Source organism: Pseudopipra pipra, chromosome 16, assembly GCF_036250125.1.
Source record: "Pseudopipra pipra isolate bDixPip1 chromosome 16, bDixPip1.hap1, whole genome shotgun sequence".
NCBI lineage: Eukaryota > Metazoa > Chordata > Aves > Passeriformes > Pipridae > Pseudopipra > Pseudopipra pipra.
Window position 1 is genome coordinate 6,744,361 of NC_087564.1, and position 267,124 is coordinate 7,011,484.

The 267,124-nt window shown below is 39.9% G+C and overlaps 2 protein-coding genes, 2 long non-coding RNA genes and 1 other non-coding gene across 9 annotated transcripts; 2 read left to right on the forward strand and 3 right to left on the reverse strand.

Moving 5' to 3' along the window:
- Window positions 1-7,928: 7,928 nt before the first annotated feature.
- On the forward strand, window positions 7,929-95,025 carry LOC135423038 (uncharacterized). Its single transcript, XR_010434684.1, has 14 exons — window positions 7,929-8,547; window positions 19,498-19,574; window positions 21,835-21,900; window positions 29,519-31,364; window positions 33,741-33,866; window positions 38,953-39,574; window positions 40,984-41,050; window positions 43,811-43,850; window positions 46,829-46,927; window positions 49,718-54,343; window positions 60,279-60,361; window positions 60,893-61,691; window positions 63,509-63,603; window positions 93,916-95,025. It is a non-coding gene; the product is annotated as an uncharacterized LOC135423038 (long non-coding RNA).
- On the reverse strand, window positions 61,170-61,241 carry TRNAT-CGU (transfer RNA threonine (anticodon CGU)). The gene has a single exon. It is a non-coding gene; the product is annotated as a tRNA-Thr (tRNA).
- Window positions 65,129-135,946, reverse strand: MRTFB (myocardin related transcription factor B). 5 transcript variants are annotated; one of them, XM_064672817.1, is made up of 18 exons: window positions 135,858-135,946; window positions 132,842-132,886; window positions 132,462-132,530; window positions 115,909-116,082; window positions 91,277-91,342; window positions 89,896-89,951; window positions 89,291-89,366; window positions 88,122-88,283; window positions 87,374-87,558; window positions 82,233-82,373; window positions 80,957-81,204; window positions 79,294-79,447; window positions 76,400-77,425; window positions 74,897-75,019; window positions 73,114-73,272; window positions 72,697-72,834; window positions 71,806-71,866; window positions 65,129-70,539 (listed from the first exon to the last, which is right to left on the reverse strand). In XM_064672817.1, exons 4-18 carry the CDS (start codon window positions 116,060-116,062, stop codon window positions 70,001-70,003), a joined length of 3,288 nt encoding a protein of 1,095 aa, XP_064528887.1. In that variant the 5' UTR covers window positions 116,063-116,082; window positions 132,462-132,530; window positions 132,842-132,886; window positions 135,858-135,946; the 3' UTR covers window positions 65,129-70,000. The 5 variants fall into 5 exon arrangements, with proteins under 5 accessions (XP_064528887.1, XP_064528886.1, XP_064528889.1 ...); XM_064672816.1 differs by lacking the exon at window positions 132,462-132,530; XM_064672819.1 differs by lacking the exons at window positions 74,897-75,019; window positions 132,462-132,530.
- A 16,332-nt stretch (window positions 135,947-152,278) lies between these two features.
- Window positions 152,279-167,505, reverse strand: ERCC4 (ERCC excision repair 4, endonuclease catalytic subunit). Its single transcript, XM_064672829.1, has 11 exons — window positions 167,280-167,505; window positions 165,600-165,780; window positions 163,445-163,640; window positions 161,891-162,098; window positions 160,762-160,942; window positions 160,287-160,415; window positions 159,601-159,711; window positions 157,985-158,576; window positions 157,183-157,275; window positions 156,389-156,501; window positions 152,279-155,330 (listed from the first exon to the last, which is right to left on the reverse strand). The coding sequence occupies exons 1-11, from the start codon at window positions 167,451-167,453 to the stop codon at window positions 154,597-154,599; spliced, it is 2,712 nt and encodes a 903-aa protein (XP_064528899.1). The 5' UTR covers window positions 167,454-167,505; the 3' UTR covers window positions 152,279-154,596.
- Window positions 167,506-190,739: 23,234 nt separating this feature from the next.
- LOC135423025 (uncharacterized) lies at window positions 190,740-236,005 on the forward strand. The gene is made up of 5 exons (XR_010434682.1): window positions 190,740-190,985; window positions 191,107-191,295; window positions 191,930-192,002; window positions 193,394-193,489; window positions 235,945-236,005. It is a non-coding gene; the product is annotated as an uncharacterized LOC135423025 (long non-coding RNA).
- Window positions 236,006-267,124: the final 31,119 nt, after the last annotated feature.

A 267,124-nucleotide genomic window follows, 5' to 3' on the forward strand; every position in this document is an offset into this window, starting at 1 on the left:
CTTCTGTCTCTCAGAGGGTGCAGCTCCAAGGTGTTAAAGCACTTATAACATCTTCATAATAATTTTTAATGGATATTTGCAATTAATGCACAGGGGAGTTTTCGAGACTCACACCTTTGGTTTGAATTATGTCTAAGAACAGGAATTTAACATCTAATTGTTCACCTAATTCATGTCTAACGTGACATTTGGGCTCAGGATGTGTCTAAAGAAAAATGGAGATTCAGTGGCAGAATCACTTGTTTAATACCCTTTAGTCTTTCTATGCCCTTATTTTTGATGAAAGAGCTTGAAGAATTAGACTAAATATAAACTAAATATGAAACTGTATTTTAGACTGACAGTTTTAACAAATACATCTTACAACTACTCTTACTACTTGTGATGACAGTAGTAATGTGCTGATTCAGTATGAGTACTAGCTGGTACTAAAATATAAATTTAATGTAGTTTATCTTAAAAAAAATGACAGTAGCAGCTATACAAACTCTAAGAAACTGTTGAGTTTATAAAAAGACTAAAGAATAGATTGATGCTCAATTTAATGTATTTCCATACTAGTGGCACTCAAATGTTAGCAGGTGGAGCTATTTTTTCACTGTGGGAGCAATCTGTAAAAGACTTGCTTTTGAAATTACTACTCCAACACATAAGTCTAATGAGCAACAGTAAAAAGTAGCATTTTCTGAGGAAAGTGCACTATTTTTCATGGCAAAGAAAGGCTTCCCAGTTATAGTCTGACAATTTGCAAAGACTTACTGAACGCATGAACTCAGCTGTGTGATTTTAGAAGAGACCCTGTCTGGTTTCTCTTTGTGTCTGTGATATGTAATCTCAGGGTATGTGTGTCAGGAGCTGGAAACTTCTCTGCCCTTGTTCCAGTATGTTAAAAAGCAGCTTTTCTTACTCTAGTTTGCCAAAACATGCACTCAGGACAATGTATTTTAGTGAAACACAAGATTTTCTGTCAGTAGATGCTTTTCAATCTAGTGTAGATGTTTTCTCAGTTTGAATAAGGAATTTGGAAAGTTCTGTTCCGCTGCTACAGGAGTTCAGATGAGACAGAGTTGTGATATGTTCTGAAGTCCAGTTTCTTAAATAAAGGTGGTTCCCCACGTCCCTTCCTGAGCATGTATCAACACTTTGAAGTAATGCACAATGAATTTAACAGTGGCTACCACATTCTCATCTACTTTTACTTATGAAATGCTCACTAATGTTAAACAAACCAAACACTTTCTTGTTCCTTGAATACTTTCCTGAAAAACAAGCACACACATAAACACAGCTGTAACTGCTGCAGTAAAAGTGCAGTAAAAAAAAAACCTTAGAAAAATGTCAAATGTTTACTCTACATATAGTTTTACTGGTGTGTATTTTACCTTTATGTTTAGTAATAAATTATTTGGATAAAAATACTGCTGTGAATCAAACATAGAGTACAATTTCAAGTATAATCATACAATCTAAGGTAGATTTGTGAACTGTAATCAGTATTTAGAGCTCCATTACTCATTTTGGCAAATAGATTTCACGTTGTTTCCCTCGGCAAGATCTGAAATTATCCCTGTGTCTGAAATTGCAGCCTTTGCCTCTCCCAGGCTGTTGGATGACTCAGGCAATCTGTGGAATCTCAGTGTGTCCATGGATGGAGCACTCCCTCCAATTCCACAGGCGGAATATTTTATGGGAAATGCAACATAAAATTACTAATCTGGCACACTGAGTGTTTAATGTCCTGCAAGGATGGTGGAACCACTGTGTGGCTGCTCTGCCACCGTGCCACCAGTGCAAAGGAATTCCTGGAGCAGGGCTGGAGGCACAGGCAAACAGCTCATGAGAACAGGACAGTGTCAAACATGGTAAAAGCTGCAGAAAACTGGAAGAGTTTTTTGCTTGGAGGCTGAAGAGCTAACCCAAATCCTAACAAATCCTAAAATTACTGAAAGGAAATGGACACAGGTTTTCATTAAAGATGAAAAGTTAATTAGTTGTTAAATTTGTGAGGATGTCTTCACATTTAATAGAACTGAAAAGTCTTGTGCAGGTGAGACCTCATGCAGGGATGCCCTTTGACAAATGTGACACTAGACTGAGCAAAGCTAAAACTGTTTTCCTGTTTTATTGAATAACATGCAACTGTGTTAATACCTGTAAGTGTTGAGCACTCAGCTGGACCACGGAATGTGGATGTTCCACACTGGAGCAGATTTTATGTGTCTCGTCCTTGTTAGGGGCAATTAATTCATAGTCACTGACATGTTCTCTAACTTTACATGCCTGTAAAAGTGTAACAAGCTCTAAGGTTACTATTTATTTCCCACAGCTCTTCTGTTAAATGCCAATACTCTGATATTTATATCTCTACAAAGTATCTACTGTTTTTTATGCCAGCAAACAATATGCAAACATTTAGTCAAATAGACACTGGAAGATGAAAGAACCAAATGGTTTGTATTATACAATTTCCTTTCCTTGCTTCTTTGTACATTCTTAATAAGAACATTTGCTCCTCATTTAATCATTTAATTTCAATTTGTAAAAGTGAGAAATATTTTCTTATTGAGCATTCCTAATAGGTTTGCTATCTGTGTGTTTCTTTGAGACAGCTGGAAGATTCTATATATACTCCAAATTTTTCAGTTTTCTGCTTAATTTTTCAGTTTATAGATAATTACTGAGGGTGTTAGCAGATTTTGCAGAGAGAGACATCACGACAACAAGACATGCTTGTCTTAGCAGTCTTCTTTGAAGAAAATATCCAATTTCTATTCTTTTATGGTTTGGGGAGGGCTTGGTTGTGTTGCAAGGCACATTCTAAAAATAAACCATGAAAATGTCTAGCTGTAAGTGTAAGTATGTGATGACTGCAGATGTGGATATGATATGCTCAGGAAGAACAAGGCCAAGCATTGACATCCCAACACTGTGGGAAACAGAACAGAGTAAGTGATCTTTTTTGGCCCATAAACCTGACTGAAGTTGTATTTGCAAACAGTCCAACTGTGGAAACTTCTGGGAAAAAACAGCAGGAAGCTGACACTGGTCTAGGATTGTGTGTAAGAGAAGTGCAAGCTAACTCATATTGAGGAGACTTGGGGGTTAGCTTTTTTTCCTAATGCTGAAGTGTGTTTGCATTTCAGAGAGGTTTAGGGTTGTGTCTGGCTCAAAGGTCACACGATTTTCAAGTTTCCTCCAAGGAGATGTGAGTTGCACACCAAGTTTAATGTAGTGCAACCTAGAAAAATTAAAAAGTAAAAATGTTTGCTGTAGTGAGATGTAAATACAGGGACTTGTAGTAGATGAGAAGAATTTGCAGGACTCATTTGTTACCTTTTACATATTTTCCATTGCTGCTCTTGCTCTGTGTATTGTGAACCTTCCAGACATGGATGTTTACTGCAGATCAGCAGAGTCTTACTAAGATCTACCCACATTCAAACTGAAAAAAATCATCACACTGAATTATCAAAGCTTGTAGTGCAAGCAGCACAGAGTTCTTACCGTTGATAACAAACTGAGAGTGCTGCCACGTTCCAGATGTTTTATTCTGTGGAATAGAAATCACTGTGAAGGATCCTAAGAGAAAATAAGGACTGTGCCACTGGTCTCTCTGGATGGGTGGGTCCATTTTAGCATGGCTGGCTTTTAGGTAACTGAATTAGTACTGGAAAGTGGAATGGAAAAAATGGGTAATATAAATAAGTTAAAGCATCCATAATCATAGATACACAGTATCTGCTTAGTAATAAAACCAAGGCAGAGACTTAACAACCCTTATAAAATTCCAAATATCTAAACAGAATAGCTGGAGAATTGACATAGTTGACTTGAAAATCTAGAGTGCTTTACTTGTGTTTCATTAGAAGAAAGTAATGGCTTAGTGATTGAATAATATTATGCCACATTCAAAAGCGCAGTCTCCCACTCCCCCTTCATTTCCTGAAGTTTGAGCTCTGTTTAAATCACTGCAGAGCCACTTGGCACTCAGTGCTATTCAGACATGCCAGTTCATGCACTGCTCCGTGATCCAGCTCCCTCTCACGTGGCTGCAACTGTCTCGCACCTTTCATGCTCTGAAAGGCTTTCTTTGCCCTCAGCTCGGCGTTGACTGGGAGCTGCAAATGCCCAGCTCAGAGTGTGAGCAGCTGCAGGAGTTCCCTTGTCCAACGCCCAGCTCTCATGCCACACATGCTACTGAATCTCACATTCGACACAGTCCCAAACTTGGAAGCTGGAAAGCTCCTGGAAATCATTGGTCTGAAACTAAAGCAATTCTTCATGGAGTGATTTGTCTGTATTCCACCCTAGGATATTTGTCACAACTTTAACACTGAAGTTCATGGTTGGTGGGAATCTGCAAACTTTTTGATTTGTGTTTTTATGTGTACTTCAGGTTTTGTAACAAATACGAATAATGACTTTTTCTTCTCCTTTAGTGCATTTGTATTTCTACTCTGTGGAGGATTATACAGCAGCACACAACTGAACTAGAGCAGCTCACGAATGTATTTTCAAACTCAGTGTGGATTAAGACACAATGTAAGGGATTCCTTACTTGTCTCCACAGTGCTTTTAATTCTTGCACCACAATCTTATTCTCAAAATACAGAAATCTTTGATTATTGGAACTGTATGTAAATAGCTGTGGCTGGGGACTCAGTCTTGATTTATGTAGGGTTGGACAGTACATAGAGTGAAACTGAGCCACTTAAACCTTCAGAGGTTAAAGTTTTTTGTTTTTTGTAAATGTGAATTTAATATCGTATTTAGCTAAAGTTCCTGGTTGAGGATGGTTCTTTAGGGAACCTGTGATAATTTACAGCATTATAAGGGGAAGTGGTACAGTATTTCCTATTTTTCCTAGCTCTGTATGGAGTAATTGCTCTGGCAATTTTACTGGCACTTCTTTCAGTTTACTATAAAATCATATCACAAAAACTTCACAATTTGCCAACAAAATAAACCCCCAAATTTCAATATTTCAATAGATCCAAGGGCTAGAATGACTCCAGCACTTAATCTGGTGGTTACTGTAGAGCTGTTCCAATGCTCCAAAGCTACTGGAGGATGCTCTACTTCACTTATGTTTCATTAGTGTAATATAAGTGTCCTATTGTCTGGGTTTGTTCTGTTATTCTTCCCTTTAATAGCCACCTAAAAGGAACAGCCACTGAAATGCTAAAAATGAGGATGAATGACACATTGTAAGGAAAGAGGCTCTATGCCAAATTCCACACATTTACACTGCCAACATTTATCCACAATGTTGGCAAAGTGGAGAAACACTTCTGAGCTGCTCTGTTATTTATGAAGCAGATAATTTTTTTTTTCCTGGTAGGACAATATTGGATAATTTGATTTTTGTCGCCATCAGCTTAGCCACCAGTTTTAGGGTGACAGTGGGCAAGACACTTTAACCCATCTATGTCTCTAGTTTCTCCCCCTGTAAGATGGAGGTAAGAGTTACATGTCCCATATTATTCTGAGCCTGAATTCAGTTAAGCTCCAGGAGTATGTTTTATTTTTATGTGAGGCATTACTGCATATGAAATGAATTATTTCTTGTATGAATTTAAAACTTATTTATGATGTGAAATTTGTCCATAAAAGCAATACACGGTGAATTAACTGTTTTTACATCTATTATACACTGTTTGACAGAATCAGGTTTGACTGTTTCCTTCAATTTATTTGACAAATATGACCATCCACCCTTAAAGATATTGTGCCTGATCTGTGTGTGTGCAACCATCCCAGGGTCTGTCTGCACTGTGAACCACCATGGGTTTGTGTCTTGTCCTTTCCCCTCCCCTCTGGCTCCCCAGTGTTTAACTAAACTGCATTATCCTGTGTACTAATTAAATGTATAGGGGCAGTGTTGTGCTAGAGAATCTTAGTTTATGCAATGATCTCCCCCTGCCCCTCCTGCCTTCTTGTCCTGAAAAGACCTATAATGCAGCTTTTCCTGGTATTGTAAACTGCCAGCAGAGAGCATGAAGTTAGAAATGTGTGTTCATTGGGTGAGAATGTTGGTTTGAACAACGTGTACAGAGTGTGTGTGCATTGGGAAGTTAATTTAATGTCAGAGATTTCATACAGAAGTTCCCTCTGAGCAGTGGCCTCAGGCAAAAAAGATAAATCCTTATTTTTTGAGAGGTCTTCCCAACAATAGGTAAGGAAAGCATGTCTGAGGTCAAGCAGGCAAATATTCACTGCAAACCTAACCTGGGGAGTTACACTGCTACACAGAGGCTGGTTTTCTGTACAACTGGAATATTACACAGGAATAATCCAGCTGGGTTATTCAGGGGAGATGAAATAAAAGAACAATTCAATTAGCTGTTCTTGGAAATCCTAGTACAGGTTCTCTTAGTTAACACTAAGGGTGTGTTTGTGCAGGAATGGAGGTCTCTGGGGTCACATAACTATTCATCTTGATATTTGTAGGAAATGGCATTAAGTTTTTTAAAGTCCTTGAATAAATATGCAAAAATACCTTCCAGTGACATTCTACATCTGCTCCAGTTCTCTTCTAATATTTTCCTGGTGTAGTTTAAGCATCATGTAAGCACGAAGAGAAAGGTTTCTGCTGTTCCATGTGGTCAGTTGTTCTAGACAGACTACTTTCAGTTCATATCTAGTGTGCTCAGTCTTCCCTAACAGGCAGACCAGGACTCCAAGGTCCAGGCCACTTATTTGTGATGCTCTGATTGCATTAAAAATGGGGGTAAGTTGAATTTGCTTTTTGGTTTGTTTGTTGTAATAATCTAATTTGCCCTCCTATTTTTGCACTGATGTCTGTGTGGAACAGAGAGCATACCAAAGAAGAAACAGCGCTTCAATTTATTTTTTATTTCAACTTCCTCTTACACTCTCTTTTTATTTTTATAGTTTTATTTTTTGAATGAAAATGTTAACATTAATTTAACTTTCAAGATTTTTAAAAAAAAGTTTCAACAAAGTCTTTGTTTTGTTTTATTCCAATACAGTGTTTTCTCTTGTGCATTGTTTGGACTTATTAGAACTTCTAAGCAGAAAGTTAAGATTTCCTTTTTGAAGGTCACACACATTCTGCCAACTACACATACTGTTGGTGAGCCAGATATCTCCAAGAGAAGGCTTAGAAAGGTGGTTTGGAAGTGTTCTGGGGTTTAGCAACTGCACAGAGTAGAAACTCATAAAATATATTATTTAGGCAGAGAAAGTTCTTTGAGTCTAAAGAAAAAAATCTCTGGGGCTCAGAAAGAAAAGTAACAAACTCTAAAAAAATATTTTTAAATTGCTCAGGGTATAATTCTTCATGTATGGTTTGCATTGTCTGCAAAGTGCAGTATTTGATTCTAAAATAGAAGCACCTCAAGTAAGTCATTACTTGAAATTAATTTAGTCCTAAATAATTTAGTCAAGTTGAACCATACATAAGCCATACTTTTTTTTTTAATTTACAGTGTAAAGTTTAAAAATACTTTGCTGTGATGGCAGTGTAGAATGTGTACAGTAAGAGGGGGATTTTTGTGCAGATTAATTTTAGCATTTATAGTCTCCTGACTTTCAACTGACTTTTTTTTTTTTCCAAATTGCAGTCTTAGATTGCTGCAACAGAACATCACCTCTATAAACTGAAACAATGGGACAAAGGACATTGTCAGAGATGGAGTGTGATGGGAAGGACTTGAACACCTTCTGAAGCCTTGGAGGTAAAGAAAGGGGGGAGAGAAAAGACAAGTGTGGTGGAGCAGGGGAATGGAATTGCAGTATTGAAACACCCCCTAACATGCTGCTGCACTTTGAGGTTCTTTCTCCTCAAATATGCTAAGAAGGGATTTGATAATATAAAGTAAAAATACAAATAGCTTTCTTTTTTATTTTTTAAAAAAAGTAATCTTAATTAGTTTCTGTAGTGTAGATTTCCAAGATGCTACAAACTGTATTGTAGGAATTATGTGATCTATAAACATTACAGCAAAAACTCTCAGACTAACCTTTAACCCATGCTAACACTGAATTATTTTGATTTTATGAGTGACTATATGCAAATGAGTTGGACCTTGTGATTGATAATTCAGTGCTTGACATTCCTGACAGTAATGACAAGTCCCTTATGATGAAGGTACACATCAAAATATGAGTGTGGCTAAAACATCAGAGTTGTTTTAAATAGCAAGCTTTCCCTTTGGTGTAAGGTACCAGGCAACAAAAGTGTATTTAAACCAACTATTTTAAGTTATTTTTAAGTACAAAGCAAATTTTCCCTTTACAGTCTGGTGCTTAACAATTATTAAAGTAATAAATAAATGGGAATGAAGAAAATATCATCCTTATTTGCAGAAGAGCCAAATGATGTAACAAGTTACTTTTTATTTCATTATGACCTAATTAGGACATTAAGGCCAGGGTTTCCAAAGATTCATTGGTATGACCTTCCTGAAAACTTCTGCTACAAGCACATGGATATTTAAAATATTTCTTTCCCAAAAGTATACTGTAATTTCTTGGACCTCAATTTAAAAATACTGTGGTGCATCTCTGGGGACTTTGTATAGAGTAAGTAAATAACTGCTTTTTATTAAATACATTTTAATGAAAAGACCAAATTAATAAACAGGACACCCAAAACAAATGCATTTAAGACTGAGCTTAATTTTGCTTTTGCACAGGCCTCTGCAAACCCATTGATTTTCAAAATGACTGGGTCAATAAATAACAGTATTTAATGAGATTCTGGAAACTAAATCAACTTCAGACAAGTCAGAGTTCCAGTCTTGTGCAAACAGGTGCAATTGAAGTGGCTGCAATGGGTTTGATTACTGACATTTCTTGGGAGGCTCAAAGAGACTGAGATAAATCTTTTTGAAAGGCTGCACACAAGGGGCAGTCGACAGTGTGTTTCTCCCCAGAATTTTAAGACATCAGTTTTACCTCCTGGGGGAATTTTCTATTTGAAATGTTATAAATTTGCCATTGTTGCACTTGCCAATATTGTGTCAGATTTGCAGCATGAAATCTCCTAACTTACCGTGCATTAGCTTGAACTATTTTGCACATATACAATTGGAAATGATTAAATAGGGTTTCAAACAATCTTCCCCTGACAAGCTTAAGCAGAGTTTTACTTCAACAAACAAAGCCATTAGGAAGCCATCTGTTTGAAAATGATCTAGGATGCAGAATTTAATATTTGTGTCTGCATTACCTGTTATTGAATTGGTGGCTCTTGTATTCCTAATTATGTGAAACCCACAGGCAGGGATATAAAAATATTGGGATTTTTATAGCAACCGTAATAAATTGTTGTGATTACTTGTTTGCTGCTATAAATTGTCAAAACAAGAATCAGCCAGCCTCCTAACTCACATTTCCCTGAGGAGCTGTAATGTCCACGGGCTCCATCGCTTTCCTAACCCATAAGTACTTGCCTTTTCCTAAGTTAAGTGGAGAAATAATGTCATACACACAGCAAACTGTTATAAACCTCCTGGTTTGTTACCTTTTGCAGTTTCCTATTTAGTACTTTGCTTTGGATGGTATATAAAGTCAATAAGCAGGTGGAAACTGGGTCATAGGAATCTTTCTGGTGCCAAACCCCAACTTAATGGAAATTGTTAAACATAGCTGTATTTTGTAAAGGAGCTTTGCTGTTCTCATCTGACTTTGGTGTAATATTCTGTATTATGTGTGTTTGAAACAATTGTAAATTAATGCTGAATCCATTTGGCTCTCATCAGCTCCTGTCAACAGCAAACACATTTCATACAGATTTATGTTCCCAGGAAATAGGAGGTCTTTTCTTTGAAATGTTACAGCTTTACCTTTACATTTTTATGATCTTTAAATTTCAATGTTCTTAATCTAGACAAGAGCTGAAGCTGTAAAATTTGTCTATGAAGGCTGTTTATTAGGGTAATGCTTACTTCAAAAATTATTAAATAAAAACAGGTTTTTAAGTAGGACTGACAGTTGAATGGGTGATATCTAATGCTGCACAGAAGTCTTAAATTTCCTAGTATTTTCATACCTATCTGTCTCTTAAGACAGATTTTTTTTTTTTGAAAGTTAGTACACAGCAGCTAGGATTTGCTAGAGCATATCCTATCCTACACTGAAATAAGTGCATTCCTTTATGCACTTGAAATGAAAATCGGGTTTATATCTGTAAGCAAACAAAAAGTGAAATGATGTAGAGAAAATATTTCAGGAGAAATATTGTACAAAACAAGATATTGCAAGATTTTCCACACAGTTTGAAGAATGATTTGCTTTGAAAAGTTTGGACAGATGAGCAATTTCATTTGAGGACATAAATACCTTCTCATTTAGTGTGAAACTGGTGACAGTCCTTGAAATGCCTTTCCAAAGAAAAGACAAAGATTTCATAATCTCTGTATCAGAATTTGTGGTAATGCAAATTCATGATATCTGTTAACAGTTCCTTCATTAGCTTTGATGTCTAACTTTACAAAACATTAAATTTTCTGAGGGCTAAATGACACGAATTTTGCCATGCTTTAATTTTTTTTTTCCCAAGTAATAAGTCTGAAAGAAGGTAGAGTGCTCTGAGTGAGTTACACCAAACCCTGTCAGATCTGATGATATAAAATGTTTCAGTTTGTTTGTCTGTCAGAGTCAGGGTGAGTTAAATCTCTATCTGGAATTTTAGCAAGTGAGTCACAGTGAGGTCTTCAATAACAAATGTTTTGACTGGGTGTCCCAGGTGGAGAAAAATTGGCCACTTAGATCTCACTGAAGAATAATTCTATAGTTCTCTCTTGACCTTACTTTTTTATTGCTGTTTTATTGTTTCCTGTGTGGAGAGGGAAAAAAAAAAACCAACCAACATTCACACAGCTTCTTTTATGGTCATGATTCACCACTGTGGCAATCAAGCAAACCTTGGAAGGACACTGAGTGAGGCCTTGCCAGTGCTTTGAAGTGCAGGGCAGGCAGAGCTGTTTGGACGTGGTTTGACTCGAATGTTCTGCTAATGTGTGATTTCCAAAGTTCCTGCTTGTGGTTCTCCACCCAGAGAAAAAGAAGGCAGTGACAATGCACCCTCAGACTTTTTTTCTAAGAACACATAAGAAGTACATAATAATGAAGAGGAGTTGAAAATACTAAAAATGCAAATTATTATCTCGAAAAGTTGTAGTCAAATGATTCTTATGAGTAAAGAAGTCAAGGGCAAAATTAGTTACTTATAATGTGAGGAAAGCAATGCTGAATGTTGTCCTGGTATATCTACAAATGGTTTAAAATTCCAGTTTAGTAGTTTGGGTGTAATTTTACAATATGTGGAAGAATATAGACTCCATTAGGAAGAAGTACTTGTCTCAGGCAGGAAATCTTCCTCTGGTATTTGGCTAAAAAACTGGCAAAAATAGACAAGTAACAGCTCAAATTTTGTTATATTATTTAATGAAGAGCACTTCTGTAATGAAGAGCCATTTGTGAGTATGACTGTATGGAAGGTTTCCTAAAATCGTCATAATTATTTTAACTTTTATTGAAAGTGAAAATTTCACAACTGACCTGCAATTTTAAAGTGTTGCAACAGTGAGAAGAAACACAGGCTTGTCCCAGGCTTTGTAACGTCCAGTGTGCTGGAAATGGACTGGATTGCTTTGTTTCTGTTCTGTGTGAGCCCATACACCTCTCACCTTTGTGATCTGTGTTGGAAGCAGGTTTGTCCCCAGTTCAATTTCCAGACAGGATTGTTTGTCTTTTATTCTTTGGTAAATGTGAGACTTTGCTGGCTGCTTGCACATGTCCCTCCCGCCCCCAGGACAGCTGTGGCCCGACATTCTCTGAAAGATTAAACACATCTTTTCCTTTGGGCCCCCCTTTTACTCACTCAGGGTTTATAGTTCACCTCGTAGAAAGATGTGATAGTTGAAGTAGACAAGCACAGGGGTGCTTGATTTCATAAAATCAATGATTCTTTCTATTACCTGGTGTGTATTATACAGATGAGAAAATACTGACACTTCCCTTCCTCAGTTTTGAATGTTGTTTTGGGCACACTCTGTGCATTCTGTGCCACCCAGCTCTGTACAGAACTTTTCTAGATCATGTTGCATACCTGCCTGTGTCACAATTTTGCAGCCAGTTCCCTCCTCCTTTGACCCACAGTTAGCCAAGCACTGCTCACTGTTCCTTTTCCATGCACAAGTTTTGTGCCTCTCTGGGATTCATGGCATTTCCCAAATGCTTTAGTTTTTGAGGTCCAGTTGTTTCATTATGGGGGGAAATTCTGTAGCTTCAAACCCTGCCTCTCAGGAAGAGTTTGGATGAATTGGTTGCTGTCTGGCTCAGACACCCCATTGTCCTTTTCTTCTCCCTGTGCACTGGGAGCTGCCAGGGTGGGCTGTTTTCCACAGCCCCATGTCTGAGACATATGTGACTCAGCCCTGACAGCATATGGCTGATTTCACATCCCCTGAGGTATTTAATGATGCAGCAGTTTCAGAACCACAGCCAGGATTCCTGCTTTGTACACAGACAGATTTCCCACAGCGTCACCGAGGCTTTTTCAAAGGTACTTTCTCAAGCTGTACTGGTGGCATCCTGCATTTCACACAAGAGTTACTCACCTGCCCCCTTCTTATGTGTAGAGTATGTAAGAGGTGTTAGAGTGGACTAAAATAAGAAAAGTGAGAATTATTACACCACATCACTTCTAAGTATAAAGGTTAGTTACGAAGCCAGCAGCTGTTTTATCTAAACCTCAAGGTATAAAATCACAGAGTCAGGAAAGAAGAATCTCACATTGATTATGAATCAGAAACATGAGCAAACCCAATAGACACATAGAAGGCTTGAGGCTTGGAAGCATAATTGTGGCTTTTGTCATCCCTGAAGCCACAACTTTTTTTCCCCTGCTCTAGTTTCAAAGAGAATAATGGCATCATCTGATGTTTTTGACTTGCACACAGTAAACTTTCTGCAAAGGCATTGGAGCAGTGTCAGTTCTGCTTGGTTCTGGGCTGCCTTTAGTGTGCAGTTGGCGTGTCTAATGCTGGATTCCAGATGGGAATGGTCATCTTGATCCTGGCTTGATTAACCTCTCTGTTATACCAGTTCAGGGGAGTCATCTGGCAGAAGATGATTTCCTTTTTTGTAAGGATAACATTTTGCTGCACTCCCTGAGCTCACTGAAAAGGTGAGGAGGGTCCTTCTGGCCAGGAACTTGTCAGGAGATGCAGGTTCAAGGGAAGGGAATGAGGTTGTGTGACTGCAGTCAAGAGAAGCCCTTTATGCCAGCATCTGTGATTGTGTTCCATTAGCTCCATCATCCCCTCTTCTCTGTCATGTTGAGCATTTTCAAATTAAACTACTTTCCTTAGATTTTTCCAGACTAACATGCATACAAACCTATTAGCTAAAACTCATAGTGTCAAAAACTCTTTAGAAATCGAATGAGCTTTCAGAAGGAAGAATTACTAAGAGGCAGTTTTAAGTGTAAGAATTTTATATCAGTGTACATTTTATTGTATCTCCTTGGAATCTTGTAACACTAAATATGTTTCTTGCATACAAAGACTATAACTGAGAGTGAGAGAAATTTTAAGCTTCAGATTGTGTGGGATGAATGTTCTGTCTCTGGATCCAACTGTCTACAAATTCTAAACAAATATTCCAAGAGGTTGTGTTGCTGTACCCAATATCCACGTGCAATATTCTGAGATTTAGCTTGGCTAATTCTGAATACCATAACAATCCTTAAAAACAACCAACCAAAGCAAACAAACAAAAAACCCAAACTCCAAAGGAATAACAACTTAACAAAGATGAAGTTTATTTTCTTGTAGAAGGATTTATGATAATAATGCAGTAACTATTAAAAAGAAGATACCATAAAACAGAGATTTTTTTGTAAATCCAGTGTAAACATGGTAAACTTTTTTTTTAATAATTTATTTTTAAATTAAGCTAGAGTGTTCTGTATTATCCTCATTGGAAAAAAAAAAAAGCTCTGGCAACTTTATTCTTTGAAATGCTGGAATGACCCAAAGGCTTGGAATTGAGATTTGATGTTGGCAGGAAAGTGGCCTGCCCCTTGAGCATGTGCTTTTTGTTATTTCTGAGAAAAATCTACATATTTAACCAGGTTTTAACCCTTTTGGGCATAACTCCTGGTATGATCTCTGCTTGCTAGATTTAAACAGTAAAATCTTCGATAACTGCCTTCCCTAATTATTTCCACAACCTCTGTCCCCATGAAGTGTGTGCTGGGAGCTCCACAGAGCTGCTGGGTGTGCTCTGGCCCCTCTGGCCCCATGAAGTGTGTGCTGGGAGCTCCACAGAGCTGCTGGGTGTGCTCTGGCCCCTCTGGCCCCATGAAGTGTGTGCTGTGAGCTCCACAGAGCTGCTGGGTGTGCTCTGGCCCCTCTGTCCCCATGAAGTGTGTGCTGGGAGCTCCACAGAGCTGCTGGATGTGCTCTGGCCCCTTGGAGGTCACTGCAGGTCCCTTTCAGTGCAGACCTGGGGGCACAGTGAATTTGGGAGTCTGCCACTGCTGTAGAAAGGGATTCAGCTGAACCCAACTGGCTCAGGAAGGCAATCCCATTTGCTGGGGCTTGAGGATGGTAAAAAATTAGTAAAAGAAGTAACATCTTAAAACTATCACAGCTGTTACTGAGGTGTTTGAGCACAGCTGGGGAGCCCAGGTAGGGGGATTTCTTGGCACCTTGGTTAAAGACTTCCCTGCCTCGGTCTGTGCTGGAGCTCCCCTGGCAGTGCCTGTCCCAGAACAGAACCAGAGAAATGTTGGCTCTGTGATCACTGCAGGTCATGGCTCTGTGTGTTAAAATTTAACTTTTGTTAAGTTTCCCTTGCTCAACAGGGAACTGTAGGAGTTTCCCCCCCCCCCCTCCAGTTTTTATTCTGAGGAATTAGCATAAGAAAGTTATGACCCTAAATTGTAGATGTGGCTAGCATGGAAAGGTAGTGTGCAAAAGGGTGGCACTATTTGGTGGTACCAGTAATGGTTACAGAGCATTTCCAGTTACTCAGCCTTGTCACCTGCTATTAAGAGAGACATGACAGTTCTGTCTGGTTATGGTGGTTTAAAGAAATGATTCTGTTGAAAGGACTTTGCAAATCTGCTGAGTTGCAAATGTTCTGAACTGGCTTTGTCTCTGTAAATTAGAGATTTTTCTTTACAGTATCAGCTTCATGTGTGAACCACCTAAGATGAGTGACTGGTAGCTGTATAAATGAACTATTTTCAAGGATTTAGCATTAATTCTGCTCTCTGTAATTCCTGACACTCCTTGTAGTAGTTACTAAATAAGTACAAAGTGTAATGACTTTGTCATTTACAATTTCTGTAAGAATCCAGATGTTTGAAAAAAAATATTTTGTTAAGAAGTAACTCGCTGGGAACATCAGTTTAATGTTGACCTTTCGCAGGCCTTAATCATCTTTAATAATTAAGATTTTGGGTGACTAATTTTTATGATTGCTCTGTTTAAATATCAGGTTCCCGACTGCACTATGACTAAGCAGCCTGGGTGCAGAAAGAGTTCAGCATTCATACAAAACTATACTGGGGATTAAATCTTGAGCAGCAAAACTCCAGTCATCTCCTGAGCACACACAAATGCACATATAAAGCTACATGTGTAACTTGTAAAGGGGAATCAAAAGTAAAAATCACCTCTCACCTTGTGCTCTCTCCAGTGTCTGTTACGTAACAGATAAAATTAATGCAAATAACTGTTAGAAACACTGAGCACACAATCTTTGTTTTACTTACAGTTTGCACACAAGTGCATATATGTGTCAAGTGCCACAAAGGAGTGAATAAGGCCCCAAAAATTTCTGCCTATTAACTCCAGATGCTTTTTATTTTATGCTTTCATTTTTATTGACAGAAACATAATATTTAGAATTAAATAATCCACATGTAAACAAATATTTTATATTGATTAGGCTTATCTCCTGAGCCTATTGAGTCTTTGCAAAGCTTATGCAACAGAAAAATATTCTCTGTAAGTCAACTACAATTTTTCTTACAGATGATTCATGCTGAGTGTGACAAAGTGGCAGAAGTACCTCTGGGATTCCAGCAAGCTCCTCAGTGTTGTGGTTATCTGCTAAAAACTCTCTCCAGTTGTGCTAAAAAGTTTCTCAGTTCCTATCAGTCTCAGGAAAATACTATTTTTCTAGTAATTCAAAATACTTTGGATAACTGACTTTCTGATAAGCCAGGGCCAGAATTAAACTCCAGTGAGTTTGCTGCATCCTTTGCATCCTGCAGCTTCCAATACCTATTGAATCCACTCCTTTTTGTAAAACATCTTTTCAGTAAACAGTCTATTTCCTGAGAGGACCAGATGATTTATAAGTTAAAAATATGAAATTACTAATACATAGTATTAAATAAATATTCTAACAGCTTGATATATACTCCAGTAAGAAGCTAAACAGGTTTTCTGGATGTTACTGGTTGTTTCTGGTAGTAAGGAACACAGTTGTATTTTAAATATGCAGAAAATATAAAGCAGAATTTCTCAGTTTAGTGGAAAAAGAAATAAATAGACAATCCCATGCATTGCTGCCATAAAGCATGATTTATAAGTGAATAAAAAAAGTGTAAATGTTGAATTCCGTTCTTTAAATTTTCCCTTGCAGAATGAGGTGTTTTCTTTTTTTGCATGAGAGGGAATAAAAGTGCATGAATTTTAAAAAAAGAAAAAGAAAAAAAGAAAAAAAATACAGTTATTACATAGAGCAATTCCTGAGAGAGACCACAGTCTGAGCAGCTTGAGATTTTAGCCAGCTGAATTTCATTGAGAACTTGGAGAATGAGAGAAATGGCAGTTACAACATAATTTATCTTGATAACCAGAGAGAGACTCTCTTACCACATTCCCATAGTGCAAATATTTGTGTGACTGTGTTTTCTGGGTTCTTTCTTTGCCTAATCAAAATCTTTGACAGCTTTCCTGTGTGCCTTTCTAATGTGCATTTCTTCTGGGCTTTTTCTAGACAGGTATTGAAGAACACGAAAGAAAAGCACAAAGGTTTTATTTCTCCTGTTTTATTTCCAGGGCTCCTCCTTGCCTTTACCTGCTGGGTTAGAAATGAGCACACTGTGAGATAATACAAATAAAGCCACAGCACATACAAAGGGGTTCAGAGAGCAGAGCTCCTAACAGAGGGGCATTATTTTGTACAAGTGATTGGGGAATATGGAAGAGGAATGAAAAGTCTTGGTTTAAACTTGTGAAGTTACTCAGGATTTTGTGGAGTGTTGAATCCAAATGTTTGATGTTAAATTGTTCAAATCTAAAAGCTAGTTAAGGGACTTTGCAAAGGTGTGTCATTCTGTCAGTGATCAAATGTACAGAAGAATATATCTGATGTCAAAATGGATGAAAATTCATAATGGATATATCTGAGTTTCATAGGGCTTTCAAGAAGTGAGAAAAATCAAAAACCTGGGTGAGTATGTGTGGGTTTGAATTTAACTTAAAATATGAAAATGATTTCAAGATTAAAAAAGAATCTTTGAACAGCTGTGGTGTGTCAAGGGCTTGAGTGGATAAAGGGGAAATAAGCCAACAGCAACTGAATATTTGTAAGGATTTAAACTATTATATAAATAACAGTGCCATGTCACAGAGCACAGCAGGGATGTGAGGGGCAGGTTTGGACAGTGGTCTGTGGTGGGGTTCCAGGGGAGCTCTTTGTCCCCTTGTTGTCCTGAGTCCCCTGCTGAGGCTCAGCCACCCCTGGAAGTGCTGCCTGGGGAGGGACATGGCTGGTCCTGTTCCCAACTGCTGCTGGCACAGACCTGGGACACCTTGGAGCACTGTGTGCACACAGGAGCCATTTAAATGCAATTTATTCTCAAGAGACAAAATACTATCATAAATTCTCACTAGTAGAGAAAAAGTGCTGTGCTGGAGGCTTTTCCTCAAGCTTCTCAGGAAATACTTGGTGCTTATTTTAGCACTGAGAGGCCAACAATCATAAAACTGTGTTTTACCAAGAGGCAAGGCAGGGAAGGTAGTCAGTGTCACAAATTATCTTCTTATCAGATTCAGGTTTGCTGTCCCACTGAGTTTTTCCAAACTCCACATTTGCAAATTCCATTATAGCAATCAAAAATTCTGTTTTAGCAATCTGGAATTTGTCCCCTTCACTTGTGAAGCCAAATGAGAAGGAATTCTCTGTATATTTCCAGTTACAACAGAACTTTTTGTTTTACAGAAGTCTTTAGAATTCTTTTAGAATTTCCTTTCTTTTGAATAATTTTTTTAGGAAATTTAATGGATTTGTCTTTCAGGAGGGGGGCATCTTTCTTTAATTCCTGCTAATATAATTGTATCAAATAAAATATACTTTCATAATAATAATGAAATGTTAGAATGGAGTAGAGAGATAGTGACAATAACAGATTGAAAAACTGTAATACTAAAATTGTATAAGAGGCCTACTCATTATTTACTGTCAGTTTGATGTTATCAGAGATTCTCAATACAGAAACTGTAGCAGGAAACCCAGAGCTGATTTTTACAGAACCATCTTATACATTCCTTACAATACAGTTCCCAGATATTATGAAGAACCAAAAGGGAAAAAAGAGAAAAGAAAAATGTGTTACTGTTTGGTGGTGGGTTTTTGGTTCCTTTTTTGTTTTGTTTTGTTTTGTTTTGGAGGTTTTTGAGGGTGGGGGTTTTTTTTGTTTTGTTTTTTTCATGAAAGGGTGGAACTTTCCTTTCAAAAAGACGAAATGCATAATAATAATAATAATAAAATAGCAGACTTGTTGAGGCAAACACATTGAAGTCATTCAGAAAAATAACTGCATGACATCATGGGAGAAAGATAGAACCAAAAAAGGACAAGTTTTGTGGGCCAAATAGCTTCTATTCATCCCCAAAGAATTTGTCCTACACACACAAGAATGGGGAGAAAGAAAGAAGGAAATAAAACCTTCATCCCTGGAAGCTCACAAAACACAAATATGTTGTCCCAGATAGAAAAGGTCAAGAAAGTAAAAAAATAAAATAAAGCCATGACTCTAATCAGGAATGCTCACTGAGAAATACTGACTTGTGCTTAAAAAAGCAGAGCTGAAAGTTCCTCCCAGTAATCCAAAGAACTCCTGGAGCCATTGTGAATCACTGTATGCTCTTGTTATCTTACATTTTCAGCAAACTAGTATTTGCATATAAAAGGATGATTTTTGACACATTTTTCTATCTTGATCTCAGAGCTGCAGGAAGAGTTTTCCACCCTTATGAATTCAGCAAGGTGATTCCCAGACACTTGCTTGGCACTAGGAAATTTTAGAGGCACGAGCTGCTCCCCAAGCTGATCCCCTATCTTTATTAGAAATCTTATTTGTCCTTGAACGTGTGCAATATTCATAAAAATGAATTTATTATCAAATTAACATATAAAAGTCCTTGAAACTGGTATTTTTGAAGATGTTGTTAAACTTATGAGCTATGTTAGTCACAGCATTCTCCTTTTATCAAACAGAATGAAGGAGCTGCTCTTGTTGAGAAGAAAAGAGAACAGCGAAGAAAAAGGTGTCAGAAGTTTACAAAAGCAGGAAGGTAATATCAATAGGGAACTGGCTGTGTTATCTGAAGGGTGAAAAGGAACTGGTTTAAATGGATACACTGGACAACATTAGGATAGTTTGGTACCTTTTAGTGCACATATATAAATAATTAGATTTATTTTCCTGAATCAATTCAGCGGTGCCTTCAGAAGGTGATTGCAGGTTAAAACAGCATTATTGTCACACAGGAATGTGATTTCCAGAATAACACCTAAGGCTTCACAGCTATACTGGTGATTAAGAGCAGACTTGCTGACTTCCTGGCATATAGACTTTGGTAAGTTTTATTGACAAAATAATGACATAGAGTATTTGAGACACTTTTAGCTTTGTGATTTAAAACCAAACAATGGTAGTCCTAAAGCTCTAAAACACTGGAAAGGAAGTGCCATTCTTAAAGAAATTCACTTAGGTTTTGAAATCTGCTCTTTGAGACCATGCAGAGCTTTAAGGCAGCAGACCAAACGAGACTGAAAATGGGCCATAATGATGAGCAGTGCCATTTGAATGTTTTACAGTCCCAATATGAGGAGTAATGTGAGATTTCTAAACTTCTGGGCACAAGCTTTGCAGTGTGGAAACATGGTATTATTGTTACTAATACTTTTGGCTCCTTTTATTTGTATGCATGTGTGCATTTAAAATCACAGTTGTACTGTGGTATATATATATATATCATAGGCACTTCATGTGTGTACTCCTAAGGAAAAGTTTAAATGTCAAGGGACATTTCTTACTTGTGAAGAATGTGAGTCAAACCTTTCCAGCAATGTTTTTGGTAAGACAAGGTGCATCCTTCATGTGACTGTTGGAGGGAGGTGAAGTGAGATTACCTTACACACATTCAGGTGAAAGCTACATTTAGCTGGAAACTTGAAGAGTAAATGTTAGTTTAAAATAATTTTTTTTGCTACCATTAGGCTTACAAAAAGTTCCTGTAGTAGCAGTGTTGTTGCCATGATAGTCTCCAGTGCTGCATATGTGCTACACAATACAAATTGGCCTGCTGCCTGTAGGCTTACATTTGGTATGCAGCTGTCTGTAGTTCTGAAGGATTAGTTTTAGGGAATTTCCAATTAAAAAAAAAACAAACCACATTAATTTCAGAGCTATGAGTTGTGTGTATTCAAATATCGGTCTCTGATGGACCAGTTCCCTGGTAATTTCTGTGACCAGAGCCTGTTCTTCTGATCCTTGCTCAAGAGAGTTTTTATCTCTTCTCTAACAATGTTCTCACCCCACCTTTTAAAAAATTGGCTATTTAGTCTCAGTTAGTTACTCAAGAGGCCCTCAAGAGTCAATCCCCACCGAGTGAATGGGCACCTTTTTTTTCCCCTCAAGTAGTCACTTCCAGGAGGCAGCTTTTCTGCCTTCCATCTCTTTCCCCAGATTGTACAGACAGTGTAGATTTAGAGAAACAATATTTTTTGCATATCTACGGAAAATTAACCCCCCGAATCCTGATAGAAATGCTGCTTCTTGTTGTTTTCCTACCCTGATAGAAAGCACTGAGAAAGTCTTCCAATGAGTATTTTCTGAAGACAGAGTCCTCATTAGAAAGCCCACATGAAATAGGCTTATGTGATAGCAACTAAAAAAAGAAAGACTTTTTCTTTTGCACTGTCCAGAATGAATTCCACATCCTTGTTTCTGTAATTCACTCTAAAAATGTAATTGAATGACCCTGCAGATTGACTTAGTAAATTGTCATCTAAATGCATTGAGCAAAGAAGTGTTTACTGTAACAGTCCAGAAATCTTTATAAATGTAATAGTTAATCCCTTACAATTCAGGTCCAAAAATTACATTCTCATAATTGAACCATATTCATCTTTCTGCACAGATGAAATGCATTTGTCATATTTAGCAGGAGATCTAGAGAGAAAAACACAGCTTTCTGTCTCAATCTTCAGTAAGAAAAAAGGCAGTTGTAGTGGGGCATTAAAAGAAAAAAGAGTCATGACAATTTTTTTTTTCTTCATTTAGATACAAAGAAACCCCACACCACAAAGGTATTCAAGGTCTGTATTAAGGAATAACTTTCAAAAACTTATGTTTTGGATTCTTTCAATTGCCATCACTTTAGAGAGTGATTACCAAAATGAGAAAATGATACACGGAGAATAAATAGAAGAACATTCAGTGTTTGATTTTTTGGCATCATTAGTACATTTTAGATGGCATGTACTTGTAAAAATCAGAGCAGGCCGTTGGAATTTGGATTAAATTATATGTTTTATTTCTTCCAACAGAGAGAAATTAAAACAAATCCTGTGTAAGCTGGTTTGAGTTCAGCATTTCGCAACCGATGTGGTTAAGTAAGTACTGAACTAACCTATACACTATGTGTCAAATCTTTTCTTATAAACTAATGCTTCTGAGTATATAAAAAGCACTTCTTACTGTTATGTTCCAAATGGCCTATGTGGTAATACATAAAATAAACATCCACAGAGAAAAACCACTTTTAGTTTCAATGGCTCGTAGATTGAAGTTAAAAAGAAATCCAAAACTCCCTGCAACAAGCAATTAATTTTAAGCCATAAGACTAATAAAACAATGGCAAGTATGCAACCTGCCTCACAGAAAGATGATTTAATGTCCCTACTGCTCTAAAAAATACAGTTTCACCTGTTGCAAAGCTTGTCTGAAATACATGTATTTTTGAATTGTCAAAATATACCTTGGTATAAAAAGCTCAAGGTTTTATTTCTTTTTTTTGAAGTCATGCAGCAATAAAGGTTTTGCTTCTGTCCATTGGAATATAAATAACAGTTTTCATAACTCATGTGACAATGTTATTGTAATGGATTTTAGGCAGGAACCAATTGTGTTTTCTTTTTTTAAACCTTTTGAGGATTAGCAGTAGGAACAGCAAATTTTTAATAATAATGCCATTAATAACACATTTTTTAATATGGAAGATTTTAAAATGTTTAGTAATAGGATAATAAGAACTTGAATGTTGTGGAGGATGGTCAAAAAGGAAGGAGACAGTGCAACAAAAAACTGCTACAGAAATTAATCTGATGGAGCTGTAAAGGGTAGTCGTGCGTGTTAAAGACAATATAAGGTCAAGAAGAGAAATGGAGAAACAAATCCATTTTAAAAGCACTTAATCAAATTAAATGTCTTTTACTGTTACAAACTGCAAAGGACAGGTGAACTTTCCTGTGACTTAACTGCAAATATTACTTTTATTCAGGGATCCAACTCACTTCTCTTTCACTAAGTGTAAAAATAAAAAATTGTAGAATAAACTAAGAAAAATAATTTGCAGTCATCCAGAAGATAAGCAGGAGGTGAGTAACAGGATGGATTTGTGAACAGCAAACCATGGCAAGAAAGTCTGATTTCCCTCTACAACAGGGGAACTGCTTTTCTGAATGAGGGGTAGGCAGTTGTATATTTTAATTTTAATAAGGCTTTTGAAAAATGTCTCAACATTCTTATAAACTATCTAGGGAAATGCAATCTAGGTCATACATTAAGGGCTGTATGCCAGATTGAATTTCCCCCTCCAAATTATGTGATTAAGAACATTGTGCAAGTTGTGAGATGTCACATCTCACACGAGATGCTCCTTACTGGTACCACGTCGCCTCTGAGAAAGGTGGTGGCTGCTCACACACAACCCTGCCCGTGTGCTGGGATTCCTGTTGTTGGGGACAGCACAAGGAAAGAGGCAGAAATGTAGGATGAGAGTGCTGAAACAAGCTCAAAGAGGCTGAGCTGTTCCTCCCAGCCAGCTTTATTAGCTCTCCTGATGACAACTGCAAGGGCTACTGAAAACACAATATTTATGGAATGCGGTCTCCATTGAACAGGTACAGTACAACTCTGCACCTGCCTTCCGGCCTTCCTTGCAGGAAATTTGGGCATAGTCTTTTGTGTTACTCTTGCTGTAGATTTAGTACTCTGTAGAAAAGTACTCAAAAATTGTGGTCAACTTGGTGGGACTTTGCAAAGGGGTCTTGTACATATATTTTTTCTGGTATGGTGTCTTGAACGCTAGAATTGAATGTTAGAACGTAATTACTAAAGAATCACAAGACAGAGAGGAGCTCCCATTTTGCACAAAAAAGTGGTTGATTAGGTCATGAGACACAGCACTATGGAAACCTTTTTCCACTTGGTCCATAGCAAGTGGAAATGCTCAGCAGTGAAAATGTAAAGAGCTGCATATGGAGTCACTGCTGACAGCTTGAGAAACAACAGGTGATAATGAATCAGCACCAACAGCTAACTGCTCATTCTCTGCTCAACTGTCAGAACAGCAAAGCTTGGCTTAGAAGTACAAGAATTAATTAGCTGATGTCAGGAATAGAAGCAATGATGGTTAATGTGCCACCTGGGCGTATTCATGTCCACTGAAGGCAGTGGATGGTGCTGATATCATCACCAATAGAGAGCAGGACAGAACCAAGCAGCAAACTAAGAGTGACCTGGCTTTGCTTCTGAGTTTGTTTTGGAGGTAGATCAGGAGCAGAGTTCTCTGTCTGCTGAACAACTCTGATCTGTTACTCATCAACTAAACGAGCCAAAACAGAATTAAAACAAAGCAACTCACCACCTCCAAATGGAGTGTGGGTGTCAGCTCTGCTCAGCTATTCTCTCCAGAGTGAACCTGTCAGCCTGCACGTCCTGACAGTCCTATTGCTGCACGGGGCAAGGGGATCAAAGGAAAACGTGCTGAGAACAACACAGATGAAGTCTTCTGGAGTCCTCAACTCCGAGCATTTCTTGCATGTGAGAACAAGAAAAGAATCTTTGTGTAAAGTTGAAAAATACTTCCATTGCACTGAGGAGGAAGTGTTCTTCTGTTAACAACCCTTCATTCAGTGATTCACAGACCGCGTCTCATCCCACAGACTTTAGGTGCTGCTTTGTACCTTTTGAGTGCAGTCATCTTAGGGTCCTGTGTCATCATCAGAAAGTTACTTTCAGAGTGAGTTACTTTTCAGGACTCAGCCTTCCTAAAGTTTGAGTTGCCTCTGGAAGTAGCTCTCTTTGTGGCTTGGAATCACTCCTCAGCTGGAGCTGATGTGATCTCAGTGAGAGGTGCTCTTGACAGGTATAGGATACCTCTGGCACGAAAGGCTTCTCAGCTTATCTCCACACAAATGCAACAGCTGTATTTCCCCTCAAGTCCCTCCTGTCCCAGAGCTACAGCAATGAACAGGTGTGAAGGGATTGTGACAGAAGTGTGTCATGAGCGGAATGTTCTCAGCTCTGGCTATGCTGTGCCAGCAGATAAACTTCTGTCCAGCACAAGAATGAAAAACTGTGTTTGGCCAGATCTACAGCAGACAGACCCTTGGTCCATGGGATCAGTTTGGGGTATGATTGGAAGTGTGGAACTTAACAGAGTACATTTTGCTTCACTGACATGAACAGAGTCAGTGAATGACTAACATGAGCACTGGTCATGAACAACAAACAGACTGGCCCAGACATGCTGACTGCTCATCTTTGGGGACTATCTGTGATGCTTTTTTTTGACTTTTTTTTTTTTTTTTACATTTTGACTACCAAGTATACACCTCAATCAGCTTTCTGAGGTCTTCCTTCCTAATCATCATTTTCCAGCCACTGTTGAGATAATTAACAACAATGAACAGTAAAACTGGAAATAGTGGAGCTTGATAATCATTAATATTATTCCTCTGAACTCTGTTTATTTTTTTTCCCTGGATTCTTTGTAGAATTAGTCTAAGTGGTGGCATACAAGAGATAATTTTAGTAAATTACAGCAAAGCAATTAGAGAATGAGTTTAATTTACAAGCAGACATTTTTTACTGCTATTTTCTGGGCTGCTTCGTATCAAATAAAATGCTTGGTTTGTTAATTATAGGTAATAAGAAAAAGATTGGAGAAACTAATGACCAAACCAAAACATGTTTCATATTTGATCATTTAGATACAGAGACAAATTAAATTCCCTCTCATGTTACAAAAATTGCATTAAAACTGCTCTTACTTACAGTAGCTCTTAGTTCCATAAACGTTGTATCTTTAAAAAGAAAGTTCAGTAAAGTGGCTTAAAGTTACATGAGGTGTCATTTAAACAGCAGAGCTCACACCGAGTGTGGCAAAGTGTCCAGGGATGTGAAGGACCTTTCAAGGAAGTTGGACTGCATTGATTTGTTGAGCTCTGAATCTAAGGATGAGCTGAATGCAGTTCCGAGAAGCAGTGAGACTTTACAGGGATGCTTTTACTTGGAATGGTTTGGTAGGAGTGTGCTTAGGATCATAGAGTAAAGGAGCTATGGAGTTAAGGGGAAACTCAGGTGTCCTCCATTGGGATTCCAAATTTCCTCTGCTGAATATTTGGAACTGTCTTGGAAGCAAGGGCTTTCTCACATGTTTAGTAGGTGATCCAGACATTTCTTGATGCAATAAAGCTGCAGTCCTGTGCAATCTGCTCCAGGTGGACCTGTTTCAGCAGGAGGCTTGGGCTACATGATCTCCAGAGGTCCCTTCCAAGCCCAGTTGTTATGAGATTCTGTGTGACTGATGTCTGAGAGGGCCTGTCCTGCCCAGCACAGCCAGCCACAGAGCAAGGGATGATTCAGCCAAGAAAAGCCAACATTTCTTTAACACATCAGATGTCAAAGTAGGAATGGAGAAAAGCTGTGCAAAGTAAAATAAACCGTTAGCAGAAGACCCCAGAGGACTACAGTGGAGGTAAAGAGAATATAGTCAGCCTTCAGGAAATCTTGGTTAAACAACACTGGGCTGAACGAGACAAACTGTGGCAGCAGTGTACTGGTGTGATCTGATTTAGTGACAGACTTATCTACAAACATATTGCCTAGCATGGGTAATTGTAATGACTTAAATATTAAAAATCCTAGCTAGAAATTACTACAGGACACTACAATTAATAACTCCCTTTTTAAAAATGTTGATAAAAGAACAGGAGGCAGTGAGACTGCTGGTTTTACAGGACATTAAAGGATGGCTATTAAAACTTTTTGCCCTTCACATTAGTATTTTGAATTATGCAAATTATAGTTCTGTGCTTCCCTCCAAAGGTCTGTAGGCAATAAGATTTCTCCTTCCAAATGTTAACTTTTTTTTCTTTAAAGAATGTGTGTACATGATTAAACCAAGCTCGCCCTTCTACCTACTTTTTAGAGAAGCAGCATCTTTCTATTGGTGTATTATAGGAATGAAGCTCCCTCCCCCTTCACAGGAGATGGCACAATTCAGAAGTTGTTTCAGAACATACTCAGTTTAATTACAGGATCAGTGAACACAGCAACGTTTTCTTGGCAACAGGTAGAAAAGCTGGCAGTTGCTCAGTTTCTCTGGAGCTGTTTCTTGGCATTACATCGCTGCATTAGAAACTTGGATTTCATTTCTTACTTTGTTTTTCTGTTCCCCTGCTTCATTTCCTCTTTATCAGTTTTTTTTCTAGTGGTACATAAAAATAACATGCTGCATTCTTTGTTCTGAAGAAAGAATAAACTCAGTTGCTTTTTGAATTCATAAACAGTGGTGGGATGTGGTAAGAATCCTGTGCATATACATATGCATCACCTCATAATAAATAAGGGAGCTAAATGAAGACCATGCACAGCTTGGAGAAGTGTAGAATGTTAAACTGATATAATTATCATTGCTGAACTTATATATTAAAATGCATTACATGCATAAGAAAAAAAATCAGTTGGGTTTCTCATGTAAAACTACTGGTACATGAGGCAAGAGAAAACCCTCAGGGTAGAAAGAGAGAACAGCCACCAGTACTTGTGACTTCTGTTGGTGTTTAATCACTGCAGCCTTACTGCCTTATTGAGTGCCCCAGGAAGTTCATTTCTATTGATCACTGCATACACTAAGTTGAATTTAATACTTGGAAGTAGATATAATATGTTAATAGCAGTATTTTCAGAGAAAATATATTGTTCCCCTTCCCTTGTCCCTTTGAGAGACGAAACAAAACAAACAAGAGAAGTAACTGCTGACTGAGGAGAATGATGATGTAAGTCCTGTGTATCTTCACTTGACAGAAGAGCATAATTTTCCAAATTTTGCAATTCAGATTGCTAGGTTTTTAATACTTTAATGTAGTCATACATAGAGAATATGAAGAATTAATTAACAATCTGCACTGGATCCCTGATGGAGCTCTCTGGGTAAAAATGTGCTTAATAATATCTGAGAGAACTTTCAGGAAATTATTTGTGTATCTGTCTAGCACTCAAAATCATCTCACTTTTGCTATAGTCTTACCTTTATTTTTATCATCGTTCCTTTTAAAGCCATCTGAAAAGCGTTTTAATAATAATTTGCTTTTCATAAATAAAAAATTGTATTTTTGCTCAGATACATCATTATTTTTGTGTTTGTACACCATATGGAAGACACAAACAGGCAGATTCTTCTTAGCAGCATGCCATGCCTGTACTCTGGCCTTAAAATTTTAGTTCATTTTTGTAACTCTGCGCAAACTCAGTTCATCCAAAAGAAAAAACAAGATTGGAAAAAGTTTTTTTTCTGTCATCTTTTCCACTTATTTATGCCATTGTACGACAGTAACTGAATGTGACCCCCACTAATTGACATCATGTACCTCATCACTTCTGGTCACAGTTTCTCATTCTACAGTTTCTGCTGTAGGGTTGGAAGGAGTACCCAGATAAAGTAACTTTTTTGAAGTTTTTTTGTCTTAGGAAGTAAATTTGCCACATTGCTGAAGTAAAATGTTTAATTTCTATTTTGAGGTCTGCAAATCAGAATGTAGGGCAATGCTTTATTTGGTTAAGGTGTTATGCTGTGTTTTGTTGAATTCAGAGCTTTAGAGTTGGGTTTTTTTCTTCTATGAATTGTGAAGCAGGCACATTTGTACCCTTCCATAAAAACAAAACAAAATATTTTCAGAGGCAATGAGGAACAGGACAAAAAGAGTTAACAATCAAACAATACAGCTTCTGGAGAACTTTATACTTCTCTAAACATTCATCACAGCAGTAGCCTAAAATTTTAGTTTAAATTTTTGCATGATTTTATAAGACTTTTCAGTGTTTTTCAGCAAGTCTGGAAAGGATACATTAAGGTTTTTTCCAAAAGTGTTGATTATCTGTGTCTAGCTCTCACTTAAGTGGCTTGAGCTTATCTCTAACAAATGATGGGTTTTTAAGACTGGGATGGCATCGCTCTCTACCCATACATTCTAGATTTTCTGCACAATTTCTGTATACTGTACTGTCAGAAAAACAATAGAACTAGAGAATGTTTCTGTGTCTGCAGAGACACCTCTACTCCAGAGAAAGATTCTCTTTATCTGATAAAGTACATAGGAAATATTAAATTCAATGCTCAGCACCCTGTGTCTTCAAATAGCTTATTGAATCAGGTTGGTATTACTTAGAGTCATTTCCTGAACTTGGGTGCTAAATTATGCAAGTCCTTGGAAGCAAGACCCATGTTCAGTTACTCACTTGCTCAAGTGTGTCACTAAATCATGCCTCAAAAAAGGGCTGTACTGAACCTTTGTGATATTTTGTGTATATTTTAAATTTGTAACTATCTAAATACAGTACCTGAATTTGATTTCGAAGGATTTGTTATGCCACTGGTTTTAGTTCTCTTTGAGAACTCATTCTTTGGAGCGCTCAAAGAGGGATTTCCTATTTAATGCCACTTTTAGTGGTATTCTTCTCAAATTTGTCAGCTTTGGAAATAATATGAAAGCCATGTCTTGGATTTGCTCCTTTCATCTTGTTTCTTCTTTTCCTCTTGACTGCATTCTTATATTACAGTTTCTGTGATGATGAATGTGAGAGTAACGCCTGGTGATTTTGACTCACTTTGGATGAAAGTAACCACCAGTGAGTTTGACTCACTTTTGATTTCCTTTCAGGGCTTTTTGCTTTTATTTTCAGGCTTAATCACTATTATTGTAAAAATATTTGTTGTCTCCACAGAAGTTCCCCGATGATTTTGACTATGCCTTGGGCGTGTCGTGTAATGGACCCACACATACACATGGTTAATTAACTGCCAGTGAAGTACAGAACTTATTTTCTCCAAATATACAATATAGTTTTATCCTGCCGTGCTGTGCCACACTTAAAATACTCTTTGAGGAATTTACTCAATCTTTATTTAGATGTGTTAATCCTGGTAAAAATGCAAAAATATTTTTGGTAGCTAAGCTTAATGAGGTAATAATTACTCATTCTTGTTTAACTTCTGCTAGATTTAGTATCTAAATTTGGGGCACGAATATAAAATCTTTCCTGTGCCCACATTTCCAGTTTTAAAGTACTTAGAAGAATCCAGACTTACTCCAGCAATTTTCTGAACTATAAATCCAGAATGAATATTCTGTTTCCACTTTCAAGTGTTAAAAAATAATTTCTTTTTTTCTTTCTAAGGTCTTTATCTTATTTATTTCTAACAGAATACTCATTTAATCACATGGCATTTGTGATGACTTCTTAGTAGTGTGTACTGTTGCAGAGGTTCTAAGTTTGCAGAGCAGAGGCTTACTCTTAGTCTGGTTCTCTTACAATTTTCTCATATTAAATATGAGAAAAAAGCTCTTTCTGAACTGAAATCATAGGCATTATTTATAGCTTAATTTAGATCCATGTAATGTAGAAAGCAAGCAAATTTGTTTCCAGTTTTTCACATTGATAATTTTCAGTCTGTTTTCTATTTTTCATAATCTTTTTAATGTGTTGTCTTCTATTAACCGAGCTGTATTATTGCCATTCACAACATCAAGCCACATGAGAGTGAGAAAGGAAAGGAAAAGTAAGAATAAACAACTTATAGTCTTAATAATTCTTAATCAGCTACTGCTTTTGATACTTTAAACATGGTGATAATTAATGTGGAAAGCTCTGGAAGCCTTGGTAAGCTCGCTTGATCATCTGAAGAATGCCGGGACTTATTAGGGAAAGTTCATGATTCATACTCAAGGATTAAGCCAAGAGAATCTTGTGACCTAAGCAGCCTGGCTCTCCAGTGGTAAAAATGGGATTTTCTTATCTTACACAAAATAATAATTGAGACAGAGAGCAGGGATGGAAGCAGACAGTATACATTGATTTAAGAGTGAGCAATACTTGGTGTGCAGAGAAATTGCCTTTTTGGCGAATTGTTGGTATCATGATGGAAATAATAAAGTTAAACTATAGTACATGAAGTGTTCCATAGGGATGAATCAGAGCATTCTTGAGGCACAGTAAAGATGAGAATTGTAACATGAAATGGGAGGGTCTTTTATGTTCAATGGCTGAGTTATCCTTAAAAAATGTTTAGTCATTTGCCTGATGTTGGGAAATCGCTCTTCCCAATCACTTAAACCCAAACACACGAACATGTATCACAGCACAGTGACACAGTCAGCACTCAAAGCTCCTGGGTGCAAGATTTGGGTGATGACATGAAATTTAAACTTATTTCTAATAGTAAACATTGACTTGACAGAGTCAGTCAGCTTCAATTTCCGCTACTGAGTTAATAATTTGACTTTTGATTTGTATGTTTGGAATCCTGAAAAAAAGACCTTTGAAATATGAGCAGTGAAGGATGTGCTGGGTAAGGGAGCATTGCAAACCATCTCCATGAGACAGCCACATAAACAAATGCTAATCCCTTTGCTGAACTCATTGACATAAACCATCTTGGTCATATTTAGATGCCTTGCCACCTCTGTCCTTCTCTCTTCTTCCTTTTTTTCAGTGCTCTATCTTACTGGAAGGGAAAATGAAAATACAAAAGCCAACCATCATTGCTGTTTAATTGGAATCTGATTCCCAAGTATGAGAGAAATAAAACACTGCTGGTTTGGTGTAACTCCCATCTTTTCATATTGTTTTCATTCCCTTTAAAGAATGAATTAATATCAGCAGGCAAAAATGTAATCATTGTATGCATCTGTTGGCTTCTTTAAAAATCATGCCATCATCTTCCTCAGCCTCCACAGTGCAGAAATCCCTGGCAGGCACTGAGGGAAGTTTCAGTGGTGGCCTTTGTGGGAACTGCATAGGTGGGGTCAGAGCAAACTCCCTCCTGTGCAATCTTTGTGTGGCACAAATCAGTCACAAGGAATGATGGTGTAAGGGCCACACTCATTCTAATAACATCAGGGGTTTGGATTGAGTTCTCTGGAGGAAATCAGACATTTAAAGCTTTTTGCAAAGAGGTCATTTGTAGGAAAAATTTCCCATCATTACACTCCTGTGCTCCGTTGCAACATCTCCAATTCATGTTTATTCAGACCTTCCTTTGCTATCCTTGAGTTACAGTTGAAATAAAACAGATTATACAGTGGGAAAGTATAATCCATAGCAGTACATACAGTAAATTCCATTAGTACTATAAATTATATCTTTGCTATTATTAGCTAAAGATGCCTCATTTATTAGCATTTATTCGTGTAATCAGTGTATGTAAGACAGGGTACCTGCCCCAGAGAAAAGTGGGCCCTAGAACATTTGTGAGGATTATACAGTCCTTCAAAAATCTGTGGTTTGTATTGGAAAAATATTCTATGTTTTCTACTCATATCAGAGTTATACTCAGTGTGAACACTTAAAGCTCATATACATAATCCTGACATTTGTATGGACATGAATTATCTCCGCTTTCAATACAGCTTTGAATAGCAGAATAGAATATTTTACCCATAAGAAAAGCAATAAGCAAAAAAAAGATTATGAAAAAATTTAGGTATTTTAATTTTCCCATAAACATTGCAAAACAATAGCCAAATATATTTATTTTCTGCTGACTAAAAAGAATTAAAAATCCTCAGTTCTACACAGCATTGTATCCAGGCAGCTCCATTCCTCTGTGGAGTTCCACCAATTGAATTTATTCAATTCAGATTACAGATCTGCTTGCAAAAGTGCACTTTGCACAGGGAAGGATATTGCATTTATATATCATAAATAAAAACTACTTCTACAGTGTTATTTAGACTTAGGATTTAGATTTTGGAGCCAAAGCCACCTCTATACTTACAGCAAGGCTTTGGCTCTGTGTAGTGAATACCACCCATGGATATGGAAAGCAATGAACACAGGCTTACAGACCAGGAATAATGCCAGAGAAGATGAAACTATTTTAAATATTAGATGTAAGGAACACATTTTTAAAAATAATCACAGAATTCTATCACCTGAAACAGGAAAACAGTTTTATTTAAAGTAAATATAATTGAAAGTCTTGCTGTGACATGGACTGTGTGTTCTCTGACACAAAAGTTCTCACAGTAGAAGACCGACCAGAAGACAAACTCTGGAATATTGACAAGAGCTCTATAAAAATGCAATAAAATTCAAGTTTATGAGTTTTTATATAGCTTCAAAGAGAAATTGTTTATCAATGCTGAAGTTCCACAAGCAAGTAAAATTGGTTTTCTTTCAAAAAATAAAGTAAAATGAAGGCATAATGTAATATTTAGGAATATTTACATAGCCAAAAATACATAAATGTAGTACCTTACATTTATTTTGACATTCAAGTTCAATACTCAGGATTTAATATCTGAAGATATGAGATTTAACATATGTTACTGTAATAGACCCATGTGTGTTTTCAATTATCTACATACAGTCAGCACAAAACATATTTTCAAATACGAGATTATTTTTCTTCTGATTTTGCATGCCTCGATTTTGAAATGTATTTTTGAATATTTTGAACATTCCCAACTCCCTGATGAGAGCTGGACTGGATACTTCCCCAGGAATGGGGTCTTTTTACTCTCCAGGGTAAAAGAGAGTAAAGGCTTCAGTATGACTGGGGAAGGGGGAAGAGAGAAGTACAGTGGAAGATGATTTTGGTCAAATATTTCTTTTCCAAACATAATATTCTTCAATATAGCTTGTAAGTAGAACATGAAATCGATTGCTATAAACCCCTAAAAGTTATATATTGGAATAGTTACCTTAAGTCATTTTATTCTCTGCCCCTTTATGAATGATGCCACTATCCATACCTCAAAATTACAAAGAATTTCTTCATAGCAGGAAATGGACTGAACAACTCAGCTTTATAAATACCTGGAAAATAGAGATTACTGTAAAAATAATGCTGCACTGTGATGAGTTTTTACTTGCAGCTTTTATTTTGATGACCTTTAAAAATTTCATGTAAGTGACTGAAACTCGGTCTTTATCAACATTTTAGGACTGTGGTGTATGGAATCTGTGAGTTCCACCAGTGCCCTTAAACTCCACAAACCGAGTGAGGTTCCAGAGCACCCTGCAGCAAACCTGGATCAGAGAACAGCTATTTGCTGAATCTTTCCTAAATGTAAGTAACTTGGGCATTTTTGTCACAGAAGTATTTTATTTGAACAACCTCGTTGTGATGTGTCTTGATGAGGAGATATCTGTTTTTCCCAACTATCAGCCATTTGAAGATTGACCTAATCCAGGTTTACAAAGCTCTGACACAGAGGCTGAAATGCATTTTTTCAGCTGGAGCAAACTTCATTGCTAACTAAATCAAACCTTCCCACGAACAGAATAGAGAGCAGATAGAATAATATCACATCCATAAGTATTTCACTAAAAGCTGACGGAGAAATAACAAGGATAATTAAAATCATATGGTTATAAAAAAGAGTAAAAATATTTTCAAAGTAAAAATATTTTTCAGTAAAATATTTTCAGAGTAAAAATATTTTTCCACAGTGAAATTATCTCAGAAAATTCTTATAATGCTGATTTTCTTTTAAATGTGAGAGATTTCTGCAGTATTTATATACTCCTACGCATGATTAATGGTGTCAGTGCTGTCTTTTTTATTAGCATGTCTTTCCTACAGTATATATGGCATTAGAAGATTAATAGTCAAATGAAGGCTGCAGTCAAATGAAGTGCAGAGAGCACCACGAAGGCTTCTCCTTGTATTTTAAACAAGACTATTGCATTTTAGGGCAGACTCTTCACCTAAGGACAGAGTTTGCCTTTCAGGCAAAAGCCTCTGTAAATTGTGATTTGTCCATGCTGGTAAAGACTTGAGGAATTCTGATGGAATTGTATGTAAGTATTTGATTTGGTGAATAAGTGGTTATCACCTATTCAAGTGAAGCCAGTGAAGATTTTGCCAGAAAACTTTAATCCAAGCATTAAAAAACCTTTTTAATGCCAAACAGTAGCAAGTAAACCAAGTTGTTTTCTGTCACTAGCCATTAGTGATTCCTTTAGGCTGGACTGAAAATGTACTTTTTACATTATTCACCACAGTCAAGCAATTGCTTTAAGGATAAACCTCATGCTACAGGTAAAAATCCATGCTACAGCTGGGAGTGAGAATTACATTATTAATGGGCACATGTGAAGTGTGTAAATATTCGGTGAAAATATGTATTTGTGTCATTGAAACATGGAATCAAGTATTTGTCCTGCACAGTGTGAAATAACACACAACCCAAAAGTTCTGAAGGAAAAAGTGTAGTTTTCCTGGATGATTTCTGGATTATGCAGGTCATTTCATAGCATGCTGCAGCTCAAAGCAAGTACCTGAAATATGTCTCTGGGATAACACATCACAACAGCTTTTTCATTTGGTCCAACTACTGAAATAAGGTAAAAATAGTTTTCCAGTTATCAGGCAAGGTGCTTTTTTATAAGGGAGTCAGCAGGACATCCCCAGTCTCATTTTTGCCTCTGGTGGCAGCCCCAGCCCAGACACTGGTGGGAGAGAAGGGCCAGATCTGCAGATTTACAGACACACAGCTGGGTGACACTTCCCCCCACCCAGACACATCCTCGTGGCAGTGGCAGCTCCCCACGCAGCCAAGGAGCCTGTTTACATGTGCAATTAAGCATATGGCTTAGGGTTAATTTGTGGAGCCCTCTCCTCCTAAACCAACAGGAGTATTCCAGAGGAATGAGTACAAAGAAATTGCCAGTAGTGATATCTAGAAGGTCATCATCCTTATTTATTCAGTGTGTTAATCCAGCTCTCAGAGTCTGTTCCAGAGAGAATCTCCTCTGGGACCAGCACCAGCCATTTTTATGAAGCAATATTTACAGGCTCCAATGTTTAACCACTCTGCATTTAATAAGAGAGGGAACTTCCCTTGTTCAGCACAGTTGTACGATTTGGGATCTGTATTTCATGAATGTAGCAAAAACTTTTCATTTTGGTAAATAATTTGGCATGTAAATATTAGCATGGATAATTCCTTAATTTCCATGCTAGTTTCTCACACTTTAGACTTACTAATGCTCCAGATTCCAGATGAATCAGGGCCAAAATGTCTCAAGTTTCACGTTATTACCTGTCAATAGAAGTATTTGCTGTGTTGAAATGAAACTGAAATCAGCTCAGGCATATTGAATGTGTTAAAGGGAATTTGGTCTGGGGTTCCAGTTGATTTAAAAGCAAAACCTATTCCAATCAAGATTCTTTTCCATAGATTAAGGTTTGGTTTTGAATAATTCACACTGACCTATGTAGCACTCATAATTTATAGAAGTGATTTATTGGGTAAAATACAGAAATAGGGACTCAGAATAAAATGTTCTGTCAGAAGAACATTTTGCTGTGTTCCATTAGAAACAAAATGGTCTCTTACAAATGTATTTGTTCGAAGACATTCTAAACTTATGGTTGTGCAGATCAGTTTCTTCTTTTCCAAATGGGTCTATGCCTTGTGGAGATGTCAGCTAATAAAGATACTTATTTCTGCAATCTTTGATTTTCAGCAGGGCTTCTATAAATAAGGAAATTCAATAGTTTCATTATAACCTCATACTACAGGGGTTTTTACAACACAGTGTTTCATGTACAGTCTTGTACTCTCTAAAGTTTTATCAATATGATGATAATGACAAAAAATATTACTGCCTGTAATTTTAAGTAGACAATTACTAAGTAAAACTGTTTTGTCATTTAGACTTTATCTTTGATCATGTTGCTTCTCTGTGAGAAGTTGCTTCATTTTTTATGTGATATTAGCCTGGTCTAGTACAATTTAGAATGTGTTTATAGGTGGAAGTTATCACTGCATGAGAAATACTTGACTTTTTCTATATTCATGCTTAATTTTATTTTGTCATCTAGAATATCTGTAGGTTGCATGAATAGACTTGGCACTCTATAAAGTGGTGTCATAAATAGAATAGGCAGCTACAGTGAGACAATATTAGAATAGTCCTATTTTCCACTATTTCTTCTGATCTTGTATGTAAGAAAAATAATGTGCTGGCTTTTCATTTCTTAATCCTTTAAGGAACATAGTGAATTTAAAGATAGTTAATCTCTCTTTACTTTGGGTGTCTAAAACTTAGGTACAGTTTGATGAACAAGATGACTAAGGAGTACCCTATTATCAGTGAGGAGAAATGGGTGCTGTCAAAGAGTTATTCATCCTCTCATATGACAAGAATTGGAGATAGCTGGGACTCAAAGAGGAATTTGCTGAGTTTTGAAAGATTCTACTCTGAATCTGGACTTATTCTACAAAACCAGACCATCATCTTTGGGGAGGTTACGCTGTTAAATCATCCTGGAACCATTAAAAGTGGATTTTATAGAAAAGGGGTATTTCCTTCACATCCACTAAAGCAAACCATATGTGTGTGTATCTGTGTAGCTATAAATATACATAGGTAATGGTTGGATCTTGCTCCTTAAATGATCATTTGTTGCAGTGAGGCAGAACCTGGTACAATACATTTCCTGTATTCTGAAATGTTTGGTCATTATTTCAATCACTCAAATTTAGGCCCTGGCTGAGAACAATCAATATGACTGTAAATCTAAAAATTAAGTAGAAATAGATATTGCACCCATAGGAGTACAGATAATGTTATACAATGTATGATAATGTTCCCATATTATCAAAAATTGTTTAATCAAGATTTTTTAAAATTGTAACATTTTTTACTTCAGTAAGAACTAAATTAGCCATACTTGATAGGAATTCTTTCTATTACTCTACTCAGTTTATACTTTTCTGTGAAGAACTTATCATTCAGCTGTGTAGTACTTTTTTTTCCATAGAGGAAGACTATATTCTTCAATTCCATTCATCTTTACATGCCATTTGCTGCTTTACTAGGATTAACAAGGCGTTCCAAGTATTTTAACAGGAAAGTAATACATTCACAAAAATTCTCATTAAAGTCTTTATCTTCAAGTTACAAAAGACTGCACTTTTTAATGATTAAAAACTGCATACTGAAGCAGCACATACTTAGAGAATTATTCTGATAGTACTTTTGTTACATAGGGTTTGGAAGATCCCTTTCTTTGGTACCACATTCTTGTGTCTTGGAGCTCTTTTATTATGGTAATAAAGACTGGATTCTTACTTAGGGATATGATCTGTGGCTATCAATGACTAACTAACACATCTCTTCTGTTATTAAAACAATTCCAGTGTGGAAAAGTTCAGTTTTAAATGTAGAGGATCAAATTATATTTGAGGTGAGTAAGGCTACAAGCACAACTAACTAGCACCTTTCCAACAAAGGTTTATTGCCTTGCAATTGTCTCAGTTTCATGAAAATTTGTAAGGATTCATATTTAATTGGTATTTTTTGAAATTCAGAAGGGAGCTCCATGTAATTTCCTATCAGTGCAGAAACACATTAGGTAAAGAGCAGAGGTATTGATATCTAGGTGCAGAGATATTGATATTTGAGCAGAGATAAACACTAGAGCTCGTTGAGATGAATTCCTGGTGCAGTACTCCTGGTGCACCACGTCTGAGCCACTGCTTCACAACACTTTCTCCACCAAATAATCAGAATTCCCTACAAAACATTCTGAAATGAGGTGTTCCAGAATCAGGGAGTGCTCCCAATATGCATCCTCCAAAAAAAAAAAAAATACTGCTGTTGTTTTAATATGGCCTGTTGTTTTAAATGAAGAGGTCCTAGAAGTGCCTTTCCAGACACATCTGCAATGATGTGTGGGTAGGAGGAGAGATGCCTTCTCAAAGGTGATATGGGACACCCTCAGATCTTCATTTTGATCCAGTCTCAGTGCTGAAGCACAGCTCCCCTTAACTTCATTGTGCAGTCAGGCCTGTGATGCTGCAGTTCCTCACACATTTCAGGTTATCACTGTATTGACTAAATACAAATACAGTTTGTTGCTCTGGGAGACACACATATTGCAAATTAAATCAGCTGCTGGAACAACACGAATATTCTTTGTGCCTAAGGAATGTTGGATATTCTCTGAGAACTCAAACATTAAGAAATGCAGTTCTGAATTGTTGTTATTCTCCATTCACATATTTCTCCATGAATTTGTGGTGAGTTATGAATGCACACATTTGTTTGCTTCTCTATGCACATGTCTTCTTTTGCTTGTCTCCCTGACAGGTTGCCAATGCTTTGTTTCTCAAAAATCAAGTTTTTGAAAAGTTTTGCAGAGTACTGGGGTGGCAGGTATGTGAAAGGTGACAAGAATTCGAGGCCAAAGTTTGAAATGTTCGTGCATTGAGAAGGAAATAATTTTCATGATAATTATGCAAATATATGGATAATTAGGAATCCTTTGGACACTAAGTACATCTTGCAATATTCAATACAAGGTCCTGTACTATGAAATTTTGCAAATTCTGTTGTACATTGAGATGTGATGTAACAGGGCATTATGCAAATCCCTACTGGTATCTTGCTATTGTTTTATGTCTTTTCCATTAATGTGAAAGAACACAAAAAACAAAAGGAAAAGCTGGCTGTAGAAGAAGAATTATGCATTTGACTGCATATAAAGTAATTCATGAAAACAATTTTGTATGTATTTATACCTTTACAGATAAAACAGTTTTGCTTTTTCCTTCATTCATGCATTTAATTTAATGATTTTGAAAGATGCAGATGGAATAGTAACAGTTATATAATTTTCATTTTGCCAACAGGTTTCTTGCAGGAGTGCTCTGACAAACACGGAGTCATTTCAGTCAATGAGTTGTTGTTCTCCCCCTCACCACATTTCTGTGGTCACTGTCACCAGTGGAAATCACAAGCTGGTTATCATTACTTGAACTGGTGGGTATTGCAAAAATAGTAGATCCAACAACAAAATGAAAACGAGACAACAGCTTGTTGTCTTAAATACATTAAAGTCAATACTTACATAATCTTTCAGAATTACATCAAATATTAAATGGAGGCAAATAAATATTGTTTTAGCTTTCTTTTTATTTTAAAGTCCTATTTCTGAATTTTTCCTATTCATTCTGTGTTAGTAGTGAATTTACATTCCTGTGTAAAAAGACTTGGAGGTAACTGCACAATTTAGATTTGATAAGACCAGTGAACTGATATTGTGGCTCAATGATTTTGTCTGAACTTCATTGTAAAATAAAAAATAATCACTACAAACCATGTCAGCATTTGGAACAGGGTACATAAATTCTTGGATAAGAAAAAGATTTTAACACACATTCATTGTCTACATTATTTTCAGAAGATTTTAACTTACTGTTAAATAAATCCTGCATTCAAACATTACATATTTGGCCAAATGCAAATATCTCTTAGTTAAAAACAATAAAATATTTCCTAGCTACGTTCCTGCTGACTTATACTTCAATATGCAGATATAATTTTGTGTGACCATTTCTTTTACTTTTCTTTGAAACAGGTTCTAAGAGATTTAGATTTCTCTCTCTCAGACATTTTAGAACTGGCTTGATAATAATTCTTTGGGAGAGAGATTTTCTCCTAAATGGTGCTAAGGTGTTTTCCCAGTTCCAGAACAATCTGAGCCAAAACTTCAGTTGCTGTGAACTTCCATACTCCTACCTGACTGAATGCTGTACCAGCTACCATGGGAGTCTGGTTTTTTCTCTAGACTTAAGTCAGGGTAACAGAACAAATAGCAAATTCTCCATTGAAGTCTCATGTCATTACTCTAAAATTGAACAAGGCTTTTAAGATAATTCAGATAAAATTTTGTTTTAAAATCAGTGTTCCTTCTTGAAAGAGGATACTTGTTTTGGGAGACCTAACCTAACCTAGGAGAACTTGATTACAAAAAGTTAAAAAATCTTGTTTAGGCAGGATAATGAGTCTAAAGTGCTAGATCAGTGACCTTTTATAATATATGAACTTTATTCTACCCTGAACATTAACTCCAGCAGGCACAGTATAAGACAAATGTTATCAAACAATATTCTCTTCCATTTTATCTTAGTTTTATTTGCTCCTTATGGCACAAACTAAGGAAAAATATTCTTAGACCTCAGAAGACAAATGCCATCTGTCTGGTGTGTCTGTGCTTGCCATCTGTGATCTATTCAGCTTATGAAATACCTGCACCCAACTTGTTGGTGTGAAGTTGAAAGACAGTTTATTCTTTAAGCAATGTGATGCTCCTGTAGGCAGCCAGTCAGCTAATCTGGGACATACTTCCTTTGCTTCTGCATTCTCACAGGTTACTATTTCTGTTACAGGCCTACACCAATTCCCTTGATCCACTGATGTTCATTGGTATCCTGCTTTCTTCATGCCCCAGTCAAGGTACAGTAGTTTCATAAGGTGTTACCTGCTGATTATCATAATATAGATTATAAAAAACCAGATTATCTGCTGGTTATCACAATGCAAAGGTCTGCTGCCATCAGATACCAGACATTTTGGAGGAATTTCTTTGCACAGCAAGAAGCTTTTGAGCTCACAAAAGATTTCCATTGAAATGTTCACCTTATTGGCCCTCTTACCAGACTGCTCACATTCTGAATCCTTTAGAGCTGCTCTTAGCCCCAGTTGCTTAATAGTGGAACTGTCTCCTGTATCAAGAGAGCTTTAATTTCAAGCCATATCCCACTCCTGAATTTCCATGTACATGTCAGTGTCTGGTCTGTCGCTCAAGTTTTAATAGTCTAGATTTGAGAATCAGAAGAAACCAAGATAAGCAATTAAATAAATGAATTTAATAAATAACTGATTGAAGAATAATTTATTAAATTAGTGAACTTATTTACTTAATTAATTGAAAATATCTAGCATGCCAATAGCAATACTTCTGTGCTATTAGCCTGAGAGCAGTTCAATTAAAAAATAATAACTTCTAGTTGACTAATATTAATATGGTGAATAAATATGCTACCAAGAAAACTGTTTATATTTTCAAGGCAGCCAAGCATCTGCACACAAACAATTTCTTTCTTGCAGCAGAATTTTATATAATGTCTGAAAACACAGAGGAAAAAAAGCCTTTGCTCTTTCTCCTTCAAACCAGACAGGAGTGTGTTTACTTTCACCAAATATCCACATGTGTGTGACACTCTCAGGAGCATTCAGTTGCTGTAAGAGTAGAACTTTCTAATTCTTTTCCATAAACATCCTGCACATGCATCTCCTGTGTCTGTGCCCTCAATAAGGGAGGAAGGAAGTCCTGAAAGACTGTCTGTGTATTCAGTTGTGAGCTCCCACTGGGAAGCCAAGGCAAAGGACACAATTCTTATACAAATGGGCAAAGGTATCTACATTCCACAGCGCCAAGCAACCATCAAATCCAGAAGAAATTCCTAGTCCTCCTCCTTGCCCTACTTCAGGCATCTGGGAATCATTGAAGTCTTGCAAATAACTGAAAATATTAGCTGTCTGGTCACTGCTCACATCGTGCTAAAGTATACATTTCATCTACCCGTCCTAATTTTCTTGTCCATTTTACCCCATATTGGGAGACAGGATATTAAAATAAGTTCTTCTTATTTCTTTGACGGAGTGTAACAACATTTTCCAGACATAATGTGTCTCAATTTTCTCCTAAGTGTATTATTGTTATTTCTCTAGAGCCATAAAAATTGGCATACCACAAACGTCAGTGGTGCTTAAAAGCCTGTCTTAGTGGGGGAAAAGGGCTATGAAATAGCATGGTTCCTTTTGTAAGAAAAAACATGAAAACTTTTCTAAAATAATTGTTCAATAAAATAAATGATACAAAAAGTCATTACAGTGTAGGATATAAGTCTCTTCCTGAAACCTGCAACCTTTTTCCTTATGTTTTTATCATCTGTGATTAATATACCCACATCCAAGTTTGGCTGGTAAACCCTGATACTACATCACTGCCTTATCTCTTTGTTTCTCCTCGTTTATACTATGCTGCATACCCTTACAAAAGGGAAACTAAAAGTGACATTTGGGATGTATGGCAGGATTTTTAATATTTACTTTGGCAGATCTTAGTACAGATGCAGATTTGGTGACAATATCAAGAGTCAAACACTATCAATTTGTTGTAAGGCACATAGGCCAACAGCAGAAAAATAATCAGACAAGAATTTAAGCAAGCAAGTGCTAAATAGAGGTGTATAGCAGGACCTATCACAGCACCTATTTTGTACCATACCTACATACACTATGTTGAATTTTCAGTAACTACAACAGGCAAAAACATGGCAATAAGATCCCAACATCTACAGTTAATGTGAAAAGACCTAGAGCAGAAAAAGCTTATTTTTAATGTAATTAAGTCACTCAAACAAATTCTGCCTGTTGTGCCATGACTTGAACATAGTTGTTTATCAGTGTAGAATTTAGACTGCTGCATCTGTCCCACCTGGAAATACAGACCCACCACACAGTGGTGCAAGGGATACAAAGGAAGCAGATACATTGAGGAATTTACTCCAAACAGAAAGCAAAATTGTCTATAGCAGTGAAAACTCCAGTTACTAAGAATAGAAAACCTTTTTTCAGCACAATAGTTCTGGGCATTGACCAGTTATTTTTCTTTTTTCAGCAACACATCAAAACTTTCCACCACTTTTTGTATCTGGTTCCAATGAACTAATAAACTGCTGATAGTGCTTATCAACTTGTCATGCATGGCAATGTTTTTTCACTTGCAACAAGAAAATGTTTATCTTTTTGCTACACTCAAAGCAAGCAGCAGAACTGAAAGTTCCTGTGAGAAGAGCTGGCAAGTGGCCTGCAGTCTAGAGACTTTGCTTTACTCTTTTTTATTGTTTGTTCCCAAAATTGTTTTTCTCAGCCCAAATTTTTTGGTGTTCTAAGATTGGTAATAATCATCTACAGACTAAAAAACGTTCCAACATAAGGTGCAGCACCTTAAAGTTATTATTTGTTCTTTCCAACCTTTTAACACCTCAGTGTTAAACATGTAGGTCAGGACTGGGAGATGCAGAATCACAGAAGAGAAACAAAGTCCCTATCTCCCATATAGGTTCAAAGCTCCATGTTTCTGCCATAACACAGTAGTATTCTTGAGCATTAGTGTAAAATACTGAAGTGTTTTTAAATATTCCACAGGTAGAATGGGAAAATACAGTTTTCTGCTCTCTGTGAAAAGGTGAGAATATATCCTTGGAATATATAATAATGTCAATACCACCCAATTATTATGCTTCATTAGAAATGTTAAGGTTTTTTGCATTAAGATAAATTTGCTATGACAGGTATTGTAATATACTCTGCAGATTTGCTGTTCAAGTGCACTGCTCTTCTTATCTTAATTGGTAGGGAAATCAGTTAAAATTGTGTCGTTGAAGTTTGTTTTGTCTGCCAACCACAGTTGCAGGCAGTTTTTCAATCCCACTATCAACAGTGCCAAAGGAGATGCCTTAGGGAGTTAAGTGGGATGAAACTCCCGAGGCAGCAGGTCCCCATCTCTTTGCTGTCTTGGGGGTGACATCTGAGAACAAGTCAGCGAAGCCCTGAAGCAGCAGCGGAGGGAGCGCCGTGTGCTCCGGGCAGCCCCGGTGCAGCACAAAGGACAGAGGCACGGGCGGCCCTGCGGGAGGGACCCGCTGGCCCCTCCCAGCCCACCCCGCTGACTCCTCTCCTGCTCCAGGGGCTGGGTGACCCCAGGCTTTGGATGCGTGCAGGGTCCTGCTTTAGGAGGAGATCGAGAGCCTTCAGGTGCTTCATTGGGGCAGTTTTGCCCCCTTGCCCCGCTCCGGGGTGTTTGCAGGAGGGTTGGGTGTTATCAGGGGCCTCAGACCTTGCTTTCTGGCAGGAGGAGCTACCTCTGCTTTGGGGTGGGTCTTTTTTGACTTCTTGGAATTTTCTGTTTATTAACTGGGTAATCTGGAAAGGAGAGGATAGCAATGGAGCTGGTACAGAAAGATACTGTGTTGTAGGCCAGAGCTGACTATTCCAGATTAAAATGCATTCTGAAATGAGGTGGGAGCTGCACTGCTCCCTCTGACAGGTGAAGTGCCTGCAGTACCTTACCTGGCTTAGGCTCTAGTCAGGGCATTTTCCACCCTCCTGTGACTGGCCAGGGGCAATCAGGGCCCAGCCCCTGAATCCAGAACCTCTTGATGCAACATTCATCTCCTAATGCTCAGACTGGAACAAGAACTCTATAATTTTCATTTCAGATATGTTCTAAGAAGGGGTTTGTTTCCTTTTTTGGTTTTAAATACACCCAGAGTTTTAAAAGAATAAAATTCTGGTACAAGTTAGAATAAATTTCTAAGATAAGATGATTTTATATGAATTATCAAGGTACTGAATCTAGATTATTTGACTATGAGCCCAGATTATACCACAAAGTCTATGTTTGATTCAAACTACAATCTGGGGATCTTCTGGGCTCACTCAGTTCTCCTTACTGCCAACTGCAGTCATGGGATAGTTCTGTTACAGATTATTCAGAACTCCAAAAATGACTAGCACAGATTCCCTGGCTTTATATATGAATATCCTATTGCTTCCTCTGTTCAAAATTAACCTGCTGCAATCTAGTTTGATTTTTATGGTGCCCTCATTATTGAGATTTCCAAAGGCCTCAGTCAGCAGTCACAACAAGGCTGTAGATTTCATTTTTAAAAGAATATACAAAATAGTATTCATCATTTGAAAAGTCAGGAAAATTTTAAAGTGGCTTTTTCTTTAAAAAACCAAACCAATACCCAGTAATCAACCAAAAAGCAATTTTGATTAAGAATTGAGTTTCTCAGTAGATTATTTCTTGGGCAATATCTCCTGTTAAGTCTAACTACTGAAGAAATTAATCATCTCCAAGTATTTCATCTTCTAATTGCTTAAGTGTAAAATAGGTCATATTATCTATCTTGATGAAAGCCTGATTATGAAATGTGTGATTTCTTTTAATGATCTTTACTAACTTACAATGATTCCTGTATGCCCTTCCAGCTCTAACTGAGATCCTGTCAGCACTGTACTTCCTAACTGACATTTGCACTTGTTTAAAATACAACCATAAAGATCCACTTCAGTCACAGTCTTGGCACTGGTGATTTAAATATGGGAATAAAATTGTTTGCATGCATTCAAAAGTTAAGGAGAAAAACCAAAACCATTTACACTTCTTTAATCAGCCATCAATGGCAACAAATTAATTCTGTAGTCTAAATAACATTTAAATAGTGTACATACAGTTGAGGTAATGTTCAAAACTTGAGATAATAATGGGTTTCTTCAATATATAAATGAGACTGGTTTCTCTTATTCAGCCTATTTAATAACTGCATGTCTTTTCTGCTATTTTTGTTTATCTGTTAGGAGACTGTTGGTAATCACAGGAATTTTATATATAATAAAAAAATAAAATAAATATATATAATAAAAAACTGAAATGCTGTTAATGCTCTTCCATTTTGTAAAAGAATCAAAGCATTCTCACATTACTCAATTCTTGGCACATAACAAATACATAATATCTTTTCCACTGTGGAAATTCTATTTGAAAAATATTACCTACTTGCTACTGTTCTAACTTTTAGAGCAATTTGTCTCTTGGTTAATGTCTCTTGGCCCTATAATGAAAAGAAATCGAACCCCCTAAGAAGAGGCTAATAGAAATCTTCGCTTTGCTCGTATTTAAAGAACAACCAGAGAAAAAAAATGATCTTTTACAGAATGTTTAATACTGAAAGTTACTGCCAGCCTATTCCCAAAGTGCTTTTAGCTTCAGTGGACAGTTTTACAGATGACTTTTGCAGGCCTTCCTCTGGGGCTCTATCAGATCCAGAGGGTTTTGTGACATACCATTTCAAACCAAAATGATTTAAATACTTTAAATAAACAACATGAAGCAAGTGTTTGAATTCAAGAGCTTAAATATACATCCCGAAACATGTGCTTGGCTCTCTTTTCTGATCCTTATTCTTCAGTGATAAAAATGTGCAAAAAATGACAATTGTATGTCAGGTGATTCCTCTTAGATATAAAAGGGACTGGAATTTAGTGTTACTTATTTTGATTCTTTTCCTTGAATTTAATCTCAGGATTTCTAGATCTAACTATATATTTTTCTTGAAAGTAATGTCATCTGATAAATATATTTTTACATATTTGCAGAGCACATGTTCAGAAAGAACCTGACTTTTGCTCTGGCCTGGATGTATATAAGTAGTTTTGTGTGCAAGAATCAGCTGTTGAAGCCTACAAGTTATGCAGGTAAGAAATTTTATGAAAGATTGCTTACATTAGGAAAAAAAATTAATTCTGATATCCTTGAAAGATTACGTGTAAGATAAGATGCTGACACAGGACAAATACAAAATTAGATCATTTTTAATGCTCAAATCTATCATCACAGTATTCTTTACATCATCCTGTGACTAGCATAGCCCCCAAAAGACTTTTAAAAAGTAATTAAAACTCCAATCTGTTCATATTAGGTCTTCTGTAGCAAGGTGATACATTTGTAGCTCTGGGAGTACTCCCTTCACTGATCTTAACACTGCAGAACTCCATAGAATATATGCTGCCTCATGCCTTTTTTTTTTTTTTACATTTCCAATTAGATGCAGAGTCTTTACCTAAGGAATGTGATTTGGAAATAAAAAGTTTGCTGAACATGCACTTTTGCACGGTTAGAAAAAAAAGTGCCAAAAACTTTACAATTAATTTAATTGATTAATTTAATACCTTATAAGAATGCATATGCCAGTGTGTTTTGACCTCTGAGTACAGTATTGTTCAACACTGCTTGTTCAGTCCTCCTAGAAAGGAACATTCTTGTTATTGTGGTGTTTATTTGGCATCAAAAGTTCTGAGTTTCAGCTGTAACAGCAAGTCCACTTTGTGACCTGTAGGACATGACTTGACCTGTAAGGTTTTCTTGCCTGAAAAATGAGACACAGTCCTTTAGCAGAATGAAGAGCATTTGCTTGGAGATTAAACTTTAATATAAAAGGGGGGGGTGAAGCCACCCAGTTAGTTTCTTTCCTATGTCACCCAGTATTTTGGAGGCTATTTAAGGATATCAGTAGTCCCTGTCAGAGGGACGAAGTGACACCATCTATTATTTCCTTTAAGCTCGTCAATGGAGTCAGGAGTCCATTTAACACAAAGCAGTGACAGTGCTGTCCCACACACAGCTACTGAAATAAATGTTACCAGCACTGCACATGTCAACCTGATGATATATTGGGCTGAAATACCCAGGCACAAACAGACCGTGTTTACGGGTGTGTGTTCTGCCCCCTCCTTCAAGAACTGGAAAACTGCAGGCTCCAGGGGAACCTGTCACCCAGCAGGAATAAACTGTGCCCAGGGGATCCCTGGAGATCTCTCACTCTCACCCAGAGGGGCAGGCAGAGGAGCCACACAGCATTCCCAAGGGACTGGGCTGTCCCACCTCCCTCAAAAGCCTCTCAGCAAGAGGAATGCCCACACAAAGACCTTTAGAGTTGGATAAGCACAGAACAGCTGAGAACCCACAATATCTTTTCTAGGTTTAATCATAATTTTATTTTGGGACTGTATGAAAACTTGGGTATTTTGGTACATTTAATTTAAATAAAAGTACTGGACAGATCCATACATTTGATAAATGACCTGATGCATGTTTCTAAAATTGATATTCTAACTGAGGTCCACCTGAGCAGTCATTCAAGTCAGCTTGCAAAATGTCTGTCATATTTTCAGAGACACAGATGCTAAATTCTTACGTTAAAAACAAGTTAATTGTACCAAAAGAATGAAGCTCTCACTCTTAAGCCAAAATATATCCCTCTTCATAATACCATGCAGTTATCAGCATGTCCCTTGGATTTATGACTTATGACATTTGTTTACCAACAGGTGGTTGCATATCTTGCCATTTATATTTTAAGCAGCAGTAAACACAACTAAAAATAATACGAACAAAATAAAACTCAGTGGTGTTTTTAAAGTGTTTTTAGAGAAAAGCTGTATTTTTAAGCCAGGTCTTCGAGTAGTTCTCACCAGGCCCAGCAACACAGAAGAATACTGCAAGAGCAATAAGGATTTTTAGGGGCATTATGATAGTGTAAAGGAAACACATCTGCCCCCAAAAGTCCCTCATTTTCCCTGCGGTTCAGAGCCATGCAGGAAGTGGTGAATGCTGTGGAACATCAAAAATGAAACTACAAAGAAAAGATTTTTAAGTTAGAACAACTTTCCAACAATACCTCAGGATTTCATCATTTTCTGTTAGTTCACTACACAGGAAAATTGTAGTTTTTCAAACAGCCTCTAAGTCATTGCTCTGAATGTATAAAATGGTCCTGTCCATTCAACAAAGTGAATTCTTAGGCAACACTCTAAGAAATACTGTTGGTATTGGGAAGTGCAAAACATTTTGCAGGAAGCCCAGACAATACAGGACAATTTTTCTTCTTTCAGCTCTCCAAAAGCAAAAAATAAAACAGAATAATCATCATTAACCATTGACCTGCATTTCTCATTTTTAAGGATACTTCAGTGACAGAGTGAACATTAGTTTATAGAAGAAAATGATACATAATAGAATCATATAACAACTTTCATTTTAAAGAATTTAAAGATATTTTCCAACTCCCTAGGCAGTTTTCTATACATACAGAAAGATCACTCAGAGTAAAAATACAAAGAGGAATGCAATTTAGGAAAGACTAAATACTAGATATTTATAAATATCCTTAGTAAAACAGGTAGCACATTTGAACTCTGAGTTATGCCTATTCAATTGACATGCCCAATGAAAAGTTACCATTTTAAAATAATCCACATTGAAAAGCACCTAACAGGCATAATCTTCACAGATTCTTGTACCATAAGGTATAAAATATATCACTGAAAAAAAGCAATGCCCAATTCCTCATATATTATTTAATATGATGGGCTGTGTAATACATTTGCTCTGTGTTCATATTAAAATATAATAAAAAATTAACCCAATTCTTTCCTCAGGTTCCAGAAATTTTAACGTGATCTCACTTGCATTTCTTATGGCTGCAGGTCCAGTGAGTTCAGTGGAGATCCTTCTGACTGACAGCAGCATCCAGGCACCTACTGACAGAGGTGTGTGCAGTTTGTGGGATTTGAAACAGGCCTTTGATTACAAAAGAAAGCTTTAATACAAACAGCAGCAGCATCAAAGCAAAAATCTGGATTTTGCTGACCTTAATAGCCATTTTAACAGTAGCAATCCATAACAAATGGAAATGCCCCTTCAGTGCAATTACTGCATTCACTTATTTTTCTTGGCACATGTGGGCCAATCCTGAAACATCCCGAATGGATTTTTCTCAACCTTTCCTAAAGCCCTTTATATGGGCCTTGTTGTAGATGACAGAACACATTTTGTCCTTTTTGGGTGTGTGTTTTGTTTTAATTCTTATCCTGACCTACAAACAAAACAAAAGTTTTACTTATAAAAATCAGTGTTTAGAGACTATTTTATATCGGTTCCTATAGAAAGGCCATGATTTCAGTAAAAGGATTTGGTCTGTCTGACTGAAGCTTAGATACTTTAAACAGCAAAAATGCATCAATACTACTTTACACTGGTGAATTGTAGTCTCCTTCATTAACAGCTAAATTAAAATATTACAGCAGTATTAACTGAAAAGATCAAAATAGTTTTGTTTAAAGTTTTTCACGTGCATCCACAGTGTAAGTCATTGGTATATTAGGAAAGCAGATAGAATTGATGTATCATTTTTAAGACTTTTGAGCTCAGCTAAGAGCAAGTATGCTCCAAACAGGAAAAGAAAAAAAACTCTGGAGCCTGCCTGTAGAGAATCCTGATTCCAATGTAAAAAATAAAATGTTGGTAACTGGAGAGCTTTATATCCAGCAGGGAGTGAGAGAGCAGGGGTAACCTTCTGATGCCAACTGCTGACATGCAGTCCTGTCAGCTGGCTCACAAAGCAAGTCACCTCAGTAATACATGTTAGTCCTGCTTCTATCATCTTTATTTACTCTGTGGATGTTATAGAAAGGTCTTGAAAAAAATCCACAAGCTGAATAAGGCCTATCCACTCACACAACACCTAAAGAAACCTCAGAAACAGGAATTACTTGGGCATTTTGACAACAGGTAAAACACCTGATCCTTTGTTTCTTTTTCCATGTTTATATCCTTTACCAAATTCCCTCCACATCTGCATTGTTTGCATATGGCATTGCAGCAAGACATCAGTGCATTTATTAACTGATATGCTGTGAAAACTGGGCAAATGATGCTTTCAATTCAATAATTTCACCAGAAGCTTCAAGCCACGTGGTCTGAAGTGGATTTGGCATTTCATGTCACACAACTACTTTCCTACCACTTCTTTCACTACAGGTGCAGCTACCAGGTGACAGCAGTGTTTTTCCACTAACATTTTAAAGCCATTTTAAAAAATCCAATTTTTTTTTTGCTTCATAACCTATGAAATATGATTTTTTTTGGCAAATAAAAAATGATGCTTTGAGTGATGTCTTTCAAAATGATGCCTGAACACACAGCTGTGTGTTCACATAGATTTTCTTTGTGGTGTGAGGTCCAGGTTTTACACAGGCAAGCAGTGCTGGTGGCTGACACTGCAGCAGGGAGACAAGGACAAGGCACAATTTAAAAATCAGCCCTTGGGTGTCTGTGCTCTTGCCCTGGAAAAAACTCTGGATGGCTTCTGAGGAAGGGGGGACTGATTTTGTAGCCTTTACTAAGGCAAAATTTTTAGTTGTTCCAGGTCATGAGTTTCCAAACTCGAGGTCGTTACCTCTCTCTCTTTTTCTATGGCTGGATCAGAGGGGAGTCACAAAACTCTTCTGTTGCAACACGAGGTCAGGAGATGTCAAAGGTTGAGGCCCTGCTTCAGAAAATGCAGGCCACAAACCAATCCCCAGCCATGCCACTGGATTCTGGTGGAGATCCTGATCTTTTCACTGCTTTCAATAAAATTTCAAAAGTAAACAGATTAGGCCATTTGATAATCCTCTGCTGATTCAGTGTGTTTGTAAGCTGGGTTTTTTTTAAAGGTTTGCTTAAAAATGCAGAAAAGTCATTCTAAAAATGTAGTTTTAAATTTATTTTAAATAGAAAGAGAGGTAGGACTTTCAATTTTATAAATTATAAATGCAATAAATAATTGGGCCTGATATTTCTGAACATTATTTTTTCAATAATTCATGACATTTTTTTTACCTCAAGAAAAATTAATTTTTATTACAAACATACCATCTACTTTTTATCTGCTGTCAATTTCTTTTTTTCATAACAAATAGCAAGACAGACTGATCCCAGGTATTTAATTATTAATGCCCTGGATACACAGTGCACTTCAGGAGTCTCAGCTCTGAGGCCACCACCCCAAGCTGCACGCAAACCTGGGGGGAAAAACCAGAGTGAGGGAAAGAGAGGCAATTTTTATAACACAGATGTTTAGGGCATCTATCACTGTGTCGTCTAATCATCATCAATTTAAATAACACATAGAAAATAAACATACTTTTAAAGTGTAAAATACATGCATGATATCCACGGTAGGAGAAAATTGTCTGTTTTACTGCACACCAGAGACAAACAGGAGCTGCTTCTGTAAGCTCAGGAAAGGGAAAAAATGTGAATAAAAATGTTGTATGAGGAAGGCCTAGAGAAGTGTAACTGTGTTCTTTAACACTGCTCATTAATCATTCAAAGAGGGTATTAATTCTAGAGCTGGGTTATTGGTGCTAGGAGGAATGCCTGTTAATTTTATTTATCATCGATAGAGAATCAAACAGAACCCATTTTAAAAAATAATCTAAAAATAGCTGATCAGCAAAGTGTGATACTTAAAGCACATCTTACTGAAAGTAACTGTGCAAAATTACATGTTTTAATTTAAGATCTTCAAAGTAACAGTTGGTAAGAAGCAACTGCTGTATTTCAGCTTATCTTTGCTGCTGTTTGGGTATGTAGGTTTGTTTCTCTTTTCCCTTAAAGATCGTCACATTGATCCACTTTCTGATCTCTGATTCTCTGCTCTTATGTTCTCAGAATCCTAGTGAAGAGACCAGGGGAGTAAAACCAATACAGATCTGACAACCTGTAAGACTGGACAGGTCTGGAATGTATTCACAAACTAAGTACTATAATTCAAAAATGAAAAATTTCTACAGTTAAGTTCATAGCTTAATTGGCTCATGAAAATTTAACCTTTCATAAATGCTGCCTTTGAACAGCATTATTTCATGCAGAACAGTAGCTAAAAGGCATATTGGCAGCACAATTCTGACCTAAGCTCCTCCAAATCAGATTTTGGTCTTAAACAAGTGAGGAATTTGTTGCACTGAGGTTTGGATATGTCCTATTTCACTTGTGTAGAGGTTGTATTGCTATAAAATGTAAAATGTCAGAATTCTACAGAAAAATCTTGGTAATTCATCCTGATATCCATTTGCATAAATGTATAGATCCTGCATACAGTCATGTAGAACAACTTTACTTGAACAGTGTGTCACTGGGTAACTTCAGCTGAATTTCCAGGCCTTTTTGAAATATTCAAATTGGTTCAGTCTGAATAGGTCAGCACTTAAAATTAATCTGACTGCAGTGACAATGTGACCACAATGTGAATGTCTAGATGTTTAATGTGTAACTTAAGGAGGTGATTAGCTGGCATAAAATGTCAAAACTATGACAGACACGTTTACACCAACTGAGAGGATGCTCCTGCGTGTATTTTGTGTGCATATACTGCATATAGGAACCATTGTAGAAATTACACTGTGTGAGTGTCATGTGTTTCTTTGAGTGTTAAACATCTGTGCAGTATATTTGGAGCCATAGAAAGTCCACTGTATCTACTGTCATTTTCAACACATCCTAGAATCCCATGAGGAAAGTACAGCTATGTAATTATTGAGTAAAAATTATACTTAAATTCTTTAGGACATCGATACTAAGATGTAAATAATAACATGAACTTAAACAGCTCTACCAAGGTCAGGTTTACAGTGCCTTACTCATAAAAATATATATCCTATGGCTTTTACCAGTACAAAAATTAGTAGTCTTTAAATTGATCCATAGATACAGACTGTACACATGGAGACACACAAACAGACACACATAAAGAAGCAGCTGGTTGAAGAGATACGTTAAAACTGAATACTCTGTGAGCAAAAAAAAATGAGAAGGGGATTGACAATACAAATGTTACCAGTGCTTATATGTTTTCAAGGTTTAAACTGCCTCTCTTTTCTAGGGACTTCCTTTTCTCCCAATTCACCTGTACTGAGTGACCACTCTTTGAAAGATAACTTTTTCTTCATCTTTTGCTGGCTTTTTAAGAGAAAAACACCACCAACAGCTAGAAAGCTTTTATGTTTAACTTTTGAAATGATAATATTTTCTATCCACTTTTTATCGCTAAAGACAACATTAAAGTTAGAACACGATTATTTATTTAAAGTGTAGCAGCCTTTTACTAAGTGCAGCAGTAGTTTACTACTAAGTTTAATGTCCAGTGTAAGAGCCATAATGTGCAGTTTTCTTTTGCAGAACAAAGTGACCACCAAAAGCGGGACTTTGTGGGCCAGTTGGATAAAACATAAGCTCATCTCGCCCCCAAAACCCCGACTCTGGAACCACAACCTTCCAAGATTCAATTTGTAAGTAAAGTATCTTTGTAAGATATGCCCAATCAACTGAGTCATTGCTTACAGAGTGGGTAATTTTCAGACTAATAAAAAGAGAATATTGTAGCCAAGTCACAATACACACTCCTTCATTTTCTGGACAGCGGGAATTACTTAGAGATACTATTTGTTTTTATTCATATTTTATGATTTATTTATCAGGCAGGTAAGAAGTACCTCCTCTAAGTCTCTATAAAATGACATGGAACTCCCCAGAATAACAGTTATTTACTAGACCCAGCACTCAAACTATCTATTAAGACTTCTTCTCAAAGTGGGTAACAAATTACTGTGTATCTCTTCCACTGTGTCAGACTAAAGTTGACACATTATAGAGCAATGACTGTCAATAGTCTAAATTTCTTATTTGTATGATAAACTAGAAAATATTTTCATTTACCTGAAACAAGTCTTTTCCCATTAACAATGATAGTTTCAAGTATTCAGCTGTGTGTCTACCATCCTCAGTATGATGTTTCTTAAGACCTTCTTTCCAAGGTGAGAGGAAACAGATTCATGGACAAAAGGAATGTGTTTTCTAAATCCTCACTTTATAATTCCAACAGAACTTTTAAATAAAATCCAAGTTTAAAAGCATTATAGTTTACACTTGGATGGCTGAAGTAGGTAAATGCTGTCAGTTACTTTAAAAGAAACTAATTACTGTGCTTGAAAAGCCACTATTACATCCATTCTGCTTTTGATAATCAAAACACAGAGCCGAAGAATGCTGTCCTAGCTGAACCGCTGCATAATCAGCAAACACACCTTGACAGCAAAACACAGAGAAGTTGATGGAAATTCTAGCTAAGTAGAAATGTTTAAATAATTCCTCTTTCTACAGGCCACACATTTTAACCGACTAATTTGATTTCGGTGGCTTCGCTGGCCATGATTCCGCACGAGCCGCTCAGACGGTTCGCATCGGCACCGCGCGTTTCTAGTTGTTCGTGCGGGGCGAAAGTCGCCCCGGGAGCCACCCGGAGGCGGCGGGCCGGGGCCGGGGCCGGACCCCGCGGGGAGCGAACACACCTGTAGCTCCCGAGGGTGCGGGCACGGGCGAACCGCCCCTTCCCGCGGGGCGCGGCGGGCCCGGCCCCCTCCGCGGCCTGCGGCAGGTGGGACTCGGGGCCGCGCCGGGAGCCGCCCGGGGATGCGCTGCCGGGGGTTCGCTCCCGGGGATGCGCTCCCGGGGATGCGCGCGGGATGCACCGGGATGCGCGGCCCCGCGCCGCCCCCGCCCCCCGGGGCGCCTTTCCGCGGCCGCGCTGGCTCGGCCGCGCCCGCCCCGGCGCGGAGCCGCCCCATCCCCGGCAGGGCGCGGCCCCGGTGCCCGCGGCGGGAGCGGGCGTGGGGCGGCGGCCGCACCTGCGGCCTCGGCGGGGCCGTGCGGGGGCCGCGCCGCTCCCGCGGGAGGGCGCGGGGCGGGGGCGCGGAGGGACAGCGCGACTCACCGCTTGTCAGTGCCCCCGGCGGGGCCCCCCCGGCCGGGGATGGATCCACGCCCGCAGCGAGCGGGGATCCCGGGCACGGCGAGCCGCTCGCCGGGCAGGTCCGCGTTCTTGAAAGGAGACAGCCCCTCCGGTCCTCGCTCCGAGCCGGCTCCTTCCGTTGGCAAAATCCTGACTCATTACATAAAAAGATCACCCTGCCAGGCGCCCTGAAACATTTCTTCATCACGGTCACGCCACAAGCTAAACAAGAGGCCACATCGAGGGGAGGGGGGAGAAGGGGAAGCGGAGGAGAAAAAAAAAAATCCAGAGGTTTTTTTCTCCTTAAGATCCTCTTCCTTCAAAAAGGGAGATTAAAAAAAAAAAAAAAAAAAAAAAGAGAGAGAGAAAAAAGCCACAACAAAAACCCAACAAAGTGCAGGGAAAAAAAAAAAAAAAAAGAGCAGCCACCGGGAAAAAAACTAGAGAAGATTCACTCATTGTTGCCACAAAGACACCTCTCCCCTTCCCACTCCCTCTCCATGCTCGTTCCTCCAACAGTGCTACAAAGACGTGCAGTCTGCGCCGGGAGTTGTGAGCCCGAGCCGTGAGCTCCTCAACTCCGCGGGGGCCGTGCCAGGAGCCCCGGGGCGCACAGTCCTCCGAGAGGAGGTGTGGTGAGTCCAAGACCGTCCGAAAATTATTTTTTTTCCTAGAAACTACCACCAAATATAGTAACAGGGAAGGGGTATTCCTAGAAATTCGGGAGACGTCAGAAAGGGAAGATTTGTGAAATTCAGCTTCACTTCCTGCAGAGGGCTCCTAGCACAGGGAAAAAAAAAAAAGGCAATAAAGTGCTTTTCATGCTTCTCTGATCAGATAATGGTTAAAAAAAAGAATGGTAAAACACTTAACTCGCATTTCTCCGATACGATCTAGGAGTTTCGTATGGGAAGAAAGCTGATCAGTAACCCCCTTTCCTCATTTTCTACTAATGTTTATAGATGCCTGTCTCCTGTATTTATTTTCCCCACGTTCTCATATCAGACCTATGCACGCAGCAAATGAAAGCAATATGCATGTGGGTGAAAAGTGGGCCAAATGATAACCCTCCCACGGATCACAGGAACACTAATGAGTGTTTGTGTGTTATTTTAAACAGGCTTTGCCGTTTGCATCTTTCATGCCACGCTGATGTGAATAATTCATGTCCCCACTGTAGATGTGTGCAATATTGTTACTCGCATGAATGGGAATTCGGAGGTTGCCTTTTATTTAAGGGCCCCAATACTGAGAACTGCTGAGCACTGTCAGTCCCCATGGACTTAATGGTATGTCAGGTTGTTAATTAATTCAGTTCAGCCATTCACAGGATCAGGCCCTGCCCGACAAATGCAGACCTGCACACTGTCAGGAGCTGCTATTATTCCTCATGTCTCCTGAATCTCTGTGTTTGCTTTGTGCTTGTGTCTAACACACAGTCCTTCTTGAGTCATATCTTTTAAAAAACCACTATTCTGATACATTTCATAGGAAGGAGAACTGAATGTTTGCAAAGCAGAGCTGGATGAAGATGTTATTATATTCAATTAATTATATAAAGATGTCAATGCATTTGTAATAAAGGATTATTTATCCAGGGATAGCAAAGGTCGCTATAAAAACCCCAAAGCCAGCTTTTGGGGGAAGATAATAGGTTTCAATGTTTGCAACTCTTGCAGGTTAATTGAATTTCTGTAATGAGATTCCCCTCAGCCACATGAAATCCTTGGGTTTGTTCTTTGCATTTCATTATGACTTGCAGAGTCTTCTCTGCCCCCAAATCAAATGCAATAAAAACACCTGAGTCTGGCTTTACTTCAGTGTTTTATGAACACTCACATTTAATCAAAACTTAGTTAGAGACACCTTGTCTGTCTGCAGTTTTGAAGGGGAATTAGCAGAGCTCACCTGACAATCCTGAGTGTGCTTTGACTCCTAAGTATGTTCTAACTGTTATTGCAGTGCTCGGTAAACAACTGCGCCGAAACACAGCCCCAGCTTTCAGAGGGGTGCACCCACACTGTTCCGTTAGCAGGAATGCCTGGTTAGAAGTAGATTTACTTGCAGTAATCTCTTGGAATTCAAAACAGCTCTAGTTAATTGCAAAAAGGCCTTTTTAATCTGGCTGGTTTACTTATGGCACACTGCTCCACTCTGCCTGTCACTCTCATTTCCTGAGTGAAAAAGTGAATGGCAGCTTCAAGTTCAGGATCTTTTAATCATTAAAAGAAATGGATGTGCTGTCCTCTGTTGGTCATACTGGTTGTCACATGTAAAATTCAATTAAAAAGGCAGCAAGAGGTTCTGTTACAACAATGGAAAACACAAAACTAAATTAAATTTGCTTCATCTGCTGCTTTCACCAATACAACTGCACAGTGCAAGGGATTTTTTTTAAATGATGCAATGATAGAACCTGGACTGTGGAGAGGACTCATTTCACACGACTCTATACTCCAGTCTCTGCCCTGTGTTTGTCCTGCTGCTGTTGTCCTCGCTGTGCCCGGTGTGCTGGGTGCCCAGGGAGCTGGAGGTGCCCAGGGAGCTGGGGGTGCCCAGGGAGCTGTGGGCTCCCCCTGGTGCCAGGGCTGCAGGGGGGCTGCAGTGCTACCAAACACTGCAAACAGTGGCGAGAGGAAGTTTCTAGTTTCCATTTCACATCCTGTGGTGTGGGGACAGGGCCGTGTGTGCCAGTGGCGATAGTTTGTGCTCATCACACGTGGTGACTCCCAGCATGTGATGTGGTGGCAGCTGAGCAGCTCCTGGGGTACTCCAGCCATGGCAGCTCGGGCTGTGCTGGGTGTGCCTGATGCAAATTCCCACTTTACTGCTCCTGGGGGCCTTCTGTGAGTCCTGATGTGCAGGACTGCTCTGCTCTGGACCCTGTTGGTGAGCAGTGGTGTGTCCCCTCTGGGTCCTCAATTCAAGAAGAAGATGTAGCAGCTGGAGAGGATCTGGGGGACTGTAGCAAGGGTGATTAGAGGTGTAGAAAACCTGAGCTAAAAGGAGAGATTTTAAAATCTGGGCATCGTGTTGTCTAGAAAGGAGAAAGATGAAGGCAAATATAGTAACACTTTCAAAAAGGTTTACCATCATGTAAATGAATGTGTCATGGCAGTAAACCTATGTGATATATCAATTATTTCTACCTCTTAACTGCTGCTGGAGTTATAATTTCTGGGCTGCACTAGTTTCTCTTAAGATGTGACTTCACAGATAGTTTTCTAACTGCAAAATTATTTTCAAGTAAATAACCACAAGACATATCTTAAGATGTTACTTAGCAACGTTGTTATCATGCTAATAGTTTAGCTATGTTATTCAAAAAAATGTAAGTTCTGTCTGCAGACTATGGAAAAACAGGCTCTGTGTTACCTGATTTCTGTGTGTCATCTAACACAGACTCACAGGCCTCAAATTGGTAAGAGGATGAGACACAGCCAGAGCTCTCCTACATACCTGGCTTAGCCCTATGAATATATTTCTAAAAAACAAGGAAGAATTCATGAAAGCTTTACTCATCATGGACAGGGTGGCTCCTCTCCACTACCCTCCCTGTGAGTCTCCCTGAGGCTGTAGTCAATGGCAAGCAATATTTATCAGATCTGGGTTTTGTCCTTGACCCTGATTTAAATTTTTGCATTTAAAAACCTCTCGTGAAAGCAGTTTCGGGGACATGGCTGTTCCTCACTGTCCTTTATATCCAAAAGTAAAAACATCTAAGAAAACAGAAATCAACTTAGAATATTTTGGGTTGTGGTCTTGCACGTGCTCTGTGCTGAAACTGTCACTGCACAAAATCAATAATTTACATCTTTCTTCTCTGTGGGGAGATTGGGCAGTGTTGTTATGGATTTCATACTAGAGATTTCAGGTTCAAAATGAGCTGCAAGGTAAGCACTGTGATTTCCTCTCTGCTGGTGCTTCATCAAAGTTATGTCAAATTTACCAATGAGCAGTTCTGGAGACTTGTGAATACTGACAGTAAACTAAGTGCAAAAAATACAAACTTTAATTACACTTAATTAATACAGTCAGATAATATTTGGAACACTAAATCTGGGGGGGGAAAGAGCTTTAGGTGTGCTGTGAGACAGCGGAACAAGTTGCCCAGAGATGGCTGTCCCACCCCTGGAAGTGTTGAAGGCCCGGCTGGATGAGGCTCTGAGCAATCTGGTTTAGTGGAGGTGTCCCTGCCCATGGCAGGGGGGTGGAATGAGATTGTCTTTAAGGTGCCTTCCAACCCAAACCATTCTTTTAATTCTATAACTGGTTACAACCCTTCTTTAAATCAAAATACAGCTTGAATGATGATTTTGACTTGCCAACAGAATTTACACGTTTTGTTTTTAACAGATTTTACAAAATCCACTGTAAATAGTTAATGACAGTTATTTCTGTTTGTGCAATCATACAATTTTGATTCTTGACAACAGCAGTGCAGAATACGAGAGGAAGATTTGTCAGGAAGAAAACAAAATCGACCGTGTGGACACAGCGGTGAGTGAAATTTCAAATGGTAAGTAAGTATCAAACACAAATCAATAAAGATTTCCTTCAATTAGTAATAATGTAATTATTTACACTGTTAGGGTGTGTTTGAGTGCTGTCAGCCCTTAACTGTGTGTGTGTGTTTGGTGTCTGGTCCTGTCACTGTCGCTGGGTTGGACCTCCTGATCCTGCAGGATCAGCTGTGCTTGGAGCACCCAGCGTTTGCCTCTGCTTGGAGAAGGTGACACTGCTGGGCTCTTGGAGTGTAACCAGGGCGCCCTCCCCTTACCCATTTGCAGTGTCACAGGGAGTTTCTCTGTTAAAAAAAATGGAAAATGTAAAGTGAACACTAACCACATTGCAAATAATCCTTCTAAGTGGTTGGTGATACAGATGAAGACACCTCATGGTTTACTAATCAGAAGGCAGAACAAAATTAATAAATAATTAAATGAATTCCATGGTTGCGGGGTGGGGGCGGACCAATGAAAAGAACGTGGAATTACAGGATGATCTCGGTCGCTGCATTTCAAACTGTCTTCTACTTTTGCTTCTTCAGGCTAAGCTGAGCGGGGCTCTCGAAAAAACAGGATTGGACCGCAGGAAAAAACGAAGACAAACGTTTCTGTCGCTGCAAACGCCGGGAGGGAGGGTGCGAGTGAGGCAGGAGGGGCACGACACTGCTCGTGTCCCTTTGTTGGAGCCGCAGCAGCCGGTGCAGCGGGGAGCGCGCCCGAGGGCGGACCGGCCGCTGCCGGGAGCGCTCCCGGCCCGAGCCCGCGGCTCCGCCTCCCCCTAAAAATGATGGGAAAGCTCCGGCCCGCGCGGACCCGCCAAGGCACGGACGGGGTTCGAACCCGTGATCTTCGGTTTACGAGACCGACGCCTTACCACTTGGCCACCGCGCCTGCGTTAAGGGCTCCTCCCGACGCCCTTCTATCGCTGGCGCCACTCCCGCGCGCCCGCCCCCGCCCCGCCCCCGGCGCCGGCACCTGAGGCGCTGAGGGGGCGGAACGTGTGGGAGGGACCGGGACCGGGAGCGGAGCGTGGGCGCGTCACGCTCTCGCTGTTTCTCCCTCTTTCTCTTTTTTTTTATCCGTTTTTCTCCCTCTTTCTCCCTCTGTCCTTGTCGCTGTCCCCGGGAGCTGCGGGGCCGTTCCTGAGGGTACCGCCCTCTGCCCGTCCCGCTCGCCCTCAGCGGCCCCGGGGCCGTGAGGGCGCCGTGCCCGGAGATGGCACCCGGGCGGTGCAGCCGCTTCGGACCGGTCAGGACACCGGAGAGAGGGGACAAAGCGGGACTGAAACTTTCCTCCCCCGAGAAGAGAAGCAGAAATGCGAAACGTTGGGATAATTAAATGGTAAATGCTAACTTAAACGCACTCGCTAGCTGGTAGCTGTTCCCTCCAAAAACTCACTGTTTGGAAACAAAAAAGATACTAAAATACATTTTTTTTTCTAGATTTCGTCTCCTAGATTTTTACAAGTGTGACCCGAAAGCAAAGCTTTTAGTTTTCATTTAATGTTTGTGGGTTTTTTCTGTGTTTTTTTCTTTTTTTTTTTTTTTTAATGTTACTTTAATGGAGATTCCTTTAAATTCTCCATGAAACTTCTGCTGAACACCCAAGTTTTATATCCCTTTTGGTTTTGGTTTGGGTTTTTTTTGTGGAAGAAGCATGTGAACATGTTACAGAGGTACCTTTGTAAAGGTCGAGATCAGAGTTGCTAATTTGGTGGTCCTGTAAAGCAGGTGCATTAAAAAATTGATGCAGAACCAGAATAGTTCTGTTTGGAAGAGACCTTCAAAGGTCATCTAGCTGAACCACCCTGTAATTAGCAGGGAAATACTTCTGTATCCTCTTGGGATGTTCTTTGAACTCTCATCAGGGAAACTCATGCCTGATGGCTTGAGTGCATGAACAAGTTTTCATGCTTTAAAAGTTATCATTTGTCAGCTTCTCTGTGATAACTCTATGCTGCCTGTGTTGGAGCAAACAGAGCAAGTTGAATTAGTTGCACCTGCAGTGAAAGGTGTCACATTACATTACTGGATAGTCAGCCCGTGTCAAGGTTTGCTCCTACCGTGGAATAGCTGTCCCAAAGGAGATGAGTCCTATTTTCCAATCCCTACAGACATGACTGATGGGCTGGCCAAGTAACTTGCCATCACAGTTCCTGTGCAGCTCACATATATTTGATTTATTCATGCTTTTGGATCTTTGTGAGGTGAGAGGTAATTTTGTGGTGGGAGAAGCAAAGGGGGCTGTTTGAATTGTTTGTGGAATTCGTATGAGTTTTATCTCTTCAAATACACTACATTTTTAATAAATGCATTTGGTTGGCATCAGAAATAGTATTTAATGGCAAAAAAGCTTCTATTGATCAAGTTCTTCCTTAACTGTATGGGGAGATGGAAACTTCAATTTGAAATCATAAGGATCTTCTGTGTAGATTAGGAGGAAGTACTTGATTTGGTTTACAAAATTTGGCTATTCCCTAAGTTCCTCACAGTGTCTGGAAAAATTGTTTCTATCTGTCTAAACAAACTGCTGTTTAATGGTGATCTGATTTATCACAACAATAATTTATATAACTAAAAATGCAATTTTGATTTAAAAAACATGTAATTGCCCTTCTGCTGCCTGAATACTTTTGTTTGGAAGTGTCTTTTATGCTGGTCATTACCCTTGTTTGAGCTCCATGGGAAAGCCCTTCCTCCTCATGCTGAATTCTCCTCATGCTGAATCCTCCTCGTGCAGTGTTCTCTTCTGACACAACCTTTTTTTAAACACAACATGACCTTCCTAAAGGAAAGTCTTTGGAAGACTCCATTGCTGAAAGATAACATCAGAGATTTTGTTGGAAGGAGAAAATAATCACCTGTTTTTTTTTTCCTTCCTCCCCTAAGCCTCACTCATATGAGGTGGAGGTGTTGCTTTAGGAGAGTCTTTGATGTCTGTTTTCATGTACAAAACCAAGCCTTTTGACATATCCCCCAACTCTTCTGAGGAGATCCTGGGGAATAATTGTATTTATGTAGATTTGGTGCAGCTGAGTTTATAAAGATTTGTTATGGGATAGCTGGGATGCTCCTCAGTTAGCAATTACTTGAGCTTACACTTTGTCCTGGCTTTATGAAAGAACATTTCTGTTCACCAGCTTAACTTTTAATCCACAGCAGTTGTCTCGGAGGGGCTCAGGAATGATGCAGTGCTCTGGTGGAGTGGCCTCACAGTCCTTCATCTGCAGGGAAGGCTGGAGACGCTTCTTCAGGTAATTTTTTACATGAAGGGAAGCATTTCTTAGAGTTGGTACATTTTTGGACTAACACTTAAAGGCAAAAAACCAAACCTTAGCTGTTGGGTCTCAGGTGCTCTAGTTGGTTATTTTGATTTTGGATTAGGAAGGTCTCAGTAGAAAGAAACATCAATGACTTGAGACAGTACAAATACTCTAAGAAATGTATCACTGGCAACATTTGTACAATACACAGCAAGCCAATAGGCAGCAGTAAAGAGCATTTAATGTGGTACAGAGTAAAGACAAATGTGAGGATGGCCATCTGTAGAACATGTTTTAATAAACTGGGGTTTTATTGAAAACCAGGGTTTAGCCTGTGGGAGAAATTCACTCAGCATAATCTCAAGTTTTATCAGACCTTGTTTTGTGTTTACATCTTAATACTAACACGAACACAGTTTGGGAGGGAGAGCTTTGTGTTTGTATTTCTTTGTAAAACAATCAAAACCCCAGACTGCCAGTTGGCACCAAAACAAGTGCCTGTTATACTCCAGCTGGAATTTCTGTAATGCACAAATGCACAGTCCAGAAGTGCTGCACTTGTTTTGCAAGATTTGTGTTCTGTGTGTGATGGCTGAAGGTAAGTTAGTGGCATATACAGCCTACAAACTTTTACAATGGAGAAAAGGTATTTTATGAAATTTACAGAGCATATTAGTAATTTTTAATTTGTGCAGCTTTAGTGCTTTATGGGTTTTTAATATTTGACCGAGTTCTGATGTCATCAGTGCAGAACAGCCTCTGAGGAAAGGGTGGGTGATCAGCACAGGGACTGCCCTCACAAGGGGAAGTAAATATTGAAATGGAGCATGAAAAGAAGCTCATGAAAAGAAGCTTGTGCAAACAGCTCACAGCTCATTCTCCTGAGGAAATGCATTGGGGTGTTCTTGAGCACAAGCCCAGCAGAATGCAGATTGCAAATATGAAATCCCACAAACCAGCACATCTTGGAAACCTTGGAAGAATCCAGGAAAGTCGTAAATTGAAGTGCAGGACAAGGGGGAATGGATTCAAACTGGGAGCAGGTTTAGATGAGATATTAGCAGGAAGTTCTTTACTGTGAGGGTGGTGAGATGCTGGAATGAGTTGCCCAGAGAGGTGGACGCCTCAGCCCTGGAAGTGTTCAGAGCCAGGCTGGATGGAGCTCTGAGCAACTCGGTCTAGTGGGAGGTGTCCCTGCCCATTGCAGGGGGTTGGAACCACGTGGGCTTTAAGGTCCCTCCCAACCCAGGCCATTCTATGAGTCTATGTAATGGTACTGCTTAAAAAAACCAAAGTCCAAGAGTTCAGAAAATCTCTGGTCTTAGAGATTTTGGCTCCAATTTTGAAGAGAAATCACCAAGTTTTTTGAAGTTTGTCTAAGTGCAGATTTCATTCTTTCTCCTTTTTGTGAGAAAGGTACTTGGAACATAGGCCAAATGTTTCAGACTCATAAAAGAATTTTTGTTCGTTAATATTAATGTTATTTTTCACTTTTAAGTAACCACAGACAAATGAACACAGTTTTCCTTTTTTATTTGAGACACTTAGCAAAAATGCTGAAATATCAAACATTTCCTCAGTAGCTACAATATTGCCACTATGTACAAAATATTTGATAAATGTAGTACACATATAAAAATACAGTATGCATTACATATATACAGTACAATGTGCAAAACATATGGCATTCAAACGTATGGAATTGATTTCAGGGGTGCAAACAGCAAATACAAAGGCATCATGGTTTCTTATAGAAAGGCAATACATAAACTGACGCCCTGATTGCCATAATTTGCATTTAGTAAAGTAGTGCTTAAATGAAGAGGGCCCCAGAGACAGGTGTCTGTCTTCTTCTTTTCACAAAATGAGATGCTAAGACATAATTATGACCGTGAAAATAAGAAGAGGAACAGCTCCCGGGGTTAGCGTTGTTCCTACTGCAAGCAGTTCTGTGAAGGAAATCCTATCTGGAAAAAAGCCTGTGCTATTACTTACTACAAATTTCTCAAACAACAAAAACAAATCTGTACTGTTAAACATCAAAAACAGCTTTGAAAGTATCTACATCCTTGATTTTAAAAAAGTATGGGTAACACTTTTGGGGGTTTAATTTCCTACGCTTCAAAGTACAAAGTGCCTCCTTTGGCAATATAAATGGCAATGCTTTGGTTCCTATTTAAATTTTATATTATTATAATTTATTTTAGGCTGTCTTTTGAATATCTGAGCTGTATTTTTTACAAAAATAATGTGATTATATAGTTATTAACCATTCCCTGCTTTTATTTGAGAATTTGCTCTCATAGCTAGAATGGCTTTTTTTTTTTTTTTTGGCTAGATTTCTACAAATACATTTATGCACTTTTAACTTAAAAAGTCTTTATATTCAGTATTGGACACTACAGAATGATGTAGGTGTCTCTTTTTTGCACTTTACCTAGCAAACTGGTATAAAAGGAATATTTGAGATTACTTCAGGTTTTAATGGCTGCTCTTTATTGGCCATGTATGTACTATGTGCAACTCAGTTCCACATATCTCACATAAAATACCATCTGCACTGAGGTCTAGAAGTCGTCCAAAGGCAATTTAATAGACCACAATATAAAGGGTTTCAACAGAACATTTGCTGGAGATAAGTGGAAGAGGTTTTTTTTTTCCAGTTTTAATAGAGTTTGCTTTAAGTTTATAATACACTGAAGATGCCATCCAAATAATAATAATTGTTTACATCGGTGAGCTTTCCTGTGTTTTGATTACATAATGCCCTTCCAGTTCAATGGATTCTGTGATTGCATTTTCTCTGTCTTGAAAATAGTTCAGCAGCTTGTGCCTGGGTTCCAATTGTGGTGCCTACACTTTTGAGGCATCTGGATGTTTGAGATTATGTAACAGAAAAGTTTAATACTGACCACTCTGTTTTGATCATCACCACGTTCCCTGAACGTGACCCTTGTTGGTGAATTTAGAAATACCTGGGAGAGAAATGCCACTATTTAGTGATTCTTCCCAAAAGCTGTGGCCTCAGCTTTTTAAAGGTCAGATTTTGCAAGCCCACATTGCTGGATTACACTCCAAATTTCTGTAGAGAACAACTGCCATAAATTAAGTTTATTCTCAGGGAGAACTGCTGTATTTATGACAATGCTTTTGTAACTATTTATAATGTCAAACAGAATTTTGCTGTAAACTTGCTGTAACTGCTGCTGAATGGCACTAGAAGTGTGTAACAAACACCATTTCTGCACTGAACGCAGGACGTGACTCCTCCTGATTAACATCAGCCTTTAAAACGTGTCTGAGCTCTCTCTGTCTAGAAGTGTAAACACCAACTTTTGATTTTCACACAGATAAAATGGTGTTCTTAATTACTCTGAAGGACCTACCAAGACATTTGATAGAATGCATTCTGTTAGTACACTGCAGCCATTGCATGGCAAATGTAGTGCCAGTGCATTCCTTTGCAACTGTTCTCTTAATGAGAAATATTCAGTTCTGTGCAGTCAAACTGCACAGTCACGCTTCAATTTCTAAGATGTATTGTATTTGTGCTACAAAAATGTTCATGTAAAACATGCACACACAAAAGTCTAAGCAAAACCTATTTCTGCCATAAACAGGCATATACAACTATGGCAAACATATCACATTTCAGAACAAAGTCTAAAGCAAACCATTTTATATAAGGTTTAATACACAATTCTGAAATGTACAAAAAAGTAATCACACATTCCCTACACTAGAATAGTTGTACTTCAGAAACTAAAATGATCCCTTAATTTTTAATTTATTTTTTTTTCAAAGAGTAGAAAGCTACACTGTACTGCTAACAAGACAGCTCAACTGTTTGGGTTTATTTCTGCACATAGATTCCTATGGGTTAGTTAACATCCTACACTGCCAAGAACGATAGTTTGGTAGCAAGATGACTCTGCCAGTTTCAAGCTCTATTTACATGCACATCAAAAATGACAGTACAGTTGCTCTAGGTTAATTTGTCCTCTAAAAATCAATTTACTTGCCTCTTATTTAATCAGAAGGCAGGGTCAAAAAGGGATAATTCTAACCACACAAATGTGGTATGATGTCTGGTGTATCACACATAATAAACTGACAGTACTGCAGAACACTACATTTCATTCAGAGTTGTTCCAGAGTCCTTAATTCTTTTTCTCCTAACAGCTGAGGGCACTTAGTATCTCAGAGTGTTAGCTCCCAAGAGAGTATGGTAAAAAGGAATGCAAAAAGTTGAATGTGAGTGTTCAATGTTCTCGAAGAGTCCTAAACCATCAAAGCTTAAGGCAGACAGTCCACATGTAATACTGTACTCAAGTACTGGAGGCACAGCAAGAAGGAATAAGGAAATATGTCTTTCAACTTGGTGTAATTAAAATCTCCAGTGATTGTTTTGCTGTACTTACTTTCATATTGAAGTAAATCTTGGCCAGTAAAACTAGTGAAGAGATATAATGATTTAAAGTGCTGTAACTGATATGATGCAAAGATATGATATGGGGTTAAACCCTGAATCAGAGACATAATCCACTGTTTTATCTGAAGCCAATGGAATTCTGTAGTAGTAGTAAACCAGGCTGCATTGTATCTGGAGATATAAATTTGCAGTTAATTCCACAAACTTTTTGGCAATAGGATTTTGTTTGATGTTAACTGATTGTGTTTTTTAAAAATGTGATAAAGGTTGCTATATTGTTAACTGCTACTTTCTGGTTTCAGCATTTCTTTGATACATGTCATTATTCTAAGAAGGAAGCAAAAGCTTCAGGGCATTTGTTCATTCATTCCTACAAAACATTATTTTTATAGGTTAGTGGGGAAGAAAGAATGATGCAATGAGATCAGTTTTCAGACCAGAAAACATACCACGTTTCCCTGTTTCAGGAAACAGGGGACTGTTTCCTTTTATCTTAATTTAAGAATTCCCTAGTAAGAAATAATTCCAATTTTGTTTGATTATCGGCCTCCATCATCTATGGCAACATTTAACAGCTATTACCTGAGAGACAACCATAGAATGTCAAAGTATATTAATTCTATTTGCATTTTTTGCTCATCTTTCTAACTGCTTTCATAATAGACTCTGAAGACAACAACTGAGGGCTTTAAAAAAATAGTATTTTCATGTGCTGTGCTGTGCTGTGAGGTAAAAGCTTAATTTTTGCTATTATCTGTTTCAGGTATGAAATATGCCTTCTTATCACAAAACAGTACATCCTGATACTATTAGGATTCTCACTGAGCAGCTTCTCTGTTGGCTTCCCTGATGTTATGTAGTGGTAGACAAAACTGTTCAATAGATAAAATACTCATTAAAAAATGATGGTTGTCCTGTCAGTACTGTCCCCTGCAACTTGATCTCATCCTACAAACATCTTTTACTGGGGGCATTGGGACTATTCTTGCATAGATGCTTGCAGGATCATAGTGTACAAAAGCATTAATTAAACTTTTCTACTTCCTCAAACTGTTCTAATCTGCTGAGATACTGGATTCAATGATCTAACAAATATCCTCAAACACAAAGCAAAGTAGGATATTTATTTCCATTAGAGTAATCTCTTGTTTGAAGACCACTGTGTTCCCCTCTGTCCACAAAAATAAGCTATGTAATGTTAAAAGAGTATACAAATAACTGTCTGATATACACATTAAAACCTATCTATTTAATCCAGAGCATTGCTATAGAAAATTCAGTGTTCTCAATATTACCTGGCATAGCTACAGTGGATTTCTTGCAGTTACACTTAATATCCCTTTGGATGCAGTTAAATTCCTCCCTCATGATTAAAGAATGGGGGAAGTGTTTTAAAAACCACAAAACCAAAATATAAAAACAACTTGAACAAATTAAGAGATTAGATATATGAAATTTCACTGAACCAGCCAGTGCTTCTACTTGCCTTTGCCCTCCCAATGGATTCTGCCCCTGGCTCAGGCTGTCCACAGGAACAATGAAGTGCAGTGATTCCTCCCCCTCCCCCAGATATTTGCTCACTGTGTCAGTACAGACAGCTGACATCTCACTAAGTTTAGCCACGTTGTGTTGCTCATTTAAGCATTACAAAGTCAGAGACATAACTTCTTTCTTATATATTTGTGATGCATTTACCTTGGGGTACTTTTAATCAGTAAGTACAATCATCCTCTCTTGACTTGTGAAATACAGCTTTCAGAGGGCCCTGATCTGCATTACTGGTAGGTGCATAATGTAATTCACTGTTGTAAACTTGAAAATCAATAAGGAATCAGCTTCAAGCATTTGTTCTTCCAAACATTACTGTCTTAATTTCTCTGAACTGCAATCAGGATGGTATGATAATGGACCTCTGCTGTGAAGAGACTTGCAGGTCATGTTCTCATTGGCTACAGCTTAATCCCAGTGCAACTGTAGATCTTGTGGATCTAGAAAGTCAGTGGAAAACACGCTCGGGGCAGCAGAACTGAGAGGGGTGAGTCCAGATGAGGAGCTGGGCATTGTAATGTCCAGCCATTCCATATTGTCCAAATTTGTGTCGGGAAGGTCAAGAGACAGGCAAGAACTATTAGTGGTAAACTGTGGGTCAGATGTTTCCATGGGTGAATGAGAGTGATCTAAAATGCTCGAGTGATTAAGAAGATCATTCTGGAGGTCTTCAATTAGAGAAAAGGACTCTCTGTCCTCATTACTGCCTGTCAGTTGAGGAATTTCATTACCTGATGGTAAAGTTCCATCCAAGAGGGCTTCAAGTTGGTTTTCCAAACTTATAGACAGACTGGTGGTTGGTTCTAAGGACACAGGAGGAGGGGCCATTTGGATTTGCGGAGGTGGACGGGATATCACTGTATTCACTGGCATTGTAGTGATGTTGGCTGTTACTGGTCTCATTTTAGATATGGGAGATGGTTCTTCCTTTATTGGAAGGGAAATCTCTGTAATTTAAAAAAACAACAAACCACTGTTGAATTCAGAAAAGGTAATGACATAATATCCCCATGCTCACAACTTTCAGCCCCTCCTTGCCCACTCTGGGATGCATCCACAGCAAATGGAGTAAGAGTCACCCTGCTGCTCTGACACATCAGCCTTTGACAGGAACTCTGTGAACAACAAAGTATTTTAAAACAAGTTCCAGAGTTCTGCTTCTAGTAATACTTCAGCCAATTAGTATATGAATATTGATGAAAAATGGAACATAAATCCAGATTTAGCTTTGCCTCCTTCATGTTTATTGTTCTTCTGACAAACTAGAATAATCATGGTACCAACACACTTCCTTATTTAGAGACAAGTACCCAAACCAATTTTCAGTTTCATCCCTGTTAATACTGTGTGCACCTGGATTAATTAAAAGTCCAAGAGACCAACTCGTGTGATTAGGGTGCATTTATTCCCGATTCTAGAACTAAAACTACACTTCTGTCAAGAAGTTCCATGTAAGGTAGTGGCAGTAACAATACAAGGAAATAAAGCAGAAGTTCCAATTTATTCTTAGATGTGAATGAAGTCTAAAAATAAAACAGACCAGGATATGCAAATAAATCCTCTAGCACAAGGTGATGTTTCTGCCAGCAAAAATATACCTGACAATATATTCTGTGCTAGTTTTCCAAGCAAAAACCCACGTCCTTAAAACCTGTCAGAGCATCTATTAAATGGTTACTGAACAGACATTCTCACTCTCCTGAAATAGATTAGTAAACTTCATTCATGTCTCTATGTACTTCATACATACTTTTCCCAGGAACGTACCTTTGATGTTTACAGTTCATAAGATGTGGTTCTATTTAATGAAATTTTAGTATCAACATGCTTTAAACTCTTACCTTATTCTATTTGTTTTATAATTTCAATAAACATTATATGGACTTGCTCAACTTTTCCAATGTTGATAAAATGTGTCTGTGCTACTCTAAGGTGTTACTTTAATCATTTGAATGCTGTACAGAGTATTCACTTTGCAAAGGTCTCCCTGAACTAATTTGCAAGCAGTGAAATTCCACAGCAGGTTGACTCTATGAGTTTTGGTAAATCTTTTCTTTAATTGGTACTTATTGCAAACTTTCAGAAATTTAGCTTCATCCAGGCCAGATAGCTTCTAATTCTGCTCCCTGAAGGAATTCTTTGTTTGACTGTAGCACTGAGTTTTTATTACCAGATTTTAAATCTCTACATGCCACAGTTGTCCATGAGCTTACCTCCACTCTTGATGAGAATATCAAACAGGTCATCCATCTGCTGACTGTGTGCACTGGAAATCTGGAGTGCAGGAGGAGAACAGGGTTATTCTCTTTCATGCAGTATTTTTTCCTAAGCTGATTGTTCCTGGCTTCTCTCAATAGTACATAAGTATAACTTATGATCAAGACTAAAATGCTTAATATGCAATTGTCAATCTAGAAAACAGAGAAGGAGTTTGGAGAGACACTTGTAATCCCTGTGGTCTGTTTAAGTACAAAGGAATAGGAAAAAAATCTGAAAAGCATGACCAAGATTTAATGAAGGCAACCCAGAGGTGCAGAAAACCCAGAGGAAAATTACTAATCCTGTTTTGTACTAGGGCAATAAAAATTGCAGGACTTTGGGTGGTGCACCCTGAACTGCTTTCCCTCACAGATAGTCTGTGAATGGCCATCATGTAAGATACATTTTACTGGATATGTTTGGGTTTTTTCCCAATTTGTAATTTATGTTCCTTTATTTTTTAAAGAGGGGGTAAGCTTTCAGGAATTTCTTATCTCTGTTTTAAACATCTCCTGATCATCAGCCATCTCCTGAATATCTGATTCTATGATCTGAACCTTAAGCAAAAGGTAACAAAACCCCCCACAAACCCATTCTTTCAATACCAGGTCTAGAAAAAGTGAAAACTTTTATGAAGGTCTCAAAACTAAAACTGTTTTAAAACTTGCTCTAATATAAGAATAATGAAATGGGAGTTGTGTAGTTAAACACAGTTATGAAAATAATAAGAGGGTACGTTAGCAAATCTTGACACTAAATTAAAACAAACCTAAAATCAGCGATGGTTTTGATAATTCTAGAGAAAAACAATGTTTTTAATAGACTAAGCAGGAGCAAATAACAACCTCACGGTGCGGTGTCTGAATATTGCGGGTCTGCTTTATGGCCTCTTCGTAACGAGGAGGATCTTTTGTCTTGGACACTGTGTTGTTGAAGAGGGGCTGCTGAACAATGTAAGGCTGGGCTTGGGATGGAGAGCCAGGCTGTGAGAAACAACAAAGTCAGGACTAAATAACATGCTTCAGGGAATGCAAGGTGTGTCAAGGGCTACAGATTAGACTTTGTCACCCCCACTACATATTAGTGTAGGTAATCAGAGGGATGAAATGAGAGTTTCTGCCTCACACATATGCACATTATAAATATTATTAAAATCTACAAAACGTTCTTCTTTGAGTGAACTGCAGTGTACACACACTCATGTTATTTAAGAATAATAACATAAAACTGAACTGTACAGAACATTGTGGGGCTGACCTTACCTTACTGGGAGCAGCAGGTCCATTCTGCACAGGGGGGACGTGATTACCACCGGTGTGAATGTTAGAGTTTGATGCTTTATTAATAAAAGATTGTGACGGTGTTGTAACTGGTGCAGTCTGATAGGAAAACACTGCATTTGATGTGGTAGGTGGAAAAACCTGTAAAGGATTAACAGATCAGTCTTAGACTGTGGGTTTAAAAAAAAATTAGTAACATTGGGTAAATAACATCAATGAAAACTATTTCTTCTGAAGTACTTGCTTGCTTAAATTCCCTGTTAAGTGAATGTTATTTATACTGATTTTCCCCTCCAATGCAGTAATTTGTAAATCCACAACAACTGATCTTTGAAAGAAGCTCTGTGCTGTGACATGCTTTCATTCACTGATAACTAGAAATATTTTCCTCTGATTTCCCAGGAAGCATGAGGAAAGGGTAATATAATTTTTCCAAAATACATTCCAAAGACTATGGAACAGTTGAATAGCATATCCATGATTTCCCCACCTAGTGGACAGTCACTAACATGAACTTATTTCTGGCCCAATACAAACTGGTACATGTATCCACACCTGTCCTATGGGGCCACTTTTAAGACAGAACAATTGGTTTGTGCCAAATGGATTGAACAAGCTGTCTGAAGGGTACTGATGCCCACGGAGTGCTGTTCCCCTTTGCTAGCCAGCTCTCCAGAGAATGGCATGGCACAATCATTCACCTTCTAAGATCAATTCTTATCTGGAACTAGAGCCCGAGCAGAAGCAGATTAGGTGACACTGCACAGGTACAATCCCCAAATCACAGCAGAACATGGGATTCATGAGGCACTGGAATATAAACTTGGAAGGCTGAGATATTCTGTAACACTTGCACAACATACTGTAGCAATTACCCTCTTCATCTTGAATTTCAATTATTCCTCGAGGCAGGCTGAAAATCCTCCTTGTCCTAAGTAATATGAGCCCTATAATCAATAGCACTGATAAGGAAACAATAAAGGTCCAAATCTAATCTCCAAGTTCCTAATCATAGAGGTCAGCCTGGAAGAGGCTCAGAGGAGGAGAAAACCTTTTCTTTTGTGGTGACTGGTGCTGAGGGGTTGCTATCAGTTACCATATGAACATGACTGGATTGGTACTCACAACTGTACACCAGTGCTGATGAACATCTGTTGGAATGGGACATTACAGAGCTCATTGTTTTGGGTAGAGAGGAAGAGGAGGATCTCTCTCTAAATTCCCTGCATTCCTCAGGAAGAGGTATGGTGGAGTTTTGGCTCACTGGAATTGCCATCCTCAGTATCTGAGTCCATAGTTTTCTTCATAAGTAAGGATGAAATCAACAAGGAAAGTAAGAAAACTAAAAGGAACTTCTATAAAATAATAAATCTCTGAAGCCACAGGTAAAAGTTTTCTCTTGAGAACTGCTTGTAAGACTTCTATTTTGAGCCAATGGCAAATAAGAGGAACTGACTGGAATACCTGGTACTCCACTGGTACCAAGCATGAGGAAGGACATAGTAAGAGCCATGCCCTAAGAGTGCCATTAAGACAAAAAGTCTTTAGACTTATGTATTTATTTGCAACTGAAAAACAGAGTCCTAAAAAAATTTTTGGAAAGAGAAGTTAGAAGCCCATTGTATCACACACAAAAACGTGGTACAGGTGTTAGGTGACTTGCTCATTTATATATAGCACAGATGACACATAAAAGATTCTAAAAGCACTGCCTGGAATTAGATTACACAACTATTTATCTTAATGCTTACTGCCATCCACAAACCTTTCTGACTTGCTGGGTCTGACCGAGTGCGTGCTGCGTGCTGGGGTTTTGGTTTGACTGTGGAGTGTGCATCTGAGGTGCTGGTATTTGTGATGGGGTCTGTATTCCAGCTTGTGATTGAGCCTAAAGGATGAAGATAAAATATTTGCATTATTTGTATCTCACAGTAATTTACATCATGTAAAAATCTATTGCACTAATTATGCAGAATACCAATAGCCTGTATTCTGGGAAGGATGAGCCTGAACTGTGCACAGGAAACACAACTGTTACTGTGTTTGGTACTGGTGGGTTCCCAGCCAAAAGGTGATGTTTATTTTGCCAAGAGAGTTTAAGAAAGATAAAGACAAACTGGAGAGTCCAGTGGATAGCAATGAAAACAACAAGGGACAGAGATGGCACAGATCAGTAAGAAAGCACTATAAGAGCTGCGTTTGAGTAACTAGAAGACAAAACTGATGATGCAAGAAAAAGGTTGTTTTTAAGATGATCATAGTAACTTTTAATGGGCAGTGAAAGGCAAGAAGTGTGTCTAGCCTCACAAAAGACAAATTCAGCTGGTAGTGGAAAACCTTCTGGAATATCAGTAAAGTAAAATACCAGAACAAGCTGCTTAATGTTCTTACAGAATTCTACCAGGATTTTAGAACAATTCAGATGGAGATCTGGGTGTGTAGATCTTGCACTGTGGACTGTGGGGCCCATCCCCAGCAGAATTTTCCATCCCCCAGGAGGATTGCTAAATACAATGGTGCACGTGCTGCATCAGGTCTCAGCCCACAGTGTGCACAACAGCCAGGGACACCTGGAGCTGAAAGAATACTCTGCTGGCAAAGTAGCCAGGTGAGTGGCAGGGGATTTTATCCAGTTATGTCCCAACAGAGCCACTGGGAAGTATCTGCTTACTTCTACCTTAGACCAACAGCTTACACTGTTTCAGCTTGGTCAGACTACTTTTATACCTCTGCATTTATAACCTGTCTTGGTTTATGCTGCATTTATTCACTGTGATACTACCTATAATCAGCCTAGAAATAATATTTGTGTAACCATGGTTTCTTTTTATAAGTCCATGGGAGTTCTACAGCCTGGCATTCACATGTTAAATATAATGAGCCATCGTCACAGAAGGAAGTTCACACATGTTCTGCAAACATGTATACCTCAAAATAAAGTACTGGGATCCTAACTCTCTATTACAATATGGAGGTAAAAAAGTGCTGGGATATGCTGATATAAAGCAATTTGTGCATGGAGGCATTACCTGGTAAGACAATTGCTTTTCAGGAAAGAGTATCTTGGAACAAAAGTTGGAAAGAAAGCAAGTACCAGAAGCAGATATGAGGAGAGTGGCACTTATATTTTTCTACTCTCTTCTCTCAAGCAGAAACAGGCTAAGCCTGATTTTTAAGTTAATCTTACAAGCAGTACATTTACCTACTTATACTAAATTACAAACTAGTGCCATGCAGTTTACATGATGAAAAACAGAAACCCCCTTACCTGCAACTTGATGTTTCCAACTGGTAGCTGCACTGCAGTGGCAGAATTCGGTCCCTGGATAGACAGTGGAAGGAGCAGCTGTGCAGTTCCTTGGGTAGTTAATAAAGCTTGAGGTTGGGCAACAACTGCAGTTTGAGGCTGCCTCTGTGGATTAACATAAAACTGAGAAATGGCATTCTGAGGTTCAGCTTTGGCCACGGGTATCTCCTGCTTGATAACAACTGCCTTTTTGGCAACTGGATTCTGGCCACTAGTGTACACTGACTGTCCTAAGGAATGGCTGGCCACAGGTATGGATGGACTGGTACTCGAGCAGTCAGCAGGAGCAGTTTCATCTTTGACAGCAGCATTGAACTGCTTCTGTTCCAAAGCAGCTGAATTCCCACATGTCTGAGACTGTTGCTGTTGTCCCCGTTTTTCAACCTCAAGTTGCATTTTCAATACTTCCACAAGTTTTTGCTCTTGTTCCAGTTTCCTTTTGAGCTCTTCAATCTGTTTCTCCTTCTCTTGGAGCTTGCGGTCCTTTTCTGCCACATCCAGCTCTATGGCTGAGATGGTGCCGCTGCCGCGGCTCTGGCTGTCGTCGGTCAGGTTGGCTCTGAGGGGGGAAGTGCTCAAGAACTGTGAGGGTGACATCATGGTCATCATTTCTGTGAAAGTATCGGCCATACTCGTGTCATCTGTGCTTAGACTCGACTGTTCTGAGGGAGAGGGGGATATAGGCAAAGGAGAGCTGATGTTTTCAGTATTTACTATTTTGCTGCCCGGTCCAGTAGATGTTTTTTCTGCAGGGAAGCTGGATATCGTATTAGCCACTGGTTTATTTAGTGTTGCAACAGGAAATGCCACAGTCACTTCCCCGGTGTTACCTGTGGCCCCAGCAGAAGTGGTTACTGTCACAGAGGTACTTGTAGCAACCCCGTTGTTGTTGAGATCTTGGTAGCTCTTCAGACGCTCAATGAGATCTGTTTTTGTTCCAGACACTGGCAATCCCCTCAATTTCAACTCCATTTTAAGTTCTGCTACCTGAAATAAAATAAAGTATGATAATAAAAAAAGTTTTAAACTTGCTGATACACATTCTACTTTATTACATCTCAATAAGAAAAATCATTTTTTGCTAGTTATTCCACCTCTGGGTTCTGGCAGCATGCATGATCCATGACCACATTTCCGTGACCTGCTACCTACTTCACTGTTTAAGTGGCCAAAATCTTAGAAGTGTTCAGTTATACAAAGAGCAGTAGCAAACTTATGATGATTTTTAACAAATGTTCAAAATGGAAAAATGCACAAAAAGCTCCAGTTCTGAGCTAAGAACTGGAGAAGCAAACCCGTAGATGATGGCAGCAGTGCTGCTGATAAAAGCACTGAACCCCTTTGCTACACCACCAAGACACACAGATCTGTTTCTGAGAAACTTTATCAGGTCAGCTGGATGATTCAATAGACCCATCAAACACAAAAGGCTCTCCTGCTAATTAGCAACCAAGCAGTTACAGCTATGTGCCATCTGGGTTTCTTTTACAAACAGTATAAGGAGTCAAAATTAATTTCTGGTAGAAAAATGTTCTGTTTTCCAGTAAGCTTTCAGAAAAAGCAAAGTGCAAATGTGTTGAGTGTAAATTAATTATGTGCTTCAAAATATCAATTAAAAAAGAACAGTCACAATGACTGGCTTCTGTTTATGATGAACATACAGCACAGCTAACTGCAGAGTTGGGCTATATGTGTCTTAGAGCTACCTCTAATAGAATAAAAGAACCTCAGGAATATTTCAGTCCTTAGCCAGTCTAGAATTTAAACTGGAGGTCCTTGTGATTTGGAAATGATGAAAAATCACAGCAATACATTTTACATCTCTAAAACTCACAGCAGTTTTCTGTGAAGTAACTCTCTACCTAGCAATGACTATCAGCTGTTTCCCCCAGTCTGCTCTAAGTTTTCTGTTTTCCAGCAATTCATTTCTGAACTCTTAATCACAACTGACTTCACTCATTCCGTGGTAAAACCACCACCACATGATCTTCCAAAACTTCTGGGTTTTGTCCCTTCAAAACTAAAGCAATGCTCATTCCCATCCCTCCCAAAGCCAGCCCTTGGCAGGGAGGAAGGAATGAAGTGCCCACTAGATGTCCCTACCCCGCTGCTCAGGCTTGGCCTGTCTGTGCTGTTCAAAGATCTGAATCTTTAAACTCCCACAAGATGCTTCAGCTTCAGTTTCATTACGTCCCTCACAGTATGATTTCCTGTTAAAGTATTTCTGAAGGAACAAAATCCTATGCAATGCCTTCATAGAGCAGTTTAAACAGTTTACACAGTTATTTATAACTTCAAGAAACTTCTACAAAATTTAGTGTTCATTTTCAGATGATGTGTTGAACTCTGGTAAGAAGATCTCTTCTATTCTCTTTTACTGGTGTTATTTCTGTGTTGGCTTTATAGCACTGACCTCTCTGAACACGTTTTTATTAGGGCAATTTTAATTTATACTGCTTAACTAAACCTCTGCATTGATACACTGAAATTATCATGAGGAAACTATTGCTCCAGTGTTTAAATCTGCCTGGGCTAAAACGGCACATGAAGTGAACCTTATAGTTTACCCAAGGGATCAAAATGAGGTACCTATACAATGTGTCTGAAATCCTTCCTCTTCTAATTCTTTGGGAAAGAAATGTCATTTCTAGAACATATGCATGTGAGGAAGCTCTATTAAATATTTTAAGTTCAGAAGAGCTGTGTATGAAAATCCTGACACTTATTCTAAACAGTTAGGAGGAAAGCACAGTTTTCATTGGTAACAACAACTGAGCACATTCTTGACAGTCCCAGTTTGCAAGTAATGCCCTACAGTAATGCCCAGGAATGGATGGATCCCTCTGATCTTTTACCTTCAAGTCGTCCAGGCTGGAAGGCAGAGGCCCAGGTTTCCTGCTGGGAACGCTGCTGTTCTGCCTGGGGGAGCTGGCAGCTGACGTGGGGGTGCTGTTGTTCAGAGTGTTCAGTGGCGTGTTCCCATTGTTACTCTGTTTGTCATTCAGTGGCCTTCGAGTAATAAGAGGGGCAATTATGTCAGTGCTAATTATATTATGTTTTCAACCAAGAAATTCTCAGTCTAATGTCTATCAAGCTAATGGTCAAATTAACTTTTTTTGCAAATACATATTTAACGTAAGACATTACCATTAAATGTAAGACAAACCAGACATGAAAACATAACAGAGAGTAGTATGTTGACATTTTATTTTCTGTGAAGTGTACTAATTTATGCTTCATAGTTTTGATTGTTGTCATAGTATCCCTGAAGGATACTGTGGACTGCAAACTCAAGTTATACAAATTAATCATCAGCTAGGACAATTACTAAGTTTTTTGTTTGGCACCAATAAAAAAACCCCACAATACTGAACTCTGTGTATCAACCCTACATACATGTCCAACATTCATACACAGTAAGGCAGTTTACTTTGAAGATGTATTTTTACCAGCTGTACTCAAAAGAATCTCGTACAAGGATCTCAAAGTAATGGTAAAAAAATTAAAAATGCCTTCATTTACACTGGGTACCATAAGTCAGCTCTTTTATTTGGTTCAGCTGATTTCTGCAGAAATGTTTCTGAAATGTCAGTAAATGGAACATAAGAAGCGTGGGTAAGCAGGCAGAAACACCACTAGGCCAAATGTTAGGATACATGGTAATTATAAATACAACCACAGATGGCAGCTTTAACTTTCCTAGCCTCACTTGCTGAGGAAAAATAACTGAGTGAAAACTCATTTAAAAAACAGTTGAAAGTCGTTTAATTTGGGGTTGTGTGACTGTGGCATGTTACACTTTAAGCACTTCTAGGAAATGACTGGTCTTAGATGATGAGAATGAAACTGCAGATAGTCAGCTTCTCATTCTGCTATGGGGTGCTGGCAGCTCTTTAAACATTTATTTTTCTGACTGCTTCTGCCTATAAATCAGCAAGTATACTTCTCACTGTTCAGTGCTAAAGATCAACACTGATGAGGAATCATATAAGCATTACAGATGAGGCTATAAACAATATACAGATCTTATCTAATTTAAAATGACTGTTATGTCTTATTGTAAACTGCAAGAATGTGTTTTGTGAAACTGATGTCAAAAGAAAATAAAGCCACAATAATAGGATGTGTCATTGTAAAACACACACTGTAACCTTCTCTTCTGCTCTGCCTACCTACGACATATTCGAATGACAATGGTGTCAAAACTTATGAGTTTCAAATATTCATCTCGTCAGAAAAAATGCATCTGACAGGTAAGAGGTTCTGTTTCCATGAAACACACAAAAAACTAGGACCACTTCAAGGCTTATCAGACTTCAGGAGTATTTTAACAAGAGAACCACCACATCACCTTGTTAAATGAGGCAAATAATACCCCCAGTGATGCACAATGCCATTTAAGTTTTCTTGGGTTCCAACGATCTCAACAATTGCAAACCACATTTCCTTGTAAAGCACTAAGCCTATAACTGATGTAAATGACTTTTCTGTAAAGGACACAAAGAATGCTTCACATACTTCAGTGGTGCAGGCAGAATTGTCTGGTAGTTGTAGTGTTGTTGCTGTTGGCTCAGGATCTGCAGCTGCAAAAACAGTTGCTGCTGTTGTAGCAGACGAGCATAGTTGGAGTCCATCTGTGGCTCATTTTTCTCACCTTTCTGATCAGGTGGAATATATTGATGATACTTCAATTTTTTCACCCTTGGCTTGGGTTCTTTACATTTCTTGCTCCGATGTTTATCATTTGGGTTCTTTGGGTGGGTTTGCTGTTTATGGATGGAAAAGATTGAAAGAGCTACAACAGATGTCATTTAAAGCAGTTATGCCTGGTGCAGAGATAAGGCACGCTGAGCACATTCACTGCAAAGAGCTGCTGAACACAATTATCCCTGCAAACCTCCCCAAAAGAACCATCTCCTATCTCCCAAACAGAAATGCTGTGTTGATCCATGCACATTTATTACACACACAGCCTGTTTTGGGGGATATCTGAATTTGTCATTTGGGTCCTGCATTAAGTAAGCTGCTACGAGTGCAGTGATTTCCAAGGATATAGCCACATTTATACTAGAAATTCACAACTAGAGGTCATCCTGGAAAATGAACTGAGCTCATTTCAGGTAGTTAGTAGAAGTCTACATACATATATGCATTACACAGCTGAAGATAGCAAAGTTACTGAAATGAAACATTACAGACATCTTGTAACACAACCCCCTAACTGTATTTGAAATGGTTTCCCGTGCTGCTGGCCAGGTCAGTGCAGAAAGAGAACTGAGCATGTTCTCCAGATATTAAAATAGAAGGATACAGTCACTTCTCTCATGCCTTCTGCTTATACATTAAATCAGCTAAGAAAATAGTTTTGGAAAGGGGGCAATGCTTTTCACCAGTTTGGTTACAGGTAGACTATGAATGCAAGATCCTATTAAATTATTCTCCATACAGAACTAGCTTAGAAGAGATTCATTTCACCAACAGAAAGTCGAAGGTCAGTACTGTCCTTATTCCTTAAAAATTGCTTCCATAAGCAATGTAATGCATAATTCTGCATGAAAACATCTGCCAGCTGTACTGTAAGGACCTCTTGGAGTAATGAGCTGGTCCCTACAAGTGTTACTTGACCTTAGCACACAAAAGCTTTGAGTCACCAACCCCGTGTGTCCCCTGACAGAAGTTAACTGTTAGCTACGGGCACTCTAACGTTACTCATGGACTTTTCCATTAAACACAGCACTGGAAAAGGACACAGATAATGAATGTTGCCCTCAGATGCCAAGGGTACAGTACCCACCTTCACTAAGGTTGGCCCAGGCTTTGCTGCAGAGACAGTGTTTGTGGTCAGGGTGGTGGCAGCAGTGGAACGTGTGACGTGCTGTTCAATTGTTGAGGGAGTTTTGAGAAATTCAGGAACTGGAGAGGTTAAAGGTGGATACTAGTATTAAAAAAATATAAGGAAAAAGAGAAACATTAAAAACATCCACCACCTGAATAACTGAAAAAAAGGTGAAAAGGTTAAGACAATTTACTATCATGGTAAATTCACAAAATATTTTTGGAAGGAATGGTGAAAACAGAACTCTTTCATGTACATGCCTACAAGTATTCTAGGAAGCACACTTTGGCATACTTCAAACATAGCAAATAAACCAGTTTCTTACCTTGACTCCTTAGTTTGCTAAGGAAACAGTGCTTTAACACTATAACTCTGAGGCTTTCAGTATTTTTTCTGCCTATGAAGTCAGAATCTTGTGTACACAAGGAGGATCTTAGCACCCAGACAAGTACTGCCAGATAAGCATCGCTTTCATGAAGGTCAGACATCAACTCAGGCAAACAAACTTCTTGTTTCAGCAGCAGGTATATTTTGAAGACACTGATTCCTATATATTTTCACAGAACCCCACCTCTGACTGCCAGGAGGTGCATTTCTGTACCTGACTGCCAGCACAAGTGTAAGATACTGTGCAGGTACAACCCAGGAGTTTGTTCCCTTGATGTTACAAACATGTGTGTAACTTCTTCCATAAACTTACTATAATTTCATATAGGCTTAGAACTTCATTATTACTTTTTTCCTGGCACCACTATACCTACCAGAAAACTCCCCAGAGTTTTCCTACATTAAAATCAAACTTTGCTCAGCTTAAATTTGTCATATCAATTTTTATTGTACTGAAATTGTTTTCTGATTTAAAACTTAAAATTTCCTTCTGTGGTGAATATCCCTCTAATGGGATATAGACTCTGTACATAAACAGATCTCAGCCCTTGTGATCCTAGACATATGAATGAATTTTTATTCTTTTCTCACAAAGACATTTTTCATTCCCTGATCATCCTTACCTGTTACAGGTGACTCTGTTACAGGTTTCCTTAGTCTTTCCTGGATATAAGTAATTGGAAACGTACAGGATATTCCATGTAGGGTCTCACTGGATCCTTACAGTGGCATTAACACTTCTACTGGAATTATCTCTTCTGACACACTTGTGATTTTAAAGGGAAGTCCCCAGCAGCTCACAGTCACTGCCACACACTGCCCCCAAACTGCCTTCTGCCCTGGTTTTCTCTGGAGTCTTTGTCATTGGAAGGAGAGGCTTTGCGTATTTTTCTTTTTAAGAACTATTCCATTCTATTGCAATTCCATTTCTCTCCTAAAAGCCACATCAGCCAGCTCTTTCTGCAGAATAACAATCCAACTGTGTGCTGACTCTGCTTCCTACCTTTGTTAGGTGACCCATTCTTACGTCAAGGTTGTTAATGGTAACATGAAACCAGAATGTCCCCAAATCAACTCCCAGAGACACTATTACCAATTTCCTTTCAACCCAAAAATTCCCTTTGTGTCTCATTTCTGGTAATCTCCATTTTCAGTTTTGCTAGTGTTTAATATCATACAGTATTAAATCCAGACAGATGAGATCAGTTGCATTTCCATCGTTTAAGAAAGTAGTTAGATCACCTAGTACAATGTTCCTTTTATAAAAGCCTCTTCTTTTTTCTGTATATTCCTATCAGTAAACATTCCTTCGAAATTAATTCTAACTAAGTTCATTTCTTCCCATACTCTATTATTCTTCCATGAGATTGTACCACAAAGGACTTAAAGATTTAATGTGCCCTGTCACTGAAACAGTGTGCAGGGTTGTGTCAGTCTGTGGTGGTGGGCTAAGGATACAAATGTCTCTATTTTTATCTCCAAGTTTCCAAGTGTTTGCTCTGGAAAGCATCTGGTATCTACACAGTGTCTGTTATTTGCTGGACTTGCACAAGAATTGCCAGGGGATGTCAGAGGGACCTAGCCTTTGAAAAAGGGTTCTGGATGCTGTATTCCAACATCCTGCACTCCTGTTGCTATCAAGTTTAAAAGGCATATTCTAGTTACAGTACAATTTTAAAAAGCACTTGGTTTGTCTTTGAATCAAAGTGTCATGTACCATATTACCATAAAGCACAGAGGAATTCTAATGACCTCGTGATTTTCTATTTCTTCAATTTTCTTTTCATGAAGTCCCAATTAAAAGGCATTTTAAATGTTTGCTACTTCAGCTTATTCATTACATAATCTTTTACTATTCATCATTCTGATCTTTCTTGAAGCCAAATGAATAACTTGACTTCAAACATATTGAGCTACTCTTTATAGGCTATGAAAATAAATCCATGATGACAGCACAACAAAACTCTTAAAACTGGAAAAGTTAGTAAATTAGAAAAACCCAACCAAACAAAACCAAAACAACAACAATAAAACCATCCACTACCAAAAAAACAAATCACCTCTTTAAATTCACTTTGTGTGAAAACAGTGGTGTTAAAACATTCTCCTCTTGCCAAAGTAAATTACTTTTTCCTTACATTAGTTTTAATCCTGACCTATGAAGGATTAATGGCTACATGAAACACAAAGCTTTTTACAGACTTTCCAATTTTACCTGCAAGTGTGAGATGAAGTAATGAACCATGCATATAATTTACTTTACATGTCTTCAAATTCAAAAAACTGAATTTAACAGGTCTTGACTTCTTAACTTGATTACTGCATAAACTAACAATTATTTCATTTGAATAGATCCCTCTTTTCAGGTAATATGATTTCTGCACCTTTTCTGCTGGATGCAAACAAGCATCTAGCAGGTCAACAAGCTACAGTGACTGTATTAAGAAAACAGTCATTATATTCTGTGCTATCAAGCAAAATACTTCAGTTGTTTTGAAGAGAACTGTTTAATGTCTTGTGAATTGTGAGCACCACAGTTTGGTCTGTTTAGAGTGTGATTAAAATGCCTAATCCTTTCCAGATGCAAATACAGTGGGTTAAAGCAAGTTTTAGGTCACCAGTCAACAAGAGCTGAAGTTCTCAAAGTTATGTTGCGTCCTCTGAGGTCTGGAAATGTGCAGAGGAGGAAGCCTTGCAAAGAACTGTGGCTACACTCCACTGCTTTCAAAACATGCTTTTTTAATTTTTATTGTAATAAAAATTAAAATTCATCAGAGGAAATTAAAAGAATAAAGGAGCAATTCGCAGGCACATCTCCTGTAGAGACCTGCTGGGCTGTTGTTCTTTATTTCAGAGGGAACAACAAGGTAAGCATCTGTTTTATTCTGCAAAAGAGCAACTTCTCATGTTGCTCTTCTCACAGAAGTGGCTGTAATACCTTATGAAATCCATAAGCAAAGGACTGAAGTTCTATCTGAAGTGCTTTTTCAATCACATTCAAGTGCTCTGTTCCTTTGTTTCTGTAATCACGTATCTCTCTTATGCTTCCTACTTGAAAAGCTTTTGGCTGGTATTATTTCGAGTGTTTTTATTTAACTCTCCATTAGGAACCTAACTCGTTACTTAGGAATCTAATTTCACGTGGTTTGTTTTCCATTTATTCAACACAAATTATATTCTCTCAACATGAAACCCAAATAAAATGGAAGTGCCATACTTTGTGTCCAGCACTGGTTTTGAACGTGAACTTTGTGATACTTTTTCTATCTACTGTGGTAATAAGAAAACCAAGGAGAGCAATTCCAGACCCTGAACTACTCAGTTGCCAAGTGTCCATGGTCATCCAAGACAATATGGTCTTCAGAGTACCAAGTACACAAAGCTGAGTGCAATATTATTACACTGACATAATTTGTAAGTCACTTCCAATATATAATGCTATGACGAAAAAACAAGGCTTTCTACTAAAATATTTACTGAAGTATAAACTTGAATAGTATGGTAAAATGCATCAATCTGAAACATAAGTTATTTTTCTGTGATAATACAGCTGCTTTTGTTTATGTACATCAGGAAAATGGGCTGCCTTAGAGAAACGAGCTCAGGGACAGGAGTTGCCCAGTTGCAGAAATTCAGTTAAAAGCAAAGCCTTCTCCTCTTAACTGCTCTTAGTGAGTTTAAAATGACTAGCTGAGGTATGACAGAAAACATCATGAATAATTATTTAAGGTAAATATAGTAACCTTTAAATAAATGAATAAACTTACTGATTAACTCCAAGGTGAAGATAAACACCTGAGAAGCAAGCACTGTACAAGATACTCTAGAAAGCATCCAGGTAACTGTGCTTGTGCATATAAACCTGTGCTTTCAGTAGCTCACAGAAGATAAAAGAAATGAATTTGTAGCACCTGATGTTTAATTACTGTTTTTACAAATTATTTTACATCAGCACTTTTATAATGTATTTAAAGACAGGGTAGGTGATGTTACTGTCCATTTGAAATCATGAAAATTAAACTGTTCGAAGAAGAGTTCTCTTTCACATTTTTTTGTGAAAACAGTTGTTTTCATTCAAATTCATTGCTCTTTAAATCTTCACACATTTAAATCTACTATAAAGACAACATTTCATCTGCCATGACACAGTTATTTTCCTTTCTTTCTAAGTAACTCGAGAGAATACTAAAAACCTCATAGAACAATCAACATAAATCTCATTTTCATTTCTTATATAGAAAATTCCTTAGGCACTTTTTTAAAACTATAAGAAAGAATATTTAGATTCTGTGGGAAACCTTTTTTTATGGACTTTTCTGAAGATAATGGAACTGACGTCAAGTGTTGTTTCAGCTCAGTTTAATTCTAATGAGTTCAAGACCTTGCTCAGAATGAAGACAGACATTAAGTAATCAATAACAGCTGAAGTAAACCATGGCCATGACCTTTCAAACAACTTCTGGGAAAGCTGCAGATCTTCTATGGGTCATAATGAATTTCAGGGAATTTATGGCTTCACTACAGGCTATGGGAATTTGATCGCTGCCAGCAGCTAAGCCAGGGCTCCAGTCTGTGCACTCCCAAAGAGAAAAGGGAGTGCCAGGCCCCCCTCTGCAGCAGCACATGGATTCAGTCCATGTGAAACCATGCCCCATTTCTGTAGCTCCAGATCAAAAACACACTGTGAAGATTTAAACATTTAAAAGCTGTACCTGTGTTGATGTAGCAGCATTTGGGGTTATAGGTGATGGTGAGTCACTGGTTTTTGGCTCACCAGGGGAAGCTGCTGAACCCTGGGATTCTTGGCTGGCTGGCTGATCTGGTGATAAAGCATCGCTGCTGTCTTCATCAAATGAAAAATCATCCAAAGCTTGAGGATAATTCTCTTGTCCAACTGCTACAATGTTTACAAAGAAACAAACGAAACACATTTTTTTTTGGTTGTACAAATTAAATTTAGACATTCGTAGGAGAATTAGCCAATTGCTGGAAAATGATCAGTTTTGAGCAGCCTAAACATATGGTGCCTATGTATTTATTGTGTTTTTAATACAATGACAGCCATATTAAATCATATGCAAGGAATGGATAAAACCAAGCATTTAGCAGAAGTGGTTTTAGTAAGAGATTGAAAGGAATGTTCAACACATGTGGAGTGCACACAGACACCTCCAACACACTGAGCATTGGCCACAGCTCTGCCATTGCTTTGTACTAAATCAGTTCTTTTCCAAGACAGTGCTACACTCCAGCTATATATATATAACTTACAAGTTTCCAATAAAAATAGGATGACTTTAATTAAATGATGACAGAGTTTAGGACTCAGAAGCTGAGAGAATAAATAGTAACAAACTTAGCATATGTTTCCTTCTAGCGAACTCTGCCCTCAGGAGTTAAATGATTATTTTCCACAATGCCCTGGGGATAAGGAGCAGAAGCTGTGGGATTTCTACTTGCCTATAATAGCTTCTTTAACACTGGAGTCTACAGGAAGAATATTTTTTTCTACCAGTTCCATAGGGCCAGGTCTCTGAGCAATCTTCTCATTGAGATCATCTGCCAGGCGAGCTCTCTTCAGCTTCATCTGAGTGGCCTGGAGAGAAGGCTCTGCAACCGTCTCTGCAAGGACACGCGGCACTGAATATCCTGGGCCAACCCTTCCCCAGTTCCATGGCAAACAACACCCTCCTGCCTTTGCAACAGCCATTCCACTTTTAGCAAAACCAGCCCATTAGTATCCTGAAAATTCTCAAATCAGTAAGCAAAAGTAAGATTATAGGAGTAGATGTTGTTTATCCCCATGATTGTGTTTTTCTAGAAATGTAATCTCCTCTTAACAGCAGTAATACCTTTGGTAAACGTCTGTATAATGTCCAACAACAAAGCAGAGAATATAAAATAACAAATGCCTGTTATAATCTGGAACATTTGCTGCTCTAATGGTTTACCAGTATGAGTTGTGGTAAAATTTAATTAATCCACTGATTTTTGGATTCTCTCTTCACAAATTTCTTTAAAAGTTTACCTTTAAAAACAGCTTCTAGCACAAATTTGAGTCTTCAAAACTACTTTTCAATGAAATTATGGAGATTGTCAATATGAATGTGATCTATCAATGTGGAAGCTCCTACTAGGATTTAATATTCAAATGCATGTTTTGAAAAATAATGGCTATTAAATTCACTTATGGTTATTTGGTAATCTCTATATTTGGTTATGGGGAAACACAGTAATGCAGCCCCATTCATAAAGAGACTTGTTTCCAATGACTGAGCAACAAGGAAAGTTAACACAGCAGGGTAACAGTCATTTATTAAAGGTTCAGTAGGTTTTATATTATTATGTTTATAGTCTAAAGGTTTTATAAAGGGGGAAGCACAAGACTGTCAGATCATTTTAGGGCATGAGTAAGAACTGAAGCACTACGAGCATTCCATACAGACCATGGCATAATTACCATTATAGAATAAGAGCAATAAGCAATAGCAAACAAATACACTGTAGACACAGAGAAACAGAGCAACTAAACCTTCAGAACTAACTGCCTTTGAAGTGTAATTCAGTCAGACAAGTGAGTGCACAGGAGCCCCTTGTGCAGCAGCTCAGGGGCCCAGAGCTGGACGTACCTTCCAGGATGTGCATCCTGACCAGCTCCGAGCGGTCCGGCCGGCTGCGGATCTTGTGCTTCAGGAAATTTTCAGTCTTAGAAGAAAGGAGGAAATGGCATTAACTACTGTTTACTAGAAAAATCAAAGTTTGATAAATCCCATATCTCCAGTCAATGACTTGTGCTCTTTCATGCAGATGGGTGGACACCACTGTCAGAATATGGGGTTCGTTTTGCTTTTTTGTTTTCCTATCAGTTAAGCAGTGCTAATGAATTTCTATCTTCCCCAAACAAGTTGGGAATGTTGCTGGATTTGATCCCATATCACCATATAATCACAACAGTACAGATTTGCTACAGAAATACTGCACAAGCATAATTTACCCAAGTATCCCATCTTTAACTTGTGGGTGACCACAAGTTCATCACCTACCCTGATCTGTGAAGGCTTAGGAAAGTTCCTCTCAGATTTGACACCCATATTTTATTTTAATGAATTCTTCCAAGATAAAAGCACATTATTACTGTAGTGCTAATTTTCCATGTACTCAGAGAATTTAGTATCACACACAACTGACTATCCATTTCCAGATGTTAATCACAAGTTTACACAAAGTGGTTTACCCTGGCTCGCTCCAGGCTCTTGATCTGCTCATGGAATGCAGCTGGACTTTTCAAAGCTGTGAAGGGAGAGTAAGAGTTAAAAATGGCAGCAGTGATTTCCAAAAGAAATATCCTAATCAGCACATGTGCATGGGTGTTTCCCACCACCTCGGAGTCGTGTTTGCATCTGACCAGGCTTACATCTGATTCTTGCTAGTTGGGTTCACCTACATGGAGCAGAGCAATACTCCTATACAGAATACAGATATTACCATGTAACAGTTCACTTAGTCACTATGTGTTTGTTTACCAATACAGTTCCACAGTAGAAATTGTATTAGGTAAGCTTCAGAATGCCAAAATACCATTTCATAAATACTGTATTTACTGTCTGACCATACCTCACACTTGCTGTTATTAGAGAGAACTGGTGGTGATTTAAAAAAAAATATAGAGACCTTAAATGTTCAGATTAGAAAACAGAACGATGGTTAGCTGCTAAATAGCCCAAAAGAGTAAAAATCACTATTCAGCTAGAAATAACATAAACTGTAGAGTGCTTCATCTCAACTGAATTGCTGGAAGGGTGAAACAGCAGCAGGCACAATCCATCTGAATTGCCATGCTTTTGGCAGAGGAGATACCACAGCACAAAACCTTTCACACTCTCTGACGGTTTACAAGTTTTTTCCCCAGGTTTCACTCAAAAGCAAACACATTGTTCTGTTCCTGAAGGTAATCAGCACTACAGACCTGGGGGGTGAAGATGCTTTAGCAAAGCAGTCTCAGGTCTGCTGCACACCCAGAAAGCTTCAAGAACAGATTTGCTTTAAGACACTGTGCTTTCAAGCTACAATTCACCAGTGCACACTGGGCTATTTTTAATCACTTGCCATAATTTTGGTATGTTTCAATGGCTGAGGTTTTTGTTTGCTTTTGATTAAAATCACTTTTCACAGTTGAATCTCTTGACAATTTGGACCTATTATCTTGTGCCCAGTCTCATTCCACACTGTCCACTTGCGGATTCTCGATGCTCTCTGTGCACGCCTCAATTTGTTTGGCAGCCCTTGCCATCCTACTCTTTAAAGCTGCCTTTGTTACTAATGTCCACTCAGTTATGTAATTCAGTTTATTTAGTAAATTAGTCATAATTATTTAAATAGAGAAAATAAAAGGAGAATCAGACTACGTCTCCAAATCCTTGAGTTTTCCTCACAATTGCTGAAACATGAGGTAACATGATGAATTTACTGCATGCTCATGGAGGTTACCAAAAGGATTCCACAAGTCTTTTCCAAATGCTGATGTTATTTTTAATGACTCTTCATTATTTTATATATTCAGTTGAAAATACCCACAGTATTGAAATACAAATGACTAGAAATAACACAAGTCTTACGTGGCATGATGCCCTGGTCCACCAGCTGTTCTCGTGTCCGTCTCTGTTGCAGCCTCAGCTGAAGTACTGACAAAAGAAAACATTGATTCCCATGTGAGCACAGAAAGTGCAAAACCCCACGTAGTTCAACTTCAGAAATATGCTCTGTCTATTCAGACCTGACAGTCACCCCTAAGACCTGCTGTTCACACAGTTTAGAGCAGTGACTCCCAATCCACCCTGGCAGCAGAGGTTGCTGCTCTGTGCTCACAGCTGACACAGGGGCTGCATTTCACACACACATCCACTGTTCCTATCAGCTGGGCACTGTAAGGGATATTAAGCATACATCAAGAAAACAGTGAGGTAAGAAGAATTTATACCATAAATTGCAACACATAATGATTCCAGAGCCTTATTACATGTCCTAAACCAATCTTCCGAGACTTCACTGCTGAAACAGAAATCATGTTTCCAGAGCATTTCAGAAGAAAAGCTGTACGTGTTTGGTTGATGGTTTTTTCTTAAGGATGTTCTTTTTAATATAAAGGCTGATTGTACATTTAAATAAACCTTACTGAAACACAAGAAACTGAAGAGAAGCCAGATTTTATGTGGCTTATTTAAAAACACCAAAAAAGTGACACAATCAGAAACAGACCTTATCCTCTCTCTGAACATCAGAAAATGCTGTTTTCCAGACTAAGTGTTAGCATAATTACTTCAAGGAAAAAATAAATCCAATACTGTCAAACATGGCAAAACTGTTTAGAAAGTTTCAGAGGTAACTTCTTATGTTTCATTACATTTAATAAAATACAGTTTCTCATTGTTACTGTGTGAGTAACCAGTGTGACACACATTACATACTACATCGGGAACCACAAAACCTGGGGGAGGATATAAACATAAAAGCCTTGTATTTTCAAAAATTATGGCTTTTTTGTAAATTTTTCCAGGGAAAAGAAATAATAAGGAAAAAAATAGTTGTTTCTTTCTTCTACTGTTCCCTTCCCCTTGTTTCTGTATCAATTTATCATAGTGCTTCATTATCTCTTTGGCACATACAGCTATGACCCCAATTTCATCTTCTGAACAAGGGAGGGTCAAGAGAAAACATATATTAAAGATGTAATATTTACATTCTTAAATTCAGACTTGATAGCTTATTATGGATGTATGATTATAGTATGCTGTTCCCATTGTATTTCATGAGGAAGCAAAACAAGCTAATGCATTGTCCAAAACATCAAAATGAATGTAATTTCTGAAAAATTAAGCTAAGGACAAAGTTCATTGTTTCCAGAATTTAAAAGGAACCAGCTTATTTCCTGTTCTGCAGTACAGGAAGGATACTCCTCTGGCTAAAGCATTAAGACCGGGAATAGCAAGTCCTGAAAACAAGGACATTATTTTCTTATGTCACACAAACATTGAGAGTTTAAATACAAACATCTTAGAGCTGTGGCACAGCAGATCTGTTCAGATTTTACAACACTGTTACACAAGAATTACAAAGGACAGAGATGAGAGAATGCAAAAATAACAACATTAAAATGTGAATTGATGAAAAATCATTCAAAAGGTACCTGAGTCCCTCTGGAAACTTGAAAATGCCTGCTTTAAGTAGGGCATTGTATTTTCCAAGTAATAGTATATGACTGTAAAAAGTTACCTCAAGAATTATTTTATAATAGTTCATTTTTGTGCTCCTTAATTTCATGTGTCTCCAAGTAAGCCATGACCTCTTCCCAAGGTATCCCTTACCAGTAGGTGCAAATGTGTGCTGCCTGGGCTCTGGCACCAGCTCACAGGCTGTGCTGGACCCTGCTCTCAGAGCCCTCCCCAGGCTGGGCTGGGGCTGGAGCACAGTTACACACTCCCACCAAAGCCACAGAGCAAGTTCAAATCTTCCTGAGAAACCCACGTGGATGTCCAAGTCCACTTGGTCTAATCTACCCAAAAAATGCAACTAAGTGTGTGCAAACACGCATTTACGGATGGATATCCAACTCTACAAATCCACAAGCTTCAGTATACAAATATGCATTAAAAAAATCATTCCCATGGCAGTGCAGTTCAAGCATACAGTCTAATGATGTAATGTTAAGCTTCTAAGCCTGGGGATACTTCTCAGAACTTTCCCCATCACTGCCACAAAGCCCTGACTCAGTCACTAACTGGTGTGGTGATTACAGGAAAGCAAAAAATCTCGGGTATGTTCTTGATTTGGATTGCCTTGCTTACAACCAGTAAGATCAAGCAAGCTCAGAGTCTGCCTTAAAACTAGATGTACAATCCCTGTAAAAATCTTAAGCAAGTCTTACCCACCCAAGTCATGTGAAAGAAAATTTATATACAGCGTGGCACGACTACTGTATTTGGACCCAATATTTTTGGTTCTGAGTAGATTAAAACTTGTCTTTCTTCTGTTCTTTAAACTATGCTTTCTTTTACACAGCTAGAAAGCTCTGGCAAGGGTGGAAAACCATGTCCTGCTCTGGGCAGGAATCTCATCCATCCTGTACAGCTGTATTTGGTCCAAAGTTACACCACACGTACATTTGGCTTTCTTGGAACACTAAGCACACTACAGATGTGTCTGCCTAATGTTTTACCTAGTTACAGGTCAGTTCTAAACATATGCCTCTTTATTTCAGGCCCAAAGTCTTCAAGCAAAATGACCTGCTCCAACATCAGTGATGTCCACAGTGGAGCTGATTATGTCAGACACAGTAAGTAAACCAGAATTAGTAATTTTTTCAATTAATTCTGTGGAACACAGTGAATGCTGGCAATATTAGACCAGGTACAGGAATGTTAGTAATGCTGTGGTTCATATACCAACATAGAACAGGCAAGTAATTGATTCAGAAATAATGCATTTGTGGTGGTATTTCTGATTTCTAAGATGCTTTTTCCTCAGACTGTCTCTGTTACTAAGCTTTCTCACAGACCCAATTTTGTAGGTGTAGCTGGCTCAGCTGTAGCTGCCTAAGCTTTGCTAGGATGGTGCTTTCACTGTTAGTAAACACAAGTGGGAAAGAATGTTATTACTGAACACGCTGTAATGACCAGTATTTCCAAATGTAGATGATGGGAAGCCCTGCTATGACATTTATTGTACTGTATCTAGGATTTGTGGCTTCAATTATGACCAGACATTTGGCTTAAGCTTTGCAGCCAAACTGACCCATACCTAAAGAATGTATGTGCACACAACCCACTCAGGTGTGAGCCTTTAGCATTTCTTAGCAAAAGCAGGGAACCAATCCTGCCTGTCTCCTGACACTCCCTGCCTGCACAGCATCTGGAACCTACACTGGGCATCACAGAGCAAATCAGGGAGGATTCTGAAGCTGTCCCATCTGTATCTGGACAAGTCACAAGAACTGTGGGAAAACTGAAAAAAAAAAAAGGAGAGATAGAGAAGACACAGAACGTGCAGTTATTCACTTTCTAAATAAATACCATGAACTTATAGATTACATAATAAAGGACAGCCTGTAGCATGACTAATAGGGAAGCACTGCAGGGGGAATACGAAAGAAGAGATGACTCATAGTTAGAAAGATGGTATAAGATGATAATAATTGAAGAGTTTGACTTGACCAGAGCAAGGAGGTTAAACAGAAATAAAACTGGATGAAAACCAGATGTTTGCTTTTGCAATCAACTCAAAATTAAGAAGGTTAAAAAAAGGTTTAGTGTCTAAATTTAAAAAAAAAAAACATAAATCCTGAGCAATCAGATGTATTATTAAAGAAAATTTCTAAATAGAAAGCAGTAGTGAATAAAACCACTAAATACATTATTTTTAAAAGCTGAAAAGCTAAAAAAGTTTTGCTTTTCCAAAGCAAACACACTGGGGAAAAAACCCAACATTTATATCTCTACAAAAGACCTAAGGACCTAAAATACTTTTAGCCCCCACACAAAGTAAAAAGCAGAGATGTTCCTAAGGAAGAAATGGCAACACCTGTACTTGAGTTGCATAACTTCATCTAGTCAGAGCATTTCTGGGTTACAGATGGTCACTACAGACAGCAGGGACCCTTCTCTTCCCTCTGTGGGGTGATGGACAGCAGTTACAGACAGACTTGTCAGACTGGAGGTGAACCTGAAGGAGGTATAAAGGAAAGGAGCAGGAGTGAGGTTTGGGAAAAGCTTAGAAGAAAATGGGGACTCACAAAAAGCAGCTCAAAGAGCAGCCAGCCAGCCAGGAAGATGGGAGTCATGGAAACTAAATCACAAGTTTTCAATAAGGAAAATATGATGAAATTATCTTCAAAGACAAGGATGAACGATGTGAGAATTGCACTTTGGCAATTTATTTCAGTGAGAAACCATCTAGAATAGAATTCAGGTTGGTTTAAATCTACTGTAATTAAAGCTGATACAGACTTTGCTTATCATATATATAGAAATCCATACAGCAAGAGATTTCTAGAACAGTCAGTGACACACAAAGCAGTAAATCTAATAAGGATGGATGAGACAGGAGGTCACAGCTTCAAAAAAAAAATCTAAAACCCACTGAAGCATTATCCAAATATAACATATATGTATTTTGCTACTTGTTCTAGTGTGGGTTTAGAGTTTTTCTTCCCCCTCCCCTTTATTTGAAAAAACCCTTTACAAAAAGCCAGCACAGAATCTGGGGAAGGGAGAATTCAAAAGACACGAGGTGCAGGTACTACAAAGTTCCCCTGGGAATGGTACTTACTCCAACACTGTGTTTAACAGATTGTTCTTATCAGGGTAAATCCATTCAGCTTGTAGCCAGCTAATTCACCTCTCACTTTTACACTGGTAAAATCAGGCAGTTACCCACATAACATCTAAAATCACAGAAGATGATCTCTGAAATAAAGGCCTCAAATTAACAAATATTTAGATATGTTAATACAGTGTTAATATTAGCAATACTCTTCCTCCTATTTCAAGTGCATGTGCAAAAGAAGGACTGTGTTAACACCACTGAGCAAATCTAGTTGCTAAAAGATGGTACAAATATTTTGCACTTCACATTATCTGGCAGGACTCCTCCTTCACACCACTGCAACTCTTAAAAACTGTCTGTGAACTGCTTCTGAATAAAAGCCATGCACAGAGGTCAGTCAAATTCCTGTTTTGACTGAGGGAGAAGGGCGGGTGTTCTTTTTCATTTTCAAGTCAGGGTATGATTTTAACACTTGAACACCAAGAGATTTCAAAATTTCCAAGTGTTTTCTTCAGTCAATAAAATGATCATTAAAGCCTGGATAGCTTACTTAATACCTCCTGACAAAACAGGAAAGCATAATCCCTCCTCACAGCAAGAACATCTGGTTATCTGACTCTCAGAGTCAGCACAAGTCTTGTGACTGCACTGGAGGTGTGGATTTTTCACCAGCTGAAAAAACTGAGCACCAGAGGCTGGTGCTCCCACTCTGACAGCTTCCTCCAGTGGCAGCACAGCAGGGAATCAACATTCCAGGAGCCAGGGAACAGAGATGGTGGTAGGAAAGGAAGAGGTCACCTGTAAACCGAGGCACTTTATCGTGCACAGCTGTGCTTCTGTAAAGCAGCAACTTTTATAAAGCCAATGGCTTTTGTTCTCAGCCAGCGAGTCCTGCTCAGGGCACACACACCGAGCCCCAACGGGGCACAGCATCAAGGACACCCACAACAAGCAGCTCCTCCAAGGGCTGCGAGGGGCTGAGGGCAGGAAAACAGCAAACAGACACTTCAGGAGACACATCCCGTTCTGTACGAGCCCCTTGGAAAGGCAGGACAGGAAAGGAGTGTCCAGGCACGTCTCACTCGGTGTGAACAGCAGAATGAGGGGAAAATAAAGGGTATTATTACATCACCTCCAACAAACAGCTTTTATCAAAGCTGAGCAAGTGATCTCTGTTACAAATCTGTAATGTGTATCCTATGGAAGAGCAGTCTCAAAGTAGTCCTATATCATCAGAAGCACTGGAATGTAAAGAGGCCAAAAATAAATGGATAGTTGTCCTACAGGAACAGTGCTATCTGTGCTGATTGACAAGCTTTCACCACTGCTTCTTGCCTTGAAAAAACCCAGAACACATGCTGTGCACAGTTCCAGCACTAGTAATTCCACATCTAACACAGTTCATTACTAACCTATTAATTTAAAATCAGATTTTATCTTTTTATAGAAGGTGCTATGAAACAGCAAATAGCTGTTGCCATTTCACAATTACAGGGCTGAAAGAGAAGGGCTCCATCACCCAGTTCTTTCAAGTGGCAGCAAAAAGAAAAACAATGCATCCAGATTTTTTTTTAATGTTCCGTATGCAATCATCTCATTATTTCTTCCAAAGTTTAAATCCAATGGGTATTAGCTATTTAAACCCTTAAACCTGCAAGTAAAAATGGGAAAATGTCATGTCCAACATTCCTGCATACCCCCTTGGAAATTTCCAAGCGGCAGGAACTCCAGAGCCGGCTGCTAGGCTGGCTGCCATGGAAACAGCGCTGGAAATAGGGCCGTTTCCTTTAAATGAGGAGCTGTTCCACTGAAAGCCTCCATTTCTTCCTGCCAGCTTACAGCAGCTTTTCTGCAGCCAGAACCTCTGCCCGCCGAGGCTGCAGCGCAGGGAGCGGATGCTCGCCCAGAGAACAGGGGTGGGCTCTGCCATCCCACCCTCTGGAGTCACTGCAAAGCGGGGCTTTGGCACCGGGACCGCAACACTGACACACGGGGACGAGCAGCAGGAGGGCAGGGAAGTGGAACAGAGCATTTCATCACACGGAGGTGGGCTCGAGGAGCGCTCTGAGCATCAGCTTTGTATGAGAGCTGCAGCCCAGCCCCACAGGGCAGCACAACTTGAGTATCGAGGCCTTTCTGTGCATCCTGCAGTCGTTACCCCTCCACCCAAACCCCGTCTGCCTGCACTTGAACGATTATATTTTCTAAACAGCACAACTTTACACTAAGGTCATTTTCCAGAGACAGAGGTTTTGCTTTCTCCTGAGCTGTGATTGTTTCTCCCTCAGCTCTATATGAGGTGTGGTACTCTATTTAATACACTATTAAATGCTTCATTGAGACAAAAATGGTTAATCTTTTCCACTAATATTTGTTCTGTGAATAAAACAAAAAATTAGTAAATGGAATGTGCTGTATAATAAGTAAAAGAAAGAGCAGGTGATAGGCAAGGCACACATTTCAGGAAGGGTATGGAGTGTGGGGGCTTGCACGTGGCACTACACGTTCCACTTGAGCAAAGTCAGAAATTCAGTAATACAATGCTCACTCCATTTATGTGGCATGCCTAAGAAGGAAGGAAGGAGAGGGAAAACCATGAAAGTATTTAGCTACCTGTAATTTGTTGGAAGTGATTCCAATTAAGTTGTACAGCATTTTAAAGACCAAATGCATTTGAAATTGTGGCACTCACGTCCCATCAGCCTGAAGATGGTGACACAGTATGTTAAACACTCTCCATTTTAAAACAAAAATAATTGATCACCAATTAATTTTGTAAAAAAAAATCAGGCATCATCTAATCCTGAGTGAATGTGTTATACAGGGTTTAGTCTTCAAAACCGCCATGTATGCCAGGATATAACTTAAAAAAGGAAATATTTTACTTATTTTACTGGTTTTTATTAAAAAAAAACCCAAACCACCTTTCATATCTTCATATAACTTTATGTTCTTTTTTCCACTATTTTATGTGTGATTTTGCTGCTAAGACTATACCCAAAATAATTAAGGCAAGTGAAACAGCTCTGTTGCAGACTCACTTTAAGCAATTATTCAGTCATACTTTCATTGCAGCTTAGAAATGTTCTGGATAAATGTAAAGTACATGAGACAAGACTGCTGAGGGCCATTTCACATCATCTCTTCAGAATTCTGGAGGGAAACCCTGCAGGCCCCTCCAGAGCACTGAAATTACACCCCTGGCATTTGGAGCTCTGGTCTGTAATGATGCTGTGTAACCACCTCCAGCAGCAACACCGACCTCTGAAAGGAGAAAAGGAAAACCTCCACGGGAGAGATAGCTAAATGTAAACTTAACACTTCAAACAAACACATCAAGCGTAACAATATCATTAGCTGAGAGGCTGAAATGGCTGGGATATAGGACAATCTGTATTGTACCCTATTGCTATGGAACATGTTGCTTAGAAACAAGCCAGAACGTACACAACCTCCAAACAATTACCGGGATGTCTGCTGGGGTGAATACAGATATACCCACATATATCTAAAAAGCAAAATCTACTCTTTTCCCAATTCTGTTTACATCTTTAAAACGAGACAAATCATGACCACCTTGGGTGAAAAGCCTGAATAAACTAAAGCTTATATTTCCCATTTCTTTAAAATTGCATACTTTTAGTATACAATTTGAGTATACAATAACATTTTCTAAATCTTCAAGTATTCCTCTGCTAAGTACAATCTTCTGATTTTTAATGCAGAAGTTATTCTTTAAAAATAATTTGCATTTCCTCAAATGCTACTATCAGCCAAGAACTGTACTGTCAATGGACTCATGGAACTTGAGTCAGAATTCTACATCTACTATGACTTGCTTTGTGATAATCTGGAGTGTATTACATCGAATGATGACATGATTTCTAGTCAAGCTCCCTCCATTTTCCATGCTATTCCCATGGAACAGACAGCAGAGCCAGCAAACACAATACAGACCCAAGCAGATTCTCCAGCTCAGGTGATTCCCCATCATTTGAAAGCACCGAGGAAGGTGGATCTACACTGAGATGCCTGGCTGCAAACCAGGATGGGAGTGAGCACCAGCCCTGTGCCAGCTCTGCTCCAGAGACACCCCCAGAGTCCTGGGGATAATCAGGGGAGGAGTCCAACTGCACACAGGGACAGCAAAGCTGCTGCATTAACCAGCCCTGGCACAGAGAGGCTGAGGCACACACGTGGTGCTGGATGGGAGGGGAAGAAGAAGCCCCCAGCAGAGCAGCAAAGCAGACAGTGGTTTGTTTCATGTGGTTCCATAACTCAGGATGATCTAAGCCAGGATTCCTGAAGAAAGGCCAGTGGTCACTTCCTCCCTCCAGGCCCAGCTGCTCCTGCTGCACCAGCACTGCAGGGCAGTGCTCTGGGCAGGAGGAATAAGTGCTCTCCAGTAGTACCTGTTCCCTGACCCCTCTCACTCCGGGGCTGCACAGTTACTAATGCCAGCAAGAAAGGAGCTGGCAGGAAGCAGGGCAAGGCTGGCTGAGACTACACCTACTTTGGGCAGCAGCAGGCTTAATCCTGACCTTTTATAACACCCTCAAGAAATCTTGTCATTGCCATAGCAAGTTTTCTTTAAACTCTTGGTTAGCCAAGTATCTTCTAACTGTACACAGATTACACACAATATCAAATGAATCCATCGTGGTCTTGGTTTATCCATGTATTTCAGCTTGTCTTTATTATAATGGTATTACAACATATTTGTTATTTATTTAAGTGCTACACTTAAATTTTACCTGAGACTATTAAAATAACAATGATGATACTCGATAGAAATGTGGTATGAAGAAAAATGAGGGATTAAGATACTTTTCAGAGTATCATTAAGAAGAAAATTTTGTGGAATAAGTGGTGCTTTACTTTTAAGACATACAATTATCCCACTGACATTAAAGACACTGCTTATGGTAATTTTAATACAGCCTCAGAAGATCCTGACACTGAACTTACAGTGCCTCCTTTATTAAATAAGATGACAGGAATACTTTTTTTTCCTCCAGTATTTTTTTCATTATCTATGTCTCAAGAAACATACCTGAATGACTGCCACTGATAAGGGGTCATAAAAACACCTCTAAACCAGATAATACAATTTAAAAGCTTTTTCTTTATAAAAAATCCAAACCAACCAACCAAAACCAACAAACCAACAGCAGAATCTGTAAGTCTGACATGCCACCATAGGAGAGGTCAAGAGTATCATCAGCATTCATCATACCAGCAATAGCAGGAAGTCTGTTGAATAAACAATTCCCATGCAGTATGGATTTGATTGCAAGGGATGAAGGGAAGAAATCCTTCCTGACTACACCTGGTAATCTGTTAACCAGACAGCGTGAACACAATTCCAGTGCACACCTGAGAAATCCACTCATTCCACCCTGTATCCTGTTTCCAGCACTTGCCAGTCTCCAGTTCCTCACAAAACAGTAAATTTAAAATGCAAAACAAATCCAGGAAAGAAATTATGTTTCAAGGTGGAAAGAATTTCCTTCCTGGTTAGTCTTTTTTTTTCCTTTAAAGTAGTTGGTAGGCAATTAGTGACTTTGAAGCCAAGATCATTACACGAAAAATATGGTGCAAACAAACTGGGATCCAACGTCCTTTTGAATCCCACCTAAGGCAGCACCACACTGATTTGATGCACCAATTTAATACTATGTCTTCAAGAGTTCTGCATGGTCTTGCAGGAGCTCATCCCTCTTTATATTAAAGCAATTTAGGGTACAAGGCAAGACTCTCTGCACTGCTCAGTTAAGAATCTTTCCTTCTGCAGCCTGAATTTGTTCCTAGTTCCTCACAGAGGCACTGGTGACACTGTGCCCAGTGATGGCCTGACTTCATGGAAGGCTTTTCACTTGACCTTTCCACATGTTTTGGTTCTTACTTGACGCTGCTCCAGGACACCACAGGAGGCACAGTCACTGCTTCGGCACCTCCTGCAAAGCTGTTGAGTTATCACTGGGTGGGGGCCTCGGGGTCAAAAACTATTTCTGCTCCTTGCTCATACAAAAGGTGATTCTGATAAAACAGATGAAAGTAAGAACTCTTTTCACAGAACAGACAATATGCAACAATAACATTTACAAGAAAGTAGGGTAATTAAGAGGATTTCCTCCCATGCTACAGGATGCTTTAATGTGCATCATTAGCCTAAGCAAAGGAAAAAATTCATCCCTGTAATCTAACCTGCCAGTGCCCTTAATAATAATTTGCTGAAGACACTCCTGGGGTTTTTGTTTCCAGCAAAAGTCTCTTTCCTTACACAGAAATAGGAAGTAAAAAACGCTCTGCACCCAACAAATCTCTGGAGGTACTCACTGCTGAAACAAGCCCTGTACTATCTCAGGATTTTTAGGTTTATCAAACCTGTGCAAAACAGATTATGAAACAAAGGCAGCTTCTGAATTACTGGATCTCTACATACTTCACCTGGGTTTGCCAATAGAATTACATTTTTAATTTTTGCAGGTTTAACCATTTCCATGTGGTATTTTTAAGTATTTTTGTGTCTTAACAAAAAAAAACCATTTGATGATTCAGGTGGCAAAACCAGCCACATCATATGAACTAAAGGAGGAAAGAGGAGGAGGGGAAAAAAATGAGACAGAATGGCACAAGTTAATTTAGAATATATTCTTCTGTAAAATATGTAATCTGTAATTTTTTTAAGTAAAATGTCATCTGCAGTATTATTTAAATAGGATTAAATTAACAACTGCAATTGAATTTTTAAAAGTCTATAAAATACTTGAACTACATATTTCATAACACTATAAAGTGAAAAGGTGAAGTTCTGTTTTAGTCTCTCTAGAAGCAAATCAAGCAGATTTGGAATGTTTTCAATAATTCATTCTATATACTACAAGAAAGAAAATGCTTGTTTTTCTAAGCTTTAGAAGGAGGGAAGGCTGGAAGAGGAGATCCTGTAGTCAATCAAACTCTCAAAAAGAGGTGCATTATTTTAATCATTATGTTGCCAAACTTCAGGGAGATAAAGGGATGAGCAACATTCACCAGGGGAAAGTGAAAATGGAGAGCAGGTACTAAAACAGAGAAAAGGAAGCAAAGAGAGTGACTGCGGAAAACAGTTATATCTTCTTTTATGCACTGAATAATTTAAGCTCTAAAATATTCATTAATTTAGACTGGAAGAGTGTCCCATAATTGCAGGGTTTTCACTACTCTGACAGACCATCATTATTGGAACGTACATCCTTTCATCCACCTTCTGCATAACTGACGTGCTCAAAGATGACTGAGGATCATTATTACCGTGGTTACTCATTAGCCCACCTACACTACCCACATATTAGTTTTTTCCATGTTTTTCTCCCCTTTATTTCTCAGTAGCTCAGCTTGGATAGGTTTTGGTTTGTCCCCATCAGTCCCCTCACTCCTCTGTCCCTCTCAGCTCCCTCCTTCCGTTCTTCCTTGCTGTTGCCCCCAGAGCCTCAGAGGCAGCAGCAGCAGCTTTACCTGGGTCTGGTTGGAGCTGCAAGGCAAAAACACCATGAAAAAGCCTCCACTGGTGGCCCTTTCTTTCAATCCCTGTCTTCCAGTCAGTACTTTCCTGCTGCAAAGGAAGCAGAACTGCTCTGCTCTCAGCCACTGCCACAGGCAGCAACACTCAACTTCTTATCTTTCTATCAATAACAGACCTTCGGTGTCAGTACATTACATAAACCCAGCATTTTCTCTAGCTCCAACTTAGAGCTAACTAATGGGGTTTTTAAACTCAACTGTCAGGTACTGAATTTAATAATGAATATGGGCTATCTTTTTGCTACTGCAAACATTATTAAGGTACAAATTTAAAAATAAATGAACAAAACCCCAAAACAAACCCAGCATTTAAATTCTGAGAAAGGCATGATCTCATGCAGCAGTCTTGCCACAACACCAGGGACGAAATCTCTGAATCACCAAACAATCCTGAGGTATCTGGAGGAAAAGCCAAGGCAGAGTGCTGTAAAGGAAAGCAGGGATTTTGTCTACTCCACATCCAGTGTGTGTGTGGTTGAGAAGCTGGAGGTTGAGCCCAGAGCTGCAGCAGCCGGGTGTGTAACTCACACCAGTCCCAGCCTGCTCTGGGCAGGGCTGGCAGAGACCTCCAGAGGTCTCCTCCTTCTCCCCCTTCTCCCAGGCCAGCTGGAAGAAACCCCCATTTCCCTGTCTCAGCAGCATTAACAAATCTGCCTAACAAATACCACTTACAATGAGTCTCAAACACTACTATTTGTTGGCTCTAAATAACGCTCCAAATATTCTCAGACTATTGCTATTTTACAAACTAATGCCTGTGCATTGTATCAATTTCATGGCCAGTCTAAATCCAATCACTTAAGATGATATAATGTAGCTTGAAAACCACGCATTTCAAAAGCAGAGTCAAATCTAATTCAAAGTGTGAGGGGAGAAGGGAATTCCAAAGAAAGACAAGAGCTGAGAAAAGCACTGTTGAAAATGAGGTAGTAATATGTCTGATACTAAAGGTTTGTGGAGTTTTATTTTGACATGTCATATTTAATGGCATTTATTTCAATTGTGGCATTTTGAAGCATTTTGTGCAATATTTACAGGACAATTTCAGAGTATTTCATTAATTTGGCACTAAATGATACTCTGAAAAGTATCTTAATCCCTCATTTTTCTTCATACCACATTTCTATCGAGTTTCATCATTGTTATTTTAATAGTCTCAGGTAAAATTTAAATGTAGCTTTTAGATTTATTTTTTTTTAGAGGGAAAACAATACCTCACTTCACGTACAAAAATTCTGCCTGACCTAGAGCATCACACCACACATGCTGGATCTGCCCAGGAGTTCTGCATTCCGTGTCCCCAACCAGCAAGTGACTGACCTTCCTTGAGGGTTTTCTGGCTGTTCACCTCAAGGCATTCCTTCTCCTTCAGTGGCTTAAGATCTCCTGCGGATAAAATCTCGGAAAAGCCCTGCTGCTGTTTCTTGGAGCTATCGATCATGATGAGAATCCTTTAGAGTGGCAACATCCAACACAGGAAAAAAAATATGCCTTTGTGGCCAGGCGGTCCCTGGTGTCCCAAGCAGCGCTGCCAGTGCCGTGCCTATGGAAGGGGCTCTCCCGCCGCGGTGCAGCCCAGCGCAGCCTCCATCCTTCCCTCTCCCTTTCCCTTTCCAGGCTGCCCCCGCTCGCTGCCGGCTCTGGAGCTGAACTCACTCACACAGCAGGCACGGAGCATGTGAAGCACAACTCCCAAATCCCACCTCTCTTCCCAGACAACCACTCCCCCTTTTCCTTTGGTTCCGCTCGCTGCCCCTGCCCATTCGTGTTCCACCGTGCAGCTCGGTGGTCAATCATCTGACAAAGAATGACTCAAGCGGTTAAAAATAAATCCAGCAGTTGCTGAAGGAGCAGCATTCGCTGCTGCCCAAGACAAACTGCTGCTGAGGACTCTTTGCCTTTCCCCTTCCCTGTCCCTTCCCCCTCTCCCGCCGCAGGCAGCAGCAATCCTTCATCCCTGCCCGCCCGGCGCAGTCACCGCTCATTGGGTTTCACCAGGACCCAAAGCTGCGCGCTGGCATTTGGAAAAGTTATGGGAAGGAACCCTCCCACCCACCCCAGCCCCACGTCTTGTTTCAGAGACATTTATCTAGCAGAGGTAACTGGGAAAACCAGGGATTATTTCCATGCCTTTCCTTGCAGTGTCAGAGATTCTGTTCCTTGCTGTAAATACCTAAACTCCAAGTACTTTATTACTTTCCTCTTCGCATTAGTTACACATCTCATTATTCCCAGCAGTTTCGGGAATATTTCCTCCCACAGCTTCTGATCTGCCATTCTCTCCAGCATATCCCATTTATCTTACATGAGTCATCAACTTCAGTGTCAACCTGGAAGATTTCAGGGAAATGGATCCCCTCTAATTATCTGGCACCGGCCATGAGGGAACAGCAAACGAGTTTGCATTTAATTTCATGTACTTAGAGAAAATAAGCTGTACATAATGTTAAGTAGTCACTACATGTCAACAAGTAACTCCAGCAGGTGTATTTTGCCTCCAACCTAAAAACACCATCGCTGCATGTATTTTTCACACCCCTACTTCATATTTTAAATCTTTCAGCCAGAAATTATAAAGGACATATCCCATCAGAAAAACTGTTTCACTTGCATAGAATCAGATTTGAACAGATCTACACAGAATTACAAATCCCCGACAGAGAATTTTTAAAAGTGGAAACTAGAAAGAAAACCATTTTTTGCCTCTGGGGATCTTTGTACACAACAATCACTGAGCGCTGACTCTTCACCTTGACGGTCACTCCCGGGCAAGCAACTGATACCACGGGGTGTGAAGCTGCCTGTCCCAGCCAGCAGGGTTTGGAAGCCTCTCCCTGTTTTCCTACTGCTGGAGAAGGGAGACCTAGATCTGCTCAGAGGAGGCGTGAGCTCACCAGGCTTTATCAACTTCTTGACATGCAAGGAGCTGACAATACAGGCAAAAGGAAAACTTTGCAGCATGAATGATTTGAGGCCACTCTCCCAAGCCTGAAGATTTGTTGTCTGCACATCATTTATATAAAAATTATCAGCTCAAATTAGGTTTTGCTTAAATACCAACTACAGGCTGTTCCAGTACCATTGCTTTTGCAGTGATTTTTACTGAACAGAGGAAAAAATACTGTGGAAGAAGTCCATAAATCAAATGCACTCCCTCAGTGCCTGCAGCTGAACACTTACTGTGCATAAGAAACGAAATTACTGGTGAGAAACTCCACACATTCAGAAAATAAAAACTCAGGCTAACAGAATACAAACACACACTGCTTAGAAAGTCCCCACTAAAATCTGACGCAGACAATGAACAGAATCTCACACAGTTATGGATGAACCGCGTTACTCCACATTTTTCTTATACCAAGAGAGAAGTTACCTGTTTGGATGGATGAATTATATTCTAACAGTGTAACAATATGTAACAGCAGAAATTGTTTTATGGGAAGGGTACAGTGCACTTCACACACCTACTGAAAAACTGGTACTTTGGTCTGAACTGAAATGTTTCAGAAAACAGAGCATTTTGACATTTAAAAAATTCAATGTACTAATGAGGAAGTGTGGGAAGAACCCAAAGAGTCAAATGTCATATTTCCAAAGGTAGTGCTATCCTTTCCTATCTGTTTATAGTGCTTTATATAACTGAGAGTGTCCAGTGCTCAGGTGAGTGCTGATACACAGGCACAGCACTTGGGTAGGAGCAGTTCAAGCCTTCATGAACGTTTCTCTTGCTCAGAAAGATGAGCTTTAGCAGCAGGGAGTTCCTGCTATCCAATTCCTCCCCCTTTTCCAGGGAACCCATCCCACAGCAGATGAATGTGCTTATGCTTCAGCCACTTGGAGTTATGCCTAATATTTTGCTTCAAGTTCACCTCATAGTTCAATACAAGCTTAACATGCAGATGAATATTTTAAAAGACCTTTAAGAAGCCTGGTCAAAATCTCACCAGTAATTTGCAAAGAACTGTACTAAGAAAGGCAGGAATGACAAAATTTATGGGAAATAAGAATGCAGAAGTTCTTATCCAGACTAGGAGAGAGGAATGGTCAAAATGACACTGTGTATTTTTCATGTAACCATATACTGCAATTGCCAATAAATGCTACAGAATATTGACTAGCTGGGTGGGGGCAGACAGAACAAGCTAAGAGGAAGAAAAGATACCTTGGAAGAAGAAAATGGTTTTGGTTCAGATTCAGTTATAATGTGAATATTGAGAATATCTGGATATTCTGCTCAGGGAAAAGTTTCTCTTAAATCCCTGCATGAAGAAGAACATTTATCCCACATATAATGAAAAAATCCACTCCTATTCCAACAATCTCTTGTTTTCCCAGCAGTCCTGAATATACATTAATCCAAGCTCAACTGATAATTTGGATATACTGGTTACTTGAGTGACCAACAGTATAGTTCTACTATTTTAGTGATATGGCTTCAAAGAAAAACAAATCATCAGGTCTCAACACCTCTGTTAGAAAAGCCCCAAATTCTGAGACAGTTTCACAGGCACCTGGGGGCACTTCCCAGCTGCTGCTCCTCAGCTGTACCTGCAGCACTGCAACGTGGAAAAAGTGCATGTTCCTACCGCTGACTTCCTCAGCATTCCTAAGGACTGGACTGGAAGGCACAGAAACCCTGTTCACATGTTCAAATCCACATGCTAAATACCAACATTGCTGTTCAGAGTGTCAGCAGCAGGTCCCCCCGGTGAAGTGAGTTTGGAACTCCCCTGGGAGGCTTCACTTGTTCTTCCCCGTGCCTGCAGCAGCCCCACACCTCCTGCTCACACTGACTGATGCAGCTCACATCTGAGAGTCGTTTTTTAAGCTCTTACAAAAGAGCAGGAGCCCTGTCATCAGCCACCCCCACACACTGATACATTAAACACACTTCCTATGTTTGGGCAGTATCTTTGGCCTTGAAGGTCACTGTTTTGACAGATAAAACTGCTTTGTACTGCAGTTACTTTGGCTGTTGGTTTTAAAGGAGGCCGATTCCACATTTATCTTACACCAAATGGTGAAAGACTTCCCAGGTGGAAACTTCCCACTCTTCTATTCAAATTACTCATTTTGGCCTACAGCAAAAAATCCTCTAGAATAAGTATTAGGGAAACAATAGCAACTTGTTTGTTCTTTGACTACTCTTTATTTTAGCAGTAATATAGTTAATAGAACACAACCCATGAAATGTGAAATATAAAACAGGTCCAATGCTTTTCTGTTCAGTTTCTTAAAGGCAGGTGGAATTTGGATTTTCATTTGAAATCAGTGGCATTGTTAAAAAACAGGCAAAACTCCCTTAAAATTGCAAAATTTTCATCTTCTCTTTCTGCTGCTGACTGTATTTAAATAAAGAAGGTTTTGTAATAAAAAGAACTACTCATTTCAAAAGTAAACACTGGACATAAAGCCTCTCTGATTTGAACATGTACCTGTTTCAAAAGAGCTATTTTTACCAGTACAAATAGCAAAATGACTCTGAGGATCATACAGAAACCCATAGTGAGCCAGAAACAAAACTGTGGCTGAAAGACCAGTTTCTATCAAACAGCAAAACATTTCTTTCAGCTGAAAGAAAAATCTCAAGTCATGCATGTTGTATTTTTCAACTACGGGTTTAAACCAATTACAAACAACCTCAGTGTATCAAAACCAGACACTGAAGTAACAATATACAACAAGCTTTATATTCCTATGCAAGTTAAATCTGTTCGAATTTGCATCACCTTCAGATGCAAGTACCTCTCATTTGAATTTCAGTTTATTTAACTTGTATATATTGTATACAAGTGGGTGAAAGGCAGAACAAGAGCCTCAGAATGGAATGTCAGCTCCATAAAGCAGGATCCAGGAACACCTCATTCAATGCTCTGTGTCGCACCAGTTTTTCATAAACCTCTGCTTTTCATCTAAGGTCATCACTGTTTGTTGCTCCCATTCTTCTCCAACACAGACTTAAGTGTTCTGCAAACCTTCAGCTTGTGGGAAAAGTGTCATTTAAAAGGTGAAGTGTCTAACAGATTTCACCAAAGCCCCAAAGCCCAGGAGGAAACAATGCAGCAGCATCTTCCCCTTGCCAGTGCCTGTGTGCCCTGAGAACAGCCCCGTTATCTCCCCCAGTATCGGCGCTGGGCTGGGTGAGATCACTGGGAGCCACTTCCCAGCCCCATTAAACATGAAGTAACTAAGCAACAACTGCTTTAACAGTACATTCCAACTCTTCTCATCATATGGAGCTCATTCCCTTGCAATCCCATTAAAAAGAAAAACAAAACCAAACAGAACCCCCTTAGGGATTTAAACTCTTTCACTACCACAGTAACATTTTACAGTGGGAATAAAAGCTTAATTACTCAAATACCTCTTTCACCTTGGCTTTACACACACCGTGATGGATTCCTTGGTCCTTTATACTGTGTTAGGATAATCTAGTCCTTGATCATGGTGTAGGTTTCTTCACGTGGGAAAATAGTGCACTGACTACACAAACTAAAATGTTAATTATTATATACATTCATTATCATTTATTCTGTTAATTCTTTAAACAGTGAGACTGTTACCTCAAATTGTTAACTCAAGGGGTTTTGTTCTGGGGGTTTTGTTCTGCCTATATTCTCCACTGTTACTGTAACAGAGACCCAAACAACCCAAATTATGGTCACCATCCACCTCAGTCACTCTTCCCAGAAAAATTCCAAACACTCATAGTGATGTCAAATTTATAAGTCTGCATGTTCTACTTCTCCCACTAAAACCCACACAAATTCCTTTTAGGGGAGGACATATGCTGGCAGAGCTCACTGCTTAAATGAAAGTTACCTTCCATTTGGTCTCGCACATATACACATCTAAATTAATAAGGATTTTTAAAGTAGATATATAAAATGCATAAAAATATGTATTTTATATATGTTTTACTATACCTAGATACATTTAACTGCACACATATAAATTCTTTAAAGGACAGTATTTAGTCATCCACCATGATTTGCAAAAGGTGCATGTAAAAGTACTGCACACCATTTACCAGTTCTGTTTGCACTGTGTTACCTTCCTGTAGTGGCTCTATCACAAGCTGACACTTCAACAATAACATCTGCAAGGACGATTTAGTTCTAACAATTTGAAACAATTATACAGTGGAATTTAAAATTAACATTCTTTTCTAGCTATGCATTCAGTTATGCACAAGGAATTTCAAGGAAAAAAGGTCAGAATCAGACAGTTTGATCAAGTGATCTCTTTAAAGGAAAACATACTTTCTGTATCTCCTGTAATCACTCAAATGCCAAGCTCTCAAACAGGATCTTTTCATATATACCAGATGCCTTAAATTGAGTCTGTCACAGGTCATGTCTCCCATGTTAATCTCTTCACAATAAGCAGATAATTAAAAAAAAATAATATCTATAAATCAAACTAAAATGATGGAATGTTTGTTTAGAAGTTTACCAAATGGAATGACCCTGCTGGAATTCTTTCATGTAGCCTGTGAAAATGTCAGAATATATTCCATTTAAGAGGTCACAGTCCCTAGAGATCTCTGAGTTTTGGCCTGTATGTCTTTTCACATGCTTTAATATTTGAAAATTGTTCCTTGTAGACACTGACTGATGCCCTGGGAATGCTAGGATTGTGGGAACTGGCAGTACCAATGACAAAGACAGACTTACTGGGAAATCAGTACCTACTCCGTTTGCACTCTCATCTCCTGCAGGACAGGACAACATTCACATTTACAGGAGACCAAAAGAGTCCACACATTAAAACACATTTGTTTTTCCTACAGATACCCAAAACCAAACTTCCCAAAAACCCCACAAAACACAGAGACAAATATATATCAATTGTATTATGCTGTGTGTTCTTACAAAGGATTTTTTAGTAGACTATTTGCATTGGACATTTCAAGGACTATTAAAACCTTGAAGCAGATTGAAAGCAAGAGGTTGGAAGCAACCTCTTGACATCACCTGGCCCAACCCCTGCTGGAGCAGGGTCAGCTGGACAGGCTGCCCAGGACACTGCCCAGTCAAGATTTTTTACATCTCCATGGATGGAGATTCCACAACCTCCTTGGGCAACCATTCTACACACACACAGTATTTATACACTACACTATATATAGGCACACACATTTCTATTGTAAACTTACATAAGTTGTATACTTCTCTATCTAGATAGGTCTTCCAGAATATACTTAGACTGAGGTTTGGTTTTGTTGGGTTTTTTTGGCTGGTTTGCTGTAGTTGGGGGGGGTGTAGTTAATCAGAATATCTGCATGCTGCTTCCCAGCTCTCACTGCTTTCAGCTTAGTGACTATGAAATTGCTGAATTTAAGATGACATTTCCAATTATCATCTGTGCCAATCTACTACTTTAATCAGAACTAAGTTTTCCATTTGTTGTTCTCTAGTCTTCCCACTCCAGCCATCTTCTCTACACTGTCTCTCTCCCAGCTCTCTCAAGAAAATAAATTCTAAGCACAGTAACTTTTGTATCATTATGAGAGGAAAAAACATACCTTATAGCTGATCTTAAAGAAGAGGAGAAAAACCTGTCCTGCACAGATGCAAGGAGAATGTCCCAAATCCCACTTGATTCCCTAATATCAAACTTGCAGTTCAAATCTATTAACTGCACAGAGGATTAAGAATTTGTCCAGAAGCCATAAAACTATGCCAAGAATGCATATTACCAGTGCTACATACTGAGGGAGCGGAAGATAAGAGATAACAGGCAAACTAATATACCAGGACTCTTTTAGATGCCAGAAAAATTCCCTTGGATCATCACATTTCTTTAAGTACTATCATTAGGTTAAGTGTGATGTGGATCTCATTCAGTTATTTTAAGAACTGCCTTGTCTCCCAGCTGACTCGACTGGTCCCTCGGGAGGACCCAACATACACCATGTGGAGTATTTGTTTTTATTTTGGTTTGTGTTGGGTTTTTTTGGTGTCTGTGTTCCATCTTCCCCTGAATTCCCTACAGCTCCCCACAAGCTCTCGGGCCCCACAGGAAGCTGCCACTCTCCTCTGACCTTCAGTGCCTCAGGGTCTCTGCACAGAGGTGTTCCTGTTCTTATGCAGCCAGAGGCACTGCTTTCTTTGGGATAACTTCTAATCGAGACTTTACCAGTCTTGTTTTTACTTTAATACATTCATTGTCCCAAGGCTTTTTTCCCCAACAAAATATCCAGGAAGACTCTTGGCTCTCTTCTCGATTAGCTCAATTCTGCTGCAGAATAGCAGCTGCCAGCCACCAGTGAGCCATAGGAGGCTCAGCACCCCCTTCTCCACCCTCCTCCACTACAAGATACACAATCCCACACAGGACCAGAAGGCAATCCCAGACCTGCTCTGGTTCTGAGTCTGGAGAAGCAGACCCCTCTCAGCTGCCACTGCCTGGAACAACAGGGTTTCTCCACACCAGGCAGAGGACAGAGAACGGGCACAGTCACCATGTGAGAAGGTTTACAGCCAAGATGCAGAGCTGCAGCCGCCCCCAGAGTGCTGTAGGTCAGTCAGGACCTGGGAGGAGCCAGCCTGTTACCTGTCCAGTACAGGAATATAACCAGACTCCCATCCAGGGATGACAACTGCACAGGAGCAGCTCACAGGTCTCTCAGAAACTAGTAGCCACTGCCACAGGGAGATCCTGGCACAGTGAGACAGTCAGGGAAGCCACCAGAGAGCCAAGAGACGTTGCTGTAAAACACAAGCTAAGACCTTTCCATTTTAATTGTACCTTGAAATAACGAAATAACCCAGACCTTCACACCTCCCTCTACCACCCAAAGTGGCATGCTCACCAGTTCTGCAAAGGTACTAATTCAACATGCAAAAACCTTTGCTCGTGCACTGCTTCCTTTTTTTGATGGTATCTCCATGTGTAATCTCTTTCCATCCTTTGGCTCTGACACAGAAGGTTGGAAAGCTGCAGGCAGCATCATTCCCATCCACCCTCCTGCTGTCAGCAGCAGACAGCGGATCCTTCCCTCCCTTGCCACCTCCTGGCTCTCAGACAGAAGCTCCTGAAGCTGTGGCACAGTGTGTGGGCAGCACATTGTTCTGACTGGTACTTCAGCTGTGCCACACTGCCTGCCACTCTTGGCACTCTTCCTCCACTGCAGCCCAACCCAGCAACACTCAGTCACCAGGTTTCTCCCTCCTGCTCCCAAAGAGCCTCATCTGTGTCACTCTTCTCCTCCCCCAAGCTGTCCTTCCTAAGGACACAGCACATACAGCCCACAAACCAGCATCCTCCAGGCAGGGATGCAAATGGGAGCCTGTTTCCCAAATTCCCTTTCTGTGAGCACCCCAACTGCTCACATGACAGACAGGGACTGTACACCCCTGGCTGTCATGAGACTGCCAGAATCACAGACACATCTCCATGTCCACGCAGGAGGTGACAACTGTGAAAAGCAGAACCCACAAAATGGTAACTTTTGCTGCTTTTCAGCAAGTGGAACAAGAGTTGGGCTCCAGAGAACAGGCAAGACAAAATGCTGCAATGCACAGGGTTACATGATCAGTGCACTGCATGTGTTGCCTAATTATCCAGGAAGATGCAGACTAATGAGAAACTGAAATTAGTTTCGCTACTAAGCCAGTATTGCCCACAGCCATTAACTTGAAACCACCTCAAATGAAAAAGAACCTTAAAATTGTGACAGTTCAGAAGACCAACATACAACATCCACCACCAAAATCATCCATTTGTCTTTATTCAGGGAGTAAACACCTCATGTAATAAGTGACTGGAAAAGCTTAAGACCCTAATACACTCCAACTGTTTTGTTATTGATCTTCTGCTGGAAGTTAAAACCTCTTCAACAGAGTTGGCACAGCATGTAAGTGTTCCTTTGTGAACTCGAGGGGCATCAGTTCCACCGGAGCTTCGGCTCAGCCGTGAGAATCTGCACCAAACCCACCAGCTCTGCTCACCTGGACTCTCACAGCTCCTCTGCTCTGCGACTGGGATCTCTGGGGACACAGGGCAGGGAACAGGAGCACAGTGTATAAAAGGAGAAGGGAATGCCATCTCTGGTGACTCTTGGCTCACCAGGCACACACCTGCCACTTCACCACACTTCTGTTACCCTCCATGCTAAACAAAACCAAAGCACGAGCCTCCCGCCCTTCCAGTGTCATTGGAAAAGCTGGAAACACAGTTTCTGTACTAACTTGTGCAAGTCAGCTTAACAACACTGTGCAGAGGAACACTGGAATTGCTCAGCCTTCTGCTGGAATACTGCCAAAAGACTCACTCCAGTAAACAAAAGGTTTAAAGGATCACTACCAAAGCTCCCAGTAAGCACAGTGCTTCCTGCACAAAAATATCCAACCAAAAAAACCCCTTTTTATTAAGTGCCACTGTATTTCTGGGTACTGAAATCTCTTATGCTCATAGAGTTTATAAAATAGCGACATGCTAAAATACTCCTGCAGAAATCCAGTTTTTGGTAAAAAGTAAAAACAAAGAGTAATTCATATGAATCCATCATATTCAAATGTGGCTTTTACAAATTTTCTTCTGACTTTCATTGCTTCCACAAAAAAAAAAATTACTTTTAACCAAATCAGCCAAAATCCCTTAATCAGCTGAGTGACAGTTTGGCTGCTCTGGAGGTTTGACTTATTTAAACTCAACACTTGATATATGACACAGATACCTGTGTCATGCATTGTGGTTTTACAGGCAATTAGGAAAAAAGAAGTTTTCCAGAGGTATATCTACACAAACACACACATATATATAATTCTAAATATAAAATTATATATGATCATGTTATAATAGTATAATTATAAAATAAATAAACAGAAATTAAATAAATTAATAATAAATAAATTAATAACCCCAGAACCCACCCCAGGACCCCCAAAACCCATCCAGTACTCCAAAAGCTGCAAGGACTCCCCCTAAAGCCAGAGGGACCCCACAAATCCCCACCAGGGACCCCCTCAAAGTCCTCTGTCCTGCACCAGCTCCTGGGGGGCACCTGGGGGGGCTTTGAGACCCTCCCCCCCCGGACCCTCCAAAATGCATCTAGAGACCCCAAAATCCATCTGGGACCCCAAAAAACTACCCTGAGGCCTTTAAACTCCCCCTGGACCCCCAAAACCTACCCAGGACCCCAAACACATAAAATTTTATATATATTATGTTTGGGGTTTGTTTTCAACATCTAATATCGAACTGAGCTTTGTGGGATACAACGTGAAGCATCAATTCTGTATTACTTTGGCAGAAAAACCCCCGTTTCTCGAGAATGGTCTTTTTTTGTCTGACACTGAGCCAAGTGACCCCAGCCCTTCCCAGGCAGCTGTGGCCACAGCAGCTGGGGCTCTGCACTCACCATTCTTGCGCTCGGTGAGGGGGGGCAGGCACTGGCTGGGCTGCAGCGACAGCTCCCGGAACTCGTGCGCCACGGCCTCGCTGTGCGGGCTGGGGGCCAGCCGGGGAGGGGGCCCCGAGTCCTCCTCGGCATCCACGGGCCCCAGGTGATCCATGCTGGGCAATCCTCTGCGCTCTGGGAAAACAAGGGCACTCTTAATCACGCTGTACTTGAGTAACAAATGTAAATCACACTGGCACGTTTTCGGTTCGGGTTCGGGGTTTGGTCGCTTCCTTCACACGCAAAATTCAACCTTAGAATTACAGGGATGTTATTACTGATTCTCCACAGATACTACGGGTTTGCAAAAACAGAGTTAAGCAATGTATTGACAGGCAACTGAACAGTGGACTGGTTCTGAGGAGCAGGACAGTGTCCCTGCTCACCTGGCACAGCAGTTCCACTGTGGACCCTCAGGATCTCCTGTGCCTGACCCCGTGACACGGCCCCGTTGTCAGCACAACATCCCTTTTTTCAGTAACTTATACCACAGAATGCTGAATTAATATATGATAACATACAAATGGCTTTGAGTACTTTTAAGCACTGCAGGACTTTCCTTTGTACCCAAAATCAACTTCAGTATTAATCCAGGACTTCACACTGCCTCAGGACTATGTTAGAACTAATTGCTCCTCCAGCTCTCCAGCAGGGAAGACTTTTAGGCATGAATGTTTTACAATGAATTTTACTGCACACTAGCTACTTATTGTAGAATACAGAGTGGAATAACCCCCCCAATTTATTATTTCTTTCCTTCCTATCATTAATGTGGTACTTAATCTACAGTGAGGACAGACAGAATATGAATTACTGGTGCAGGCTTTTCATAGCTCACAGAACTGTCAAGTCATTAAAATTTCAATCAATCAATATGGATTTCAGTGAAGTCCATCCCTGGATTTTTGGAAACTGGAACAATATTACCAATTCAAGAAGATTCATAAAAATGTAGAAATATTACCGTTAGACTGTTTGTTAATTTTTAATTCTTTTGCTTAAGAAACACTACTGCTTGCCCATACTCAGCCTTCCATTTCAAACTTCAAGTATGCTGCACAGAAATACCACACATGTTGGGGGGTGTATTCCAAGGTTTTTAAAATGCAGTTTCAATGACCAAACTCAAAATATTTCAACTGTTACGTATTTTAAAAAAATAAAAATGACAAAAAATTATCATGAGCACCAAAGAATGGCCTACACTAGAAAAAGAGGTAGAGGATCCTGTTCTGAAGGTGTCAATTGAAAAATAAGAAATATAAGCAAGTACTGCTTGATATATACACCTCAGCAGAACAATTAGGATGGTTAAATGCATATTTTTCATTATTTTCCCAAGTTACCAATTGGTGCTTTCACATTAAATGAAGACACATTAACTTACTCTTATGCAAGATTTTTTTTCTTTGTTCTTAGCTTTCAGAAGCACAATTCACCCAGCTCTCACTTGATTTCCTGACATTACACTCTCCTCAAACTCCCACTCACTCATACAAATTAAGTACATTATTAACTAAGCAAGTCTCTTCAGAGCAGAATTTAAGAGAAAATTTAGCTGCTTATCTGCTCATATTCACAGCATTTGATCCACAATTTATTAGCTATAAGTTGCCTTGGAGTCAGCTCTCAAAGAGATTAAGCCACATGAGCTGTACTCATGCTTTCAAATCCATGTGAAATCACAGAAACACCTTCTTGTACTGAAGGTTTAACATTCATTATGCTGTACATTAGCCTTGATTAATTATTTTCCCCATGACAGATAACTAAATATCATGCTTTAAATTAAACCAGCTTAACTCTGATCACTTTACAACACACTGCTGGACTAGTTACACATCCACTTCTTATGGTTTGTTTGAGGAATGTAGGTAAATGTGGGTTTATTGTCCAGATTCCCCTCAGAAGAGGGCATGCAATGCAATGGGACTGACTGCAGCACTGCAGCACAATTCAAAACAAGCCTGACTTCCCCCACAAAATGAGCTTCATCTGCAGCTTGAACGTGAGTAAATCAGGCTCAGAGGGACCTTCTGGAGGTCACTGAGTCCATCCCCAGTCCCGTGGAGTCACCCCCTGCTCAGGACCTCATCCTGTCAGGGTCTGAAACCTCCCCAGCGGTGATTTCACCCCCCGGGGAGCCTGGCTGGGAATGCCCTGCCCACCCCTCCCCACAGGACTGCTCTGCTGCTCATGGCACTCTCAGGTCCCAGTCTGCACTGTGCTTTCACACAGTACATGAACTTCATCCTTAGCAAAACTCTAAAGCCAAAGTTCTCCAATGCAGAACTCTAACCCTAATTTCAGAGTTTCTAGTTCACAGTAAAGTCTCAGATATTGCAATTACCCTCTGTTAAAAATCCAGATATTTTCCCAAGTGATCCTTTAAGAGTAGAACAACCCTCCTGCTATGACTGGAACCCTATTGCAACGTTGCTACATAATCTCAGAATGAAAGACGCTCTAGAATTCCCAGAAAGCCTAAATCCCTCAAATTCCTCAGTCAGATCTCAAATCACATTTTGCTCTCATTCTTTTCATTATTGCTGATGAACTGCTACTGTATCAAACTACGGAAATATTTCTGAGCTTAGAACAACAAATTCTCTTGACCTTCCCCTAAAAAAGAAAACACACCTCCACACAACGTTTATAAGGGCTTTTTGTAGCAGGGAAAAAATGTCTATAAAGCAGTATCCTTACAGCTCCTTACTGAATCACTGATCAGAACATCTAAAAAATATTATGATGATACACTGAAGACTTGCAATAATAAAATATAAATAATTAATTTGATGCTTTTCTCTTGGTCGATTAGACTCTAAAGAAGAATTCAGCTCTTCAGCTTTCTGAAGAGAACTCCTAAACTTGGGATCTGTGAAATTCCTAGTTTGTCTTAGGCATAAGGTTTTCCTTATTGATTGACAAAGTAATTGGGAAACTTAAAAACCATTTTGATAAATAACTTTCCAAACAAAGAAACAGACAAAGAAATAGGGAGGAAAGGAGCCGTGTCTCTGTAAACAACATCTTTTTACACTGCTGCACTGCCACACTACTGCTTTTCAGCACGTTCATCTGAACTGCTCAGGAAGATGAGTACAATGGCTTTTTCACCAAGTGGGTGCTACGAGCAGCAGCATTTACTCCACATGAAATGAGTCTCAAGATACGCAGAACATCTCCCATTCTTTTCAATCTTCCAAAGCCATATTCCATTCTGACATTTCCAATGTAACTGATTGGACATCAGCAATTCAAAGACAAAACCCAGTAGTAGAAAACATTAGTCCACCTTGTTTAAAATCAAACCTTGTACAAGAAAGACTTCATCCAGTAACCATGTGCAAAAGTGAGAAATCCCTCTGATTTAGAATGCAATATACCATGATACCATCATATTTTATATTAAAGATAACACTTAGCCTCCTGTTTCTCATTTATTTGAAGCCTCCTCAATCTTGAAGAATTATTTTATATTTGCCATCTGCATTTACAGATGGTAACCATTATCTGTGGAACCCCTGACTTTTAAGCAGACCTATACACAAAGTGTATTTATAACATAACTGAATCTCAACAGTAAAAACACGTACAGGAGAAATACAATGAAAAAAAATCTGTACTATTAAGGTTTCAGCATTCTACTCTGCACAGTCCAAGAAAGCACCTTTTGTACAAGGCTGGTCTGACAGAATTCCACTCCCTTGCTTGAAACTAAGAAATCTAAAGGTTGAGCTGTATGAACCATCATTACATTTGGTATCAAAAACTGCTGGAAAGCACAATACCAACTTACTTGTGGCAACTGAAATAAAAATACTCCACTGTTCCCAAAAGATTTCAGGTGGTTGCTTTTTGGTTTGGGATTTTTTTTTAAACGCAGAATTCAGCGAAACGTTTGAGAGTAGTAAAGTGAAAACTAGAAAAAAATTATTTTCCTACTTAACCTTTAGAATAGATTATCAAAATAGAACCTGCAGCAGCACTGCAAGGAGGGCTGTGGTTCACATTTCTCTGACAAGTACACAGAAACAGTGTTCCAGCCCTGGCAAAGGAGAGCTCTGTACAATGCATGAGCCTTATGTAAGTGTTCTCACAGATTGTAGGTGGTTGCTATCTTCTTAACTGCTGAAGACAAACGCTTCCTTTATTTTTAAACATTTTATCTTCAAAAGACAAAGTATATTTCCTTAGAAAAACCTTATAAGGGAGGGAAACACATACTTCCCTGCTACTTGAGACATTAGAACTGGTATTTTATTCAGCACAAACTGTGAAATCTGGATGACACTGAGGTAGGAAATCAGCTTTTACTTTAGAAATCTACTGGAAAAAAACAGTTCAAGAATCACAGTGCATTGCAACTCTGGCCAAGTCCCATGGCTGACCTTAGCACTGCTCCCTCATTCACACCTGCAAGGGACCTGGGGCACCATGCACAGGGCAGGATTTAACTGAATTACCAGCCACCAGGTTAGACACCAGGCTCCAGAACAGGATTTGCACAATCATGGTGGGAACACAAGCAATCAGTTTCTACATTTATAAAACTCAGTAAAATTTAACTGTAGCTTGCAGTCTGTAATACACCAGAGTCTTCAGAGAATACTAGAATTGCAAAATGTTGAGTGTGGTTTGGTTTTCTTACTTTTTTTTCTTCCAAGTGCCAGAAAACACTAAACACTAATTAAGACACTTCAAAAGTAAGTGGAGATCCAGCAGGTTCCCAACAGCTGCCAAGGAAGGCCATTTGCATTAAACTCTTCAATCTTCCTGTCAATGCCTGGAAAGACCTGGAAATCTGTGCAGTGGGGCTGGAGATCACAATAAGCATTTTGGGACTGCTACAGTTTCCTTCCATGTGAGCAGTGAGCATTAGTAACATGCACCTGAGATAATGTGCCAAGTCACACTGAGACCAACCTGCAATTCCTCTCTCCTAAAGCAGGGCCAGGGCTCTGCACTCAGAGCTCTGCTGGTCCCACCAGAGCACAGACACGCCCTCAGCAAACTTCCCTTCTCATCTCCAAAGGAGCTCAGTGCCCGTGGTCAGACCCCTGGAATGCTCAGTTCCCCCTCTCTTCCCAGGATCAACGCAAGGCGGGCTTGGACATAAACACTCCAAGTCCACGGGAACATTCAGCTCCCTGAACAATCCGGGAACTGGAAGCCTGGAGAGTCACTTCCCAGAGACAGGCCCTGGGGATGAAATACCCACTTCGAGGAGAGGAAAAGGCACAGAGTTTCTAGAGGATGACTCCTCTGGGCACGCTGCCCACCAGCAAGGGGTAACACGAAAATAAAAACAGCTCCCGGGGCTGGCTGCAGGAAATCCATCTCCAGGCAGTTCCTGGAGCAACCCCAAATCCACGTGTCTGCTCCCACGGCAGGAACGCTCCTCAGGCCAGGACACAGGTTCCTGGGACCTCTGGAATGCCCCGTGCTCTGTTGGAGACACACCCTGTATATGCACAATTTCATTGCAGCTGGGCTTACATCCCATCATACAGCTGAGATCTTATTAAATTCCTGCAGCAAAAAGGGTCCTGAGTAACCAAACTGAAAGATAAATAACAGTAATTAAAAAAAAAGCTTTGGCAATACTTACAAAGTATCTAAAACCCATTTACAGGTATTTTTCCAAATCACTGACCTGTCTTTTGCACTGCGTCAAATATTGGTGCTTTTAAAATAGTAAAGATGTAAAATCTAAAAAGTAACCTTTTGCACTTAGCACTACAATTTTAACAATAAACTGGTGCAGAATAGGTTTTTAGTTGTTTTTTCTTTTTCATTTTTTTCAGTAGGTTTCAAATCCACTTTCTGATAGAGCACTTAGAACCACTGAATTTATGACTGAGTACAAAAAATAACAGACATGGAAAGTACTTGCTATTAATAATCATCTAGATTATCAGTAAATTAACTGAATATGTTGTTCTATTTCATTTTTGTCATCTATAATTCCACTGATTGGAGAAAATGTCTCAAATTACGTTTGCCTCAGTTGCATAAACAATGCTTATTTTGTTGAGGTTTCTGCTCTAATTTCATGTATTTCACACTGGATTAAAAGACCAGAAGACAATTTTAATGAAAAAAATCTTGAGAATATTCAACCATTTTAGATTCCCCTTCACACAGTACAAGGCTGTTCCTTTTCCCAGAGTGGAGCCTCAGTAGTGACAGTCTGGTGACACTTCAACTCCTGCACTTGGCTTCTTATCCAGCCTCTCTCATTAGAAGTATTTTGGATACAGTATGGAAACTCTGACACGAAAACTGACATTAAATTATTATATTGAAAGAGAAATTGCAATCCTACAGTTAAAACAGTGTCGAGATATTAATTAATTAAGTTGATCTCTGTGGTAAAATACAAAGCAACAAGGATTTAAATCATACAGCTATTTTTACTGAGGTAATTATACAAAAGTAGAAAAACATGAGAAATATCAGCGCTGACTAACCATGAGTAATCATCTTGGATTATTCATTATGCAAAACTCACTGTTACTAGTAATTTCTTTAAAAAAACAATGTGCAGAAGTATTTGACAGAGCTGAGGTTCTGTCACGCTTCCCATCATAGCAGTGCCTGGAATGCCATCCTCCTTCCAGGAACACACAGTTCACACTGGGCTGGTCAGCACTGCAGAAAAATTTCCCCTTTCACTAAATCACTTATTGAGATTAAATTTTGTAACTGTGTGCTCTGGTTAAATTAATACCACTGAGCAGACACCAGAAGACCTCCAGAAACTCATTTTAACACTTTTGCACATTTTGATGACAATGCTACACTGAGATTCTCTTTGCTAATTCTTTGAAGGAGATCTTTAAGTCTGACTGAAGTCTGAAAAATAAGTAAGCTCCACTTGCAAATGCACATCATAAACTAGGTAATGTATAGCAAATGACTTGTATGTGGACAGGGGCAGGGGATGAGTCAGGAGAACCCTTGGTGATCCATTCTCTCCCGTGCTACCTGCAGGCAAAAAACCCAACACAGGCCGGGCCCTGGTGCTGAGCCGGGCCCTGCTGAGAGCTCATTAATTAGCAGCACAGAGGGGGGCTGTGTGAACAAAGGCAGCCTCCCACAGCTCCCCTGAGCCTGGGCAAACTGCAGCCTGCCCTGGGTCTGCAGGGCCAGCCAGATGATTTCTCTGTCCTTCTCTCACACTGCTGCCTTCTCCAACCAATCCCTGCAAACAGCAGGGGGGCAAATCTGGGCTTCACATAACCCTGCACTGGAAAGGATCAGCCTCTGAGCAGTGTTGGGAAACGTAGTGTTTAAATACCTTAAGGTCCATGAAAATGTTGTAAGGAGGTGTAAATATTACAATTATCTTCTGTGCTCACACTTCACGGGCTTTAAAATGATAATTAATAATAGAATTTATCCAAGATGCTAAACTACTTACAGATATTTTAAGTAAATATCTGTAAGTAAATATCTTGAAGCCAAGGTTCAATATGCACAATATTCATCACTAAAACAAAATCACTACCTTCAGGTGAAACAAATGTTTAAATTGTTTACTGATTACATAAAACTTTTCAAACATATCTTCTTTTAAGAAAGTTATGAAACTAACTCTGCAACTCAACAACTTTTTACTTTTAATCACCTTTTGAGCAGGCACAATTTGATTTCATCCCATCTTTTCTGTGGATATTCTTGATCAGCAGTGCTCATATTATGGCAGTGTAAATCATTCAGGTGGATTAACTGGATCAAACAAACACAAAGCTGCTATAGCACACATCCTCACCAGTTCTATTGAAATAAACAGCTTCATAAAAAATACTTTAAACTAGAAAGGTAAAACAAAGTAGTACCTTGTTTAGATGTTGCACACACAGTGCATGGAAATATGTCATTTGCAAATGGTCAGAAAAATCTAAATGTGACATTCCTATTTTTCAGTCTATGAAGATGATGTTGATTGTAAATATTTTACATTTGCTTTAATATTCTACTTTAAAATGCCTATATTAACACTGGCAGCAAATTAATTTGGAGTCAGCTTAGAAAGCAACACAAGGTCAGTTTTATAATACCTAAATTTAGCAAGACAAAGAAACAAAGAAACCAACCAAACAAAAAAGAAACCATGTGCATTACTGGGGTGCAAACAAATGATGCTTCCAGTTTCTCATCCTCATAAGTCTCTGCACATTTAAATTAGAATATTTTTTACAATAAAACAAATAAAACCTAGTGACATATGATTTCAGAAGCAACTTACTCAAATTCCAATTAACAAAAATTCCTAAGTCCTTAATATCAGCTTTAATGTGAAGCACTTAGCAGCAGTGTTCAAATAATTGCAAGATCAACTCAGATTAACCTGCCAAAAAGCAAGTTCAGTTCTTCTGCTCTATGACAGAACTTTGTGGAAGGAATTAGTAAGATCCCATGTGCTCCATGATTTTCTGTGGCCAGCAAACATAAAGTGTAGCCAGCAGAATCTATTTATGTGATTGAAGTTGACAACATATGAAAAAATCTAAACCCAAGTGTTCATTTTGGTATTATAAAAGCACTTGATAGCTCAAGTCTGGAGTAAGGGTCAAATATTTATATGAACACATCATAGGATTGCTACACATTTTAGTGTCATGTCCTACAAGTGGGCATTTATTGAAAAAAAGGGAAGAGAGCCTACACAGAGCTTTTTACAAGTTCAGGCAATAATTAATAACTTTTATCAATAAACTGGATCATAGCCTTTCACAAATCCTGTATGTGTTCAGAGTCCTTTGATAACTAAAATACTGACCTATCTTAAAAATGAATGTTGGTAAAGTTGTTAAGGCATTTCAGGAAAGGCTGGACGACTCCATGATTTCATTTGTTGGCTACTGCGAGATGTTCCCATTTATGACTAAGCTGCAGGTGCTATTCTGTTTATTTGACTGCCTGTAAACCAAGCCCTTGAACTGAACAAAGCAAGGAAAGCACAAGGACTGAAGTCAAGGAGGAAGGAAGTGCAGGACTGCTTCCCGCTGACCGTGCTGCCCTCTGCTCCTGCCACAGATGGGACAGAGCCTGGCACAACCACATCTGTTAACTGGAACTTCTGGAAAAATAGATACTTTGCTTCTTTTTATTTCTGTACACTGTTACAGAGACTAGCAAAGCCTTATTATTATAATATTTGCTGTTCTCTTAAAAAACACAACCAACTTCTATTGGACAGAATTCAACATACTATTCACATTCAACAATAAACTAAATACTAATTAAACATGAATTCAAAATAAGGTAGGCATAATTAGAGATTACTAGCAACTTCCATTTAGAGGGTCTCAAAAAGATCAAAATGATTATATCTGACCTGAAATTCAGTGCACTCATGCAGGTGGTTCCCAGTTAAGCAGGCCCTACTCAGAGCCTTAGAGCAATTTAGAAAACCCTCTTTCACAGACCTTTTGCTGCATATTGACTTGCACCAACACATCTACTTTCAGATATTAACAATGCAAACAATAACTTGAATTAGCTCCCATGGAAACCAGTCAACTTGTTCCTCTTAACTTCTGAAAGCAAAACTTTTAAAATTTAACCCACTAATGGACAAAAGAAAAATTTAGAAGGTGACAGATTAATGTTTAATTAAAAAAAAAAAACAAACAACCTGCTGTACATCCTAGAGCAGAGCTATTTACCGTGCAGTCTTTACTTGATTTACACTATAAGTGCTTAGAGTTCTACAATATTCTTTTGTTCCCTATTTCCAATCATGTACCCACCACGTAAAATCATGGCAGAGCTTTGTGACACGTATTTGTCTCAAACAACTGGTTTTACTTCAAAGTTATTAGAAGTATTTAATCTTCTCATCCATTCTATTTCCTTTAACTAGAAAGAAAAGAGAGGCCTGGTCCAAAACCAGTGTCTGCTTTACAAGTCCATGGGACTGGCTCTTCAACACTTCACTTGACATTTTGAATAGCAACAAAAGCACAATTAAGGGTTAATTAAAGGTGGTGGGGTAAGTACTGAGATGATTTTTTATAGTGCTGCTGTCCTGCTTAGACAAAACCACTGGGTGAGCTACAACCCTGGATTCTGAAGGCTCTGCTGGCATTCCCAAAGGTACCTCACAGCTCCCCCCTGAAATAGTGCACTCCTCACATGTGCTGTGGTACCACTGCTCAGCTCCCTTAACTAAACACGGGCAGTGACACCACGTTTTGGCAATCCCATAATACCACTCTGGGCTCTTGCCAGCTCTTGTAACACACATAAATTATTCTCCACTGATGTGTCATTATTCTACGGTCAGAGTGAGGTCCAGCCTTCCAGCAAAAGCTGCCTCTGCAACTGGGCACAGATGTGTAATTGCTTGGCTTAAAAGCATTCCTTTCTATTACAAACTCTAAAGAGCACGGGAGGAGCACAGTTGTTTCATCACTTCTGTATCAGCTGTTCCTCAGATTCATGGCTCCAGGGGGATGACCCCCTCCCTCCAAGTTACACCTCCTGGTAAAGCAGGGAGAAGGAAAAGTTTTCCCACTTTCCCGGAGGGAGAACAGTGTCACGCTGCACTGCTCACCTGCTTACAGCCCACTTTGCATTGTCACCTGATTTTTGATACAACAGTGACAAAAGATCCCAATGTGAATGCAATTACATCAGCTGTAATAGATTTACATCTTGCAGGATCTTCCCCAGAATTGAAGTGTTTTGGGTTTGGTTTTTTTAATAGAAACACCAAAGCTGCATACTGAAAGAATGCTGAATTCCATGCATTTAAGCACAGACTTTCAGGAAGAAAAATTCCTCAGCAAACCACAAAATATCAACCCCAAGATTCCTAAATATTGGAAATTAAGCATGAAGATACACCACATACATGGTATTATGGCTGTAACACAAAAATAAATAAATTGGTTAAAGATGAAATTACTCTTTACTAAACAAAAGCCAAACTTTAACTTCTCAAATCAAGCACATTTCTTCTGACAAGGACATTAATACTCCCTGTGAACAGGGTAAGAGCACAGGAAGGAATATCACTTATTATTTTTATAAATACAGATCCAAGAGTATAAGTGATGTAGTTTAATCTCCAGATCAACACCCATATTCTAAAATAACCAGAAAAATGATGTTATTAGTATGCTGCCTGAAAACTCTGATGTTCTAAACAGTTTAATGCTATAATCCCCAGTCCATGCCCTTGCTGCTTTAAGAACCAATTTCTCACGATCTCCAAAGCTAAAATGAACTGGAATTCCATTTTCCATACTGAAATTAGCTAAAGACTAACAGGGCAGAAACTCTGGGTCAGGAGAGTTTATGTTGCCTAAGGGCACTTTCAAAGAAGTCTTATCTGTTAAACTATTGTGTTCCAATATTTCATTCCTTACAAAGCTGTTTGTTTAAAAATAAATAAATAAGAAATAGAACATTGTTTACAGTAGATTTCAGCACAAATTGCTACACTTAGCAGCTGTAACACTGCATTTCTGCATTTCTTGGGATCTTTCTTGTAATACAAATTGAAGTAAAAAAAAGCCAGTAAACCTTCCCCTTAAAAAACAATCATCATTCTCATTTTCCTCAGTTATAAAGGAGATGGAAAAGTCCTCTGTTTATGCAGAAATGGCAGTAACCAAGAATAAGCTGATCAAGGAAGAAACATAATGGCCCTTAGAAATACTTAAAATCTCAAGAACCACTTAACAGAAATTTATTAAACAGAGAAAAAGGCCTCATGTATTAAAAGATATAAATGTCATAAGTGTAGACTTAAAAATGAGAAAACCTGACTGCAACACCTTCATTCATTCCACCAATTATTTCCAAATATCATATTAATTTAGGAAAATAATGTTCATAAATGTATGATTAAAATAATAACACAACACCACCAGAGCATCTACTCCAAGGGTTTAGCAAAGCTAAATCAGTTACTGGCAAATTAGGTCCAGTGGCACAGAGATTAAATACAGGGTTCTGTCAGAACAACCAAGTGGCTGAATAATTCTCTCCCCTCAGCTGAAAATGTTCTTCAGTCATGGAGTAAACTTCATGAGCTTCAGAATGCAAAAAAAATCTTTAAAACACATAATATGTCCTCCTCTATCTCTCCACAGTTCTCTAATGAAAAAGCTCTTACTGACCATTTCTTCTCCTGAACACATCACAACTAGAGTAGCAGTCAATTTATGAACTCATTAGCCTAAAAACACTTGGAGCCATAATTTCTCTCCTACATAACACTTTTATCTGTATAGCAGACATTTCTGGTCTTCAGCAGCATAACAGAAAATATCTTGCTTTAGCATGTCTTCTGATCTGTAGCATTTCCATCATTTAACAGTTATCCAATGTCATTTATTAGGGTATGTTTCAAAACACTTTGGTTTGATCTATTTACTAACACTAAAACACACAGTGTTTTTAATCATGAATAAATCAGTAAAAACAGGCTGGAAAACCTAAGCAATCCCACTCTTTCCTCAAAGATACATTTTTGAGCAGCACTCAAAATATAAAAAAAAAAAATACTACAAAGCTTGGTTAGAAACTCTGTTGGAAAATACTGATTTCTCATGAAAACAAGATATTCCTTAAATATAATCTGGTCAGATATAAATACTACAGCCCAGGTTTCTTTTGCTCTTGCCTTTTTTTCATAATTCCTTTTCTAGATCAGATCATAGTTCCTTTCTTCCCCAGACCACTTTAGTACCATTCCTGATTCCTCTCCCTGAATTCTCAATTTGTTTCTATCCTCCATGTATCACTAAATCACCTCTCAACTCAGCTTCCACTTTCCCCATCACAAATGCTCTGTATACCATCCTTCCTTGATAACCTGTTCCTCTCCTGACCATGTTCCTCAGCCAGCCAGGAGAAGGCTTGGATTAGGCTTTCAAAAGTCTGGCTACAGATGCCAAGAAGCCCCAGGCAGCTGAGAGATGCTTATGGAACTGTATCTTTTGGAATACCTTCTGGCTCCACCTGCCCCAGATATTTGAGAAACAGCAGAATTTCGCCCCGTGTGTGTGTCCAGGAGTCTCCCTGTGCTTAGTCTGCATGAAAGGGCAGCACCTTCCCGTGATTTATCCACACTCCATGTCTGATGGCTGGCTGGGCTCCACATTCCCCCCCTGCTCCTGCTCAGGGCATTCTCAAAGCAGAGAAAGACGAACTGTGGGCTGGAATAGGTTGAAACCATCTGCATTTCACCCTTTCCCAGAGATTCCACCTTTCTGTTTTCCCAATTCCCAGCTTTTAAAATCAGGCACATTGTACAGGACCTGGTGAAAGAGCCATCAAATGGTTCAACTGGCAGAACAGAGGAAGGGTGGAACATCTGGCAGAGGAGGGAGGATCTCATTCCAAAAATCACAAATTACACTGTTATTCACAGAAGCAAAGAAAGTTGGTTGAAACCATCTACAGCTGTAGAGTGAATTATTTAAGGCTTGATTCACATTGGAAGATTTATAATCCCCATAAAGATGGTTTATATTTTGCAAACACTGACAGTGTTTGCTCAGTACTTCGTATGCAAGTGCTGCTGTATTATTTGACAATAACGTAAAGAAACATTACTGTAAATAACCCATACAAATTCAGAAATAATAAAGACTGCAACATAAAGCAGCAACTTCTCTTGAATTAAATATTTACTAGAAATACAGTCAGTGAGCTCTACCCTCATAAACTGTGAACTGAAATCAGACACTGCAAATGAAATTAGTGTTGAATACATTAAGGAGAAAATGGTGAGGTTTTGTCTTTTCTGGAGCTTCACACACAGTTGTGAAGTTGTGTTGTAACAGCTCTCAGTACTTACCTAAAACACACGAGCCAAACTACAGAAACATTGGAAAAAAATTACTGATCTGAATAACAGCAAATCTGACACATCAGTACTAAATGGTGTCAAGAGCTGATTAAAAAAAGGATTTTTTTAAACTATTTCCTAATTCACACAGGTTACAAGGCTTTAACAAAAACCTTATAAACACACTAAGGATATTTATACAGAGTATGGCTGTACAAAGAGTACAAGTTACATACTGGAAATCATTAGCAAAACACTGAGGCATTTCTTCTTGGGTACCTGTCTTGAGCTGTACTTTCCATAGAAAAATACGTTTAAAATGATATTTTTTAAAGAGAATATCCTAAAAAATAACATCCCAAGTGACATATCATAATGAAAAACCACACTCAAAAATAGTTCAGAGAGATTTATTACTCCACTCAAAACCTCCTAAAATACTGCAGAAATGGTGCAGTTCAGACCAACCATAATGCACATAAAGACAGTGATACCATAATTCCCTCTGAACACCCCCGTGTAAGGGATTACTCACACACAGAATTGCATCTGTAGCACTGTGGGGTGAGGAGACCCCACCACAGACACAGTTACACACCCATTTCCCTGCTTATGTTACATCCCAACTCTTCCTTTCCTAAAGCTTTGCTGACATGTGGCTCTAAATCCTGAAGAGCTTTAAGCACGTGTTCAACTTTGTGCACCCCATTTAGTCTCAGAAACACATGCTTAAAGCTTTGCTGGATTGCAACTTTATCAAGCAACACATCTTCATTTTTAAAATTAGTCAGAATGCCAGTAGCTGGAATTCTACCTCTCTTCTATTTATTTTTTCTATAGGAAATACTGAAAAAGTTGCCACTCACAAGATATAAGAAACATTTATGGGTATTAACTGGACTTGACTGGAATACACTAACAACTTCAACTCATTTTAATGAGTTTCTCTGCTGAATTTTTATGAACTACCTCTTTTACATTTAGAGTAAAGAATGACTGGCACACTAATTTTAATGTCTCTAGAATTTTTATTCACATTTTTAGCAACTGTTCCCCAGCCTTCCAGCAGGCTTCTAGTATTAGAAACAAAATGTGGGAATAAAAACACATGTGTGTGTGTATATATATATATATAGGTATATAAACTAGGGCTAATCATCTCACAAATTCAGTCTTAGAAGGGTAGAAAAGCAGCGCGTTTTCTTTCTGTCTTTTAGTGTTTTGTTCATTGGTGTTTCACTAGTTGGTGTGAAGATCAAAAATCAGTTTAACTGTGACTTCTCTCTCACTCTGTTGCTCTTGGCATCCTGCCCAGCTTGAAGCCCGTCTTCAAACATTTAATTAATGGCTTTAGCCAAGTACCCAAATATGAAATCTTAAAATACTGTCTACTGAGTCAACAATCACAGAGACCCAGTTTATTGCACAAGTGCAAAACTGTTACATTAACATCTGGATTTAATAACAGGAATGTGAATACTTTAATAAATTCTGTAACGTGCATTTGCTTTGGAGTTTCAGGATATGGAAGATTTTTGTGGCTGTGGCTTCGACAGAGCCTCAACAACCACAAGGAGCAGTTCTACAGAAGCCATCAATCTTCACCACAGAAGGAGAGTTTGGAAATGTTGTATGCCATAACTAATACAATGCAATTTTGGCTCTTGAACTTCAGGTGCTAAAAAGGCTTAAACAAGGCCAGGAATACGGGTTCCCTGTCCACAGTGCAGCATGGAATAGTTTCATTTCAAGAAGCAATCATGAAACATTCATGGCTGTCAAGTGCAAATAGGCCTAATTTCAGTTGTTGATCTCTTTTTTTGGGCACTCTGCTAGGAGAGCAGCAGATACACTCCCAGTCAGAAACTGGGTTAGTAAATCTACAACAAGGGTTGTAGATTTACTACCCAGCACACCAAGTGAACTGGTTTGCCAAGTCTAACCAACCTGCTCTGCTCTGTGCAGCCCCAACACAACCCTCCACACACCTTGCCTTCAGGTTAAAGGAAGCTCCCCTCTCTGCAAGTGTATCCAGTTGCTCTTTTCTTGCCTAACACCACATTTTTCGGGTTTGTTGGAATACATCAATGCTCCAGATACAAAACTGGGTATACACAGAAGGTGGTTTGTATGTCTTGCTGTCCTTCCAGTCTCTGGAGCAGTTCTTAGCCATCAAAGTCATGTGCAGTGTCTGTCTTCTTCTGCAGAGGTGGAACCAATGCTCTGGTCCATCTAAGGGGGCCTCAGTAGAAATTATCAAGATTTTAAGCTTGGTGGTCTGTCTCAGTTACTCTGAAAATCAGGCAACCCCTCTCATCCCCCCAACAAAGCCCTTTTTCCCCATGCAAGAGGAGGAGCAGGATCAGAATTGTCACCGTTTGGGGACCAGCAGAACACAGAGGCACACAGTTCCAAAACTGAGAATGTTTTAGCTGAAACAACCTAAATTCCTTGTTTTACTGAGCTGCTTGATTTCCCTCCCTAACACCTCCTGAGACAGCACTATCAGCAGCCATTAAACTCCTTGGTTACTCCCTCTGAAACAGAAGCTTCCTCATCTCTACCAGGACTGATTTAACCAAAGGACACTGGGTCTGGTGGCCCTTTGCAAGTGCTGGGCTGGGATGAGCCTGAATCACTGCAGAAAAACAGTTAAAAACAAACAAAATGCTCCATAGGCCAAAGTTTTACCTACCAATAGCAAAACTATTCACATCTGGAAAAAGTCTAATATAATCTCTGAAGGCTTGCAAGCATGACAGTCCTTTAAAAAGAGAAAATATTGTTCAATCAGCATACAAATATTTAATTCAAAATTCTAAGAGGTAATTAAAAATGACTTGTATCAAATGCCAAAGCATATAATCACAGAAACTTGCTCTTAGTTCATGTAACACAGGTACTACATATCTCCAAATTTCTGTTTGTATAGGAACATATCTCTTGGAAAACCTGCCATTTTAACAGGATTATAAAAGCAGCACAATTTAAAGGGATACACTTCTCACTAAAAAAATAGCTTTATTTACAAAATGGATTTAGAAAGTTTTAATTACTTTAAGCTACAGCACTTACCTTGTATCTCTTGCTCCCCTCTAAAGTGTCCGTTTCAGCACATTTCTGGTCAGTTGGAAAGTAAAGAAGAAAAACAGAAGTCACAAAAATGTCACAAGGATTCATTATTTTCAAAGTTACATATTCTAGTCCATTTAAGAAATTAAAGCCCTAAGAATATTAATTCCCCTTTCTCAGTTTTTGCAGGTTTGTGATGATAAAGTATGTTACTAGGCTAAACTCCTGAGAGTAAACTGATTCTAATGTGCTCTAAGCAAATCTTTTAGCACCTTTTCTGTTACTACTCAAATTCTAAGACCTTATTTGTCCTTCCAGTTACCTCTGGCAAGAATAACAGTGGTAAACCCCTCTTCTTTTAACTCGACTACAACATATGAGATCAGTTCCAGCTCCTTTAAGTCCATCTTGCATAATTTCTTACAGCTGGAATGTCTTCACACTTGGAAGTTTAAGTGCCAGTTATATCTAAGCACTATAACTTCATTTAATAACAGAAATATATTCTAGTTTTCTACAGATTCCAATGCAATGGACCCTTTATAAAGAAAAAGAAACTGCTCACACAACATTCTGTCTTTTTGCTGTGACAACTCAAACATATTTGTTCCTTCAGCTACATTTAATTTATTAGTACATTTTAGAGTATGTGTGTACAAATATACATATACAGACACATATGATGATGTCAACAGAAACCTAATGCATATTAAATTTAGAAAAGTTCAAGAAGCCAGTTATTTTTAAGGCTGGAATTTATCACATGCTGTTTCATATAACATTAATGAGGTTTTCCTGTTTTGGGTTTGAAGCCAAAGGTATCAGCCTTAAAACATCCCATGCATTGCCCAGCCACACAATGTTCCATTTGTTCCCAGGGGTGAATCCTACAGATTGGCTTTTTCTTCTTTTAATGGATTCCATGCCCAAAGGCTGAAGCTGATGTTGTGGTTTCCTCACGTATCAGTGACAGAGGTTAAAAACTAAACATATAAAAAACCAAACTAAACCACTCACAAGGAAGAGGTTATAAGAGGGAAATGGCAAAAAGGCAAAAATGGCAAAAAGGCCTAAAAAAAAAAAGACACGGCCAATGAAAAAATATATTCCTTCTTCCTTCCAATATTTATTTCATCAGTAATCCTGACATTGTTTAAATAACTGTAAACCACAACCAAGCACATTCCCTACCCGATATCATATTAATCCATCATTTCACCAATTATCTAATTTGATTGCTTGACTAACAAGCCAAGGCTCCAATTTACTAAGCATTTTATGCATATAAATACTAAATTTGTCTGAATATCCATGTATTAACCTCCACTTTTGAAGCTTTTTTATACTGACTCATTCAACAGAATCCCACAAATAAAAAAGATAAATATTAAGGTGATTTTCGTGTTGTTGGATGACTGCATCAAGTTGTTTTCTACGCTCCTCTAAATACTGCCAAATCCTCAAAGCTGTTCTGCACTTCCAGTAACATACCAGGGATCTTCAGCTTCCAGATGTGTTTATTTGCTTAGTAACCAGTGTCATTACCAGACAGCACTCTGTCAAGTTTTAAATGCAAGTTATACCACAAAAATCACAATTTGCCCTAACTAATTAAACAGGAAAGAAAAGTTCAGAAAGGAACAAGAAAAAATGTCAAACATTAAGAGAGTAATTTTATCAAATGCCAGCTGTGTCTTTGTTGAGAGCTTTAAAACCTCAATTAATTGAAAAACTGTCCATTTTTCCAGCATAAAGGAAAAGAGGGAGTGTCAGAAGTGTGATCACCTGCCATAAACAAGAACTTTGGAACGTGCCATACTCACAGGACAGTGCAAGCTTGGTTTTTTTCTTAAGAGGTGAGTGATGTTTAAGTCTTAAGTATTTTAGACATATTGACACATGAGATTTCATGGTGCTCTGTGCTGAACACGCATGAAAAGATAATTTTCTAATGTTTACTTTGGGACTAAATAAATTATTCCCTTTAAATCTTGGAAGTTTTATTTCAGGTAATTGCCTGCTGCAGCCAGGAAATCATGGTTTTCCTCTCAACTGCACTAAGATAGACCAACAGCAGTTTTCTGCACTGCACACTTGGACACCAACGCAAAACCCAGATAAATGGAATAAAGGCAAAGGCAGAAAGGACGGCACTGCAGCACAGCTCTGCACCTCGTTCCCTACATCCCGAAGAACGCCAGGGACACGAGTGCCACCCGAGTGCTGTGGCCCTGGGATGCAGATCTGTGCGAACAGGGACTGTGGGTACACGTGTGAACAGAGCTGATGATACAATCACAGAATCGTCAAGGCTGGAAGAGACCTTTAAAATCATCCAGTCCAACCACCAACGCAGCGCTGCCACTGTAACCCCTAAACCACTGAACCACCTCCAGCGATGGTGACTCCACCGCCTCCTGGGCAACCTGTTCCTGCCTGACCACTCTAAAACGGATTAACCAAGTGCCACCTAAACCCCGTGTGTCACAGACAACAAACCGAGCTCGGTAACAGCCGCTGCTCTTCCCACAGCTCGGTGACCCCGCGCTGGGTCACGGCGTGCAGAGGTTTCCCCCGCGGCTCCCACGGCCGGGCTCGGGCCGTGCCCGCACTGCCGCCCCGCTGCCCAGGGCCCCGCGCGTCCCCCGGGAGCGTGTGCTCCTCTCCAGCAAATACCGATACAACAACGGGGCACATCCACCCGCGGCCGGGCCGCGGCAGCCGCGTCCCAGGGCGCGGTGCGGGCGCTGCGGGCACCGGCAGCTCCACCTGCGCGGGGCCCGGAGCGGCCGGCGGAGCTGCGGGGCCGCCCCATCACCACCCCCGCGCCCCTCCAGGGCCCCTGCCCGCCCCCGGCGCTCCCGCAGAGGCGCAGCCCACCCCGGGGCCGGGCGGCGGAGCAGCTCCCGGGTGGCCCCACCAGCCTGGCCCGGTCCGGCCCGCGGCCCCGCTGCCGCCCGTGAGGCGCGGTCCCCGCGCGGTGCCGCCCCGGCGGTGCCCCCCGCCCGCCCCGGCTCACCCCGGCCCGGCGCGGCCGCGGCCATGTCCGTGTCCATGTTCCTCTCGCGAGCGCTGCGCCGGAACCGCCCCTCCCGCGGGGGCCGCGCGCGGGGGCGCGCGCGTGTGGGAGGCGGGGGGCGGGCGAGGGGGCGGGGTCGCACATCCGGGCACTCGCGCCCCTCAGAGCGGGGCTGAGGGCTTCGTGTGTATCGAGCCCTGAGCGGAACGGCAGAGTCAAAACTGGGTCAAAAAAGCCCAACGTGTGACCCAACACCACCTTGTCAACCAGACCAGGGAACTGAGTGCCACGGCCAGTCGTCCCTTAAACACCTCCAGGGACGGTGACTTCACCACCATCTCGGGCAGCCCATTCCAATGTCTGATCACCCCTTCTGTGAAGAAATTCTTCCTAATGTCCAGGCGCAGCTTGAGCCTGTGTCCTCTCATGCTGTCACGAGTTCCCTGGGAGCAGAGCCCGACCTCCACCTGGCCACAGCCTCCTTTCAGGTAATTGTAGAGAGCGATGAGGGCCCCCCTGAGCCTCCTCCAGGGCAAACAGCCCCAGCTCCCTCAGCCGCCCCTCATCACACCTGTGCTCCACACCCTGCCCCACATCCACTGCCCTTCTCTGGATCCTCTCCAGCCCCTCAATGTCCTTCCTGAGCTGAGGGGCCCAGAACTGGACACAGCACTCGAGGTGCGGCCTCACGAATGTGTCCCCCTCACAGGGGTACAACCCCTGCCCTGGTCCTGCTGCCACACTGTTCCTCATACAGGTAATTTCTGAACGTTTGGGGGTCCCGCCCCGGGCAAACCGGCCTGTCCCTCACAGCCACTCCCTGGCCGAGTGGCCCCCAGGGCTGTGGCCGCCCCTGCCCAGGTGGCCCTGGGTGCTCTGGCCGGGCCCGGGGATCGGGCCCGGGGCGGGCGGAGGCTGAGGGGAGCCGGGGTAAACATCGCTCAGGCCCTCAGCGCACCCCTCCAGGTGCTGCAGCAGCACGCGTTTGAAATTCGAAGCAAAACTCAGGGCATGGCTTCAAATGTCGGCTGCGCAAACACTCATAAACAAGATGGGACTCATACCTCGTGCGTTTTACCTTCAGGCTTAGCTGTCAGTGTCTGAGGTGACTGAACTTGATTCAACATCAAACCAATCACGAGGAAAAAAAAAATCCCTCAAAGAGGTTTTGGAAAGCTGATGATTTATGTTTGAGAACGTGCAATAGGGAACACCGGTGCTTATTCTGCAAGCAGAATGTGACCATGCATGCACACAATAATTTATTGCACATGTTGAGCAACACTGTGCTTACAGCAGTGAATATCTAACAAATTGACTTTTACTAATACCGAGCCAGTCCTGTTCTGTCTGTACACTGCACCAGGCCCGTTATTATGCAACCCTGATGCTTTTGGTTGGTGTTTTTTTTTTTTTTTTTGCTCACAGCTTAAGGACCAAGCTGCCACTTGGTGCAATGGTCTAATACAGCTTTTTTATTATTTACCATTTCCTAATGTCTAGGAGCCTGTTGGGAGACTGTGTCATGCTGACCAAGCAAAACAAGGTTCTCTGCTCCAAAGAGTTTTTTGGTGCATCTGTTAAGCAGTGACACCATAGGCACAAAAAAAAAGGTCATGTTTTAATTTCTTATAGTTTTAAGACAACATTGCAATATGCTTCACCATAAACAAATGCTTTGACATTTAAAGAATTACTTGTTCAAATTGTTTTAGATGGATTGGAAGGGTTATTATTTGTTTGGCTTTTCAAAACAGGGTACATATCTCCTTTCTCTAGATTACAGTCAGCTAATCAGATTTTATCCAATTTCAGAACAAACTAAAAACAGTGACCTGGAAACTTAGCAATGAACTATGTAAAGATCTCATTAAAACCAGTAATTTGCTCCAGATTTACTTCTGTCCCTCTTCAAATGAAATAGTTCAAATGTGAGCCTGCTTTTAAAACCAGAATGCAAACAACCACCGATAAGTGCTCAGTTTACTGTGTAGCATCTAATCAATCAAATTAGGGTTACAAAGCAGTTAAGGTGTCCTGCTGTGCTATTACCTTACTTGGAGACAGTCCTAAAACGTTGGAAATTAAGGCAGAGAAATGGATACAAATTCAGTGGATGTCTGTTGTGTCCAAACATCGTTTTCTCAAACTGGCAGAAACAATACTCTAAATTCAGGACAGATTATTCTGTAACACAAGCAGGTATTGCTGCTAACAAAAACAGCAGGAAAAGTAACAGAGATGTATGTAAGTGGGTGAGACTGATACAGTTAAACAGAGCTGTGCAGTGGAACAACTACTGGAATGCCTTTAGTTCAGTGCATTTGGCAGGGACAAGTGCATTTAACATGGTCAGAATTTGTTGAGAGTAAAGACATTTATAAATAAATTCTTATCAGCAATACTACTCTGTTTTTCACATTTAGTCTCAATGGACATTTAGTCTCAATGCCTGGAACATATATATTATCCTTTAAAATTACCTAATATTTGCTGTTACCCTTTTCTATGAAATCTTCTAATTTTTTAATATTTTGGGAGTAAAAATCTTTGTGGAATGGTTTCTATTCACAAAGAATTCTTTATTTTGTCTTTTCCTAAAAGAATGAGACAACCCTTTGCTACAGAGAGATTATGTTGACAAAGTCCAGTCTTCCTCTTTACCTTTCCTTCCTTTAAGTTAGCCAACATGTTGGAAAAACAGAACCACAAAAAGATTATCTGTGATTTCAGGGGATGGTCGCTTATAGATTGTATTTCTATCTTTATGTAAGAACTGAAATTCCATCCTTATTCCAGAAATGCAGATTGGAATCTGAGGAAACAAGCACATCCAAGAGCATTGTGTAAGAAATGTAAATCCCCTCAATGTCACAATGCAGCCTGGAGCATTCCACTTATTTCAACACCTGCATGGGTGAAGGCACTGCCCCTTAGTTGATTAGAGGGGTAGAGATGTGGTTCCTGTTACAGAACACATGGAGTATGCCATGGGAAGGAATACTGTAGGATACTAAAAGCCTGAAAAGGAGATATCTGAGACAAAGGTGTGTTAAAGGGTTGACATTAAACACCATTGGTGCTCATTTCTTGAAGGCATTTGTGCTTTTTGAAACAACATGGTGATGTGAACTGGTGAAACAGAAGACACAGCAAATCACTACTTAAAAATGGTTTCTTCCATAAAATCACTGTATGGAAATTGTCTGGCTCCACACAATAGTTCTTGTCTTTTGAACACCACCTTTCCTGTCTTGGGCATGGACATGTACAACACTTCCTTATTACAGAATAGTTCAATGAGAGCCCTCCAAGAATAACAGTGAATTCTCTGTTCCCTTTCTTACAGCAGGATCAGGATAGGGAACAGCAGTGCAGTGGTTTGGGCTGCCAGAGCAGTGCTGCTGTGTGAAAAGGTGCACCCAACATTCCCTCTCTTGCTTTCAAACCAGTGTCCTGCTGTTAGAAACAGGGGAACATGAGAAGCACACAAATGACACAGTGTCAGTATTTTAATATCCAAACTAATGCCCAAATAAAAACATTTGTTGTGATTTATAACAAAAATGTATTTCATCATGCAGTTGCAAGCTGTATACTTAAGGGAAGGACTGTTTATTTAGTAAGACAAACCTTTTTAGGAATGATTTAGAAACTATAGATGCTTCTCAGTTCTAGTACAGGCTTTATATAAAGAATTTCTTCTCAAGATGTCTACACTGTGTTCAGATTTGTTAATAAAGACAATTCATTATTTCAAACATACAATAAAACTATTCTGTAATTAATTTTAAATAAGCACAGGACTTACCAAAATCACCCGTGTCATTTTACATGTCCAAGTCATATCAAATACAAGCAGCAGCAGTAAAATCATCAGTGTACTTGTCTTAGTTATGTCTGTAACAATCTTTGAGGACACCTCAAAGTCGTTTGCCCTTTTTTTCAAGCTCTTTCCATCAGTTCTTTTCTTGAGGACGTTAGAAAAGAGAGGACTTACTGCATTTCTTCTCGACCAACAAGTCCATATCTGTGTTGATCAAAAGAAGACACTGTTGTCCAGTAATATTAAGAATCCCTTGCTGGCACTCCAGCCTGGATATGGAGCTTCCCAGGAACATGGAATTGCCCTGCTGTTGGTGCAATAACCACTGCATCTGACTGCCTCATTATCAATAACAACTTGCTACTGCTGCTTAGAAAAAGATTGTCTTACAATGATTGTCTTACAGTGCAGGTCTTCCAGTCTATTTTTCTTTTTCTGATATATAAATGTCTGAAAAGTGTATACAAGAATCACACCAGCTTTCAATGGAGGAAATCCAATGTCACTCAATAAAACCACATTCTCTGTAAACTCTAGTGGGGAATTTTAAAAAACATGAGCATAAATTTTCAAGTAGGGTTTTTTTTGTTATCCTAATCTTGAGACATTGTGATTTGTAACATCCTTCCCAAGAAAGCACTCGAAGCCTGTGTCTGCTAACACAAATAGCTGGAGCACTTAGTTTAAAACAGAACCAAATTTATGCTATTTCAGAGACAAGCTTAGCACCTACTCAGATGAAGTGTATCATAGTTCCACCTCTCTCCAAATAGAAATGCCATGTAAATGAATTATATTAAACATCAGAATTTCTAGTTCTTGTTATTTATAGGCATAAGAATGTTTTTTGAAGCTGTTAAGTTTTTTAATTCTGCTTTAGAACATGTTGGAAATGTACCTTCATTGAAGCACTGAAAATTCATATAAATCAATTTCTGCACATTACAATTTAAGCATTTCCCAGAATTTCTGTAAATCTGCTTTTACACCAGAGCCCCGGTGAACCACTTGGGGTTTTCTCTGTTCAGGTTGCAATTAGTACATAGTGTGTGAGGCTTTTTGCTCAATGGGACTGTTTATTGAATGATTAACCTCTAAGAGGTTTAATTACACATTGTAAGAATTCAGATGCTGAGAAAAGCATTTTGTGATCCTTGTTCTCTGTGCCTGATATTTTCGTTAGAAAGTACTTGCAGTTTTTCCAGCACAGTCCACAAAAGAACAATTAACATGGGAGCTCAAGAGAAGTTCCAGTACAGAAATTGCAGAAATTGCTGCTTATTAGGATATTTTGATCAGGTCTGAGCTAGAGGGCAGAGGAACATGCAGAGGAAACTTTCTAGTAACAATGCAGATGTGGTTACCTTATTCTTATTTTCTAGAGAGTTAAATCCCTATTCCTTTGATATCTTAGCTTTTGCAATATCTGTCATCTGTGCTCTTTCATCATTTTAGGCAGGTTATATCCTCAAAGACTTGGACTACCTGCAGAAAAAGAAATTCAGTTGTTAGCCTTGGCTCCCAAAGCCAAGTGCCAGCTCCATATTTGATGGCAGATACTGCATTTCATGTTAGAATTCACTGAGTAAAGACCACAATTTTGCCACATAACTTGCTGGATTACAGAATAATAGGGCAGTTAGTTTACAGCTGAGCAAGCTACTTTGAAACTAGGGCAAGAACTACTATGGCTTCTCTTAGTGCCCTATAAATTGTAATTATTACGTTCCAATATATTCCTTAAAGGCCTGAGATCAAAGATTGACAAAACATGCTATGCAAGGACAAAATAACTACTTCTGCAAAGAGCTTTCTCCAAAGGATCTTTAGAGCTATTCAAATAACTGAGGGGGAAGAGGATAAGTTGTTGATACAGTGTTACTTGGATTTGAACAACCTTTTAACACTCTGGTTGCACAGGCCCTCACAAAATGGCAGAATAGTTAAAAAGGGGTGGTTCTCTCACAGGAGGACAACTCCTGGAGTTCAATAGGAAACAAAGGACGGGTTGTTTATGTGGAGTGTCTCATTGTGGCTGCTCTTAGAGAGAGGATGCTGGACTAGATGGACTTTTTGTGTAAACCACAGAACCAATTCTTAGTTCTGCTGGACAAGGAGACTGAAAGAGAAGACAGAGTTTATCAGTGTAATAGTGAAGAACTAGGGCAAAAAATATGAAAACCTCTCACCAGCTTACTGGTTAAAGAAGCAATATAAACCAGTATTAATTGAAACAGCCCTGTTACAGAAACAGTAGGCTGACCTTATCTCTGCCATGAGTTTTTTGTATTCTCTAGAGAAACTTCCAATGGTTTGAACCCAGTGATTATCCAGAAGGGCCCCGATGTCTGGAAGCAATGATCCTGTAGGTTTAGTCTCCATTGCCAACTGTAGTCATGCTGACCTTACTGAATGGAGCTCACTGCAGGTCAGCAGTGGCTTCTTGTGCAAGAAAACAGGGTTACACTTGGGGTTATATCTCAGAAAGTACTCAGGAACATCGGCTGGTACTGCATTGGGGTTTGCAGCACTACCAAACAGTAGTTGTTTTTATTAATTGTAAATTCAGTCTTGTACTGAAGCTTTAGTAGTCTGTCACAAGAAATGGATATATCTACTGATGGCATTTAAATTCTATTTTTTCATTTTTGTTTGATCCTTCCAGTGGCTTATTTTCTCTAATTCTCCCAATGGCTTCCCTGTTTTGGCTGTTTTTTCCTGGAGTACCTGTATCCCCTCTATCAGCCCATTTTGCCTGCATTAGACTTTTCTGCCTGTTTTTCCTGTTGTGTGGATGCAGCCCCACCTTTGAACACGTGTGTATTCCATCTCTGCAGCCTCCATGCCTCTTTTCTCCTCATCTGCCTGTTCCCTTAAGCAACAGGACACATGCCAGGGACTGCTGTTCTTTCATGTCTCAGCCACAGTCCTGCAGTTTTGCAGGAATTGGAGGCTTGCAGGGATGAGACTGAGTTGGCAACAGGTCTGCCTACTTACCTACCCCTAGGCTGCAGGTTTGGTTACCTGCTTCCTGTCCTTCTGCTCAGCTGGGGGAGAAAAAAAAGAGACGAACAAAGATTAAAAATGACAGTCTCTGCTTCTCTTTCCTCCAGGTAAAGTGTAGGTCCCCAGCTATTCCTGGGCAGTCAGTGGATATAAGTGCTATTAAAGTGTTATAAGTGTTATTAAAGCTATTCTGTTGATATATTAATTTATATGAAACAAAAATCTTCCCTAAGCAATGCTCCTTGCCAAGACAGTGATGGCCTAATCAGTGGCCATGCAGCTGCTCCAAGGCTGGGGGGTGTAGCTGGGTATGGGGCCAAGGTGAGTTGTTGCTTCTGTGGGTGCTGAGGCACCTGGGAGGGTATGAAAAGTCATGGACTAATTATCATGTGTGGATTTGGGCCAGGGGCTGTGTGAGAAACAGTTGTTAGCTGGGTGGCTCTAAATGCTGCTACAGTTAGACAGGGAGGGTTGGGAAGCTTTCAGGGTATCCCTTTGGGAAATGCTTTTCTAGAGAGCTGAGGGTACATCCTGTGGTTCGGCAGAGGACCCCAGAATCTCCAGGCAGTCTCTTGCTAGTGCTTAAAAACACCTTCACAGGAAAGAAGCCTGTGTGATGGTGGCTGTGGTCTTATTTACTGCTACCCTGGGGAGAGGCTGGCAAGAAAAGGTATCATTTATCACCTTGGAGCTGGTTTAGCAGACCGTGCAAAAACCTTCTGCCTTTCCTGTAGAAGGGTAGGAAAAGACCTGCTGTAATGTGAATATTCCCTCTCCTTGGAAGGCACCTCCAGACCACAGACTGCACAGGATGGCCCGTGTTATTCTAGTTAATGATTTATTCTCTCCATGGATATCAAAGATGGAGCTGATGGTCAGTTTGCACTTTCAAATGATTGCTCATTTTGTTTAGCTGAGTTACCAGTGTAGTGTGGTTAAACTGCAGACTCATGGGCTCTAAGTGTGAGGAATTAACAGCCCACCGTTTGTGAAAGATCCTGAGCTCTTTGTTGCTTGCTTCTTGAGGATTTCTGAAATTTCTGGGAGCACATCAAAGCGTTTGTGGAGAGGGTGTTTGCAGTGGGGATGTTTGGTATTAGTTTTGGAATGTTGGCAGCCAGCCCTTTACTTCTAATTAAATGAGAGAGAATTTCTAGCAGAGGGAGCTAGTTAATTTAATTTTAATTTTTGTCAGAATGCCCAGAGCATCGAATGGGAGTCTCATTGGAACATCTTTAACACAGATTGAAAGAATTAATACAATTAATTCACTACCACCACAGGAAAAATTCTGAGATTTTGTTTATACAGTTTGAAATTGATAATGAATATACAAAACCAAATGTATCATGCTCTTGCCTTTTCCATGATGCAGGTTCAATTTCTCATGGAAAGCTCACAGCTGAGAGGCAGAAAGTGCTTCGTGGGAGATGGAGGCTCTTGTAATTCCTTTTTGGAGACTGGAGAGTTCACGGGCTACTTGTCCCAGGTAGTAACTGAAACCTTTTCCCAAGGGATGCAGCTATCTTAGTGCTTGTCTTGTTTTGTTTTAGAGCCTTTTGAAAAATACAGTTATAATGAAAACTTGGCAAAAGAACAGTTTAAAATGTAAAAATAGCAAAATGTGTGGAGGCTGCTGTTCATTTTGTAAGGCAAAGCTTGTGACTTAAGAATGCTGCTTAGCAACAGATGGGGGGAATCTGAAGGTGATCACATAATTTTGCAGTCCCTGAAAATTAATTATTCCTGTTTATTCTGCCTTTTAAGTACCGTCCTTTTCACGGCCCTGTTCTGCTTGGGCTGAGGGTGTGAGGTGGCTGGGCCATGTCCCCCAGCCCTGGTGTCCCCATCCTCACCCTGATGCAGCAGTGATTGGGCTGCAGGGCTCTGCTCAGGCTTCTCCAGTTCTCTGTCCCACTGTGCTGGATGTAACGTGTCCTGATCCATATGGAACAGGGCCCCAGGTGTCCTAGAGGGAAGGAAGGACAGAGCCAGGCTGTGCAGTGTCTGCAGAGGGTGTCCCTTCAGCACACACTCCTGGCTCTGCAGCACCATCCACCCCCACCCTTGGGGTAACCCCTCCTCCGCAACTCCTTCTCACACCTCGGCCACCAAGAGCTGTTCTTCATTTGTCTTTTTCTGACTTTCAAAGAGCACAAGGTGGCTTTTCTCTCTAAGTTTGATTTCCTTAAGAAATGATTCAGATTCCAGATTGAAAACTTTATTTTATGGTATTGCTAATGAAATCTTGGCAGATTGTGGCATTTGGGAATCTGTGAAGTTCCCATTTGATTCATGTGCCACTGCCATCATTCAGCATGCACGGGGTAGAAGCATAAATACTATGTTATAAATTGGCAAGTAGTGTTTGATTTACTTATCTGCAGATGCTTTCCCTGTGAACCAAGACTTATGTTGACCAAGTCATTAATCAACTTGGTGGGCTTAAAGTATAAACATCTCATGCCCAACTGGAAAATTAATTTGCATAAATACTTAAGGAAGCAGTGATTTGCATTCATATTTAGCTGGTATCTGCCACCAGGGACGTTTGTGCTGTTCCCTGGGTGAGTTTGAACTCTTAAAATGCAGTTTTGACACAATGTAGCACATGAATTATTTGGAACAGTTACATTTTTCTTTCTTTTTTGTTGGCCCTAAAGCAAGGCACTTTCAATGAGGGATGCTGGTTTTTCTCTGCATATAGGAGTGAGAAGATTTCAGGGTGAATTATTCAAGGTATCGATCAGGACCAGCAGATTATAAGATGATAAAACCAGCAGTTTATAAGAAGTTTTTTTGTAAAGCCTATCACCATATATTGATTATTCTTATTACTTCATAAAAACGTATTTAAAGGCTTGGGTTTTCAAAACTTTGAAGCTACTTCCTCCCTCACTGTATGCCTTGGGGACGTATAAATCCATTTAAACAAACAGAAAGGATAATCCTTTTATAAAGAAAGTAGAACAGTATTTCCCAGTATGTAAACAGGCACTAATAAAACTAAGGAATATTTAGTATTTAAACCTTCTGAAAGGAAGATCATCTTGCTGCCTGGTTTGTAAGAAGGATATACTTTACCTCCCATGGCATAATTATTTACAACAATGCATACAGTGGCCTTTAAGTTTTCTTGTGGTTTTTTCTTACCAACTGGCATAATAATGTCGGGTAGCAGAGACAGGTGACTGTGTGCTTTACAGAGCTCCTAAAAAGTGCAGCTGGGAGAAGTGCAATCTGTTCACACATCTGCTCCATGATTCTATTTTAAGAGATCCAGGATGAAAAGCAGCATAATGAAGGTGCTGATTATGACTTTCCAATAAATGTACGTGTGAGGAGCCATGGTGCAGGATCTGGCTCGCCTGATCCTGCTTCTCTGAGACTGGCCAGAAAAGAGGATGCAGAGAGAAGCCTGGATGATGTATTCCCAGCTCCACCAGTTTGTACCTTAGGGACTTTCTGAACCAGATGTGGGGTGAAAGCACAGACAGTGCACAGGGTGAGCTATTGGTGATCAAATATTGGTTCCAATGAGGGATCTGTCTTGGAGATTGTGCAGGACCATGTTAAGGTTTTTAGGCCTCTCTGGCATAGTGCTAATTGGGAACTAAGGGGGATTTGTAGTTATAGAAGTTGGGATAGTGTCCCTGAGCAGGTAGTCTGATACATGAGTATATTGTGGAGTGCTATTGCCTGTTACCATGAGTGCCAGCTGTGTGTGCTACGTTTGGAAACTGTTTAGATATTTGAATGCTATTTTAATAGAAATGAATTAATTTTTTGTACCTATGGGAAATCTTTTGGTGTTAGCAAATATTTTTTTCTCTCCCCATGTTAACAGATGCCTTGAAAGGCAGGACAGATGTTAATAAACACAGTTACAGAAGTAGGTTTAACCACTGGGACTGTTCAGCCTGGAGAAGAGGTGACTGAAAGGGCACCTCCTCAATGTCTGTCAGATCTGCAGGGAGGGGGCAGAGGAGGGACCGGGCTCTGCTCGGGGGTGCCCAGCAATGGGACAAGAGGGAATGGGCAGGAACTGATGCTCAGGAAGTTCCACCTGAACATGAGGAAGAACTTCTTCCCTGTGCAGTGACCGAGCACTGGAACAGATTGCCCAGAGAGGGTGTGGAGTCTCCTCACTGGAGATATTCCAGAACTGTCTGGACACAATCCTGTGCCATGTGCTCTGGGATGACCCTGTTGGAGCAGGAGCAGGAGGTGGGACCAGATGCCCCACTGTGGTCCCTTCCTTCCAACTTTATGCAGTCTGTGATTCTGTTACAAGCAAGGAAAAAGGCCTGGGAAATACTAATTGTTCTTAAGTCTATTAGTCCTACAATGCACTCTCATAAAACGAAACAGAGCTCGAATCTAAGCTGCTGATTTGTACTTAATGGAATATCTAATTTACTGTTTATTTTATTTGCTAACAATCTTGTTTACTGGCATTTGAACTAAGTTTCTAGCCTTATTCTTTCTTTTTTTTCTTCCAGTTAGAATGAAATAGGCTGGTGTATGGATTATTTGCCTGCATTGAAGAAAGACTTGTCTCCCAAAAGGTACATTATGAGAACTGCTAAGGAGTTAAATAAAGATAGCTGGTACAGAAAGCATAAGTTTTTACATATTCTCAAAGGCAAAGAGGCAAAGTGTTGATGTGAGAGTAGGGGATAGGACATGGATCTCCTCTGCAGACAAGACTGAGGTTGCATAACCGGTGCTTCCCCACAGATTCCCCTCTACCTTGGCTAAAGTTGATTAAAGAGTTCTAATTTCTATCTCAATCTATTTTATAGATTTTTATAGATTTTATAGATTTTACAGTACTTATAAGATGCCTAGATCCTCCAGTTGGCATCTACACACAACTGGGAAAAAAAGCACCATCACATAGCTGCTAATTTGAGCTTCCAAATTGAAGGTTTCGATGTTCAGTTAAGACGCAATTAGTTGAAAATGAGGCATTATGTACCAAAATCTCCATGTCAGCTTTGAAACTTAAGCTTATGATGAAGTAAGACATTTCAGAATTGAAGTTATGGCTGCATTTTCTCTTCCTCTCCAGGCCAAACATGTGTTCATAATCCCTTCTACTTACTCATTATTTCTTAACACACAATAGTAAATTAGGTCCACATGAGCCTTTCAGATAAATAAAACCAGATCATAACTGATTTGGTCTGGAGCCCATTTTGAAATCTGCCAGTTTAAGCAACGTGGCCCTAAAAATGAGGGTCAAGCTAATTACAGCTGCTCAGAAATCCAGATTTTCTAGGTCTGAAGTGGGTCCTGCCTGCCAGCCTGAATTTCTCTGTAGTATTTAAAACTCACTCTTTGAACCAGGACTTGAACTGAGAAAGTCTAGCAGCAAAACAGTAACTTCTTGGTTCTTGACTCCATGCTACCACTTAATCCCCAGCTTCCCTCTCTTACAGGGGAGTTAGAGATGACCAGAAGGCAAGATTAACCTGGCTTCTAGAGGGGTTTTATTGGTGAGTTCATGCCATAGCATAGGTGTCATACTGGGGCCCAAAGCTGTACTGGAGGTGGCAGAACATGTCTGCGTGTGGCCCAGGGTGGATCTGGGCATCAGTCCTAGGAATAAAGGGAAACCTCAGTGTATCTTACTCAGGGGATCACCAGACACTTACTGCAATGAGGACTTTTACCTTAAACTGGTAATAAGCACCAGCACATCAGAACTGCAAAAGCCTCTGGAAGGGTATGAAAGACAAGCCCTGTGAGGTGTGAACTGCCCCGGGAGTCAGGGCTGAGTTTCAGTTTCACATTTTGTCGCTGCTTTGTCAGCTCGGCCATATCCCTTTGCCTTCTGTTTTTCTGGCTCCCTATTTGTGAGATTAAATAAACACATCACCAAGTGCAGGACAGAACTAAAGCTCTTAATTTTATAGCCTAGCAAAGAGACACAGTACTCTCCTTGTAGAGTCTCTGTATTTGACTAGAGGTTGTATTCTTTCAACCACAGAGGGTCAAGTTAAATGAGTTCCTCTTATGTCCACAGTCATTAAACAGGACAATTACTGTATTAATATAAGAAATCACCAGCAAGTCCATGAGCAAGCCTACTCTGCTACTGGACAGTCCTTCTACTTCCCTCTGAACTCTGTGGGCTGCTTTGTACCTCATCTATTTGTCAGTGCACACACTGAGACATAGAGTCATGTATGATACTGATACATTAAAAGCAAAATACATAAAAAGGGATTTAAAAAAATATTATTAAGCCTTTATAACCTATTACAGCTTAAGATTTAATGAAAAAGTTGAAAAAGTAATTACTATACCTGTTTAAGTCTTTTTTAATTTTTTTTTTTCTTCTAAGATAAAATTTGTAGTTAAGTTCATCATTTTTAACTGTTATTAAGCAGGTAAATATGGTCTGGAAAAAATATGATGGTAGTCTTCCCTAATCGATTGAGAGTACTTGGAAGCTTTTCTTTTTCTTTCTTTCTTTAATTTTTTCCTTATATTTTCCATGGAAGAAACTTCATCTTTAATCTGGTTAAAATCCTTGATCCAGTTTTAGAATTTGAACTTTCAACTACTTTTATATTCAGCAAACAAACTCTCCAAAACTTCACTTATGTGCAGAATGCTTAATTCTTGAAATATTGCACTGTTCCTAAAACTGCATTTAGATAAAGCTGTTCACCTTAATATGATATAAAAAACCAAACAAAGGAGAGGAGAAAGTTCTGACTTGCAGAAACAATCCTAGCTGGCTGTTCTGGGAATGATCTTCAGAATTAGCTCATTATTTATTCTTGGTGCACTCCACCAATTAAACAAACAGTTTTATATATAGAAACAGGGAAAGGCTTAGCTTACTTTTCCAGGGTCATTTCCAGAGCCTTGGACACTGAGGATGTGCAGGCTCATGTTACCCAGCCCAGCAGGTTGTGTGTCTGTGTGGGGATGTGCCAATGCCCAGTGTGATGTTACACAGTACAGCTGATAATGAAAGGAAAGGCAGAGATTCCTGGGAGATATCAGCTGAAACTCCTCGCTTTGGGTAATAATAAATGACTTATTCAAGCCTCTAGAAATATGGCAGGGATCCCTAAGGAGGTGCTGGGGCTGAGAACCCACCCCCCAACCACTTTATTTTAATATCAATGTCAGTTTAATAACTACAGTCTTTGATAGGAGATGATTAAGGTGAAAGAAAAAAGAAATACCACTGAGGGACAGAGGACCCTAGAAATGGAATCCAAGCATTTGTTTACAGAGGGAAGCTCTTACAAACAAATACAAGGTAAAATGCAAGCTGAGAGAATAGTATCTATTTAACTAATATTCCTAGGAAGGCTGCTTTATAGCAGTTGTGGATCGAGGTAATTTTGCCATGCTTTAAAAGAAAAATCACACTAAAATTAGCCCATTTTGATATATTGCAGCAACATCTTCTGTTTAGACAACAAATCATAGCAGTGTAGCAGCCCTGGTTACCCTTACTAAGTTCAGGAAGACTAAGGAATTCATCTCTCAGCTAAATATTGGCTGGCCAAGCTACTGAACAGTTCTTCCCTGTTTTCAAGGTCATGGCTGAGAATATTTCTTCCTCTTTATTTATTGCAGAGAAGCTTGCAAAATACACATCAAAACTCAAGGAAAAAAATGGTCCTCCTGTTTGTTTTGAAGTGTGGGAGATGAACTCCTAACATTTCGTACTCAAAATAAAAAATGGCACTGAAACTTTAAAACCCTTGAATATTTCCATGTACAGCCTTATCAAAACACTTGGTCAGTCATGTACATTCTCTCTCTCTGGCTTTTGGAGTAAATTCCCACCCCAAACCTGCTGGCTGATTTCAAGAATAAAATACAAGGGGAGATAGTAGTGCTAAAATGATCCTCTTAGTTCCTCTTCTGTAGTACCATTTTTGATGGACAATGCCAGTGTTTCCTCTGGAGCCAAGGGGAGGAGAGTAGCTCTGAATTACCTCTGAATTACCTCTGAATTACCTCTCAGCTACACTCTGGGTCAAGTTTGGCAGTGACTTCCTCTGATCCCATTTGTAGTGGCTGGTGGGGAGCGGGAACATTTAAAGGTTTTTTTTCTTACTTAGAGGCTTTGGCATCATTCTGTGCCACATGAATCACACCCCCTTTCACTTGTTAGAACTTCAGCCTTGATTTAAAATAAACAAAGGAGCAACTCCAGAGTACAGGGGATGTAACATTTATACATTACTAACCTCACCAAACCTGCTGTTATCACAGCTAAGTCATTTTTGATAGATAAACATCGAGAAAGATTCTTGGTGTTTAATTCTTCCCCCCTCATCTTGTAGGTGAGAGATATTATTTCTTGTGGCTTCAAGCTGAACTTAGAATGAACTGGAAATAAAAGAAGCAAGAAATACAATTGACAAATAGGTACAACAGTTATGTCTTACTGTTGCCTAGGCTGCCAGCCCCCTGTGAAACTGGGTATTAGAAATATTGAGAGGAAGCTTTGGAGAGGATGACTATAGAAAAAACCTGAAAACTTCGGTGAAAAAAGTTGCAAATTAAGAAAAATTCGTGCCTATACTGTCAGTGAGTATATTTTCAATGCAAGAAGGTACCTCAGAGTTAAGCAGATATTAACCATTTCATATGAAGCACATAAAGGGCTTACTCTTAGTTTGATTCTGCAAATATCCAAAATTCTTTTATGTCAAGGAAGAATGAACATGTGAAACAAGTTATAAATGCAAAGTGTTACAAAATCCTGCAGCAATGGTTTCTGATCTTTTTGATTTATGACCCTACTTGCATTTCTTAAAATCATGTACTTTAGAAAACAGATCAACTGAATATTAATGTAATTTAGGTTATCCTGGAAAAAGGGCTAAGGAGAACCTTATCCTAAAACAGTCCTTATGAAAGGATTGCAGACCTCACTCCTCCTGGAGCCCAAACTACAGAGTGTCTCTTGCTGAGCCCACACAGGACAAGTTTCTTTAATGACCCTCAGTTACACTTTTTTATGCTGTTTGGCATATAAATGTATCTGTTTAATAACAGTTTTTTTGGCAGACGTTTGCTTTTGGATTCTATTCTACAGTAATAGAACTGGAATTCTGGATGACTAAGGAAAGCTTTAGAGACAAGTGTTTTTATATTTAAAAATTATGTTGTTTGTGGTTGTACTATCACTCTGCAAATGAGAAAGCCTCACAACCACAACAATCTGCACATTTAAACTCCTCTACCTTCTCAAAGAGCCACTGTTTTTTACAGTGTATCTGCATATTTTATAAGCAGCATGGATTTTGGGTCAACTGGTATACATTTAAGTTCTGAAAGCAATCAAGCCAGATGGTCCTAGAAAAGCCCGACTTTACACATTGATGCAGAAGAAGTAATTTGAAAAGCAGAGTTAGTTTTGGTTTGGAGCTGCACAGTGACATTGCCAGCAAAAGGGTTCCTTTGCAGTTGCAGCTGGAAACTTAGTTCCCAATATCATGTGAACCCCACAGGCCTCACATATTGAGTGACCTGGAAACAGAGCCTTGGTTTGGGGATAAGAAAGAGACACTCACAGCCTGAAGGCAGCGGGGTTTTGTTTGCCTTTTTAATAGAAAAGCACAGGCTTAAAAACATCAAGCCATGCCAAGACATACAATATTCCATGACTGTTGCAAAGGAGCTAAAGAACCCCCCAAGGGCAGGATTTCCATCAGTCACCCACCCCTGTGCTGTGACTCCAGCCAGGCAGAGCCCTGGCTGGGTTCCTTCAGGGGTAAGTGCTGGCAGGACACATGTCCTGTTCCACCTTGGGGCACAATGGGGACCTACTGCCCAGGAGGGGACACAGCTGAACCCAGCACAGAGACTGCCAGAGCACAGAGAGCAATAAGAACATGCAACAATGTTACTGGTGGGTGTTTAAAGAAAAAGACAAATCCTGCACAGAGAAAGAAAAGGAAGAAGCTTTACAAAAATTCCACGTATATAAGCAAAAGGTAATTGCATCAAAATATTTAGCAAATAATTATTTGTAGCTTCATGTAGCATCCAACACAAAGCTACTACTTTATCACCTCTTCATATACCCTTCATTTTCACCCATAAAATCTATGCAAAACCCCCCAAACCTCACTGCCAAAGTCGAGGCAGTACATGTGAAAAAACCCAAACCCACAGCTCCTGGAGCATCCCATGGCTGTTCTCAAAGGTTGGTCACCTCCCCTTTTCTAACACACTCAGGTCAGTCATGAACTTACTTTGATTTTCTGCTCTCTTAGCACCATTTATGGGTATTCTCAACCCTGAGCATTTCCAACAATATTGGTTTAAATAAGCAAAAGTCTCATGAAAAGCTTCGTTTTATATTAAATAAATTAGAATATAGGGCAATATAAAATCACACACTAAAAATAAAAATGTTCTGATATCAACACAGCCAAATGAGAAACGAGATAATTAACAAATTTTAATCTTCTTATGGATGTATTTAATACTGAAATTTGCATCTGCAGAATTCATTTGGAAATTTGTCACAGCTCAGCTCTAGAATATAAGTTAACAATTCATAGTTCATACTTAAAATGCACAGTAAACAAACCTGAAAGTACACAGAACAGTTTTTACTGAACATGAACATAAAAAAAATATTTTCTCCTTTCATGAAGGAGATACTTTTGATCTGTTGTTCCCATTAGAATCGTATAAATACATGTACAAATCACAGATAAGGGTTTGTAAATAGCAAATGTAAATACATAACCATGGAATGACACTGGACCAACCCTTTTGGCAATGGCAGTTTGTTACCCAGTATCAAAGTTCAGTGCAGAATATATAATTTAACAATGAACACATTCACAAACTGTCAAAAGAAGAATAACTTTTCCCTCTTTTATGCTACACAGAATGCTGAAAGTTTTATCTTCTAGATGACAATGGACAATTTGAGACATTAAAATGCAAGTGCAATTGGACACAGAAAGAAGTCAATATTGAAAGAATTGTCCACACTTTTAAAAAACCTTGCTTAGAAAACTACTGCATTTTACAAGAGGAAGTATGGCCTGGTATATCTAAAAGAACAGTGCCAATGGTATCCCCAGATTTTTCACTTGCCAGTGAATGACGTGAAAGAACTATCAAAACTGATTAAAAAATAAAGCATCTCCAAAGTATAAGTAAGGCACACTGAGAATTCAGAATCGCTGTCCAGTCCAGCCCAAAGGAATGCACTTGGCAAAACCCAGCAAGGCAGAGCTGTACTGACTTTGGAATGGCAAAAAATATAACTTGCAGTAAAGTAAGCAAGTAGAATGTAAAGCATAGCACAGAACTGTATCTTACTGTGACAAAGGCTTATGGTGGTAATTCTAAAATTTAGGATTGAGTCCAAGTATATTCTCCTAAAAAAACTCCTGAGCAAAGAGTATGATATAGCTCATCACTGTCAATCAAAAACTGGCTGTTTCCAGAGAGCAAGACATTGAAAATGGCAAAAGCAAGGTGATGTTTCGTGCAGCAAGTCACACACACTAATCAAGACATGGTACATTTTTAGCTTTAACAAGACATCATAACTTCCATGTGAAAACACCTTTATCAATTAGTCTTAGCACTTAATTCCTTTGGAATTGGTGAAAAAATTTAGTTAATTCAGTGGTAATTCAGTAATTCATTACAGAATTGGTTAAAGTGCTTTAAAACAAATAAATATAATTCACATATCTCTGTTAGAAATACTTTTTCCTTTTGAAACTTGCCTTCAGTAATAATTAACTCACATTTTCAAGCTGATGGAACAGCATTAGCAAGAAAGAGCTGGTTATCTGAGAGGGGGCATTTATCAAAATATTTCATGTATTTGCCGAAGTCCTGTGCCAGAAGAGTTTATCTGTGCTCCACGTTGAACTATGGCATTAGTCACCTTTTGCTTTTCCCTTTGGCCAGTGCCTCTCCGTAGGTGAGGTGAATGAAGTCGAAGAGTTGCGTGGCATTGGCAGCATTCCCCAAAATCCCGGCGAGCTCGTCCTTGGACAGCGTCGCCAGCTCTGCGATGCTCCTCACGTGGTTCATCAGGGCCCGGCAGTTCTTGGCATTAACACCTGGCATCTTTAAGAGGAAGTCCTGGGGCCCAGGGTTGTACTTGTCGGACTCGGGCAGGATTTCGGAGTCGGCGGTCACGGCCATCGCCGTCTCTGCGTCGGGCTGGGGGTGGTTCTGTTTCAGCTCCTCGAACAGCTCCGCGGTGGCGTGGGGAGAGGGACACCACAGGATCCGCAGCTTCGGGAAGTGCAGCGTAAGGAGGGTCAGTTTAGAAGTAACATCATTACTGGAAATTTCCTGCTGTAGAGAGCCCCGGGGGATCAGGGAGAACGGTTTGTTGGGATCAAACTCAATCAGGAGGACTGGTCGCTTGTAGTAGCGGCACATGGAAATGCACTGGGAATACAGCCTCCCATTGTTTAGGGAGCCAATCAGATCGCTGATGCTTTTCCGCTCCACACAGATATCAGGAGTCAAAATATAATCTCCAACTTCCAGAGTAACGGGCTCAATGTCAATGCCACGGCGATGAATCAGCGATGGGAGCTCACTACGGAATTCCCGCATATCCACGATTATAGTTTGCTGAACATCCTTCTGCTCCTGTCCCCCTAAAGAGCAAAATAAACACAGTTATCCCCATACTTGGGACCTGCAGCTGTAGAGCTTTCATGTGTGCTGCCAGTGCTTCTGTAATGGATGGACTTCACATACTTCACATCCCAAATTATACCTCGAATTCAGCATTTAATAAATCCAGACTTCATTTAATTTTCAGTTGCCCAATTATGTACTGTAGTTTATGGAGTACACTCTGCAGTTTCACAGAACTCCCATGCTACCTGCTGTAAGCTTTGTGCATGTGACAATGAAATACATTCAACTGTAGATGAAAGTTATTTAAATAAATCTTTAAAAAGTTGCCTGTAAAACAAGACAGTGAAGCTGATCCTTTTTATTTCCAGCTGTTTCCCACAGAAATATGGCATTTTATTGTAGGACTTACGTGTTGGCCTCTATAGGTCTGCAAAAAGACACATAAAGAGACTGCAGCACCAAGGCCACAAAAGACATAAAAGCAAAGATTAGAGAGCACATGGTAAAGGAGAGCAGGATTACAGACATGACAGCAATGAAAAATGGGCAGAGCTGTGAAGATAAAGGCACAGTATAGATGTCAGAGGAAAGCAACAAAAATGTGGTTAGAACTGCAAAAAAAGAAAAAGGATGTTTTTATTACAAAGAAGGTAATCAAAAACACAATTTGCAGTCGTTTACCCAGGCAATCTGTTCTGCCAAGATGAAAAGATGTCCCCAACATTTACTACCTCAAGGACAACTTGACTTCCTTTGACTATCTGCAGACTTCAGTTTCAATGTTTTAATTTCTCTCCCTACAAACAGCACTAGAAAGTCTTATAACCAACAAGCAGCCCAGAAACTATGCAAATTGTATCTGTCTCAATGGTAAAACCCTTCTTTAGTCTGTACTGTCAGAGAAAACCACAAGTCACCGTCACTGGGAAATCCTGTTTCTTTCCCATGAAGACTGCAGAGCCAGTGTGGGTGTCTCTGGCCCTGGTGCTGGGTCCCTGGTGGCATTTCCAGGGCAGCAGTGATGGGGCTTCCCAGAAGGTCAGAGCTCAGCCTGAGCTCAGGCCCCGCTCACCTGCTTTGCGAGTGTCGGCAGCCACACCGGGGGGTTTGGCGTCTCGGATCAGGTCCAAGTTTGTCTCATCTCTTCCTTCTCTCTCTTCAGGAACAACCATGCTGGCCTTCTCTCTAAGGAACCACAAACAAACACACACTAAAAACTGCAAATCTATGAGAAAAATACACCCAAATAGTTTAACAGCCTTCATCCAGATGTAAAACATATACAGTCTAATCCTAACTGCAGACCCGATCAGAACTGCACTTTACCAGGTTTTCCACATTGTTGGCCTAGATGCTGTATTTCTGTTTCAACTACCAGCACTTTTTAGCAGCTGATTATTTTTTTATTTCTAGAACTTCTCAGAGCATAATAAACAAAGGAACTAATAACTAGTAATAGCACTATAACCTGATGAGAAGATACTGTCAGTAAAAATACTGTCTTATATAGTCTAAGGAAATAATTATTTTGTTTCCCCAACTGACTTAGGTTATAAAAGCCTTAGGAATTATCTAACAAGAAATGCTACTTGCAGACAAAAAGACAATTACAAAAATGAAATTCACAGAGACAATTAGGGGAAAATCCAAGTGGTGCTGTTCAGCCTTAGAAGTTTAATATGATATCCTGCTAAAATTAATAAATAAAATGGGGTTTGACTTTTTGTTGATTCTCAGTGGGAATTGAAATTAAAAGTTTATTTAAAGCCTTCACACAGTTAAGAACTTCACTCTGTTTGAAGTGTAAGCATGTAAGGGAATGCCATGGAACACTAATAATAAAGGTGGTTAAACTAATTGTGTTACCGAATGAGTTTTTCAAAGGCCTCCTTCTCTTTCCTCAGAGCTGTGAGATAACGCTGCTCTTCTGTGGAGCCCCCATATATGAGGAAATAAACTCTGTAGGTATGAAAGAGGAAAAAAAAATCCTTACAGAACTTCATATTAACTTAAAAACACCCACAACCAATATTTAAGATTAGTAGCCTGACAAGTCAGTCAATAGTATATTGAAGTTTTCTATATTTTTAATTAGTTTGTGAAATTTATTCATAAAAGTGAGTTTGGCAATTTACAGGTGTATCAAATACCTATACACAGTGTGGTGATCTTTCTGTCAGCCAGAACAAAGTATAACTGCAAATACTTCTCATTTTCTTTATTGTGTTTTCCTATACTTGTTTTTCTGTTACAGTTTCTGAATTACTGGTCTTCAGCATTGCCAACATCAGGAAATGTGAACATGAATTAAACCCAAAATGAATCTTATTGTGTAAAAATCATACCCACAGAAATGGTTTAAAATGAGACTACACCACCTCAAAATGGTCTACTGCCCCTAAGATCATCGAAGCAGAAGTCTTGAAGAAGATGGAATGAACTTTGGGGATTTTAACAGGTATGTTTCTGCCCTAAGAGACTAAACACCCTCTGGAAAGTAAAAATTATCTTTTGGTTACTCCAGACATTTTGCTTTTGTTTAAAATTAGGAAGAGGGCTAAACAGGAATTAAAGGGTAGCTAAAGAAAATGAACAGCTGCACGTTCTGCCTTGACTGCTGACAGTGCACTTTTTAGTTTGTAAGACTAGAATTACCACGTGAACTTGCCTCAGAGGCTTCCCAGGCCTGCTGGCCTTGTAGATCTCCAGCTGGCGGACGAAGGTGAGCTCTGCATCGTACAACACCACATATCTGGGCTCCACCTCGTGCAGGACGCGGGTCAGGGCGTAGGGGTCCCCACAGCTCTGCAGCGGGTGGATGATGGTCAGCGGGTCCTTGAAAATCCCATAGTAACAATCGGAGGGCAGGTTCACATCAAAATCCTCAGGAATGGCCTCTTCACCACTGCTTTCTTGGCTACTGCTTAATTCTTTGTTCTCTTCCACCTCTAACTCCTCTCTCTTTTCCTCCTCGGGTTTCCCCATCATTTGGATTATAGTCCGGTCTTGTTGCTTCTTGTGTTTCTTTTGTTTTGAAGAAGCTGCAAGTTTGCCTTTTTTGGCTTGAGGCCCTGGGTCTGGTTTGGCATTTTTTTTGGACTTGATGGCTTTTCTGTCTGTAATCCATACTTCTGCAGCTTTCTCATCCTTTCCGAAGGTTTTGTTATACAGCCTTGTTAAAAAAGCTTCTGCCCCAGCAATAATAAACTCCCTGAGCTGGGCACAGGCTCGGTCATCGCTGGCACAAATGAGCACTTGCCCTGCAGTCAAGAAACAATATCATGTTTACAGGCTGTAATGCTGTGCTTCTTTTCCACCTACAAGGCATCTCCTGAGCAAATTGGTTTTACTGATCCTGGAAGTAATGCCTGCCAAAGACTTTTGTATTTGGTTGTCACAGTTGCTCTGGACTTTGAGAGAAATATGAAGTGCATGGGCATTTTGTACCAAACAAGATTAGAGGAGATTAATGGAAGTTCAGCCTTCCTTATTCTCACAACGTCTAAATTTGTGAGGTTTTCCTTCTGGCCATCTGAAACATAGTATGTATTGAAACACACTCACAACTACTTCTTTTTAAGAGGTGGAATAAGAGAGAACTTAATTTAGACCAGTCTAATTTTCAGCCTTTGTCAGCTGTGATAGAAAGTCAAAAAATACATATTTCACACAGTATTATTGACATTTGTGGTCTTGAATAACAATTCTCCACAAGCTGACTCAGATAAACTCCTACAACACTAGGTGAGAGAGCCAGTTCTTATGCAGTCAGAACACTGTGGGTGGGAGAAAAGAGCACTTTTTTACCCTTACTATTTCCTAAAATAAAACTTGCTGAAATTTAAGGGGCTGAACAGCCCTAAAATAGGAAAGGCAGCAAAGCAGTTAGACTCTCTACCCTGCCTTCTAATCTCTACCCCATTTATATGCATCTCCTGGAGAGGCAAATTTTCAGGTGCAGGAGAAGAATGTGTGAGTTAGAAAGGGCACTTTTTTTGAAGTTGAACTTAAGAAATGAGTGAATGGTACCTTGATTATTATAAATTTCCACATCAGTTTTATTGGGCTTGGAACTAAACTATCAGTCTAATATTGAAATGTAAGTTAAAAAAATTCTCTTTCCTAAACTGTATTGCATAGTAACCAACACAAATTATTAAATTTAAACTATCTCTTTGATAAAACTGCAGTAAAGAGTTAGGTTCCCTCTCTCCAAAGACAAGCAGAAGTGCAAACCAGCCATGGTTTTACTGTGAAAACTTTCATCATTTAGTATTCTCTCACCTGGACCACCAAGGTTGTCACTGTTCTTATTCTCATCTTCAATCTCTTTCAGTACTTCTCTCAAAGCTTCCCATTTTGGGTTACTTTCGAGAACCAATTCCCTTTTCAGTTCTGAAACACAGTAAGATTGAACATAGCAGCTCTTACAGCCAAAATCTCCCTCAGACTTTAAATTAGTGGTTAGATGTCAATAGCGTGATGGCTGTTGGCAAATATGATATTCAACAGCCTACATAGGCAATGTGTTATGTTACTGGGTTGGAGAACACTCTTAACTTTAAAAATGGGGATAAGTGCTCTAGTGAAGCAAAAAGTTGCAATATTCACTTATTCTTCAATTCTGAAACTCCTGGGTATATTTTTTTTAAAAAAGCAACCCCAGCCTCCTACCCGTTCAAGTAAAATCATAAAGAGCAAGTTAAACAGCAGTGTAACACAAGAATTCCATAAAAGCTCTCCCAGTGATCAGCTGAGCAAGCTTAGGAGAACCCCTTATTTCTTCATGACTCTTGTATGTTGTTTATTATATGCTTTTTGAACTAAGATTATGTCTCAGCTTATCCCAGCTAACAGATTGAGATCCTGAGCTGGGTTAAGTTCACGTAGGGAACCAGAGCCCCAGTAATAACATGCAAAGCACTTGAAATCGTGACACTCCCAAACTTAAAATTAGGAATGCTCAGTACCATTTTCCTTCTTCACATCACGTTTTTCAGAGCCTTTGCCTTTCTGACTCAGCTTCTCCTCTGCAATGCGATAAACTCGAGCCCGAGCGTTCACAAACATCGAGGTGCTGGCGTCGAGGAACAGCCAACCTGAGGGCAGAGGAGAGGGAAGCAGCACTAGTTTGACATCTGCAATGGGGATGTGTTTCAACCCTTTGCAGCACCAGCCCCAAACCTCTCATCTGGAATACCTGTGCTACCTGCTTGCTGTGCAATCACCAGCTTAGTAAGAGACAAATGTGATGCAAATCTGCCCCTGTTAAGTAACAGCAGTTAGGTGGGAAGATGAAAGCATTATCTGTCAATAAAAACCTACGTCCTTATGGCTGGTTATGTAAAGCCTAATTAGGTACCTTCAAATGTTTGGGAATGCTAATTAAAAACATCAACATTTCGCTGTTTCATGCATTGACTTGTATGGATCTTGAGTGTTTACCTGAATTCTCACCAAAAGCTTTTTCACTTGCTTTCAGTGACTCCAGAAGATTAAGGAAGGTGACACAATCATACTGAGTGAGATAGAGGAGCAAAGTACGGAGTATCTTCAAATCCTGGACCAAAGATTTTGTCTTAGCTCCAAGCTGATGCCAGAGAGGATCTAAATAGTGACGTATTGTCTAGAAATATAAATTGGAAAGTTCAGGCTGTCAAATATATAGTACACTAACCATGCTAAAAATGCACTTTTTTTTTTTCCTTTATAGGGGATGCCATTAGTTTCCTGAAGTTATTAAGGATACCAAATTAAAGACCTGATGGTAAGGTATTTTTTTTTACATAAGTTATCATTTTTTAGCAAAGTTAACATAATATAGATGCCTTTATGTAAAATACTCCAGCAATTAGCAGATGTGTATCAATTAATGCTTTCAGTACACTTTTTCCTTTCCATCTAATAATAAAACACTGGTACAATACTCCCCCCCACCCTTAATTTACTGGCACTGGCCTGTAAAGCAGAAACCATTCTAATGGCATTTAATTTCCAAAATAAGGTTGGTACCATGCAGATGTGCAACCTGTAAAGCTTAAGAAAAAAACCTCCAGATATTAAAAGTACAGAAAGCCTTACATCAGGATTAAATAGTAGTTAAGAAATAACTGTGTTTCACTATGATGGTTGAAGTTTATGGTTTCACCTTACAGAAAGCACATGTATGCCAAACATTGCACATCTGCCACAAACAGCAATGAACACACAATTACTGACATATATAATGATTAAAGATACAGCAGATGCATGCATGTGCATGTTGTCTACTATATTCTTGTGCTTCTCCTACTAGAGGAAATGGAAACACAAATAGGAAAGAAAACCTTGAATCAGGATGTTCGTGCTGTAAGACTTGGGAAATGAAGGAAGAACAATAACACCTATACACCAAAAACCCTACTGGCAACTGTCACATCACTATTACATCACCTGGTACCACTAATAAACATGTCATGGGAGAACACTCAGCTGCTGAAGGTTATTAATTTTACAAATAAAATTTCTGTTTGCATGGCAGTTTGAAGATCTACATCCTGTTAGTTAGACACTACAAAACAATCAGAATGGTTACCTTGTCAAAAGCTTTTCCAATAGCATTTTCTAAAGAGAGGTCTTCTACTTCAAGAACTGGATTATAACGTTTGAGTTCTCTCAGACAGGCATTTAAAATGTCCAGGATTGAGGTCTGGATAGCAAGCATAGCAGGGGTCATTGCCACATGTATTTCCACCACTTCAGGTTTATGCTTCTCTAAAAATGAGTTCACTGCTATATGAAATCTAAGAGGAAAACAGCTTATTAAGATTTACATGGAAAGTTTTCTTGACCCACAATTACTCAAAAGTTTGTATAAACTACAATTACAATTGTTTTAAATGTGAACAAGTAAGTTAATTCCAAAGTAAATCAGATTCTAGTGATGTGAAGACTGCAATCTTATGAACAGCCTCAGAAAACCATCTGTTCCACAATGATGACTGTAGGCATTCTAGTCATGTGAGCCTATAGGGCTGGTGAATGAGCCATGGAAAATTCCTGCACTAGATTCTCCATCACCAATACACAAACAAATACTAAAGTAAACCCCAAAAATCTCATAAGGGGGAAACAGAACAGGCTCATGAATTCTTTGAAATCAGACACTGCACCAGCAGGTTCTGTGACATTCCCGGCTTGCAGGGATGAGCAGCAGGTCCTTGTTGGAACCCTCCCCTGCAGCCCCTCAGCTGCACAGGCACAGACATGTCACTGCCTTTCCCTAACAGGGAGGCTCAGAGAGCCCAGTGCCTGCCAACCTCTGGAACTCCCTGGGCATCTCCCTTCCCACACACTGCACCCCCAGGCCTTGCTGTGGCTCAGAAGCCAAGGAAGAAAACAGAGAGAGCTTTTATCCAACCTTTCTTGCCCTAGTTATGTCCACTTCACTGGGATACTGGAAGAAAGACTGTTAAAAAAAGAGTTTACAAGGCAGAGTGACAGTTCATTAAGATGGAGTGAAACACATTCTTAGCCTGGAACAAATGGGCAGAGCTCCTGCCCAAGGCAAGAGCACTGAACGGGTCAGCAGATAAAGGGTCCAGTTCCATTTGTGGCTCTGCTTCTGAATGACTTAACACGTGCCACAAACCTGGCAATTTGCTTTTTATCAGTCATCAGGAAATATTCTTCATACACAACATACATGTAAAAGAAGATTAAAAAAATCAACATGTAGAAAGATCCATGGAGTTTCATCACAGCTGGAAACAAATACCTCCCTGAATGGAGAACTGAGAGACTGTGTTCTTGTTACTTCATGGCTTATATACTCTGTTTTGTAAGGGAAGTTTTTCTTGAGCTATTAGGAGTGTCACCTTCTGCTGTGATTTCTGTTGGCTAAAAGGCCAGCTCTGCCATAAGGTTCAGCCCCTTACAGAGTTAATTTGAGTCTATTTTCAAAAATACATACAGAAATTTAGCATCTTCAAGACCACTTCAGTCAAAACCTGACTGAAATTTGTTTGGGGATGTGAGGGAACACCCCTAAGCAGTGTGACTGCATACACCTCATTTTCTGAGGAACCCATCTAACATCCCTCACCTTCTTTTAAGTTTAACTCTCCAGTGGAGTAAAGAAGTGCCTCACCTTGGCCACAGATAAAGCTTACTGACAAAAAGGTTTTTCATCACTCTTTCCACGTGGCAAAAGCCAGTGTTAAATGCAACAGCATTATCTGTAAAAGCTTTAATGAAGCCTTGCTTGTTCTTCTGGCGATACAGTCGCAGGATAAACGCTTCCTGGCAGGACTCGATGATTCTGTGTGCTTTGTACACCAAAATGCCTGGCAAAATAAAACATTTTCAAGTTACAAGAAGTTAAGAAAGGTCCAACTTTGTATAGAATTTTCCTCATAACTGTCTTATTCTTTGGATTATAGGAATTTAAATCTTCTAAAATGAGTGTTGAACAAACTTTCTGGGGTTCAAACAAGTGACTCCTCAGTTTCAGTACCACAGAACTGCCAAATAACAGAACTGGGTTAATGATGCATCTTTAATAAAAAAAAAATTTAAAAAAATCTTGTTCTTGAGTGGCAGGACTTATTAGCTTAGAAAATTCTTTACTCCTGAGGCATAACTTGAACTTGAGCCTTTGAAAAGGAGGAAAAGCAAATGCACGACAGAACACACTGTTACAGCACAGCAAGTTTGACACTTTCAAGTCTGTGATATTTGCATTCTTTTGTTAGAGAAATTCTGGAATTAGTCTGGTCAAGTATGTTTCATTGGTAACAGTTCAAGTGTTTACACATTCAAAGAACATCTGAAAACATTTGTTTTGCTTTTCTCCTCCTTCTGATAAGTCATGTTCACTCTTAAGGACAGCAAATACTATCAACTGTATGAGTCCACCCCCAGTTTTATTCAGGGCTATGGGGGTATTAGGAATAAAAGATTTATCAAGCACATTTTAGTAAAGAGAAATGAAACAACAATTTAATTTAATTAGGTGTTCGAGACAAATACTTCTGGGATTCACAGTTCACTCAGCCAAGACCTGTTAAACTCAGGCTTATTTTTTCCTCCCACTTAATCATGTTAAATAGCACACTGCATTCTTCCCTCTCCCCTGCTGAAGTGAGGCCTGTGTGGTAACTCTTATCTGTTCACAGCTTGCAGTGGAATCATAAATGCCTTTCTGAAATGGAAGCAAAGGACATCAAACATCACAGGTTTTACCTTGTACCTACATAAGCTCATAAATTTACAGTGCATTTAATTCTGCAACAAGTTTCTTCAACTCAGCACCTAGACATTGATTTTAATATGCCTTTGCTTGGTAAATGAGAAAGCATCTAGAAAAAAAAGGCTTCCATATAACTGCTAGCCATTCATGATTAAGTCATGGAATAATCCACTACAAGGTATTTTTCTATCTAGACATTGTTAGATCTGTCCCACGAAGCAAATTTTTCAGGACATAACAATGATCACACACATTTCTGAACAACTTCCAGTTTGTCAAGATGTGACTCGGAATGGACATGAGAGGGGACAACCAATTTGTGCTGGACCAGTAAGACTGTGTGTTTATCATAATACCTTCCAACTTTCACTCAATATATGTCTGCTTATGGAGTGAGTTTGTACCTGCTCTGTAAGCCCTTTTATCACCACTTTTTATTAAACCCACTTGCATCAGTCTTACTGTGCTGCCAAGTACATCATTTTTACCTGGCTAAAACTACCAGGAATAATTCTTCTTTACTGCAGTGATAATTTCTTATCTCCATTTAGCTGGACTTTATGAGTTCATCAGATGTTAATTCACATGTGATTCCACACTGATTTTATAAACAACATTTATAAAACCTAGAAACACTTTTTCTGTGTTACCTCCTTAAGAAACACTATCACAAGTTTTTGGTGGTTTGGCTGTACAGTCTCACACACAGGTAAGGTACATGGAACCAGGTGTTGGGGAAGCTGGAAATGAAGCAGCTGGTCTATCACAGCTGCTCTGGCACTGACCTCTGGTGGCAATGCAAAACCTGTAAAAATAGCTCTGTAAAAATAATGTGCATGTTTTCAAATGGTTTGATTAAATACGACAAACAAGTTTGGAGCAAAGAAAACGATTAAAAATATGAAAGAACTACACATTTGCTCTTTTTACCTCAGTCTTGGGGGGAAGGAAAGGAAAAGTTCTTTGATAGTGGTTAGTAGAACTCTTCATATAGAATTAAGCTTTATGTATGTTCAAACAGAACACTTTTACCTTCATTCCATTAAACTCTTACCAGTAATGAGGTTGGCAGGGATTCTGTCAGTAAGGAAATCCACCACCAGGATCCGACTTGTTGCAAAGATGACTCCTCCTTGTGTGTAAAATTCGTACCGAGTGTTATTTGCAATTTCATTGGTAACACGCCGGGGAAGGTGAACAGCTCCATCTGACCTCAGCTGGTCAATAAAATACTCCTAAACCGAATCCAATAAAAAGAAAGACATAATCGTGGTAACTTATGAAACAAACACATTTATTGGATGCAATAAACACCTTTATTATGCATACCCTGCCAATTTTGAGGAGCAGTCCAAAACAAATTAAAACATGACAGTATAACATACTAAAGGAAGTCATAATTATCATGATTTTTTTCTTCTTTGATATACCTTGTTCAGTTTCAAACTCATCTGGGTGATTTAAAATCTACGTATTGTCAGTAGTAGCTAGAAAATACTTAAGTAAATATGAGCAACTGACACTCAAAAGAGTTTACACTTTCCTGTATTTCCATTTTCAGAGAACATGCAATTTTAATACTGCTTTAAGAACAGAGAATTGGGAAGAGTTCATCTTCTGGTGCCCTCACCTGCTATCAGACAACTACAGCAGGTAGGCCCTATACATGAAGTTTAATCTTACAAACTAGAGCTGTGATATTTATTCCCCTATGGCCACTATAAAAAGTCCCCAGGACCTCACTTCCCTGATGGTGGGAAATCTCCCTGGTTCCAGGGAAAAAAGAGCAGCTATTTTTTGTACAAGGAGGGTCAAACCTTCAGCAAGTTCATCCCTTTCTGCTCAGTGGTTACTTACAATTATGTACATACGCTTGTTTTAGCTCAGTATTGGTTTTGGGGCTTTACTGTGCTGCAGGAGTAGGAATTCAGCTAATGGATCCCAAGTGTGTCTGGTCTGACAGCTTTCCCTGGGACGTGGGGTCCTGGGGGACAACCAGCTGTCCCTGAGCCAGCAGTGCCCTCATGGCCAAGGCGGCCAACAGTGTCCTGGGGTGCATTAGGAAGAGCATTGCCAGCAGGTCGAGGGAGGTGATCCTGCCCCTCTACTCAGCCCTGGTGAGGCCCATCTGGAGTGTTGTGTCCAGTTCTGGGATCCTCAGGACAAAAGAGACACGGAGCTCCTGGAGTGGGTCCAGCGCAGGGTGACAAAGAGGATGGGGGGACTCTCCTCTGAGGACAGGCTGAGGAGCTGGCCCTGAGAAGAGACAGCTGAGAGGGCACCTCCTCAATGTCTCTCATATCTGCAGGGAGGGGGCAAAGGATGGACCGGGCTCTGCTCGGGGGTGCCCAGCAATGGGATGACAGGGAATGGGCAGGAACTGATGCTCAGGAAGTTCCACCTGAACATGAGGAAGAACTTCTTCCTTGTGCAGTGACTGAGCACTGGAACAGATTGCCCAGAGAGAGTGTGGGGTCTCCTCACTGGGGATACTCCAGAACTGTCTGGACACAGGATTCTGTGCCGTGTGCTCTGGGATGACCCTGCAGGAGCAGGGAGGTGGGACCAGATGATCCACTGTGGTCCCTTCCAGCCTGCCCCACTCAGTGATTCTGTGACAGCGCCCGGCCCGGCCCCGGATCCCGCACACCCACCCCCGGCCCGCCCCCGGCCCCAGGAGCCGCTCCCGCCCGGGGCACTGCGGGGCCGCGCCGGGCGCTGACAGCCCCCTCACCTCCTCGGCGGGGCCGGTGTTGAGCACGAGCACGAGGCTGGCGGGCTCGCAGTAGAGGCGCAGGAAGCGCAGGAGCAGGCGGTCGATGCCGAGCCCGCGGGCGCACACCACGAGCCCGTCCCGGTGGAACAGGTCCAGGAAGATCTGGCTCTCGTGCTCCAGCAGCGCCGCCATCGCCGCGCGCGACCGCGCACGCGCCCACGGCACACCCCTGACGCGCGGCGGCGCCCCCTGGCGGGCACGTGAGAGCGGTCCTCCAGCGGCGGCTGAGGGAGAGCGGGGACAGCGGGGACAGGAGAGAGAGCTGGGACAGGAGAGGGAGCTGGGACAGGAGGGACAGGAGGGAGAGCTGGGACAGGAGGGAGAGCGGGGACAGCGGGGACAGGAGAGAGAGCTGGGACAGGAGAGAGAGCTGGGACAGGAGAGAGAGCTGGGACAGGAGAGAGAGCGGGGACAGGACAGAGAGCGGGGACAGGACAGAGAGCGGGGACAGGAGAGGGAGCTGGGACAGGAGAGAGAGCGGGGACAGGAGAGAGAGCGGGGACAGGAGAGAGAGCTGGGACAGGACAGAGAGCTGGGACAGGAGGGACAGGAGGGAGAGCTGGGACAGGAGGGACAGCTGGGACAGGAGGGACAGGAAGGACTGGAGGATCCAGAGCCCCCGGCGTGGAAAGCGATGGGGGACAGGCCCCACCTGCTCCCCACAGGAGCTGCGCCCCCGATCCTCCTCGTGTGGGCCGCGTGAGCGCCGAGTGTCAGTGTGAGGTAGCCGGTCTTCGCCTTTTTTATTAGGTGTTTATCATGGCCCGAGGGAATGGCCCGAAGTTGTGTCAGGGGAGGTTTAAGTTGGATCTTAGGAAAGGTTCATCGCCCCAGAAGGTGGTTGGGCACTGAACAGGCTCCCCGGGGCAGTGGTCACGGCACCAAGGCTGACAGAGCTCAAGGAGTGTTTGGACAACGCTCTCAGGGACATGGTGAGATTTGGGGTTGTCCTGTGCAGGGCTAAGAGATGGGATTTGATGATCCTTGTGGGTCCTGTCTGCCTCAGGATATTCTGTGACTCTGTTACTTCTTACCTGGCACCTGTAAGCTAATTTCTTAAGCAGCAAAACAACACTTGACTGAACTTATCCCGCATTCCTCACACAATCCATCAGTTCCTCACTGTTTCCGTGGTCCCCAAGGGGTTCGTTTGTTTTGTTTGTGCCCATAGGGGTGAGGGACTCCTTGGACCAGCTTCCAGAGGCAGCTGGAGGTGAAGGACACTGCTCAGAGTTCCCCTGCAGTTCAGCTGAGCATCACAGAATCATAAAATCACAGAAGGGTTTGGGTTGGAAGGGACCTATTTACACTGGGTGTTGATTCCAGTTACTTCTCTCAGTATTCTATTGGTAAAATGCGATTATCGGGGCATTGAGTCAACTGTCAAATACATTCAAATAAATGGTTTCAGTTCTTTGTTTCACACTGTCACGTGTTGGCAGCCGCAGAGGGTTTGCTTTTGGGTTTTGGTGTTTTTCTAAGTAAGGGTGTACAGCTGCCAGCATGTTCTTTTGCTGCAGACTTGTTCCAGCTGACACCGTTAATGAAGATGCACTTTGCCATGCCTTCTTTGTGAATTTGCCACATGGTCAGAATTATGCTACAGAATATTTTAAATTAACATAGGAAAAGTTCAAATTATTTACTATCTATCTATCTATGTGTTTTAAAAGGCAGTACAGAGCCTCAGGGCAAAGTAGAAAACAAGTTTTTAGAAATCGGAAAAAAATTAATAAAATACGGGGACTATTCTTAATTTTTCTCATACATGTGTCATATTTCTGAATTTTATGCTGATACCTGCAAACTGGATCACATTGCTGACTGTTGTACCAAATACCATGCTTTGGTACTCATTTTTAGCTGGCTGCTAGTAAGCTCTGTGATGTTTGCTTTTAAAACTTATTTTAGACCACAAAAATGTCAGAAAAGCAGTGTTTTTATTTGAACAATATTTCATTTTTATGGATTTTACCCACCAAAACAAAGCCTTACACAATAACACGATGATTACCATTAACATTTCTTACTATTTTTGAATCCTGTATGGAAATCTGTAGCCCAGTAAGGTTACTTCTTTGAGGAATTCCAGTACTCTATAGAATTGTTTATATAATTTAGGAACCAGCCATTTCCTTGACCTCCTGTTTCCTACATGAATTAGAAAGAATATGTTTTCTAATGGTCCAGCTAAAATATTTCAGGCATCTCTGTAGTATAATTTTATTTTGTACTATATATAGATTTTTATATATTTTCACTTTGGCTAAATATAGTATTAATATAAAGCTGTTGAGAAATGTACTTCTTGTGGGTACACAATTATTAACCAGCAGAGGGCTGTCATTTGTTACCTTAGAAGACCAGAATTTAGACCTAAATCTTGCAATTCAATTTTGTGGAATTTTTCTTTCCAAAACATTAGAGTAGTATTTAAAAAGCATTCATGTACCCACAAGAAATAACTTGTGTAGGAAAAGGATAAATAAAATTTGTCTACAAATTAGATATGTAATTTCTGAGTTGGGAATAATAAGCCAGGAGAATGATATTGAGGGGAGTGCATGAATACATTTCTGTATTCAACAATCAAGGTTTGCTTTTAATTTTAAGCAGATTAAAACTCGTGTTATATGTATATGTAATGAACACCTGGAGTAACTTTAGGAGTTTATTCCATATAGAATTACAAACACACACAAATTATAGGCTGCTTTCAAGCTGATGGATGGTATGAGATGGTCAGTGCAGCCCATTAGCAACCTCAAGACATTTACTTGATCTTTTAAAAAGGCATTAACAGACCTATTTATTTCATCACATTCACAGGAGATGGAAGTCAGGTTAATTGTCTGGTAGTGCAATAGAACAGATCCCTGGAGGGGGGATGATTATTTGCCTCACTCGTTATTGGGATCACCAATATTAATGATCTTTATGATACACTTTGGACAACTACTTTTTTTTTTTTATTTTAATTTTGACAAGCTATTAGCTCTTACTCTGAAAGAGAAAAATGCAAAAATCGTGACTAAGTCATTAATCTGCCCATTTGTGTAATGACAACAGCCTTATCTGAAAACTAGTGAAGTTCCTTTGTGTGATATTAATTAACTTTTGTTACTGATCATGTAAAGAGCTGAGGACTCCCTGTGAGAGGAAAACCAATATTTAGATAAGTTATGTAAAACATATTTTGTATTTAAGTGAAACTCCATATTTTCATGTGTGAAAACGTGGTGAGATTTCCTACTCTGTGGATTTTTTTATTGGGTCTTTGATTTCATTTGTTGTTTGAAATACTAGTAATTGTCTGTATATATAAATACACATAAGAAATTGAAAAAATGTGTTCCATAATCTCGGAATTTTTTATAATCCATTTTTTAGCCACATTTATTCATGTTCTTAGAGCATGTAGTTCTGAGGGGGGCACTTTCTGAAACAGATTTTTCTCCAGCAGTCTCCACACAGGACATTCTTTATATGTTCAAAAATATTACCCCTAGAAAAGAAAACCTAATTACTCTTCTTCAGTGAAGCTATTGTAAAAATTAAATATGACATGTTTTTGCTGGGTTAAAAATGGACTCCAATAAAAGACCTGATGTGGGCTCTGCTCTGATGGATAGGGGACATTAGTAAGGGAAAGGTGAGTTCTCATCCCACGCTGGCTCTGCACAGACCAGGAGCCCCTGGAATGACTGACTCCTTCCCATTCCTTTCCCCCTGAGGTGTAATTGCCATACAAGTGTGTTTGTTCAGTGTGCTTTGTCTTAAGTAAATCAGAATTGAATTTAGCAGCTGTAATTAGTTCCACAGTCTTTTTTTTTTTTTTAATTCACAGTTACAAGGCTGGGTTTAAAGCTTTAAAGATACATACATACAGTTTGTACTTCAGTACCCTGAACAACTTTAGTTTTGATTCCCCCCCTCTATTTGTGCATCTTATACAAATAATACACATGCTGTCTGGGTAGAACATCCCACTTTAATAGTTTCTAGAAGAAAAAGTTATGAACTGCAATGAGGTTTCTTTATTGTGGCAATATATAAAAATGACAGATAGATGAAGTGTTTTAATATGTTACTTAAATTCAACTCTGTCATACATTTCTAAGGGCCATGGTCATATTCACTCAGCTATGTTTAGCTTTGCATGTAAAAGAAGGAATTTTACAAATGTCCTCCTTTGCTATGAACAAAAGAAGCAGCAGTTGATGATGCAAGGGGGAATATTTCAACCTGCAAGCATTTGCACCATTGTGAGCAGTGTAGATCTGTTGTACAGTAGTGGCAATGCAGATCTGGTTTTGCAATTTTAGTTGAAGATTTGTGTTTCCTGACCATAAGTGAAAAACATATTGATGAAAAGCAGAATGTTCTAAGTGGTACCAGAAGTGTGTGTGGGTTTTTTTGCAATTTTTTTTTAATACATTAGTTTGGTAACTTTGGTGATATCCCAGGGGAGGATTTTAGAGAAGCAAAATCAATATCCTTGCTATATTGGTGCTAAATTTTTTATGTTTTATACACAAATCTTTTCTTCTTCTGAAATAATTTTTAGAACCAAACATTATTTTGGGTTGTGCACAATGAGTTCAATCATGTGTGTAACTTGCTGTCTGTTTTGGTCCCCTTTTCTCCAGAAAGCCCAGGGTGTGGTCGGGCAGGGTGATAAACTGAGCTTTGTGACTGACAACAGCTCTCAAGAAAGGGCTGTGATCACAGGGCACAACTGTCTGGAGGGTTCACATCCTGCCTGGTCACAGTCAGCAAAGAAATGGTGGTGGATTAATGCTAAAGCAAATGGCATTATGTGAGAAGAGTTGTTGTTTGCCTCCTGGTTATAAGAAACGTGATAGAGCAAAATTTGCATCCTGTGCTTTGCTTGACCACATGTGGTTGTTTGCTCACATCTGACTGGTTGTAACGTGGAAAACAGGTGTTTCCTAGAGTTTGTTTTTCATGGGAAGTTGGTTGGTCTCTATGGCTTAGAAGACCCTGAGTAAAAAAAAAAAGGTAGGAAAGGCAAAGTTCACATGACCATAAACCAAAATCCTTGTCACAATTGTTCACAGGCAGGTGTGTGGAATTTTCAGTTCAGTAACTTTTTAAAAAACGTAAATTGATGCTTATAAACAACTCCAATAATGGCTTATTACTTTAAGATTTAATAACTCAAATGTTTGTAGAATTTTGCTTTATGGACTTATAATGGGATGGGACGTACCTGAAAAAAAGCAAAATGAGTGTTTAGTGTTTGACATGCAGTGTACCTCTGAAACAATATCTGAGTTGGTTTCTTTCTTGGAGTTATGTACCCAGAGAGAATCAAGGCTAGTGCATCTGCAGTAATGACTTTGGACATAATTTGGACTAGTAGGTGTAGGCATATTGCATTTACTAATTTTATTCTGCAAACACATTGAAAATTGGTATGATGAAACTCAGAAATAGGTGTTGGGGTTGATTAGGAACAGTAGTGGGATAAGCTCTGGTGTATCAGTGGGCAACCTGCTGCAAAGAATAGTAAAATTACAATTACTTATAGGCTGAAGAAACAGTTTCCTTTTCCTGTAACAACTGTAGTGATGCTGCCAGCCCTCAGTGCTACTTCAGCAGCAATTTGGGAAGCCCAGGCAGAAAACAAACCAAAGAGCTCATCCCCATAAATATGCTCCAAAAAGAACCTGGAAGATGGGAGAACATGAAGGCTTTTCCTTCACAGTGGTTTAATTCCCCTCAGTTTTGGACTTTGAAGTCTCAGGCAGTATTACACTTTGTTTTGCTGTCATTTTATTCTGATTTGCCTCTGATGCTCTGAAGCAAGACTCTATTAGTGGAGATGGTTTCCATAGCAATTACAACTCTGTGAATATGCACGGGACTGCTTCCTCATTGTTTCCAAGGGGTTTGATTTACCAGATGAATGGTGCAAGCTAACTTTATTAAGGAGCTGCAGGGGGTATTTGTTGATATACTGGGGGGAAGGGAGCAGCTACCTTAGCCATGCCTTTGCTGTGTTTGTCAAAGCCATAGTGAATAATTTGGCAGTGTTAAAAACCACCATTATCATGGCCCCACTTTGGAGCTGAGTGGCACATGGAAGTGTGCCAGGGCCATTTCAGTTCCCAGGGCATTGTCCTCGTGCAGCCAGACCACACTTTGAGCTGGGAGTGGTTGGGATGTGTGGACATTTTTAATTTTGCTGGCTGTTCTTCAGAGTGGAGTCAAATGGAGTGGTGTCACAGCTTGTAAAATCCTTCGTGTTTGTGCACTACCAAAACAGGACCAAGTGCTAGTTGTGGTCTCTGAACTCTACTGTGATATCAAAAGCAAGTAGTGACAAGTAGATTTGGTCCAGTTCCTGCTGCCTTTTACCTGTGAATGATCTATTCACAGGATTTGTGAGTTATGACAAAATTCTCCATTATTTCTACTATCTCTGTATCATTTTCTGAATTGTACTCTAGTGATATTGCCACAGTTAATAGTTCCACTCAGTAAGTTTTACAAATCACAAAAGCACACTTCCTTTGTAAGTTAAATTCATTCAGCGCCAGGAATTGCCCAGTAGTTCACTGGGAAGTTATGAAAGCAAGACCCCAAGAGCATGTGTCAGACATGGGAACTATTAGAGTTCTTTAGCAGAAACAAATGTCTGTCTTGACTCTTCTCATACTGCCCAATTTAATTCAGAGGGTGACTTGTTGTGTTACTCACTATTTCCTGGCAGATCTTCTACTGGGGAGTCTCTCTTAGTTCCCTTCGTTCTTATATTTTGTCTCTTCCCTGTCCCAGCCTCTGCTGACACTTGATCTGTGGTTTGTCCTCACCAAAGTAGGGCTATAATTTTCTTCTAGAGAGTTGCATCTTGTGTCTGATTATTTGCAGGTTGTTTTGTGACAAGTTCTTTTGTGCTCCCACAGCCCAAAGCGAGCGAGCTGCGCAGATTTGTTGTGAGAGGAAGTGTCTGACTCTAGAGCTGCACAGATGGAACGGTGCTGCTTTCACAGGGGATGTGCTACTCAAATTTCAAAGGAACAGCATGGAAAACATCTTATCTGTAAGCTAAGATTCTCCTTGAAGTGTCTGTATTTGGTACACTAAAATGGTGGCTGAGTGCATAAGGTTTTTGTTAAGAAATTACCTCAAGCTGTTCAACTCTTTTCCAAACTTTACTGTCATGGATATACTAAATTTTCCCTGGATTTTTTTAGAAAGTTTTTTTCTTATGAGAAATTTAACTACCATTATGGCCTTAGATCTCTGTAGAATTTCTGCTGGAGTTTCCCAGCACTTTTCAAAGTATCCACTTGCTTTGCACAAGCACTTCAGACAAGAATTTAGAGTTGAATTCTAGATTCTGCCACAAGACGTGGATATGCTTCTGCTGTGGATCCTAAGGAATCAAAGTTAATTGCAGTAATTTACTGCTGAGCTGTGTGGTGCATATAATCAAAATATATAGACTGACAAGAAAATCTACAGTCAAGCATACTCATTTTAACAAATGAATGGTACAATTTCAGTACCATTAATAACTCATTATGGGTAAGTAGTTTTTCTTCTGCTATGCCTTCTTTGTCATGCTCTGAATGTACCAAATCTGCCTTCCCATCTTTCTTCTGCTGTTACCAACCACTCTCTCCCCTCTGGAGACTTTTCACAGAACTTCTCACTCTTCTCCACCCTGTACAAGTCTATATATACAATATATAAATATGTATAAAATATACCTGAACACTGAATACATTTACCTGTGCAAAATACTGAGTGACCCACCATACACAAATTTAGAAAACTGAAGTTGTAACTCTAAGATACTTTTATAAATCTATGAAGTCCCTGTTGATCCAGCTTTGGGTTTTTTTGGTTCCTCTAATAAACACAAAACTCCTTGGAAAGGATAGTTACAAAACTGCCATAGAGGTGCTCAACCATAATATAATTATATTTATTAATCCTTGCACACTCTTGCTTAGTAAATTAAATTAAATTCATCAGCTCAGTCTTTAGTATATGGAGCTTTTTGTACCTTTATTTTAATTTTATTTAAATTAAACTCTTACTGCTTACTTTTGGATAAAATGGTGCAAATGTAATCATCATCATAGGAAAACAATGAGGCAGGGGGAAGAGTAATATATATATTAGAAAAAATGTTGCTAAAATTCAAAGAGAATGCTGACACTTTGAATGTGAAAATGTATATTGGGCAGCACTTCTGATTTTGAAATATTTTGAAGAGTTTTAGAAAATATATCTTGATCTAACTTTTTAGCCTTTGAAGCTTTACTACGTGACCTCATTTGCAAATATTCATAATCCTGCAAAAGAGATATATAATGAGGTTCTTAAAAACCCTTGAACATTGATTAAAGTACTTTAGAATCCAAAGAATCATACTCCATGCATAATAAAACAAGAGCCTTTATACTAAAACTGCTTACCTGCAAAGTCTTCTAGGCATTTTACTTTTTATTTCTCTCTGCCCTAAAGCTGAGGTTTGATTTCTCCTGCAGCCAAATCTCCCATTTAGATTACCAGGGAAATCAGGATTACACTTTTAATGCCTTATTCAAAATACACATGGATTGGAAAAGGAATGGATAAATAGACAACTGGGAAACAAGCAGATTCGGGTGCTTGTGCTGTACTTTGTCCTCTTTTTAACTAGAATGACCTTCCTCATAGGTAGCACTTAATCATCTATTTTTTTTGGTCTGAAATAGGAAATACTAAATTATTTCCAATGCCATGTTTTGATAACATTTCAATTTTAATGGTGTGCACCAAAGTAATGAAAATACATAGGTTAAGGATGAATAAATGTGTGTAATTATGCAGCTTCTAAGCACCATATGCAGCACAGAGTATCACTATAAAGTATTTAAGGAGCAGTTGTAATAGTCAGCAACTCTTTTGTTGCTTAGTTTGTCTTGTAGTAATGCTTTAATACTTTCTCAATATTTATCCTAATTAACATAATTTTTAATCTCCTACTTTTGGGGAATGAAATAATTGTAGCCCTATTGGACAATTGACTTTGTGTTTCTGGCAGTGTCTCTTGGCACTTCCTTGAAAAAACCAAGAGTACTTCCAGCTAAAAACCGCACAAGGGTTTATTTGATGAAGGAATATGTTGTCAGTGGCTCTGTGGCTAATCTTGGGAGTAACTGAAGGTTACAAAGTCACACAAAGGGTCTTTAGATACTGGTGCAAAGTGGTTTGATAGGATCAGCCCAGTATCTCCTGCCTGGGTGTCCATATCACAGCCCAGCCTGTCCTGATTGGCACTAATTGCCAACCTTCTTGGCAGGTTGTGCAGCACAGCCCAAGGGCTGCCTGGATACAGATGAGCTGGGGCATCCACCCACGGGCACAGGGAGCTGGTCCTTGTCAGGACTGGCAGCTCTTGCTGGGGTGGGGTGTGAACCTTGAAAGGCCTTTTCCTTTGGTTCTTTTTCTTCATCCTTTCTGTAGCTTTTGGTTTTCAGTGTTTCAGAGAAATACTAATGCTTCTCAGGGAAACAAAAATCACTTCAAGACTTAATAAAAAGAAATCAAGTCAACACTGTTCCTGAAATTTCAAAAAATAAAGAAGTGTTAGCAGAAGAGATGAGGTATTTTTTCTTGTCACTCATATCTAGAGAGTTGCTATTTTGACTTCTACCAGAAGGGAGAAATGCCATAATGTTTCTCAGTATGGAAGATGAATTCAGGGGAGTGAAGTGGTGATGAATCATCTCAATAGGGGCATGGAATATCCTTTGTAGGGAAACAATCAAGATGCTATTCTGTTTTTTCCCCCTTAAGTCCCAGCATGTTAGTTAAAAACACAGGGTCTGGATTATTTTAAGGAGGTTTTTCTCTACTGCATTCTTTTTGCCTATATGTGTTAATTCAGGCAGTCTCTGACTGTTGTAGTCCAAACCAGTATTTTAATAAGCAGCTGGTTTTGGTTATTGTGTTGACATTCATCATGCAGATCTGGTAGAAGCTCCTATGAGCAATTCCTTACTTTCTCTCTTAGGACTTCTGGCTCTCACACTGAAAATTAATTTAAAACTAATTAAAAAGATGAAAATACTTAGGATCATTTATCCTTTTAATTAAATTAGAAGACTTGAGGGAATGTTTGCGGTCATTTTTGAACCCTCACACATTTCAGTCATAAATTAATGGGAAATAAGTTCCAAGAGACACCTGAGAGCAGTCCCAGCAGTCACATGACTTGCTGCTTTTTCATAAAACTTCTTGAATGTAGGCTGGGAGAATCTGATAGAGGAGTGTTACATCAGACTTTTGAGAAATACCTTCTGCTCCAAGCAAACGTAGGCTTCGGAACATCAGAATATCCCGGGAAGCCTTTACAGTGAGTTACTTGCTGTTACCTTGGGGAGTTGCAGTTTGGAGACCTCTGGTGATGAACTTGTTTTAATATGCTCTCCTTAAGTAAAATGTACAATCAAAAATATAAAAATTAAAGTTTTCTTGATAGCATGGCACAGCTATGGTTTGTGTGGAGTGTCTGTGGTGACATGGATGTTTCTGGGGTCTGATCCCTTCAGAAGCTCTTGGTAGGACACTGATTGTCTCCAGAATCCAGGAGGGCATTTTTTGTTGTGGAAAGTTACCTGGTTCCTCTGACATGGTTTGCTTTAATAGCACTGGATTATGGAAACAGTACAGATTAGGGTTCTGTGTTCCATGAATAAGACAAACTCTGCTGCTCTGCAGTTTTGTGTCATCTAAACTGCATTGCAAATGCTTCCTGCTAAGAAGGACCACTAGGCTGAAAATCAAACATTTTTAGTACTAATGTATGGTGTGTTCACTGAGGACACTCCTGCAAGGTATTCAACCTCTTACAGGAGAACAGGAAAAAATTAAATAGCTGTTTCTGCACCACTTGGTGCAAACATGAACCATTGAAGCACGGACCTGTTTGGGAGAATGTTATGGGAAAATAAAATGAAACGGAAGACTATAAGTAAAAACACTGTGCAGGTTGTTCCTGCTCTTGGTGAAGGTGTGTAAACTGCACGTGAAAGAAAATTTCTGCAGTAAGTAAAACCCTATGGCAAAACACCTAAGGCTAAATCATTACCAAAGGCAGAAGTTGAACGGAGCTGTGACATTACACAAGGAATCTCATCCTCCACAAGATGGAGCTGTGTGATTTCTGCTTTTGGAAGCGATTCAGTCTATTAGTAAATGATTCTTTGATTCTGTACAAGGACAGGAGAATCACAGTGATCTATCATTGCTTTCTTACTCAGATGCTAAGGAACTGCTGCAATTTAATTCTAGATGGTCGTGTGGGTGCTAAAAATATTGAATTTAACATGAAAGCTTCTGAATCTAGAAGAAAAGCTGTGTTAAAAAGAAAAGAAGAAAAAGAAATCCTTCACCTTTCTCTGTGAAGATCACAGTGATTTGCTTTCTGTGAGAGGTCCTGTCAGCTTTTCTTTATTTACTCACTTTGATGATGACTGCAATGCAGATTTCTTTGGAATGGTTTCTTATTATTTATGTTCTGCAACATCTGAATGAGGGAGGGATATGACTGCTTAAATGATAATTCAAACAAGTATTTTCAGCAACATTGATGGACCTCCAGTTCTGGGGTGTTTATTAGGTCTGAGCAGATGTAAGTGAAGTACTTCATCAGCAGAATGGAATACTGTCTTTGAAAGCAATGACTGGAAAAGATCAAGGATTCATAGTAGTAGAAAAATAGCAGAACATGAGGTCCTGGTGTGATGCCTTTGCATAAAAAAGTAGTGTAATCCTTTTCCTGAATAAGCAGAGAACCTAAATGGGAGTAAGGACCAGGGGGAACTTGTTTTTCCTCATTGTGTGACATTGGTGCAACTGGCTGAGGAGACCAGAAGGAAACACAGCATATCCAGAACTCCCAGAGCCAGGGACTGGCACCTGCAGGACTGGACAGAACCAAAGGGACTCTCTCAGTTAATGTGGGCTGAGAATCACCCAGACAAAGGCCTGGAAAGGTAAAAGAGTCCTTTCACAACATTCCAAGAATTCTAAAAGATTCAGGCTCCTGAGGTGTTATCCTGGGATGTGTCCCCAGCAACCCCAGAGCCAACTGTGCCATTACCAGCAGGGCTCGTGTGGACTTGCCTGTGGCCTCCTGGAGCACGTGCTGGCTGGAGGAAGCAGCCAGGAGCCCCCTGCAGTGCTGGGCTGCTGCAAGGAACAGAGTGAAAAGAGAACTTGTCTGCAGCATTCCTGAATCACAGTCAGCATGACCTTTTGGGATCCGCTCCTGGTTTTTATTGGTTTGGATTCTGGTGGATCAATGATTATAAACACTCTGCAAGCTTTAAAGAATTCCTCTGATAACAGTGGATATGCTGATGTTTGGTTTCAAGTGAGATTATGTCCAATCAAACTACAGCTTCCTTCTTCATTCACTTTTTATTGCTAAATCCTAACTTCTCCACTGATTCCAAAATTTACTGCCAACCACTCCTCTGTTCTCCAGCTTGTGGCTGGCAGGGAAATGGAGACCCATGATTGCTTCCAAATTACACAAGTGGATGGTGTGGCTGATACACACAATGAGTGACTGGTGGGGATGTCAGGCATAATAGATAATTGCTGAGCTTACACAGCAATATTTGCCTCACTGGGAAGACTCATGTCAGTCTTTATCTCCTACTCAACTGTCAGTTCTCATGGAAACTTGTTGGAACTTCATATTTTTGAGACCAGGTCCTTTCATCAAATTTGATCAAAATTAGCCAATTCATTGAAAAGTTGTGAGGGAGGGGATGAGAAGTGACAGGCTGGCAGTGCATCTGTGTAATTTATTTCCTTGCAAAACTAGCATGGAAAGCAAAGTTTTCTAGTTTTCAAAACAGGCAGTCAGAATTCAGTAACCTGCATTTAACGGAGCTCACACAACATCACGTGACCAAGCTGATGTAAGTGTTGGGGTTTGTGTGCTTATGGATATATATAAATTGAAATGCAAACCACAATCACTCCAGTAGTACCTGAGGATAAAAACTAGAGCATCTGGCAGTCTTTCAGTTTGTTTACCTAACAAAAACCAATCTCAAAAAACCCAAACCCAAACCAAACACAAACCCGCCCCTTGTTCCAGCACTGTTGATTATCCACCTTTTTTTTTCCTGTGGCAAACATTTTACCAAGAGAGGAAAGCTAACAGAAATAGCTGATAACAGATGATAACTATGTTTTTACATAACCCTAAGATCTAATATGCTCTCTGTTACAGTGAACAAACCTATCTAATTTTTAAAACGGCACTAAAGAAAAATACTGCTTCTCTGAACATTACATGAACAAGGGGAATCATATAGTTACTCAGTTTGCAGTCTGTGCATAAGAACTCTGATACAGAGTTAGACAACTTACAAGAGTTGTCTCCTCTTTAATTACACATTTCTGAAAGCAGGTAAAGTGAATGATTTATTTTTAAAAGAAATTAAAATATTGTATGCACAATATAAGTAATAGTAAAAAAGCCTTTTGAGGTGTAAAAGTCATTAGTTTGTAAAAAACAACCTTACATTTGAAGAAGCCATGAGAGATGATCCTGTGATCTTGTGGTAGCAAAACAGATTTTGGCTTGGCACAGATTTTAACTTCAACAGTATCTGTGGAGAAAGATGATTATGTATGTTCTGTCATTAAATCATATATATGAAAGGATGGGAAATCTGTAATATGATTCTTCCACTCTTTCTGAGGGTAGAAAACATTGGAACCTGCTTGGTTCAGACCTACTTGAAAGATTTGCAGAAATGAATAATTCACATCAGTAATGGGAGTTGAATTGCATCCCATGAGGGAAAGCATGAAAAGAAAAAGGCAGACAGCACCAGTCAAGCTTTGCTTTTGTGCCACCAATAAACAAGACTTTAAATGAAACACAAAAGCAGTGAAGTGTGTGAAATTCATAATTTGTACAGGAGGCATGTAATAACAGGGAGAGCTTCTGAAGTAACTTAAGAACCAAATGAAGGTGCTTTATTTGCAGGTAAGTATAGTGCAACCTACACACTTCAATCAAGCCAACAGTAGGCTTTAGTAAGAGATAATAAAGTGTGAAAGGTGGTTTTGTGAGGAGGATGGAGAGATGCCTGTACTCCCTGCTTGTATTTATGTATCCAGTAAACACACCAAAATAGACACGCTGTGTTGCCTGGCACTGTGGAACCCAAACATAGTGTTAGCCATGGGTTCAGTTTAAGCTGAATTTGCATTTTGGATATGGTGAAGTCAAAGTTCATGGGTAGCAAATGCCAGCTATGACAATCAGGCTAAGAAAAAGATACCTGTGTGTGCTTTGCAGGTACCTTGGCAGTTGTCAGGCTGTACAATTGAATGAGGCAAAGTGCTTGAACATGGTGTATTGGAATGGAATGGTTTGTGTAACCAGAATGAAGTATCTTGCTTATTCACTAGTAAATGACAATTCATTTTGGGACTCTGCTGTAGAATTCCCATACTTTTGAGGTCTGCTGACACGTTCTTATGTGGAGATAAATCTTTAAGTGTCTCTGGCCTATTTCTGCTTGTTCACATGCAGATTATTCCTGAAATTCTGTAGGAACAGAGGCAAAGAGCTCCTAGTGTGAATGTAGATAATCTGTAATAACTCCTGATCCGAGACAAGATGAAATGTATTCCTAATCAATTTAGGGCAAGTCTGATGTGTTGTGGAACAACTTTTTTTCTGCAGCCAGGCTCCACCTGCAATAAAACCATGACTGAGTAGTGCCTTCTGTTCTCTCTGTAGGCTCCCCAGGGATCTCTGTTTTCACTGACTAACACACACTTTGTATGTCTGCAACTCCTTTACTTCAAAAGAGCATTTGAGAAAATGTCATGACACAAAAAGAGTCAATGGTTTTCTAAGTCACTTCTTCCAGGAGTCTGAGGGAGCTTTTACCTGAAGTATGATCCTTTTCTTTTTTTTTTTTTCTTAAAAGAATATATTTGATTTACAATATTCTGCCCAGTGGACACTGAGGTTGGATAACTATTCTTAACATTAGTTGTAATGAGAATGTCTGGATTGGGGTAAATACTAGAGGGAGAAGGGACCATTGAGAAGGAATAAAATGGCACCTTATTAATTGTTACACGTATTCTAGAGAATGTAATTTTTCTGTAGTCCTTCAGTGGGACTAATTTTTTACTTACATTGACCCCACAGGAATGGTGGAATTTTCAGGCTAATGGATAAAATAACTTCTAAGGACTCTCTGTTCTATTTTTTATTGTGTGTTTACCACTGTGAATTCTGTGAACACTGAGAGTTCCTTTTCTGCTGGCTGAGACTTTGAGAATGTCTCTGTCCCACATGTTCCTCTGTTCCTAGAATTTACTCTTCTTTCACACTTTGTAGGAACTCTTTAGAATCCATGTAGTGCACCAAGTCTGCCCCCTTCCACAAAGCCCAGCTGTAAAATACATATTCCTTGATCAGCTTGGGAGCTGAGCCCTTGATGTGCCCAAACCCGTGTGTGGGTACAATGAAGCCGTAATGGAAGGTGTCAGCTTGGACTGGAATGTCCAGGACCAGGGCTCTGGGAATCACTGGGGGGTTGTGTTAGTACTGCAGGCTCATGAATGTTTTACTTTGAGTAAATGCAAAAATCCTTCAAAGTCCATCCTTTATAGATGTGGTTGGCAGGAGAATCTGCTGCAGGGCTCGTGAGCCCTGTGCTGTGACTCACAGATGTGCTTTCTCATCTCTATTATTCTCTCATGCAGTGAGTGTTGCTGTGTTCCCCTTTCTTTGAAATGAAATGCCTGTTGTTTAGAGCTTAGATATTTTGAAAAGTATAATTAATTGTCATCACAAGAATATCTGACTGTTTGTCAGGGGCGATCCCTGCTCAGCAGTACCTGTTTGCCTGTACACTCAACATGAATTGGAGCTTTGTCTTCTTTCCTTCCTTTCTGTGTTTTATCCTCCTCTTTGTAGAAAGGCAAAAGCTCAGCCTCAGAGATCCAGCTGAAATCCAGATCCAGGTCTCCTCACATATAGACAAATGATGGCCCTGAGGTATAGAACAGGAGGGAGAATAGGAGGAAAAAGGAAGACAAAATATACTTTACTCAGATAATATGTTTACCAAACAAGAGATGCAGGTCTATAAAACTAAAGGAAAAGAAAAAAAGACATGCACAGGCTGTCTCCTGCAGACATTTCAGCTGTATATTATGATAAACTCTTTTCTGACTTTTTAGGTGCACCCTCATTTTCTGTACTATGGCAATGGCTCAGGAAACACTTGACAAGATATTTCTGTCAAGAAACATTATTTTATTCCAGAAATAGAAAATAGCACATGCACAAAATTCTGGTACTTCTAGGTATATCTTGATAAGAACTTATGTGGAGGTCAATATTTTAAATAACAAGTACTTTGAAGTACTCCTGACAGACTCTTTGTAGGGTTAATTATGGTTAAAGAGGAAAGAATGACATATAGACATCAGTACGAAACACTCAGCTAAGAAGAAGAGAAATGAAGTAAATAATAATAATATGTATTTCTTTGTCTTTGCTACATGAAAGGATTTTCCTGATCTGAGTGTTGCACATGTTTTTTTCTTTTACTTCTTCTGACATCAGTGTGATGAGTTTGTGTGATGGGTTTGGTTTGGAGCCTGTGTGGCTCACGGGTGTGAAGGAAGCCCAAGTGGCTGCAAAAACAATGGAAACCAAGGGAACTGTTTAAAGGCTGCTTAAAAAGGAGGTGCTTCTGCAGCTGAATGTATTTTTGTATGTTTTCAACTGCTGTAAGGAGAAAGGTGCCATCCATATTTATGCTTCATTAAATAAGCATAAGGAGACCTGAAAAATAAAAAGTGAAACTTTCTTCCTTGGCAGCATGAAGGAATTTGTCAGTGAGGGATGCATTTTTAAATTGTGCCACCCCAAAATGGGGATCAGGAACAAAGCAGGTGAATAGAGCTTGTTTCACAGATTCCAGAAGAAAAAAAAACCTCAATTATTCTAAGTCAACAAATACCAAATTGTTTTCTCCATGGTTCTGAATTCTGACATGAAAGATTAAAACCACGAGCTACCAGGTTGGTTTGATATTTCTAGTACTTCAGAAAATGGAATAATTGATTGTTTCTTCATTTCTGCAATTGGGAGCTTTTCTTAAATACTGGCTCTAGAAGCTCTGTTTTTGTCTTACTTTATAAACACTATTGCTAGAAATGTTTGCAGTTACACCAAAGCATGGACAATGCTCCTTATTACATCCTATCACAAATAATATTCTAATATTTTTCTGATTCCATCACACACATTTTCCTGTGACTTTCAGTTCTTTAAATATGATGAAAATTCATAAAGGAGATGCTTGAATTTTATGATTTTATAGGGTAAAAATATTATTACTACCTATTTGCTCTAGAAAGAATATTTTCCTCACACGTAGAAAGAAATTGCAGTGATGGTCACTATTGATGTTCTTTCCTGGTGAGAAATTAGGGGGTGGGGAAGCAGAAGATCAGAAACATTCATGAATGCTAAAGCTAAATCTCTTTTGTTACGTGTTCTGACTTCTGCAACATTATACCTTTCTCTTACAGTGCTGGAGTCCTGCTGCCAGCTGAGGAGTGTGACTGGAGCTCTGAAAACTTCTGCAGTGGCCCTGGGGTGTGTGCTGGGCAACAGCAGGGATTCCACATGACCTGGCAGTCCTAACTTAGCTGCTCTGGCAGCCTTTGTTATTTTACTGGTTTGCTACACTTTTACTGCATGGTGGGATGCTTCAGCACCTTAATAATAATAACTAGAAGCTATAAAATATATATAACAAGAATATAGGCTTGAAATGGGAAGTAGCCTTGAGGTGTGTTTGACTGGCATTTTATGCCACTGAACTCCCCTGGTGTGTTATGCACCGTGCAGGAAACATCAGTTTCCCAGACACTGGGGTCAACTTAATTTCAAGATTTCTTTCAAATGAACTTTTTGTGGTATTCACATTATTCTCAGAGAAAGATATCAGCTCTTTGTAGAAATGTGGAAATCCTCCAGGGAGCCACCTTCTCTCCGTGCAGTTTCCTTTGCAAAATGATGATCACATGAAAAACAAAAGTTTCAGTTGCTGTAACACCTGAATTGTAGATAGCCACAACACTGTTTCAGTGTTGTATATTTTGATCTAAACTGTTCAGATTACATTATTCTTTCAGTCATGATAATACTCTTTTATTTTCATTAAAAAAAATAAACAATTTTTCATAAAAAAGGAAGAAAATAGGTAGTTTTAGCTAATATATATTACCAATGCCATATGTGCTTGAATGTTATACAATATCTTAACAGCTTGTATTAGGAAATTAGAATTCAGTAGTTAACTGGCTAAGTAATGGGGAAACCTTTCACTAGGAGGTGATATCAACTTCTTAAATTTATGTTTCCCTGCCAACATCATTTGAAAGGACAAAATCCTTGTGCTGTGATAAAGGGCAATACTTTGTGACATATCAAAAAGGGTTATTTAAAAAATAAGAAGCGGCTGGTATGTTGCCTTTTTCTTCTCTCATTAGCAGGATCAGTTCCAGGAATATAGATTGAAGCATTTTAAATAGAACTTAAGATAGTTTGGGATTCCTGTGAATGTGACCTCTTTCCTCTTTTCCTTTGCCAATGCCCCGTATGTTGCTGTCTCCTGAGCTATTCCAGGAAACCACAGCAGTGAAGAACATGCATGTGGTGCACCATATTGGGAGAAAAATTCCCTTGCCAGCTTGGAGTAGGAGGGATGCACATCCAAGAAGGCAGGCTATAGCCAGCTCCTGACTCTCTTTAACTTTGCCTTTCATTGTAGTACCTTCTCATGCTCAGAGTTTCCCTGGTTTGCTGGGATCAAGGATTGCCTTTCTACCATGTCTGCCTTTCTACCACTGCACCGGGGACAGCCCAGTGGGATCCAGCTCCTGCCCTGGCCACTTATGGCAACTTAAGTCTTTTCCCTGTTCCCAGGCAAGCTGAAATGCCTGTCTTAGAGAACCAGTGCATTTATTTTCCCTCCTGTGATGACAAATACGTGCATATTTGTTATCTAACTCTGTAGTCACTTATAAATACACTCCACAATGTGTCACAAGCAGCCGCTCTCTGGAAAACAAGCACTTGGGGCTGAGGAACCTCAGAAAAGTTGATGGCAAACAGCAAAAGTTCATGAAAGGCTCGGTGAGTTTTTCTTATTGGTTCTTCCCAGGCAGGAGAAAGGCACATCTTATGTTAATTATAAAAAGACCCCTATAGTATCTGCCAACATATTACAAGCTGCCATCTATACCATTATTTGGAGGGTTCTTTCCCAAATTAAAAAATGTCACCTTTTTTTTTTTTTTTATATAAAGTTCTCTATTCCTTGTATATGATGATTTTTGTGTGTGAGACAGTTTCTCAGGTGTGATGACCTGCCAACATTGGAATTTATTTATTTGGACAGTATTTCCCTTCTTGATAGATCTCTTACATCATTTCAACATCTGATAAGAAGAAAACCAGATGCTGACAAGACCTATCCTTGTACCTTGTGAGGCATTGTCTGTTCTCACCATTTCAGCTTCATAATCTCAGATGTCTCTTGGGATGTTTTTTTTCAGTTGTTGCTTTGACAGTTAACTAGAAAATAATAGACAAAGCTCATATAATTCTGATTTTTAATAAAAAATATTTTATCTCTTCAGTAGGCATCATTTCTATATGAGACTATAATTTCCATCATTTCACACAGTAAAACTGACATAGCAAAAAGGGACTTGGAAAACTTGGAACTTTCTGAATTAAGGAACATGTAAATGCCATAAGATGAAAGATTATTCTGTGTTGCATCTTGTGTATGTGCAGGCAATAAGAAAGGATTATCTCACTAAAGCTTGCAACAGAGTAAGTGAAATATATTGCTTACCCTCAGATTGCTTTTTGATGGCCAGGCAGCTCCACATTTTTGCCTTTGCATCAACACTTGGTGCCTGGTTTACTGCTACAATTAATGTCAGACTGGGAAATCTGCACTCTGGGCAGTTTGGGAGGTCCGTTGGCACTGCAGAAACGTGATTACTGCAATTGTGGCAGCAAAACAGATGATGGGCATGAGAGGAAAGAGGTTAATGATTTATCTGAGGTCTGCCTAGCCCTAGAAATAGGATCCAAGCATTCTGCTTCCCAGTGCAGCATCTGCTTTGATGAATTGTTGCGTGACTTCAAAATTTTGTTCACAGTCTGCTGAAAAATTGCCCAGCACAAGTTGTGCTATGAACTACCCTTCTGCAGAAGTTTCTCATGGTTGTAAAACCAGGCTAAACTTTTGATTACTCTTCAAGAAGCTGACTGGTTGTATTTGGGAAGTTTTTACATCTTTCTGTATCTTTCTGGTTGGCTGGAAAATGTTGCGATACGTCGTGAGCTGTATTCTGGGCAGTTGTTTATATACTAGTTTTATAAGAATTTTTAAAAATTGCCAGAATATATGTATGAAATACTGTATTTGTGAGTTTTCATGTTTGCTCAGTTACCAATTTTAAGACACATTTTTATCCATCTCCAAAACCTACAGTTGTCATAAATCTAGACTGAAATTAGCAGGAGTTTCACACAGTGCCTCAAAAGCTCATGGTTTTTGTTTGATCATGTATGACAGTAAGAACAGGAAAATAAGCAGATGGTCAGACAAATCAGGGTCTTGACTGACAGCAACATGGAAACCACTTCAATTCAAAGGGCTTATCATTAAAATATTTAATATAATTTTGAACTCTTGCCCAGAAACCTAGAAGGTTTTCCATTTCCTTGTAGCTCAGAAATAAGCCCTTTTTCCAGGGTTGCAACAGTAAGGTGAGGATTTGCAATAGCAGAAGAGGCAAAAAGGAACTACAGTAAAATATCAATTTAGAAATACAGAGAAAAGGCCAAAAAAAGCCAAGTTTCCTGTGAAATGCCCTTGAAAGCCATGCTCCCTGCTAGTTATCCTCCCTTGCTTTGACTGCATTCCCCCAGTGCAGCTAATGGCTCCATCTGCTCGGCAGCCAGCAGCCTTCCCTTTGCTCTCTGCTCCCTCTGCTCTGCTTGGCTGTAGTTCACAGCAGCCTCTACAGCTCTTCACTGAGTTCAGAATAAGATAAATTACAAAGGAAGCCTTTGCTAAAGAAAATGTGACTACTGGTTTGGTGTATTTTCCTTACCTTTCTTTAAAATAAAAACCGAAGTGAGCCCATTTTGCCTTCTAATTTCTCAAAGATCTGTATTTAGGCAGGATGGCTTCTTTCTGATGGCACTTTACTGCTGCAAAAACAGGGGCATTTTAGTTCTTCATCCTTGAGTGGTTGTGTGCTGCATTTCCCTCTGCTCTGCAATTTAGCTGTGATTTAAAGAAAGGCTCCAAAATACAGCAGGCATCAGTTGGGCCTGCTCTGACCTGCTCCTTTGTCCCACTCTAGTCAATGAGAAATCTTACATGGCTTGAAAACATGGAATATTCCTACTTTTTGGAAATCCTCCCATGGTTTTCAGCGATGGATGGGATGCACCTTCTAGTGTTGTGTCCCCAAACATACACTGCCAAGGCAATTAGTGTTTGCACAATGGGAGAGGGTGGGATAGTAAATAGTGACAACTAGACCATGTAAATGTTTTAAAAGTTTCAAGCATTTTTATGTTTTTATTTAATGTTTATATCTTTTTAAAATCAAGACTCCAAACACTTGAAAAACTGAATCACTGAGGATTTGGATTTGGTTTGTATCCTTACCTTTGTTTTCATTTCTAAATTATTTTGTCTGAAAGCCCTCATTTCCCACAAAAAAATCCTCCTTCCAACCTGTGTCTGTAAGAGATTTGGCATTATAAAATGTATATAACTACTATGTGGGACTTTATTTGTCTTGATTTATGGAGGTGATTATCTCTTGGAGAGTGCAGACAATCCATTTAAGTTGGTGAGAGCAGCAGGTGGAGTGGGGGAGTGTGGGCAGTGCTTGCAGGGCAGGGCTGAGGAGTGAGTGCTGGGAATTGCTGTGCTCCTGACAGAGCAGGGCTTCTCCTCACATTTCCTCCAGCCTGAGGGATTTCCATGACCAGATTTGAATTGTACTTTTATATCTGTTGGCCTCATGCTGAAGTCCTTTCCTCTAATCATATTCAAACAAGTTCTCCTTCACATTTTTAATATCTTTACATGCATTTAAAATTATGTTGTCAGGTGGAAAAAAATTATAGTAGAATCTTTCCAGGTGTCTTTCATGTGGATTTTCAATTTTCTTCTGACTGTGAAGAATACACATTGTAAGTTAGTCAGCTTCTTTTTTTTTAAAACCTTATTCTGAACCGATCTTTCTGTCCTCTCAGTTGGTGGAAGTTGTCTGTTTCTACCTATCAAAGATGACTTGTTCATAATTTATGAATTAAATATATTATATAAATAACTAAGAAAAATATGACAATGAATATATTTTTGTATAGATGAGAATATATTTTGAGAACAGCCCAAAGGATAGTGTAGGAAGTTAATACAAGCTGTTTTAAGCTTGTGCTTTTTTACCAACTGTGGGTTTTTTTAAGGGTCCAGAATTCAGAAAAATAACTGTAAAACAACAACCCAAAATTCCACATACATGAAGAAATAAATGAAATAAGAGGAGAGGAGTGGCTTGCTGAGTGGGCAAGGTCTCATTTACTTTTATGCATGAGAAGGGAGAGGCTGATGCTCTCTACCTGGATATGCATTTGCAGCCACTGAAATAACTGTGTGGTGACTACCTTATGGAGGGTACTCAGAATTTGATTTATTGCTCAGTAGCAAAACCAATAAAAATCTGGTGTCTGCACTCACCTCTTTGTTTCTTTGGGAGGTTCCATGTATCCATGGGCAGCAAACACATCCCGTGGCTGGTTGCATAAGGTGGCTGTTGTCGAACTTGGGTGTCCCAGTCAGGATCAATTATTCTGATTCCACGTATTTCCAACTATTATAATTTTTAATTGGGGATGGGAGGAATAGAAAATTGATTTATTTGTTGTTATATCACAGCCTGCATTAAACCTACGTGAAGCCTGCATTAAAAATGTTCATGGAAAAGTGCATAACAAAGAATTAGATTATTCAAACAACATGATACTGCCTCTTTTCCACCCTCCTCACCTCCAGTCTAGCAGAAGAGGCTACATTTTTTTTCTAATGGTTTCCTCTGTTTATTCAACAGTTTTAATTTCTCTTTAACTGTGATGTAGTTTTCAGAATTGATCCCACTTCTCTTTTCAGCTGTACATCTGGTGACTGCAGGACTTAATTGTAATATTTTTAATTATTGGCTCTGTCATTTCTTCTTACAATATACAGAAAAAAATCAAGATATGGATGCCAAAAAGACTTTTTGTTACTTCTTTTTCTGTCACTCAGTAGTAGTGAAGCAGAACATTGCAGAAGTGAAATATTAAGCCAGAGATCATGTTAAAAACTGGAGGTTTTTTTATTTTCTTTTGCAGTTTTGTCAAAAGACTCCTTTCAAGATGACTTTTTAATCTTCTACCACTTGGTCTCAGGAGTTTTTTTCTGTGGATGCTCAAAAATGAAGGGAACACACAACCCATGCCCTGCAATGTGAAATCACAATGTGAGCTTCTTTTCAGGTTTCCTTCATTCCTACAATATTTCCTTTGTAAAATAGCTTTAGACATATTGGTCATCTGAAGATTTATAAGGGTTATATGAATTTTTCTTTTAATTACTGGCAGGTTCTGTCTGCTGTCATGGCACAGAAATATTCCACTGTCTGTTGAAGTACAGCTGAAGCACAATGAGAAAGGCACCAGCAACAGGCCCTTCAACACAGAGGATGGTGGTTGTGGCTCCCCAGCTGCTCCTCTGGGGCCATGCTGAGAGCAGTGACAGTGTAACAACACTTACAGACTCTGCTACAATATGTTAGTCCCTGATTATATGTGTGTTTGGGAGGACTTTATTTTCTAGATGGGGATATTATAAATTACATGATATATCTGACAAATTATCTTCACTAGCAAGGTCATTAAGTTCACTGGTTCTTCAAATAAGCATAGCAAAGTTGTAGTTATTCTTGTCTCTCTCTCATTCATAGAAGTAGAATTACTTTATAGCTGGATTTTTGGTCTGGAAAAGCAAACATCACTCCTGGAGACTATGGAGTGCCTGTATATCTACAAAAACCACTGTAGAGCAGCAAATGTTTACTTAGGGTGCTGAAACTTTATGAGTAGCAGGACCCTTATAAATATATCTAGTTGGGCACTGAGAATGACTGATATTCTGGAAAGCTTTGCTAGAAGGTTCTAAATGATGTTTTACTGAAGTTTTCATTTCTCAAAATAACAAAGAAAATGTCAATATTCCTTATGCTTTTTCCTTTTCCTGCTTCTTTCTCTGTAGAAATACTTGTTTAGAAACAAATGTTCTTGTTTCTAAATCTAATTTCCCAATTATATGGAATGTCTCTTTCTTGTTCCAACGTTATTGGTATCCAGCTGAGTCTGTGGCAACTTCAATAACTCTCTCTGAACTCTGTATCTTTTTTTTTTTCAGTTCCAGTCATTCCCCTTCATCTGTCTCAGTTCAAGTTAACTGGAGGAAAAAACCTTTTCATCTTTGCAATCTGGTAATATGAAATTTCTTTGAAAGTTGGTTTAAGGTCATCCTTTCTCAGTTTTATTGTTTGCCTGATGATGTTTTGGTTATTGATGACATTTGCTGCTGCTTCCATTTCGTGCTGGTGACCCGAATCCTGAATTCATAGAACTTGATCTGTCTTTGGTTTTATGTCCTCTAAATGTTGCCATTTGAACTCCTCTGTTCCTATGTGGATAATGCTTCCAAATCAAAGGGGGTTACAGAAGTTGCTGAAACAAAAACGTAACAGTACAGTTTGAAGTGTTGTTTTATCATTTGGGGCAGAGTTTCTCCTTTGCTGTTTTTCTTTCCTGATGTTTTTAATCTCTTTGCAATTGATTATGAAGAATGATACAGAGCAATTATTATCTCTGTCATTGAGTAGCACTTAAATATGTTTCTTTATTTTCACCAGTCAGCCTTGCACCAGGACTTACGTCTGCAGTTTCGTAGGTGTGTTTCTCTATTTCTGACTTTCAACTGAAATAAGGAGGTGGCAGTATTCTTTTCATTACACTTATGGGGTTTATGTTAGACTTTAAAATGTTTAGTTATTGTACTTACACTTTATCTCGGCTTTGGACTGGTAACTGATTGCATAAAGGTGTTGGGGATGACTTTATTAAGAATATTTGTTTTTATATGAAAGCATCATCTTTTGATTGCTGAAATGATGTTTCCTATCTCTGGCCTAATCTTAAGAATTGCATGCTGGATTTTGAAAGAAAAGAAACATTTCAATGTTAAAGTGACTGGTAGGCATTTGGAAGAGCTGCATGTTTTCTTCCCAAAGGAACAGAATGCTTCTGATCTGCTATCTGGTGCTATCTCAGTATTTTTGCCATGAGTCAGTTCCTGTTGGATTCTGCTGTGGATCCCTGTGATGCTGGAGCTCAGCTGAAGTGCTGCCCTGCCCCTGGGATGGGCTCCACGCTCCACTTACCCCCCAGTGTGCTGGGCAGAGAGGCACATGGACAGACCCCAGCCCCAGCAACAGGAGCACTCCTTACTCAAATCCCTGCAGGGGCACAGGCAGGCCAACCCTTCTGCACAGGGAACAGCAAAGTTTGTTTCTGGTAAAGGAGAAATAAAAATAAGAAGTTTCTTCCTAATAGAAATTAGTGAGTTACAATAGCTATTACATACTGATGTAGCCTTTCAAATCTGCTGTGGTTATCTATTATATATACTATGGTTGAAGGATGACTGTCATGGTTTTCTTGCACTTGCTACAGTTCTGTGGTAATTCTCTCACTGACTCGGGATGATTGCTGTGAGCTTAGAGCTGGTTGTGCAGTATTGTCTGGCTGGGTTTACAAACAGGGGAGATAATAGCAACAATTCCTTGTTATCCCAGTTAACAATTCTTTGTGATTGCAGGTAAGGGCTCAGGCTCAGCCAGAAGGTGCAGGTTTTACAGCCTCTCAGAAGCTGATGGCCCCACTTGCCAGGCTCTGCACCATGCAGGTTCTCAGGGTAAGTGAAGGGCTCCCTCACACAAACACGAGTAGAACCTGGGCTGAGTTTGTGCAGTGCTGCTGGTTCTCCTCCTGCAACACTCCAATGACCTCAGCAGAGGCATTTCCTACCTCAGTTCTGTCAGTGCTGAGGTTGGATGGTGCTGACATGGTGAGTGAACTGTAATACAGCCTTTGGTGTTATTATTCCTGGTGTGACATCACGCCTCAGACACCCTTTGGAAATTGGGTCCTGTGGAAAACCTTCTGGAGCACGTGCCTTGGACAGTTCTGGGATGCAGGGGGCCAATAGATCTGACACACAGTTGTACAGGGGCATGGCTTTCATTACATTTTTCCCCCCATAAGATATCTTTGCTTATATTTTCTAATACTTAAAAAGGAGTTCCCTTTTAACCACTCAGATTGGATGGAGTACATATTTTCACTTACCGTGTGTTTGAGCACAGAACCATTGCAAAAAGCCTTTGCTGCTGGAGCTCCTGAAGCAGCAGCAAGCAGTGGTTTCCTTTGGCCAGCAGTCTGGGTGAGGTGAGACTTGCATTGTGGTGCTGATTTCATCAGTCACTGTTGAGAGCAGAGAGTGTTAACTGGGGCATTTTGCTCACAGTCTGTACCATTATGAGACTTTTCTAACCTGTTTTAAGTGTCTCTCTCCCTGACACTCTGGTCCTCATACTGGGTCTCCTCTGCTCTCTTGAATTCTTTCTCCCTTTTGCTGAACCCTGAACCCTCTTTCCAAGACCATGAGCAACCCTGGCATAAGCAAGAGCAAAAAATTAAACCCATTGCAATAGGAAACATTGGTAAAGAGTCCACCAAACTTTTGCTGTCTGCAAGTTGCATCAAGTTCTGGCATTTTCCAAATGCCAATAAAAACTAAATAAAGTTTGCTGCATGCCTGGAAGGTCAACACACACTGGCTGTTTTGAACAGAGTGGGTAAGAAAAAAACTGAGTTTTCTTCTTTTTCAGATTAAGTGTTTTTAAATTCCTTTTTGTCTTCTTCTTTGTTAATATATTTATTATATCAGATGCAGAACATTTGGTATCTTCTCTACTGACTCATTTTTCAGTGAATATGGCAGTGGACTAGAAAATACCCCAAAGACAAAAACATTTTAACTACTAACTGTGTGCTTGATGTGTACACTTGGTGACTGTTCAGTGTTGTTTACTAAAAACCAGACCAAACTACTTATAATACAGCTTCTCAGTCTGTCTATTTTAGCAAAACATTAACTAGCAAGAGAACATCAGTTACATTTTTTCTCCTGTGAATTATGGTGTTAATTGTTACTGATTTCAGTAGCTGCTGACACTTCTGAGAGCTCTTATTTAGAACACTTGTAACTGGTGTTTTCTGCTGTATGTCCATTTCAGACATTTTAAACATTAGCAGTATTTAAAATTAAAATGCAATCCATCTTTTTTTCAGAAGACCTGTGATTTTATTGTGGAGGGAAATGGTGCATGCTCATCAGACCTCATTGTTTATTTATCTATACTCAAAATCTTCAAAATCATGGTCACAGTTGTTATTACTCAGCTACAGAAGAGATTTATTGGATAAAAAAATGTCTCTACTGTTGTGAAATTCTTTAAGAATATGAAACAGAAGATTCAGGATTAAAAATTTATTGAATTACAAATAACAAATCCATATTTATTTTTCTGGTATTTGTTTTCCTGCATGTGGTGTTTCCAAGGTGATGAAAATAAGGAGAGCTACTGATGCTGTGTAACTTGTGAGCTAATACAAGAAAATCTTCAAAGTCTAAATACAGTCATTTTAACTAAAGAGTTACAATGGCACAAGTTTTTGTCATTTGACATATATGTTGGACTTCAAGTTATACTGTTTGTTTTGCTGTATAGTGAAGGTGAGATAAATTAATACTTACACCTATATGATACTCCTTCAGAAAAAGTGGATTTGGGGAACATTTTGGAAATATTTAACACTGTTTTCCTATGTGGAAGGACTTGTCTTCTGCTTCAACAAAGCTGGTGTGTAATTCTAGGGAGCATGGTCTTGTATAATTAATCTTTCTGGCTTCAGAAAATTTAATCTATAATTTTAGGCTCTTCAGGGTGTTTTGTAGACTGCTCTGAAGCCTAGTTGTAGAGTGCTCTGAAATCCTTGTTTGGGAGATGCTGGGAAATATAAATGTGTATCATAATCGATTTGGAAGAGCAGTTTGCTGCTGCTGCTGCCTCACCAGGGGCACTCTGACAATAATCCAGATACAATTGTGCACTAACGTGGGCTGTTTACAGGTCTGCGAGGAACCTTCTCTCTGCAACTGTTTGCAGGGAGCAGAGTCAGTGCCAGATGCCCCAGAAAGAACCAAGCACAGAGTGTGTGTGTTGCTATGGAAGCTGTTCTGCTGCCTGATGCTCACTGTATCATCCGATTTAGAAGAGCTTTGGAGCCAATCAAATAGCTTTTTTTTCCCCCTAAAATTTGCCTTTGGGGGCAGATCCTGAGAAGCAGAGCACAGTGGAAGCAAGTTGAGAATTCCTCAAGCCAAAGAACAGTGAAGTGATGTTTGGTGCAGCTCCTCAGCTCCTTTGCAGGCACTGTGCCCCTTCCCCAGGCAGTGTGAGTGCTCCTTGGGTCTGTGTGTGCTGAGTGCTAAATTGCAGTTTTGTGGCACTTGAGTTTCCAGCTCTGGTGCAGAGTTACAGAGAAGTCTTGTGCTACTGAGGGAAACTTCTCTGTGTCATTTTCCCAGGTACAAATTAATGGTTTCTTTCTCCCACACACTGTCTAATCTTTTTAGACTGTAAGTGCTGCTATGCAAAACTTCTTTTGGTGTCTTTGTACATCTGCTATGATGGGATTCCGTTCCTAAAGCTACTGGAACATGACTAGTCAGAGCCAGTGCCACTCCTTAGCCTCCTACCCACTGCCCCGAGACTCGTGCAAGATGGGAGAGAAGCATTTTTCCATTTTTAAAGATGGGCTTTTGCATATTCTACTCTGATTTTTAATGCAGCAGAACTGCCACTTTCCAGTGTACTGGGGGTGGAGAATAGAATTGATTACTGCCTTGCAGCTAAGGGAGAAAAAACAACATAATTTGGTTGTTAAACATTTATGTTCATTTTTTTTTAAAGGCTGTGTAATCTTAACTATGTTCTCTTTCTCACCATTTTTTTTCCTTTGTGCTGGTTCAGAGACAAATGTGATAAATTCCCATTAGAAAGTTTACATTCTCATGATGCTGAGTACCTGCTGTTTTTCCTGAGCAGGGAATATTTGGAACTTCCCAGCAGAGGCTAGGACCAGCTTCTAATGAAACTTTAAAGTAGCTGAAGCAGTTCTGTTTTAAGTATTTGGAAGGATATTTACAGTATCTAAATAATTACTTGTGCCATATAGGAGATATTGTTGTGATGTATGTGGAGCAGACCTTATAATTAGTTCCCTAGGGAACTGAATGAAAATGTGACTCCATTCTGCACTTTCAAATAAAATGTGGCCTTGCTAATTAATCAAGTTTAAGAATACCACGAACAGTCACATAAACCTCACCATTAATGCTGGGACAAAGGGTGACAACTTTTGCTAAGAATACAAACGAAGGAGAGAACAGCAATGATTAATCATTCCCCTGCTTGAAAGTGATTTTTATTTAAACCCATCCTCCCTATTATACATAACTGCAAGCTTGTAAATGGCTTAAAACTTCTTACTGTGTGCTGTTAAGTAGTTTGGCAGATCACAAATGTTAGTTTAAATGAGCACTTAATAACTCTGAGTGACTTTTTAAGGTGGTTAGCACAGTACAAATGCTTCCAGCATAAAGTAACATCGTGTGAGACCTTGGCATGGACAAAAAGAAAGATTTATTTTCATCAGAGCACAAATCCAAAGGCACAGCACAGCAAAGTGTTCCCTCTCTATCATTACTCCTGGCAAATTCAGCTGCACGGGGAGGACATCTGTATCTCCCTTCTTGAAAATGTGTGAAATATCATCTCAACATTCTCTTGCTCACACTTAAACTCTGTGGATGAATTGTGGTTTGCAGCACAAGCAGAGGGGAAGGGAATGATTGTAACTGCAATTCCAGTTCTTCACTGAGCCACAACAGATTTATTACCCTGTAGCAGTAATAACCTTGCACACTGGATACAAAGGTTGTAACTCTGTAATAAGCATCCACTCTAATTCAAGAAGGGTATTTTGTTTTCTAACTGGAGCTCTGGTGGCAGAACAAACATACTGTAAGTGCTACCCATGTTCCCCACACCTTTACCACGTCAGACCAATGTTTCAGGACACCAAACTGATGTCTCGTGTCATCAAGAGATTTTTCTATACCCCTAGCAAACCAACACAAACTAAAAGACAAAAATTATTTTAATGTTATACATTTAAATCTATAGCAGCAAGAGAAAACTGGGTGCTCCACAGTCTATATGTGTGGGGTGGTCTGTGAGTGTAGATATAATTCACACATTGTCTCTAAGATGCACTATGTCAGATCAGAAAGAACTGTCAAAAAAAAATCTAATGACATTTTAAATTGTGCAGCTCCAATCAGTTCCTCGGGATCTTCAGAGCCTCTGTGCTCGTGGCTTCACAATTCTCTGCATCTTAGCAGACACTCTGGTGTTCTCAGTGCTGTAAAAGCATTTCAAAATTTGTCATCTTCCATAAGCTCGAGCTAATTAAGAACCAGGTGAGTAGATGTAGTAACAGTCAAGGACTTGGTGCTGCCAACTTAAATTGCATTCAGTAACACATCTGCTTTCAATTAGTAGGCTCCAGGCCTCAGTTCCAAACCCCTCCCACTCCTCAGGCTTTGGCTGCCTGTATTTAAGGCCAGTTTGATGGGGGGCAGCTGTGTCCCCATACAGCAGGTTGCTGTGGGAAGGATGCTGGCAAGTTGTGCTGGAGACTTCCCTGCTTGGTTGCAAGTTGCTTGAGCTTTGTTTCCTGTTCTGGATCGTTTCTCTTGCTCATCCTGATCTTGACCCACTGACTTGACTCCCTGGCTTGACCCTGACCTGCTGCATTGGTAAGGATGTGGTGGCAGTCCCTGGGCCGTGCCCGCCCCTGGCTCCCGTCCCTGGGGGGTGCCCATGTCGGCCAGGGGACACTGCCTGTGCCTCCCTTGTCCCACTCAGGGCTGGGACCCCACTTCTCCTGCTCCCTAAAGGCCTTTTTGAGCAGTTTGTGATGGAAATGTTGTGATGGGAATTAACAACTGTTTATTTCTTACCGTTTTGGAGACCTTGCACGTGTGTTAGAGATGCTGTGTTATCCATTTCCTAGGAAGGAGTTTTATAAGATGTGTTTTGCCTCCCAAAGCTTTTGGAACCTCTTTGTGTGTATAATCCTCCTGCAATAAGCACTGCAAAGCCCACTTCTTCCTGCCCCCTCCCTGCCCCAGTCTCTGTTATATTCAAATGGTGTGCTTTTGAAGTTATAGGGAAGCTGTACCTCTTAGGGCAAGATTTTGAGTACAAAATGACAGCTATTCAGAGATGCTTGGAGAGGTAGAGGATATAAAGAAATTACTGGGGAGTTAGGCATTGGGAATGCTGTGCAGTGTGGTCCTGTATATGCACATCTTTACAATATATGCACATGGCTAAGTCATGTCAGTCTCCCACTATTTTCTTGTATTTATAATGTGCATTTCAAACATCAGTTTTGAATTTAGCTGTTTTAACTTCCTCTTTGAATAGAAGCTCTCAGGGCACATAAATTCATGCCATATTTCTAAACGGTACCAGTTAAATGATTTCTTAATGTTGGTGACTCTAAATAGGATTTCTGTTGGTAGATGACTGAGGACTTGGATTCCAACATCCAGCAGAAGTCTATGGATGTTGATGGCCCAGTGCTGTGACAATTTGAAAGTTCTTCTATATTCATTATGAACAACATTATTCTGATTACAGTATCCTTTGTTGCAAGGGAATGTGCTGCAGAAGCAATGCTTACTTAATATGGGATTGAATTACTGTAGTTACAAAAGATGAAAAGAAAAAATCTCAGATTAGAATAATTTGTCATTTTATTCTCTGCAGTAAAATGAATGTTTATTTTTCCTATGCAAATTTAACTTGGTAGTGTATGTCAGTTAAATGAAGGAAAAAATTTTGACAAAAAAGGGAGAATTCTGTGTGATATACCACTGCTTGAGATGAACAGGAATTTGTAATTGTGTGTTTGTTTGTTTGTTTTTTAAATTTAAAGCTATGAGGACTGTGTGTGCATGTGGACACAAACTTTGAAATAAATGCACGAGGGTACAACAAAGAGCTATTTCTGAGAACTGGAGCCAAGCTTGGCTGAGCAGACTCACTGGCTTAAACTTAATTCAGTGCAGGGAGCAGATGCTGAGCAGCAAAAGGGCAGGGAATGGACAGGAGACTGAGCAGGCAGGTGAACAGGGCTGAGGAGACACCCTGGGAGAGGCTGCATTTGAACAGAGCCTCGAACACACGTGTCCTGACTGGGAGGGCTGAGTGCCCTCTGAGGTGGAAGGGCTTTACACATTCTGACATCCCATCCCAAAGCAAAACTAATGCCTGTTTGTTTTGATGGCACTGGGTCTGCCTCATCTGAGGCTTTTTCCACTTGACAGAGAACATTAATCTCCTGTGTGGGGTGTCCTGTGTCCACTCATTTACTCAGGAGAACAGGCAGTGTCTGACTCTGTAAAATCACTTTGCCATGAAGCAGTGCTCAGGTAGTGATTGCTGCTCTGTTGTCCCTCTTTAATGTTTTCTGTTGTCTGAAATGTGTGTTTACAGCAAGGAAATATGGAGAGGAGAAAAAAGGTGGAAAGAAGGCGGCCAAGGCTTTATCTAGTTGAACAAGAATAAAACTTTTAGAAAGGAATTTCACTGAAGGAGAAAGGGCTGTGTAAAGCCTTTGCTGAACCATTTGAGGGGTTGTAGTCTCCATTAAACTGCTCTTTAAAAGGAGTGTCTTTATTAAAACTGAACTCCTGTGCTTCAGATCTTTTTGTTTGTTTGTATCTGCTGAATTACTGACTCAAAAAGCTGTTCTTAAAAATTTATTTATTTTATTTTTACTCTTCTTGGCACACACAAGTGCTACAGCTGCAGAAGAGCTAACCAGAGTTTTTTGACTGCTGGTGCCAGAATCTTCCTCCTGAGTTTCAGTGCAGAACAATGTACTAGTTTTCTATTGCACCTCTGAACTGCCTGGAAAGTACTATACCTGCACAGGAGTCCAGGAGGAGCAATACTGAGAAAACTCTCATTTTCTGTGTGTTTCTTAAAGAGAGTGAATTTGCAGAAGGGCCTCGTTGAGACTCAGACCTTTGCTGTTGGTGAGGGGGGGTATGAGAGAAGTCAGTGTGGCTGTTTCATCCACTGTGAGTTGGCAGGGCTGGCAATAGGTGTCGTAAAATAAGACAAAATACAGCTAAATTTGAGGTCACCAGTGTAGAGAGTATTTGAATCTCAGATGTTTTGAGTCTATTTGCAGATAAAATGTTCATGTGAGGCTTGTATGGGATCCAATTCAGTATTACTGTCAAGTACCTGAGGAGCTCCCACTACAAGCCAGGCCACTGTTTTGGGCCATCCCAGATTCCTTGGGCTGTTAAATTAGTGTAAATGCCTAACAATATTTCCCAGTCTAATTCAGCAATTTTCTCTTGACGTCATTCTTTTCGTCCTTGTTGCCATATAACAAGTGTTTTGGTTTTTTATTTTTTTATTTATTTATTTATTTTAAATTAAATTCTATTTAGGGTGGCGCTCTCTCTAACCATGATTACTGTCACTGAGAAATAAATGCTTACCACAAGAGGACCACAAGAGGTTGTTTTGGTTTTTTTTTTTTTAAATAAACGTGTTGGGTAATTCATAGGTTATTTTAGTCTTTTGTGTAACCAGAGGGTATAATTAGGGCCTGTTTGTGGCACTATATTGGATAGTCAGGGAAAAATCATTACCTATGCTGTAAAAAATTTAAAATCTCCATAACAAGCAAAGGTGGCTTGCATGGGATTTTTGTTTTCTAAATTGAAATGAACCTACATCAACAAAGTATTTTTCCCTATATCTTTTCAAGCATGGAGAGTATGCACAGTGCTGGCAAGATTAGCAGTGGAAATTTATGTATCCCAAGTTAGCAATCTTCTTTCTTCCCTCCATTAAGAAAAGCTGAATTTCTCTTGCAGAGTTTCTAAAGATAAATGCAGTCTTTCATGCCAGGTTTCAGCCCCTGAAAAACTTTTTATTTAGTAATAAATCCACTGGATAAGAGGTTTACAAGGGAAGTGCTGACACAACCTTAACCATCATGGCACAATTAGTTTAGCTGTAGGTTTGTTGTAATCCCCAAACAATAACAGAAAATTGTCATGTCAAACAAACTCTGTCTTTCCTTTGTATTGTGCAGTCCCTGGCTCAGAACTCCTTCCATATGATTAGGTGCTCTTTAGCCAAGCTGAAGAGTATCCAGCTTTTTAAGTATTTCAGTACAGATGCTCTGAGGAGAGAGTGAGTTAGCCAAGACAATGCCCAGAATAAAGACTTTTTAAAGGAGATACCCCAGTCATGTATTTTCTGCTCTAAGTGGTATGTAGACTTTCTCTGTTTTTCTCTTTTTTTTTTTTTTTAACTTCTTTCAGGGTTGAGAAAACAGTTGTATACTTCAGATAAATGTTGACCAGACTCAGTCCTTTTATATCCTTGTTATAATAACATGATGTAATAAATGGGCAGCAGTGACTCTTCTGTCTTTGACTTGCACTAAGAACAGATAGAAATATTGCATTTAATTCTGGTGTAATGGTTTGAGCTGTTCATCACCACCATGAGCAGAAACCAAAAGGGGCACTAAAATCTCTTTGCTGGAAAAGTGCTGAACATCTGCTGAATGTGTATATGACTGTTTCACTTCATCAGTCTCAGATATTACCATTTAATATCTCTTGATACACTGGGACCCATATTTCTGAAGGACTTGTAGAGGGAATATCTTTGTGATAGAGCAACACACTGAGGTTGAATTGAACTGGAAGGGGTATATTTTTTACTGTTGTTTTGTAGAGGCAGCATAAAAAACTGTGATAAAAAAGGCAGAAAATAGTATACTATTGTAGAAATTTAAACCCTGTTCTGTGAGAGGAAATGGAGTCCTTCTGTCTGCAAAATTTCTTGGCTTACCATTCCCATAGATATAAATCATAGGAAAAGTTTGTTTTTCTGTGAGAGAAGACATAAACAAATCGATCCTTTGAGTACTTAGTTAAATGTCTTCTCAAGAGTTCAGGTGTTGCTCAGATGCTATAAACTGTAAGCCAGCTAAAGAGGGGAGTTGAGAAATCTGCATTTTCATTGCCATTCTGAGCACTGAGATCCACAATTCTGCTGGGTGTCTGTGGCTGTGACAGTCTCAGCTTGGCAGCAGTGGGATGGTTTCTTTCCAGTTAGACCAGGACTGTTTCTGTCCCTGCAAGACTGAAAATTAAATTCTAGCAATGATTTCAGTAAGAAGACAGTGACAGTTCCATGAAAGGTTAATGTCTGGGAGCATCTGTTCAGAATATCTGGCATAAAGAGATTTAAAATTTTTGAAGTGTTCTGGACTTTAATGCCATTGTCACCTGGAAGGACACAGAACCACATATATGCTTGGAGTGTGTAGACCCTGTCTTTTGTCTGCTTTGTTACTGGCTCCTTTACTACCCTAAGCATAAAAGAACTCAAGCAAACCAATCAATATCTGTAAGTATGAATTTCCACACTAAAGTCAAAGGAATCACATTTTTATAAATGTGTTCAATTGAACTAAATTTTTTTTGGATTTTGAGGCCTTTCTTTTTATCCAAAGTGAAATCATTTAGCAGTAGCTAAGTGATTGATAGATAATGATACCCCCTAGAAAGGAATAGGATGTTCCCTTGTTCTGACCATGGTGTGTTCACGTTTCTCTCACATAGAAACATTTCTTTACACAGAGCATATAGTGTAGAGTTTCCCTTCTATCTTTTAAAAGTGGGTGCTGTGCTCTAAGAGAATGAACTCTATCTCAGTGCAACCCCCCCCTTTCTGTCCTCAGCCACGGGGACAGGCAGCATGTGCCCTGTGGGCAGCACTAGGGAACACCTCCCCCAGAGGGCTTTTGTTTGAGTGTTTGGCAGAAACAAAAGAGCAGTTTCCATTACGGAATGTGCTTTTTGGAGAATGAACTGTGCTTGGGCAGAGCTCAGAACCCAAGCTCAAATACTGACTTGTTGCTGATACATTTCTCATGTGAGGTTCCCTCACTTGTGCTATCTGTGATCTGCCCCCTTGTTACAGACCATAAGAACGGAAAAAATGAGTGCTAAACCAGAGGACTTGGAGAAGCTGAGTTGCTGAAGAGGGTACATGACTGGAATACGTGACTCTTACAAAAACCCTTGAGAATATTGCTTCCCTTCCCCAGCATATCATCCTATTTTATTTACCTTGGTTTGAGAGTTTGGACAATTCTGACTGTATCCTCTTTGTGTAAATGACTGTTGATGTGAAATGAGGCCAGGAATCAACTTGTTGAGTTTTCTTCTGTGAGTCAGAGTTACTACACAATTCTTACAAAGGTAAAAGCATTTTTACACAAGGTACCAGTGACACAGCTACATAATAAAGGCTGAGTTTTAAGAACCATCATGAATAAAATATTGAGTTCTCAGAGCTAACGTAAGGAATAGGTGAGTTTAGGTAAAAAAAAAAGGTTTGCTGAAACTGTTATGTGTTAATTTCCTTCAACCTTTAAATTAATGGGAAGATGAATTAACAGCTGTCCCCAGGAGTTTCTTTGGGAGGATACTGAGAGGCAGTTGAAGGTGGTAAAACCAGAAGCAGCACCTGTTGAAAACAGCATTTTTAATTTTTCTCTTGCAGCTACAGAAGTTTTGCTCTACAATTGGAAAAGTGTCAATGGGTTATTCAGAGGAAAATACAGGGGCCAGTTCTGGTACCTATAGCAATTCTTCTCTAGTACTGCAGACCAGAGGAGGTTTGGGCAGTCAGCACAGGGGCACCACTGCCTGGGATTGCCTTACTTCTCCTGCCTGTGTGACCTGTGTTCTGGGTACATCATTTCCCCCCTACTGAGCCCGTGTGGTTATCACAGGGAGCAGTTCCCTGTGTGCAAAGAGCTTGCTCTGCCTGCAGTATGTCACTCCCAGGCCTGCTGGAAGACACTTCCTTCTCAACTAATCAGTAGCCTGCAAAGCAGCAGCACATAAATTGTTCACAAGCATCATTTGTTTGTATTAGTTGCCTCTCCTTATCTGGGAAGCACAATTCATCAGTCCTTTGCTCCAGTAGCTGCTGCCAGGCTTGGCTTGCCTGCCATCACTTATTCCTGTTGCTGGTAAATGTGTTTACAGGCTGAGTGCACTTGACTGAAGGCAGGGAAGCCAAGCCAAAGCTGCTGGTGCCACAGGTACCTCTCCTGCAGCAGAGGACTGGAGTCTCTCACATAACTGAGTGTGAATGGCTGTTCAGGGCTTTGGATGTGAACAGCTGGAAATCAATAGTTCTGTTTTGCTGGGTAAAGCAGCAGGGTTGAGCTCAAGCTTTAGGGATGGTAGTTCAGAGGGAAAAAGAAAAAGGCTTAAGAGCAGACAAGTACCTTTAGCTTCAGTGGTAGTTATGTGCTAAATTCCTTAGTGGGGCTTGAGATCCTCAATCCCTACAATCTTTAAAAAAAAACCCACCTCATACCAAAACCAGAGATTTAAGAGCTCTTCAAATGTAGAATTTTTTTCTCAGTTCTCTCTGCCCAAATGCTATGGGAAAGCCTATAATTTTTTTTCTATTTGTTTTAAATTTAAGCATAGGTATTAGAATTCATCAGTGCCTAGTGAATGCTATCAGGAACCACTAAAAAATCTCATGGGCTGTATATGTCTATAAGAAACACCAAAAAAGCCTCTCTGGCTCTGTGCGCTCCACAGAGGGCCAGAAGCTGAGGAGAGAGAGTCTGAGAAAATAATGGTGTGGAAAAGCCTGGAGTAAAATGGATTGGGCACATATAACACTGTATCCAGTGGGAGGTTTGGTACAAGTGCCTGAGGGAAGGTCTGTAGGCATTAGCTGAGTGCAGGAACAGGCAGGGGCAGTGCATCCCTCTGGAAGACAGCATTCCACCTCTGGATGTGCACGTATGGAATGACAGTTCTGGAATGCACATATAATTTTATTGATCAAATGGCTCTTTATTCACTTCTGTGACTAGATACGAGTAAAAGTTATGCCACATGTGAGGTAGGAACTCTTGGTGGTGGAATATCACCTTTTCAGGCATTTCCTCAATCCTTAGGGAGAGCAGAGCAGTTCTGCTGTGCTTGGACCAGCTTATTTTTGAAAGAAACAAGACAAAAATTCTGTTCTGGGTGCACAGGAACCCTGCTTTGACATTTAGTGAAGATGTAAGAGTCTAAACCAAGGACTTGCTGTTTGGACAGCTTTTGAATTGTGCCCATGATGGGAACATTCAGTCCAGAGAATGAGACTAAGTAAACTTTGAAATAAAACCCTCAAATGTCATATAATGTGGATTGATACATGGACCTCTTGATTGGCTGCTTTGATCTCCTGATTAGGTCCTATTTTATCAAGCTGTTCTTTCCTCTTGGGTGAATGGATGGCTGTTTGGACACATGTGTACTTGGCAATATGTGGTCCAGGGTGTGGGCAGTGAATTACCTGGAGAACTGGGAATAAAGGCAGCTAGAGCCAATTCCACATAGTAACACTTATTTTAAACTCCCAATGATTTCCCAGGAGAACATGCTCATCTCCACTGATCCTGGGGCTGCTTATCTTGCTGTGATTTGACTGGGAGATTTTAGGCCCGTGGCTTTACTGAATGTTTGACTTTATATCAAGGGGAATGTGCCTTGTCCTGCTGCACTGTTGTTTCACTGTAGATTTCATTCCTTTGGCCAATTCCAATAGAAAGCTTTTCTTCCATTGCATGCAAATACTGTAATTAGTTCATGCACATCTCAGTAAAGGAAGTATCAATGCTGAAAAAACTTATAAAATTTTATTATGGCTGGGGAAGATGGAAGTTTGAAAAACAAACTGTTTTTCTTGGGGGGCTGAAGGATCAGGGGTCCAGGATGTACATACAAATGTTTTTCCAACTCTTTTGATAGCTGGAAGGGTGGGAAGACTTTCTAGTGCTTAGGACAATTGTTTTAGTGTTCTTTGACTCATCACTTATTTCAAGCTTTTCTGTATCCCTTGTTTCCTTTCAGACATCCCATTAATATTTGTCTGTATTCAGTAGGATCTGAGCTGGAATCACTGGTGCCCTGATTCCTGCCTGAGTAATCCCACCTGTCTCATTAGCAATGAATAAATGAACCTTCAGGGCTGGTCTTATATCCCAAAGTAGCTTTCATAAAAAAGAAGCTCAAAATATGTTTTGAGTTGAATTAACTCCTTTCAAACAGTAGTCTTTTTTCTTATATGTTGCTCATGAATGTGCCATTTTGGGATTAGAACAGTGTTTTATCTTAATCTTAGATGATCAAAATGTTACAGGGGTTTATATACATGTATTTATGTATATGTATATATGCAAGTTTCCAAATGGTCAGAACTTTTAAAAGCACTCTCTGCAGACTCAGAAATGTGTGGCTGTTTTGAACTATTACTTTGTTGTCATTTTGGGTCAGATTCTCCAGTGATCCCGAATCAGACCATTAAGTTGACTCCAGTGAATCTGCACTGGCTTATAACAGCTGAAGATTGCCTGGTTTTGTACTAATAGTGTTGCCAGTAAAACCTGAGCTCCCTTCTAATGCTTGTAAAAAAACTCTGTTTTTTCTCTGATGGTGGGGCTCTGCAAATCTGTAAGAAAACAAACTAAGCAGCCAAAGAACTGTGCTGACTGACACTGATTTATGGATTCCCATCCAAGTTTTCCTTGAGCAATGATCCTCTGTTCTCAAAGGAAAATTCCCTTACTAACTTCTGCTTCTTTTGTGGGGATGGGGGGAAGGATATATTGTCTAGGCACAGGAGGAATTTCTAGATGGATAAGGTCTTATATTTCTTTTAAAAAGTGGATGCAATTGTGTGGTCTGAGAAAAATGTGGGACACTTTGGGTTTATTCAGAAATAAATTTATCTCTGAACTCTTCTGTGTCTGTCACAGAAATGCCAGGTTTGCAAACCAGCAGAGCCAGCAGAATTTTGTACTTATTTGCACTCATCCCTCATTTTTCTCCCAGGAGTGTAATTTTCCAAGTGGCCAGTATCCTTTTAGATGAGTGGTGTAAGAGTGTGAAAGTGTCCATCTAGAAATTTTAGCCAGTATGGGAAAGTCTTGGTCCTTCAAGTGTATGAGCAAGTTCAAAGAAAACCCTATGGAAAGGAAATGCTTTTCTGCAATAAGGCAATTTTAAAGGCCAGTATCTTGACCAAGCCTCCAGTAGCTCCTTGCCTACTTAGACTGCTTTCAAAAATAAGGAAAGTGAAAATTACTTTGTTCTGGTTTTGCTTCTGGAGCAAAATTGTATTCCAGTGCATGGCTGTGCTTCATTAAACTGCTGCTCTGTTTTACCCTGGAGATAGTTTTGTGTCTGTACTCTGTGAAATGATCCCTGGTTATTATAGAGCAATTTAACAAAGATTTGTAACTGTTACCTCTAGTTTACTGTTAGAGAAACTAATGTGCAGGGCTTTATCTGCCCAATTGCAGGATTTACTGGGGGCTTTTCTTTCCCTTTCTCTAAAACTTTTCTTTCCCTGCTTCCTGCATATGAAAGATACTGAATTTGATAACTGAAAAAACACCTTTGGAAAGAGCTGGAGGAGCTCATCTCTTATTTCAAATTATATGTGCCAAATACACAGCTCTCAAGTTCGTGGCCAGATAGTGGCCATCGATGTTGAGGAAGATTTATTTAATGCAATATTGTTGGCATTTTCTGCAGCTTTGCAAATCTGTCACTCCTAAACTATTTTGTAGTGTCTAGCTGTAAGGTTTTTTTTATGGAAAATGATGTGGAGATTCCTTTTGCTGTAGCCATATTTTAAAGAAGAACCTGTGCCTCCTGCCCCATGTTCAAGTATCCAGTTATAAAAAATATAGATGATGACGTTTTTATAGTTAGAGAGGTAATAATTAAGGGCCAAAGTCAAGAGTTGTGAGATTAATTAGAAAGTAAAAGCAGTGATTCTGTTATGCCTGCATGTTCTCCTTCTGTTGCTTGTATAGTAGGTGGCAAATTTACACTGTTTTTCATTCTTGAAGAGAAGTTGCAGATAACTATTATCCTGCCCAAATCTGAGTGCTTTTAGCAACAGCTATGTCCCATACACTGAAATGACAGGTTGATGAAGGAAAAATATCTGTAATTTCTAATCACTCACTTTAAAATAGCTGAATGCTTTTTATATGTAGACTTCAAAATCTTTAATGTTTTAAGAGTTTATTCACATTTTTCTTGACTTCTGGCTTCCTTGCCCCTGGAATGGAGCATTGATATGCTAGAGATAATACTCTAAAATTGCACAGTTATCATGTTTTAAAAAGTAATTCTACACCTACTGGGTGTATTTTTTGCACTTTTTCCAAATGACAACGGAGTGTTATGACTGTAGGGGAAACAAAAAAACAACAGTGATTCTTCTTCAGTAATGCAGGTGAAGGTCACCCAGAGTTCTCCCCTGCATTTTGAGTAACCACACAATTCACAGAATAACTCAGAGCGGAAGAAACCTCAGGGTTTAAAATAATTTTGGTCTTGGATAAGAAAAAGGTGTCTCGGAACTGATTCAGGAGGCTGTTGGTGTTTTCAGTTGTTTCCTACTTATCCCATTTAACAAACCCTCCCCTCTAGTCTATGGATTTGAGCAAACAGCCCTTTAAAACAAAGCTCCCTTTTTAATTGCACAAAGGAATGCAAAGAAGCAGGTGGGCAGGCAGGTGTTTCCCTGCTATCAATTTTCCTGGTGTGGGTGATTCCCTGGCACTTCTCTCCCTGTCAGTAATGGATGCTGACAGAGGGACACCTGCCTCGGAGCCACTGTGTCTCGTGGAATGTATCCTACAAACACATCCACCTCTTGCAGCAAAACTGCAATTCACTGCCTCAGGTTTATTACTTAAACCCAAAGATTCTCAGTGTTTGGGATATATGTAAGTTTATAAATGAATCCATCATTAGTGCCACACAGACAGTGACCTAAATTCAGCTCAGAGTGTGATCCTGTGCTGTATAGTTTCTCAGAATTTCCATTAGATTGAATTGGAAAAGGGTAAAACAATATGATATACATGATAGAATGACTGCTTAAGATTAATTGATATGCTACTTGAAAGTGTATTTTCTATATCTAAAAAAATGTAATTGAATCTAAATGGTAGTTGAAGTTTAAATGGGCATGCTGTCAAAGGGGATTTGCAAGCAGTCACAGCTGAGGAGCCACTTTTTTTGCCAGAACTGAGAGAAGAATGAAGTGCTGAGGAGTTTCTGGCCATCCTTTACAGCACCTCAGTTCTGGGAGTCATCCCACTGTGCTTCCTTGGTGGCCACTATCACAGTTTGCCTGGTGTGTGATGGCTTTCAGCTCCTCCCGTCTGCTGCCCTTCTGTGCCCTGTGTCCCCTGAGAGGGCAGAGTGAGGCACCTCACCAGCACATCATGCCCCAGATGCTGGCCTGCTGCCCCCAGCCGTGCCTCCAGTGAGCCTGTTTTCATCCCTCTGCCCCCTCAAGTCTAGTTTAAAGCTCTGGCAGTGATCCCTGCCAAGCCTTGGGCACACATCCTTTTCCCCTTGCACACAGGAGCACCCTGTGTGCTGCCAGCAGAGCTGTCCTGGGAACTGACCCCAGATCACAAACCCCGAAGTTCTGCTGCTCACGCCAGGCTTAGAGCCAGGTATTGATCTGCTGGCTCTACCTATTTCTTCCCTCAGCATTTCCAGCAACTGGAAGGAGAGTAGATAAGATGATATTACTACTTTATTTCCATAGGTGTTCTGAGGCCTAAATCTCTGATGTTTGAAAAGTGCTTTTTGATTTGCCTTTGAAAGAATTAAACTCTCACATGGTAAGAGTGAAGTTTGAAAAGTTCTTTGATTCTGCCAGTTGCCCTCCTACTGAGGACTCAGCCAAGCCTGGTGCAGAGCACCACTACTCAAACTGTTGAAACTCTTTTCATTGTTACTCTTAGTGAATCACAATTTTGTCTCATGCTTCTTTTTGCAGGAGCACTGGCAGAATTTAAAGCAACAAGTACTTTAATGGGATGTAATAAGCAATTAATGAGCAAAATAATATCTGTGTTGTACATGGTAACAGCATGTCACTGCTCCTTTGTTCCTGTTCTCATCTTCTTCAGCACCTGACCTACAATCAGGGTTTTTTCATGCTTATCCACGGTACTATTATTTCAGGCAAAGCCTCATTGTCCCTTTCAGCACAGAGAAAATTGATTGCATGAAGAGTTACTTGAAAAGAGAATAATATGCTTTCTTGAGAGAAGTGGTTTCCTTTGCTCTCCACCTGTGTTGGCAGCAATGACATCCTTAACTGACTTTTTCAGTCTCGTTTTCCTCAGAGGTGTCTTTCAGAAACTGAATGTTTCCTTTCCAGCTGGAATGTCCTGGATTCTGCAGGAGCGTTTGCAAATGTGTGTGGTCCTGAACCTTCTTTAAGTCTTGTTGGCTTTCAGAGTATTCCATAGGGCTCCATAGGGCCCCATGTTCCAGGGCACTTTTGAGTTTCCCTTTCCTAGAGAGCTCTGCTGGTGACAGCTGGTGTGGCTGTGCCAGCACGTTCCCATGGGAGGAGGTGGCACTGATCCACCTCCACTCCTTGGCTTTCCATGGCAGCTGCTTGCTCCCCGCTGAGCTGGGCAAGGAAAAAGGCACCTGCCTGGTTTTATGTGGAGTAAGAGTCAGAAAAGTCTTTTCCATCACCAGAAAACTCTGAAGAAGAAAAATAGAAGCTGGGAAGAAATGTTTCAGATGTAACTTTGTTTCAATAATTCAAGATTCTCAGAGCTATTTATTCTCATTCCCCAAATGATGTTTGTCTTGAGAACTCAGGGGAATCAGCCAACTTCACTGTAGCCTCAAGGTGTATTAAGGATGGTATTCAAGAGCAGTTACTGCACTGGAAATCAGGAAGCAATAAGCACAACTTATTCTAGAATGTTTTTTTTAATTTGCATTTCTACAACGTGAGAAGTTTGTTTTTAACAGGGACGAAACCATATTCAGTCATGAACTTTAACATTGCTGAGAATTCCACTTTAGTAAAAGATGTAAAAATTAGTCCATTATGAGTACATACACTCTATTTCTGTACCCAGGACAATAATGTGAAATCTCTTTCATAGATGATTGATCTTACAGTGCTCAGATACTAACAAAGTTGTAATTTAGAACACAGAGTAATCTATAACACAGAGAAAAAAAAAATCTTCCCAAATAAACTCAAGGAGCTGAACAGGTAGAGGCATTTGGAGGAAAACTGTCAGTCCTTTATTCCAAGGAAAGTTTGCTGCCATTTGCATGTTTATATTTTGCCTGTTCTCACTGTGTGGCTTTGCTTATTGTAGTTTAGTTGTGTGTGTCTGGAGGGTCGGAAACCTGTGAGCCTGGAGAGCTGATATTCTTTGGGAAAGGATTTGGCCAGTCTTGAGTTTGCTTATCAGACACGATGGGAGAACACTGAAAAGGTGGTGAGAATGAGCAACAGGCCATGCAGGTTTGCAGGAGCTGAGTTTAAACTAGAGGAGCCTGTTTGTATGAAGTGTTGCTCTCAGGGAACACGTGGGCAATGGGAACTAAAGTAAACTGAAATCTCGGTGTCCTGCTACCCACAAGTTCTAAGTCTGAAGCATTTCCTCCTGTGTCTCTTCAGCACACCAAAGTTTAGTTTAATTGTTTGTTTCAAGCTTTCTGTGCTTACCATATGCTTTTGTCAATCCTCTGCTGATATAATTATAGAAAACAGTGCTATTTTGCTTTTCCTATTGGGAAGGTGAAGCAGTGAAAGAAGCCTGTGTGGAGACAGGGTTTATGTCCCTAATCCACAATAGACAGCTGGCTTTCTATACATTAAGAAATTGCAGGAAAAGATTTGTGGCAGTTCAAGCCATTCTGCCTCCTCTAATTTCCCTGTTCCCATTCCTCATTTTTGAGTACCATGAAAACCTCTGGTGTTTTTCCTTGCAGAAGCAGCCATATCTTATTTTGAGCCAATCTGTTCTCAGTAAAGTCCTCTTTCAGATCTGATAAAATTTTCCTACTGTGTTGATCTATGGAGCTGAATTGCTGATTTGATAAACTGTGATGAAAAAGTAATTTGTCTCTCTGAAATAAAGGTTAACTGTCTGCCAGATTTCACTGTTCCAAACAACTGTTCTTTGCCTAGAGAAAAATGAGTTAGGGGAAAATTGAAACCTGTTAAAAGCATCTTTCCCTCCCGTTAATCATAAGGCTTAACAGGTTTTGCTAAATGTGAGTTGTTTCTTTCCCAGGTGAGGTCAAATCTGAGTGCACAGATTCAAATCAAGAATGATCTCCCTTTAGTGACTCTGCCAAAAGGAGCACAGAGTTGGTGTTTCCTCCTGAAGTGTGTGTTGGTTGAGTGTCTGAACTGCTGCATTGCTTGGAGAAGCTCAAAGGCACACTCTGAACTCCTCCTTGGCCCCGGGTGGGCTGGTCCTGCCCCCCTGGTGCCAGGCAGGTCATGCAGACACCCCAGCTGACCTTCCTGAGGCTTGAAACAACAGCACTTGCTGTTCCCAGTAATTGCCCTGGAGATGAGGGACTTGCCCAGGTCCCAGGGGCAGGTCAAACAGTGCTCAGGAAGCAGTTTATTGACTTACTGCCATAGCTGAAGGTGTGTCCTAAATGTATTCTTTGAAACTAATAGCACTTGGAAGTCATTCAGCACTTGATGCATTGCTTGATTTCATGCAGAGAAAATATTCTTACAATTTAGTCAGGGATATAGTTTTGGAAGGTTGTTTATTTTTCTGATAAACACAGGTAAAGAACTACTTATTAAATTCCCCTGCAAGGGGAATATGCAGAGGTGTGCTGATAGGGAAGGACTTATAATGTTATAATTTTTTGGAAGTTTGCATATAGAATATTAAATAGTATTCCTATTGCAATACATTATTTTTAGCTTCAGCTGTACGTTGAATAATGGCCAGTAGTTGTCATATATTTGTCACTTTATAGTAATAACCTGGGTTTCTTAGGCACTAGTGTGTGTTTCATTTAAAGACAAATAATTCCTACAATATTTTGAACACTTTTCTTTTTGAGCAGGAATTAAATGCTGACATTTAAAACCCCCATTTCAGCACAGATCAGGGGCACACAAGGTAAAGGTCATTGGTCAACACAGACAACTTTTGATTCATTAGAAACTTGAAGGCGGAAAAACAACCGCTAGTATTTGTCAAGTAATCGATTAATTTCTGTGATAAACATGAAGGAAAATCTTTATGCCACAAGCAGTTTTGTCAAGTAGCTTGGAAAGGCTGTGTTTGATAGATAGAGCCTTCAGGGAGAACCTGAGGGGAATCAATTGTTGTCCTGGCTGGAACTTAGCGGGAGCTCCTCGTCAGGCAACTCCACTGATCCTTAGTTCTCAGCACTCCATCTGCCCTTGGTCCATGTTCGTGTGGCACCTGTTTTTCACTCTGATCACCTACAAAAGTTTGAACTGAGTATTTAATATCAAAAATAATTGTCCCTATAGATAATAGGTTTAGGGTTTTGTTTCAGAAATATGTATTTGTCAGCCAGAAGCAAACAGATTTTAGGCTGGGAAGGGAAAAGGATTGTTTCCACTTTAACAAAGACTTCTCTTATTGTGTCACTAGTGAGTCACCACTTCCACTTTGTCACAGCTGCTCTCAGGGGAACACCAAATCTCTCACAGCAGATTGAAGGGGGACAAGCCTTGGTTTTGTCTGGTGGTACCATAAGGACAGAAAGATTTGCTGCATTTTCTTGTCATGCACCTTTCTGTAAAGGACCTTAGAAAGTAATCATGTTTTTCTGACCCTTTGGGTTCAGCTTCTTGTCCAGAAACAATTTGGGATTCAGAGTAAGTGATTATGACTATCTAGGCTGGGAATATCAAAAGCAAACAAATGAAGACAACCAGTTGCTGGTAAAAATATGCAAAGCTCTAATTGCCTTAATTGTACACAAGATAAGGTTTACAAATATCCTTCTCTTCTGTGAACTTAAATGTTTTGTTATTTGGGCATTTTTATTTTTTTAAAGACATAGGCTGAATTATACAACAGTACTTTGGTTTTTCTTTACTAGACAATTCTTTTGGCTTAGGACTCTCAGCTGCCTTGGCCTTTTTAGTTTACCAAATAGATACTGAGGAAAATTTTGCATTTGTCAACAGTAACTGTGAGATTGAAGTTCCCAGATAATATAAATCACCTCTTTATTTTGAGCTTGGCTTGGAAATTTTCCCTAATCTTTACATTTCACGTTATTGTCTGTGCATTAGCAACCATTGATTTTTCAAATAAAATCTTCCTATTGATAACAACACGTCAGGCATCTCTGGAAAAATGTAAAATCCTTGGTTTTTTTTTTTTTAGTGTTCATCAGAGTCTCTAATGCAGCAATCAGGAATGATGAACTTGATTTACTTGGAATTGCTGACAGAAGCTCTTGGGGGGACAGGAGGAGGAGAAAATGTTTTCAGTTTTTTTGTACAAAATGTTCAGTGTCAGTTTAGCAAGGGGGGGGACAAATGCAAGGCACAGCTTGGAGCAGTGCCAGCACATGTGCTCTGCTCTCCTCTCCTGTGGGCAGCAGGAGTCCCAGAGCTCGGCAATTTGGCTCTTAAATTGCAGCCTGACTGCTCAGGGTACCCACCAGTGTAGCAAATCAAGGCCAACCCTGCACAGCACAGCTCCTTTGGGAGAGAAGGATCATCCCTCAGTGTGAGACTGTGCCAGGCTTAGCTGGTGGAGGTAACATAGGAAGGATCATTAGATCAATTTTTAATGTCAGTTGGGATGGAAAGCTTGGAGTAAATTTCTGATAATACCTCGTTATTTTGAGAAGTAGAACTCTGAAAATTTTGTGTCACAGATAATATTTTGTAACTTTTTGCTTAAGTGGCCACAGCTATAGAAGGTTTTGTGGAGACCATTTGTCTTGTTCCTCATTCTCTGTCCATAACTCTAGAAATGCTGGAGAGGCAGCAGATGTATCTGAGGAGGGGAATAGGAAGAAAAATACGAAGAAAAACTTCAGGCTGCCATTTCTTGGTGAGCCATTTGACTGAGATCTGTGAGAGATGATTAGCATTTACCCACTGTTAGCAGTAAGCAGTGGAACACCAGCTAAGATCACCAGATGCTCCTGTTATGCTTTGGTGTAAATCAAAACTAGCTCAGCTAAAGACAGTTTGAGTTGTGCCATGAAAAGAAGATATTATCTTACCTGAACACATTATGTCTGTGAAACATCCATTCCACACTGACAATTCACCAGCACAGCTACTCTTGTCCCATTTATTTTCCAGGAGTTCTTTCACTCTCTGAATTGGGAAGGGTTATCAGTGTACTTACACATAGTTCATCAGTCTCCTTTTGCATTCATCTGTATTTAATGCAGCAGGAGATCTACAGCAATAATCAAACTCTCCCTCTTTCTAGCATTTCTGTTGTTTTTAAGAGGAATGTAAAAAAAAAAAAATCCGCAGTTTTATTTGGGGGGAAAAAAAGTAAAATCTCCCAATCCTTTAATGAGGAATCCACATAAGAGGAGTTCATTTTAAGTTGTCTACCCTGGTGTGCATTTTCTGTATGGATGCTAAAAAGATATCATATATATAAGTTTCAACTTTATGTTCAGATTTTAATTTTATGTTCAGAAGTTACATCACAAAGCAGTTAAACAGAAGTTAAAGAGGCAGAAAGGTGGTGGTGTCACCTCCTTATACCTGGCCTCCAGAATCTGGATGTAACAGGGAGCAATTTTATGTCTGGCTATAAACTAGCTGGGCTGTCAATCTCCAGAAATGTGGTATAAGGTTATTAGGAGCTAGCCTTACTTTTGGATTCCTTTTTTTTTTTTCTAGGAGTTTCCTCTCTTTTGCTTTTTCTGCTGGCCACAGATTTCACAGCAGTGTTTGTGACTTTATAAGGACTGTACTTGAGAGTGGTGACTTATTACAAAACTTACTAAAGTAAGAGTTAGGAATGAGCTGGAAAGGTCCAAGAGCTCCTGAGTGATCAGTAAGGGGAACATGAGCAGACTATCTGTAAGATACTGGAGGGGATTTGAAGCAGCATCTGTGTGGCTGCACTGTTAAAATTACAGCTCATAAAATACCTGTTATGGCCAAAAAGAGTCCAGTAAGCATTCTGAAAGTACAGATGATTTCTCAGTGGCAATTACATGTTGTGTAAATTGAACACAAACTTTGGAGAGATTTTGATGTTTGTAGTCCCATGGTGCAGCACACTTGAGATAAGGATGCTGAAGCCAAGTCCACAGCTGGTCTTTGTAGGTGACAATTTTGTGGCAATAAAGAAATGAAAACACCTTCTGGGCTCAGGTGAGGAGTGACCTACATTGCCATTACTAGCTAAGTGCCCACTGAAGAAAAAACTCTGGAATGGTTGTTCAGCACCTGGAAGACCTCAGTAAAGAACTGAGACACTTTATATGGGCCTCAAATGCACAGGGGTGCTGCTGAGACTGCTCTGCCTCATATTATGTGCAGGAAATCCAGGGCAGGCTGAACAAAACTGTCCAGTGTTGGGAGCTGAAATAAGAATAACAAAGCAGGTGTATGTTCACCTAGACTGGAAGCCATAATGCAGTCTGTGTAGATTAATACTTAGCAAGAGGTTCCCAAAGTCCCTGTACCTTTTCCAGGACCCAACTTCCCTTCTCTTTTAGTTCTCCCTGGCACAATGAATCTCCTGTCAAACCTTTTAATTTACTGCCTCCAGATCCTTAGTTTCTTCCAGCAGTTTTACAAACTCACCACTACTTCTACAAGCTCACCTGCTGCGTTTCCAGGCTTCAATCATAATTCGCATTTTTCAGTTCTGGCACCACTACCCCCCCCCACTCTGTGTTGGAACATGGGCCGAGCTTCTGGGTTCTGTGGTGGTAGTTTTTGTCATTTGCTTGTTCAAAGAACAAAATCTTTGATATTGGGAGTGGTTATTGGAAACTCACCTGAGCAGAAATGCAAGGTGTGCACAGGAGTGAAGGTGGAGTAATGGCATATTCCTGAATATCTTGGGCAAAGTTTTTCCCTAAGTGAATGAGTGTAGAGGAGATTTTCTAGGTGCTGTTTACTGAAATCTCTGCTCACTCTTCATCTATGCAGGAAGCTGCAGGTGGAGTTGGTTCTGTTGTCCATCAGTGCTGCAGCAGGCACGAACAGCAGCAGCACTCAGCACTTGTGTTCTCTGCAGGGTTCAGGGGTTACTGCATCAGGATGGGAAATTCATGATTTGTAATAATTCACAAGTTGCAGTGATACTTTCCTATTTCATTCATGCCCTCTAATTTATATGAAGACTGAAATTCTGCTTTTGTAACTTATTTTGTTTTCAGTTTGTGCACCTAATTTTGTTATTTTGATTTTTCGTATTTTTTTAGCAACAAAGTCATCAAAATATTCTTTCTAATGAAATACAGTTATAAAAAAAAAGAGTATAGAAAAAATACCAACATGATTTAAGTCAAATACATGCAACTATGTTATAGTGTAAATGTAACTTTTAATTTAGTGTGACAGTACCGTGGCTGCTCTGATCAAGATTTGGAAGTACTTTTTGGGAGAAATATTTTGTTTCTCAGCAGAAGCTGGCAGAATCCAATTCAGAAAGTTGTAATTGGCCTTCCAGTATAAAATACCAGTTTCCTTCACTCTCTCCTCAATATAGGGCAAGATTGTGTTTTTATGTGCCTGCCAAGCTGAAGTCTCAAGGAATAGATTTACATGGAGCATTAACTGCAATATGTAGCTAGGAAGCTGTGCAATAAAAGAAAGACATGCTGAAATTCCTGCAAATTACAGACCTAATCCACTTCCTGGGTGACTCCAGGGAGCTCAGTTATAAAGGATATATCCTCATCTTAGCAAAAAATAGATGAGCCCCTATGTATCTCTTGTAATTAATGAGCAGAAAAAACCCTGAAGGTTCAACTGAAAGAAGGCAAAATTGCAGAGAGCAGAGTGGGGAAAGCAGGATTTCATATGTAGAATGGAACAACTAATTAGCTTTTATTTTCCATAGAAAATAGGACTGTTTAATCTTGCAGGGGAGTCCTTAAGTGGTAGCTGGCCATTGATACGAGAGAGGAATTGGTTTGTTACTCCTGAGTCCCAGAGTGTTTGTTACCCACCCTGGAATTGTTGAGAGCTACACTGAAGGAATTAATCCTGTCCTGAGGGGAAACCAGGCTGGGGTGAGCAAAGCCAGCTGAGAGGCACCAGGGAAACCACTGAGCTGAGGGAGCCTTGAAGGGAGCTTTAGAAGTTCCCCCCCTCTCCTCAAGCTGTTTTCAGTCCTGCAGAGTGACAGTGGATATATTTGGCATCTCAGGATACTCCTTATTAAAAAAGGTTTGGTTTGCCTGGGCTCCCTCTTGGGAATGGCCACCAAGGTCCATCAGGCAAGAAAGGAGACCCACAACGTTTTTTGCAGTGGTGGTTCCAAGTGTAAAAGAATGGGAGCAATTCCAAGTCATGCATTAAAGAATGCACTGGAATAAGGCATTAATGGGTTGTGCTGGGGGTATTCAGATTAATGGAACTTTACAGTGGTTTTGTGACAAGATACTTGTGAACGTGTGTGCACATTTAGACATATTTTATTTCGTTTCAGTAATATTTGCTGTGATGCAGTGACTACTTTCCTAAGAAATATACATATGAAAGAGAACACTCATTGTTCCTCATTCAGTAAACTTTGTCTACAACCTATTGCAGTGTTATGAGAAAGTCCTCTCATACCACTATAAATATTTGCATCTTCAAGAAGAGCTTGTTTTTTTTTGTTTGTTTGTTTTTGGTTTTTTTTTGTTTGTTTGGGTTTTTTTATTTATACTGATGGAGAGACTGGCAGCTTTGTTCCATATTTTAAACTTGTAATGAATTCTTCAAATTCTGGACCTAGTAAGTGATCAGATTATTTATTTACCAATCAATCTGTCAATGTTTTCCCAGAATTATGTGTCTCAATTTTATGTTATTAGTGGAATGCATGGGATATTGCCATGGCTGGACAGTTTGTATAAACACTTGCCAGACCAGACTAATGATGTTTTTTGGTTTGTTTTGAAGCAATGCCATTAGTCTTGGGGTGAGAGGCCATTTCAAAGTATATTGTTAGGCTTAAATCTTCAAAAATAGGTTTAATTGTGGTTTTGTGTAGGTAGTTTTCAAATTAAATTTCAGGTTGACATGTTGTTATTTCTTTAAAGCTTTAAAACTTCAGCTTATATTAAAGAAAAATAAATTCAGCAGAATATGACTTAAACATGTGTGTGTTACCTAAAGATGTCAGAAGTGCTATAATTATATTTCATCCAGTGTAGCTTAACATTTTAATAGGTAATGTCTGGGGCTGATCTGTCAACGGATCTTTAAAATTTTGAAATGAATGCTCAAAATAAGAAAACATGCCACTTAAAGCTAATGAACCATTTCTATAAGGCAGGGGCTTGCTAGGAATGCCAGAGAAGTATTTCACTTAGAAGGCCCTCTATTATATTCTGGAGTAGGTGGTTTTGATTTCAATGAAAAAAAACCCCCACACTTTCCTTTGACCTCCCGTTGGGGCAGAGCAAGGCCAGCCCTTTGCTAGCAGTCTCTGGCATGACTTTAGGCTGAATCAGTGCAAATTCTGCAGAAATATAATTAATTGTGTTACATTAGTTATCCAGCAAGTCCTTCAAGTGTATAATCAACAGCAGTGATTTGACAAGTTTATCAATCACTTTACAAGACAAATCCCGATTAAATAAGAAAGGGAGCTAATCTTTGTAATACAACATAAATCATGTGTCCTGCTCACCAAGAGATAGGATCCATTTAATTTCCTGTGCCACTGCCAGCCATTGTTTATAAACCAACACAGCACTGATGCATTGAATGCAGGACTTGGCTGGAAGCTGCACCTCAGCTTGTCTGGGCCAGGAGAGCCAGGGGAGCCCCTTGTGCCTGGGTTCATTCCTTCTGCCAGGGGGGTTCCACTGGGGGACAGGGAGTGAGCAGAGCTGACTGGCCAGGGGAGCCTCCTCTGCTCTGGGAGCAAGGGAGCCAGGGAGATGTTCTGCCCTGCCCAGGGAGGGACTGGCCATGAGTATGGTGAGAGCACAGCTCACACAGCCCACGGGCAGGGCACGGGCCTGTTTGTGTGGGTTTGTGGCACACAACAGATCTACACCAGGGATGTCTTTTTAAACCCTAGTGCAAAGATTCACTCTAGAGAGGAACCCATAATGATTAGACCCTCTTACCTTTTTGTTCCTCCCTCTTTCAGGCCTTTCTTTCTCTTGATTGTGTTAATTGTCCCTTTTTGTTTCTAATTTGGTTACTGAATTCTCATTGTGGATCCAATCCTGGTGTCCAACATTGCAACTTAATGGCTTCATTCCTATGGGATTAGACTTAAAGAAGCTTTGACTCCACCACATACAGGTGCTAAATTCTTGTGTTTTGAACAGCATATTTGCAAAAGGTATCAAGAAAATGCTTAGCATCTGACTGAATCTACAAAATTGAATGAAACAAGTGAAAACAAAGCTGAGAGACAATTCTTGTGCTCCAGTACATGGATGAAGCTTCCAACAAAAACCAGAGTCTTCCAATGAAGAGAAGTTGCTTATATTTTAGAGGGGAGTACTTTCAGTGCTGGCATCTGGCTTGTTTCTGAAGAGAGGGAGGCCCAAACTGTTAAAATTTATGTGCTGTACATTGTCAGCAGGGTGCATGAGGAATATATTTTTTTTTAATGTAAAATCTCATTTCTTTTAAATGTATTCCTCTTGGCTGTAGCTGTAATTTACTGAATATTTCTGAATACATTATTGTGTTTTTATTAAAGAATAGAAAACAGTTTCCTGCTGTTTGTGCATTACTTCTGGTGGATTAATTAATTGTCTAGACTAAAGGTATGATGTACTTCTTAGTTCAGACATCTCCTGTAGCTAAAGGCATGCATTTCTTGAAGGGATTAAGTAGCTATGAATGCTGGGGAATGAACGGACTTTGGAAACCTCCCAAAAATTTCTTGTGTAATGATTTTTGTCATGGTGAAAGCTGCAGTGGGTTCCAGGCAGAAAAATTAATCTCTATTTCAGCACAGCCAAACAATTCCTGAATAGTTCTGTTGATGTTCCTCTTCAAGAGCAAATTCCTTGTAAATATTTGTTTTATTCTCAAAGTTTGGAGCACATTCTAGTGAGCATAGCCCTAGTCACTCTGCCAAAAGCAGGGAATTATGGACTTCTCAGATCACTTGGGGCACTAATGGAAATATTCTACTCCTCATATGAACTGCACATGTTGCTGTATAAACACAGTCAGGCTTGGACCTCCCTGTGAGGTTGGGTACTGATGTGCAGTGGGAGGGTCCCATTACTGAAAAGTTTGTGATTGAGTAAATGAGACTCAGTGATAAAATACAAAAAGTACTAATATCTTCTATATAAAAGAAAGAGATATATGGAAATCAAATCTGTATTTGGGGTTTTAAGCTGGGAGGCTGCCTGCAGTGAAATGAATCATTTATTGTTTTGATGTGCTGTTGTATGAAACAAGATGTGTTAGAAATGTTTTCCTCAGTATGGGTGAAAAGTGAGAGTCTGGGGGCCAGCCTTGGTGCCCTCAGTTTTATTGTCCCTGTGTGTTGCTCTTTGATTTCCTGCAGCAGCTTTGACTCCCTGGTTCTGTGCTGTTCTCCCTCACTGCTCAGGGCAGTGGAACTGGGCTCACTGGGAGGTGCTGGCTGGAGAGTTTGTAAACCCAGGGGTGCACAGAGACACTGGCTGGGCTGCCCTGCCTGTCAGTGCTGCTGCCTCCTGGCTCTCCTGGATTTTATGGACAAAGAACAAATTTTAAGAGCTCTCCTGTGGTCCCCCTGCTCTCCTTCTTCCCCCATTCCAGGCAAGCAAGCAGATCAAATATTGCAGAACCAATCCTTCCATACTCGTTGGGTATTTCCAAATACATTTTGGACATTCTGAGTGATAAAGTCATGCTGAGTTGTAGTTACAGGTAGTGCTTATTCTAAACTTTCAGTGCTGTTGTTGAGATACCTTGTTCTGAATCTTCAGTGAAAAATGTGGAAGATGCTCTTTTTGTGGTTTTGGAGCCTGCATTCCTGAGCACTCTGGAATGTCACCACTGCCCTCTGCATTGCCACTGACATGCTTTCCCAAGAACGGTAAATGGTGATGTTTTTGCAGGCTCTGAAATGCTCAGTAGAATATTCAAATGTCTTTTGATTGCCAAGCTGTGACATTTGTTATAAATCCTGACGATGATTCATTACACGGTTGCTCAGAGGTGACAGTGACTTTTTAGTGCATATTGAGTGAAAATTGGGTGTGAGAAGTTGCCCTGGCAGCATTAGTTGTTACAGTCATCAGTCCTGATCTGACTGTGAATTGTTTTAATTAATATGCACTTCACATTGTCATGCAAACCACCTTGGAAATCTAAGCTTTTGTAAAGATAAATGCACAACTTGAGTAGCATCCACACAAACACTTGAAATGTTATTGATGATTCCAGCTCTCTCTTGCCTTGGAGTTAAAAGAAGAGAACAGAATTTAATTCATTGGAATTCACCTGGTCTGCTCTTTCAAGATTTTCAGCAAAAATGTAATTATTGTACCAGGGTATTTTTTTTGTTTGGATTTTTTGTTTGTTTGGGGTTTTTGCTTGGAGTGGGGTTTTTTATTGTTTTGTTCAGATTCCTTCTTGGTAGCTGAGCTCAGTTCTTGAATTGTCTTCTGAGCTTTGTGAGCACATGGTCCTTCCCTGTTGTCTTCAGGCCTTCTCCCATTGCAGGGGTTCACTGGTGGGTCACTCCAGGCTGCTCCAAGCAGTGTGAGCAGTCCAGGGCAGCAGCACTACACCTCCTTTCAATCCTCTTCTTTAGAGGAGAGACACACTTGGGAGATTATTTTCAAGGGCTGTAGAACTTGGTGTGGGACCACAAATTGTCAGTAATCTTCAGAAGACTTTCCTGGAACTCTCTCAGTGCAGTGTACTTTTTTTAGAGGAAATCTTTTATACTGACTTGGGAACTTCCAAGTTGCTCATGTGTGCAAATGGTTTCTGTGGACAGTTGCAGGATTAAAAGCTGCTTTCATGCTTCTCATCCTGTTTCGATGTTTTCCATTGAGTGTAGGAATGTAAAACATGGAGGCTCAGAATGAAAGGATGTCTTGAAAGAGCTGTCACTTTAATGAGAAATGCTCCTGGTGAAGATAGTGCCAGCATTTTAATTGAATAATTCCATAGATTGTCTTATTTTGTTCATGATGTTCCTGTTTCAAACAGAAATGACAAACACAAAAACCCAAGTACTGCAGGAACTTCATTTATACTTTTGCTTGAAAAGAAATATCAAAAGGCATCATTGCACTTTGCTTATGTAAGTTCACACATTTTATTTGTACATATCTGTTTTCGCTTCTAGATGTCACTACTCAGGAAAATACCTGATATCAACCTTAGGTTGAAAAAGAAATGCATTAAAGGAGCCCAGCCATGTTGCCTCTGTGGATCAAAGGCAGGTATATCCATTTGGGATAGATGTTAAAGTAGGGAAAATCTTGAAGGATCTTCAGTTGGGTTCTTTATGTACTTTGAGAGAGACAGAGAAGTGTGATTTTGGGAGTAACAGAGCTCTGGGGCTGTCAGGAGCACGTCAGAATCTTTCTGATTTTGAAAATGAATTGATCTTTAAAAATAGACCCCTGTATCCACATTTAGATATACAAAAAAAAAATCTGAGTGTAATTAAGTTTGTATGTCAAAACTCATCAGATTTTTTTTAGCACTTCTTTTTTAAGGCTCAACACAGCTATTTTTATTTCATGGGATGAATTAAATCCTTCATTGCTACTTCCTTTTCATTCCTGAATCTCTGCTAATCTCTATTTGAAGTATATGCAAGAATATTTTATCTATTCATTGTATTTTCTTTTTCTGGCAGCAAAAAATTGCCATTTCATAGCTGAACACTAGAAACATCCCAAGTATCAGTGATCTTTGCATTTATTATTTTTCTGTAGAGTTGTTGTTTCAGAAAGTCAAAGAACTTGAAATATGTTATATTCTCAAATAGACATGAAGGATATAGATGGTCCTTGAGAAAGGAGTTATAAAGAATTCTGAAAAGGCTGACATCAATCACTTGTAAAGCTCACATTTTTCAGCTTTCCTTTATAGTTCACATTTTGATGAATGCACTTTTGGCCAGAAATAATAATTTTGATAGTTATTTCTATTTTATCAATAAAAAGTATTGATTTTTTTTTTAAAATTGAGACTAGCATTATTGTAGTTTTTGGAGTTAGAAGCTTGCCTTGAGATTCTGTGTAGCCGGTGCATCTTCTGTTGTCCTCCCTTCTGGGCTGGTGCTGCCAAAAGGCTCCAGTGTTTTGGGTGGCAGGCTGTGTGCCAGTTTGTCAGGAGACTGAGGCTGTGTTTCATAAAACCCCATCTTGCTCCAAGACTTGTTAGCAACAGTTTTGTATGTAAGAAACAGGAGGTAATTAGTCTGTGCTATTTGGAGCTAACGAGGCAGAAACATTGCTCAGCTCTGGACATCATGCTGATGGTGTCTGACACGGGGATGTCAAACACGCTGACAAGTTCCAAAGGAGAGCAAACTGCAAATCATGACCTGTGAAGGATGAAGGGCAGGATTGTTTAGTCAGAAGGGTGGGGAGAGCAGGACAGTGAGATCCTCAGTTGCTCCTTGCTCCATGCTTGGAGGAAGCTGTGGAACAGACAGTTGTGCTGCTGCCCACAGAACCAGCCAGCGGCTCAGGAGAGTGCTCCAAAGCAGCTCCTGGATTAGGGAATGCTGCCTTCATGGCAATGTCTGATGTGAGGGGTGACTGTTACCCAGTTCTGTGTCACCCCATGGCCATTGCAGGAGTAAACCAAAGCTGTCAGGAACAAAGCCCACCTTGTGAGGAGTCAGGGTCAGACTGCTGGAAAAATGGAGCAGTGACAGTTCCTCACTCAGTGACAGCAGGACCAGCCACCAAACATTCCCCATGGGACAGATAGTTGTGGCTGTCTGTGTGGATGTAATGAGGGACTTTCTTTTCAGTGGTTTAAAAATGGATTTCCAAAAACTTAAGACCTCTTTGAAAAATTATATTACCAAAAAAAAAGTGGTTTTTTTTTTTTTGTGTGCTGTGTTTGTGAAGTCAAAGTCCTTACGGATGCAGGCAAATAACTTAGATTGTATATTTTTCAGTAAGAGTAAGAGCAGGAAAGCACTACCACAGGTTAACTATAGAGGCTAAAGAATTTCCTTTGTTTCTTGCTAAAATGGATTTGATAAATATCTATCATAGATTACATCAATATTCTTCAGCCCTTAATGGAAAGGATCTATTAGTCTTTTGCCATCTGTTCCAAACCTCTCTTTCACTGATGCTATGAAAAATAGAGAAACCCCTACATGTTTTTTTCCAACATCATCTTTCAAATCACTTGATTTTTTTTGTTTTGGTCATCTTGTATGATTTCTTCTCTGATCACACATATTTGTCTCAAGAAAATAAGTGCAACGAGTGGTTAAAAGGGAAAAATACTAAGCAGTAAAGAGAGGTAAAAAGATTAGAGACAGGAAGGAGAAGTGTAATTACAGTATTGTGTGTGCAGAATCCAAAGGGAATGCTCTTGCTGTGATAGAGTGAACTGGTGCAGGAAGCAGTAGGTGTAATAGAGAGGAAAGCATGAATAAAGCAGGACAACAGAGCAGGTAAGGGGAAATTCAGAAAGCTTGTGGGAGCTGAAAGAAGGATGAAAACAGCCAAGGGAACTAAGAGAGAACAGCTGACAAATGGAGAGAGAAGCTGAAAGGGGACTGGAGGGGAGCAGATGGTGGGTGGGGTGGGCAAAGCAAGAAAGTGGAATAGGTGAAAAACTAGTTCAGAGTAGTAGAGACGGAAAACAGCAACATCCAGGGAGAGCTCAGTGTAAGGGCTGGAGCTGGGGAGTGCTGAGAGGTGCTGAAGGAAGCTGAGAGGGAATCAAGTGATCAGAGACAACAAAGAATTAGTGTTTGAGAAGAGCAATGTAATGTCAAGCAGAAGAGCCCTATAAGAGGTTTTCAAATCCTTTAGCTAAGTCCTGTTTCGGAGCTGCTCTTGCCACCAGCTCTACAGGTTCCTTTTCCAGGTGCTAGTTACTTATTCCACTGTTTTTATTCTTGGCAAAGCTGAAAAGAACAGGAAAAATGGGAAAATAAGTAAAAATTTAATCACAGAGTAGCAAATCTGCAGTCTGATGGGTAAACACTTCCACTGTGTTACTCTCAGAAAAGGGGAGTTTTAAGTGTTCTGGTTAAATAGCCTGAAATACTTGGTGGAACAGGAACAGATTTGTTCCCCAGCTTTGTTGCAGACTCAGAGCCTGTTTGGAACTGACAGTACAGTGCCTTAGCTGTGCAAAAATCAAGCCCTGCAGGTACCAGTTGTTCCAGTGCTGGAAATTATAACTATGGATCTTATGTCTAATGGGAGTGAAAACCTATAAGGAAAAGCCTGATGGAGTGGAGGAAGAGTCCAGCCTCTGCTGCAAACAGCTATCCTCCATTTCACTTAGTGGAAGATTGAAGAGGTAAAGCTGTGCATTCCCTGTGGACTACTGGGATTTAACTTCACGATACAGAAATGCAAATATTCTCAGAAGTTCTTGTAGGGTCCTTTTCTTTGCCTCCCATGAGAGTCAAATTGAGGTTCTATTCCATTAGGGGAAGAATGGGATAGTCTTTCTTTCAGATCTTCCTTATATAATTTTTGCCCATGTTTTCATGCATGGGGATGTAATTATTAACACTGATTTTTAAAGTATTCCTGACTAAATCTTGTATGTTCGTATGAATACAGTAAGTCTTTTTTCTTAGAATTATTATTCACGGTCCAACAATTCCAGGCAGCTGTCCTGGTACTCACATCACTTAGTTCAGGTTTCAAGGATGCCCCAGGAACTGCAGGAGGCAAACACTTCTCCCACTGGGACCTGAGACAGGTGGGGGCCCAGCTCCAACTGCAAAGGCTGTGACTGTCCATACCCAGAAAGGAAAACTGAAAATAGAAAGGAGGCAGGAAAGGCTTCCAGACAACCAGGACACACATGGAGAGTCTCACCCCAACTTCCTGTGAAGATTTGTCCAGTGTAGTTCATAAAACTTGTATAAGCAAGCAAGTTTATTCTCAGATGCACATGATGGATTGGAAAAACTTACATTTTGAAATAAGTATTTTAGCCCTGCCTTAGCAAAGATCTGTACCTACTTTTCTTAATTTCCTTTTCAACCTGTATCTTTGGACCTGTTGGCAAATTTTAGCTTTTTTGGGGCTAGACATCTCAAACATACTTATTTTCTTTTTTTTTTCCTTACAATTTATTTTATTTTGTGAGATGGGAGATAGACCATGAGAATGCCACCCACTGAAAGCAATAAAACAAAGTTGTTTAATTTTATATGAGAGAATATATATGAAATGAAACACTGGAAATCAGCCTGTATTATATCACTGCTCAGAGACTTATTTCTAGTACTTTGTCTGCTGTTGTAGGAGGATCAGTTGAACTTCTGGGGCAGCAGAGTTCATGACTTTTCAGATGATATTTGCATTCATTTAATTAAGTTATTTTGCAGTCAACCTCATGACTCTGGATTTCAGTGGTCAAACAGTTAATGGCATGTATGCTTAGGCACTGTTTAATTTATAATTTGGCTATGCAGTGGAAAGAAATAAGGGGTGCATGATCAGATTCTTTAATAATATATATAGTGGCTCTGACACATAATTTGTATTAGAAATCAGATTAGGAAAAAAGTTTTGGATGTTCCTGTTTCTGAAGTCAGAAGTAGAAATTGTTATGAAAAATCTCTCAGTCCCTGAAATGTGTCTTAATAAGAGAAAATAAATCCTGACAGAGACCAACTTGGAGCCTCTCTCTGGGCATGGAAGCTGTATGAAAACAGTCTTTTTCTTCCCTCAAATCCTTGAGCAGCAGAGTTAAATCAGCTCTGGCTGCCAGAGCTTCTGTTCCATGAGCAGCCCTGGGTGCCAACTGGCCCATGGAACCATCTGAGGGGGGTTGGAGGCTTTTTAAGCAATTATCATTTTGATCTGGAGTATAAATGATCCAAATCCTTATAAATGTTTAATATATATGTAAAATGCTGCATGCTTTATTCAGGCAAGGTATTTTATAAAATTCTTGTGAAATATTTCATATAGGAAACATTTCATTTAGGATTTTGCCAAAGAAAGCAATTCCTGGTTGCAAACACTACAACATGTACATGGCTGTTTTCAATGATTTATTTAGCTTTCAGGGTATTATATATCTAAATAGAATGGGAAGTTAAGGTTGGGTTTTTTTTAATTTACTGAAGTCATCTTGAAAATCAGAATCCAAAGATTCTGGCAAACACTAGGAAGACTTGAGTATTGAGTCCTGCGTGGTTGTTGAAGATCTAATGCACATCTGGGCAGGTTTTGGACAATGTTTGCAGCTCCTCAGAGAGGTAGAATCATAAAGAGGGTGTGAATTGAACTTTTCACTGCATCCCTTCTTTTGAAATATCCCAGAAGGTATTTGTTCCAAATAAGATTGTGTAAAGAACAATTATTGTAAAGAGAGAGTCCCATATTTTTTAACGTCAGTAAGGCAAAAATCATAAATCTGGGATAAATTGAAACAAAGAGTGCAGGTACTTCCCCAGATAGTGGCATATTTCTCCTGCATTACTGAGCTGAAGTGCAAGGCAGAGGTGATTTACAGCTACAGAATCCCATTGCAAGTCAGAGACTTCACACAGAATGCAAATAAGAGAACTTTTTGGCGTTGGTCACCATGTGAAAAAGTAACATGTACTTGTTTGGATCAAACAAATATAAATTTGCTGTTTCTCTCCTTAAAATATTTTTATTTCAACACCAGCCATTGTTTTGGTTTGACCTGAAAAAATCCTATTCAATCCATGGTTGGGATCTAGAGTGGAAGTCACTTACTGCACTAAGTTTCTAATGTGTCTAAACAGTGTTGTTGAAACACTTTACATTTGGCAGAAAAAAAACTCTCAAAAACTGGCACAATGGTGTAATTATTGATGCATACAAGCTAATTATCTGTGCAGAGTTTTCATCCAAGGACACTACTGAAGTGGTTATTGACAAAATGTTTGTTAAAATCAGTATTGAGGCAATTCTGCTGAAGTGTTTTTGTTTCCAGTGCTGTTTCCCTGTGCACACACTTCACAAAACACAGGGCAGTGGGTACATCTAACAAGCCTGTGGAAAAAATCTGGTCCTTGGCCTTCTCATTGACTGTTTAGCTGAGATTCCCCAAGGAATCCAATGGAATTAGCACTCAGGATTTGTGTCTAAGGGGTAGCACAGTGCCTGATTCCTTTGACATATTTTTATCTGAGGAAAGTTTTCAGGTTTCTTTAATCCGGGTCTTCCTTAAGATTTATTCTGTGACTGTTCTGTGCCTGGAACTTGGTCTGCACTGCTGAGAGCAGCACAACAATGTGAGAAAGAGAGAGAAGTAGAATTAAACAAGCAAATTGCAGATGTATTGGGTAATAAGATCTACTGAATTCATACTCTTCTGATCTAAACAAGGCCATCTAATTTTCTAATTGCAAACCAGATTTTGGGGCAGGTAACTTTAAGTTGGGGAAAAAAATTCTTATTTCAGGTTAAAAGCATCCATGTGGTAAAGGGAGAGATATGAAAGAGCTTGTTGAATTTCCAGCCGTTGCTCTTTAAAATAAGGAGCTTCTCAAAGAACTGTTTTCTGCAAGTTCAAAGCAGAACATTTTACTTTCCAATTCTGTTTGCTAGAACTTGGATTTTCACCTTTGATTTCTTGTCTCAAAACTAAAAAATGAGATATATTGACAGTACCCCCTTTGTGAGTTGGAGGTGAGCAGTCGGGCTGGCCTCTGGGTGGCATTGCTGTCTCCAGGCTGTGGTGCAGTTGGAGCTGCTTTTCTCGCTCATCCTTCTCCTTTCAGTCCTACCACAGTAAGCCCAGAGTCCTTAATGAAACTTGAGTCCTGTGCTGCCTTTCCTGAAGGGAGAGATGTTCAGGTTGGAACAAGAGTCAGCTGTGAACCCATCCAGCTCTGTACTACCCTGTTATTTTCCAGTCCTGCTTCTCGGAGCAGCACAGGGGCAGTGTGGTGTCACAGCCAGTGCTTTGGGGAAGATTCCAGGCAGGCTGCTCTGCACAGGCCTGTCCAGCCTTGACCAGGCACCTCACCCTGCTCTCCTGTTTTCCCAAAGCCTCCCATAGTTTTCTAGCCAGAGGGTGCATTTCCATGGCTTCCAGCCCACTGTACAAGTCACCCTTTTTCTTGCTGTCGAGGTTGAACAGGCTCAGACGTGGGCTCCCCAAGTTGCAGTTGAGCACTGTGTGACTTGGGGGTGAAGGGTCCCTTGGCTCCCCTGAGCTGCAGCAGCTGCTGTGACATCAGTGATCAGCAGTGATGACCTGGCTGGGCAGTGGTTGCTTGTGCATAAGTGTCACAATTTTTCCTCCTCCACTAATCCTCCTACCTCCAGTAAACCATTTATTTGACAGCAGTGTAGTAGCTCTTCATTTTTAGCCTGATATATTGCTAATAAGTGTATCAAAGTGTGTTGTTTAATCTAAGAACTGGGGAATAGTGTTAACTTAATGTGCAATTACTGTGTGGTGGTTAATAACATTTACATATTAAACATCAAAAAGTGATTTTGCCTGTAGCAAACAGAACTAATCTTAATCATTTTTGGGATGCTCTTGCAATGCAGTGACCCAGCTTTATTGCAGTGCTAGTGCCATTAACAACGAGATCTGGGTTCTGGAAGTTGGTAAGGTCTGTGAAACATTATCACTTTCACATTTGAACTTTGTGTTAGTAGAAAATCTCATTTCATTCTGTCCATGTTTTCTGTGTGGTCCTGTGGATGGTGCTTGGGGCATCTCTCACAGGGTGCTTTGTTGCTCCCAAGTGCTGTAGTACCAGTGATTGTGGTACACTCCAAATGTCCTCTTTTATTCAGCTCCTGCTACATCAGGCTTCCCAAAATGCTCACTTGGGGATGAAATGCCTGTGATAATTTTGGGACAGAGAAGGGCTCACTGACATGGTTGGCTCCATTGTTGCTGTCTCTAATGAAGCTAATGCCAATGGCTTATAAAGAAATCAGCAGCGTTCGCTTCCAGGGATATTCCACATTTTCCACCTGTCTGTGCTTATCAGTGGGCAAAGATCCTGATCTCAGTGGCTAATTTCTTGTGGATTTGTGTGTTTTGGTCAGAAGCAATCCTGTTTACCTAATCCAAATGCCACTTAATTCCTCCCCCCCGGCCCATCAATTGTTATGAGCCTATAGTATTCATTCCACCACTGATAATTAACTGCATGAAAGTTGACATAGCCTTGAATTTTAAAACAGATTTTCTAACATTTGTAAACAACAGTTAGCAGGAAAAAAGGTAAAATTGTATGTGTCATTCTGTTTTCTACCATACACAATTTGCAGTTCAAAGTGAATATATTGAAATGAACTCCCCTGCAGCTACTGTTTACAGTAGCCTTCAAAGAATGATGAAAGCTTTTAAATAATGTAGAATATTACATGACTTATTTTTCAAAACACATGCACTGAATGTTTCAGAGTGAAATGCCTGTGTTTCAGATTAGATGGATTGCAGACAGCTGCTGTGTTTGCTGAGTGCTACAGATGGAATGGAAAATAAGTGTAGGGAGAAGACTGAGAAAATGAAGGATTCTTAGGAGTGCCTTATGACTCAACAGCAGTAACTTAAAGGTGGATTAGATTATCTCAGGCATCATCTTGATAGCTAAGGAAATCTCACTCTCTCTTCCTCTTAAAGGCAAAACCAAATGTGGTCTCTGCTGTTTTATATGTGTATTTGCTCCAAGTTTTCTGGGAGAGAGATGTGCTGCTGCTTGTATTCTCTTCCCCAACTTCTCCTTGTTACCTATTCTGCTTGTTGTCACCTCTTACTTGCACTTCTTGTCTGAGCTGTTCTATCTGGGAAACCCTTTGATGTTCTTGTCATGGAAGTTATTACAGAGTTTAAGATGCAGATGGACATTTCTCCATTAGATCATATTTGAGTCTTTTTAGCCTGGAATTCTTTCTCTTGATACATTTGTAATGAATTAAGTGCTGCTCATGTGCATGTATCTTGACTAGGTGCAAGATAAGTACTGAGAAGACTGACTTGACTTCACACTGGCTAATCAGCCACATATCTACCCACCTTTTTCTTTTTTGCATTTTAAACTAAGCCTTAGGCTGTCAAAAGTGCATAGCTTACACTGTGAAAGACTGCTTAAATTTAACAGAAGGTATATCTACACAGACCACAAGAATTACTGCTTGTAAAAGTGTGGTAAAAGATTCAAACAGAAATACAACTGTGTATTTATGGGATAATTAGGATAATTTTTTATTTGACCTCACCTCAGCCAGTAAATGAGTTATGCCCCGAGCAGAAAGATACCTCACATCTTTTCAAGTTGAAATTCCCTTGTGGATTTTGTGAACTCACTGGTTTTATACTCTTTTTTAGTTTGTTTGTGCTGCTAGCATGTTATAAATAACCTCTTTGACTGATCACACAGGTTGAGACCTACCAGTTCTAGAAACTGTGCTGCATCTCTAAACAACAGAGCACGAGATTTATTTCCCAAGAGGAGTAGGGTTGAGGTGTAGCCCTGTTTCTGCCTTCCCATCCAAAAAAACTTACAAGAGAAAAAATCATTCCTATCATAAGGATTATAATCTGCAGTAACCTCCTGCAGTAGCAGTAGCTTTGCTGCTAATTGATGACCATTGGTGCAAGAAGAGGAGAGCTTTCTTCTCGAGGAAAAACCAATACTGTGGGAGCTTTGAGGTGTCTAAGAAAAAATGATATTTGTGTTAGAAATAGCAAACAACAGAGAGGCATTCTATAAACATAAAGGTGGGGTTTTTGTTGGTTTGTTGATTTGTTGGGTCTTTTTGGGCATTTGCACTCTCCATGTTAGCTCTTGCTGGTTGTTCCTCACTCTGTATCCTCTGATGGCTTCTGATCTTCAGTGCTTTCCTGCTGCTTTTTCCTTTTGTTTTTCATGTTATGGTGGCTCTTGGAATTCAGAGCCTTGTTCAAAGCCTTGTTTTAAACAGAATTGGAAGGTGTCCCCAGCTCTATCTGTATCCAATAACCCTGACAATCTCTGATCTAAACCAAGCTTCTATTACAAATGGCTCAGTGCCAGTAGAGAGAGCAAGAGCCCATCGGACAAGATTTTCCTTCTTTGTAGGAATTTAGTTGCTACTTGGCAAAAATCAGGTGGGTGACAGACATGAGGTAATGCCCTGGGTGGTACTTGCACATCATCTGGTTCCAACTCCCCTCTCCTTGGGCAGGGACACCTTCCACACCTTCCACTTGCTCAGAGCCCCATCCAATACTTCCAGGGATGGGGCATCCACACCTTCTATGGGCAACCTGTTCCTCACCAACCTCCTAGGAAAAAATTGCCTCCTGAAAATACTTTATTATATGATGTATATCACATATATGTATATCAGTATAAATTTTTCATTTCTTTTAATAAAAATTAGTTGTTCAAAACTAGTGACTATCTAGTATTCTCTAGACTCAGAATTGAAAGTGGGTAGATAACTTTGTCCTCCCTCAAGAGTGAAACTACAGTAAATATGAGTTATTCCATCACTATATTATTTATGACACCTTCATAAATGCCGTGTTTTGCAGAAGCAGAGTAAAAGAAATGAATCTTTAATATTTGTATCACCGTGAGAGTTAATGAGAGGCAAAGAAATGTAGTTTCTTGCAATAGGAGGCAACATTATTAAAATCTTTCCCCTAATTGGGCAGAAAGAAGTATTCTGATGAATATGCAGAAAACACCTATTTTTCATAACACATGTTACAGTAGCTGGAAACAACATTCCCCTGTAATATTCTTCTAAAAATTCAGTTGGAGTTTAGAAATATGCTTCCCAACAGGGTAAAATAACCTACCTGGAACTCTGTTCTGCAGTGGTTTGGTTGTTTCCTTATTCCTTAATGTCAGTAGTTTGAAGGAAAAAAAATAAGAATAATGGCATGGAAGCCTTGGGGCACATGGCTGCTAATCTGTGCAGCTGAGAGGTGAAATGAAGAGGAGGAAAAGGGTTTTTTCAGCTATGAATTATTTTGCTTCTCTTCCTTGAAGAGCAATATTTAAAACCAAAGCCCCCGGTTGTTTATTATGTGAAACTGGTCCTCATGAGTGTATCTCTGTCTCTCTTGCAAGTGTATTCCTTAATGTGAGTGAGCTGGATGGCTGTGCCTTAACAGCCTGGCTCTCTGCCAGTGGCTGCACTGCCCAGCTTTGCCTCCCAGCATCCCCTCAGCCCTCTGGGATACCCCGGGACACCGGGATCTCTCATGGCATTGTGCTGCCTTAGGTGAGGGCTCAAAGTCTGGACAGCTTTTGGGGCATACCCTGAGTATAAACTTGGCCATTTGACAAAAAATGTGTTCATGTACTTAGGATTTTAGAATTTAGGTTGGCACATATTGTCTTACATGGCCATGGAGAAAATTCCTTTTCCTTCTGAGATTCAGTTGAGGCTTTCTAGACTAGGGGTAACAGTGTTGTACTAATTTGAGAAATATTCTGCAGCAACTTATACTAGAGATATTAAAACAAGAATAGTGAGATCCTTCACGTGTGCCCTCCTGGGCTATAGGTTTTGTTACCAAAGGCAGGGAGATAGGGCATGATCCCTTGTCCAAGAAACAAACCAGCAAAAGAATTCACAGAATTGCCCAGGGAAAAGGCATGCACTGTTTGGCTCCTGCAGTACAGTCACCTTTAAAAATAAGTCTAGTTTTTTAAAAAAAAGATTCCAAAAGTAACATTTTTTTATTGTAGTATTTATATTATTAGGTACACCCATATCCATATATATATTCACATCTTGATGGTCTGTGTAAATAAAGTCAAGATTATCCATGTTTATGCTTTTAGGTTTTGATGGACTTTATTAATCAAGCAAATGATATGAAGGGAATGTGCACTCCTCTGAGGCTGCAGGTCTGTTTGATTGCTTCTTTTGGTAAAAAAGCAAATACTGACATTTTTTCTGTTATACAGTGTGGTGTACCTGTGATTTAAGGACTGTAATCCATCATTTTCAACTGTTCTACTGGCATACATAAGTAGTGGGGGAAACACATCCTGGGGAGTGAAAAATTGAGTCAGACAAAATAGGTTTGTGTTTAATATCAATGAAATGTTTTCCTTCCAAAGTGGAAGTTTCAGCCAAGAAAACTTGAATACAAGTCTATTTAATTTTGTAATACCTATTGATTTGTGTACTATGATAAAGCTTTAAGCTGAACAATTACACTATATTTCATGTTGTTCCAAGTCTGAGTTATTTTATAGATAACTATGCCAAGTGTGCAAAAAGCTTTTTATTATTTGCATAATTATTCCAGAACTCTGCTTTAACTGCTCAGAGTGTGAGTCTCAGATGCAAGATGCTTTATGGTTATAAAGTGTGTTTCTTGGCAATGCTGTGGAGTCAGTGGTAGGGCAGCTGAAACCTTTGTGTGCTGTAAGAGGATATTTTGGAGTTGGGTGCTAAAGCAGTGCAAGGAAATGTGTTCTGAGGTGCAACAAGGCCAAGTGCCAGGTCCTACACTTTGGCCACAACAACCCCACACAGTGCTGCAGTGTGGGGGAAGAGCGGTTGGAAAGGAACCCCGTGGAAAAGGACCTCGAGGTGCTGGTCCAGTGTGGCTGAACATGAGCCAGGTGTGCCCAGGTGGCCAAGAAGGCCAGTGGCATCTCTGCCTGTGGCAGCAGGACCAGGGCAGGGTTGTCCCCCTGTACTGGGCACTGCTGAGGCCACACCTCGAGTGCTGTGTCCAGTTCTGGGCCCCTCAGTTCAGGAAGGACATTGAGGGGCTGGAGAGGATCCAGAGAAGGGCAGTGGATGTGGGGTAGGGTGTGGAGCACAGGTGTGATGAGGAGCAGCTGAGGGAGCTGGGGCTGTTTGCCCTGGAGGAGGCTCAGGGGGGCCCTCATCGCTCTCTACAATTACCTGAAAGGAGGCTGTGGCCAGGTGAGCTCGGGCTCTGCTCCCAGGGAACTCGTGACAGCATGAGAGGATGTGGTCTTAAGCTGCACCAGGGGCAGTTTAGGTTGGACATGAGGAGGAAATTCTTCACAGAAAGGGTTGTTAAACTTTGGAATGGGCTGCCTGGGAAGGTGGTGGAGTCACTGTCCCTGGAGGTGTTTAAGGGAGGACAAGATGTGGCACTTGGTGCCGTGGTCTTGTTGACATGGTGGTGTTGGGTCACACGTTGGACTCGATGATCTCAGAGGTCTTTTCCAACCCAATTGATTCTGTGATTCTGTGAAAGGTGCAGAAATCAGTAGGGCAGAATTGATGCAAACAAAGTAATTGGAGAATATGATAATATTTTCATCTGAAATGGCAAAAGTTTTTTGAAGTGATTCCTTTATTTGCTTCTGAATGTTTTTACATGCTTTTCATTAGCTGGTAAAAAAAGGTAGTAGCTATTGCTGTAGAGCTGTGTCCTTCCTCCTTTTCAAAGAAGCTCTTTGTGCTTGTTCTCAGAATAACCAACTAGGGGTATAGATTTTTATAGTGGAATGGGAAGAAATTGTTCTGTGTTTTTCAGTATCAGGCCCATGATAATTTCTCCTTAAGTCACTTTTTCTTTTCAAAAAATATGAGGAAGTTTGGGGGAGGTCTGCAGGCAACTTCTTGACTGAACCAGGCTATCCTTGTTCTTTCCTATTTTATTCAGGAGCTCTTGTATTCTGCCTAGTTGAAAACAATTATTTCCATCATGATTTAAATGGGAAACATGTATGTGTTTATATGAGGCTTTGTTTTATAAAAAGATTAAAAATAGATAACAAACCCCAAAACCACCAAACCACAAAAAGCCAAAACCGCCACAAAACAAAACCCAAAACCTGAACCTGTCCTAAATAGTTATTCAGTGTGTCTGCATTGTCTTCTGTAATTTCAATTACACTATCCCAGGGATGACTATGAAACTTCTGCTGGCTCAGAAGTTCCTTTATTCAGTTCACTCTGTCAAACAATAGTAGAAATTATGTCTTGATAATTTCTTTTGTATCTCCTGATACAAAAGGTATCATGAATAAACATCCCTGTGCATAGTTGAATTAAATGTTTAATGTATTTATAAATATATCAGGAAAATATGAATTATATAAGGAAAATGTGGTGACTGGGACTGAAAAGTGCAGTATGTTTTAATGGGAACTGAATTGCTATCAAAGCATATTATTAATCTGAGGTCAACTGAGCCTAAAGATGTCTTCATTGAGCAACTGATGTGTTTTTTCCCAGATTTGAACCTCCTCAAGAGGAGGTGTAATACTATGTGTACACGCCCACACACCATCTTTTTGCTTTACTGAGCGTTTCCTGAATTAAATCCAGGCAAATTGAACCCTGGAGGAGAAACTCTTCATCTGTTCCACAGTTCATTCTTCTCCCACTATCTTCATCCAGAATGAGATATTTTCATTTAGTGTTTCTTAAAGTGAAGACCAGAATTCCCCCCCAGGACTGTGTTGTGAGGGACTTGCAGAGTGGGAGACCAGCTGGGAAGAGGAGACTGAGGAGAGCAATAGTCCTGGGAGAAATGTCAGCAAGGGCAGGGAGCAGGAGAGCCTGTGGGAAGCCACAGTGCTGCTTCTGACTGGGACTTCTGGGCTGGGGGCTGATGTAAGGGAAGGGTGGGATACGGCTCCTGGTGCTCCTGTGCTCTCTGTGCTGCTCCTCCCTGTGCAATCCATGAGCCTGAAGGTTGTCTTTGGCACTCAATATTCTTCTGACACGGCCATCTCCTCCCAGTGCCTCCTTCAGGCAGAAAAGAGTGGCAATATTCCTCTGTACTCACAGCATGCCCATCTCCTGGGCTTGATGCAGTTGTCCAGGAAACAACTCCAAAAATCATCAGCATATGAACCCCTGAAACCTGCTTGCAGTGCCTTGCAGAAGTGGGGAGGCATCATGATGGGTGTTTAACTTTGCTGTTGGAGTAATCACTCCATCCTTAGACTAAACCAGCTCCCAGAATGATCAGGAAAGATGTTTGATACTCTGCTAATGCTTTATATGCTGAATGAGCCATGATCTCAAAGTGTTTTGTGCCTCATCTACCACTAAGTGCACTTCCAAGTGCTTTTAAAGGATTGTCGCTCTCATTCATCCAGCAGAATGACCCTGAAAATTGATTTCATTATCTAGGCAAGTTGTTACTGTGTCTTGGTCTGAATTAACTGCAACTCTGGAACTCATAATGTGTTCTTAATTTGAAATAATGTTTTCACCTTGTGGTTGCTGAAGCCAATCAAATGAGAAACAGGAAACCTGCAGAAATTGCCAGGTTGTTTTCAGCACTTCTCTGTAAGTGTTTAGTTCCATTCATACCAAAGTTGTGTTATGTTCTTTCTTCTGGGTTTACCCCATCACACTTGACATCAAAATAACAAGGTGAACAGACAGTGCTGTAATTTAGCATTGTATGGAATTGTATGAAATGTCCTTATGTGTATCACTGAACAGCTGGACATCCAGACTTTCCTGATCCTGGATAACATCCCTAATTAGTTGCTCTAGTAGTGGTATGTTGTGGGGATTTTGGGAAGTTCTTACCACAGTTCTTGGATGCTGAGCAGGATCTGGTATGGCTTTTTTGAGGCCTATACAGCCTGTTCAGGGAGAAACTCTTTGGATCCAGGAGAATTTAGATCAAGTTATGTTGTACACTAAGGTTACACAAAACAAAATTGATAAAAGATCAAATTAGAAATTCTCTAACACAGGCTCCCAGGCAGAGGCTTACCTGTCCTGGTGTCTGGTTTCTTACAATGTGACTATCACCCAATGGAGCAGTTTGGAAATTATTATTTTATTGTAATCTTATCAATTGACTTTTTCAATTCTGAATTATCAAGATTCCTGATGACAGCCCTGGATCTACAGTGCTTGTCATTTTCTAATCTGGGTAAGGTTTTATCTATTCTTTAGCAGATTCCTATCTTTAACCTTCAGTGATCTCTAAGGGGAGTCCTTTGATTCAAAGCTTTGTTTGGATGTCTCAAAGTGGCACCAAGATTGTTGCATTTACCTAATGAGTTTCTCTGGAACACTGTACAGTCCCTCTCCTGTAACCTTTCACTGCCAGTGCCTGCTAAACCTTGAGTTTCATGGTAATTGCTTCTTATTTTTCACAGCAGTTAATAAACTGACACATCAGGGAAGGGAAGTGGGAGTGAAAGTCACTGTTCTGTGACATCAGCAAAGGGGCAGCATTCTCAGTTCTCCATCTAATGTGATATATTTTTAATAGTTCTAGTTAAATTATGATCAGGTTGAAAGAGGAGTTCAGCTCTTCAGTGTTACCAGGGTCATCCCTATGTGCACCAGGCAGAGAAGTGCATTTCAATAATGTGTGAACAGAGCCCTGTGTTATGATGAAAAGGAAACATTGGGTTTTGTGTCAGATAACTAGGGCCATGTAAAATAGATATTATGATTAAATATGTAAATGTCTTCCATTATTTGAATTTTCCTAGTCTGTCTCCTGTTAACATCTTTTGTGAAGTTTTGTTATTAAAAAGGTGGGTTAGACCAGACAATTTCCAGAGGTAGCTTGCAACCTGAAAGGTACTAAGATTCTATGAAAGCAGACACTAATACTGCTGAAAATCTTCCCTGCAGTTTGATTTTTGAGTTCAGTAGTACCAAACAGAGAGACTACAGTCACACAAGGCTGCTGGCAGTCAATCATCAGTATGCAGGACTGTGGTGTGGAGTGAGAAGTGGAGCACTCACTACCACGAGCTGTGTGTACAACAACTGTTATAAACCAGCCCATCAATACTCTAAAGATTGGCTGCAATAAAGTGTCAGTGCAATTATCTGGTTGTGACCCACTTGAGCACCCTGCAGGAAGATCTGCATTAAATACTCCTCATTAAGTAGAATGCATATCATGATCCAATTCACTTTTTCTTAGAGAGTTAGGATTGGAAATGGCTTGGTTTGCAATTGAATTGCAGCAGCCATTCAGTACGGGTAGAGGTTCATTAGTACTTTGCTAATTGGCATCAGTAAGTTTAAGGATCAAGAAGACACTAGAAAGTAATGTGTCTGAACTAGTTTCCTGACCTCATTCCTGTTGCTAGATAACATTAGACTCTGCAAATGTTGGCACCAAACTGCATAGTATATAACCACTAGCTGTTAATTGCCAGTGGAGAAATGAGAGAGGTAGTGAACTTTGAATGTCTTCAGCCTCACACTCAAAAGTCAAATTCTCTTGCCAGGAAAGGCAGTCTGATGAGTCTCTGCACAACCATTAAGCAAAAGGAATTGATCAAAGGTATTAAACAAGGTTTCTTAGGGACTTGTTGCACCATTGGCAATCACAGCTGAAATACCTCTTCCTATCCAGCCTTGAATGCTGGCTCTATTCATGAATGCATTTATTTTTTAAGAGAAAGCTGTCAAATACTTAAGGTAGGTAGTTTTCTCTAGTGATGCTTGTGTTTAAAAACATTTCAATTTCTCAGTTGGCCATTAAATTGGAAAGAAAAATCACACTGAAAATCCGTATGCCTCAAGTATATTATCTTGGGGGGTCCCTGAAAGCCTTGGGGCTGGGCTGGGTGACCTGTTTGCCCGGGGAGGGCAGGCAGTGCCTGCCAGTGGCACAGCACAGTCCTGGCTGCCTCCCTGCCAGGAGTGGGTGTGGAGTCTGCCACCAGGCAGGGTGTGGGCTGCCAGGCAGGCAGTCCCCTCTCTCTGCACACGCTGTCAGCTCTTGTCTCATTTAAAGTGGATTCTTGGCCCCTCCCCTGCTATCTAAAGAGGATTTGTTCGTTGCATGGAATAGCATGGGCTTGAAAGAATTAAGTCCAGCCCATGCTTAAAGCAGAGCAGGACGAACTTTAAAATGAGATTTGGTTGCTCGGTCTTGCTCAGTGGAGACTGAAAGTCTCAAAAAGCTCTTCTGAGCCGGAGGGAGGCACATGGGGAAGAACGAGCTCGTACATCCAGTCAAGTGCTCACTTTTGAAATCCTTGGGGAAGAGAAGTGCTGGGAATGAGCTGTGGTGCACTCTAGTGGTTCCAGAAGCTGTGCACAGTGCTGGGCAGCGTCACCGCTGGGGCTGAGGGTCAGGAAGGTGACCAGGAACTGAGCTGTGGTCTGACTGGGAGTGTGTGGGGGTGACTGTAGAGTTTAACGATCTAGTGACCCAGTGAAAGGCAACCTGGAATTCAGGGGCAAAATATTCCTCGAGGAAAGGGGTGCAGATCCTAGGCGGCTATAGCAAAAAAATTAAAGTAGTAGGAAAACAATTGACTTCTTCCTTATTCAGTATGGAATTGCCCTGGTTGTTTTAAAATCATCAGTTCAGAACAGGGAATATTCACCTGTAAGTCTTTACACTGTATTCCTAGGCCACACGATTTTGCAAGGAAAACATTCCTATGAAAAATAGAAGACAGGAGATAGAGCCTTGAATAGCAGCACTGGTTGGTTTGGCCAACTCCTGGCTCTGCAGGTTGAAGCTGTTCCTCAGGACGTTGCCTATCAGAGGTGGTGACTCACTTGGCTCTGCTGCCGCTGTGTGAGCAGTTCTGACAGGAACAGCTCCTGCATTGGGGGCTGCCTGGAAGAGAACTCTCATTGCTGCAAGTCCATGTAACTCCTGGTGGAGTGACACACCTCCTTTGAACACATGGCAAGGTAAAGGACAGCCGGTGCTGCTGCCATAATCCATGTGAAATGGAGGACAAGGAGAGAGGGGGAAGGTTGTTCCTCCTCCTGCCACTCCAAGGCTTCTGTTTTCTCCAAACATCTGCTCTGTTGCTTAGTGCTAAAGCTGGCTTTTGCATTGTTGAACACTTAAGGAAAAGATGGCACTGTTTAAATTGAATCTAAAGTAAATCAAATATATATATTTAAAAGGATAAGCAACTGAATCTTGCATCAGAAACAGGTGTCAGTGAAGGCTGTTTATTCCTGTGATCACAGTTTAGTGGATTAAGTTGGAGGCATTTATTGTGACCTTCATTAGTGAGCTTATTTTCTTAACAAATAAAGCAACACAAAGGGTAGTAAGTGTGTTAAATAAATGTAGTTTGTTATTGAGCAGTTCTTATTTTCAGGAGCTTCTGCAGTTGCATATTCATGTCCTCTCATGTGCAAATATGCAAATGAGGTTATTATACATGATTAAAATTTTCAAGTTTTCCTTCTCACATGGTTTTTAGTTTTGTTGGTTTGTTTGGATTGTTTGAATTTTTTTGTGTTTGGGATTGTGGTTTTGGTTTTTGTTTTAGAATATCTAAAATTTCATTCTCAAAAAGTGTCATCTGCTTTTGTCTTGATAACAGCGAATAAAGAAAAAGTATTTATTCATAATTTAAACAAATGAAAACTTTCTGAATTTGATGGGTGTCTTGGTTCATGTGTAAATTTTACTGTTGCCAAAATGGTTGCAGGGAAATTTAATAATCTGAGTATCTAAAATTTTCTGAGTAACCACCTGTATCTGTTCTCAGAACTTGCAAACGGAATTTGGAGCTAAGAGAAGGAACATGTTACGTTTGGCTCTTGGAACCAACTAAACCAACATAAAAGATAAAAGCACCCTTAATTTAGTGGAGGTGTATTCATTGAAGATGTTAAAAAGTATGTGTGCAAACATTACCCCATCCTCAGCAGCACGTATGAATCTGGGTTTGTCAGCTGAGGACCTTGACCGATTTTGACAGTGAGAAATGTTCTTTCTGAGTACTCAGGAAAATGCCTTCTGTAAGAAGCCTCCCAGCAGGACTGGCTGAAACAGCTTTGGAGCCAAATAATGCAGAACTATTTTGTAACACCTTTCATTTGTAAAGGCCTTTAGAAACATCATCTATTTCCTCTGTAAGGTAACTGCATAAAGTGTATCAATTACTGATTTTGCAGACAGAGAGCAGAAACAAGACAGGTTTAAATAATGTTATTTATGTACTTGGTTGTTTTGCTCCCAAGCCCTTGAAGGTCTGTGTGTCTGCATACTTTGGAAATTAAAGTACCATACAAAGTTATGCCATAATAAAAATATCTGAGTTTGAATTAGAAAGAAAATAATTTTCTCTAACATTTCATGCAATATTAAACATCAGTGTGAAGGAAAGCAGCACTGTCTCGTGAAAGGAGCTGAGGAAGGAGCGGTGATTTGGAGGAGGGGGATCTCTGTTCATTCTGCCTTCTGTGCCTGGGACTGCTCTGCTGTAGACAGGTGCAAAGCAGTGCAAAGACACGGGTGTGGGCTGTGGTAAGTGGATGGGTTAGTGAGGCAGGTATTTTTGGACAAATACAGTAGAAAAATCGAAACAAACAGATCTTCCCACTTGTGACTGGTTCCCGGTAGGACAGGCGCTGTGAAGGTCAGCAGTGCCCGGGCAGCGGTGCTGGAGAGAGGCCGTGCAGGAGCTTTGCCGGCTCTGCAGCTGCCTGGATGTGCCTGTGTGGGGAGGGAGAGCTCAGCGAGGTCAGTGACACGCGAGGAAGGGCTGAATCACCAGCACAGATTTTGGGAACACTCTCTCCTGGAAAGTTGCACTGAAATATATACCACGAAGCTAATCAATAATGTTGCTGGTCTTCACCAACTGCTTTAGGCTACTGGCACTCTGAAAGGCTGGGCTGGGAATTGCTGTCTCTGTAGCATTCCTTTCCAGATGAGGCAGCTCACATTCACACAATTTAGTTCTTGAAGAGCAGCTCACTTTGCATTTTTGCAGACTCTCCTGGGCTGATCCTGGCCATGTTACCCAGCAAGTTATCTGGAAATAGCAACACAAAACAAGGTCTTCTGTTATAAAGAAACTTGTAAAAATCCTCCTAGTCCCGTTAGTATCTGGAAAGGTATGCTAGCCTGCCTTTGCAGGTGCTCTGACTCCCTGTGGTTTACTCCAGACATTACTTTGCAGTGGGTGGAGTTTGTCAAGTGCTGGGAAACAATAGCACTTTGGAACTGCCAAACCATTAGCATGTCCCTGTGCTTTGAGCGAAAGTTTGGCTTGCAACCTCAAACCTTGCTTAGTTTAGCGAGGTCAGCAGGTTATGAGTATAGGGAGTTTCAGTTAAAAGTTTGTACGTGCCTAGTTGTAGTAATTGTTTTAAAGAACTCAGATCTGTGAAGTGAATGTGAATTCACTGGGATAGGGTGCTGGTTTTAGGGAGATATTGGAGGTTTTATTCTTCTTTCTGCCCCTAATTACTGAAAACTGTAGTGCTGCCTGGTGGCTGTGCTCATCAGCCCAAGTGAGATATTATTCTTATGCCTCAGCCCACCAACATCCTGCCACTGACTTATGCCAGAGCAGCAGCCAACAGTTCCTCAGTTCATAATCACTACCAGATTTGTTAGTGCTTCTGCCAGTGACCAATGCTGAAGCCCAGAAACAGCTTTCTCATTTAGCTCATGGCTCCCATTAACTTCCAGGTTTTTGTCTCCTCCCTGGCACGCCGGGGCACGTGCAAACCTCCTGAATTTTGTTTATTCTGGATCTGTGGGTTGAAGGGAGCATAACTGGTTCTTAGTCTGGGCCATGGGGAGAAGGTTTATCTGAGCACCATCTGTGCTTATATGTAAAAATGCATTAGGGTTTAAAATGTCAACAATAAATTAAGCCAGGTGCTATAACATAAAATGTTTACTGCTGTTCTCCTGTGAGAAATCTAATTAGGATGTCTTAGCTGGTAAAACAGTAGATGCTCATGTACAGTGTGCTCGCAGCCCTCTTAGCAATGATATCTTCCTTTCTCCACAGTTTATCATGGAAAGCTAATTTTCGTCTATTTGTCTTACAAGTACAACAGTGTACCCATCTTGATATTTGCACTGTCTTGTCCCTGCAGTATGAGATTTTCATGACTTTCCGATCAGGTTTGCTGCAATATCTTTTGTGATGGGAATCAGCTTCACCTGCACTGTTCCCAAGCAACCCAGTTCCTCTGAGGCTGGTTTTTCCTGTGTCCACAGGGAATGGGTGCTCTGAGAGACAAAGCCATCACTCTATTTGCCTCAGTCTGGGCTGTGCTGCTGAAATAGAAGCTTGGCCATCATGTGAAGATGAACTCTTTCATAGTGATGCATGATGTTGCAGAAGATACAGACCATCTTTAGCCAAGTGGGACACTTTAAATGCTCTTTTTAAAGGGGATACGAGTGCACATGTGGGTGAGGTGTTAGAAACTGATAGTAGAAAGAGTCAGATGAACAGTGAGAACAGAAACTTTCAGTTGTCCTTTTGTATTCCTGAAGAACTATGTAGAGTAAGTGACTGACTAAATAGAAAAATATATAAGAAGGGCAGAAGAAGGCAGATAATGTTGGGTTAATGCTATATCTTGGCTGAGCATCGTCTCTGTGGTGTTCTTGATCAAAAGCAAGAAACTAAAGTTGAGAAGCCTGAGGGTGTCTTTCAGTGGCCTTGGTGACTTCATAAAATGCCAGATAATGTTGGAAGAATGAGTCTGGTAGGTTTGGTGCATTCATTTTGAAATGTGTGGGGAAAAAGAATCTGAAAGGCCTACGACTCACTAGCACGAGGCAAACCTGGTGTCCTTGCACCCGAAGGCAGCGTTAGTCCCAGGTGGGGTCAGTGGGGCACTGTTTGAAAGTGTTCATTGCAGGATGGAGTTAAAATGTGTTATCTGCCTGAACACTAGACTTCCTAGTTGTCAACTTAGGCAAGCTGTGTGTCTCATTCAGTAGGATGAAGAATTTTTGGAACAGAATCCTGTAGTAGAAAAAAAATTACGCTGAGAGCTGTCAAGTCTTGCTGATTCAGTCTATGACGGGCAGTTTGCAAATGGAAAGGAAGACGAGAAATCCTTATAATTCTACTGTGTCCTCCAGTTGAGCTGCATGACTAATTTCTGAGCTGCTCAAGTCACACTTTGTCCTTTGAAATCAAGCATGGAAGAGGGAGAGCACTGGGAAAAATTAGAGGGCCAAATAAAAGGCCATGGAGGAAAAGAAAGGAACCTCTGCAGATGACAAGTAATGAATTTCTTTGCAGAGATTTTGTAGACTAAACATCTGATCATCTCTAACCAAGCATGGAATTGTGCAGCAAACCCCAAACCCATCGTGTATAAACTGTACATTGAACTCCCTAAGGCATTTTGCAGAAAGCCAGCTCATTTATTCATTATGGCAGCTGTCACACCCACCTGGATTTGGTGTGAGTTGCTTGGTTGTTTTGAAATTGTTAATATTTTATATTTGAGATGTTGTCTGACATTAGCATAACAAAAAGTAACTCATTTTAATTTTTCTGCAGAATATAAATTATGCTTAGCTACAATGAACTTTCTGAGCAACCCTGTGACTTCAGGTGAGTGCCTGAAACGTGCTGGATGGCTGATGGAAAGCTGAGTGTAAAAGTCATCATAAAAGATGCAACAGTGTTATGGTAAATTGCTTTCTGCATTTAAAAGAACCCAAACCCATGCCAAGGTGTTGCCATTTCAAATAGAATATGTTTATATTTGTGCCCTGTTCTCCTGTTCATCATCTGTGAAACTCCCAGATGGAATCACAGTTGTACATAAGTTTATAAGTAGAAACCTGTCCCTGCATCACTCCAAACCATTCTTACTGCTTAGCTCATCAGAAATGTAACTCATGCACCTATAAAAGAGCTCTGATATAGCTCTGCTTGAAGTGTGTAGGCTGAAAACAGTGACATCACGAAGGGTGAGTCAAACCAAGCAGATCTTTTTGTGTGTTTGATATGACACATCCCTCCCCAGGCACTCATTTCTTTGCTGTGCTCAGAGTACTGAAGGCCAAGAAAGGGGATTAATGTTTTTCACTCAGAAGTTCTTTCATACTACGTGTATAAAGCACAGGAGAGGATAACATCCCAGCCTCCATGTGGGGTTAATCCTTAGGACTGTCCCAGGGAGTTTTATAACAAGGTTAAACATTTCAACTACTATCAAAAGTCTAATCCTATAGTTTAGAAACTAATAGCTGTGAAACAGAGATGGGAAAATTGAAAAGCAGATGTCACATTTGACATGGGCAGTGTTGTTTCACATTAGACATCTACATCCAGCTACCTTCTTCTCCAAATACAGAAAGATGAAAACTGATCCCATCTCTTCCTGCGTTCAAGTCTAGCAGGAACTTCCATGCTAAATCTAAGTGCTGCTCCAAGACAGTCTTAGAAAAATGTGAACTCTTGGAATATATTACTAAATCACAGTGGTTATGTTTACAGTGTAAATTCCAGTTATGCCTTTCTTGGTAGTTGACTGCCAATAAAACTTACCCTGGTTACTTGTGACAGTGGTGTTGGCTGATACAGTGACCTTTTGGAGCACTTGATCCAAGACTGAGACAACCTTTCCAGTCCCAAACCAAACCTGCAGAAATGTAAGATTCATTATTTAAACACCTAATCCTTGTCTCACTTTGGGTTTGCAGCCCTGGGATGTATAAAACACTGTGTTCTGGTGGCAGAATATTCTTTTGTCAGAAATCTACTGTGGAAGGGTGGGGTTGCAAAATTGCAAACTAAACATGAAAGAAATACTAACTGAAAGTAGTCAACTACCAATTCCTACATCTAATTCACCAGAGTTTTAAAACTTCCTTAAGCCTCCTCAAGCTTACCTGATTTTTTTCCATACTTGCTCAGAATTATTAATATTAAATACCCTTAGCATTAATGGGAATTTAGATACTGAGCAGAAGGATATATCCCACTGGATTCTGTATCCAAATTTTTAACTGGTATCTAATAGATTTTATTTCTATTTATTTTTTATGAAAAATTTTATTATTAATAGTGTTCTCAAACTAAGCTAATGAGCTAAAATAGATTTGCATAGTTATGAAGACTGATAATTTATTCATGGTGATGGCAGAATGAAGAATTGGCATTAATTCTGCTAGAAGTTAGCTGAGAATACACATTGCTCTACACTCTGTTTGGGGGCTTTCAATGAAACAAAAACAGAGGAAAATTCCACTTAGCAGAAGTGTCCTGTTTGAAATGTTTTACAAAATAGTTCTGAAATAATTCTAGCATTGAAACTATATGGATTTGACTTAAAAACTGTTGAAATGTAAGAAATAATATATCCTGCCAGCAGATGTGTTCTAGGTGCAGGTGAGCAGGGCAGAAATTGTTTGTTTCACTGTTAACATTAATCAAATACTTTGCCATCCCATTCAGAGCAAATCTGTATCTCTCCATTCTGTGAGGTTACGAAGGCAAATGCATCATTCAATGAGCAATATATTACCTGAAGTTGTACCAGCTTTTACCTTCTTGCATCAGTTAATAAGTGAGACTGATTCACAGTGTGTCATAACACACTGGCATTTCAGGGGCCCTCAGTATTGGTGTGGATGTAAGTGGGATTGAACTGAGTGTAATTGCATTTTGCCCTTTTCTTCCACCTTCCTTCTAAGCATTGTATAAACTTCAATCTTCACATCACCCCCCTGTTATCAGAGGCAGACCAACAGCTGCCAGCAGTCAGTGCTCCCAGACACTGCCTCACTGCCAAGTACAAACTGGCCTTTGCCCACTCTTTGGACAGCTTTAGTCACACCTTGAGATTCAAAACTGTAGTTTTCTGAAGCAGAGATATTAAGCCATGGGTTCTGGGGAACTGTGGGCTCTAACAAATGTATGAAATATTCACTGTCACCTGAAATACGTGGTCTGGGGTGAGAGCTCATGTTTTGGGAGGGCACAGGTTCCCTGTCAGGTAATTTCCCTTGGAGCTGTTGTTCAGTGAGACACGTTCAGTGGCTGGAATGGATCTGAGTTATGGCCTGGAATTTGCTGTGTGTGAACATTTGTGCCTGACCTTTTTGCTCATACATCATCTAGAGCAGCACTGGGCCAAGAGGGAGGTTTGGGATTAGAGATTTACAGCGTGTGCAGTGCTGGGGTTTGCTCAGCAATAAACAAGGGGGCAAACTGAAACAGAGATTCTCAGTGTGCTGAAAAAGCATAATGATAAAAAGTGTGGTGGATAGGGAACTTTCATCTTGAGACTCCTAGAAATGTGCAGGAGGAAGCAATTTTCAATCTTTGTTAGAGAAAATGAAGCTTCAATTTTAAGTCTGAAACCAAACTGGATTACTTTAGAGGTGTTCAACCTGGGAATTATTTTCTAGGTTGCACAAGAAAAGAACGTGGCAGTGACCACGGTAATAGGTTTTTTTTGTAATTCTTGGTACCAATAAGTCCTAAAGTATTACTGACAGTTTATTCTGGTTTGTTTGTGGGGTGTTTTTATAAAGCAAGTAGTGCCTGATAGTAATTAATGTTCTGTAATCTTTGGGAAAAATCTGGATTTAATTTTCAATATGACATTTTATAGATGATAACTGGAGATTGTGTTAATTCTCATTCTAATCCGTGCCCAGATACAGAAGCAAGAGTTACATTCCTTGCTAAATTCACACCTTGCAGGTACAAGTGGTATAAACTGTAGCTATAGCTTTGCCTGAAAGTCAGATTAAATCTTCATTCTCCATTTTTTTTTTTTTTAAATAGCTTTGAGGTCTACATGAAAAGAATTCTTTCAGTTACAAAAGAAAACATTCTGACCTGTTTCTCCTTCCCCTTCGATTGTCAGCATTTGTGGGTATCCAGACAGGGACTGCACAGGCCTTTATATCTCCAGTTGCTCCAGAAGCAGAATAACCTGCAGAGACTAAAGTGGAGCTGGGGATATTTGGGGGTTTTCTTCTCCACTTTGGAGATGCTGTGAATCTTTCCTCTCAGAGTTACCCTGGTTATAGTCTGATGTTGTTCAAGGGCCTTGAACTTGTCAGGTTTAAGTTGCTTAGTTTAATAATATTGTGGCATACTGGTTCATTTCTCTTGCTACATAAAAAGATGATAAAATAACATTGAAAGGGAAGGCCTTGTGAGCTGCTGTACCACCCTGGCTGTGCTGCTGCTCTGACACAGGGGGGGGGTGTGTGTCTTCCTGAGGACTGAACTGGAGATCAACATGTGTCCTGGCTTGGACCGGGGTAGTTAATTGTCTTCCTAGCAGCCAGAGAGTGCTGTGTTTGGATTTAGGGTGAGAATAGTGTTGGTAGCACACTGATTGTTGCTGAGCAGGGCTTACACCACATCAAAGCCTTTCAGTTCTCATACAGCCTCCCCAGTGAGGAGATGGGGGGCACAGGCAGCTGGGAGGGGACACTGTCAGGGCCTTAGATCAGATGAGTTTTCTGGGAGTGACTGTGGGTTTGTGCATCTGTCTCCATGTGCTGCTTCCTAGACTGGTTACTTATGGGAAATTCCCATTTACCAACTGCTGTCCCTTGCTCATTTGAATCTCTGGGGTTTGACACCCGAGTTGTTTATCTCTACAGGAAGAACTGAGAAAAGGAAAGCAGATGGATATATAGAGTTTTCAAAGCAATAGTCAGAGTTCATACAGGAATGTTCATATATTGGAGGCAGAAGCTCTACACCAAAATGAGAAGACAGTTTAAATTTGGAATGTTGAAATCATTTTTTTTGATTCTAAAGAACACTTCATTATCAGTATTTATGGATTATCTTTGGATAGGGTTATCTTTGAATTCAGGTCACATGATGAAAGGTTCCTGGCTCCAAACACGTCAAGAGCAGTCCATGGAGTATCACCTCACTTGACAGGGCAGAACAGGTCCAATACACTTGAAAAGTGGGATGTGAGGGGAAGCTGCCCCAGACCTGATACATGAAGACTTATCAGTCTGACTCTGAATAAGTACATTACAGTATATTTAACTTTCTACCTTTTTAAAGAAATCTGCCTATCTTCCTTTGGATTTCTTTTCTTTTCTTTGTGGTCAACTAGTGAATTTGCTCCTTTCTACACCACCTTGCTCTTTTCTTCCTGAAGTGTTCCTGAAGAACTAAAGGAATCAAAACAAGTCTTCAAATTAGATTCTACCTACACTTGTAGGCAAGCAGCAGTCATGGAGTCCATTGTGATACTGATTTTTGTTTGTAGATTAACTCTCAAACCACCCATCTGCTTGGTTTAAGCTGTCTTCCTGTTCCATCCAGGGGGAAATAATTTAGCAGCAGAAAAACTTGATATAAAGATAATTAGAAAGGTTTTTAGAAGAGCTGCAACCGCCGTGGCTCTGATTAAATTTCCTTCGTGTTTTTGCAATTTTGGGGAAATTTGAAGTTTGATGTTTAGGTAAACAAGCTTTTGAAATAAACTCCAGCGAGTTCAAAAAACACCCCAGGTATGGTCCAATATTTTCTGTTATAAACTCGAGGAATAAAAGAACCAGGTACCAATAAATGCCACTTCTGGTTTGTGTGATGGTTGGTTCAACTTGTTTGCTAAACATGACAATATAGGCAGATGTCACTGCTCTGTGGACTATTTGTACTTGCTTAATGGCATCAGTTAATCACATTAGTGCTTTAATGCCCCTGAATGACATCTTTGAACACACAGAAACTTTGTGTTATGGATTATGTTGAGGTAGAAAATATTTCTGTTATTTTCTCTTTAGACACTGTTTTAACCTTCTCAAGCAATTTAGAGGACATATCTTGTGAGAACTCAATTTCCTGTCTTAATTGTACATCGTTACTTCCCAGGATGGGGTGAGCATGCAGAACATACCAATTCTTCACTTCAGTTCCCTGTCTGGAGAGGAACGTGGCTTTGAGCTGTGGACATGGGAAGAGCTCTAAAAAGAGAGGCACAGGAGAGGCCTGTAGAAAAATACAGTCCTAGTTTTTCACCTTGCCCTTTCAGAAAGAGTTGCTTAAGACTCTCTTTTAAAACAGCTTTGGATTCTGGAAAGGTGTTAGCTTGACAGTCCATAAATATGAGAGCTCTTCTGGGTGCACTGAGAGTGCTTGCTTTGTGCCTGCCCTCTGGCCATCATTGTAACCAGGAAGTGTCTTACAAACTAGAATTTTGCTGGCACACGGGTGAAGACCAGCACTGAAGTACTTTCAAGGTCAAGTTAATTTTACAGAAATCCTCAAGTATCAGCAACACACATTTCATGGATACAGTCAGGCTGCACTGGGGTTTTAGTGGTGAAATGGCTCGATACAATGTACTGAGTTGTTCTCTCTCCCCACTTGCTGCTGATTTTGCCTTCTTGCTGAAAATGAAAAAAGGAAAGTACTGAGATTATTCACTAATACTTCTTTTATTTCATGGTTCTGCTTCCTTCCTAAATGAAGACAGTATTCTTGCTTCTGTTTAATTTGTGCAGTTTTACAGCCCTGGTTTTCTGTGTTGCCCATTCTGTCTGTTGTATTTAGCTCTTGCCTTAGTGCCCTATAGTGCCCTATATTTGCAGAGCTTCACTGTGGCAGGGGTAAGTCTGTCCTGGGCATCTCATTCAATAAAAAATATGGTCTGTGGGATTGTTTATACATCCTGCACTAGACTGTGCATTTGGTCCTGTTTTGTATGCTGAATGAAGGTCTGATGTCTGTTAAAAGCCTCTTAGAAATCCCATTGTAAAAAGGAAATGTGTGTTCCCTGAGCAAATAGGAGTATTCATGTAATCCCTGAGCTTATAGTTCTTCTCATTTTTTGCTGTTCTAAAAATATGCATAAAGACTGTACAGACAAGGGGGTAAATAGTTAAATCTAAAAGGATCAAGTCTAACTGTGATCAGGTGATTGCAGTGCTTGGATAATATCCTCCTGCTGAAGGAAAATAATATTTATTGATATTTGCACATGATCTCAGCACAGAACCTTTTGCCATCACTTCAGGTGCCTGCTGGGAAACGGGTGGTACAATAAAACAAAAAGCATTTGGAAACAAATATATGTGACAAAAGCCCATAATAATGTTTAGTAAAATGAAACCATTTGCTCTTTGACCTTGGAGCTTTAGAGGCTGGATGTGGGAGTTTGGCTGTGAGGGTTGCAGTGGCCAGCAGATGCCCAACCAAGAGACCCAGAATTTCAGTGGAACATACACTGAGCAAGTCCAGGCTCTGGCAGCCTTGGAGGATGAGCCTTTTGGTATGGATTTCAGTCCTCTGAGGAAAAATGAGATTTAGGTGAGAGTCTTGTATCTGTAGGGGTAGGTATCTCCATTTAACCTAGGCATGTGATTCCCTTCATAATTAATAGACAGGCCTCCTTTCTTGCCCTCCTGACATCTAAAACAGTCTAGGTGAGCACTAGACTTCTGCTCATGGAGTTCAAAAGGAATCAAGAGGACTAGCTTACCTGAAGGTATCCAAGTGCATGGGAGAAGCTTGTACCAAGAATCTAAAACAAAAAGAGGTTCAAGAAATTGCAATTAACTCTAAGTTAGTGGCATGTCTGGGCATATTAGTATCTGGGAATGCAGGTCCATTTCTAAGCAGAACTAATCATGGCACTAAATACAACTGTGTGCTCGTCAGAGACGTGAAGGGAGGGGTTACACGAGTCTGTGCTAACAGAAACCAGGAGTGCCTTCAGTTCCCTTGGCTGTGTTTGTTCTGCTCTGTTCTGTGTTCACAAGGTAAAAGATTAAGTAAACTGAGTGTGAAGTGCTGGCTTCCATTGCCACATCTTCTGATTACCTCTAAGGAGATGAGGTTGAGTTTGAAATGTTTGGGAAGGGAGCAAAATGTGTGGTATGTCTGCCATTGGTTCATGTTCTTAAAACACCTTCCAAGGAAAGTTTTATTGTAGATGGTGATGCTGTAGCTTAAAGCAATGCTGGCTTTGAAATAATTTGTGCAATAACATATTCCAGCAGTTATTGGAAAGAAGCAAAAAGTCCCCATAATTGTGACACAAGCCAACTGAATAGGATATTTTCATTATAGATGATTTGGGTTATTTAAATTTATGCCTCCCCTGAATGAAACACGCAGTGTTATTAAATAACTCTACATTAAGTCAATTGGCAAAACTCCCACTGAATCAAGGTTCACTGCATTTGTCTGATTCCAGAGAAGCAGGGAGGACAGACTTGCTGTGCGGTCTGATCTGGAATTGCTTCACCTTATGGCTTGGATAATGAGATATTGATTTTCACAGAGTAGGTCATGTTAGAGAAAAAATGAGAGACTCAGTTGCAATTATGAAAGTCATTTACAATTGAAAGTGGGGGAAGGTTTTCTTTCTGGGCAGCAGGTAATACTCTTTTAGCTAAGTCTTTCTCACTGTTGTCAGGATTTGAATCAAAGAAAGATAAAACTGAAAATAAAAAAGACTATCAAATACATATGCTTCTATTTTCATAAGTGGTACTTAAAAGATGTCTTCAAACTATTTTTCAGGAAAGATAAACGGAGTCTGTTAAATACTTAATGTCTCAAAGTTACCCCCTTAAATGCCAGGGACGCTGCACAAAAATCTAGCAATGCTCTCTGGTTTCAGCTGCTCTTGGCAATCTTTTCAGCTGACCTACAACTGCAGAATGTTAGGAAACATAACCTTCAGGATGCTCTTTTCTTATTAGGAGCACAACATTATTCACTCCTAAACTCAGTTGTCTACTCTCACTAAAATCAAACTACCTCTCCCTAGGCATGGCTCTCTGACAGCCTTTCTTGGGATTTGATGGACGAGCCTGTGGGAGATCTGGGAGGCTGGAGGAGTGCAGGATCCCACTCTACTGGGGCTGCAGGGGATGGAATTGCTTTTCTCCTCATCAGCTGATGTGCCATTGCTTTGCTTTGGTGATGCAAATGGTGTCACAACACACCAGTGGCTCAGTCCTGCTGAGCAGCTGCTTCCACAGGGTTAGGGCTCTGTTTCCATTCTGCCCTTCTCATGGAGTTACAGAATGGCCTGGGTTGGAACTGAACTTAGAGACCATCCAGCTCTAAACCCCCCTGCCATGGGCAGGGACACCTTCCACTAAACCAGGTTGCCCAAAGCCTGATCCTACCTGGCCTTGAACACTTCCAGGGATGGGGCAGCCACAGCTTCTCTGGGCAACCTGTGCCAGGGCCTCCCCACCCTCCCAGGGAAGCATCTCTTCCTAATTTCTAAGCTAAACATGTCTTTCCTCAGTTTAAAGCCATTCTCCTTTATCCTATCACTATATGCTCCTGTCAAAAGTCCCTCTCCAGGTTCCTCGTAGCCCCCTTGGAAAGGTGGTGGCTTCCCTTAATGCCCCTTGGAAAACACAGCATTAGGAGACTAATCTCTTTTCTTTTTTCCTCCTTTGGAGTCTCTCTTGCCTCTCCCCCTGAATTTTCCCTCCCAGTAGCCAGCTGCTCCTTGCTCCACTGTCAGGCTATTTGCCAGAGTTGTGCTCGCCTGCTTTCTGTAGCCTTCTTGTGGGACATTGTCCTCTCCAGACCAATTTGCAGTAATCTTATGATAAGATTTTTAATACCTAGAAAAATTATTTTCTCATGAAAAGTGCTTGTGTGAAAAACAACAGCTTTCTGGCTCTCTTGTGTGCTTTCTGGCTAGGGAAAAACCAAGCAAATGGGTCCTTCAGGACCTCCTTTTAATTTTTTCTCCAAAGACATTGTGATTCATTTTACTGTTCCATTGGGAATACTTGTTAGAGGGCAAGAATGCTATTTAGGATGTTTAAGTGTTCTTTATAGCTGAATGGCTTCATAAAGTAGGGAAATATAAGAGAATATTTCATTGTTTTACGTATGGGCTACTTTCTACTTCTAGAGAGGTAAAAGATTATGTCTCTGTTCCTATTAGTAGCTGCCCTGCTATGCCCTCTGCTCTGTTTGTATTCTGTTTACAGCATGCTTTTCTGTTTGAATGCTTATAAGTTGCCCCAAAACTTTCAGTATCTCTTGACCAATAAAAAGAATTAAAAATGTGACTGTGAAAGCATTGTATCGAAGGAAAGTAATGAAATTAAGATGTAAAATGCCATAATAAATTATGTATTTTAATAAATAACTGCACGCTGTAGAATTTCAATTACAGAAAAACATAGTTTACACAAGTAATTACTGAAGAAATTCCTGTAGAAACACATCCATAAATTCTTTCTCTGATTGCATCTTCCGTTGTGAGGAGAGCAATCACACCAAGCTCTAATAGCACCATCCCTCAAGGATTAGAATTTATTGCTGGATGGGGAGTGTGGAAAGACTAAAGCAAGGTTGTTGCTTCATGTGCACAAAGGGAATGAATGAGAGGAGTCCAACCCAAAGCAAGAGCTCTGATCACTGGCAGGTAACTTGGCCAGCTCGTGTTGGACGTGCCTGTCTGGAGGAGTTGGGGTTCAGAGGGCCTGGAGGACACCTGTGACTGTGCTGTGTGTTCATCCCTATGGCTTCTGCCTGCATGTTGTGCACACACAGTCACTGCACCCCATGAGAGGAGAGCAGAACATCCCTGAGGCACGACAAGAAATGCTGTATTTGCCCATTGTGGTGTGTCCTTCCCATGAGATGGACTGAGAACGTGGTGGCTTTATAGTCCATGTAGGATGAGAGGGAATGTCTCAAATGCTTGTCACAGTTCAAACAGGCAGTGTATGTTTTTACCCCAGGGATCTGCAGCATCCCCTCCCTGTCTCCTGACTCCCTGCAGCGATCAGTGGGGTTGGGATGATCCCACCGGATCTTACCCAGCCAACAAAGTTGGGAGCTTTGAAGCAGAGAGTGATGCCACCTCAGGATAGGAAAAGCTGAGCTGCCCTGTTTGCAGTGGTGAATTCAGCATGTCCCAAGGCATCTGTGTTTGGGGGTTCAGTGTCCAGCTGAGCTGAGGGGCAGAGCCTCCTCTGGCAGCGGTTTTCAAAGGGGGGAAGAAAACGAACTATGTCTGTAACAGAGCTGGGACAGAAGTCGTCTGTATGGTGGAAATAAGAAAAGCTAGGAGAAAAAAAATATTTAAGAAGTTTTATGTAATCACTGAAAATGAACAGATTACCTGGGAAAAAATACAGTTTATGCAATGTGATGTTCTATGCTCAAAGTTCACAGAAAAAAAGAAAAATAGAAGTATAATCTCATTCTTTCAGTATTTCCTTAGGTGACTTGTGGATCCACATCCTGTTTCAGTTTGTTCGTACTTGAGAACAGTTTATTGATTTTTAAAGTTTGTTTACATCTTAGATGACAAGCAAAAGAGGAATGATTCTGTCTCCTCAGGTGCTTATTTTGCAGGGTATTTTCTTTTTGCCTCAGTAAATGACCTTTCCTGTTGTTGAGTAAGTAGAAAACTTTCTCTGCCTTGATGTTTGTATGGATTGAGTTTAGAAGTATTGATGTATTTTTAACAGCTATCAAAGCAAAGAAACTTGTTCATTTTTTTCTGCTCTAGATTTTCTGTTAATACCATCTTTTCTCTTTCTTTTTTTCTCCTCCACTGGTAACATTGTTGGTTTTTTAATGCTCCCTTAGTCTATTCTTATTGTGCTGTGAGTTCAAGAACATTCTTATAGGAACTGGTTGTTTTTTCATCCTGATGTCACCAGTGAGTCAGTTCAGCACATGTTCTTATCACAGAATTGCTCCAGACTTCTGAGTTCTCTTTGAATTTTCTGTGCAACGATAAACTATAAAGGTCTTCAGTAGATACTTCACAAAGAAAAATGTGTCTATGGGAATACAGACTCTTCCTGTTGCTGGCATTGCTTTAGGTTTTTGATCAACTGTTTATGGAGAAAATGAGTTCTTGTGCTTTTCTCTGGATAACGACTCAAGCATTTATCAGCTTCCCTTCCTGAAATAATATGTATGGTAGGAGTACAAATATTTTCTACAAGATATTCAGTCTATTATTTTAGAACAACAGTCAGATGAATAAAACTTTTTCTATTACAGTCTGCCTTCTACTGAAGCAATTTCAGAATTCACAAAATGTTTGAACTCGAACATTGCACAAATATTTGTGCTTTCTAAATCCCAGTTACACAGGTATTTGCTTGATGCTATTATTTTCTATTAAAATGTCATGAGGTACTAATGTAAAAATCCCTTAATAGTAGGTTAACACAAGATGTTTAAACATCTTAAAGAGTGAAAACCCCTGTGCTGGGATTAGTCTGTATGGCTTGCCTGTAATTCTGGGTTAGATGACAATTTTAAGGCAGGGCACTGATCTATCATTATAACCTCTGTGTTTTATGCTCTGCGTGAGTTGTTTCTGAGACTCACATCTGGAGCACCAAGTTGGCAAACACTTCACCAGCTTGGCATCGCTTCCAGAAGTGAGCAAACCAGCTGTTAGCACTGGGAGTGTTTTGACACACAGAAGTTATTGCACTGTAGGTTGTGTTCCAAGTGTTCATCACCTTGGCTATTCTGCACTGACTCCCTGTATGGACACACGGGGATTTGCATGGATGAAATAAATTGGGTATGAATTCCCAACGTAGTATTTAATAGCAACTCTATAGCACTAAAGTACAGTTGATGTCAGATTACTTTTCCTGCGTTCAGCTGTTCCAGAGGGGCTACCAAATCCAGCTGCTTCCAGCTGCAGCATTCCCAGCATTCCATTAGGTGGTTTAAATGCTGTGCAGCCCCATTTGGGGTGTGCACTGGCAGGGGCTCCCCCTGCCCAGGGATGGCAGGGCTTGGTGCCTGTGCTCAGGCACTGCTTCTGTCAGCACAGCAAGACCTGGCCCTTTGAGGTGTGGAGTACTTAGGACAGTGAGGTTTGTTTCTCAGACAATACATTCAAACCCAGACTGTGAGACACGACTGGGAAAAAGTAAAGGGAGTCAGGAGAAACCCACATATCCTTGGAGAGCTTTTTGTAAGGAGGCAGAACCTAGGAAAATGAGCTGGAAGAGGGAAAACCTGTGTATTTTTACAGGCCTGTAAACTTTGGATGACACCTTTGGTTTAATCTTAAATAAGCTTTTGCTTTCCATTTGGTCTGTGCACTCCAAAAAGCCAGTTGTTTGTTTGTTCTGCGGATCAGGTGTGTGTCTTTTCCTACCTTTTCCATGTGTCTGTTTATGTCCCACAAGATACTGAACATCTCTAGGATCCTGGTGGTATTACATTTTTACTGGTTTGAAAATGAATTGAGAGCTAAAGATCTCATTCCCCCATCTTTTACCAAGTGCTGCTAGAGATGCCAGTGTGATTTTTTTTTTTGTCACCCCGACTGATCATTAAATCATCTGAAACCCAGATAATTGTGTATGATTTACTCATTTATGTTTTCTAAAAGTGTTTCAGTCTTTCTTACAGGCCTTTGAAAGAGCAGTGAAACACACTGTGATGTCTTTCTCAGATTCTTTTCTAATTAATCAAGAGTAGCAGAGGCAACAAACAAATGAAAAAAGAAAATTATCCAACTGAAAGTCTGCAAATAAACAACTTGAAGTATGACAGGAAAACAAAGCATGCATGATGGATGGATGAATTTTAGAAGTTTTTTTCAAATACATCTTTTCTGTTAATTCTTAAGGGAAAAAAAATATTTGACTCTAGCTGTTTTTCCCCCAAAACTCCCATCCTGAAACACACCCATGGTATCACACAGACCACGGGCTTATGTTTAGGAGTATTAAACTTTGAACAAATCAGAACAAAACCAGCTAGTCATAGCATGCTGTCCTTACTTTTTGCTTTTCTTATTCAGGTATGGGGTTTATTTTGTTTTTTAGAAAATCACCTCTGTAAAGATTTGCTTGAAACCTCCCCTGGCAGGTGTGAGTGGCATCCAGAGGAATAAGGGTTAAAATAACCCCAGAGCTCACTGATGAGCCCAAGTGGGCTTTAATGAAGGCCATGATTTGACAACTCAAAAAGAAGCTCATTGGTGACTTTTTTTCTTTTTCTCTCAAATGGGAGAGAGATGATAATGATGCCTGATTTCTAGTGTCCTGATGCTGATGGAGGATCTGAACTGACTTGGGTCTAGTGCTAACATGAACCCCTAGAAGAAAATTATAATCAAACTCCTAAGTGGTTATAATTGCTGAGGACTGGAGTGAAAGCTGTTCAAATAACATCCAGCTGTAGGCACTGGGAACTCTTTAACCAAATCCAAGATGGCTTATTCCTGATTTTCTCTCATTTTCTCCTTATGCCAGAGTCTGTGGTTTTTCTCTCCGGGTGAATGCACACAAGCCATCTTGTTATGTTTATTTAAGTAAGTCATTGGTGAAGTAAAACATCTCAGTTTTTAAATACACCTAAATACACACATAAAGGGATAGAAAATTGAGTGGTGGAAGCAGAAATGAGAATATCCATTATCAAAGGTGGCAGAGCCCAGGAAAACCTTATCCAGCTGCATGGCTTTGATGCCATTGGAGGCTCCTGTTGCTTTGAGGAAGGAATGGCAGGAGGGTTGGGCTGTACTGATGTGCTGCAAGTGGGGAGGAGAGCCCAGGGTTCAGACTGTGTATGACAAAAACATCCATCAAATGGGAGCGGTTTTGACTCTTCTGCTTGAGCTAAATACCCAAGGAAGGAGAGAGCTGCTGTGATCAGATGAGGAAACTATTGCTGGTATCTCAAATCTGTGAAAACCTAAAGCCTTTGTAGAATTTAGAAGGATTAAACACATTTTTTGCTATTGTACATGACAATTCACTGTGGAAAAGTGAAAGAATTACTAATTGAATGTTTTGCTGACCACAAGGAGATTCTCTGTGATAAAACTCAACTTGTATTGTTGAGAACAGGAAGGGCTGTGAGGAAGTTAAGGGCCAAATGGTACCAGGGTGTGATGGGTTGCCATGGGCAAACCATTAGGGTGTGGAGTGTCAGGAGCTCCAACAGTGGCCTGGAGTGGAATTGTTGCTGTTTGACTCCAGGGAATTCAGCACTGAGGTAACCTCTGTTGATTGAAGTGAATGGTCTGGTTGAAATTAAACCCACTAACATTTGAAAATAAATAAATGCAATTAGACACGTTCTGAAGCATCAGTTTGCAAGTTTTTCCTCCAGAAAGGTGGTTACTTCTGATGAGGAATGCCTACTTCTCCTGATCTTAAAATTTCAGTCCCAGTGCATAAAAAATTTATTGAATGAGATGATGATCAGAAGACGAAAAGCAGAGCTCAAGAACCAGAGATAAATAGAGGAGAGGACAGTATTTTTTAGAGAATTGAATAGTTTTAGGAGGAGCATGCAGGATAAAGGGAAAGCCAAAATGAACAAGCTTAATATAGGGATGGGAAATAGTCTGTATTTATTCTGGGAACTAATTTATTCTCTTTTACATTGTATTGGATGGTTTGACAAATAAATTATTTGGTAACAATACCTGTTATGAAACAACCATAACTCCTTTCAGAAGTAATAGCTTTTATCATTATCGTTGATTCAGGAAATTGGAATAAATATCTTGGCTTATTAGCATATTATGTAGATAACTTTGAAAAATGCTGAAAGCTGTTCACTATTGCATGCCCAAAACAAAGTGGTTCTGTCTCCTCAGAAAAAAATTCAAATCCATCTGTGAGGGCTGACAAAGAGGCAGCCAGCAGGGGGTTATTTCCAGAGCTCAGACACAGGCCAGCTGAAGCTTTGAGTGTGAGTAAAGCTGTTGTGCTCTCGTGGCTGATCAGCAGTACATGACTCCAGGAGGTGTGCTCATGTACACACAGCCAGGACAGCAACAGCTGGCAAGGGTTTGGTGGTAAAGAAACACAAGCCCAGCTGATATCATTGCTGTGGGAGCCACCTCAGCTCAGCTCTGGAGGCATTAGGAATAAATGATCCTTATCCACCCAGTGCCTTGGGCCCTATCTTTATTTTTTTTCTTTAAATAAGCCCTTTCACATAGGCTCTCTCAGCTGTCAGTTGTGTAAAGAAGGAAACCATTTGTACTTTCTTTTGTGAAATTTGGTTAATTGCTTCTCTTACTCAGGTTTTTCATATATTTGTAATTAATTTTCTTTTATTAAGTAAGTGACTTAGTCAGGGATGATGATTTGAGCATGGTGTATTTTCAGCTCATACCAGCTCAGGTGCAGATCAAGTCTCTTGATACCTTCATCTCTCTAAAAGTACTAAAAACCCCCCAAACCACCTTCCCCACCCTCATGGGTCTCTTTGGGTAGTGGACTGCCTTTAATTGATGTGAAATCTCACTTTTGGTGTTTTGCTAGACATATATTTTTTTTCTCAATAACTCATGCTGGCTTTCTAAAGCAGTTTAAAGCAGAATTGTGTATTCCATGGCAAAAAATGTTTCAGCACTGTTGCAGTGGGTTTCACATGGGTTCTGAGGAGTTTTAAAGATTAAGTCAATCTAGAATACTGAAGATTCCTTTCTGGATATTTGTTAATTTTACCAAAGCTAATTTTGCATTGAAAACTGAGCTGAAAGTGCAGACATAAGACAATTTCAGTGTGAAGAAGGTGAGACCATGATTTTGTAACCATGGGAGGTAAAGCAGCAGTTGCCATGGTCTGACAGTCTGGCCTATGGAGCATAGGAAAGGACTGAAGCAGTGGCCAGGAATACCCTCATTCCATGGAACCAGTGCCTGCTGCTGCTGTTGAGCTTTATAAAGCTCAGCAGAGCTATTGAAGAGACAGGAGTGTCTCAAAACCCCATGAAGAGGAAGAGACCATTCCTAAAAGAGGCTACAAGTCCAGAGTGGTTCATTATTTAAGATTCATCAGTTAACAGCAGAGTCTGGGAAGTTGATAATTCATCTTACTTTCCAAGTCAGACCTGTGTGTTAGTATGAGCAAATTAACGTTAGTTCCCTGTTCAGTGTGATTAATGGGGTCTGACTCCTGTGATCCCTGTGGCACTGGTTAGCCAGACTGTGCTGGCCTCTCAGGCAGCTCACTGGGCCTTTGGACAAGAGACAAGTGTGCATTTTCTGTTGTACTCATTTATATTGTTTGAAACACTAGTTTAAATATACTGACAAATTAATTCCACCACGTATCTGCAGATGAGGTCCTGTACTGGTACAACTATATAGTGACAGCATCTCTGAGATGTATTAGTCCCTTGTTCCCCACATTTGGAGACTCAGTGCCATCTGCATTAGCAGGAGAAAGAGCTGCTCCAGGCACCCATCAATTAACACCCTTTGGCATTTTAAAGTACTTTGCTTCGTACCTTGGCTTGTTGCCTTCTCTTTGGCACCACGTAGCACTGTCCTCCTCATTGTGTGAAACAGGTGAGGGGAGAAGGATGAGGGCCTGTCACTGTGAGGAGATGAAGAATTTTGGCAGCTCTTCAGTGAATTGCTCTGTGAAGCAAATGCAGGGGATTTCATTCCAGACCTGAGTTTTGCCACCCTTGTGCTGAGCAGTAAATTTCCCTGAGCCTGGGGAACCTGGCAGCTTTGTGTGGAGCAGACCTAGTTGATAAGTGAGGGTGAAACACTTCCTTGGAGACTGTTCTCAATCCATAACCTGTCCTGAATACATGGAATAAAGTACAGGCACTCCTAACTCTAATGGTGCACTAATGATAAGGGTCATTTGAGTACCAGGACAGGTAGGAAAACAAAGCAGCAGGCAGGCTTACCAGGTGGCAATTCTATTAAAAAATGGTCCTCTTTCAGTGGCTTTGTGTTATAGGGGAACATGTAATAAAATGTAATAAAATAAAGCAGCCAAAACCAAGGCAGCTTTAGTGCCTCTACAGCTTCTGTGCCTGAGCTTACAAAGGAACAGAGAGAATGGAAGGAAAATCAAAACTATGGTTTCAGAAGTAGGATTGTGTTTGAAAAACACATTTCAAAAAGAGTTTTGTGTGATATCTTTGTGTGATTTTTATATTTCCTGGAGCTGGAGCCTACCAATAGCCCTCGTGTCCACAGAAGGGTGACAGAGCAGGGGAAGGTCTGGAGCACAGGTCTGAGGAGGAGGAGCTGGGCATGTTTAGCCTGGAGGAAAGGAGGCTCAGGGGAGACCTTCTCACTCTACAGCTGCCTGAGAGGGGGGTGTAGCCAGGCGGGGGTTCAGCCTTTCTCCCGGGTAACAAGCAACAGGATAAGAGGAAATGGCCTCAAGTTGTGCCAGGGGAAGTTTAGACTGGATATTAGGAAAAAGTTCTTCACCAAAGGGTTTATCAAGCATTCAAACAGGCTCTGCAGGGAAGAGTGAAGTCACCATCCTTGGAAGTGTTCAGAAACACATGGATGTGGCACTTGGGGGCATGGTTTGGTGGTGGGCTTGGCAGTGCTGGGTTTACAGTTGGACTCGATGTTCTTAGAGGGCTTTTCATCCTAAATAGTTCAGTGACTCAGTGAGACTGTAAGTTCTCCAATTCTTTTAGTATACAGATAGTAGCAAGAAAACTTTTTTTCCTTTGGACTTTTCCATAAAAATGGGCTGCAGATGGTATCTTGTTCACAACAATTAATATTTATTTATATGTGTGTTATTGCTGAGGAACATAAATTAAACTTCTCCTATAACATCTATTTTTTATTGGTAATGTGCTTGTTTATCTCTTATATTGATTAATGATGCTGTAGGTACTGATCTGTCATGCTTGTACAAATTTTTCTTTATTATCTTGAAAATTAGTATTACATTAAAGAGATAAATTAAAGAGGTTTTAAGTAAAAATAACTACTGTTTCTGTGAGAGTATTTTAAGAGGGTATTATTTATAGTGACTATTAGCTTTTGACCAGTTCCTCTCTTCTGTATTTGGTTCTAATTATCTATATTGTACACAGGGGATCTAAGGAGTTGAAGATACATCTGTTTGAAATGTAGGAAAATAAGTAACTTGGTATTATTTTTTTAATGCAATTTAGTTAAAGCAGAACAACTAAAGAGAAGTCTCCTCTCTATTGCTCCTGATTTTTAGAAGAGTCCCAGCCAGCAAAGAAGGTTCCCTGCTGTGGCTTCCAGCTGGGAGTTTGCATTATTCTGCAAACAGCTATTTATCGTTTTTCCTAAAAACTTACCTAAAATATTTTTGGTGTGGGTACTTTCTTTATTGTTTAGTACAATGTTTTTGGCCATTAGAAATAATTGCTGATGACACCATATCAGTCAGGAAACACACAGGAAGATCTTCCTGAACAAGGAACTCTCTAGAACTGGGGCTTTTTTTTTTTTTTGAGATTTTATGAGATAACAGCATTATTTCTATTGATAAATGTTGGTCTTTTGGTAAGTTTTTGTGGTGTTTCTCTGTATTCTATTCCTAAGGCCACACCCTTGAAAATAGATTGTCCTGGCAGTAGAGCTCTCTGACCCTTCCTGCTGTCCATCTAATGTACTGTTTTCTGTTTTGAAGTTCAGGGTGCTGCATACATTTCTCTCTAAATGATTATCTATTGGACTGACCTTAACACTGGCAATGTCCTAGGTTTTCATGATGGAAAAATTTCAAGAATTAGCAAGTCCCTCACTTTATGGTTTCCTGTCTCTTTTTCTGTTGTGCTGGTAAATAATCCTTACTTTTTATGGCAAACTATTACAGTCATGCAGAGTTAAAACATGCAGTTAATGAGGCTGTGCAGTATATTTCATTCAAACACAGTATTGTCTGGCAAAGCACTCACAGTAACCCCTGGTGCCTGCTCTGTGCTGGAAGTGTGACCCTGTTCCTTTAGTGCCAGCTGGCAGGTCAGCTGTGAGCCGTGGGTACCAGGCAGAGCCAGGGCAGTGATTTCCTTGGGCTGCAGAGCTCACTCTGCAGAGCTGCTTCCGTGCACAGAATGAGTGTTTCACTGTCAACTCCACTGAAATACAGCTGTGCTGGTCCCTCCTGTATTCTCATATTTTTATTAGAAGACAAGCAATTCGAAGGGCAGAAACTTGAAGCAGAACCTCGTTCACCCCTTTTATCTACACCTGCCACCAGCATTTCATTACAGCGCAGTGAAAACTGGACAGCCAGTGGACTATGAATTTCTGGGCTGCTGCAGGCACTGCTGCAGGAGCTGCATGTCATTAGGGGGCAGCTCTGTGGCTATGAGAACCTCTCAGGATGTCTCGTCCTAGTGATCTGCCCGTGGCATGACTGACAGTGATCTGAGTGAGGCTGATGAGCCATTTGGATGGGGACATTCTGACATTGCCTAGGGCAAATGTAATGAGAACCACTGTTTGCTAGTAGCAAATAAAATTTGCAAAACCAGGGAGTAATAAAGAGAAGCTCAAAGACAACACTGTGGATTCCTTATAATAAAATACTGCAACACTTACACCAAATGGTTGAACCTCCAGCACCAGCCACTGGTGGGCCAAGGCTGCCTTTCTGTTCTCACCACTCCATAAAGAAGAGAACACATGATGAATTAAGGGAAATAATAACTCTGCTATCTCAGGGAGGATTATACTTTCCTTGTCAGTGTAAATTTATTAAGCAGCAGAAT

Excerpts from the sequence above, each read along its gene's own strand:
- ERCC4 (XM_064672829.1), bottom strand. The coding sequence starts at position 167,453 with ATGGCGGCGCTGCTGGAGCACGAGAGCCAGATCTTCCTGGACCTGTTC. Across the intron at positions 159,712-160,286 it reads TGATGTGAAGAAGGAAAATG|AACTGAAAAGGGAATTGGTT; the intron begins GTACTGAGCATT and ends ACTGTGTTTCAG. Across the intron at positions 158,577-159,600 it reads TGACAACCTTGGTGGTCCAG|GGCAAGTGCTCATTTGTGCC; the intron begins GTGAGAGAATAC and ends TCTTGACTGCAG.
- MRTFB (XM_064672816.1), bottom strand. The coding sequence starts at position 116,062 with ATGGATCACCTGGGGCCCGTGGATGCCGAGGAGGACTCGGGGCCCCCT. Across the intron at positions 88,284-89,290 it reads CAGGATGCACATCCTGGAAG|AGACGGTTGCAGAGCCTTCT; the intron begins GTACGTCCAGCT and ends GTGTCCTTGCAG. Across the intron at positions 77,426-79,293 it reads CCAGCCTGGACGACTTGAAG|GTAGCAGAACTTAAAATGGA; the intron begins GTAAAAGATCAG and ends ATTTTATTTCAG.